The sequence below is a fragment of the Homo sapiens genome, chromosome 12 (assembly GCF_000001405.40).
Source record: "Homo sapiens chromosome 12, GRCh38.p14 Primary Assembly".
Classification (NCBI taxonomy): domain Eukaryota; kingdom Metazoa; phylum Chordata; class Mammalia; order Primates; family Hominidae; genus Homo; species Homo sapiens.
Window position 1 is genome coordinate 57,682,094 of NC_000012.12, and position 270,551 is coordinate 57,952,644.

Here is a 270,551-nt window from a genome sequence, read left to right on the forward strand (position 1 = left end):
TTTTTTATAGATAGTTTGATTCAGGATCCAAATAAGATCTACGCATTACATTTGGTTGCTGTGTCTCCTAGATCTCTTTTATTCTGTAACAGTTCTCATTCCCTACCTTTTTCCTCTTGCAGTGTACTTTGTTGAAGAAACTGGAGCTTTGATTCCGTTTGTTCCTGATTACATTCCTGTGGTGTCATTTAACATATTCTCTGAGTTCTCCTATTTCCTGTAAACTGTTGGTTATATTTAGAATCTTCTTTGGGCTGGGCATGGTGGCTCATGCCTGTAATCCCAGCACTTTGGGAGGCCAAGGCGGGCAGACCACCTAAGGTCAGGAGTTCAAGACCAGCCAGACCAACATGGTGAAACCCCGTCTCTGCTAAAAAGACAAAAATTAGCCAGGCATGGTGGCGCGTGCCTGTAATCCCAGCTACTCGGGAGGCTGAGGCAGGAGAATCACTTGAACCCAGGAGGCAGAGGTTGCAGTGAGCTGAGATCACGCCACGGTACTCCAGCCTGGGTGACAGAGCCACACTCTGTCTTAAAAAAAAAAAAAAAGTCTTCTTTGGAGAGCAAGAATCCTTCATAGATAAATGTTCTGTGTTTCCTATTGTATCACATCAAGAAGCCCTGGTTGTTCCTCCTTTCGCGATGTTAGATTTTGTCAGTGTATTCACTTGGTGACACTTGGTGTCCGTTTGATTCACCCACAAGCCACGTAACTAATGTTTTGGAGGTCATTGGTGACTGTTGACTGGATTATTTATTTCATTAGGACTGTAAAAAGATGGCAGCATATCATTCCTTCTGCACTTATTAGCTGAAATTATTCTATAAAGAAGAATTCTTAAGTTATTTAATTACTTTATCCATTCATTTTAAAATTTATTTTTTATTTTAAATTTATATTTATATTTATATTTAAAAAAATTTTTTTGAGACGGAGTCTCACTCTCGTTGCTCAGGCTGGAGTGCAATGGCGTGATCTTGGCTAACTGCAACCTCCACCCCCTGGGTTCAAGCGATTCTCCTGCCTCAGCCTCCAGAGTAGCCGGGACTATAGGCACATGCCACCATGCCCAGCTAATTTTTGTATTTTTAGTAGAGAAGGGGTTTCACCATGTTGGCCAGGCTGGTCTCAAACTCCTGATCTCAAACTCCTGATCTCAAGTGATCCTCCTGCCTCAGCCTCCCAAAGTGCTGGGATTACAGGTGTGAGCCACCATGCCCGCCTATTTTTATTTTTTATTTCAATAGTTTTTGGAGTACAGGTGGTTTTCGGTTACATGGATAAGTTCTTTGGTGGTGATTTCAGAAATTTTGGTGCACCCGTCACCCAAGCAGTGTACGCTGTACCCAACATGTAGTCTTTTATCACTCATCCCCCTCTCCCATTCCACCTCCAAGTCCCCAAATTCCATTATATCATTTTTATGTCTTTGCATCCTCACAGCTTAGTTCCCACTTATAAGTGAGAACATATGGTATTTGGTTTTCCATTCCTGAGTTATTTCACTTAGAATAATGGCCTCTAGCTCCATTCAAGTTGCTGTAAAAGACATTATTTTATTCTTTTTATGGCTGAATAGTATTCCGTGTGTATATATACCACATTTTCTTCATCCACTAATTTGTTGATGGGCACTTAGGTTTGTTTCATATTTTTGCAACTGCAAATTGTACTGCTATAAGCTTATAATGACTTCTTTTTCCTTTGGGTAGGTACCCAGCAGTGGGATTGTTGGATTGAATGGTAGTTCTACTTTTAGTTTTTAAAGGATCTCCATACTGTTTTCCATAGTGGTTGTACTAGTTTACATTCCCACCAGCAGTGTAAAAGTGTTCCCTTTTTACCACATCCACACCAACATCTATTATTTTTTGACTTTTTTATTATGGCCATTCTTGCAGAAGTAAGGTGGTATATCATTGTGGTTGCAATTTGCATTTCCCTGATAATTAGTGATGTTGAGCATTTTTTCAAATGTTTGTTGGGTGTTTGTATATTCTTGTCCTTTGTCAACTTTTTGATGGGATTGCTTTTTGATTGTGTTGTTTGTTTGATGGTATTGTTTGTTTGTTTTCTTGCTGGTTTGTCTGAGTTCCTTTTAGATTCTGGATATTAGTCCTTTGGCAGATGCATAGTTTGTGAATATTTTCTTCCACTCTGTGTATTGTCTGTTTACTCTGCTGATTATTTATATTGCTGTGCAGAAGCTTTTTAGTTTAATTAGGTCTCTGTTGTTGTTGCATTTACTTTTGGGGTCTTAGTCATGAATTCTTTGCCTAAGCCAACGTCTAGAAGAGTTTTTCTGATGCCATCTTCTAGAATTTTTATAGTTTCAGGTCTTAGATTTAAGTCTTTGATCCATCTTGGGTTGATTTTTGTATAAGGTGAGATATGAGGATTCAGTTTCATTCTTCTACATGTGGCCTGCCAGTTTTCCCAGCACCATTTATTGTATAGGGTGTCCTTTCCCCGATTTATGTTTTTGTTTGCTTTGTCAAAGATCAGTTGGTTGCAAGTATTTGGCTTTGTTTCTGGATTCTCTATTCTGTTCCATTGGTCTATGTGCCTATTTTTATACCAGTACCACGCTGTTTTGGCAATTATAGCCTTGTAGTACAGTTTGAAGTAAGGTAATGTGATGCTTCTAGATTTGTTCTTTTTGCTTAGTCTTGCTTTGGCTGTGTGGGCTCTTTTTTGGTTCCACATGAATTTTAGGATTGTTTTTTCTAGTTCTGTGAGGAATGACAATGGTATTTTGATGGGAATTGCATTGAATCTGTACATTGCTTTGGACAGTGTAGTCATTTTCACAATTGAGTCTACCTATATGTAAGCATGGGATATAGTTCCATTTGTTTGTGTCTATGATTTTGATTTCTTTCAGCAGTATTTCATAGTTTTCCTCGTACAGATCTCTCACCTCCTTGGTTAAATATATTCCTAAGTATTTTATATTTTTGCAGCTGTTGTAAAGGGATTGAGTTCTTGATTTGATTCTCAGCTTGGTTGTTGGTGTGGTGTATGGATAGGATAATACACCTAGAAAACCCTAAAGACTCATCCAGAAAACTCCTAGATCTGATAAATGAATTCAGTAAAGTCTCATTTTTTAATTTAAAACTTTATACCTTTTACTTCTGGAGCCTCTATTTTTAAATATACTACATTATTATTTATTTATTCCTTATTTCTTTCATTTTCTGTTTTTCAATATATTCTTGTTTCTCTTTTATTTCTTTAAACAGAATAAGCGTAATTATTTTAGAATCTGTATCATAATTACAATATCTAAAGTCTTTTGGGCTCAGTTTTTGCTGTTGTTATTTCTTTTGGTTCTTATTTATGAGGTCTCCTTGTGTGTGTGTGTGTGTGTGCTACTAATTTTCCTTGGAAAATGACTTGTAGGCATTCTTTGGTGCTAGGATGAAAAGACATTTTTCTAGTGTGGATTTGGATTTGTTTCTGCCACATGCCTGGGCACATTATACTCACCTCTTCAGGACTACAACAAACTAAATGTACAAATTAAGCAGATTTTTTTGTTTGTCTGTTTTTAAACTACCTGAATCTGAAATTACACTGAAAATTTCTGTAAGGGCCCACTTGTGGTCACAAATTCCTCTGCTGACACCAAGGCAGCTTTTGTTGCAGTTCCCTGAAAATGGGGAGGTAAGGGAAGGTTCAGTACAGCAGGGAATCTCCTCTCAGACTCTCCACCCTGGTGAGTCTTCCATCCCTTCCTCTAGAAAAGAAAGCTCAAGTCTGCATATGCGGTGGATGCCCTCCAAGCAGATATGACTGCTGTTTTGAATACTTCTTTAGGTTTCTGACCCCCTTTATATTTTGGCCTGTTGATTCTTTACTGTCTTCTTGGCTCTACCATGCTTTTAAGAAGATATTTCCATTTTCCCCAGCATTTTTTAGTTTTTTTTTTGCAGGGGGGAGTATCAATTGAATACCTAACCTACTATATTGAAGAAAACAGAAATCTGTTTAGCTTTTCTAGCACAACCTTTTATTTTTATAGAATTAATCATTGTCTTTTATCCTCCTTAGCTTTCTACCAACTTGCTACTAATATATCTGCAAACTCTTCTCATGCAAATCTCTTCTCCCTAAGTTCAAATGCATTAGGTAGTCTATGTATTTCTTAAAGAAATCACTCTCAAACCCTTTGGAACTGCTCTAATTTTGATGAATTGATCTCTAGTCCTGCTATACAACTTGGCATCTCTCTTCACCATTGTCCTGGAGATTACTTTCGTCTCTTTTGTGCTGGATCGCTGGATCCCATTTCTTGGACTTTATGCATTTCTCTCTCTCTCTCTCTTTTTTTTTTTTGACTGACTAATTTGTCTTGGCATAATAAATCTTCTATCTTTCTGAAAAGCAGTGCATGGAATAGCAATAATTTGAGAACTTGCATGTCTGAAATAGTTTTTATTCTGGATTCACAATTCAATTATAGTTTGATTCAACATAGTACTAGAAGTCCTAGCCAGAGCAATCAGGCAAGAGAGAAAGAAATAAAAGGTATCCAGACTAGAAAAGAGGAAGTCAAGTTATCCCTGTTCACTGATGATATGATCTTTTTTTTTTTTTTTTTGAAACGGAATTTCGCTCTTGTTGCCCAGAATGCAGTGCAATGGCACCACCTTGGCTCACCGCAACCTCTGCCTCTTGGGTTCAAGCGATTCTCCTGCCTCAGCCTCCCAAGTAGCTGGGATTACAGGCATGCACCACCATGCCCGGCTTGTTTTGTATTTTTAGTAGAGACAGGGTTTCTCCATGTTGGTCAGGCTGGTCTTGAACTCCCGACCTCAGGTGATCTGCCTGCCTTGGCCTCCCAAAGTGCTGGGATTACAGGTGTTGAGTCACCACCCCTGGCAATATGATCTTATATCTACAAAATCCTGAAGACTCCACCAAAAAAACTGCACCAAAAAAACTCTTAGATTTGATCAATTAATTCAGTAAAGTTTCAGGATACAAAATAAATGTACAAAAATCAAGAGTGTTTGTATTCACTAATAATGTTCTAGCTGCAAATGAAATCAAGAAGGCAATCTCATTTACAATAGCTACCAAAAAATAAAATATCTAGGAATATATTAACCAAGGAAGTAAAAGGATTCTATAAGAAAAACTACAAAACATTGATGAAAGAAATTGTAGGTGACACAAACATCCCATGCTCACTGATTGGAAGAGTTAATATTGTTAAAATGACCATACTATCTAAAGCAATCTACAGATTCAGTGCAATCCCTATCAAAATATCAAGGTTACTTTTCACAGAATTAGAAAAAAAAATCCTAAAAAATTCATATGGAAAAAAAAACAGCCCAAATAGCCAGAACTTTCCTAAGCAAAATAAACAAAGCTGGAGGCATCACATTATCTGACTTGAAATTATACTACAAGGCTATAGTAAACAAAACAGCATGATATTCATTTAAAAATAGACACATAGATCAATGGAACAGAGTAGAGAACCCAGAAGTAGATGCACATATTTAGAGTCAAAATTTTTTTTTTATTGAGTCAGGGTCTCACTCTGTTGCTCAGGCTGCAGTGCAGTGGTGTGATCATGACTCACCGCAGCCTGGACCTCTTGGGCTTAAGCAATCCTCCTGCTTCACCTTTAGAGTAGCTCAGGACTACAGGCACACACCACCATACACAGCTAATTTTTTTAATTTTATTTTTTGTAGAGTCAGGGTCTCACTATGTTGCCCAGGCGGGTCTCAAACTCCTGGCCTCAAGTGATCCTTCTGCCTTAGCCTCCCAAAGTGTTGGAATTATAGGGATGAGCCACCATACCTGGCCTGATCTTTGACACAGTCGACAAGAACACACACTGGGCCAACCTGGGCAATATAGTGAGGCTCCATCTCTACAAAAAATTAATTTAAAAAATTATCTGGGAGTGGTGGCATGTGCCTGTAGTCCCAGCTACTCGGGAGACTGAGGTGGGGGAATAGCTTGAGCCCAGGAAGTCAAAGCTGCAGTGAGCCATGATTGTGCCACTGCACTCTAGCCTGGGCGACAATGCGAGACCCTGTCTCAAAAAATCAATAAATACACACAGGCACACACACAAGGGAAAGAATATCCTTTTCAACAAATGGTATAAACAGTGCTGGGGAAATTGGATTGCCATGTGCAGAAGAACGAAACTGGACCCCTATCTTTTACTACATGCGAAAATCAACTCAAGGTGGACTAAAGACTTAAATGTAAGATGTGAAACTATAAAAATACCAGCCAAAAACCTAGGGAAAACTCTTCTGGACATTGGCTTAGCAAAATAATTCATAACTAAGACCTCAAAAGCACAGGCAACAAAAAACAAAAATAGGCAAGTGGGACTTAATTAAACTACAAAGCTTCTGACTAGTAAAAGAAATAGTCAACAGAATGAACAGACAACGTGCAGAATGGGAGAAACTATTTGCAAAATACACATCCAACAAGGGTCTAATATCAGAATATAAAAGGAACTAAAATTCGACAAAAATCTCAGATAACCCCATTAAAAGTGAGCAAAGGATATGAATAGACATTTTTTTCCAAAAATACATACAAATGGCCAAGAAACATATGAAAAAATGCTCAACATCACTAATCATCAGAGAAATGCAAATTAAAACCACAATGAGACACCGTCTTACAACAGTCAGAATGGCTATTACTGAAAAGTCAAAAAATAACAGATGTTGGTGAGGACATGAAGAAAAGAGAACACTTAAACACTGTTGGTGGGAATGTAAATTAGTACAACTTCTATGGAAAACAGTATGGAGATTTCTCAAAGAACTAAAAAATAAAACTACCACTTGATTCCACAATCCCATTACTGGGTATCTACCCAAGGAAAAGAAATTACTACATCAAAAAGATACTGGCATTTGTACGTTTACTGCAATACTATTCACAATAGCAAAGATATGGAATCAACCTAAGTGTATATCAATGGACGACTGGTTAAAGAAAATGTGGTCTATATATACAATGAAATACTATTCAGCCATAAAAAAGAATGAAATCTGTCTTTTGCATAAACATGGATGGAATGGGAGACCATTATCTTAAGTGAAACAAGTCAGAAACAGAAAGACAAATGTTGCATGTTCTCACTTATAAGTGGGAGCTAAACAATGTGTACACATGGACATAGAGTGTGGAATAATAGACAATGGAGACTCAGAAGGATGATGGAGTTTGAGGGGGCTGGATGATGAGAAATTACTTAATGGGTACAATGCATATTGTTTGGGTAATGGATACCCTAAAAGCCCTGACTTCACCACTGCACAATCTATGCATCTAACAAAATTGCACTTGCATTCCACAAATTTATACAAAAATAATGTTGAATCAAAAAACATTATAGTTTGGTGGAACATAGAATTATAGGTTGGAAATAATTTCCCTAAAAAATTTGAAGATATTTTATATTATTTTCTAGCTCCCAATGTATTTTTTCTTTTTTAAGAGACAGGGTCTCACTCTGTCACCCAGGCTGGTGTGCAGTGGCGTGATCATGGCTGACTGCAGCCTTGACCTCCTGGGCTCAAGCAATACTCCCACCTCAGCCTCCCAAGAAGCTGGGATCACAGGCACTCGCTACCATGCCCTACTATTTTTTTTAAATTTTTTTTTGTAAAGATGCAGTCTCCCTATGTTGCCCTGGCTGGTCTCAAACTCTTGGGCTCAAGTGATCCTCCCATCTTGGCCTCCCAAAGTGCTGGGATTAGAGGAGTGAGCCACCACACTCATTCCTCCCAATGTTGATGAGTTTGTAAGCCCAATGCTGTTCTGATAAGGAATCAATTAAATACAATTAAAAATTTTATTTTTGTGTGGGCACACAGTGGTGTATATATGTATATATTTATGGGGTACATGAGATACTCTGATACAGACATGCAATAAGTAATAATCACATCATGAAAAATGGAGTATCCATCCCCTCAAGAATTTATCCTTTGTGTTACAAACAATCCGATTATACCCTTTTAGTTATTTTAAAATGTACAATTAAATTATTATTGACTATAGTCACCCTGTTATGCTATCACATACTAGGTCTTTTTCATTATTTCTATGTTTTATACCCATTAGCCATCCCCACTTCTCCTCAACCCCACACTACTCTTCCCAGCCTTTGGTAACCATCCTTCTACTCTCTATCTCCGTGAGTTCAACTGCTTTGGTTTTTAGCTCTCACAAATAAGTGAGAACATGCTAAGTTTGTCTTTCTGTGCCTGGCTTATTTCATATGACATAATGACCTCCAGTTTCATCCACGTTGTTGCGAGTTACAGGATCTCATTCTTTTTCATGGCTGAATAGTAAGTACTCCTATGTGTATACGTACTACATTTTTTTAAATCCATCTGTTGATGGACACTTAGTTTGCTTCCAAATTTTAGCTATTGTGAATGGTGCTGCAACAAAAATGGGAGTACAGATATCATTTCGATATACTGATTTCCTTTCTTTTGGGTATATACCCATCAGTGGGATTGCTGGATTGTATGGTAGCTCTATTTTTAGTTTTTTGAAGAAATTCCAAACTGTTCTCCATAGTGGTTGTACTAATTTACATTCACACCAACAGTGTACGAGGGTTCCATTTTCTCCACATCCTCTCCAACATTTGTTATTGCCTGTCTTTTGGATAAAAGCCATTTAAACTGGGGTAAGATGATATCTCATTGTAGTTTTGATTTGCATTTCTCTGATGATCAATTATGTTGAGTACCTTTTCATACACTTGTTTGCCATTTGTATGTCTTCTTTTGAGAAATGTCTATTCAGATCTTTTGCCCATTTTTAAATCAGATTATTAGATTTTTTTTTCTTTTGTTTGTGCTCCTTATATATTCTGGTTATTACTCCCTTGTCAGACAAGTAGTTTGCAAATATTTTCTCCCATTCTGTGGCTTGTCTCTTCACTTTGTTGTTTTCTTTGCTGTGCAGAAGCTTTTTAACTTGATGTGATCCTGTTTGTCCATTTTTGCTTTGGTTACCTGTGCTTGTGGGGTATCTCAAGAAATTTTGCCCAGGCCAATGTCCTGGAGAGGCTCCTCAATGTTTTCTTGTAGTAGTTTAATAGTTTCAGGTCATAGATTTAAGTCTTTTTTTTTTTTTTTTTTTTTTTTTTTTTTTTGAGACAGAGTCTCGCTCTGTCACCCAGGCTGGAGTGCAGTGGCGCGATCTCGGCTCACTGCAAGCTCGGCCTCCCAGGTTCATGCCATTCTCCTGCCTCAGCCTCCCGGATAGCTGGGACTACAGGTGCCTGCCACCACACCTGGCTAATGTTTTGTATTTTTAGTAGCGACAGGGTTTCACCGTGTTAGCCAGGATGGTCTCAATCTCCTGACCTCGTGATCCACCCACCTCGGCCTCCCAAAGTGCTGGGATTACAGGCATGAGCCATTGCGCCCAGCCAGATTTAAGTCTTTAAGCCATTTTGATTTGATTTTTATATATGGTAAGAGATAGGGGTCAAGTTTTATTCTTCTGCATAGGGATATCCAGTTTTCCCTGTATCATTTATTGAAGAAACTGTCTTTCCCCCAGTGTCTGTTCTTGGCACCTTTGTCAAAAATGAGTTCAATACAGATATATGGATTTGTTTCTGGATTCTGGATTCCATTCCATTGGTCTGTGTCTGTTTTTATGCCAGTACCATGCTGTTTTGATTATTATAGCTCTGCAGTATAATTTGAAGTCAGGTAATGTGATTCCTCCAGTTTTGTTCTTTTTGCTCAGGATAGCTTTGGCTATTCTAGGTCTTTTGTGGTTCCATTCTAGGTCTCTTAGGGTTGTTTTTTCTATTTCTGTTAAGAATGTCATTGGTATTTTGATAGGGATTGCATTGAATCTATAGATTGCTTTGGGTAGCAATGGTGTTCTGATTCTTAATCCTAATGTTATACTGATTTTTAAAAAATGTATTAACAAAGCAACAACATGAAGTCACATGTTCTGATTTTTTTTGTCTGTATATGCAACTTGTTCTTTCTCTCTGGAAGCTTTTAGAATTTTTTTCTCTGTGTCCAGTACTCTGAGATTCTATAATGATGTGTCTTGGTGTGGGTTTGATTTGTTGTTCTGGATACTTAGGGTGCCTGTTCAATTTGGAGACTGTTCTTCAGTTTGGGATAGTCCTTTTAAATAGTTTTTTTGATGATCTCTTCTGATTCTCTGTTCTCTTTCTGGAACTCTAATTTAGAACTCTTATTTAGTCCAGACCTTCTGGACTGATCCTTTATTTTTATGTTTTCTCCTAAAGCAGAACAAATTTGATCTTCTTCAACTTTATCCCCCAGCCTTTTTATAGAATTTTTATTTCTGTAACATGGTTTTAGTTTCCAAGAGCTCTTTTTGCTTATCCGAATAGTAGTTACTCTCAAGTAGTTTCCTGTTGTTATTTTATGAATGCTCTATAATATCTCTTTGAGAAGTCTGATGATGGATTATTTTTAAATGCTTTGTTGTTTCAGACGGAGTCTAGCTCTGTGGCCCAGGCTGGAATGCAGTGCCGCAATCTCAGCTCACTGCAACTTCCGCCTCCCAGGTTCAATCAATTCTTCTGCCTCAGCCTCCTGAGTAGCTGGAACTATAGGCGCGTGCCACCATGCCCAGCTAATTTTCGTATTTTTAGTAGATACGGGGTTTCACCACGTTAGCCAGGCTGGTCTTGAGCTCCTGACCTCAAGTGATCCGCCCGTCTCGGACTCCCACAGTTTTGGGATTACAGGCGTAAGCCACCGTGCCCGGCCTATTTTTAAATTTTTTATTTTTAGTGTTTTTTCCCCTCCCTTGCAATTTATGTTTCCTCTCATTTGCTTTTCCCTTCTTGTTTGTTTCTTACTTGTATATTAAAGTCCTTCCTTAAATGTCTAATGATCTCTGGCTATTTATTTTGAAGAGTAAGAACACTAAAAAGCTGATTGGAAAGTGGAATGAGGGCTGGGGCACGTAGGCCAAAGTGTTACATGTGGAATTCATTCTAGTTATCTATATCATTAAGAGAACTCTGATAAGGGTATCTTTGGGATTTTTCGTTTTGGCTGGTGAGATTCCCCAGAGAGGGTTTTCCAAAGGTATAATCAGCCTCTTGTTTACCTTTGTTTCGTAATAAATATTCTCAAGTTTGCTAAACCAGTTAACATTCTTCTGTTTGATTTCCAGCTTCCAAAATGTTGCTGTTGTTGTCTCCTTTCCCTTTCTTACGGCCTGGAGAGTAATACATAATTTCACCTTAACTGGAAGCCCATGTATGCATGTATGTATGTATGTATGTATGTATGTATGTATGTATGTATGTACGTACTTATTTGAGACGGGGTTTCGCTGTGTTGCGCAGGCTGCACTTGAACTCCTGGGCTCAGGAGATCCTCCTGCCTCAGCCTCCGGAGTAGCTGATACCACAGGTGCGTGCCACCACGTCTGGCTGCCCGCATTATTTCTCTAGGATTTTTACTGGAGGTCATTTTACTGGAGGTCAACTGCAGGATCGTATAGGAAGGTTTTGACACAAATTTTCTGATTGCCTCAAAGCAATATGTATATATGAAAAGAGGTAAGCGTCCGTATAATAATTGTTTGTTTTGCAACAAGCATTTAATAACTTTCACCGGCACTGCGCACGCTACCTATCTGCCTCAATACTCCGCCCGGCGGTGGGCAGGATATAATGCAAGAGACGTCTGAAAAAGCAATGAGATGCGCATGACAGCTGGGCGAAGACAGAGGGCAAACTTAAAAGGACCAAGCGCATAGACCACGCCTCTGAAATTGGGGAACGAGGAGGGGTTTGATCTTGTCGATGATTGGCTGGTCTCTGACCAATCACGGACAGCGATTGATATTTCTAATCGTCGTGATCCACCTCCCCAGGACCTTGGAGCCACGTTTACAAATAGGAATAGGGTACGTGGGAGGGATAGAACGTACAGCCAATAAAATCATGTGGCGCCGATGGGCGTGTTGAGGCCGCTGCCTGGCTTAGGGCGGAAACAGATTCTCTGCATAAGAAGGGGAACGAAAGATGGCGGCGGAAACGCTGCTGTCCAGTTTGTTAGGACTGCTGCTTCTGGGACTCCTGTTACCCGCAAGTCTGACCGGCGGTGTCGGGAGCCTGAACCTGGAGGAGCTGAGTGAGATGCGTTATGGGATCGAGATCCTGCCGTTGCCTGTCATGGGAGGGCAGGTGAGAGGCGTATAAGGGGCGAGGGTCTGGGCAGAAGAGGAAGCGGGTAAGAGATAGAGGAAGAAGGGCAGCTCCGGAGTCTGGGGCTGGAGCCTACGGGGAATCGGGAAGAGTAGGTATTGCTTTTACGGTGACCCCTGGGGGTCGCAGACTGAGACCAATTCTCTGGGGGCCAGGAATTGGGAGAGGTGGGGCTTCCCGCTGTCAACCTTCAGGTCTCAGTTTATGATCGAAACACCCGGACTCCGCCCCCGTGGAGAAATGGGAGCGCCCTCTCCTCTCACCCACTAAATACAGCTGGAGGGCTTATGGCTTATTCTGTCTTCGACTGATCTCTTCCCCAGGGTTTGAAGAGGGATTTCGTTGTTCTCCCTGATCCCAGCCTTTCTTTGCTTCCTTGCCCCCCGACCCTCCCTTCTTTCCCAGAGCCAATCTTCGGACGTGGTGATTGTCTCCTCTAAGTACAAACAGCGCTATGAGTGTCGCCTGCCAGCTGGAGCTATTCACTTCCAGCGTGAAAGGGAGGAGGAAACACCTGCTTACCAAGGGCCTGGGATCCCTGAGTTGTTGAGCCCAATGAGAGATGCTCCCTGCTTGCTGAAGGTGAAAGGGACTGGGTTAGATAGAATGAGGGCTTGGAAACTAGCAGTTCATCCAAGAACTGGAGTCCACTGAATGAGGCAGGATCTAGGGGACCTGTAGTGGTTAAGAAGACCACTGGAGGAGTAGACAGATTACACGGACAGGAAAGAAGCAAAGAATCCTGCAACCACTGATGACACTTTGCTGAACGTAGGAGCAGGTTAGGATAGAAGATCTCAGAAAAGGGCTAAAGCAAGATTGAGGGTCTGCGTGGGGTAGGAGGAGTACTTCCTTAAGCCTACTTGCTAAAGTCACCCCCTGCCCTATCACTCTGCTCCAGTATCCTGTTTTATTTTCATCGTAGCACTTTTCATGATCTGAAATCATATTTACTGAATCAGTTTGTTTATTTTCGGTCTGATTCCCCGCATTAGAGTGTAAACTCCATGAGGTCAAAGAATTAATCTTGTTCACAGTTGTATTCCCAGTGGCCAGAACAGTGCCAGGAATGTTCAAGAAGTTCAATTAATATTTAATTTTGGGTTCTTCTATGTTTCCCTAATATAATTGCTTCAGGGATACCATAATTTCTTATCTTTATGGAGGGCAAATAAGGATTTAAAAAATCTTTTAAAAGGGAGGAATGGAAAGACCACAAGTGGAAAACAGACTTTAGAGATATCTCTCCAAGTCACAGAAGGAAAGCAGCCCTCCCTCCTTACTGAAAGTCTGGAGAATTGAGAGTGGAAGTGAAGGGAAGAGAATTGAGTGTGTAAGTAGATGAGAGGTTATGTGTCTTGGAGCCAGGAGACTCTGGTTCCAAGAAAAGATGTCTGCACTCCATCCCCCTGATTGTTTATTTTTTAATTGTCAGACAAAGGACTGGTGGACATATGAATTCTGTTATGGACGCCACATCCAGCAATACCACATGGAAGGTAACTCACTCCTATATTTTCCTTAAGCCCTTAGTGTCATATCATGGAAGTTCCCCAGTTCCCTCCTCCTCCTCCTCCTCTTAAGAGTAACAGTGCTTCACTGTGGCTTCCCTTGCAGATTCAGAGATCAAAGGTGAAGTCCTCTATCTCGGCTACTACCAATCAGCCTTCGACTGGGATGATGAAACAGCCAAGGTGGCAAGAGTGTGGGATTCAGGAAGAAAGGGTTCTGGCCACCGGCTGAGAGCCCTGACAAGAAGGGGAGGGTCAAGATTAGCTGATCTGTTTCTTGGGGCTTGGTGGCCATTAGGACAAAGTTTCCTGGGGCCTGGGGGCACAGGCCATTCTTTTGTCTCTTTGGGGACGCAGTGCCATCCTTCCTCTTTGCTATCTTTCTCATGTCCCCCATTCCTGCCTCATGTCTTCTCCAGGCCTCCAAGCAGCATCGTCTTAAACGCTACCACAGCCAGACCTATGGCAATGGGTCCAAGTGCGACCTTAATGGGAGGCCCCGGGAGGCCGAGGTTCGGGTGAGTCTTGAGAGAGGGAAGTTGACACTCCCACAGGGACAGTTCAGATTCTAAGGGAAGAGGGTTGCATCTTATAGTCGGGGCGGGGGCGGGGGGGGTCCCCTCCCAGACCCTAAATCCAAAGTTTAAAACATATTTCCAGCCGGGCGCAGTGGCTTATGCCTGTAATCCCAGCACTTTGGGAGGCCGAGGCGGGCAGATCACCTGAGGTCAGGAGTTCAAGACCAGCCTGACCAATATGGTGAAACCCCATCTCTACTAAAAATACAAAAATTAGCCGGGCGTGGTAGCGGGTGCCTATAGGCCCAGCTACTCGGGAGGCTGAGACAGGAGAATTGCTTGAACCTGGGAGGCGGACGTTGCAGTGAGCCGAGGTCGTGCCACTGTGCTCCAACCTGGGTGACAGAGTGAGACTCTGTCTCAAAAAAGAAAAGAAAAAAAAAAACCCACATTATTTCCAGGCCGGGCACGGTGGCTCACGCCTGTAATCCCAGCACTAGATATCTCTCAAAACTCTCCTATGCTTTCTTGTGGTCGGTACCTTCACTCTCGCCTGCATCCCTGCAAACAGCTTCTTTACAAGTGCTTCTCATCTAGTGGTCCTTAGCTGAGTGGAGGCAGGCAAATATAGAATGCAAAAAGTTCCTTGGGTGATTCTCATGTATTCACAAATATACACACCTGTAAAGAATTACATGACACCTGCCAGAGTTATCTTTCCATAATGCAGATTTGTACCTGCAGTTGTGTGCTGGTAAGTGTTGGACCCCCAGATCTCTATGGGTGTGGGAGGGAAGCCCTGATCTGTAATGTTTGCCAATGCCTGTGGTATAAATACTCCCATGATGCGCAAGTCAAATGATGTCAACTGTCTTGCAACATTCTCCAAAACTTACCAGTTGGCTCCAACACACCTGTAAGTCTGCATCACTTCTCTGTTCAGTCCTGAAAAACCTTCAATGTTTCTGCCTTGCACAAAGGCTAAGAGCCAAATGTTTCAGCACAGACCAGGGTGGTGGCAGTGGAGGTGATGGGAAGTAGTTGGATTCTGGATATATTTTGAAGGTAGAGCCAATGAGATTTGTTGATGGTTTGGATGTGGGATAGAATCATGGATTACTTCAAGATTTTTGGCTTGAGCAACTGGAATGATGGAATTGTAATTTACTGAAGTGTGAAGGAACAGGTTTAGGGGAGGAAATTAGGTTGGTTTTGGATATTGAAGGTTGAGGTGCCTTTAGACATCCTAGTGGTGATGTCCAGTTGACAGTTGGCTCTGTGGTTCTGGAATTCAGGGACAAGGTCTGGGATAGAGATATAAGTACTCATTGTATTTCTGCCACACTGGCCTTTTTCTGTCCTTCGAACCAGTGGGTCTCATTGTTCCCTCTGCCTGGTGCAGTCTCCTGCAGATCTTTAAATGATTGGCCCCATCCCCTCATTCAGGTTATATTCAAGTGACAACTCCCAGGGAACCTAACATAAGCAAACACACACACACACACACACACACACACGGAACCTAACATAAGCAAACACACACACACACATACACACACACACACACACACACACACACACACACACACACACCCTATTGCTCCTGTCCTGGTAAGCATCCACAGTGTTTTGCATTCTTCAAAGCATGTATCATTACTTGAAATTATTGTATTTGTTTAATTCTGTCTTCCCTCACTAAGATAAGCTCTGGGAAGGCAGGGATGATGTCTATCTTGTTTTCTTATGTATCCACAGCTCCTGGAACAGTGCTTCACTCAAATAGGTACCTAGAAATTATTCATTGAATGAATGAAATGACTGACAAGCCAGTTCTAATATCACCTTTCTTGATTAACCCAGAAAATTAGTTAGTTGTGTTCCTTCACCACTTAATAATACAAGCATCCACACACGTATATAATCCGTTATAGCACTTCATTGTATTCTAGTTATTCGTTTGGGTGTTTGTATCTTCAGTAGGCCAAGAACTGAGGTCAAGACTGCATAGCTTCCTCATATCTGGTGAACATATGCCCTGTGCCAAGCACTAATAGAAACTAGGAACAAAAAGGTGGATGAGACCTAGTCCTGCTCTCAGGAGATATGTTAAATGAACAGCCACAACAAGCAGGATAAATGCCATGAGCAGTGAAGTGCAGCCCGCAGGGGAGCACACAGTCGGGACAGAGTCCAGGGTGAAAAGGAGGCCTCTTGGGAAAAGTGACCTTTGAACTGACATTGGAGGATGAGGAGTTAGACTAGCAGATGGAGAGGATGGTGGGGGGAATGAGAGGGCATTCCAAATGGAAGGTGCGCTAAGTGCAAAAGGCCTGGAGACAAGAGGCAATGGCCTATCCCAGGAACTGACAGATACTCACAGGGACTGAGGGGATAATCATGGGAAGAGGAGTGTAGGAGATGAGTCTGGGTGGTTGGTAGGGGACAGGTCATGAAGGGCTCTGTAGCTATGATGAGGAATTTAGACAATCCAAGAGACAATGGTTAGGGGAGGCAATGAGGTATTTGAAGCAGAATGATGACATATTCAGGTTTGGAATTGAAGGCCCACTCTAGCTGGAGTATAGCAAAGATTGAGAGCTCACTTAGGCAGCTGTGGTAATCCAGGTGTGAAATAAAAGTGGCCTGGGGATGAAGAAATGTGAATATTTAGAGACAGATTTAGGGGGTAAAATCAACAGAGTAAGAAGGAGTCAAGAATGATTTCCAGGCTTTTGGCTTGTGCAGTTAGATAGAGGGTGATTCGTGTTCCTGAGATAGGTATAATGAGAAGAGGAGTAGGTATGGTGAAGGAAAATGGTGAGTTTGGCTTTGAATATGATTTTAGTGGCTGCTAGGCATTCAAGTAGAGATTTCCAAGGGGGCTGTGGATCTCTGGGTCTGGAGTTCAGCAGAGAGATCTGAATTGAACCCAGAGGTGGGGAGTTGTCCTTGTATCAGCCATAACTGAAGCCAAGGTATGGATGAAATCCCCCAAAGAAAACAGTATCTAATGAGAAAAGTGGGATGGAACTTCAAGGAAGCCATCACTAAGAGCATGGGAAGAAGAGGGTTTTGCCAGAAGAAAGGGCCAGAGAGGAGGCTATGGTGACATGGAAACGAGGAAGGACACATTTGAAGGGGAAATTGGTCCATGGTGTTGGCTGTGCCTGAACCTTCAAGGAAGAGGAGGATTAAAAACTGCTTATAGGCAATCATAGTCATTATTATTTTAATAAAGGCAAAACATGTACATGGAAATAAAAAATTCAGACAGTAGAGAAGAGAGCCAGATGGAAAGTATAAATTCTCTACTTCCAGGCACCCCTGACCAGTCCTTTGGTTGGACTTAATGATAGAGATCATTGGTGATCTTTGCTGGGGCAATTTGAGCAGAGTTGTGAAGATGAGGTGTTGAGAAAAGTGGTGAAAAAGTGGAACTCTGCTGGGCGCGGTGGCTCATGCCTATAATCCCAGCACTTTGGGAGGCCAAGGCAGGCAAATCACTTGAGGTCAGGAGTTCAAGAACAGCCTGGCCAATATGGTGAAACCCCATGTCTACTAAAAATACAAAATTAGCCGGGTGTGGTGGTGGGCGCCTGTAATCCCAGCTACTCGGGAGGCTGAGGCAGGAGAATTGCTTGAACCCGGGAGGCGGAGGTCGCAGTGAGCTGATATCGCACCATTGCACTCCAGCCTGGGTGACAGAGTGAGACTGTCTCAAAAAAGAAAAAAAAGAAAAGAAAAAAAGAAAAAGAAACTGGAAATCTTTGAAGAAGTTTGGATATGAAAGGGAGATAAAAGGTAAGCATTAGTGAGAGGTGCTGGGGGGTTGAGAGAGGGGGCATTCTGTGGTTGGTGTGTGTTTTAAGATGGAACAGACTAGAACATGTTGAAGACTTGGGTGAATGTTAGTGGAGAGGAGGAGAGGGAAGTCAAGGTACAGTAGAGAGAATGTGAAAAGAATGTGGACAGGGATGGGATGCAGAACCCTGGGAGAGCAATTTGCCTCAAAAGGAAGGTCTAGGGTCGTAACTGGAATGGTGTATTTGCTAGTGAGTCTGGAGGTTTTGGTGGCAGAAAGTTGAGGCCATTCCTGTCTGGTTGCTTCTAGTTTTCAGTTCTTATGCCACTTGCCTAGGTGATCAGGTAAAGCCCCTACTCCAGGGCAGGCACTGTGATGTGTTGCTGGCCTGATGCCTCCTCAATAGGAACAGCGTGCATGTTGTTTAAAGTGCAGTCTCTGTGGGGCTAGGGAACAACTGGTTAGCTATATGGAATTAAATAAATTCCTATTTATTGGTGTGTGTTTTAAGATGCAACAGACTAGAACATGTTGAAGGCTGTTGGGTGGATGTTAGCGGAAAGGAGGAGAGGGAGATCAAGGTACAGTAGAAAAAGTGAGAAAAAAATGCGGACAGGGCTGGGATGCAGAACCCTGGGAGAGCAATTTGCCTCTAAAGGAAGGTCTAGGGTAGTAGACCAACTCAATTCTTATAAAGTAAGATTCTAGAGATATCAAAGATTTTTTTAAGTTATAAAACATACAATTATACAAAAAAAAATGTCATAGAGACCCATAAATTCACTGCCAAGTTAAACAGATGTTAATGTTTTGCCTGATTTGTTTCAGATCTCTGGTTTAAAAAAAGGAATAAAATGCTTGTGCTAATAGCTAAAGCCCACCTTCATATTTAGTCACTCTCCCTCCCGCCAGAAACAACCACAACCCTCACTATGTTTGTTTTGTATTTTTATTACTGATATATATATTACAGACAATAGATAGTGTTTTGTGTTTTAAAATTATACATCAGGAGTATCAACTTGTTTTTTTCACTGATCAGTGTGTTTGCCATTCAATGGCATGACATGGAACTCTGGTTGAGTGATTTTTTTTTTTTTTTTTTTTTTTTTTTTTTTGAGACAGAGTCTCGCTCTGTCACCCAGGCTGGAATACAGTAGTGCAATCTAGGCTCACTGCAACCTCGGCCTCCTGGGTTCAAGCGATTCTGCTGCCTCAGCCTCCTGAGTAGCTGGGACTATAGGTGCCCACCACCACGCCCAGTTAATTTTTATATTTTTAGTAGGGAAGGGGTTTCACCATGTTGGCCAGGCTGGTCTTGAACTCCTGACCTCAAGTGATCCACCCACCTTGGCCTCCCAAAGTGCTGGGATTACAGGTGTGAGCCACCGTGCCTGGCCTGGTTGAGTGATTTTAATGTCTGTATTGTGTTTCATTGCTTACTTACCCATTCCTCTGTTGATAAACAGTTGGGTTTCAACTCTAATGCCCTTATACACAGTGCTGCAATGTAGGTCTTATTGTGAGTGTACAAGAATTTCTCCAGGGAAATACCTAGAAAGTAGAATCACTGGGTTACAGGAGTGTATGTTATTGGTGAATTCAATTTTTTGTTTGTTTTGTTTTGTTTTGTTTTTTGAGATAGAGTTTCACTCTTGTTGCCCAGGCTGGAGTGCAATGGCGTGATCTTGGCTCACTGCAACCTCCGCCTCCCAGGATCAAGCGATTGTCCTGCCTCAGCCTCCTGAGTAGCTGGGACTACAGGCGCCTGCCACCATGCCCAGCTAATTTTTGTATTTTTAGTGGAGACGGGGTTTCACCATGTTGGCCAGGCTGGTCTTGAACTCCTTACATTGTGATCCGTCCACCTTGGCCTCCCAAAGTGCTGGGATTACAGGTGTGAGCCACCATGCCTGGCCCTCAATTTTTTTAATGATTGAAAAAATATATAACCTAAAAGTTATCATTCTAACAGTCTTTAAGTGTACAATTCAGTGGAAACATTCAGTGTTCTATCACCATCACTACTATTTCCAAAACTTTTTTCATCATCCCAAACAAAAATAACTCCTATTTCTCCCTCTCCCAGACTCTGTTCTACTTTCTGTCTGTATGAGTTTCCTGTTCTAGGTACTTCACATGAGTGAAATCATACAAGATTTGTCCTTTTGTGTCTGGCTTATTTCACTTAGCATGGTGTTTTCAAGGTTCATCCATGTTGTAGCATATATCAGAATTTTATTTCTTTTTATGGCTTAATCATGTTCCATTGTCTGTATATACATTTTGTTTACCTATTTATCAATGGATGGACAAATAGGTTTTCATCTTTTGGTTACTGTGAATAATGCTGCGATGAACATTGGTGTACAAGTATCTGTTTGAGTCCTGTTTTCAATTCTTTTGGGTCTGTACCTAGGAGTAGAATGTGCCTTATGGTAATTCTAGGTTTAGTTTTTTGAGGAACTGCCAAACTGTTTTCCATAGCAGTTGCATCATTTTACATTCCTAGTAGCAGTGCACAGGGTTCCAGTTTCTCCACACTACCTCCATCACTTATTTTCCTTTGTTTTCTTTTTCTTTTTTTTCAGTAATAGCCATCTTAATGGGTGTGAAGTAGTATCTCATAGTGGTTTTTGATTTGCATTTACCTAGTGATTAATGATGTTGAACATCTTTTCATATGCTTGGTGACCATTTGTATATCTTTTTTGGAGAAATGTCTATTCAAATCCTCTGCCCATTTTTGAATTGAGTTGGTTTTTGTTGGTGAGTTGTGAGAGTTCTTTATGTAATAAATTCTGAATATTAATCCCTTATCAGATCTATGATTTGTAAGTATTTTCTCCCATCCTGTGGTTGCCTTTTTACTATCTTTTGTTTTGCTTTGTTTTTTGGAGACAGAGTTTCACTCTTGTTGCCCAGGCTGGAGTGTAATGGCGCGATCTCAGCTCACTGCAACCTCCGCCTCCCAGGTTCAAGCGATTCTCCTGCATCAGCAGTGTCCTTTGGTGCACAAAAGCTTTTAATTTTGATTTCCAAGAGTTTTATAGTTTTAGCTCTTAAATTTAGGTCTTTGATTCATTTGAGGTTAATTTTTTTTTCTTAGAGATGGGGGTCTCGTTATGTTGCCCAGGCTAGCCTCAAACTCCTGGGCTCAGGTAAGCTTCCTACTTCAGCTTCTGAGTAGGTGGGATTATAGGGGTGTGCCATTGTGCCCAGCTGCTGATTTTGAGTTAATTTTTGTATGTGGTGTAATTTTTGCATATGGTCCAACTTCATTGTTTTGAATATGGATATCCAGTTTTCCTGGCATCGTTTGTTGAAAAGACTGTCCTTTCCCCATGGAATATTCTTGGTATCCTTACCAAAAATCAGTTGACCATATATGTGAGGGTTTATTTCTGGCCTTTCTATACTATTCCATTGGTAAATATGTCTGTCTTTTTGCCAGTATCACACTGTTTTGATTATAGTAGCTTTGTATTAAGATTTAAGTCAGGAAATGTGAGTCCTCTAACTTTGTTCTTTTTTTAATATTGTTATGGATATTTGGGATCCCTGGACATTCCATGTGAATTTTAAGATTTTTTTTTTTCTATAAAAAACACCATTGGATGCCTTTCATTTCTTTTTCATTCCTAATCACTCTAAAACTTCCAGTATTATGTTGAATAGAAATGAAAAGAATGGCTGTCCTTGTCTTGTTCCTAATCTTAAGGGAGAAGCTTTCAATGTTTCACCATTGAGTATGACGTTAACTGTGGGTTTTTCTTATATGGACTTTATCAATAACTGAAGACATTCCCTCCTATTCCTAGTTGATTGTTTTTTTACATGAAAAGGTTATTGAATTTATCAAGTCCATTTTCTGCATCAGTTGAGATGATCATTTGGGTTTTTTCCCCTTCATTCTATTAATGTATATGACATTGATTTACCTATGTTGAACCATCCTTGCATTCTTGGAGTGAATCCAACATAAATCATGATGTATAATGCTTTTAATATGCTGCTGAATTTGGTTTGCTACCATTTAGTTGAGGAATTTTGCATCTATATGTATAAAAGATATTAGTCGCCGGGAGTGGTGGCTCACACCTGTAATCCCAGCACTTTGGGAGGCCAAGGCAGGTGGATCATCTGAGGTCAGGAGTTCGAGACCAGCCTGGCCAACATGGTGAAGCCTCATCTCTACTGAAAATACAAAAATTAGCTGGGCGTGGTGGCGCACACCTGTAATCCCAGCTACTCGGGAAACCGAGACAGGAGAATCGCTTGAACCTGGGAGACGGAGGTTGCAGCAAACCAAGATTGCACCACTGCTCTCCAACCTGGGTGACAGAGCAAGACTCCATCTCCAAAAAAAAAAAGATATTAGTCTATTGTTTTCTTGTAGTATTTTGTAGTAGTATTGTCTAGCTTTGATATTATGGTAATGCCAGCCTCACAGAATAAGTTAGGAAAGCATTCTTTATAAATTTCAGATTTAATTATTTGTCACCTACATTCTTTCTATCTATACTTTGTCTTCTTGTTTTGTTTATAGTGTCTTAAATGAATTTTAATTTAAAAAATTTAAATTCCAATATAGTCAAACTTATCAGTCTTTTTCTTTATACCTTATACATCTTATGTCTTTTATTTAATCCTTTCCTATTTACTATTCATCTGTTTTTTTCAGGTTTCTAAAAAAGTAGAAAAGTGTGAATAGAGTTTCTCATACTTTGGACTACAATTCAGTAAAAATTTATCTTAATGTATGTTATAAGGTTAGGACCTAGATACACCTATTTTCCACAGTTGCCCCAGCACTGTTTATTGAATAGTCCATACATTCCTCTCTGATTTGTAATGCCTCCTCAGTTATTTACCAAGTTCTCAAATATATGTGCATTTTCTTCTTGGCTTCTCTTTTGTTCCAATAGTCTATCTATTCCTATGTCATTACCACGTTGTTTTAATTACTATAGCTTTTTCATAAATCTTGGTATCTGGTAGGATATACTCCCCTTTTTTCTTCAAAACTGTTGGGGCTATCATTGGCCAAGTTCTGTTAAAACTCCTTTTGGGGATTTTGGCTGGAATTTAATTTTAGACTGATTTGAAGAGAATTGATACTTTATAATATGAAGTCTTCATACACTATGAACGTGTTTGTTTCCATTTACTTGTTGTCCTATATTTTAGTAAAGCTTTAATTTTCTCTAAAAGTTCTTCTACATCTTATGTGAGATTAGTCTAGATACCTTATAGTTTTTATTTTTGTCTTGTTTGTGTATGCATATATTTCAAACATACAGGACCTTATAGTTTTAGATGCTATTTTAAGTAGCATCTTTTACAAATTTCATTTTCTTTATTATTATTATTTTTTGAGATGGGGTCTTGCTCTGTCATCAAGGCTGGGGTGCGATCTTGGCTCACTGCAGCCTCTGCCTCCCAGGTTCAAGTGATTCTCTGCCTCAACCTCCCGAGTAGCTGGGATTACAGGTGCGTACCACCACGCCCAGCTAATTATTGTAATTTTTTTAGAGCGGGGGTTTTGTCATATTGGCCAGGCTAGTCTCAAACTCCTGGCCTCATGTGATCCACCGTCGGCCTACTAAAGTGCTGGGATTACAGGCAATGAGCCACTGTGCCTGGCCAAAAATTCCGTTTTCTGATTGTTGCTGGTACATGGTCACATTATTGGTTTTACATATTGATCTTACACTCAGCAACTCTTTTTTGAACTCTTTCATTTTTAGTAGTTCACAAATTCTTGTGGATTTTCTGTATAGATAATTATGTCATCTGCAAGAGAAACAGTTTTGGTTTCTTCCTTTCTAAGTTGTATACATTTCATTTTTCTTATACCTCGAGTGCAACAGAAGTGGCAATGATGGGCATCCTTGACTTGTTTCTGACTTTAAAGGGGATGCTCCTGAAGTTTCACTGTTAGCGTGATGTTTTCCTGCAGGCTTTTTGCAGATACCTTTTATCAGGTATGTGAAGTTCCATTCTGTACCTAGACTGCTGGATATTTTCACCATGTATAGGTGTGGAAGTTTAACACATGCTTATTCTGTGTCTATTGAGATAGTCATATGGTTTTTTTAATATTAAAAATGTTAATTTATTTTCTAGTTTTTTTTTATTCTTTCACTTCTGGGATAATCCATGGTCATGAAGTTTTTTTTTTGTACATTGCTATATTCAGTATCCTGATAGTATAATTAACTTTTATAACTATTTTCGTAAGTGAATTGGTCTATAATTTTCTCTTCTTGTACTTACCTTGTTTTTGTATAAAGTTGCATTCACTTCATAAAATATCTTGAGGAGCTTCCCTCTTTTTCTGCTCTGTGGAGCAGTTTGCTAAGATAGAGATTATTCTTCAAAGGTTAGGTAGGGTCGGGTGTGGTGGCTCATGCCTGTAATCCCAACACTTTGGGAGGCCAAGGCAGGAAGATTTCTTGAGCCTAGGAGCCCAGCCTGAGCAACATAGTGAGACTCCTGTCTCTCAAAAAAAAAGTTTTAAATTAGCCTGATGTGGTGGTGTACACCTGTAGTCCCAGTTACTTGGGAGGCTGAAGCAGGAGGATTGCTTTAGTTGGAGAGGTTGAGGCTGTTAGGAGCTGTTATCACGCCACTGGACTCCAGCCTGGGTGACAGAGCATGACTCTCTGAAAAAAAAAAAAAAAAAAAAAAAGTTTAGATAAAATAAATCCTCCCCATCCCCACAATATGCTACAAAACCGGTATATTGGGGGGATCGTTGTTGCTACTGATTTAATTTATTTAAAGATTATAAGACTTTTTTGGTTTGCTGCATCATGAAGCTTTAATAAAGTATAATTTCATAGGCCATTATTCATTTGTCTAAATTTTCAAATGTATTAGTATAAAATTACAGATTTTTTTGTTTTTTAATAATCTCTTTTTGTAAATATATCCTCTTTTGCATTCCTAATATTGACTTTGCCTTTTCTCTTTTTTCTTGATCTATGTTGCCAGAGGCTTGTCTAGTTTATTAGTCCAATAACCACCTTTTGGTTTTGTTTATCCTCTCTGTTGTTCATTTAGTATTTCACTAACATTGTATTAGTCCATTCTCACATTGTTATAAAGAAATACCTGTGACTGGGCAATTTATAAAGAAAAGAGGTTTAATTGTCTCACAGTTGTGCTGGCCATACAGGAAGCATAGCAGCCTCTACTTCTGAGGAGGATTTAGGAAGCTTCCAATCATGGTGAAAGGCAAGTGGGGAGCCAGAGTCTCACATGGTGGAAGCAGGAGCAAAAGAGAGAGGGGGGACATGCCACAACCAGATCTCTTGAGAACTCACTCACTGTCACGAGAAAGCACCAAGGGGATGGTGCTTTATGCTCCACTATGCCCAGCTAATTTTTTTATTTTTAGTAGAGACGGGGTTTCTTCATGTTGGTCAGGCTGGTCTCGAACTCCTGACCTCAGGTGATCCACCTGCCTTGGCTTCCTAAAGTGCTGGGATTACAGGCGTGAGCCACCGTGTCCCGCCACATGTTCGTTATTTTATCTTTGTTATTTCCTTCCTTCTCCTTTCTTTGTGTTATTCTGATTTCTTTTTTTTCTAACAACTTGAATTTTTTTTAACATTAAAAAATTCTGGCCAGGCATGGTAGCTCATGCCCTATAATCCTAGCATTTTGGGAGGCCAAGGTGGGAGGATCACTTGAGGCTAGGAGTTTGAGACCAGCCTAGGCAACACAGTGAGACCCTGTCTCTATGGAAAAAAAAAAAAAATTAGCCAGGTGTGGTGGCACGTGCCTGTGGTCCCAGCTACTTGGGAGGCTGAGTTGGGAGGATCTCTTCAACCCAGGAGGTCAAGGCTACAGTGAGCTATGAACACACCACTGCACTCCAGCTTGGTGACAGAGCAAGACATCATCTCAAATTTTTTAAATAAAAAATTCTATATTAAATTTTCTGAATAGGCATAATCACATTCACATAACTCAACTATAGAAATGCTTAAAAGGTATACAGAGAAAAGTATTAACACATCTTGTCCCTCATTAGCCTCTTTCCATCCTTAAAGAAAGGTAACCATTGTTAATTTCTTTATATACTCTGAGATTTTTTTAAATGCACATATAAGCATATATCTTTGCACTCTTTCCAAATCAATATATATATAAAACCTTACTTGGGCCAGGTGTGGTGGCTCATGCCTGTAATCCTAGCACTTTGGGAAGTGGAGGCAGGAGGATCGCTTGAGGCCAGTAGTTTGAGACCAGCCTAGCCAACGTAGTGAGATCCCATCTCTACAAAAAAATATTTAGCCAGGTGTGGTAGTGTGTGCCTGTGGTCCCAGCTGCTCAGGAGGCTGATAAGGGAGGATCTTTTCAGCCCAGGAGGTCAAGGTTGCAGTGAGCTATTGTCATACCATTGCACTCCAGCCTGAGCAAAAGAGTGACACTGTCTCAAAAAAAAAAAAAAAGTCATCCTTATTCCTGCATATAGTTTCTGTTATTCTGTTATATAGTTGTATCATTTTTTATCTAAATGGTTCCCTGTTGATGGACATTTAGCTTGCTTTAAATCTTTTATTAACACACAAGTGCTGCACTGAATAATCTTGTACTTACAGAGGATATGTAAATTGAGTTCCTGGAAGTAAGTTTGTGTAGTTTTGCTATGTGCTGCAGTAAGTTTGTGTAATTTTGCTACGTGCTGCGAAATCACTCTGCTTAGGTAAATTACTTTCCCTCCAACAACGTATGGGAATGCTGATTTCCCTATAGCCGTGCCAACCTGGTATATTTTTAAACTTTTGGATTTTGGCCAATCATCAGGTAGGCATCAGAGAAAGAATGATTTCTTAGTGTGGTTTTAATTTGCATTTCTCTTAAGAAAAAAATGTCTAATTTTCCTCATTTAAGGGTTTTCTCTACTCCCTTCTTTACTCTTTTCTTTCAGCTGTCCAAATTCTTTGCTCGTTTTCCTAATGGCTTGCTGGTCTTTTTCTTGTCAATTTATAAGAACTCTATATAGTAGAGATATTGTCCTTTTGTCTGTGATGTGAGTTGCAAATATTTTTATAACTTCTTCAGCGAAATGCTTTTCAATCTGTCTTCTCTCTTAATTATACACTTAAAGCTCTACATTTCACTCTGAGTACTATTTTGGTTGCATCCCTCAAATTTTAGTATGTGGTGTTTCCATTTTCATTATGGTTTCTACGTGCTTCTGAACTTATTTAGAATTATGCTTAATATATTTCTAAACAAATGTGTTTTGCTTTGTTGTTTTTATATGATTGCTATTGGTTTCTAATTTTATGCCATTGTGTCAGTGATTCTTTTGGTGATTGCTGAGACTTTCTTTTTGATGAATTTTTAAAAAATTGTATGTTTGCGCTTGAAAGCATGTCTTTTCTCCAATTAAGCAGTTCAAGATGCTCACCGTATTGTTCAGATTTTCTACAATTTTATGTTGAGTTGACTAGTGATCATTTAAAGAACTCTGTTAATATTCCCACTGTGATGGTGGATTTGGCAATTTTGTTAATTTTTTATTTATATGTTTTAAGGCTATGTTTAATTTTGAAATTAAATAATTTATAGGTTTTCTAATGTTGCACCAACTTTGCATTCCTGAAATGAACCAAATGTGGTCATATATATTATCCCTGACGATCCCTTTTTTTTTTTGTTATTACTTTTTTTTTGAGACAGAGTCTCACTATGTCACCCAGGCTGGAGTGCAGTGGCATGATCTCGGCTCACTGCAACCTCTGCCTCCCAGGTTCAAGAGATTCTCGTGCGTCAGCCTCCCAGGTAGCTGGAATTATAGGCGTGTGCCACCATGCCCAGCTAATTTTTGTATTTCTAGTAGAGATGGGGTTTCGCCATGTTGGCCAGGCTGGTCTCAAACTCCTGACCTCAAGTGATCCGCTCACCTTGGCCTCCTGAAGTGCTGGGATTACAGGCGTGAGCCACCCGCACCTGGCTGTGGGTAGATTTTTAACTACTGATTCATTTTCTGAAGTAGTTTTAGGAATATTCAAAGTTTTCTGTTTCTACTTGGGACAGTTTAAGTTTTCTTTTCAGGAGTTCATTTCATCTAACTTTTAAGATTTATTGGCATAAAGTTCATTGTATTCTTCTATCTTTTTAATCTCTGTGGCATCTGTAATTAGGTTCCTCTTTTCATTCCTCATGGGTTATTTTTGCATCACTAATTTGTTACTGGTCAGTCACATCAGAGGTTAGTCAGTTTTACTAGTTTTTTCAAAGAAACAATTTTTGGCTCTGTTGAGCTTCTCTGTTGTATTTGTTTTCTATTAATTTCTACTCTAATCTTTATTTTCCTTCCTTCTACTTTTCTGGGTTTATTTTACTGTTTGTTCAACTTCTTGAAATGAATGCCTAGCTCATTCATTTTCAGCTTTTCCTCTTTTATATCTCATAAATTTGTCTCCAACCATCTATATATCTCTGACAAGTTTTTAATGGCTATTTTAAATTCCTTATCTAATTATTAAATAGATAATACTTTCCCATGATACAAAACCCAGAAAGTATTATTTAAAAGGTATGTAATGAAATATTTCCCACCTGGTCATGGTGGCTCATGCCTGTAATCCCAGCACTTTGGGAGGCCGAGGCAGGCGGACCACCTGAGGTCAGGAGTTCAAGACCAGCTTGGCCCATATGGTGAAACCCTGTCTCTACTAAAAATACAAAAATTACAGGGTGTGGTGAGGCATGTCTGTAGTCCCAGCTACTCAGGAGGCTGAGGCAGGAGAATCGCTTGAACCCAGGAGGCAGAGGTTGCAGTGAGCCGAGATCACACCACTATGCTCCAGCCTGGGTGACTGAGCAAGACTCCGTCTCAAAAAAAAAAAAAAAAAAAAAAAGAGAAAAATATTTCCTCCCATACTTGTCTCTCATCTGCTCATTTCCCATTCTCTCCCCGCCATCCCTGCTCCAGCCCCACAGGTTAACCCTGGTCTTAGTTTTGCATGTATCCTTCCAGCCTTTTTGTGTGATTACAAACAATTATGAATGGAGATTCTTATTTCCTTTCCCCTTTATTTATAAACAATATATAGTAAATTAAACACACTGTTCTATACCTTGCTTTTATTTCCCTGGACAATAAACCTTAGAGAGATCTTTCAATGGCAGTATATCTTTTTTTTTTTTTTTTTTTTTTTTTTGAGACGGAGTCTTGCTCTGTTACCCAGGCTGGAGTGCAGTGGCGCGATCTCTGCTCACTGCAACCTCCACCTCCCGGGTTCAAGGGATTCACCTGCCTCAGCCTCCCGAGTAGCTGGGACTACAGGTGTGCGCCACCACACCCAGCTAATTTTTGTATTGTTAGTAGAGATGGAGTTTCACCATGTTGACCAGGATGGCCTTGATCTCTTGACCTCGTGATCTGCCCTCCTTGGCCTCCCAAAGTGCTGGGATTATAGGCATGAGCCACCATGCCTGGCCCTTTTTTGTTTTTATAGCTGCATAAAATTCCATTGTGTGTTCCATCATTTTGTCACCATTATTCTACTGGTTGAAATAGTTCCACCCCCAATTCTTTTGTTGTCACAAATGATTATTACATTGTACATATATGCATGTGTAAATATATCTTACATATAATTGGGCTGGGCACAGTGGCTAATGCCAATATTCCCAACACTTTGGGAGGCTGAGGAGAGAGGATCACTTGAGCCCAGGAGTTTGAGACCAGCCTGGGCAACAGAGCAAGACCCTGCATCTATTAAAAAAGAAGAAAAAGAAAGTAAGCAAAAAAAGCATAATTGCCAGGTGCAAGTTATGGATATTTAAAGATTGTCTTTTTTAAACTTTTTATTACAGAAACTTAAAAACATATATAAACTCCCTACAAAGGTGTATCTGTGGTTCCCTGTCTTTGGACACATAGGATGGTATTCCTGTTCTCTATTTCATTTATTTTTGTCCTAGTCTGTAGTCTTTCCCTCTGCTGGCTCTTGGTTTAGTGTGTTCTTCTTTTTCTAGTTTCTTAAGATAGAAGGGTAGATTATGGAGTCAAGATTTTGTTTTTAAAAAATTGATGTTTATAGCTATGAATTTCCCTCTAAGCACTACTTCAGCTGCATCCTGTAAGTTTGGATATGTTATGTCTTCATTTTCGTTCATTTTTGAGGTATTTTATAGTTTTCTTTTGATTTTTTTCCTTTAACTCACTGGTTACTTAATGAGTATATTGTTTAATTTCTACATATTTCTGAATTTCCAAATTTTTTTCCTCATTCATTTCTAATTTTATTCCATTATGGTCAGAGAACACACTTTGTGTGACTTAAATTCTTAATTCTTTGAATATATTTATTAATATAATGGCTACTTTTAACTCTTTGTGAGATCCAACATCTGGGCCCTCTCACAGGTGGTTTCTGTTGCCTGCATATTTTCCTATATATGTTTCATACTTTACTGTTTCTGCATGTTTCATAATTGTTGAAAATCAGACATTTTAGATAGTATGTTGTAGTAACTCCAGATAGAAATTCCTGCCCTCCACCCCATGGCTTTTGTTTGTTCATTTGTTCAGTGACTTGGCTGCACTACTTGCATTCAGTCTCCCCCTCACAACATGAAGCCTCTAGTGTCTCTTCTCAGAGTGCACGGTCTTGGCCCTGCACACAGCCACACTAGATGACAGTGGTTTCAGCAGGCTTTTTGACTGTTTCTTTCATGAATTTGTTAAGCCATCTGCCTCTGCTGGTATCACCCCCAGCTGTTAGGCTCCATTCATTGCCAACTAATTGCTTTATTGTTTTTGACATGTGGGGCATAAGTTGTTCCATAGTTTAGTCCAGTTAATTGTGGGCCCCTTTGTCGGGCTAGTTTTTGAGGGCAATATATAGGTTTGTTCTGAGTCCAGGACGGCTCTCAGTTGCCCTTTCCCTGGTTCTCTCTGTTAAACTAGCTGTCCCAAGGTTTAGCCTGTTGCTATCATGGAGCAATCAGCCTCCTTTTAATTGCCTCCTGCCAAAATCTCTACATTTTTGAAGTGCCTATAGGCTTGAATTTCCCCATACTCTGTTTCATATTAAGTCAGGTCCTTTGGAGAATGTTTTGGAGCCCTGTATTCTTACGGACTGCCTCTCCCCCTGGGCAAAATCCCCGAGGCCCTGCTCTGGAGTTGGGGTCAGGAATAATGGCTTGCTTCACTTGGAAGGACATTCCTGCTTTATGAGCAGGGAGCTAGGCAGGGATGACAACCTCTGCTCTCTCGGTTTGCATCTCCTTTTGTGAAACCTCCACTCTCTGAGCAAGCTTCCGTGAGGGCAATCAGGGCCCCGATACTTTTGTCCCACTGCACTTGAGGTAAAGCCTCTGCCCTGTGGGTGGGGCTGAGTGGAGGAAGGGAGCCCTTGATCTTTTTCAGGAATTTAGTTGCTGTATCTTGGAGCTGGTGGCCCTCCTGGTAAAATACCATATATCATATCTCATGACTGGATGTTGAGAGAATAGGAAGTCCCTCCCCCTCCACCGCCCCACCCCACTTTTTTTTTTTTTTTTTTTAACTACGCTTACCTGCTGGAGTGGAGCTTTAGTCTAACTGAGCTGTGGGGTAGGGGTTTGGGGCATAGATTGAGGGAGCATGTCATGGTTCAAGTGCTGCAAATTCTCACTATTCAAGATTTAGTAGCTGGGCATGGTGGCTCACACCTGTAATACCAGCACTTTGGGTGGGAGGATTGCTTGAGCCCTGGAAAGCCTGGACAACATAGCGGGACCCTGTCTCTACAAAAAAATTTGTAAAAATTAGTTGGATATGGTGGCACACACCTGTAGTCCTACCTTGGGAGGTTGAAGTGGGAAGATTGCTTGGACCTAGGAGGTTGAGGCTTCAGTGAGCTGTGATCATGCCACTGCACTCCAGCCTGGGTGACACAGTGAGACCCTGTCTGAAAAAAAAAAAAAGATTTAGTAGATTTTCTTGAGTAAACATTTCTTCATTTGTTATATGTCCTTAGGAAAATTTCCAAAGAGTTTAAATGCTTTATGTTTGTTTGTTTGTTTGTATTGAGACAGAGTTTCACTCTTGTTGCCCAGGCTGGAGTGCAATGGTGCGATCTCGGCTCACCGCAACCTTGGCCTCCCAGGTTCAAGCAATTCTCCTGCCTCAGCCTCCCGAGTAGCTGGGATTACAGGCATGTGCCACAAGGCTGGCTAATTTTGTATTTTTAGTAGAGATGGGGTTTCTCCATGTTGGTCAGGCTTGTCTCGAATTCCTGACCTCAGGTGATCCACCTGCCTCGGCCTCCCAAAGTGCTGGGATTACAGGTGTGAGCCACCGCGCCCAGCCATGCTTTGTGTTTTTAAATTTTCATCAGTAATGGAGTTTCCCTGTGGAGTGTGCGAAATCCCTCATGCTGCCATTTCAGAAGTAGGACCGCTCCCACTTTTTGTTTTTGAGACAAGGTCTTGCTTTCCACACGGGTTGGAATGCAGTGTGGCATGATCATAGCTCACTGTAACTTTGAACTCCTGGGCTTAAGGGATCTTCCTGCCTCAGTCTCCCAAGTTGCTAAGACTACAGGTGCACACCACCACACCTCGCTAATTTTTAAAAATTTTTTGTGGAGATGAGTCTCACTATGTTGCCAAGGCTGGTCTTGAATTTTTGGCATCAAGCCATCCTCCTGCCTTGGCCTCCCAAAGTGTTGGGATTACAGGTGTGAACCACCAGCCTCTCTTACTTTTAATAGTTATTTTAGAAATTAGAATATTGCATGCTTAATTTATCAAAGGCCAATCAATCTCTTTACCCTCTTTCTGAATGATATAAGAATCTTAGAATTGTTTGAAGTTTTTTACCATATGCACATATATAAAAATTACATATTTATATACAAATATATATACACTTTAAAAAAAATACAGGCCAGGCCTTGTGGCTCATGCCTGTAACCCCAGCACTTTGGGAGGCCAAGGTGGGTGGATCACCTGAGGTCAGGAGTTCAAGACCAGCTGGGCTAACATGGTGAAACCCTGTCTCTACAAAAATACAAAAATTAGCCAGGCATGATGGCAGGTGCCTGTAATCCCAGCTCCTCGGGAGGCTGAGGCCGGAGAATCGCTTGAACCCAGGAGGCGGAGGTTGCAGTGAGCTGAGATCATGCCATTGCACTCCAGCCTGGATGACAGAGTGAGACTCCATCTCAAAAATAATAATAATAATAATAATACATATATGAAGCAAATAAAAGTATATATATACACACACACAATATTTATACAAAACAAGAATATGAAACATAAATTGGTTACCTACAGTTAAGCTGCCTGAATTCAGTTCCTGTTTTTACCACTTAAAGGCTGGTCAACCTGAACAAGTGCCTTAACTGCACCACACCTGTTTCTTGAGGCACGAAGTTGAGAAACCAATATCGCCTCACTGGGTCTTTGTGATAAGTGAGCCAATTTATGTAAAGTGCCATATGCACAGTGTATGCACAATGCTTGACAGATAATCAGTGCTTAGTAAAAGACACCTGCTCTAATAACTAAAGCAAATTATTGTTGGTGATTAAGTGTATTCATCCTTTCTGTCCTGGCAGTTCCTCTGTGACGAGGGTGCAGGTATCTCTGGGGACTACATCGATCGCGTGGACGAGCCCTTGTCCTGCTCTTATGTGCTGACCATTCGCACTCCTCGGCTCTGCCCCCACCCTCTCCTCCGGCCCCCACCCAGTGCTGCACCGCAGGCCATCCTCTGTCACCCTTCCCTACAGCCTGAGGAGTACATGGCCTACGTTCAGAGGCAAGCCGGTGAGTAATTAGAGAAGGAGGAGAAGACGGGGAGATACGGGGGCAGGGGGTGGCAAAAGATCAAGTATTGAATAGCTGGAGGAATGTGTTCCTGGCCTGCTTGCATGCTGTTTCTCAGTAGACTCAAAGCAGTATGGAGATAAAATCATAGAGGAGCTGCAAGATCTAGGCCCCCAAGTGTGGAGTGAGACCAAGTCTGGGGTGGCACCCCAAAAGATGGCAGGTAGGACCTTGTTTCACCTGTTCCGTGAAACTCACTTCCATTTCTTCCCTTCCCCTGATCTTACTGTCCTGACTGACTGGTGGGGTGGGGGGGGGTGGAAAAGTACCATGGGCCCTCCTCCCTTGGTGATAGAGGAGGGGAAGGGACCCCATCCTATTTGCTCCCTTCTGTCTCACCCCTCCTGTCAGATCAGTCTCTCCCTGTTCTCTGTACCCTAGGTGCGAGCCCGACCAAGGATGACAGTAAGGACTCAGATTTCTGGAAGATGCTTAATGAGCCAGAGGACCAGGCCCCAGGAGGGGAGGAGGTGCCGGCTGAGGTGAGACCAGCTGCCTCAGAGGAGCAGGATGGGGATGGGGAGGGTCACTGCAGCTGGGGCCATTGTGAGGTGACCTACATCTACCTAGGGATGCAAGGATATCCCCAGAACCTTTGCCTTCATAGTATGGAGGGCATGAACAGGCTTTCATACTTGACTCTCTCCTTTTCTCCTCGTCAGGAGCAGGACCCAAGCCCTGAGGCAGCAGATTCAGCTTCTGGTGCTCCCAATGGTGAGTGAACCTTCCATGTCTCCTTTACTGAATATATTTTAGGATTGGCAGGGGTAGGGATGGAGGGGAGAGCTAAGCCTGGGAGGGAGGTTGGGTAGCCAGGCCGGCAGAAAATTCATTTTTATAGGAGTTAATACTCTTTGTAGACAGCACTGCTATTTTAGCAAGGTGGCAGAACACAGTGGCTCCACCACTTGGTGACTTTGTAATTCACTTAACCTCAATTTTCTTACCCATAAAATGAGGGTAATAACCCCTACCTTAGAGGGTTGCATGGGATTAAATGAGAATGCATCCATAATTCACAGTAGAAGGCCTGGAACTGAATAAACTAAATGGTTAATATTTGTGGAAAGAGGAGAAGGGTTCCAGGGAAGACAAGCCCTTAGCCCCAGGATCTCCTCTGTAGTCCTAAAAGCTAGAGTGACTGCCAGAAGGGCCTCAGAAGTGCATGGAAGAGTGGGGACTTAGCAGCTTGTTAGCATCCATCTCTCCTACCAGAGTGTCCACCTTAGGATGGTGCTCTCTGCAGGCGAATATTTGCCCTTGTCTCACTGTCAAACAGGTAAATCCTAGAGGCAGGGACCATGTCCTTCCTTGGTCTCTCATTACCTGTCCTTAGGAATCCAGAGAGAATTTAGGAGCGCAGTAGCGCACACCTGTAATCCTAGTTACTTGGAAGGCTGATGCAGGAAGATTGCTTGAGCCCAGGAGTTCAAGATCATCTTGGGCAACATAGTAACACACCATGTTGAAAAAGAAAAAGAGCCGGGCGTGGTGGCTCATGCCTGTAATCCCAGCACTTTGGGAGGCTGAGGCAGGTGGATCACCTGAGGTCAAGAGTTCAAGACAAACCTGGCCAACATGGTGAAACCCCATCTCTACTAAAAATACAAAAATTAGCTGGGTGTGGTGGCAGGCGCCTGTAATCCCAGCTACTTGGGAGGCTGAGGCAGGAGAATCTCTTGAACCCGGGAGGCAGAGGTTGCAGTGAGCAGAGATTGCACCACTGTGCTCCAGCTTGGGTGACAGTGCAAGACTCTGTCTCAAAAAAAAAAAAAAAAAAAAAAAAAAAGAATTTAAACACAACAGAACAGGTTCATGATTATTATTCTTTCATCTCAGATTTTCAGAACAACGTGCAGGTCAAAGTCATTCGAAGCCCTGCGGATTTGATTCGATTCATAGAGGAGCTGAAAGGTGGAACAAAAAAGGTATAGGCCGTGCTTAGGGAATGGGTAGAACCCACCTCCCAACTGCGAGCATTTGAAAAACTACCCTGACCTGGGACTCAACTCCTGGGTCCCCCAGTACCACACACCTGCTACTGTTTGTCTGCCCCCGACCATGTGTCTCTGTTGAAACCCCAACTGTCTTTCTCCCCACTCCCTACCCACCCAGGGGAAGCCAAATATAGGCCAAGAGCAGCCTGTGGATGATGCTGCAGAAGTCCCTCAGAGGGAACCAGAGAAGGAAAGGGGTGATCCAGAACGGCAGAGAGAGATGGAAGAAGAGGAGGATGAGGATGAGGATGAGGATGAAGATGAGGATGAACGGCAGTTACTGGGAGAATTTGAGAAGGAACTGGAAGGGATCCTGCTTCCGTCAGACCGAGACCGGCTCCGTTCGGAGGTGAAGGCTGGCATGGAGCGGGAACTGGAAAACATCATCCAGGAGGCAAGCCCAGCTCTTCCTCCTGTTGCTTCCACAGCCGCCTGGTCCCGTGGAGCAGGACAGGCTGACGGGCTAAAAGAAACAGAGGGCACAGCACAGGGCAAGGACGGGGCACTTGGAAGTGGTAGCTGTTTCCCTAATTAATCGGGGCTGTTGGGGAAGGGGGACCAGAGAGAGGGACAAGACTTAAATATCAGACTCTCTGGCCAGGCGCGGTGGCTCACGCCTGTAATCCCAGCACTTTGGGAGGCCGAGGTGAGCGGATCACCTGAGGTCAGGAGTTCAAGACCAGCCTGGCCAACATGGCGAAACCCTCTCTACTAAAAATGCAAACAAATTGGCCAGGCATGGCAGTGGGTACCTGTAATCCCAGCTCTTTGGAAGGCTGAGGCAAGAGAATCGCTCGAACCCGGGAGGCGGAGGTTGCAGTGAGCCGAGACGGCACCACTGTACTCCAGCCTGGGTGATAAGCAAAACTCCATTTCAAAATATCAGACTCTCCTACAGAGCCCAGCCCGCTGGCTGCCTCCACACCCCAGACCCTTGACTCACTCTCTTCTCTTGGGTATTCCAGACAGAGAAAGAGCTGGACCCAGATGGGCTGAAGAAGGAGTCAGAGCGGGATCGGGCAATGCTGGCTCTCACATCCACTCTCAACAAACTCATCAAAAGACTGGAGGAAAAACAGAGTCCAGAGCTGGTGAAGAAGCACAAGAAAAAGAGGGTTGTCCCCAAAAAGCCTCCCCCATCACCCCAACCTACAGGTGAGAGCAGTCAGACAAGAAAGAGTAGCCCAGTCTGTTGTTTTCATCCCTCAGCTGGTTCTGTTCCCAGAGGGGACCCTGTTCCTTCCCTTCTGAGGGTGCTCATTCTCTCCCCACTTTCTGGAACACTGTCCTCACTTGCGCCTGCTTCCCAACACCATCATCCCTTTGCGTGTTTACCTCCTATTCATCCCTCTGGGAAGCAGCTTTTAGAGCATATCTGCTGGTTTTCTGGTTTGCTCCTGTACACCCAGTGCCTAGCACTCTGCCTGGCACACAATGGATGATCAGTAGCTAGTAATTGAATGCTTGTGAGTCTATATGCTGAAAACCACTTTAGGACTTTGCACCAAGAGAGGCCCCAGCTGTCAGGGCATGAATAGGAGAGCCCAGCTGCACATGAGCCAATAGCTTGGATAGACTTTAAATTATTTCTTCTTCTTGTATCCCCTTGTGTCCATTTCATAGTGTCCTATGGGTGTGGACATCAGATATTCTAAATGGAATGTTCCAGTTTCAAACCTTCCATTCCCACTCTCTCTATAAACATTGAAATGTCTTTAAAGTCCCAACATATGGAGGAGGAGACCACACTTTTCCAACCTGCTTCTTCAAACAGAACTTTGTTGGTGCAGGTGGCCTGATTTTGGCTTTAGAAAACATTTGTTTTCCTATAGGTGACGGGCAGAATTATTGGGTAGGGCGGGAAGATGGAAGGCTGCAATTGGTGGAGGGAGCTCTACAGGCTGAACTGGGAGGGGCGGGGCACACATTTTTTTGAGCCCTGGCTCATATACATGTTGAGATGGAAGAGCTGCCAAAGCCAACTGATGTTTTAGGGGGAGATGACCCCCACACCCCTAACCCTGGAGTCACGCCTCTGCTTTGTGTTTCCCTGTGTGTCTCCCCCTCTAAGAGGAGGATCCTGAGCACAGAGTCCGGGTCCGGGTCACCAAGCTCCGTCTCGGAGGCCCTAATCAGGATCTGACTGTCCTCGAGATGAAACGGGAAAACCCACAGCTGAAACAAATCGAGGGGCTGGTGAAGGAGCTGCTGGAGAGGGAGGGACTCACAGCTGCAGGTGGGCCCTGGAGGGCGGCTGGACCCAGTGCTGTCGGAAGGGCAAGCTGCCGGAAGTGGAGGGGCTGGGACCAGTGGGGCAGGGGGCCTGCCCTGAGGCTCCCAACCATCCTCTCCTCTCACTGCATACTGCTCCTTTCCAGGGAAAATTGAGATCAAAATTGTCCGCCCATGGGCTGAAGGGACTGAAGAGGGTGCACGTTGGCTGACTGATGAGGACACGAGAAACCTCAAGGAGATCTTCTTCAATATCTTGGTAAGAGGCTTCTACCCCCGAGTCCTGGCCCCCAGCCCTCCTGGAGTGGAGGTGCGGGCTTGCCCCAGCCACGCCATTGCTGAGCTTCCATTTCCTGATCTGTAAGACAAGGCTGGGGTTCCAGTGGCTCAGAGTGCTGCCATGCAGGAAGAGCCCCTCAGGACATGGGTGTCCTCATTCCCTGCCTTCCCCCAGCTGCCTGGCCCAGGACTTCCCTGGGCTCAACGGCCAGTAGCTCCAGCCCACCTCTACCCTCTCCCACCAGGTGCCGGGAGCTGAAGAGGCCCAGAAGGAACGCCAGCGGCAGAAAGAGCTGGAGAGCAATTACCGCCGGGTGTGGGGCTCTCCAGGTGGGGAGGGCACAGGGGACCTGGACGAATTTGACTTCTGAGACCAACACTACACTTGACCCTTCACGGAATCCAGACTCTTCCTGGACTGGCTTGCCTCCTCCCCACCTCCCCACCCTGGAACCCCTGAGGGCCAAACAGCAGAGTGGAGCTGAGCTGTGGACCTCTCGGGCAACTCTGTGGGTGTGGGGGCCCTGGGTGAATGCTGCTGCCCCTGCTGGCAGCCACCTTGAGACCTCACCGGGCCTGTGATATTTGCTCTCCTGAACTCTCACTCAATCCTCTTCCTCTCCTCTGTGGCTTTTCCTGTTATTGTCCCCTAATGATAGGATATTCCCTGCTGCCTACCTGGAGATTCAGTAGGATCTTTTGAGTGGAGGTGGGTAGAGAGAGCAAGGAGGGCAGGACACTTAGCAGGCACTGAGCAAGCAGGCCCCCACCTGCCCTTAGTGATGTTTGGAGTCGTTTTACCCTCTTCTATTGAATTGCCTTGGGATTTCCTTCTCCCTTTCCCTGCCCACCCTGTCCCCTACAATTTGTGCTTCTGAGTTGAGGAGCCTTCACCTCTGTTGCTGAGGAAATGGTAGAATGCTGCCTATCACCTCCAGCACAATCCCAGTGAAAAAGGTGTGAAGCACCCACCATGTTCTTGAACAATCAGGTTTCTAAATAAACAACTGGACCATCAATCCATCAACCTTTTTTGTGGGGTGGGGGTTCCAGCAGGGAGAAGGCTCAGTGTTCTTTTCAGATCATGCTCTGATCCTGTTCTTTGCTCCCCATTCCCCAGGTACTATAAACGGGGGCTGGGGTATGCAGGAAGAGACCAGGGTAGCTAAACAAAGCCTGGCCTGGCAAGGATTGAAAGAAACACTTGCAATGCTGTCATCTTCCTTTTCTCATCTGTCTGTTTCTGTTCCTTCCCTTTTGCACCAAGTCTTTCCCTATTGTTTCCCCCTTTATACCCTGAAAGCCAAAATGCACACCATGGAGCTCCCCCCGGCGGGGATCTTCCTTCTGCTGTGGTCTCTCCCATATCATGCTCCAGATTCCATTTGTCATCCACACCCCTACCCACCTGTCCTTTCAACATTTTCCAAAAAGACCTCCACCTTTGGGCATGCGCAGAGAGAGGGCTGCTGCCCACACATGCCAGTTTCTTAGTATGCCCAAGGGTACATGGGCCTGGTGTCTCCCTTTCTTCTTCACTACCAAGTGCAGGCATGGGTCCCCCCACATGCCTCCTCCCAGTGCAGAGGACTCTGATTTTGTTTGTTTTGTTTCGAGACAAGAGTCTCACTCTGTTGCCCAGGCTGGAGTGCAGTGGCCTGATCTCAGCTCACTGCAACTTCTGCCTCCCAGGTTCAAGCAATTCTGCCTCAGCCTCCCAGTGACTGGAATTACAGGCACACACCACCATGCTCTGCTAATTTTGAGTGCAGAGGACTCAGGTAGAGTCCTCTGCTCTGGTCTCTGAGGTGAACGGCCTTTCTGCTGAAGGCTGCCCCCGGGCTCACAGGATAAGAAAAGGGATAGAGGGGCCGGGAGCAGTGGCTCACCCCTGTAATCCCAGTACTTTGGGAGGCTGAGGCGGGCGGATCACTTGAGGCCAGGAGTTCGAGACCAGCCTGGCCAACATCGTGAAACCCCATCTCTACTAAAAATACAAAAAATTAGCCGAGTGTGGTGGCGCACGCCCATAATCCCAGCTACACGGGAGGCTGAGCAGGAGAATCGCTTGAACCTGGGAGGCGGAGGTTGTGGTGAGCTGAGATCACACCACTGCACTCCAACCTGGGCGACAGAGTGAGACTGTCTCAAATAAAAAAAAAAAAAAAAAAAAAAGGATAGAGGGCCCAGAACTCCCATGTGTCTATAAATGGAGAGTGAAGGATTCAACTGTTGAAGGAAGCTCTTGCTGAACGTGGACTAGTGCTTACTGTGCATGCTATGCTTACGTTGTTTTGTTTTGAAGTGTAAATAGGTAGACTCAGAAAACCCTGCTTCCTCTGGTCCATCTGCGCCCCCTGAGGGAGGGATGCTCCAGCTGGACAAGAGCTTAGACACTGCCTTGAGGGCAGCAGTAGTCAGAATGCAGCTCCCAGACCGCACCCCTCATCTCCCACCAGCGGACCCTTGAACAAGTCACTTAACTTTCTAAATGCTGTTTCCTCATTGGTAAATTGTGGACAACAGTACTGGCTTTTTAAGATGGTTGCGAGGATTGAATGAGATAGAGTGTATGTCGTGCTTTTAGCACAGAACCTGGCCCCAAGTAAGTGCTCACTAGCTTTCTATTATAAGCCAACTCCTGAGTTCTGAAAAGACTGGGTTACTTGGAGGCAAGAGTCTCAGAAGGAGTCCCCAAAGCTGATCAGAAGCTCAGAATGGGAAGGGGCTGGGGCAGGAGGGCTGTGCTTTGATTTGCTGGGGATGGAGTCTCAGCATCACCAGAAAGCAGAGTTCTGGAAATCTCACTCTGTTAATCATTTTGTACTTTCAATCGAAATTCCTTTTTCCTTTCCTTTGGCTTTTGGCGGCAGCACTCCCATGGTGAAGGTCGGTCTGCCCCAGCTGTGCTAAGACAAACAAAAGGAGGGGAGCAGGGTGTGGCAGATGGCAGCCAGCAGGGCTGCAGGGAGGGCTGGCGGATGGCAATAGGGCATCCTGCATGGCAGGGCATCCAAGCAAGGCAGCCCAGGGTGAGCTGTGAAGGGGGCATGGGCACAAAGGGGCAGCAGCTCTCCTTCACCCACCCAGGGAGTCCCCTTCTGGGCTCCTATTTTGTCATAACCTGGAGGGCTTGATATTTTGTCATTCCATCCACTACCACCCTTTACATCTCCCCCGCAAGACCAAAGACACTCCCCATTAAGACAAGAGGCAAGTGGATTACTTGGTGTTGGGATTTGTTGTGAGGTTTGCTGACACCTTGACCATTTTTCACTGGCTGGAAATGAAAGGAACTTCCCACTTGCTCTTTGAAGGCAATTTCATTCTCTCCAGGGTCCTTATTTCCTTCCCATATTCTCTCACACTCCCAAACTTCTGAAGAAGGGAGCAAACTTTGGCCACGAGGAAGGAGTGGAGCTGAAATAAGAGAGTCCAGGGTCTTGGAGGTGAAGGGGGAACGGCCAGGTCCTCTAGTCCAATCTTCTTTGCTACCTCCCCCCTCTTGTCGCTTTGCCCAGACCACACACCTGCCTCTGTACTTGTCACTGCACCTGCACTGTTGAATCCACCTTTCCTGGGTCACGCCGCTGTGCTGGGTGGTCACAGCCTAGGACCCTGTAGAGCCGCAGCCTCCATGTGAACTGGATTCAGGTCTGGTGCTGTGTCCTCAGTTCAGTGGCACACTTGCAGCTGAACCTCTTGGGGCTGGTGGGCACCAAGGGTCAGAAGCAATTCTACCCAAAGATGCTGGTGCTACCAACTAACTCCTCAAGGTAGATAACAACATATGGCTGTGCCCAACCTGCACTGGCTGCTGACCCAACCCTACCCTGTCCAGCCCCTCTACCTGAGTAAACACTTTCAGCTGCCCTCGAGAAATGGTAGGATTGGCTATGTGCTGAGCCTAGTGGCACTGCAGCTCATGGAGGCAGCACCGGCTTCAGGCCGCTGTGGCCTTGGTGGTCCCTTTGATGGCACGGAGGTGGATAAATGCCTGCATCAGCTGACACTGAGTTTGTGGACACCAGGGACCTCTGCAGCTAGCTGGGAAATCTTTCCCAGGAGGTCTCCCACCCCTTCCCTCTGGAACACCCCCTGACGAGGCCAGGGGAGGAACCCCTACTCTATGTTCTACTCTGGTACCTAGTGCTCACGGTGAGCAGGCTGGCTCGGGGCAGCCCTCCTCAGAGCTGGAGCGCCTTTCAGGTGCCCTCTGAACAGATACTGTTCAGAATACAGATAAACAGATGCCACCAAGGTCCCCTAGCTGTGCAGTGGAGGGGCAGGTTTCAAAATCAGATCTGTCTCCAAAGTTCCTGCTCTTAAACAAAGCTGTCCCATCTTCCCACCCCTCTCCATGGGCCTGTCCTCTCCTCTAAGTACCATATCCCAACTCTCCCAGGACTGGCATCATCTTAAGAGTCAGTGCCTTCTCTGTTCCCAGGGTCCCCACTGACTCCAACCTGCCCACGTCCTCCACTACATGAACCCAGAACTGTTGTACATGATGGAACCACCTCCATGCCCATGGGTACTGTCCTGCCACCAGCCCCAGTGGGAGGCACCTCTGCCTGTCCCTGTCCAACCCCAGTACCCCATCTTGACCAAGGCCATGCCCTGACCTGCCTCCAAGAACAGACCAGCAGCTCACCCCCTAGACAAAATCACTTCCTCTTTAATTGCTGTTGAAGAAGATTCACACCACTGCCTCCAAGGAGATGGGGGGGCATTTCCCCCTTGCCCCCACCTCTCTCCCCTCCCCAATTACCTGGTCCTTTGCAAACTATTTTAGCCAGAAAAAAAAAAAAAAAAAAAGACCGGAAACCACTGACACAGACAGCCCAAGGGCTGGGTTGGCTGAGGGAGGCAGGGCTGGGCCAGGTAAGTCCGCCCTATCACCCAGTTTGTGGGGAAGGGGCAGGGGGCCTGGAAACCCTCCCAGCCACCTCGAATCCTCTCAGCCCTGGCTGGGAGAGGTCACGGGGGTGAGGAATGGCTCTGGAGCTGCTCCAGTGGGAGGGAGGGGCTGGACAGAAAGAATAATGGGGGAGGGGTCCCACTGTAGGGGTGCCCCCTACCCCAGATCACCACGGGCGCTGCACAGTCACAGGTACGCAGTCACGGTCACAGACACAACCCGAGAGCACCCCCACCCCAACCCACCCCCTGCCCACCCTGGGCTTCCCCTACCCCAAAACGCCCTCCCCACGCCCCTGCCCGCCCCCATCCCCATGTTGGGGAACAAAGCAATAAATTACAAGGCCCCCGCAGCCCTCTTAGCCCGCTCCTGCTCCATCCCTTCTCCCTCCCAAGATAGTAGTGGGAGGGACCCAGGCTCTTGGTTCCCCCCGGACTCTTTAGCTTCCACCCATGGGTAGGTGTAGGGGACGTCCTGGTTTCCACTACTCACGGTCCCTTTCACGGAAAGGGTTGGGAACCCCCACCCCCATGAGCAGCAGGGGTCCTGCCCCTCGCTGCCCTTGCCCCCTTCACTGGGCAGTGAGATGAGCATGGAAGGGGTAGGGTTTCCGTATTGGCCCCAAGTCCCGGGGCTAGCCCTCCCATGTACTAAACCCTCCCTCTGGCGTGGCGTCGCCCCAGGAGCCAGCCTGGGTATGGGCTCCCGCCCTGGGATTGTTGAGCTCGGGCAGGACCGGGTCTTCTTTCCGCCCCTAGGGGGCACAAGCGGGCATGTCCAAGCGCCTAGGAGCCCGTACCGCTGGGGACCTCCCCTTCCGCGAACCCCGAGCGGGTAGACCCAGAGCAATCCGAGTGTGGAAACAATGGAGAGGGGGCGTGTTGAGCTGGGGTCTCCATGCCTCGTTGGGGAGAGGGAGGTGAGTTTGTGTCTTCTGGAAGGCGTGGGGGCTGTGCCCTCGTGGGGGTAGGAAGTGCTCCCGTGGGGCGGGGTGCGGATCGGAGAGGTGAGTGGGTGCGTCTGTCCAGCGGTCCGCCCGGTGTGGTCGTGCCCGGCCCGCGTGGGGATGGGGGTGTCTCTCCCGCTGGGCAACTATACCAGCGCAACCGGGGCGTCGGCGCGGCCCACGCTAGCGGCGCTGCTCCGGCGGCGGGGGCTGGGCGTGGCGGTGATGCTGGGCGTGGTGGCCGCGCTGGGCGTGGTGGCCGCGCTGCCGCCCTCACCCGGGCAGCCGTGCTGGAGAAGGATGTCGGCGCACAGCTGGCTTCCAGCCTGGCGGGCGTAGAACAGCGCCGTGCGGCCCTGGGCGTCACGGGCCGCCACGTCCGCGCCGTACTAGAGGGCGGAAACGGCCGCGTGACCGCGCGTCCCCAGGGCGCCCACACCCGGCGCCGCCTCCCCCACATGGCCAAGCCTACTTCCGGGGTCCCTCTGGGAATTTCGGGCTTTCCCGCGCCAGGCGTTTTCCGAGATGAAGCCTCAAAGACCCCCTTTCCTCCCCCCAGCTCACGTACCCACAGCAGCAGTTGCGTGATGACGACGTGGGCGAGCTCGGCCGCCAGGTGGAGTGGGGAGCGCAGCTGTGGGTCCTCTACGCTGGTGTCGAGCGGCCCGTGTCGCGCATGGGCCAAAAGCAGGAGAACGGTAGCCACGTCCTGGGCCTGCACGGCGGCCCACAGCTGGCGGCCCAGCGGCTCCTCCGAGGTGCTCAGCGGCGCCAGGAACAGTAGCTGCTCGTACTTGGCGCGAATCCACGACTCGCGCTCCTCCCTGCAAGACCAGGGATCAACGGAAAAGGCTCTAGGGACCCCCAGCCAGGACTTCTGCCCCTACCCACGGGACCGTCTCAGGTTCGCACACCCTCAGCAACCCTCCCCCCGCTCTGTTCCCTCACGCTTACCGCGAAGAGTCCCGCGAGGGCTTGGCACGGCCTCGCGTGTCGCTTTCCCACACGCGGTTGGCCGTGTCGTTGCCAATAGCCGTCAGCACCAGGGTCAGCTCCCGTGGCCAGTCGTCCAAGTCCAGCGAGCGAACGCGGGACAGGTGTGTGCCCAGGTTGCGGTGGATGCCAGAACACTCGATGCAGATGAGGGCGCCCAGGTTCAAGCTGGCCCACGTGGGGTCTGCGGAAGGAGCGTAGAGGTCGGCTCCCAGCCGGGCAGCACAGGCACCCCGGCATTCACTACACTCCCTAGCCCCTCCGCTGCCTCCTGGCACTCACTGGGGGCCCCGCAGTCCACGCAGATTGAATTCCCCTTGGCGTTCCGGATCGCCTGGATGGCCACGGCCTCGCTTTGGCTGTCTGTGCGCAGCTGCAGAGAGGGTTTGGGTTGGCACTGACTCTGCCTCCAAGCCCCACCTCCTTCTCAGACACCTCTGCTCTCCTCTCACACGACTTCGGCCGTGTCGTTGCCAATGGCCGTCAGCACCAGGGTCAGTTCCTGCGGCCAGTCCTCCACTCCACCTCAAACTCTTACCTTGACCTTGCTGCTCTCACAGCATTGCAGACTGGCTAGGATCTGACTCTCGATGGCCTGGACCCAGGCATCCCGCTCCTCAAAACTGGCTGCCTCAAAGTGCCACGTCTGACCCGTGCTGGACACGATCAGGAACTCAAAGTTTTCCTCTGAGTGGGGGATGGGATGGGGTCATTAAGGGACAGAGTTCAAGCAGGGGCTGCCTTTCCCAAGACCGTCCTCCCTGATGTCCATCCCGAGCCCCTGGGAGTGGGGCAGTGGGGGTAGGGAAAGCAGAGGGTGGGGGGCAGCAGGAAGCCCGAGCACATGCAGGGGAAGGCGGGGGCACCCCCACCCTTCTGCACCCCAGCTGAGCGCCCCTCCCGGCTCCCCACTTGTTACCTGCTTTATAAATATTTCTTAAACTACCAAAGGATTTTAGTTTCCACATTTTGCGCTTGGCTGGTTTCCCGAAGCGAAGGAGATAGAGATAGAATGGAGAGCAGAACAGAGAAAGAGAGACCAAGAAAGAAGGAGAAAAAGACAGGTAGATGGAGAGATGGAGAGAGATAGTGACAGAGTGCCAGAGACAAAGCAGGACAGACAGATGGGGAGAGAAAGCAGAACTAAAGTCAGTGGCCCCGGAGCAGAGTGGAACAGAAGCCAAGAGCCATGAGAGTAGGCAGATCTGGAACCTGGGTCTGAGCACCCGGCAGAGAGCAGGGGCAGCAGGGATGGGTTATCAAGACCAGCGAGGAGCTGGACCTCTGGGAGAAGAAGGGAGGGTCAGGATCTGAGTGAACACGGGGGAAGGGGACAGAAGCTGGGGCGCAGGGCTGAGATGAGAGGGCCCTGGGGCTGGTGGCGGTGGGGGTGCGGGGAATCACTGAGGGACAAGAATGGGGATCACTATGGTCAAGGGCTGTTGGGGAGCACTTGGCAATAGAAAGTTATCGGGAGAAGGCCGGGCACGGTGACTCATGCCTGTAATCCCCACCGCCTGTAATCCCAGCACTTTGGGAGGCCGAGGCGGGCAGATCACGAGGTCAGGAGATCAAGACCATCCTGGCTAACACAGTGAAACCCAGTCTCTACTAAAAAATACAAAAAATTAGCCGGGCATGGTGGCAAGTGCCTGTAGTCCCAGCTACTTGGAAGGCTGAGGCAGGAGAATGGTGTGAACCCGGGAGGCAGAGCTTGCAGTGAGCCGAGATCGCACCACTGTACTCCAGCCTGGGTGACAGAGTGAGACTCCATCTCAAAAAAAAAAAAAAAAAAGAAAAGAAAAAAAAAAGAAAGAAAGTTATTGGGAGAAGGGGCTGGGTGGTCACAGAATCCAGGATCTGGGGAATCAGTGGGAGATGCTGAGATAAGGGGCTGAATCACTGGGGATCAGCGGGGCTGCCGGGTGCAGGGGCTGGGGTGGTAAGTGGAGTTGAGGGAAGGAAGAGGAACTAGAACGTCATTAGGAGAGGGAGCAGGAGCTATAGACATGGACATCGTTGAGAACAGGGGCTGGGGAAAGGAATTAGCTGGGGAACAAGGAAAGAAGGACAGGGGCTGGGGGATGTCCATCCACTCTTTCACTAAGTTGTGTGCAGTGGTAATGGTAGTCAAGCACTCAGCTCAGGCACTTTTCCTCCTGCTGCAGGAGTTAGGCCAGGGAGCTGATGTTGGGGATGAGGGTTCTGGGTGGGAGTGGAAGTGCCTGCCAGAGCCTCACCTTCAGCCTGCCCAGCCGAGCCTTCAGTCTTGGATGGTGTTGTCAATTTTTTCCTCCTCTGCTTCTTCACCATGGGAGAAGGAGGGGGTTCCCGACTCAGGGGGCTCAGGTCTCCAGATGGGGTACAGTCTTAGGGAGGAAGACACAGCTGCCTCAGTAGCCCCCTCCACAGATTTCCTGATTTCTTGATAGCCTGTCTCATTCCCTGAACTAGCTTTGGCATTTTAGGGCTCCCCTCCTCAACTGTCCCTCTCCAGGAGTTCCCCCTTGATCATTCCTGGGGATGCAGGGAGATGAGAGGTTTAGAGTCAGTCCTGCACTCAGATCCTGGTTCTGCCACTTACTGGCCTTAAGACCTTGAGCAAGGCACTTAATCTTCTGAGCCTCAGTTTCTTTATCTCTGAAATAGGGGTAATAATCTTGACCTGACAAAACTGTTGTAAGGATCATTTGTTTACAATGTTATTTGCATACTATATATATATATTTTTTTTCAAACATGTCAAACATGGCTGACTATGTACTAGACAATATTCTCAGTTTGTTTAAACCTCAAAGCAACCCTCTGAGGTAGAAACTATTATCTCCATGTTACAGATGAGGAAACTGAGGCACGGAGAGGTCAAGTAACTTGCCCATGTGGCAAGCCAGGATTCAAGCTCAGGCAGTTGACGTTAGAGTCCACTTGTCTTAACCATTATGATAGACATGGTATGATTGAACTTATTCATGTGTGGGGCTCCATGTGTTCACTCATGCATTTATTCCAGCCTCCAAGCCTTCACCCCATATTCATTTCCCACACTCATCCTATTTGGGTGTGGAAGACAGCAGATGGAAGGTCATCCCCACTGACCCGTGCTGAGGGCTCGGGCCAAATTCCGGTCTGGCTTCAGCAGGTGTTTGGATGTCTGATCTGGTGGTGGCTGCAGGGAACTGGGGCTGGGGCTAGGGCTTGGCATGGGAGTAGTGGCTTCTGTCGGAAGAAGATGAAACCTCAGTGAGCCTCTTTCTTCTGGCCCCATTCCTTATGTGGTCCCTCTTTATCACCCAGCTTCCTACTCGCCCAGTGCCAGCCCCCTCTTCCCTCTTACCCCTCTTTTTCCCCAGCCCTGGCCCCTCTTCTGCTCCTATGTCATAAACCTTACTCACCCAGGCCTTCACCCATCTGGACAGTGCTCATGTCCTTGACGAGCCCGTTAATGCTGGCTGAGGGGCCAAAGGCAGAGATGGCCCTCGGGGGCCGCTTGCCCGGGACTTTGACTGTTGTTCGCAGCAAGTCCATCTCCTTGCCGTGGGTACTGTGGATGTAATCCTGGAGGGGTACAGGGCCGAGAGTGTAGGGAAGGTTGGGGTCCTTGGTATGCTGGGAAGCAGTCAACATGGTACAGAATAGAGAGGGACTGGGGAGGGGTCTTGGGGGCCAAATGGGTTGTGATGAACATCTAGGGGATGGGCCCATCAGACTTGGCCCAGCAATTGTCTCCTCCAGAAAGCGTTCCCTTCCTGGGTGCTCTCCCACTAGACTGCAAGTTCCTGGGGCAATGTATTTACCTTTACATTCCTGGCATGGGCACATGGTGGGCTCTTAACACATGCCTGCTAAACTTAAGAGAAGAGGACTAGCACTTCCTAGAAATGAGGTTAGTGCTTTGTCAGAGGCATAGACAGGTAGAACTTGAGGGAAATCCAAAGCTGGCCAATGTGGCCCAGTCTCTGCCACTCACGTTAATACTGGGGTGGTAGAGTAGAAAGCCATTACTGGACAGGGTTACATATTTCTTCTTCCATTCTTTGTTCAAGGAATTGCCACTTCGTTTTAGTAGGAAGCTCTGGAGAAAGGGGAAAGACACATGTGGGAAAAAAGCCAACTAAGACCAGCTGCCCCTAGCCTGTCCCAGCCCCTGGATCACTCACCTGTTTGATGGGGATGGCTCGCCCACTCCCTGTTGTCTCTCCCCGACTATCCAAGCTTCGTTTCTCGGAGTCACTACCCCGACGATTCTGGAATGGTTATTGGAATCAGTTTGAGGATGGATAGAGGGATACACTGATGTGACGATAGGGAAGATAGATGAAGAAGGGCCCAACAGAGGAGTCTAGGGACTAGGGAAGATGGGCAGGTCATGGGGGACAGGAGGATGGGGGTCAGCATGTCCATGTCCAATACCGCAAAAAGGCTGGTCCTGCGCTTGGCTGCCCGGTGCAGGGACCCTGGGGTGCTCAATCCAGCCACTGCAGCTGCCTCGGCTCGGAGCTCCCGGTGACCAACATTCGGTGAGGACGGGAGGGAAGAAGAGTAGTCGCTAGTGTGGCCCCCGTTACTAGCCTGGGCACATATGGAAGAGTCAGCAGAGCTGAGATGCCCCCTACTCCACCAAGCTACACTCATATCTCGTTATGGGGAATTTGAGACATTCCTTGATCACCTCACCATTTATTTATGTTGTCATTAATAATTTTTAAAATCCTCACTAACATTGTGACAATGCTTTAAATGTTGTAAAGGTTGATTCACAAGTATTGTGTCATACAATCTTCCTGATAGCCTTGGGAGGTTAGGTGAGTTGCTTAAGGACACTGCAAATGATGTCTCAAATCTGGTTGATTTCCAGTCCAATGCACTTTCTGCCAATAGTTTCACTGCCATTTCCATCTGTTTCCCCACTCCCTGAACCTCCTTGGGTACTCTGTACCTGTCCTAGGATCCCCAGCCCCTCTGCATCTTACCGGCCCCTCTGCAGACTCTGAAACCCCAACTCACCTGGCCAGCTACCGGAGTGGATGCAGCTGAGTGGCTTGGGGAGCTGGGCAGGGACTTGCAGGCAGCCAGAAGCTGTTGCTGCTTGCGCAAGGTCACCACCTTCTGGGCCACTGAGGGGAGTTGACGGAAGGAGGTGTGAGCAGGCCAGATACCCAAGACCACCCTTCCATGCCCAGCTTTGAGAAATCCCCAGTAGACAACACAGGACCCAACTTCCTTGTCACTGTGGCCTCCATGCCACCTGTGGCCTTGCCAGCTCCTCCAGCCCAGAAAGACCTTGCGACTATTAAGCAAACCTTCTCTGGCCTCCCTGATCTCTCCTCCCTCCCACAAAGGCTAATTTCCTGTCACTCACAGAGAGAGGCCTGGATGCCTGACCACTGAGAATATCCCAGGCCCCTTGCTCTGGCTTCCCACATATGCTGGAGATCACTACACTCACCCTCCTGGAAGACCCGATCCACATTGAGCCCATAGGTTGCACAAGTCTCATAGTAGCTGCAGCGTTTCATGTCCGCGCACAGAGCTCTGGCACGAGCATCTCCCACCACCCGAGGGGAGGAAGCACTGATCCTGTCTGAGGGGACAGGAAAGGGGCAGGATTGAACAAGGAGCCCCACCTTGTTCGATTTTTCACAATTCCCTTATCCTTGCACTGGGCCCTCAGGCTGGGTCCACTGGGGATGGGGTGTGAGAGATCATCTTTTCTGTGACCAGGTGGAATGGGAGTACATAAGCCCTTTCTGAGTACTGGGCCCAGTTCACACACCTAGCTGGGTGAGCTGTGTGTGTGTGTGTGTGTGTGTGTGTGTCCTCAAGGAATACTCCAGAGCTGCTGAGTGGTGCTTCCTGACAAGGTCTACATAGCTGAGACCCAGGCGCGAGCGACAATCACCCTGCCCTGCAAATCCATAGAACCCTGAACTGGTGGGAGGACACCAGCTTGTGAACTAGGAAAAGGTTGGGTGCCCATGGGTCATGGCTGGACTGCCCACTCTGCAGCAAGAAACCAGGATGCAAGCAACAGGTGGAGATAGGCACCAGCAGAACAGGCATCCAGACCAAGTCCCACCAGCTCGACACAGGGGAGTGCTGGAAAAGCATTTCCTGGCCCTGGCAGAGTCTGGGAGCCTCTGAGTCACTTCTCTGAGAACTAAAAGGTTTTCTGCTCTCTTCTTTTCATCATCATTTCCTTTGTGTTTTCACTTTGTTTTTGGATAAGTTCCTTTAAAAGGTGTCAGCCTTACCCAGCTGTCGCAAAAAGGAAGATGGAAAAGGTTTCCTATCCACCCTAGGACTTGAGATTTTCTGTGTCCTAGGATGGTGGCACTAGGAAATGGCAGTGTCAGAACACAAGGTAGGTGACATTTCAGGAGAGGCAAGGAGATGGCTACTATAGCTGTCCTTTCCTCCCTGGAGATCCCCTTTTCTCTGCTCAGACCTTGGGAAGTTATTGTTTGGTTTCATGACTCCCTTATTTGGAGACCAGGCTCCCTCCAGAAGGGTACTATAATCCAAGTGGCCATTTCCACACCTTACCAAGTTCTCACCCATGTTGGGCAATATCCCAGTAGCCTCCTTAGGGCCTCCCTTGAAAGCAGTGCTTTCCTAACCCCTCCTTACCTTGTGTCCCCACCAGTGCCAAGGCCAGGCCTCCTCGTCCCTCCCCGCGAAGGGAACTCAGCTGCCCATGGAGACGGCTCACAGCCTGGAAACTGTTCTCATCCTCCAGGCTGAAGACGAAGATCACAGCATCTGCCCAGCCTGAGAACTTGCGGGGAGTGAGGGAGCAAATGGAAAGTCAGACAGGTCTACTCCTCTGGACCCAATCCAGATGAAGACCTGGGAAACCAGAGCCCTCTCCTTTGGCCAGTGCTGACCCCAGCCAGCCTGTCCCCCACCACCTCCACCCTCACCTTGGCATCAGGTGCCCCAGCTTCCTCTCGGATTAGCACCAGATGTGTCTGTCCATCCACCAACATTTCTTTCTTGTACTGCTCACCTGTCCAGAAGAGTTGGAAGGGGTAACAGGTCAGAGGTGACAGGTCACCAAACCTCCCCATGCTCCCAGTGCTTTTGCTATTATGGCCTCATCCTTCCCCCCTGGTCTCCACACCTGCCTAATCATTGATCTCACTCCTGGATCCCTGACCCCAATGGTTAGCTTACTATGGCTCTTCAGAACTCACTCTCTGTCTTCTCCAGCACCTGGTATGAGCCAGTCAGGAATCGGTGGATGAGCGATGACTTCCCACTCCTGGCATCGCCCAGCACACCCTGAGGGCAAGGTTGTGGAGCAGAAATTGTGGGATATAAGAGAAGGCAGGATGCATGGGTCTGGACACTCCAGAAAACCCAGAGAGATAAGTCATCCAAGCAGGACCCTACAGGGCCTGGATGACAGTCATTCCAGAGAGAGCAGTTGGGAGGATCAGAGCAGCTGGGGGGATCAGAGCAGTTGGGAGGATCAGGGCATGAGTGTGGTAAGAAATGATCCCAAGCTCAAAGTGGAGCACGAGCTGAAGAATGTCAGCAATTCAGTACCAGCTTTTTTGTGTGTTGGGTTGTTTAGAAAACATACTAGATATGTTGTGTGTGTGTGTCTCTGTGTGTGTGTGTTTGTAGCATGTCACAGCTCTAGGCACTAGTTGGAAAACTTTACCCAATTCTAGGCAGTACAACATGAAGGCCAAAGGGCAGATACCAGAAATGAGAAGCCTGGAGGAGGACCATGAACAAACAGGAAAAAGGGGATGGCTGCATAAAGACTAGATAGGAAAAACTTGTGAGGAGGCTGTAGCAAACCCCATGTTGGTGCTATGAAGGCAGACTCTCAGGAGAACTGGAAAACGATTCCCTATTCCCAAAGAGAGAGAGAGAGAGAAGGAGAGGTGAAGGGAGAGAGCTGAGAGTGCAGTGGGTGGGAGGTCAGCCTTCCCTATAGGCAAGGGGACTGGGTTACCTACCAGGCGCAGTTCAGGAATGGAGCGGCTCAAAGTCCATTCCTGGCTATTGATCACAGCCTCTGTAACGGGAGAAGGGCAGTAAGAGGGGAGGCTCCTGGCTCAGAAGGACCCCCAACACTGAGCCACCCCTCCTCCCTCTGCAGCTTTCCAACCCCCCCCCAACCCTGCCTGCACTGGAGAGGTGTGTGCAACAGACAGGTTTGAGGGTGGTCCCCAGGCCTCCCATCCCAGCCACTCTCCCCCAGCTGTTGCTGCCGCTCAGTGGTTGCTTAGCAACGGAGCTAGCAAGACAAAAATACTTCAGTTGGCATCTCCCTTAAAGCACATCCCCAAACGCGGGTCCTGGCCCCAGACAGGGAGACCAGGGCTCTGACAGTGGCAGGTTCTTCCCTCTGGAAAAAGAATAGAAGAGGAGCTCCTCCCTAACCCACTGGTTCCCAGGGCAGACCCTGGGAGGAGGTGCTGAAACACAGAAGAGAGTGTGTCTTCCCCAACCTCCATTCCACAGGAGAGAAACTGAGGTGAGGGGTTTCCCTCCCCTTCTTCAAGGTCAACGGCACTGTAGCCCTGGACCCCTCCCCACAGCCCAAGGGAAAGAGCTAGGATTTTCCTATGCCTCCATCTCCCACACCCTCCCCACAAACGCCCTCCAAAAGAACTGTGGGGAAGGGCTCCATCGCCTGGCCGAGAGAAGCCACAGGCCCGGGGGAAAGGATGCTCCTTCCGCCAGCCAGGTCCAGCCCCCGCGCCTGACACCGGCCGGACGTTCCCGGGGCGCCGCAGCTGCGGCGGGAACTCTGGGATCCGGAGCCATCTGCTCCCACCCGCTCCGGAGCCAAACCCCGGGGGCCGCCTCCGCTCCCGGACCCGCCTCCTCTCCCGGGAGTGTGAGCCGAACCAAGAGTCTCCTGCCTATCTCCTCCAGTAGGAAAATAGTAATAATAATAGACACCCTGCCCCCGTAAAAAACACTACCTTCCCCGTACCGCCTCCCAAGTCTCCCGGGGTACGGATTGCCTTTGCAGCAGTTCCGCCCCACCTGACTCACTCCAGGGTCAGCCCCGGGTGGGTTTCAATGCGGCTCTGGGGAGGGGGTGGGCAGTGGGGGAAGTGAGGCTTCCTATCCGCCCCCTCTCACTTCACATTTAAATATTCTGCACGTTCCAGCCCCCGCGGACTCGCGTACCGCCCAATCCGCCTTCACCGCACGAAAAACATCACTAGCCTGCTCTCAGCCCAGGGGACGACTAGTCCCTGGCGAGAAGCTGCCTGCAAGGTCACTGTCATGCCACCTGCCCCAAGTGCTCAGGGGAAACTGAGGCTTCCTCATCCCCTTCACCTTCAACGTCGCTCTAAACACGGCAAAGCCCCGTTTCCATGCTCCCAGAGTTCAGCTGAGGCTGGAAGTGGGGTCCTGGGCTTCTCTGGGAGCAATTTTCTAGTCACTCTGATCAAGGACGTTACTTTCCCAGAAAGCTCTGAGGCTGAGTCCCTCTGAAATCAAGTCCTTTCTCCTGTCGCACAATGTAGCTACTCGCCCCGCTTCAGGACTCCTATTCTTTGCCCCAATCCTTGACAGAGGGGTGAGCTTGGTTCATCCGCCCACCCCAGAGAAAAGCTTCCCTAGTTTCCTGGACCTCGCTCCTCCACCCCAAGCTGAGCATTCCAGGTACCCTTCCCTCCCTGTTCTCAAGCCCTGACTCAACTCACTAGGGGAAGCGCGGAGCTCGGCGCCCAGCAGCTCCCTGGACCCGCTGCCAGAAGACAGGCTGGGGGGTCCGGGAAGGGGCCCGGAGCCAGGAGGCCCTCCTGTGCTCTTGGTGAAGATGCCGCTGATAAACTTGAGCATCTTGCGGTCACGAGTGGATGCTCGGCCCCCCTCCCGGCCCCGTTTCAGCCCCGGAGCTGGAGGCTCCAGAGTGATTGGAGGTGCAGGCCCGGGGGGCTGCGCGGAAGCAGCGGTGACAGCAGTGGCTGGACTCGGAGTTGGTGGGAGGGTTAGCGGAGGAGGAGAGCCGGCAGGCGGTCCCGGATGCAAGTCACTGTTGTCCAAGGTCTTACTCTTGCCTTTCCGAGGGGACAACTTCCCTCGGGCTCCAGCCCCAGCCCCGACCCCACCAGAGGTCGAAGCTGTAGAGCCCCCTCCCCCGGCGGCGGCGGCGGTGGCGGCGGCAGAGACCGAAGCTCCAGTCCCGGCGCTGCTCTTTGACCCCTTGACCCTGGGCTTGCCCTCGCTTTCGGGCCATGACAGGCGGCTACCCGCGCCCTTGCCCCCGCCGGCTTTGGCTCCACTCGTGGTCACGGTCTTGCAAGGCTTGGGAGCCGGCGGAGGAGGCGCCACCTTGAGCCTCCGGCTGCCGGTGCCAGGGTGCGGAGAGGATGAGCCAGGGATGCCGCCGCCCGCCCGGCCTTCGGGCTCCGGGCCGCCCCAGCTCGGGCTGCTGAGCAGGGGGCGCCGGGAGGAGGTGGGGGCGCCCCCAGGCTTGGGGTCGGGGCTCAGTCCCCCGGAGAGCGGGGGTCCCGGAGGGACGGCCCAGAGGGAGAGGCGGCGGCCGGGAGCGGGGGAGACTGGGCGGGCCGGACTGGCCGGAGCCGGGGACAGGGCTGGGGGCTCCGCGCCCCCGGTGCCCGCGCTGCTCGTGCTGATCCACAGCGCATCCTGCCGGTGGAAGAGACGTTCGTGCCGCTTCTTGCCCGGCTCCTCCGCGCCTCGGGGGCTGCCAGGATCCCCAGTCTCGGAGCCTCTGGCACCGGCGGCGCCGGCCGCGGCCGCAGACGGAGAAGGCGGCGGCGGAGGCACCGACTCGAGCTTAACCAGGGTCAGCGAGATGAGGTAGGTCGTTGTCCGGCGCTGAAGCGCGCCCGCGCCCCGGCTCATGGGGCCCGGAGACCCCCGAGCTGGGGAGGGGAGGGGACTCCCCCGGACTGCCTCAGGGGGGCCCGGCCATGGGGCCGCCCTGCTCGCTGCCCCCAGCCCCCGGACCCCGCTGAGCCCCCGGCCCGGCTCCGCTGTCGCCGCCGCCTCCGCCGCCTCCGCTTGCGCCCCCCTCCCATCACATGGGGCGCCCCCTCCCCATGCTCCCCGCCCTGCGCCCCCACCCTCTTGGAGCCCCGGGACCTTGGTGCTGCTCCAGGGAGGCGCGCCGGACCGTCCACCCCGGCCTGGGTGGGGGCGCTGAGATGGGTGGGGGAGGGCGGGGAGGACAGTAGTGGGGGCAAATGGGGGAGAGAGAGGAAAAGGGAGCAGAAAAGGGGACCGGAGGCTAGGGGAAACGAACCTGTGCGGGGGAGGCAGGGGCGGGGAATTGGGACTCAAGGGACAGGGGCCGCGGATGCGGTCGGAAAGAGGGTCTAGAGGAGGGTGGGAAGCTAGTGGGGCTGGCCGTGCGGGGGATTCGCAGGGGCGCGGGGAGGATGCTGGGGATGGAGATACAGGAGGCGGCGGGGGAGGAAAGAGGGAACGGGAGGTGGGTGGGAACCCACGGGTCTGGGGTCTGGGAGGGGAGGGGCGTGAGATCCGGGCGAAGAGTCCGGGGGCCTCGCCTGGGCTCGGCTTGGTCCGGATGCGCGCTGTGTCCGGGCGCTCCCCTCACATTGAGGAGGAGGCGGCCCCCAGGCCCCCCCACCCTATCTCCCCCCCACCTTTTCTCCACCAGCACCGATGTCTGCGAGGGCGGTGCAAAATCCAGGGCTGGATTTCTCTCCCAAATCCTGGGCTGGATTTCCTGGGACTTGGACTCACCTCCTCCAACAACCTAGCCCCCTCCTCTCGCGCACCAAGGTTAGGAAGCGCGATTGTGAGGTATGGCATTTAGGGATAAGGGTGAAAATCGATCTATTGGGTGGACAGGGGCCGCGGTAAACAGAGCAAACCCAGGGTCACTGCCAATTCTGGGGAAGATGAAGTGGGAAAGTGGGGGCCCTGAAATCCCTTCCCCCAGGATCTCTTGTCTCCCCCAGGTACCTGGACGGTTCCCGTTCTCATGACCCAGCTCCCTTTCCCACTCACACCACCACATTTAATACTTTGACGGGGCCAAGACTTGAGCTCGACTGTCCCAAAGTGAACTTGGAAAATGTTCCCCAGGGATGGGGACAAACATGGAACTTAGCAGGGTAGGAGAGAAGGGAGAGATCTGAGTGCTGGAGGAGCCCAGGCCACAGGGTAAGTCAAAGGCTCCAGCTCTAGGAGGAGGGAGAAGGATGTGTCTTAGACTGATACCCCCCCATGCCAAAATGCATCCAGTCTCCATAGCAACCGTAGCTCCAAGAGTGCCTCAGAAACAGCGGGCAGAAGCAGAGAGGAATCCGTGTGTATGGTGGGTAGGGGACCAACCGCGGGATGCTGAATTAGTGGAGGCACTGCCCTGACACCTGGCTACCCACAGGTGGAGGATTTCACTCCCCAAGTATAAGGACCCTTCAGTTGAGGCAGTGAGAGCCGGCCTCTTCAGGGTTCCCTTTCAGTCTCCTGAGGTTTGCTGAGTGGGATTCTTTCAGAAGATTAAAGAGGAGGCAGGCAGAGTGAATGGAAACCGTCTGCTCCGTGTCCCCCACCCCTCTAGGGGTCTTGGAGTTCAAGGCTCTCTATCCTCCAGCCAGGTGAGAATCCTGAAGTGGTTAGGCCAAAGTGGAAAAGAGGTTGAGACCCCTTGGGGGTGGGGTAAGATGGGCGAAGGAAGGTCTCTCTGCAGCCTTGGAGACCCCTTCCCGGGACTTGGGGAGTCACAGCAGTCCCCTGATTTGGCGTCCCACCCTCCTGACGCAGCTGAGACTATAATAAGTGCTGCCGTGGGCGGCTCTTGGAGGCAGGAGCCCGCAGCGTGCTTGGCCTGGTGGGGGGCTGAGGGTGGGGGGGCTGAGCCAGGATGCCAGGAGCCCTTTGTTCTCCCAGAGGCCTGTATCCAATCCCTCCAATGTTCTGTCCTGGGGCTCAGCAGTTTCTCCCTCCCTCCCTACAGAACCAAGATGACACCATCCCCAGGACAGGAGACCCTTCAGTAGTGTTTTTTGATGGAGAGGGTGAAGGAGAATTGTTGGCTCTGGCTTAAACTTCCCTCCTTTGATGGCCTCGGTTTTCCTTTATGTTCAATGGGAACAGAATACTAATTCTTAGAGAAGGAGTAAAACAAATCACTTATGAGGAGTGAAGCCTTCTCAGGGATTTCCACCTCCACCCCTCCTCACCCTCCTCCCTCTCCAGAGCTAAGCACAGCTTTTCTGCCTGGCCTAAACCGCTCTTCTCCTTTATTATTATTATCATTATTATTTTTGAGAGGGGTGGGGCTTAGAGTTTCTCCCTAGGAGGCCCCATGGCCCACTCCCCCTTGGTCTGCCTTTCCAAACACTAAGGCTGTCAGGGGAAGCTTCAGGTGTAGTTCCTGGCAAAGGGTATGGGACAGGAGGTGAGAGGGGCACTAGCCTCCGAAGAACAATGGGAAGGGGATCATCAGACTGTCCCACTAGGCATCCAAAGCAAGCTGTTCCTTCCCCAAGTTATACTCTGGTGTACTAGCAGAGAGGTCTGGCAGGAGGTGTCCTTGAGGGAAAGAATGATCTCTTGACAACCACCCAGGTAGGCAGGTAACAATGGAGAAGACTGAAATGGCTGGAAGAGATCAGGATATGATGGAAGAAGTGTTTCCACCAGACACCTTTCATGAGCAAAGAAGGCTGCTTTTGTTAGCTCTTTGCTGCATCAGAGGTGAATGGAATGACAGCGAGCTGGAACAACCTCCAGTTCCACCAGTTCCTCAGTGGTAGGGCCTTGTGGATGGAGAGAAGCTGTTCCTGCCAGGGCTCCACCACAGGACTGAAGCCTGGGGTGGGCAGGAGGATGTGGCGGATGGTGTTGCCATGGCAGCATTTCCTCCCTGTGTTGTCATCACTTGCTCTAATGGCACTAAGGAGGTAGAGCGGAAGGTGTGTGGGGGGAAGACAGGAACAGGAGCAAGGGGAGGAGAGGGGACCAAGAAGAGTTCTGGGGACCTATCTGCACTTTGGCTCTGCAGAGCATAGTGTGTGAGAGTTAGTATGCGCTTGGGAGCCTGAGATTCTCTGCATGGTGTACTTCAATGTGCATGCGTGTGTGTGTGTGTGTATGTGTGTGCATGTGTTTCTCTCTACAGCTGGAGAACAAGAGGTCACTGATCCTTTGTGGGTCCTGGGAATGAACTCATTATCCAGTCCCAGAACCTGCTGCCCCAGACTGCTTCCTGCTCTGGACTCCCCAGGCAGGGAACAAGTCTACCATGAGTCTGTCACAGCCTATCTTCCCCATGCTCACACATTTCTTCATTGCCAAGAAGGTCAGCTCAACAGGGACCTGTATTTTGATCTCCTGGGAGAAGGATCAGAGCAGGGAAAGAGAAAGAATGATACCTCCCATGTCTTTTTCCATCCTCCCTAAATGTATTCTTTCCCAGAGTCCCATCTTGGGGACTAGGAAGTAGCTGACTGGGAATTGATATATGATACAGCTAAACCTTCTATGCACCTGCTAGTCCCTGATACACCCAAGTTGAGGGCTGACCTTTCTCTTACCTCGAATGCTGTCCAATGAGGCCTGGATGCTGTCCTGGAGTTCGGGGTCGTCCACCCTCTCTGCCAGCTTCCTGAGGCGGTTTAGAGCCTGCTTGGCCACCTCATGTCGTCTGACTTCTGCTCTCACTGCAGCTACAACGAACTGCCTCTGGGCATGCATGTTGCCCAGACCTGTCTTGCCAGGCTAACAACCACCTCTGGCCCTGAGGCCCATGGCCCTACAGCCCCCAAACCTCAGAAGGCCCCTTCTGCTGTGCCCAGAACTCCCCGCCCCTGCCCGCCCTTCCGTCTGTCGACCTCACTTCCTGACTGGTGAGTTTCAAACCCACAGCCTGGGACAGCACTACCTCCTGCACCTCCCACCCCCTCTAGTGTTGGCCCATCAACCCTGCCAGCCAGTCCCTGCTATGATTTCCCAGCCAGGTGGATGGAGAAATCTTAACAGTGTCCCAGGGCCTCCTGTGGGAGGTGGCTAATTAAGATGGGTGTTGGTTCTGGGAGAATATGGCAAGCTAGGTCCGAGGTGCAATCCTAAACTCTTGATGACCTGCGGATTTCAAACTCTCACAGGAATTCATGCACATTTGGTCTGTTACCCTCACAGCCCTGCATTCTAGTATACACTTGTACCCATTGCCCTCTCTACACATCCCAATGAGCCCTGTATCCTTATGTCTTACGATGTAACCCTTTTTCAGGCAGCTACCCACTGAGGCCACCTCCTGTTTAAAAGGGCCAAGTGAGGCCAGGCGTGGTGGCTCATGCCTGTAATCCCAGCACCTTGGGAGGCTGAGGCAGGAGAATCACTTGAACCCAGGAGGTGGAGGTTGCAGTGAGCCAAGATCACGCCACTGCACTCCAGCCTGGGTGACTAAGCGAAACTCCACGTCAAAAATAAATAAAATAAATAAATAGGCCAAGTGATTATGGGGAAAATCAGTTATGAAGGAGGAAAGTAACCTATAAAAAGACAAAAACTACCATGTTCCATGTCCAATCGCTTTCATAATAATTAACATGACTATAACACTTAATAGTTTACAACATACTTTCATATATATATTATCCTCATGACAGCCCTGAGGAGTAGGATTATTTATCCCTATTTGCATAAAAGGAAACTAAGGCTCAGAGAAGCCATTAAGAGGTGAAACAAAGACATGGATTTAGGTCTTCTGATTTTATTTTTACATTTTTATTTTTATTTTTTACCAAGCACATAAAGCCCAGATTGGTTATAATTTTGATACCCTTTTCACTACACCACACAACCAAAATGCTTGTCAACCAGTTCCCCTTCTAATATCATTGTCTTGCCCTTGATTTAGGACCTCAAAGAAAAGAAGGTAGATGAGGAACTGAAGGAGACAATGAAGATGGGACTTGGGGTAGGAAGGGGATGGAGGTGGGGAGTGAGGGGGTGGGAGGTAGGAGGTAGCGGGTAGTTTGACCTAATTACTTTGTTTCCACCGGACGCCTGTAATCGTAGCACTTTGGGAGGCCGAGGCGGGCAGATCACCTAAGGTCAGGAGTTCGCCACCAGCCTGGCCAACATGGCAAAACCCCATCTCTACTAAAAATACAAAAAAATTAGCTGGGTGTGGTGGCGGGCACCTGTAATCCAGCTACTCGGGAGGCTGAGCCAGGCAGGAGAATTGTTTGAACCCGGGAGGTGAAGGTTGCAGTGAACTGAGATCGCGCCACTACACTCCAGCCTGGGCGACAGAGGGAGACTCTGTCTCAAAATAATAATAATGATAATAACTTAATTACCTTGTTTCAAGACCCAAACACCTCTCTCGCCCTGTCAAACATCTATTCTCCTGCATACCTTTTTGGTATTAATTTCTGTAAGAGTTTATATAAATACTGTGTAGTTAAAGATAAGGGAATTGAGGTTGGAATTGCCCACAGGAACCTGTAAAATGACCTGAAAAGTAATAACTAACATTGAGTGTTTACTATATGCCAGGTACTGTTCTAAGTATTCTACATATATTAACTCATTTAATTCTTACAACCCAAGAGGTAGGGTGTGTTGTTATTTATCCCCATTTTACAGATGAGGAAACACGCACAGACAGTTTCTAAGTGCCTGGCCAAAGGTTACGCAGCTAGGAAGTGGCAATCTGACTGTGGCAGTAAGTCTATAGAATCTAAGTACACACAAACTTAAATCATTCTGTTGAGTTGATTGGAGGGTTTTCTTTTTTGTTCCTACTGTTTCTTTCTCCTGGGGAAGAGAAGGATTATGCCTTTCCCTACCCCCGTGAGAAGGACGGTTTGTCAAAGCACTTACTAGATAATAAAGTTGTTGATCAGCCTACCCCCAAGTGAAAAGGTGGAGGCTCCTTCCACTTATATTTATGTAAATGAGACTCTTCCTCTTGCCTGCCGTTTTTTTGCAAGCCCTAGATCAGGCGTGTACTCTGAAAATGCTGAGCACACCCCTCTGTGCACTTGTGGCAATGCCACATACAGGAATGCGCTGGCCTGAGGCCGCTATTTCCACACTGAATTTCTGGTATATTCACACCCCTTTAGGAGGAGATATGGAACAGGACATGGGTACTAGAGGACACACAAACGTGTGATGATTTGCTGGGTGTTGCTGTGTCCAACCCGCGGACTCTGCGGCCGGGCTAAATAAGCTCAATATGTGGCTCCTTTGGGTGTTCCCGAGCGTGACGCAATAACAAAACAATGGCGTCATCGTGAGGTCACTGCAGAACAGGGGGAAGGGGGTGGGGAAGGGCCCTCCTTCTACGGGCGGAGCCCTTTTTGCCCAGCTCTCAGAGCGGCCCCCTACCCGCCCCTCCCGCCGTCTCCCCTTCACCTAAGTTCCTCCAGAGCCGTCTCCCTGGGAATTAGCCCTCTCCTAACTCCGACCACAGAAAGCTCAGCTTTCAACCTAAGCTTTTGGAGTTTAGGCTGTAGTCCCTAAGAGAGTCTCTAGAAACCCTGCCCCTAGTTTTAAGTTTCGCCCAATGAAAAAACAAAAGGAGAGGGACAGAAGGCGGGTCGGTGACGTAATGCGGGTTGATTGGCATGCAGGCCTTGGACGTCCAGGATTAGCCACGCATTTCGCCAATCCAGAGGCAGGGGAGGGACGGTGCAGGCGCAGAGTATTGGGTTTGGCTGGCCTCGATTTAAAGAGACAGAAGCTGTCGGGGTCCTGGAAGACGGTCCCCAATACCCTCCCCCCAAGTCCTTGGGACCACTTGGGTCCCCAGAGCTGGGGAGATGGTTTGTGGCGGCTTTGCCTGCTCCAAGAATGCGCTTTGCGCTCTCAACGTGGTCTACATGGTGAGGTTTTGGAGGTGGGGGAAGCTTCAAGGCGGAAAGGCCCCGTGGGGAGAATCTCTAGGGTACTTCCGGTGGGGAGAGGGGTGTATGGGGGTTCCGGGAAGATTCCCAGGAACTTCCGGCGACGAGGGAATTCCTGGGGACTTCCGTGGGAGAGAGGAGACTTCCGGTTGATTAAGGGGGTTTGTCTGAGGGTGGGGGAATGAACTGAAGGCCGTGGGCGTAAGTTCCATACCTCCTTCCTGTGAACCTCAGTTTCTTCCAAACTGGAAGTGATAGGATGATCCTGAGGGTTCATCTTTTGCATTCATACTACCATCCCTGCCACCCCCTCCCCGCCATCCTAGCCATTCTAACCTTTGGGAGTGCCTAGGGATGCTCCCGGTGCGGATAGCACCATCCCCAGCTCCCATTCACACACTATTCCATTATTCCTTCCCCCTGCCCCGCTCCCAAGTCCTCTTGTATGGCCTTGGGCTGTGCCGCATGCTAGAATTGTTGAGATGTATCCTGCTCTTTCTTCGTAGCTGGTGAGCTTGTTGCTCATTGGAGTGGCTGCTTGGGGCAAGGGCCTGGGTCTGGTGTCCAGCATCCACATCATCGGCGGAGTCATTGCTGTGGGAGTCTTCCTTCTCCTTATTGCAGTGGCTGGACTGGTGGGTGCTGTCAACCACCACCAAGTCCTGCTGTTCTTTGTATCCTGACCTGAAGTGATGGGGGCAACCGGGGGCTTGGGAGGGCTGTCATCTAAGGAAGATGTTAGAAGGGTAGGGGACCTCAGGGATCTTGGACACGTCTCCTTGCCCTGCCCTGTCCCATAATCTACGAAACAAGAGCTGATTTTATTGCTTTCAATTTGACATGGTGGTGTAAGTTCTATGAACAGATGAGACCAGACAGTTATTATAGATGAAACATAAAGGAATCTAGGACTTTTTTCCATAACCTTTCCTCTCAGTACATGATCATCCTTGGTTTGGTCTTCATCTTCCAATTTGTAATCTCTTGCTCATGTCTGGCTATTAACCGAAGCAAACAGGTAAGACAGTACCCTTTCAAGTACTTACTTGCTTTTTAAAATTTTCCTCTTAACCTCGAACTCCTTCCTTAGTCTGGCCCCAACTACCCAAAGATCATCCTTAGGTGCACTGCTTCTGGCCTCTTGGGCTATTTGCTTCCTCTGGGATGTCTGGTTAATTTTCCATGAGGATGATCTAGAGAACCTCAAAAGGTAGATATTTATCGTGTCTATAATTGTTGCACACCGTTATGCTTCTGTTTGACTTCCTTTGCTGGGCTAGGGAAATTGAGGCACTTGAACTGATAACAGGATGTAGGGAGACTTAATTTCCCTCTACCCATATCTTTCAGACAGATGTCATCAATGCTTCTTGGTGGGTCATGAGCAACAAGACTCGGGATGAACTGGAAAGAAGTTTTGATTGTTGTGGCTTATTCAACCTCACAACCCTGTATCAACAAGATTATGATTTCTGCACTGCAGTGAGTGTGTTGGGGGTGGTGCAGCAGCCAGGGGAGGTAGGAAACTGGGTAAGGACAATGCCCAAGTTGGCAAATTTAGTTTGAATGTCATTGTTTCTCTCTCTACAAGCCCTCTTGTATTGGGGCTGTGTTGGTGGGAGGTGGGGGTGGATAGAGGCTGGGGAATTAGCCAAGTAGGATTTTAGTTTGTAGGACACTGGTCAGATAACAGTAAAGTTTCTAGGGACATTCGGCATAGGTATTAGTCACTAGCAACTTTACATTCACAACTTTGCATTCTTCACGTTTTATCCTCAGATCTGCAAGAGCCAGAGCCCCACATGCCAGATGTGTGGAGAAAAGTTTCTTAAGCATTCAGACGAAGCCCTGAAAATCCTAGGGGGTGTTGGACTCTTCTTTAGCTTTACAGAGGTAACATTCTCCAGTTCCCTCACACACATCCTTTTTGAGACTGAGAATTAATTGATACTTATCTCTCTCCCTTTGTTCCTACAGATCCTTGGTGTTTGGCTAGCAATGAGATTTCGGAATCAGAAGGATCCTAGAGCCAACCCCAGTGCCTTTCTATGAGACTTTGGATCCTTCTGACTTTTCTTCTGCTCTCTCTAAGCTTTCTCTTCCTCCCTTAGGGAATATCTAGGGTCTGTAACCGTTTTGGTTTGAGAAAAAGGAAAGGCCCCTTGTCACATCCTCTAAAATTGATGGAATAGCAAGACTTTATGCCTTGACATATTTTAGTGGGAGCCAGACTATAAGGAATAAAAGGAAAAACTTTCTTCCTCTCTCTCCAAGAGGATATGGGAAGCTTCTGTGAGTGCATAGGATGGGGGCTGGAGTCATTCTTAGCTGTTTCCCTTCCTCTGTCCATATACTGGATCACCTCAACATACCCTGGTGTGGCTCTAAGGGTAAATCAGGGATAGGGCCAAGGAGAAAACAACCAAGAACTCTTTCCTGTAATAAGCAGGATCCAGTTTGAGAAAGTTTAGCGAATATAAAAGTAAAAGCCATTTAAAAATCTATATTCTTTTTTTTTTTTTGACACAGAGTCTTGCTCTGTTGCCCAGGCTGGAGTGCAATGGCATGATCTCGGCTCACCGCAACCTCTGCCTCCCGGGTTCAAGCGATCCTCCTGCCTCAGTCTCCCAAGTAGCTGGGATTACAGGTGTGCACCACCACGCCTGACTAATTTTGTATTTTTAGTAGAGACAGGGTTTCACCATGTTAGTCAGGCTGGTCTCGAACTCCTGACCTCAGGTGATCCACCCGCGTTGGCCTCCCAACGTGCTGGGATTATAGGCGTGAGCCACCACGCCCCGCCTAAAATCCATATTCAAAGAAGCAATTTCAGTTCCTTTCTAAGCTTTGTCAGTCAAGGGGCTCCACTGACTTCCTAGGCCCTGTAATTTAACCAGTCTTTAAGGTTTTGCAGGAAAGTCCCTTCTTCCAAGTGGTTTTTCCAAATCGCACAATGGCAAAGCCAAACAGAGGAAGAAACATTAAAAAAAAAAAAAAGACCATTATTTCTTTGTTTTGTTTTTCCTGTATAAAAAAGGACCCCAAATATAAAGGTAGGGAAAGGGACAAGAGGGAACATACCCCTTAGTGTAGAGAAATGGGAAGGAGAAGGAGAAGCCTCAAAAGGAGAGGTGGGAGGGGAATGTCATTAAGGCAGCAAAGTAATCTCTGTAGAAAGATGGAGGAGGACCCTCCATAGCCTCAGAGATAAAGGCAAAGATTGCCCTCTCAGTGTCCAGAAGGGAAATGGCAGCTTTTCTTCCTTCCATGGCAGCCACTCCATTGCTCACTCCGGATTACCTTCATCCTTATGTAGATAAGAGTGCTGCAGAGCTCGAAAGGCAGAGATTCGCTTGTGTGGGTTAAAAGTCAGCATTTCCTGAGGGGAGAGGCAAAGGTCAGAAAACCATGAAGAAAACAGACTTCTGCCCACCCACAACAATACCTGGGATGAGCTTTCTTCTTTTTTCTTTTTTTTTTTTTTTGAGACGGAGTCTCGCTCTATCACCCAGGCTGGAGTGCAATGGTATGATCTCAGCTCACTGCAACCTCCGCCTCCTGAGTTGAAGTGATTCTCCTATCTCAGCCTCCCAAGTAGCTGAGATTACAGGCGTGTGCCACCACCCCCGGCTTATTTTTGTACTTTTAGTAGAGACGAGGTTTCACCATGTTGGCCAGGCTGGTCTCGAACTCCTGACCTCAGGTGATACGCCCACCTTGGCCTCCCAAAGTGCTGGGATTACAGGCGTGAGCCACCGTGCCCAGCCAGGATGGGTTCTCTTCTATATCCTTCTCTGTGGGTGGCTATTTGCAGCTGTAATAAAAACTACAGCCCATCTACCAACCAAGTTTCATTAACCACAGTGGCCAGGGCCCTGCATACTGCTCTATTTCTTTCCCCAGTCTCTATTTCTTTCCCTGTGCCCACAGCCATCTCCAGTACCAGCAGCAGCTGTGCTCCCGACTCCTCCATCTCAGGTACCACCGACTGCACTGGGCGGGGCCCTCTGGGGGGAAAGGCTCCACGGGGCAGGGATACATCTCGAGGCCAGTCATCCTCTGGAGGCAGCCCAATCAGGCTGTGGGGGACAGGAGAACTCTGGTCAGGAGGGTCCTCCAGTTCCCATCCCCATGGGCAGAGCCAGTTGCCATCCTGGGTTCAGCAGAAAGAGGACTCAGAATAGAAAATCTTTTTCTCCCATGTTGGTCACTTACTCAAAGATTTTGCCCAACTGGTCGGCTTCAGAGTTTCCACAGAAGAGAGGCCTAAGGTGAGAAGGGATATAAGGTAGCAGTCATTTTCAAAGATATCTTAGTTGAATGGTTACTGCTTAGTGGCTCAAAATAGGAAGTATAGGGAATAAAGGCCAACAATTCCAGCACTTTGGGATGCTGAGGTGAGAGGACTGCTTGAGCCCAGGAGTTCTAGATCAGCCTGGGCAAGCAAGACCTTGTCTCTTTTTTTAAAAAAAAAGAAATGCCAGGTGCAGCGGCTCACGCCTGTAATCCTAGCACTTTGGGAGTCTGATGTGGGTGGATCATGAGGTCAAGAGATCGAGACCATCCTGGCCAACATGGTGAAACCCTGTCATTACTAAAAGTACAAAAATTAGCTGAGCATGGTGGCGTGCACCTGTGGTCCCAGCTACTTGGGAGGCTGAGTCAAGAGAATTGCTTGAATCTGGGAGGTGGAGGTTGCAGTGAGCAGAGATCGCACTACTGCACTCCAGCCTGGCGACAGAGCAAGACTCCATCTAAAAAAAAAAAAAGCCAGTCATGGTGGCGTGCACCTGTAGTCTCAGCTACTCAAGAGGCTGAGATGGGAGGATTGCTTTAGCCCAGGAGGTAGAGGCTACAGTGAGCTGTAATTGGGCCACTGCACTCCAGCCTGGGTGACAGAGTGAAACCTTATCTCAATAAATAAATAAATAAATAAATAAATAAATAAATAAATAAATAAAAAATAAAGAGAATAAAGGGATATGAAGTTCCTAATTCCAGAACATTTCAGAGCTTTCTGCTATGGGCAAGTTAGTAGTACGCAAGTAAAAGAATGGGGCCAGATGCAGTAGCTTATGCTACTTTGGGAGGTAGGGGTGGGAGGATTGCTTGAGTGCAAGAGTTCAAGACCAGCCTGGGCAATATACTGAGACCCCATCTCTATAAAAATATTAACAAACTAGCCAAGCATGGAGGTGCGTGCCTGTAGTGTCAGCTAGTTGGGAAGCTGAGATGGGAGGATCACTTGAGCCCAGGAGGTTGAAGCTGCAGTGAGCTGTGATCATGCCATTGCAATCCAGCCTGGGCAACACAGCAAGCCCTGGTCTCAAAAAAAAAGAATGGGCAAGGTATGGATGTGGTTTATGAACAAGCGATTTGGGGAATTCAAGGTAGTCCAGGGTATGTGGGTCCCATACTTTCGACGAAACATCTCTGCAAAGATACAGCCAACACTCCACATGTCCACAGGTGTTGCATATGTGGACTGCAGAAGAACTTCGGGAGCTCGGTACCAGAGTGTAACAACCTAAAGGGAATAGGAAGAATGGATGGGGACCCCATGGGTTACCATGAAACACAACTTGCTTGACTGAACACATGAAGCACATGACTTCTCAATTGCTACGGGCAATCACTCTCCTACTCCCAACCAGAACCCATTTTGGTACCATCTTTCTACTGACCACGGGTGTAAGTGCCATCTGGTAGCTGTAGATTCTGGCCAGGCCAAAGTCAGCCAGCTTGACTGTTCCACCACTTGTCACCAGAATGTTCTCTGGCTTCAGATCTCGGTGAACGATGCAATTGGCATGAAGGAAATCTAGGCCTCTTAGAAACTGGCGCATCAGATCCTAGTTTCAAAGGGGAGGTACAGATGCACTGGAAACTAGGCACCATACCTGAAATCCCAGAAGGTTCTACTACAAAGGTCCCAATCCACCTCTCAATGCCTACCAACCCCACTCACCTTGATCGTTTCGGCTGGCAAGCCTGGTGGGGGTGCCTTGTCCAGATATGTCCTTAGGTCCTGGTCTACATGCTCAAACACCAGGGTTACCTTGATCTCCCGGTCAGTTCGGGATGTGGCACAGACGTCCATCAGCCTGACCAGAGTAAATGCTCACTTTTCAATCCCCTTTAACCCAACATGGCCTCTCATTATTTCCTCAGGGTCCCCACTTCTCTACAGATCATCACACCCCACCTATAGGCTGTCTTTTCCCTTTACTCCCCACGCCCAACCCTCCACCACCTTCTCACCGGACAACATTGGGATGCTCAAAAGCCTCCAGTCGCCTCAGTAAAGCCACCTCACGAACTGTGCTGATGGGAAGGCCTCCTCCACCTCCTCCTCCATTGGGGACTCTCACACTCTTGAGGGCCACAAAGTGGCCACTGTGGGGATCACGGGCCTTGTACACTGTCCCATAGGCACCGACACCAATTTCAGCCACTGGCTCATATCGAGAGGTAGCCATTCTCAGATCAAGGGAGACCCTACAATCACAGACTCCTATCACCAAAAGTCGCTTACAGAGTTAGGATGGTATGAGCCTGCAGCAACAAAGGGACTCCCAAAAAAAAAGCGCAAAGAACACCACCAGCATCCCATCCCCCGCTCCCAGTCTTCCTTGGGGCCGGCCCCAGAGATAACACAATGACTCAATACCAACCCCTCCAGCCACGTGAGGCCCTGCAATAGAAAACGCTTTTTCCTTTGGGACAATCGCGCCCCGCACAAAGATCACACATGACACATGCCTTGCATCGAAGATCCTACACCTCAGTCCCTAAAATTATACTTTCCCATGACCACAAAGGCCCCACTTCCCGCCCTTGAGCGACCCTTCCATAACCAGCTCGCGAAACGAACGCGTGGAAAGCTGTGAGGGGGGCGGGCACTGGTTCTCATTCCTGGGAAGGGACTGCACTTACCTCACGCCAGCCCGGGGTGCTGTGGGGGCGGCCCGTTATCGGGGCCCCGGAGCCGGTTCCTACGGCCCCATACACCCGAGCTCGGTCCGGAGCAGCTGGACGCAGAGGGCCCGACCATAGACACAGGCCGCAAGCTAGAGAGGCCCCCTCACCCCCACCCTCACCATGTGACCAGCTGCCAAAGAGGCGCGCGGAAACTGGGAGGGCGGGGCGAACGCCGGACGTTCTGGGCACGTGACCGCCACCCATGCGCTGAGGGGCGGACAGGAGGTGCTTCGACTGGGAGGAGGGCGAAGAGTGTAAGGGGGCGGAGGGGCGATGGCAGCCACGTGATCTGTTGCTATCACACGTGACCGCTTGACATTGCTCTGAGGAGCAGAGGTGTGGCTACGCGGCGGGCACGTGACTGGCTGCCACAACCCCCGCTGCAGGGGGGGAGCGGTGAGGGGGACAAGAGAGGGTGGAGCCCGAGGCGGTGCCATGGCAACCTAGGCCACCCAGAGCCCAACTCCCGGCTGAAGGATTGTCTCACTACCGGTCTGAAGGCTGAACTCCAGTCTCACTACCGGTCTTTCAGCCTGTCTGCATTGGGGAGGGGGTGGGAGTTGGGGTACCAGAGGTGATGCTGTCACCTTTTCGCTCCACCATGAGAAAACATACTCTCATTTGTGTCATTGTTTCATTCATTAATTCTACAACATTTTACTGAGTGCTTGCTTCCAGTGTGTATGTGGGTTTTTATTTTGTTTTTGGTGTCTGTCACTGGCCCTTTAAAGTAGTGGTACGACTATCTATAAAGATGTAGCCAACAATGGGGTCTTCTACAATAGGGAGTAAACAATGCCCATTTGAGGGCAAAACTACGATTAAAGGATGACGGAAGGCAGATTAATACAGTAATCCAACAGGCTCAGTGACAAGGTAATCCTCTCACTTTTCCAACTTCCAAACCTCCCTGGGAGTGTTAATGCAAAGACCTGAGGCCATCTGGCAGAGAAGTTATTGATGAGCAGGAGACAGGAATACTTGACCTTTTAAGTTTTTTTTTTTTTTCCAGTAGGAAGGTTCTATGATTATGTGATATTTGTATGTGTGCATATATGCTTCTATGTATATATGTATGTATATGATATTATTTATCACATCATATATAAGACGGATACAGGATTGCACATGTGCAAGAAAGTTACCACCACACCCCCTGCACCCTCCAGACCACCACAATGAATGAAAATGACATGCCCCCTTCTGCAAACCTTGTGACTACTCATTTGGAGTTATTGTGCTTCCCTCTTTTTCCCTAGTGCCGCTTTCTTAGCACTTAGCACTGTCCAGAACACACTTGTTCCCAAATGGCCTCTGCCCAGACACCTAGGTAGACACAAGTAGATTTCTCCTACTTTGTTTTATTGGCTCCAAGGTCTTTATCTCCCAGCCCTTTGGGGGTATGGGAGTAAAGGAGGAAAGCGGTTAGTGTCTCATTTGTGAGAATTTGTCTAAAATCTAAAGCCATTTTATTACCCTATTTGCCACTCCTTCCACTCTAACTTCTGTTTTCCTTAACCATCTGGCTGAGAATATAAGAGTTCAAACTAGAAGATGAATATAAACCATGACTTAGAGCAAAATAGAATACATATTAATACAGATGCCTCCTCTTTCCATCCTGATACTTGTAGCCCTGGGCCCCTCCTGGCAAGGGCAGCTGGAACACTAGTAAGAAAAACCTCAAGGACTGAACTGACTAAGGGGCTCAAGAGGTGAATGTTTTATTGGCTACCTTGCTAGGGGTGGGTGCTTTGTAAGCCTTCTGGAAGGCTAAGATAATTGTCTGTGAGTTTTTCAAACTCCCTTCCCACACCAGCATTCCCCACTTCAGCCTCACCTTCCACATAAGACCTTCACAGCTTACTGTCTTTGCAACAGAAGACGTCCTCTCTGTCTGCTTGGGTCCCAGCCCCTTTTTCTGATTCATTCATTAGTCCATCCAAAACATTTGAATACTTCATGGGAACATTACTGTCTCTCCATCACTTTCTATTGAGGAACCTTAATTTGGCAGTCTGTCCCAGGCTCTGTCCCCTCCCTTCTTCTGTTAATTACTCTTTCACTAATTAAATTTTTTCCCAGTATGTTTGACCCAATGAGCTCCCCTGGAATCCCTTTTCCCTCAGCTTTGCAAAGGGGAGGAGAGGGAGAATGTAAGTGTAAGAAAGAAAAAAATGTGATGGGGGTAGAACTTGGCCTCAGAGGGAAGTCTCCATAAAAGGAAAGGGGTAAGTGTGTGTATTGTTCACTTCAGTGTAGTGGAGGTGAGGGCAGGAGAGTACCAGGAAAGACACTCCCATCCCTTTAGCACGCCTACCTCCCCTGCTCCCTCCCTCACCTCCTTCACACATTACAATCACAGGCTTCTGTTTCTCAGACAATCCGATTCCATTCCTTACACACCTCTCTTTCCCAGTCCCCATCGATCACACTTTTCAGCCCTTTGGGTAAAGTGTATATTGCTTGAGTCCCACCCCTGCCCATGTACCTCCCTCACACCTCCGACACTTGCACAGCTCTTTCTTTGCACATTCCCATTTTGCACAAGCCTCACCCTCCCTGGTACACCTGCGTCATTTAACCACTCACCTTCCATGCTCACCCGCTCATCCCCCACTCCCAGACACACACCTAGTCAACTTGTGTGCACACTCCCCTTCCTTGGCCACTCCCCTTCCTCCACCCTCCTCGGGATCCCACACTTGCCCCCGCCCCTGGGACACCTGCTCGTGCGGGGCAGGGCGGGGATGCGCAGCCGCGGCCCCTTCTCCTCTCCCCCTCCCCGCCCCGCCCCTCCCTCCATCCTTCACCCGCTCCCCGGCGCCCGCCCCGCCCGCCCGCCACTCCGGGGGGGTCTCCGCCGCCGCCGCCGCCGGAAGGAGCCGCCATTTGCCACCGCCGAGCGCACGGGCCGAGCCAAGCCTGATCCCGGAGCCGGAGGGGGACTGGGACCGAGAGAACGGCGATGGGGGGCGGCCCCGCCGCAGGAGGACCCGGGCGCGTAACCCCGGGGGCCCGGCCCGCTCCAGACCCAGACCCGCGGGGTGCGGCACCCTGAGCCCCCCTCCCCGCCCCCTGCCCTGGCCATGGCCGCCCACCCCGCCGCCCCCGGGCCGCCAGCCCGCTCGGCCCCGCAAGCACCGGAGCCCCGGCGGTGGCAGCAGTGAACGGCTGTCGCAGGCCCCGAAGACCCCGGCCCGGCTCGGCTCTCTAGCGCGCGCCCCCTTCCCGGCCTTGTCCTCTCCCCTCCCCCCGCCGCTAGCGAGCCCCCCTTGCACGCTGCCCCCCGCCCCCGGTGTCCGGACGATGCTCAAGTCTCGGCTCCGCATGTTTCTGAACGAGCTGAAGCTGCTGGTGCTGACAGGCGGGGGGCGGCCCCGGGCCGAGCCGCAACCCCGGGGGGGCCGGGGAGGCGGCTGCGGCTGGGCGCCCTTCGCTGGCTGCTCCACCCGGGACGGCGACGGCGACGAGGAGGAGTACTACGGGTCGGAGCCGCGGGCCCGGGGCCTGGCCGGCGACAAGGAGCCGCGGGCCGGACCCCTGCCGCCGCCCGCGCCGCCGCTGCCGCCCCCGGGCGCGCTGGACGCCCTGTCGCTCAGCAGTAGCCTGGACAGCGGACTCCGAACCCCTCAGTGCCGGATCTGCTTCCAGGGCCCGGAGCAGGTCAGGCCTGGGCACCTGGCCGGGCGCGGAGGGTGGAGGCGCGCACCTGGGGTGTCAGCGGAGACCGCGAGCAGGCGCGGCGCCTAAGGAGGCTGGGCGGGCCCCAGGACACGGAGTGGGAATGGGGTGAGGCCGAGGGGCTGGCAGGGGACTCCTGGAGCGCTTGTTTGTGTCGGAGGGTCAAGGGTCCCCAGGAAGGGGTGGGGCTTTCTCCCCGGAGAGCGCAAAATCCCTCTCACCCATTAACAGGGACTGCTGTTCTCTCCTATTTCCCTCGCCCCAGGGTCTCCGTAAGCTAAGGGGACCTGTTCTCTTGCAGGTGGGCAGAAAGGAGAGTGCTTCTGTGCCCCCCTTGAAGGGAGGGGCCCAGCCAGCGCCCTTGCTTAGCTCAGTATTTCTCCCCGTGGGGCACTTTTTTTCACTTCCCATTCTGCAACTTTCTATCTCATTCTAAAGAGTATTCTTTGTTAAAATTTTATGGGCAAAGTTGTCCCAGAATAGTGCCAGGGGGTGTCTCTGTGTAGTGAGAATTGATTCCATGATTAAAGGGAAACACCCTTCACTCCCACCTCCGCGATTTCTCCCCTTTTTAGTACGTGGAAACCGAGGACCATAACCCATCCCAGTTTGCGCCAGATCTGTGAAGTAACTTTACAATGATGGGGTGGGGGAAGGAAAGCATGGCTCAGAAGCTCTAACACTCCCCTCCCTCCAGATCCTAAGAGGAAGCCTTTCTTTTGAGAAGTCTTAAAGACTACCCATCCCAAATTCTAGGAAAAGAGAAGACCCAGCCCTTCTCCCCTCTAATCCCCCCATCCCTTTCCATCTTTCATCTCTTTGGTATGGGAAGTTTCCCTTGATCTCCAAGGGAAGCTTCTTTTCTGTTGCAGCCTTACTTAGCCTCTTGCCCTGTCTTGGGTGAAAGGCCTGAGTTATTTAAGGTGGGAAAGTGACCTGAAGAGGAGGTTTCCCTGTCGGGGAGCGCGGCTGAGTGGGGTCGGGGTGGTGATGGCTGACAGGGCCCCTCCTCACTCTTCCTCCAGGGGGAGCTCTTAAGCCCCTGCCGCTGCGACGGCTCAGTGCGCTGCACGCATCAGCCCTGCCTCATCCGCTGGATCAGCGAGAGGGGCTCCTGGAGCTGTGAGCTCTGCTACTTCAAGTACCAGGTCCTGGCGATCAGCACCAAGAACCCACTGCAGGTGAGGTGCAAGGAGAGGACTCGGAGATTGGGCGAGGACCTTTTAGCTATTGGACTCAGGGACCCTCCAGGAAGCCTATTTCATTTACTCTTTTCCCAAAGCCACCCTTCCCCGCCAGTTACCACAGTCTCCCGTGTGTCTGTATATCCTTCCTAAGCCCTTAATTTATTCACAGAGATATTTATTGGGTGCCACTTATATTCCAGGCACTGTTCTAGGCACTGGGACAATCACCACTCCCCACCCGCCACAAAAAAAAAGAAAAAAGAAAGAAAAGAAAAAAAAAATGCTGGGCGCGGTGGCTCACGCCTGTAATCCCAGCACTTTGGGAGGCCGAGGCGGGCGGATCACGAGGTCAAGAGTTTGAGACCAGCCTGGCCAACATGGTGAAACCCCGTCTCTACTAAGAATACAAAAATTAGCCAGGCGTGGTGGCTCGTGCCTGTAAGCTACTCGCGAAGCTGAGGCGGGAGAATCCTTGAACCCGGGAGGCAGAGGTTGCAGTGAGCCGAGATCACAGCCACTGCACTCCAGCCTGGGCAACAGAGCAAGACTCCGTCTCGAAGGAAAAAAAAAAAAAAGAAAAGAAAAAATGATGTTGATGATGATAGCAAATATGTAGTGTTTTCTGTGTCAAGTTTTGGTGTGTATTAACTCTTAATCTTCACAATAATCTTATTAGATACTATTATTATCCCCTTTTACAAACGAGGACACTGATGCACAAAGATTTGAAAACTTACCCAAGGTTACTTAGCCAGTAAGTGATGGAGTCAAGATTTAGGATTCAAATCTAGATGTTTTGGTTTCAGAGCACTTGCCCAATCCTGCCTTTCTAAAGTAAGACAAATGGTGTCAGACAAGTGCCACATTCTAGATTTAATCAAGGCACAGAGAAGACAGATGTTGATCCTGCCTGAAGGTTTTAGGGAAGGTTCCTGGAGCACCCTGCTCTTCAGGGCCACCCATCACCTGGCCCTCCATCCCTTTCTGGGACTCTTTGGAGCCCTTTCTCCCACACAGTGGCAGGCCATCTCCCTGACGGTCATCGAGAAGGTCCAGATTGCTGCCATAGTTCTGGGCTCGCTCTTCCTGGTTGCCAGCATCTCCTGGCTCATCTGGTCCTCACTCAGCCCTTCAGCCAAGTGGCAACGACAGGATCTGCTCTTTCAGATCTGCTACGGCATGTATGGCTTCATGGATGTCGTCTGCATAGGTGAGGGCACCTCTCTCTCCTTTACCTGCTCTGTATCTTCCTCTTACACACCTAACTCCCCTGCCCATCCCCTCAGTTTCCTGGCTTTATTTTCTGCCACTGTAGCCTTTAGTGCTATCCTGGTGCCCCCTCAACCCACTTCCCTGCTTCTCCAGGGCCCTTTGCAACTGTATCTTCTCACTCTGAAGAAATGCTTGCTTAAGTACCTCTGGCCTAGATCTAGGCCACAGTTAACCCTGGATTTCTTATTCCTATTGCTCAGGCCTCATCATCCATGAAGGCTCCTCTGTCTACCGCATCTTCAAGCGCTGGCAGGCAGTGAACCAGCAGTGGAAGGTCCTAAATTATGACAAGACCAAGGACATAGGAGGAGATGCAGGGGGAGGGACGGCAGGGAAGTCAGGCCCCAGGAACTCACGGACGGGCCCCACCTCTGGGGCCACGAGCCGCCCCCCAGCTGCCCAGCGCATGCGGACGCTCTTGCCTCAGCGCTGCGGTTATACAATCTTGCACCTCCTTGGGCAGCTGCGGCCACCAGATGCCCGTTCCAGCTCCCATTCTGGCCGAGAGGTTGTCATGAGGGTCACTACAGTCTGAACTGGACTCCAGGAGCAGGGATCTTGAGTCAATGCATCAGTCAGAGAAGAACTCTCATGGCTGCTGGAGGTACCAGCTGGACAAGGTGTTTGGGGCATGCTGCCCCCGTCACCGAGGATCTGTGTGGGTAGCCTCAAGCTGGAGACATTGTCTGGCCTCACTGCCCACTGGGTAGAGACACCTGGATGACATTTCAGTACCCGCTGGCAGCTCCTCCCACTCATCCAGAGACGGCCGGTGGGCAGGCGGGGAGAGCAGCTTTCCTTCCCTGGAGAGAACCGTCTTTACCTCAGCTCCTAGGGCCTCCAGCCCCCCAGCTCCACCACGGTGACTTGGTGAAGGGGGACCAATGCCAGAAGAAAGGGGCTGTAGACCCCTATTCCCCACCCCATGGCCACAGGGCATCTGGCAATAAGACTAGTATACATTGACCTCCCGTTCCCTGCATGAGGGCGGGGAGTTCCCCCTGCTCCATCCCCCATTGCATGGGGGAAGGGCATAAAGAATCATTTATATGCACGTGGAGACTCCTTTCTCATCTGGGGCTTTTCTGGAGGGTTGGGAGATGTGGGGAGGTTTCTCTGCACAGGTTGCAAATCCCAAATGCAGCAGTGGGTTCTGAGTTGTAGGTGTGACTCCCACTTGCTGGTGAATAATTCATGTTGGCTGCTAGGTGGCAGCACTCCGAGGTATCTAAAGGGTAGACCTGGACCTGCCACCTATGAGTTGTGTGATATAGAAAAAAATCTCTTAGCTCTGGTTTTCCTGTCTACTTCATAGGGTTGGAATAAGGATAAATGAGGGACAGGTTGGATGCCGTTGCAGAGAAAATCAGCAATGACATAAAGAGATTTCTAGAATAGTTGATGGTCCATTTATTTCAAATAGTAGCTGGTGTAACAAATTCTAAAATGTGTTTTTCATCTGGAGTTGCACAGAATCATGGAATTTTGTGTTGAGTGACATAATAGGTATGGAAATATGAGGGGAAATAGACATTGCAAATGTGAAGCATGGTGGTTATTTGTTAAGAATGAGAACTCCTCTGACTCTAAATATTTGGGCCTGTGGGCTGGGGAAGGCTGGAGCCATCTGCCTTGTTCTGGAGATCATCTGGGTTCTATCAGTCCTTCTCAAGTACTGTGCTCACCCAGAAAAGCAGTGTGAAGTGAATTTGGACTCATTTGGAGTGAGATGGAGGGAATCCCCCCACTCAGTGTTATGAGTCTCCAACCCCAGTTTAAGCTATTTCCATGGCAGTTTAGGGTCACAGGTTTGATCCCGGTGTGCCCAGCCAGTGGTATTAATGGATGGCATTATGTTTGGAGGCAGCAGCATAGAGGACTGTTGTTTATAGAGAAAAGATTTGGGAAGGACTGTTTACAATGTGGGTCAGCCTGAAGCCTGGGCACTTTCTTCTGTGACCTTGGGGTTGTGTATTATATGAATGATGCTGTTTTTAAGTAAACCATTCAACAGCAATTAAATAATTCCTTCATTCACGGCTAAAGTCAGATCTGGAGGCCTTTCTTATTATTGATCCTTCTATCAGGGAAGGTTCTGCTTTGCCTCCTTCCTCCCTGGGGATGTTTTGGAGAAAATGCTTCCCTTGCAAAGGCCCACACACATCCTTGCCCAGGAAACCTTGTCCCCTCCCCTCTCCCAAAGGGGGTCTTGGTTGCTGTCCATGGTGCTGGCATCCAGACCAGCCTTGGGATGTAGGAACAAAAGCTGGACTGCGGTTCAAGTAATTTCAAAGTGTGGAAGTATATAACTTCCAATTTTTGAGGGAGTAGAGTGGATAGGGAACTGAGACTGAACCCTCCGTCTGCTCAGTAGGAAACTGTTTCCCCAGAGAGAGAACCCTCTATATCCCCCATCTTGGGAGACAGAAAGGCCAGACTTTACTGATTTGCCATTCTCAGAAGAGCTGGTGGGGACCAAATGGGGGATTGCAAATCAGAGTGACTACTAATATCTATACCAGCAGATAGGGCTCAGGTAGATAGGACACATGTGGAGCTTCCTGTGCCAAGCCTGAGCTGTCCTCTGTGATGGCTCTGCAGGGAAGGTTAGACATACCAAAGAAAATAGACATACTCACACACAAACACACTGTATCCATTTACACTCTGGGTCCTAAAATGAGGCCAAGTGGGACACTTTCCCCTCTCCTTCAGCACTAATGGAAGTCTTGGTATGGGAGTTGGGGCCAGCAATCAGTATGGTCTCCTCTTCTTCCTTTTTCCAACTTAAAAAGATCATTGTCCAGGAAAGGGTCATGGGAACTGCTGCCCTCTTCAAGTGGGCATTCCTACTTGCCCAGTGGAAAATAGGGAGTACGGATGGGCAGAATTCTCATCACTGATTCCAGGGTAAAGGGTCTGACAAGCTGGGCTTTATTCTCCCTCAAAGATCAAATCTGCTGAAAATTTGGTCATTTAGGTTCAAATTGAGTTCAGTGATAGAGGAATAGGGGTGGAGACTGAGTATACAGTAGGGAAGGAGTTGAGAAGGGCAGAAAATGCACAGAAACCTTGATCTTTGTACGAGGCTTTGGGTCTGCCCTGCCCCTCTGTAGATCTTGCATAATTAGATGCCCCTGCAAAAGGCCTGGTGGCTACTGGAGTTTCTGCGGTCAGGGAGCCATGTCTAGGCCAGGAGGCCAAGGTGTGGAGGAGGAAGAAGTGTGAAGTGAAATCTCCATCTACACCCAGCTAATTGGAATAGGGTGAGCGGTAGGGGAAGGGGGGCAAGTCCTGACATGGGAAGGGTAATCTGGGATGCAGAAGGAACTGTGCAGTGTGCTGAGAGATTTATTTGGATGGAAGATGAGTTAATCTGTATACATCACAAGAGGAGAGCTGTGCCCAGCCTCTGGGGGGCCAGAGAATGCTGACTTAGGGAAACAGTCTCCCTCTGCCCACCGCCCTTATCCTGCCTCAGTGCCCCAGGGCTTCTGGCCACCCCCACACTCAGCTTTCATTCTGTCTGTCTGATTCCACTTCTCTGCTTGTATCCCTTCCTCTGAAGGAAATTATCTTGGAACAACTTTTCCAGAGAGGGCAAAGTGACCAATCTAGGACTTCCTTCAATCCTGGCAGTCCAAAAGCACTTTCCTTACCAGAGTCAGCAACCTCTGCCCATGTCTGCAAATCCCTAGCTCCGGGCCCATTTTACAGCTTAGCCCCTGCCGTTACTTTTCACCCCCCACCCCCTTAATCTCTTACAGGAAGCCAGACTAGACTTGGATGTTCCCACTACAGACAGAAACATGTCTGGGTTTGTGTTACAAACTACTCTTCCAGGCGTCCAGACCTCCCATTGTTATGGGGGTCACCCCCAGGACCTGAGAAACCAAGGTGGGAGATGGGAGGGTTAGAGTCTTGCCTCCAGGTCTTGTAGGAAGTGGGAATATGAGAGAAATAAGTCAAAATCAAGAATGGAATATTTGATTTATTCTAAAATTTGTGAATATTTAAAAATTTTCAATATAAAAAGCCAGAGGCCTGGGCAGGGACAGGCCCAAAGATGTCTCTGCCTGAGAACTAAGTGATGGGGCAAACCCACTTAATAGTGGCCAGAGAGCAAAGGAGAGTTATAAGAAACCGTAAACCAGGCTAGGGCAGATTCACCTTCCTAGGGGCAAGACAAAGAAGGAAGGGGGTAGACAGAGCCTACTAAGTAAGCTGCTTATCCCTTCTGCCACATGGTTCAGATTCAATCTAAGAATGTGTATGGTGACACCTAGTCAGAGACAGGCCCTGGCAGGGGACATAAAAAACAAATAAGGCTTCACCCTTCCTCTCAAAGAGCTTACATGCAAAGACGAAGGACCAACCAGGTACAGACCAGATGCACAGTTACTGAGCTTATGCTTTGATAAATGCTTAGCCAGCAGCATCAATGAACACTATGAAAGCCCAAAAAGAGAGGCAGTTGAATCTTTCCTCAGGCCATCCAGCATTATTAGTTAAAATCTGATTTCATCCTTGGGGGATGCATACATGATCAGAAGGGCCAAGCAAGCAGAGAGACCATGGTTTTCTCACCTGGCTTCCTGAGTCAGGCCAAGTGCATACTTCACACATTGGTCAGGGCCGCCTCACACTTCACTATGGTGGTTCTATCCAGTTTGGTCAGATAGGCATTAGGGGAAGATGTATACCTTGGTCTTGTGCCTACAAAAAATCTTATCCCTATGATGAATGAAAGGGTGATGATGACAGTCTCTTTCCATGGGACTATCTGTCCAAAAACTGTAGGTTGATGCTCCTTTCAGGTACCAGGACAGTCCGGGTCTTGGGTCTAACTGGGGCCGCACCTGGCTCAGGCTGCACCTCAAAATGTGTTAGGATCTGGAAAGGGAAGAAGGTGAGCATTACTATGAAAGATATCTATAATGGGGGGATTCATTGGTAATCCAATTGGTAAAGGGCATGCATTATTAGTGTTAGAATGGTCAATGATTGGGTGGCACCTGTGGCCAGTAGGGGACTTCTTGGTTAATAAGGGTGAGGGATTATGGTAGGGAAAAAATAGTTTGAATACCCTCACTTACACTCCAGGCCTATAATGGGCTTATCATATTTCAGAAGATTCATTCTACCAGGTCTTATATGATTTCCTATGCTTGTCAGGGGAAAGAGCTCACAACTTTAGAGGGTTAGGGTCTCTCCAGTCTGGGGAAGGTATAAAATCTAGAGCACTCACCTGGGCCAAAGCCATTTGCAATTCAAGCTCTGCCAGGCGTCTCCCCATACAGCTGCGCTTGCCAAAGCCAAAGGGAAGAGATGCAAATGGGTGGGGGGTGGGACCCTCCCCCAGCCAGCGAGCTGGACGAAAAGAATTTGGCTCTGGGAACTGGGCAGGGTCCCTTGAAGTGGCATAGTGACACAGAGTGACCAGCGTCTGGTGCAAAGGAAAACAAACTTGTCAGTTTGGGCTCAGAATAGGGCAGGCATGAAGAAGAGGATATTCAGACAGGGACAAAGGCAGGTCCTGGTGGGTGATGGGGAAGTTTTCTGGGGCTACTTTTGGAAGGATCTCCCCACTGTTCCATTACATCCTAGAAAGGCATATCCTAGAGAGGGGTCAAGGGGAGTGTTTGAAGGGCTTTTAGGAGAGTGTTTGAGAACAGGGTTGGGGCCCAAGATAGTGAGGAATGGCTCAGTAGAAAGGGTGCATAGGCTTTACTCACATTTTTGGGGATAATATAGTCACCCACATGAATGTCTTTGTCTGGGACACGAGAATTTCCAGGTACCACAGGGTACAGTCTAGGTTGCAAAGCACAAAATGGAGACAACAAGATGAGGCTAGGGGCTGCAGCCCCCTTCTCATTGTTTCCAACTTCCAAACCCTTTTTGGCCAGGAGTAGAGGGCCATTTTTCTCTGCTATCTCCCTGCTTCCATCCACTAGTTGCTTCCCCAGCCCTTCCTTGGCATTTCCTCTTGTTCCTCCTCTCCTTCCCCCTCACCTTAGCACTTCCTTGACCACCGCCTTCAGCAGGGGCAGCTGGGACAGAACAGTGGCTGAGGGGTAGGCACTGGAGCCAGGGCTCAGGGCAGCTGTGATCTCTGAGTGGAGTGCTGTCTGGACTTCGGGGTGCCGGGAGAGCTCATACAGAGCCCAAGAGAGCGTGTTGGACACCTGAAAAACATGTGAAAGCAAGAGAGGTGTTGGGTGTGAGAACCCAGCAGAGGGTGCAGATTATGGAAGAGTCTGGGGCTACAGGGTGCTAAGCCAAGCTGGTCTACGTGGCCATAATGGATCCCCTGCAACAGAAAAATGGAGCCGGAGTCTGCGGAGGCTAAGCCCTGGAACCGGCTCACAGCACGGAGGGAGAACCTCACCGTGTCCACTCCCGCCAATAGCAACTCTGTCACATTTCCCAGGATGGACTGGGCAGGCAACTCTTCCCGGAACAGGAAGTGGGTCAGGTGCGCCCCAGACTCCAGGTCCTTCTCGGGCTGTCCTCCGTTCCTCATGGCTGCCTCTGCCTCTCGCCGCTCCACGTGCCTCTGAGCTGCGTGGGTAGAAGGCACGTGAATACCTCGCTACCCCTGGACAGCTTTACATTCCCCCATTTCCACCTCGACCTGTGCCTTACCAAATGCAAACATCTGGTCCCAGTCTCGGCAGAGGCGGCCCCAGGGCCCAGGCACAAGGTGGCGCAGCCAGTGGGGCATCGCCATGGTCAACAGCGTGGACACAAACACCGAGCCCACAGCGCGGATGAAGGTCTCCGTGTCGGGTGGCACTTGAGCCTCCAGGCAGCCCAAGCGCGAGCCGAGCAGAACCGCGGCGATGCCTTGTCGGGAGGGGGCGCCGTCAGGGTTCCGGGAGGCTCTGGTAGGGCGCCCCCGACGCCTGCCCAGCTCTGTCCTGGGACTCACCTTCCAGTCCGAACTTGTAAAATTCCCCCGCCACGTCCCGAACCAGGGCGGGCGGCCCCGTGCCACGTCCCCGCTGGCGCCTCAGACGCCGCACAAGGTCGCAGACTACGTTGTTCAGGGTTCCGGCGTAGCGGGCGGCCGCTTGAGGCCGGAGGAGGAGCGGGGCCAGGAGACTGCGGAGCCTTTGCCATTCTTCGCCTTCCCTGCAGGGTTGAGGAGAGAGTGCGCATCGGGAAGGTGGGGACGGCTCGACGGGACTGGCTGCAGTGAAGGAGCGCGTTCGGCTGCGGTGGCCAGGAGAGGGATTGCGTCTGCCCCCTTGGGGTACGGAAACCTGCACCGGCCTGCGCCTGTCTTCCAGCCCCCTTCCTCTTTACTCATTTCCTGCCCTCAGGGGCCGGGGTTCCCGGGTAACTTGAGTCACAGAACCTTACATTCATTCCATCCAGATCCTTGTACCCTAGCCCAATTCCTCCGGTTCCCCCAGTTCCCAGGATTCGGGCCTCAAAGGATAAGGAGGTAGGCGGGGAGTGAGGTTGGGGCTCAACCTGAGTGTGGGTGAAGCAGACTGGGATGGGAACCCCAAGATGCCCAATGGTAGAGTGGGACAGCCGACCTCCCACCATGCCCCCAGATTGATAGTTTCGGGACCCGCAGCAGGAGAGGGCCGCTGCAGGGCGTCTGGGCTTCTGGGGGCAGAGAAGACTCACGCAGTGAGCAGTCCGCAAGCCCGCTGGCGGCAGCGGCGGTGCTCCGTCCAGGGCGAGAAGCTGCAGCGCTCGGGCCGGGGTCCCTCCTGTCGCAGCAGCTCCTCGACGAGTGCAGGGGCAGCCACGTACACGGTGCGCACTGTCCCAAAGCTGGCTAGCCACACCGGCCCGAAGTGCGCGGCGCCCTGCACCTGGGGGAGCGGACACAGCGGACACTTGGATACCTGGGCGGGGACTTTCAGCTTGACCTGTGCCCACGCCAAGGGCGTTGACTGGGCTTGGGAATAGGGAGCTTCTGCTCTTTCTCGGGTGCCCAACTAGTGTATGCCTTTGATACTGCAAACTCCTCCTCTCTCATTTCCCATCCCTAGAAAGTTTGAGTGTGATGGGCAAAACCGGAACTTTGTGCAAGGCAGACATTCAGGACCTCTCTGATCATCTCGGTCGAGGAGAAATCTCTAAAAGTTCCATGTCTGGACTGTCCATCTCAGGACGAGTCCTCAGTGAATGAAAAGGAACCCATGTAGCTTTAAGCCGCAAGCAGGCGGAGGGTACTGCCCACTCCGGCCTCCCCCTCCCGCGCACTTGTACTTTATCTGCAGGATCTCCACACCTCAGGACAGCGAGAAGGCGCTTTCGCAGCGCCCTCTGCTAAGAGTCGGGACGGGCTCTGCCCGAGTGTAGCCACACCGCCCCCAGCCTCAACTCGCCTTTTCCTTATTTCATGGGCATCCGTTCTCTCTGGCTGTCCCACATTTGCTCTGCACTAGTCAGTCCTTTCTGACGCTGTCAAAACCAGTTTCCCCAGCACTCTGTCTCGGGAAAGGCGTCCCTTCCTACCTGCAGCTCGTGTAGCCTCGACAGCCCCCCCTTGCAGAAAAGTTCGGCCAGAAAGCTGGGCGTAGAGGGGCCTGGGATGTCTGCCAAGCTCCGGCGTGCTGAGTGGTACTCTCGGTAGCCTAGGGAGGCGCCCAACTCGGGCGCCCAGCGGACGCGATGGAACACTCTGGAGGCGTACTTGAGGGTCTGGGTCATGGTCTGGTTCAGGGTGCTCGCGAAAGAAAGCGCTTCTCCTGAGCATCATATCTCAACCCCTATTTAACCTTTGGGTGAGGTGATGACGCCCCCTCTCCAAGCTCCTCAGCCAATCCCTCCTCCTGAGTGGTCTGTGCTGGGGATTAGCACCCAGGAACAGTAGGCGGGGCTGGGGCTGACTTCACAACTCCCTTGGGTCTCATGTTGCAATGACCCTCATGGGAGGGAGGGCCTAAGATTTTCCTCCTGGGAGAGTGCCTTTGTCTAGGAGCCTCAAAGTCTCATCCTAGGAAAGGCTATAAGGCTTTTTAGTAGGGACTAGGTGACCAAGCTACACTAGTCAGTCTCTGATATTCCCACTTCTACCAGTGAGCCCAGCCCCTTTAGGCCCATCCTCAGGAATTCCCCATCTTTCAGCTCCTCCAGGAAGGGAAGCAGGGGAGGCACAGCTGTAACTGTCCCCACATTCTTGGCTTAGTGGGTTGTATCTTCTCTGCATTATTTTCCTGCACTAGCCACACCTCCCCCTCCTCCTGTACCTAACATATACTGGGCAGATGGCAGGTGGGTTAATGGGCTAAAATGGCTCCTAGAACCTCCATCTTTCTTTCTTGAGGATAAGGGGGTCTCTTGGGTATACAAGCCCCCTCCTTCCAGACATGGGAATTTGGGGCTTGAGAAGCAGAAATGAAACTTTTTGTACATTAGTTAAGTTCAGAGATTGTCTGTGGGGTGTTAGAGGAGCTAAATGGATGTGGATGTTCTAATTCCCCAGCTGACTCGGTCTCCTCTGGGGGGCTTTCTGGTTAGCAGCTCCTTTCTACTTTTAGCCTCAGAATCCTGTGGTGGCTCATGCCTATAATCCCAGCACTTTGGGAGGCTGAGGCAGGAGGATGGCATGAGGCCAGGAGGTTGAGACAAGCTTGAGCAACATAGCAAGACTGTCTCTACAGAAGAAGTTTAAAAATTAGGCTGGGCACGGCAGCTCATGACTGTAATCCCAACACTTTGGGAGGCTAAGGTGGGCAGACTGCTTGAGCTCAGGAGTCTGAGACCAGCCTGGGCAACATAGTGGAACTGTCTCTACAAAAAATACAAAAATTAGCCAGGCATGGTGGCGTATGCCTGTAGTGCCTTGAGAGGCTGAGGTGGATTACATGAGCCCGGGAGGTCAAGGCTGCAGTGAGTTATGATTGTACCACTGCACTCCAGCCTAGGCAACAGAGAGAGGGCCTGTCTCTAAAAAAAATTAAAATAAAAGAATCTCCCACAGTTTACCTCTCTGCTCCTTACTCCCTCATTCCCCACTGCAACTCTATCAGGCTCTGTGCCAGTCAGCTAGCTCTGAAGTTCTGGAATTGAAGGTCAATGTGAAAAAGGAGAGGGTCTCCACCCCCACACCTTCCCAAGGACTCTCCAGAGACAACACTTAGGGAACACAGATTCCCCAGGTCAAGTCTTACGCAGGGAGAGGACAGGAGGATGGTAGAAGGCATATGATACATACTCCACCCTTTCCTGAGAAATGGCAGAATAGGCATGTGTACACATATACATGTTATCCCAGGATCCACAAAGCAAACAGAAGTGGTAATTGAGCCTAGCAAGCAGTTTAGATGGACTACATTCCTCATTCCAGCTGAGGAGAGATCTCACAAGGAGAAAGGAGTGCTAAGGAAGAGCAAGACCCCACAGCCTTCCAAAGATCCCCTATGGTCCAAAGTCCTTTGACCATCTCAGTCAGCTGCTTTGTTTTCTGTTGGCAGTGGAGGGACAAGGTGAGAGGAGCCAGGGGTAGTCATGAACACCAGTGGGTTCTGCCCTGGGCAGCTCCCCACCTTCTTTAAGAGAGTACTGTGTCTCAGCTCCAGCAGTCTCAACTGGGAAGACCCAGGACTCCTGCTCTTTTCTCTAATCCCTGGGAGACGAGGTCCAGCTAAGGTAGAGTAAGCAGTCAGTGACCAGGCAGGCTGGTTTGGGAGGTCACTGCCTGGAGGACGGGATCTTGTATTCTTCGGAAGATGGCTGGGAAATTCTTCCCTCCATTACGTAGAACTTTCTTCCCCTCCTCAGTTGAGGTGCCTAGATGTCCCACAACGGGGTCTTCACTCTGGGAGAAGGAAGGGTCCAATAAGTCCTTGCCCACTGTTCAGACTGCCCCTGGCCCTTAGACACCTATCCCATCCTCCTGGCACTGAGTTAAGTCCAAATACAGAACCACTCTGGAAAGGGCCTCCACCTCCTCTAGGTCCCCTACTCACCAGGTCCTCCAGAGGCACACGCTCAAACAGTGGGTGCTCTTCGAAATGAGTGCACATCCAGTCGTGTAGCTCCAGCACATCGGTTATGGTATACACCAGCCCCTGCATAGGCAAAATCACCCTAGACAGGAGGCTGCATGCAACGTCAGCAGCCAGATGAAGGAAGTGGTGGTGTGAGTCCCTAAATGCACCCCCACTGAATTCTTAGTGAAGGGCCCCTGAGTAGGCCACTCACCCCATCATCCCTCCGATCCCAACTCACCCCAACTCTTAGCACGTAGGCATATTCTGCTAGCAGGGTGGGACTGATGATTCGCCACTTGTGCTTTGTCCGCTTGAAATGTGGGTCGGGGAAGAGGAAGAACATCTTTGTCAGCTGTGAGACAGACACACACCAACAGGGTTGTGAGAGCCTGGCCTCCATGCCCCCACCTGCCTACCAGCCTAACCCACCAGGGCCCCTCCCCACCTGGCCCTTGTAGAAGAAGTTAGGAAGGTGCTTCATGGCATTGCTACGGAGACAGGCGATGTTCTGGAAGCCACCTGCAGGAGCTGCGCGTAGGGCCCGAATCCGGTCTTGTACATAGTCTGAGACCTTCACCCGGATCTCCAGACCCAGAATAAGTGTGTCTGGGAACAGCGGTGACAGTTCCACTGCACACAGAAATAGCAATGGAATCATCAACCATATACTTGTAGGAAGTGCAAAGGGGTCAACACAGGAAAGGAAGCCTCAACCTGCAACTACCAAAGTCCAGAACGGCAAGAGAGGACAGAGATACATATATGGATAGTTTTATGCTCAAGAGGCGGGGGGAGAAATGAAAATTGTCACCAGGACCAGAATGGGAGGGCTGAGGATACATGTATATTTGCCATTGCTTTAGAGTTTTCCACAGTGTTTTCACACATTGTGTTATTTCATCCTTATAACACTCTGTGGTAAATTGTGAAGATAAGGAAACTGAGGGTCAGATATGCCGAAGATCATAGAGTTAAGAAGGGGCAGAACTGGAACTTATTTATTTGAGATGGAGTCTTGCTCTGTCACCCAGGCTGGAGTGCAGTGGCACAATCTTGGCTCACTGCAATCTCTGCCTCCCAGGTTCAAGTAATTCTCCTGCCTCAGCCTCCTGAGTAGCTGGTCTTGAACTCCTGGCCTCAAGTGGTCCACCTGCCTCAGCCTCCCAAAGTGTTGGGATTACAGGTGTGAGCCACTGTGCCCAGGCAGAACTGGACCTTAAACCAAGGTTTTCTGCCTCTATGTACCATGCTCTTCTTCTCTATCAGGCTGTTATCTGTTTGGGAAGATCTAAAAATAGGGAGTGGCTTGGCATGCATGGGTGGGACAATACAGACAATACAAGAGGAACCCAAAAAACAGGAGAGTGGGGCAGAAGGAATGAGATCTGGCGAGGGAGGGGCAAAGGGGAGGGGAGATGGTAGAATCTCTGAGAAAAGACAGTTCAGGATCACTGGCCACAACGGCTAATCTCTGATGCTTGTGCTGACCAGCTCACTGACCCGGAACCTGGCAGATGAAATGGCTCATGTAGGGATTGACGCCAGAAAGGACAACCCAGGTTTTAAGAAGCATTTGAGGCAGCCCCCTCCACTCTCCAGGGCAAAGGTCACAGACCCAGAGTAGAGGGTAGGTGGAGCCTCTCCATGCTGATGTCACCAGTGTCTGGACGAAAGGGGAAAGGCCAATTATGACCCCCCACAAAAGTTGCTGAGGCAGCAGAAGCTACTAGGCCTCTTCTCACCCCAAAAAGAGGGCCTGAGTGTTACCTAACAGGCCACCATAGCCACAGCCTATGTCTGCAAACTCCACTTGGGCCTGAGCTCTCTTTTCTTTCTTATCCTTTGGGTCATCGTGGCTCTGATTTTGAGTGAGTGGAGCGAAGAACTCTGGGTATAGCTCAGACCAGTCCATCTCCTCTGGCTTCACAGGGCTATTGGAAAGAAGACATAAGAAGCATGAGAAGGTTGGTCACACCATTGCAGAAGTGGTACTGTGAGAGTGTGTGGGTGGGTGAGGGTGGGAGGTAAAAGGGAGGAGGGTTTCTCAAAAATTCTGTAACACTGGGCCCTGTGGCCTCTAAGAGGGACAATGGAAACCACCCTTAACTCCCAGTGTGAATCATAGGACCATCATGAGGCCCATAAACGCTGACCTGCCCAACTCCACTTCTGGCGGTTGATGTGACCCTGGCCGGGTAACTGCCCTTTCTGGGGCACAAGTTCCCCTTCTCCCGAGACTGGCTGCCTAATGCACTGGGATCCTACTTTGTGTTTGTGCTCTGCGGGGAGGGAAGGTAAGGTAAGGTGCGGGCAGGATTGTGTATATGTTTGCCTTTTTATTAAATCCAACAAACAAAAGCAAAAGATGGAAACGACATTCTGCCTCTATCACTTCAGTCTCAGTAACAATTTATTTCTCTTCCCAAACTTAGCACCGCTACCCAGACTTAGGCCCGAACGCCACGCCCACTCTCAACCCGCCAACTCCTCTCTCGGTCGAATCTCCCGGTCCCACCCCCAAAAACTGACGTCACCCATCTGATCCTCCCGGGTCTACCCCAAATCCTCCCAGCAGTTGCAGCACAACTGCTCTCCCGGCTGCTTTGAGAATCCCGCCCTCCTCTCTCTCCCTCTGCCCACTCCTCACTAGCGCAGCGTGTGGTCCGCCATGGGGTTGGAGTGAGCACGTTGCCGGTAGTAGCGCTTCTGGGGCGGTGGGGCCTCTGCTCCGGCCACGTTCCGAGTCTCGGCTGCCATGATCCCAGTCCGGGGTTTCTCTACCAAATCCACGTGGAGGCGCAGGCCAGAGGCGCAAGTTAATGACGCAGCCATGCGCGTTGGTGGCAGTTCCCGCCCCTTAAAGACCCAAGAGCAAATTCAGCTGGGCTGGGCTGGGCTGGGCTGGGCTAGGTGGGGAGGGCTGTAAGGAGCGAGTGCTGGAGGGAACCTCCGCACCGTTAGCCTCCAACTGGGAGGGCGAGGCCAGGCCCAGGGACCCAACGTTTTCTCTTAGCTTGCTTCTGCCTGGTCTGGGTTACCATCCTGGTTGCAGGCACCTGTGCACCCCACAGGTGAGAGGGGTCTAGAGACCTCGCCTTCTACAGTGGCATCAGTCCTCGCTCCTGTCCCCTTACTCCTGGTCTCGGACCAGTCCGCCCGGTCTGACTCTTGTGGTCCCGTGTGGGTTTCGTCGAGTGTGCGCTCGGGGCCGGGGCGGGAGGGGCAGCTCCTCATTCCACCTCCAGGAAATCGAACTGGAGGAAGGAGGGCAAACTCAGGGAGGCGGGGCTCGTTCCACAGGGACACCACGACGGCTCGCGGCCCCCAGCCTCTACCCCGCTCCGGATCCGGGATCTGAGCGCCGGCCGCGGTGCCCAGGCACTCCCTTGGCGGGCCGGATGGCGGACCCCGGCCCAGATCCCGAATCTGAGTCGGAATCGGTGTTCCCGCGGGAGGTCGGGCTCTTTGCAGACTCTTACTCGGAGAAGAGCCAGTTCTGTTTCTGTGGGCATGTGCTGACCATCACGCAGAACTTTGGGTCCCGCCTCGGGGTGGCGGCGCGCGTGTGGGACGCGGTGAGGAATGGGCTGCGCCGGGTGAGGGTCCGTGGGAGGTCCAGATCCCGGACTCCGCCTCTCCCATATGGAGCCATCCTCACGACTGTCTTTTTCTCTGTCTTTTCTCCCGTAGGCCCTGAGCCTGTGCAATTATTTCGAGAGTCAAAATGTGGATTTCCGAGGCAAGAAGGTGATCGAACTGGGTGCGGGGACAGGCATCGTGGGGATCTTGGCAGCGCTGCAGGGTGCGTGAGCTGGCTTTTTACGGGAGAGAGTGGGGACCCAGGGGCGCGGAGAAATGGTCACTTCGTGGATCTTTGGGGGAGAGGGGAGAACTTTGGGCCCAGTCTAACCCCTTCTTTTTAACAAATTTTTTTTTAAAATTTGTTTTTGTTTTTATTTTGGCGTCTGCTTCTGCGTGCCAGACAGCGCGAATTGCCTGTCAAAGCACCTAGGGTGGGTGATTGGGGAGGGCAGGAAATAAAACTCAGGCAGGCCTATAAGAAGGAGTTGTTTCTATCGTGTTGCTTTTTTTTTGTTTTTAATTTTTTTTGTTTTTTTGAGACGGAGTCTCACTGTGTCGCCCAGGCTGGAGTGCAGTGGCTGCTATCCCCACTAACTGCAACCGCTGCCTCCCGGGTTCAAGCAATTCTCATGCCTCAGCCTCCGAAGTAGCTGGAATTACAGGCTTGCGCTACCATACCCGGCTACTTTTTGTATTTTTAGTAGAAGACGTTTCACCATGTTGGCCAGGCTGGTCTCGAACTCCTGACCTCAGGTGATCCATCTGCCTCGCGAGGCGCCTGGGATTACAGGCGTGAGCCACGACACCCAGCCTTGTGTTACTCTTTGTGATTTTATGGAGAATACTGTCACTTAAAAGCGCCTTGGCTTTGGACATGGTCTTCTGTCAAGATGCACATATGGGGGTACTCTGTAGGGAGACTTGCAGACATTAAACTTCGTGAGTGCTTTATAACTTTATTATGAATATATTTCAGATTCCTTAGGTTTTTATTGCTAAGAGAAACAAGCTTATGAGTTTCCAAGGGTTAGGATGTGTTTTGTAGGAAGCGGGGTAGGAATTAGACACTGCAGACTTGGAAAAGGAAAAGGTAAGGAAAAATTTGCTTCTCTTTTGTCAAGAAGCAAAAACTACAGAGGAAACAGTTTCACAAATTATAATCTAATGGGCAGAAAAAACCTCAAACTGAAAGCACTCGTTTAAAAATTCTTACAATGTCATCTCCCTAGGAATGTAAATTAACATGTCTTTGTTCATAGGGACAGAACTAGGTCATATTAAGGGAAGCCTAGCCGGGCGCAGTGGCTCACACCTGTAATCCCAGCCCTTTGGGAGGCCAAGGTGGGTGGATCACCTGAGGTCAGGAGTTTGAGACCAGCCTGACCAACATGGTGAAACCCCATCTCTACTAAAAATACAAAATTAGCCGAGCATGATGGCTTATGCCTGTAATCTCAGCTACTTGGGAGGCTGAGACAGGAGAATCGCTTGAACCCGGGAGGTGAAGGTTGCAGTGAACTGAGATCGCACCATTGCACTCCAGCCTGGGCAACAAGAGTGAAACTCTGTCTCAAAAATAAAAAAAGGGAAATCTTCCCAGAGGCAGGCATTCATTCTTCTATTCATTCAACCAAAATGTATTTCAAGTCCCCTATGTACCAAGAATCATGCTAGGTATTGGGGATTCAACAATAAATAAGACAGATTTTCTCTCCCCAAGGAGCTTATGGTCTAGTGAGGGAGACAGAGGACGATGTCATAGAACAAGAACTCTGGCGAGGTATGCGTGGAGCCTGTGGACATGCTCTATCCATGTCTACCATGACTCCCTGGGAATCCATCAAGGGAAGCTCTGTCAGGTGAGGAGGAGGTGAACAGTGTGAACACAGCAGGCTCAGAAACACTGGAGGGTGCCGGCCGGGCTCGGTGGCTCATGCCTATAATCCCGGCACTTTGGGAGGCCGAGGCAGGCGGATTACCTGAGGTCAGGAGTTTGAGACCAGCCTGACCAACATGGAGAAACCCCATCTCTACTAAAAATACAACATTAGCCGGGTGTGGTGGTGCATGCCTGTAATCCCAGCTACTTGGGGGGCTGAGAAAGGAGAATTGCTTGAACCCGGGAGGCGGAGGTTGCAGTGAGCCAAGATTGCACCGTTGCACTCCAGCCTGAGCAACAAGAGTGAAACGCCATCTCAAAAAAAAAAAAAAAAAAAAAAAAAAAGAAACAGTGGAGGGTGCCAACAGCAGTTTTTGCATGAAGCATGGGTGGATGCAGGCAGTTATGCTAAAAAGGGGAGAAAAGGCATGCGGTATGGATGGGAACACCTAGCTTCACTTGCTCCCAGACTGGCTTCTCCTTCTTTGCCTCCTATTTAGCTGTCAAGTCAGAAAGCTGGATGTCATCTTGTCCCTCACTTTCTCCCCTCACATTCCAGCAATCACCCAGTCCTATGAGTTAAATGTTCTTTTTTTTTTTTTTTTCCTTTTTGAGACAGAGTCTCACTCTGTCACCCAAGCTGCAATGCAGTGGCATGATCTCGGCTCACCGCAACATCCGCCTCCTGGGTTCAACCGATTCTCCTGCCTCAGCCTCCCGAGTAGCTGGGATTACAGATGTCTGCCACTATGCCTCACTAATTTTTGTGTTTTTAGTAGAGACAGAGTTTTGCCATGTTGGCCAGGCTGGTCGTGAACTCCTGGCCTCAAGTGATCTGGCCACAACTTCCAGTTGTCTGGGGAAGTATTATCTTTTCAGCATCTCTAGTTCAGGCCACTGGCATCTCTTGCCTGGATTTTCGCAAGGGCCTTCAAGCTTCTTCTGGGGAAGTGTGACATACCCAACTAGATCTTGTGACCTTCCTCCACCAAACACATTTCTCCCTCAGACTTCCCTATCTCAGTGAATCAAATCACTGTGCACCCAGTGGGAAACCTAGACATCACCTTTGACACGACCCTCTTTCTCACCTACATGTCCATTATTCAGTTTATCTCCTAAAAATTTCTTAAATCTTCTCATGTTTTTCCATCTCCATTGACAGCTCCCCAGTCCAAACCACCACGATCACTTGCCTGGACTACTACAACAGCCACACTTGTCTTCCTGCTTTGACTCCTTGTCCTCACCTAGACCTCTGCCCTTCCACCTAGTGGTCAGAGTGATCTTTTCAAAATAAAACTGTAATCATGTATTCCCACCCCAAATCTTTCAGTGGCCTCTTGTTGCTTTCAGGATAGAACCAACACCTATGGCATGGCCCCCAAGGTCCTGCCTCCCTCTTTCTGTGCCTCTTTCTCTCTTGTTTTTCTTGGGCTGCCTATTGCCTGTCCATCAGTTCCTCAAACCTACTCTGATGTTCCCTTCCTTGGGGACTTCACTCAGGCTTACTTTCTGTCTGAAACTTTTTACCATCTGCTTAATGCATATGCATCCCTCCTTCCTCAGCTCAAACATCACTTCGAAGGGAAGGCCTCCTTGGCACTCCCACTCCTAGGCTAACTTAGACCCTCCCAGTACATACACAACTGTGCTAACTGGGCTAATTTTAACTTTGTTACCATTGGCCTTAGGTGGGTCCTAAGTGCTTCCCAGCTAGCCTGGTACATTCTCTCGTCCACTTTTTCTGCCACTCTCCTGAACAACTGTTTCTTACCTTCTTATTCCTCAAACCTCCACATGCCTCTTCTGCCATCTTCACCCTCACCTGATGACTTTGTTTCCTATCTCTTTATTTTATTTTATTTTATTTTATTTTTTGAGATGGAGTCTCACTCTGTTGCCCAGGCTGGACTGCAGTAGTGCGACCTTGGTTCACTGCAACCTCTGCTTCCCAGGTTCAAGTGATTCTCCTGTCTCAGCCTTCCAAGTAGCTGGGATTACAGGCACGCACCACCATGCCTGGCTAATTTTTGTATTTTTAGTAGAGATGGGGTTTCACCATGTTGGCCAGGCTGGTCACAAACTCCTGACCTCAGGTGATCCACCTGCCTTGGCCTCCCAAGGTGCTGGGATTACAAATGTGAGCCACCGCACCTGGGCTGTTTCTTATCTCTAATGATTGCTTCTGTTTTCTCAGAAAATGTCCATATATTTTTATCACAACATCTACTTATGTGACTGCATCTGCATCTGTGTGCAGTGCCTTCTCTCCTGTTACCATGGATGAACACATTGTGCTAGCTAAGGTCAAGCCCCCCACTTGTCACAAGACCCCAAATCTTTCTGCCTACTCAAAGACATTGTTCCAGCAACACCCACCCCCATCTCTCCTGCATTCTCAGTTTTTCCTTTTCTTTGGATCATTCCATATATAGTAATATATGGAATATAAAATGCATATAAATATGCTATGATTTCTCTTATTTCAGAAAAAAACTCTTGATCCTACATCTCCCTCCAGCTATCACTCCATTTCTATGCTCCACTTTAAAACAAAACTCAAAAGAGTTAATATTCAGTGTCTAGTTCCTCTCCTCCTATTCTTTCCTTCAATCCAATTGTTCTAGTTAAGGTCGTGAGCTTCATTTCCAACTCCAGGTTGTTAAACGCAGGAGTCAGTTATCAGCCTACCTTTGATAACTTTGCATTTGATGCTGACACTCCCTCCTCCTTGGAACAATTCCTTTGGTTTCCAGGGGACCACACTTCTGGTTTCTGCTTACCGGCAGGAACTCCTTTTCCATGCTCTCTTGTTGGTTCTTTTTCATCTTCACAACTGAAAATGTGAGTGCCCCAGGGCTCAGGGGCAGTCCTTTGATCCCCTCCTTTTCTTGTCTACCTCACTCCTGAGCAGCCCATCACCTCATGCCTTTAAATGTCCTGTTGAAGCCGGACGCGGTGGCTTACGCCTGTAATCCGAGCACTTTGGGAGGCTAAGGTGGGTGGATCACCTGAGGTCAGGAGTTTGAGACTAGCCTGACCAACATGGTGAAACCCCATCTCTACTAAAAATACAAAATTAGCCGGGCGTGGTGGCAGGCGCCTGTAATCCCAGCTACTTGCGAGGCTGAGGCAGGAGAATTGCTTAAACCTGGGAGGCGGAGGTTGCAATGAGCCGAGATCATGCCATTGCCCTCCAGCCTGGGCAACAAGTGCGAGACTCCATCTCAAAAAAAAAAAAAAAAAAATGCCCCGTTGGTGATCATGACTCTAAGACTATCCCATTTCTATCTCCAGACTTGCTTGCATAACCTAGTGCCTACTCAGTATCTTCATGTGGTTGTCTGATGTGATATAGAAGTCCATGTCAAACTTAACGTGCTCAGAAAATGAACTCATGATCTTCCTGTCCAAATTGCGCCTCCTGCAACCTTTCTCATCTAAATGAGTGGCAATTTGGTCTTCTAGTTGGTCAGGCCAAACACCCAGAAACCATCCTGAGCTTTTTTTTTTTTTTTGAGACAGGTTCTCACTCTGTTGCCCAGGCTGGAGTGAAAGTAGCACAATCATGGCTCACTAAAGCCCTGAACTTTCAACCTCCCGAGGCTCAAGCAATCCTCTGACCTCAGCCTCCCGAGTAGCTGGGACTACAGGATGTGCCACCACACCCAGCTAATTTTTGTATTTTTTATAGAGACGAGGTTTTGCTATGTTGCCCAGACTGGTCTCAAACTCCTGGACTCAAGCAGTCATCCCGCATTGGCCTCCCAAAGTGTAATCCAAAGGGATTACAGGCGTGAGCCACTGTGCCTGGCCCATCCCAAGCTTTTCTCTCTCTCTCATATTTTATATCCAATCTATTGGCAAATCCTGTTGACTCTACCTTCAAAATATATTCAGGATCTGACCATTTCTTAGCCATTGCTACTGCCCTGGTTTAAACCATCATCATCTCTCACCTGAGTCATTGCCATCACCTCCTAACTGGTCTCCTAGCTTCTGACCTTGCCCTCCTGTACTCTTCTCATCATAGCAGCCAGCATGCTCCTCCTAAAGCATGCCAGCGTGTGCCATTCTTTTTTTTTTGAGACAGAGTCTTGCACTTGTTGCCCAGGTCGGAGTGCAATGGCACAATCTCGGCTCATTGCAACCTTCGCCTCCCAGGTTCAAGCGATTCTCCTGCCTCAGCCTCCCTAGTAGCTGGCATTACAGGCGCCCGCCACCACACCCAGCTAATTTTTTTGTATTTTTAGTAGATATGGGGTTTCACCATTTTGGTCAGGCTGGTCTGACCACTCAATTTAAAATTTCATTCTCCAGCCACTCAATTTAAAATTACATTCAGGCTGCCAAGACTTTGTCCTCTATGCCCTGGGGTCTCTGGACCTTCCAGGTAGGAGCCGAGAACCCTTGGTTGGTCCCTCTAACTTGCATTTCTCCCCATCCCTCAAGCAATTCTTATCCCCCTTCCCTGCTTGGGGCTTCACCATGGCATATATTACCATCTGATGTACAGTGTATTTTATTTTATTTATTTTGTTTGTTGTTATCATCTGTTTCTTGCCACTGGACCATAAGCTCTGTGAGGGGGGATTCTTATCTTCTTAGTTCATCATTATGTTCTCAGCACTTGGCATATAGGCACATAATAAATATGAATGAATGAATGGATTCCTAGTACTTCTTGCTTCTCTTTCTATCATAGTCATCATGATTATGATGCAGTACCTAGTGTGTCTCTACCTCTAGAATGAAACAAAGAAAGCTGTGTTTTTGTCTTGCTCACCTTATATACCCAGCACTTAGAAGGTTCTCCAAATTATATCTACTGCATGAATGAAGGTTTCTGAGATGCTAATCTGACCATCTTCACCCGTTTCTGCCCTTAAAGCTTACTGCCCTCAGTATCGAACCTGAATCTTCTTAGCATGTCATAATCACTTTCCCTTTGTCTCATGTCTTGACACTTTTCTCCCCCTTCCACATCCTCTAAGATGCAGCCTTTCCTGAATATGCCATGCTCTTTCACTCCCAGGCCTTTGTACTCACTGTTCTCTTCTTGGAAAGCTCCACCTGACTAACTCCTACTTGTCCTTTAGGGCTCAGCTGAGGTCACATTTTCTGGGAAGCTTTCCAGACCCTTAAGGCGAGCTTGTGTCAGTGGGGGTGGGTACAGAACCCATCTCCAGCTTAGTCCTGCCCAGGCTTCTGCTGACATCTGATTGTTGTGTGTTGGCCAGAGAGGTTGAAGATTAGCTCAGAGAGAATGTTGATGTTGTAGAATGTAGAGTAATGAGAATAGCAGTGGGTGAAATGGAGGTTGAGGCAACTAAAAGCCAGTGTGGGCTCTGGGCTGTCAAGACATTGTCCTCTATGCTCTGAGGTCTCTGGACCTTCCAGGCAGGAGCCAAGAACCCTTGGTTGGTTCCTCTGACTTGCATTTTTCCTCCTTCCTCTCTCTCAGGGGGGGATGTTACCATCACTGACCTGCCCCTGGCCCTAGAACAGATCCAGGGCAACGTCCAGGCCAATGTGCCAGCTGGAGGCCAGGCCCAGGTGCGTGCCTTGTCCTGGGGGATTGACCATCATGTCTTCCCTGCAAACTATGACCTGGTGCTGGGGGCTGATATCGTGTACCTGGAACCCACCTTCCCTCTGCTGCTGGGGACCCTCCAACACCTGTGCAGGCCCCATGGCACCATCTATCTGGCCTCCAAGATGAGAAAGGAGCATGGGACAGAGAGCTTCTTTCAGCACCTCCTGCCCCAGCATTTCCAACTGGAGCTGGCTCAGCGGGATGAGGATGAAAATGTCAACATCTATAGGGCCAGGCACAGGGAACCAAGACCTGCTTGACATCACCCTTGCTGTTCTTCTCAATCTCTTGCTCTAATGAAGGAACTGTGTATCTCAAAAACCATATTTCCAGAGCCACAAACATGAGGACCAAAAAGGATGGATTTCCCTGGCCTCTCTCACTTTCCTCCTTCCCTCTTTGTTACCCCAGATACTCTTGGGCAGGTGCAGTGAGGTGCCTGCTTACAAGGAATCCCAGAGTTCTGGCAGCACTAGTGTTAGAACACCAAGGAGGTTCCTGGCTCCTGTTCTCAGAGAAGGAGGATGGTAAGGTATCCAGGATTTTTAGGGGGTAAGGGAGATATATGGGATGTGAGAGCAGTGATTGTAGACAGACTGTCACTGATCACTTCCATTCCTGTTGCTGTTTACACAGAATGGACTTTAAAAAAATTCTGTGGGATTTTTTTTTCTTTTTTTCTTTTTTTTTGAGACAGGGTCTCACTCTGTCATCCAGGCTGGAGTGCAGTGGTGTGATCACAGCTCACTGCAGCCTCAACCTCTGAAGGCCCAGATGATCTTCCTGCCTCAGCTCCCCAAGTAGCTGGGACTAGAGGCATGCGCCACCACACCCGGCTAATTTTTGTATTTTCAGTAGAGACAGGGTTTCGCCATGTTGCCCAGGGTGGTCTCAAACTCCTGGGCTCAAGTGATCCACCCGCCTTGCCTCCCAAAGTGCTGGGATTGCAGGCATGGCCCACTGTGCTAGCCTAGGATTTTTTTTTTTTTTTAAGAAAGAATTAAGCCTTAAAAATCTATTGTGCAAGAACCCAACTTTTACTCAGGAGCTGAGAAGGAAGAAGCCTCAAACCACCCATTTCCTGCTTTTTAGAGATAGAGTCTAGTGGAACCATGGCTCTAACTGGGTCAAGTCCTCCTAGCTCTGAAGCTAAGGCTGCAGAGCTGTCCTTTGGACTGTATTTCTTCATGCTTTCCAGAGTTAGAGCCTTGATCACGGAACATCATTGTGTGCAGAAGAATACTGTACCTAGTACTAAGTTCTTTTCATCTTTGATTTTTCTTTAGCTTCATCAGTCCTTCCTTCCTAATCTCTAATCCCCTGAAGCCTAACACAGTTCCTAATGTGTTTTGCCTTAACCTCTTTTCTCTTCCCACATTGGTACTTCTGGTTGGGGCTCTCTTTACTTACTGCTTAGGCACATAGTCACCTTCTCTGGACTCCCTGCTTCCATGCTTTCTCCTTCAGTCCATTCCGCAAACTCTTGTGATCTTCCAAAATTAGCTCTGATTAGCTTTCACTTCCTGTAGAAGCAAGAACAAGCTCCTCTGCTTGGTACTTAGTCTGTGTCCATGTGATCCAAAATTACCTTCCTATTGCATTTCCTACTCCTTTGCTACGTGTATTGGACCTCTGGCCAAATTACAAAAGATGTACTCTTTGTTCTCTAAAACCACACTAAAGTTTTCTGACTTCTTTCACACTCTTTATGATAATCCTCTGCCTGAAAGGCTATTGCCACCTGTCAAAATCTTCATTATTCTTTGCCTCTTTCCTGAGCCTCTTGCTTGAATGTGATTTCTTTCTCCCTGAGACCCATAAGGTTCATCTTATGGGACCTTAATTTGTCTTGCATGGACATTTGTGATTCTCATTTTCTCACCATTAAATTACCTTGGAGGGTAGGGCTGTGGTTTACTCCTGTCTAAACCCCTGAAGCCTAACACAGTTCCTGGCACACAACAGGTGTTCAACAGATATTGTGCTCATTCAATAAATATTTACTCGCTTTGTTTAATGGATTCCACCCCTGCCTTCCTAGGTGACCTTGGACAAATTCTCGAACCCATTCACCAACCACACAAGTTTGTTGTGAGTCATAAATGGATAATGAATATAAATGCGCATTGAAAATAAACATAAAATGTTACCCACATTTCTTGTGTTGTTGTTTTGTGACGACTTTATTTCTTGGTTTCTGTTATTTTACCTGGGGTGGGAGGTGGGGGGTAATTCCCGTATGAAATGTGTCGTCTCAAGAAATCAAGTAGAGGCGAGGACTGTGTTCCTCCGGCCAGCAGGTGGCACCATACTCGTTTGGTGCGTTCCGCTGGAGAATTCTGGCCCTTCCGCCGCGCCGTAGGTTTGTTGCCTCACCAGTGCGCCCGCCGGAGGGTGTTTATCGCGGCTAGAGAGATGTCGCTGCTGCGGTCGCTGCGCGTGTTTCTGGTCGCGCGGACCGGGAGCTACCCGGTGAGAAGTCCTGGTGCTGGTACCGACCTGCTGTCCCTGCAGCTCTCCTGTGCGCCTGTACCTTTCCCTTCCTCCCAACCTCGTTTGACTCCATCTCACCTTCCCCGACAGCATTGCCTCTGCCCAGTCCAGCCCCGGTGCACCCCCCTTTGCACACTGTCCGCTCCCTAAGGTCGCTTCCCTGCCCGTGTACCCTTCACCCTCTGGAGTTTGCTGCTTCCTGCTCCTCATCCCTTTCTTATCTCATCTAGGCTGGGTCTCTTCTGCGTCAGTCGCCCCAGCCAAGGCACACATTTTATGCTGGGCCCCGTCTGTCTGCCTCGGCCTCCAGCAAGGAGCTCCTCATGAAGCTGCGGCGGAAAACAGGCTACTCCTTTGTAAATTGCAAGAAAGCTCTGGAGACTTGTGGCGGGGACCTCAAACAGGTGTGTGTGTGGAGGGGTGCAGGGCGGAGTACTAGAGCTCGACCTCAGACTCTTGGGGCGGTCACGCTGGGGAGCATAAAGTTAGACTGCTCTTCAGTGACCATAATGGCACAGTCCTAAGTGGAAATCTGGCTTAAATGACAACCTTGGCCTTGACTTTGTCTTATTTGAAAGCAGTTGAGTATCCCAGGATTAACAAACCAGACTGTTACGGTGTTTCTTGTTGCCTGGAGCTGAAAGGGTTTGTGTGAGCTTTGGAGTCAGATTGTTCAGGAGTCAAATTGTGGGGCCCCCACACTGTCTGACTTTAGACTTTTTTTTTTTTTTTCAGACGGAGTCTTGCTCTGTGGCCCAGGCCGGCGTGCAATGGCACGATGTTGGCTCACTGCAACCTCCGCCTCCCGGGTTCAAGCGATTCTCCTGCCTCAGCCTCCTGAGTAGTTGGGATTACAGGCGTGCGCCACGACACCCGGCTATTTTATTTTTTATTTTTTATTTTTTTTTGTATTTTTAGTAGAGATGGGGTTTCGCCGTGTCGGCCAGGCTGGTCTCGAACTCCTGGCCTCAGGTGATCCGCCCGCCTCGGCTTCCCAGAGTGGTGGGATTACAGGAGTGAGCCACCGCGCCCGGCTGACTTTAGACATCTTAATCTTTCAGAGTTGTGTAGTTTTTGCCTGTACGGTCATGCGTCTCTTAATAGGAAGATACATTCTGAGAAATGGCGTCGTTAGGAGATTTTGGCTTATGCACATCATAGAGTACCTACACAAACCTAGATGGTATATTGTACTACAACCTGGGCTATATGGAATTGCCAGCTGCTCCTAGGCTACAAACCGTTACAAAATGTTACTGGACTGAATACTGTAGGCAGTTGTAACACAGTGGTAAGTATTGTGTATCTAAACATAGAAAAAGTACAGTAAATAGGCATAAAAGATAAAAAACGATACATCTCCATAGGGAACTTATCATGTATGGAGCTTGCAGGACTGGAAGTTGCTCTGGGTGAGTCAGTGAGTGGTGAGTGAATATGAAGGCCTGCCTTAGGACACTATGGTGCACTATAGTAGACGTTAAAGCACAGTACACATAAGCTACATTACATTTATAAGAAATTTTTTTCTGTGATAATAAGTTAACCTTAGTTTAATGTAACATTTTTATTTTATAAACTTTTAACATGTTTTAAATTTTTGGACTCTTTTGTAATAACAGCATAAAACACATATTGTACAGCTGTACCAAAATATTTTTCTTTATGCACTTTTTCTGTGAGCTTTTTTCTGTTTTTAAAATTTTAAACTTTTTTTGGCTGGGCGTGGTGGCTCATGCCTGTAATCTCAGAACTTTGGGAGGCTGAGGCAAGCGGATCACCTGAGGTTGCGAGTTCGAGACTAGCCTGACCCACACGGAGAAACCTCGTCTCTACTAAAAAAAAATAAAATTAGCCTGGTGTGGTGGCAAGGGCCTGTAATCCCAGCTACTCGGGAGGCTGAGGTAGGATAATCTCTTGAACCCAAAAGGCGGAGGTTGTGGTGAGCCGAGATCGTGCCATTGCACTCCAGCCTGGGCAATAAGAGTGAAACTCTGTCTCAAAAAAAAAAACAACAACTTTTTTTATTGAAATATCTTTTTTTTTTTTTTTTTTTTTTTTTTTTGAGACAGAGTCTTACTCTGTCCCCCAGGCTGGACTGCAGTGGCACAATCTTGGCTCACTGCAAGCTCCACCTCCCAGGTTCACACCATTCTCCTGCCTCAGCCTCCTGAGTAGCTGGGACTACAGGCGCCCGCCACCACGCCCGGCTAATTTTTTGTATTTTTAGTAGAGACAGGGTTTCACCGTGTTAGCCAGGATGGTCTCGATCTCCTGACCTTGTGATCCGCCCACCTCAGCCTCCCAAAGTGTCGGGATTACAGGCGTGAGCCACAGCGCCTGGCCAAAACTTTTTTTAAGTTAAAAAATTGTTTTGTTAAAAACGGAGACACAAACACATACATTAGCCTAGGCCTACACAGGAGTGGCATCATCATTAACACTGTGTTCCACTTTCACATCTTGTCCTGCTGGAAGGTCTTCAGGGGCAGTAACGGGCATGGACCTGTCATCTCCTATGATAACAATGTTTTTTTCTGGAATACCTCTTGAAGGACCTGCCTGAAGCTGTTTTACTGTTAAATTTTTTTATTTTTTATTTTTTTGAGACGGAGTCTCACTTTGTCACCCAGGCTGGAGTGCAGTGGCGCGATAGATCTTGGTTCACTGCAACCTCCGCCTCCCGGGTTCAAGAAATTCAGCCACCCGAGTAGTTTATAAGTTGGAGTACACTCTAAAATAACAATAAAGCATATGTATTATAGTAAATACATAAGCCAGTAACATAGTTGTTCATTATTGTTTCAAGTATCATGTACTATATGTAATTGTATGTGCTATACTTTAATAGGACTGGCAGCACAGACGTTTTCTTTACACTAGCATTGCCACAAACATGTAGGTAATATGTTGCCCTACAATGTTAGGAGGACTACCGTGTCACTAGACAATAGGAATTTTTCAGCTCCATTATAATCTTAGGGACCGTCATCATATATGCAGTCCGTCATTGTCCAAAATATCGTTATGTGGTGCGTAACTGTATAAAGAAAATACAACTGTGTGCCCCATAGGGTTGTTGTGAAGATTAGATTCATCCAAGGCACCAGTTATAATAATACCTGGTATTTGGCATTTAGTGGTAGACTGCCAGTAAATGATAGATTACTTTAGTTTCTGTTAGAGAATTTAGAGAATCAGGAAACCTGAGTATATCTTAGAACTACATTTAGTGCTAAATTCTGTGACTTTGTTGTCTGCTCTTTTTCCTCTCAATTTACAGGCAGAGATCTGGCTCCACAAGGAGGCCCAGAAGGAGGGCTGGAGCAAAGCTGCCAAGCTCCAAGGGAGGAAGACCAAAGAAGGCCTGATTGGGCTGTTGCAGGAAGGAAACACAACTGTATTAGTAGAGGTGAGTTGTTGGAAATTCCAGATACCAAGAACAGCTGTCCCTTGGGTGTAAAGCTTGTAGTAGGCCCTAAAGGGGCCTGTTCTTGAAGAAGAGATCTGTTTAAGAACCATAAAGCGTAGTTGAAGTTAAACTCATGAAACCCTGGGTATTAGTTACGAATTCGTTTAAGTATAGAAATGTACTGGTGTGTTGATGAGAAATGGCCTGACAGTCTAGAATATTACTCCTGAATGTGAGTCTGGCACAGGCTTACACCTTGTCACTGATTGTTTCCTGGAACAGTTAGATTACAAGTTAATTATATTAATTGTTGCTGAATAGAGAGTAGGTATTTTAGAGGAGGTTTGGGGGCCATAATTGGTGAAGAGTCAGATGTGGATTAGTTTAGAGTGAGAGATGGGGATAAACAAGATAATAGCATAAGTGGTTTGGAGTTGGGATGGCTGGAGAATGAGGTGATGATGGTGTGCAGACATAGGTAAGTGGTGAACTTGTGGTGAGTCCTTCAGGACATTATTGAACCATCTTCTGAATATACAGGCTATTGCTAACTCACTGGCCCAACATAAATCACTTCATTCTGTTCCAGGCTAGGAGAGGAAGCGTAGCTTTAAAATTTTGGAGTCATTTTTTTTCCGTTGAGTCTGTAGCTTGTTCTATCAGTATCTTGATTTATTCTCCAGCCTTAAGGCACTTTTGGAAATTATCATTAAACAGCTTATACAGCTATATCAATTTGTTCCCACAGGTAAACTGTGAGACAGATTTTGTTTCTAGAAATTTAAAATTTCAACTGTTGGTCCAGCAAGTAGCCCTTGGAACCATGATGCATTGTCAGACCCTAAAGGATCAACCCTCTGCATACAGTAAAGTAAGTTTGGGATTTGTCTCCAGTGTGCTGAATTTGCTGTCCTCATTGGGTCTTTTGCTGTTCCTATTGTAGACATTCTCATGTCTCATTCTGTTACTTCACATCTCTGCTTAAATGCTATCTCTTTGCATAGAATTACCCTTCCCCCGTTGCTATATCCCCGTGTCATGCTGCATTTAAAATTTTTTATTATGGTGCTTATATATTACATTTTAATTTATCTGTGTGTTGTCTATCTTCCCCAGCAGAATGTAAGCTTTATGAGGCAGGGAATTTGTCTTTTCACTGTTGTATCTCTGGTGAAAGAGAATTGGGCCCACTACTTAGTTGGAGCTCAGTAAATCTTTGTCAGATGAATGAATGAATGATTGAATGCATGCATGCCAGTGAAATGGAGTTAGCCAGATCAAGTGAAGCCATTTGAGGCTTTGTGTTCAGAAATTTGGAATGGTCTTAGGAAAGAATTTCTAAATAAAGAGATTGGAGCCAGGTGTGGTGGCTCACCCCTGTAATCCCAGCACTTTGGGAGGCCGAGGCAGGCAGATCACCTGAAGTCGAGAGTTCAAGACCAGCCTGACCAACATGGAGAAACCCGTCTCTACTAAAAATACAAAATTAGCTGGGCGTGGTGGCGCTTGCCTGTAATCCCAGCTACTTGGGAAGTTGAAGCAGGAGAATCGCTTGAACCCGGGAGGTAGAGGCTGCAGTGAGCCGTTGTACTCCCCCCGGGCAATAAGAGCAAAACTCCGTCTCAGAAAAAAAAAAAGAGAGAGAGATTGGAAAAGACATGGTTTAGGAAAATAAGCATATTCTTATCCATAGAGGGATCAAGGAAAGGAATTATGTCATTCTGCCTTTGACTCAGCCTTATTGCCAAGGCAAAGATGAACCAACCACTCACAGTAATTTTTTTGAGTTTATTACCAACTTTTTTTATCTTCTTTATCCTTCTCTTGAGATGTCTTGGTAAATGTTAATTATTATTGGCATTACATAGTCATATGGAAAACAATGTTGAGATTATTTTTTTTAATTGTATTGAGTAGGTAAGTCACTTGAACTAGAAATTTTAGCTTTGATTTTGCCAGTAAACACCAGTGTACCCTTTTTTTTTTTATTTTTGTTTTTGTTTTTTGAGATGAAGTCTTGCTCTGTCACTCAGGCTGGAGTGCAGTGGTGCAATCTTGGCTCACTGCAACCTCCACCTCCTGGGTTCAAGCAATTCTGCATCAGACTCCCGAGTAGCTGGGACTACAGGCGCCCGCCACCACACACGCCTAGTATTTGTATTTTTTGTAAAGACAGAGTTTCACCATGTTGGCCAGGCTGGTCTTGAACTCCTGACCTCAAGTGATTCGCCCGCCTCCGCCTCCCAAAGTGCTGGGATTACAGGCGTGAGCCACCATGCCTGGCCCCAGTGTACTCTTTTTCCAGATTTGCCATTTATTAACATTTTGCTGTATTTGCTTTATCACTTCTTTTTTTCTTTAAGAGACAGATCTGGCTTTCTTGCCCAGCCTGGAGTGCAGTGGCACAATCATTGTTCACTGCTGCCTCAAATTCCTGGGCTCAAGTGATCTTCCCACCTCAGACTCCTGAGTAGCTGGGACTACATGTGCACACCACTATGCTAGGCTCATTTTTAAGTTTTTTGTAGAGACAGTCTTGCCATCTTGCCCAGGCTGGTCTCAAACCTCTGGGCTCAAGAAATCCACCTGCTTTGGCCTCCCAAAGTGTTGGGATTATAGGCTTGGGTCACTACAGCTGGCCCTATCACTTTTTATATACATGTTATCATCGCCCTTTTTTTTTTTTTTTTTTGAGATGGAGTCTCTCTGTCACCCAGGCTGGAGTGCAATGGTGCCATCTCGCTCACTGCAACCTCTCCCTCCCAGTTCAAGCGATTCTTCCACCTCAGCCTCCCAAGTAGCTGGGATTACAGGCACCTGCCATCATGCCCGGCTAATTTTTTTTGTATTTTTGTAGAGACGGGAGTTTCACCATGTTGGCCAGGCTGGTCTTGACTCCTGACCTCAGGTGATCTGCCCACCTGGGCCTCCCAAAGTGCTGGGATTACAGGCGTGAGCCACTGCACCCGGTCATCATCACTGTTTAAAAAAAATCTTTTTGTAAGTATGTTGCAGACATCAGGATCCTTTATTCCTTCAGCATGTATCTCGTAAAAACAAGGACATTGTTATATAACCACAGGACAGTGATCACATTTAGGATTTTTTTTTCTTTGAGACGGAGTGCAGTGTTGTGATCTCAGCTCACTGCAACCTTCACCTCCTGGGTTCGAGCAATTCTTATGCTTCAGCCTCCTGAGTAGCTAGGATTATAGGCATGCATTACTACTTCCAGCTAATTTTTTTGTGTTTTTAGTAGAAATGGGGTTTTGCCATGTTGGTCAGGCTGGTCTCGCACTCCTGACCTCAGGTGATCTGCCCGCCTTGGCCTCCCAGAGTGCTGGGATTACAGGCGTGAGCCACCGCACCCAGCCAAAATGTGTTAGTTTTAGTAGTTGTCATTCTACTGTTAGAAATAAATTTCCCTTCTCATTTTTATTTAGTGATTTATTCAGCACTAACATTGACTCGTGGGTTCTTATTTTATACAATAAGTTATAACTCATTATTCGTTTTGATGCTCAAATTATCTGCGGATTTGATCAATGCAAGCTGACTGTAATGTCCTTTGATATGCCCTTATTATTTTCTGAGTATTTTCTTACTTTTTGGCTTTTTTGTTTATTCTTATCTTTTGGGTTTATGTCATACTTTCCTTTCCCCAACTGTGGAATGGGCCACTTCTTCAAGGAGTCCTGGTCCTTTTTAGTTGGGGAATGGTTTTTAGAAATCAAGATTTGAATGTTAGGTGTGCTGATTTCTTTCTTTCTTTTTTTTTTTTTTTTTTTTTGAGACAGAGTGTTGCTGTGTAGCCCAGGCTGGAGTGCAGTGGCGCGATCTTGGCTCGCTGCTACCTCTGCCTCCTGGGTCCCGGTTCAAGCAGTTCTCCTGCCTCAGCCTCCCGAGTAGCTGGGATTACAGGCACGTGCCACCATACCCAGCTAATTTTTGTATTTTCAGTAGAGACAGGGTTTCACCATGTTGGGCAGGCTGGTCTTGAACTCCTGACCTCGTGATCCACCCATCTTGGCCTCCCAAAGTGCTGGGATTACAGGCGTGAACCACTGCGCCTGGCCAGGTGTGCTGATTTCTACTGAGATGTCATTTGTTCTTCGAGCAGACAGTGCAGGTGTATGTGCTGTGTGCGTGTGGTTCAATCCTTCCTTTTTCATAGCAACTTCAATATGTTTACTGTTTTTAGTTATGTACTCATATGTACTAAGTGTTACAATATATATACAAAATTGTTTCAGAATTGCTACCCCTGACCACTGCAAATAACAAAACTACTAAGGAGTTCAAGATTTATTTGTAGTTCTTTTTGTCTTTACATTGAAGTTAGGTGGTCAAATGACTCCGTTTAGTTATTTGGATTTTTTTTTTCCTTCTGTGAGCTTATGTTACTCATTTGAAATATAGTTTTATATTTCTTTGTAGTCAGTATTTATTTTCACCCCAAGTATGTGTTGATTTAATTTTATTTTAATTTTATTTTTTAAATGTGTGTTTTTTTTTTTGGCTGGGCACAGTGGCTCATGCCTGTAATTCCAGCACTTCGGGGTTTTTTGTTTGTTTTTTAAATCTTTTTTATATTAATAGAGATGAGGTTTCACCATATTGGCCAGGCTGGTCTCAAACTCCTGGCTTCAAGTGATCTGCCTGACTTGGCCTCCTCAAAGTGCTGGATTATGGGCATGAGCCACGGCACTGGGCCAGATTTTTTTTTTTTTTTTTTAAGATGGAGTTTCACTCTCATTAGCCAGGCTGGAGTGCAATGGCATGATCTCAGCTCACTACAGCCACCGCCTCCTGGGTTCAAGTGATTCTCCTGCCTCAGCCTCCTGAGTAGCTGAGATTATAGGTGCCCGCCACCACACCTGGCTAATTTTTGTATTTTTAGTAGAAATGGGGTTTCACCATGTTGGCCAGGCTGGTCTCGAACTCCTGACCTTAGGTGATCCACCCGCCTCAGCCTCCCAAAGTGCTGAGATTACAGGCGTGGGCCACCGCGCCCGGCCGGCCAGGTTCAATTTTATTTTTGAATACATAAGATACATTAAGAAAGTCCTCAAAGTTAAAACTGTCAAAAAAAAAGTATGCTCAGAGGAGTCTTACTGCTTCTCTCCCTTCTACCCCGTTCCTATCCATCCCTTTATTTAGATAACCAGTGTCATTGGATTGTGGTTATCCTTTCAGTATTTCTTTTTGCAAAAATAAGCATATTTATACAAATAGTTCTTTGTTGCACAGATAGTAGTATAATATGCATATACACTTATAATCTGCTTTTTTCACTTAATAATATGTCCTGGAAATACTCCATAGCAATTCATGAAGGTCATCCTTTTTATTTTTTCCAACTACATAGTATTCTGTTGTGTGGATGTGCTATAGTTTAATCTCCTGCTATGTTTGGGCATTTAGGCTGTTTTTAAAATTTTCTGATTAGAAATAATTGTTCAATGAATAATCTTGTGCAGTATTATTGGAAGTATATCATCAAGGTGAATTCATAGAAATAGGATTTCAGGGTCAAAGGATAAATGCATATGTAGTTTTATTAGATACTACAACTTCACACCATTGGATTTGTACCATTTTGCATTCCCATCAAAAATGTGCAAATCTAGCTCTAACATTTTATGATTTTATGAAAATATTGTTCTTGGCCAGGTGCAGTGGCTCACGCCTGTAAACCTAGCACTTTGGGAGGCTGAAGCAGGTGGATCACTTGAGGTCAGGAGTTCAAGACCAGCGTGGCCAACATGGTGAAACCCTGTCTCCACTAAAAAAGATATAAAAATTTGCCAGGCATGGTGGCGCATGCCTGTAGTCCCATCTACTCGGGAGGCTGAGGCAGGAGGATCGCTTGAACCCGGGAGGTGGAGGTTGCAGTAAGCTGAAATCATGCCACCGCACTCCAGCCTGGGCGGCAGAGCGAGACTCCATCTCAAAAAAAAGAAAAAACTGTTCTTGGCCAGGTGCAGTGGCTTACGCCTGTAATCCCAACACTTTGGGAGACTGAAGCAGGAGGATCTCTTAAGCTAAGAGTTCAAGACCAGCCTGAGCAACATAGGGAAACCCCATCTCTATATTTAAAAGAAAAAGAAAATAATTGTTCTTGATTTCTAGGAAATTACATTCTAGGAAGTTAGGCTGGAGGATGAGAGTGGAATGTAATTGGGGGTGGTGCAGTGATAGAATAAAATGTTTATAAAGATGGAACTGTTACCAATTTTTAACATTCTTGCCTTTATGAAAATATTGTCTACACTTAGTTGTCTTAAAGAATGTTTTCTTTCTTTCTTTTTTTTTTTTGAGATGGAGTCTCAATTCTGTTTCCCCGGCTGGAGTGCATTGGCATAATCTGAGCTCAGTGCAACCTCCGCCTCCCAGGTTTAAGCGATTCTCACGTCTCAGGCTCCCCAGTAGCTGGGATTACAGGCGTGTGCCACCATGCCCAACTAATTTTTGTATTTCGTTGGAGACGGGGTTTCACCATGTTTGCCAGGCTGGTCTCAAACTCCTGACCTCAGGTGATCCACCCACCTTGGCTTCCCAAAGTGTTGGGATTACAGGCGTGAGCCACCACGCCTGGCCAATACTTTTCTTAGAGATAGACTATTTTTGCCTATTCTTTTGATAATTTGAATAGTACAGAATCAGTTCATGTTTGTTTTCTTCGTGCACTTAGGGTTTCTTGAATTCCTCTGAGCTTTCTGGACTTCCAGCTGGGCCTGACAGAGAAGGCTCACTCAAGGATCAGTTGGCTTTAGCAATTGGTGAGTATTTGTAAAGGTTCTGGAAACTGGAAATTAGGGACTGGATCTCTTGTTATCTTGTTCCTCCAAATCTAGGTCAAGAATCATGTGCCTACAAGGGTCAGATGATACGAACGTGAGAAGTGGTGTGTGTGTTAGATGTTAGGGAACATTAGGCATCTTTTTTTTTTCCGAGACAGAGTCTTGCTCTGTTGCCCAGGCTGGAGTGCAGTGGCGCAATCTCGGCTCACTGCAAGCTCCGCCTCCCAGGTTCCTGCCTCAGCCTCAGCCTCCCGAGTAGCTGGGACTACAGGCGCCTGCCATCACGCCTGGCTAATTTTTTGTATTTTTAGTAGAGACAGGGTTTCACCGTGTTAGCCAGGATGGTCTTGATCTCCTGACCTCGTGATCCGCCCGCCTCGGCCTCCCAAAGTGCTGGGATTACAGGCGTGAGCCACCGCGCCCGGCCACATTAGGCATCTTAAAGAGCTCATACGCTGCTGGAGGAAGTCCCATTGCCAAGCTGTAACCAATTGTTATATCTAGGGAAACGGAGTCCTGGGGTCATCAGAATTTCTAAATTCCTTAAAAGAATTTAGATTTGTATCCAAAATCTCACGGATTTTGGCTGTTTGCAACTAATTAAAATTATTTTCATCACTGTGCCAACAAAACAAAGCATGTCTTTAGGCAGAGATGGCCTTTTGACTTCCAGCTGAGTACTTGAGTATATGCTGTAGGGAAAATAGTACATTAAAGATTATTTCCTCTTCTTTATAAAAGGTGGCAGGACAATTGAGGAGCATTGTTTTTAGGAATTTGATCTTTCTTTTCAAAAAATCTGGTTGTGAATTTGTAAAGATACATTCTTTTAGAGCCTGTTGGCTATAGGAACCACATCTGGATCATTGTGGTGGGACTAGCATCTTGCTTTCTTCCTAAGTATCCTTGATGGAGGGTGGGTGGTAGGGAAGGGTTGGAGCTTGCTGGGAATTTACTAATCTGAAGTTTCCAGTCAAGGCATCAGTTCCGTTTTTATCAGGTCATCTTGTATTATCTATGATGTTTCAATGAGTCATGGGTGAGAAACCAGGCAGACAGCTATGTATGAGGCTTATTAAGAAATTCTGGAAGAGCTGGGTGTTTCAGCCTTGTCAGTTTCTGGGAATTAACTATTGGGTATATGCTTTGAGCTATTTTAAAATTTGTTTTGGTTTCTGGATTCTCCTTTTTCATGACTTTTAGATATGACTATGGCTAATCCAGGCATACTTATACAGACCCTTTTGTTTATTCTCCTACCCCTTTTTACCTTTTGGCTTATTTGGACTTCTGTTAGAAGAGAATAACATCCTGAGAGAAAGGGGAAAAATAAGTTAAAATCTGTTTCTGGTTCTCATAAATAACTCTTGACAATGTTATCTTTTCTGTTTTTGATGAGAGGAAATTGAAACTATCCGATGACATGGTGCTTTGAGCTGTGGACTTTTTCCGGATAGAAGGGATGATCAGGAGTTGTCTGTGTCAGTTATGGAGTATTCAGGATGGTGGGAAAAAGCACCTAATTGCTTTGGAGTCAGATCTGAGTTTTAATTCTAACTCTGCCTTGTGTTACTAGGTGGGTTACCTAAGTTCTCTAAGCCTAAGCTTATTGTAATAGTAGCTAGCATTTGAGTGCTATGTGCCAGATACTATAGTTAATGCTTTATTTATTTATTTATTTTTGAGACGGAGTCTTGCTCTGTTGCCCAGGCTGGAGTGCAGTGGCACAATCTCGGCTCACTGCAAGCTCTGCCTCCCGGGCTCACGCCATTCTCCTGCCTTAGCCTCCTGAGTAGCTGGGACTGTAGGTGCCCGCCAGCACGCCCGGCTAATTTTTTGTATTTTTAGTAGAGACGGGGTTTCACCGTGTTAGCCAGGATGGTATCGATCTCCTGACCTTGTGATCCGCCCACCTCGGCCTCCCAAAGTGCTGGGATTACAGGCGTGAGCCACCGCACCCAGCCCTAGTTAATGCTCCATATATATATATATATGTATATATATATATAAATTTTTTTTTTTGAGATGGAGTTTTGCTCTTGTTGCCCAGGCTGGAGTGCAATGGCATGATCTCGCTCGCTGTAACCTCTGCTGCCCAGGTTCAAGCAATTCCTCTGCCTCAGCCTCCCGAGTAGCTGGGATTACAGGCATGTGCCACCATGCCTGGCTAATTTTTTGTATTTTTAGTAGAGACGGGGTTTCTCCATGTTGGTCAGGCTGGTCTCAAACTCACAACCTCAGGTGATCTGCCTGCCTCGGCCTTCCAAAGTGCTGGGATTACAGGCGTGAGCCACCACGGCTGGCTGCTTTTACATATATTATTTATTTCTCCCCAAAACCCTGAAAGGTAGGTGGTGTCATCTCTATTTTAAAGGTGAGGAAACAAAGGCTTGATAAATTTAGTAAATGAGATTATGTCATTGAGTCACTTGCCCGAGGTCATATAGTCAGTAAATAGGCAGAACTGAGACCTGAGTCACACATACTTGTGTCACCACAACCTATACAACCTATGTTTGTTGTTTTTTTTGTTTTTTTTGTTTTTGGAGAGAGTCTTGTTCCCAGGATGGACTGCAATGGTACGATCTCGGCTCACTGCAACCTCCGCTTCCTGGGTTCAAGTGATTCTCCTGCCTCAGCCTCCTGATTAGTTGGGATTACAGGTGCACACCACCACGCCCAGCTGATTTTTGTATTTTTAGTAGAAACAGGGTTTCATCCATGTTGGCCAGGCTGGTCTTGAATTCCTGACCTCAGGTGATCTACCCGCTTCAGCCTCCCAAAGTGCTGGGATTACAGACGTGAGCCACTACACCCGGCCTGTTTTTAAGTACCAGAGTGCCTGGCACATAGTTGGTGCTTCATAAAGGTATTCTTCACTTCCCCCACTCCCGCTCTCCTGCCCCATACCCCTTTTCCTCTTTCTACAAAAACTGAAAATGGTATCTCTTCATCTTACTGCATATCCTATGTAAATGCAAAGGGACTGTCTTCCAAACTGGGCCTCTTCTGTGCATATTTTGGTACCATCACAGACATCACAATTTGTTGGTGTGTTGGTTTTTTGTTTTTGCTTTAATAGGAAAACTGGGAGAAAACATGATTCTTAAACGAGCTGCATGGGTGAAGGTGCCATCTGGGTTCTACGTTGGCTCTTATGTCCACGGAGCAATGCAGAGTCCCTCACTTCACAAGCTGGTGCTGGGGAAGTATGGGGCCCTGGTCATCTGTGAGACGTCTGAACAGAAAACAAACCTTGAAGACGTTGGCCGCCGCCTTGGGCAGCATGTGGTGGGCATGGCCCCCCTCTCTGTTGGCTCCCTGGACGATGAGCCTGGGGGAGAGGCAGAGACTAAGATGCTGTCCCAGCCGTATTTGCTGGATCCCTCCATTACCTTGGGGCAGTATGTGCAGCCTCAGGGGGTGTCGGTAGTAGACTTTGTGCGGTTTGAATGTGGAGAAGGTGAAGAGGCAGCAGAAACTGAATAGGTTCCAGAGACTTTTGGCCCAGGAGGAATATTTACTTTTAGCTCTGGACATCATTACAAAAAGGAATATTTCCCAAACCTCTTCAGACCGAGAATGCATGGGTAAAATTATTAAATAGTTGTATAATAAAAATAATTTTTTCCTTGTTTGCGTAATACTGGATTTAGCTTTTCTGTGCCTTTCAAAAACAACAGGTGGGCCTTATTGACGTGATAGTGTCGTGGAGAACAGGCATCAACAATACTGCTGCTCCCTTCAACATAGATTTATTATGGTATTTCTGAAATTTCTAACTTATATGTTCTGTCTTACACCTTTTATGACATAGAACTCTTTTGTTCTGTTTTTGCTTTGCGACACTGTGAACCGTGCTTCTGCCTCGGAACCTCCCTAGTTATATTACTTGTGCCACATGGATTTCTTTAGGATTATTGATTCAAACCTAGAGTTGTCTGGAAAATGTGGGTTCTCTTCTTTGTGATTGTCTGTAGTATGCTTTGAAGGTGCTCTGCAGTGGTAGACACACTGGTTCTGGCCTCATTTAATGAAATTAATAACACATGCCCCTATTTCTCTTTTGGATGATGTGTGGGTGGGTGGGTACTGAGGTTTCCTGGCCAGCTGTAAGGCAGATTTTGACATTCTTGTGCCAGAAACAGAAATTAGAGTAGTCCAGTTACCCAGAGAGCTCACTTAACATTGCCTCTTTACTTCCCCAGTACTGAAACATTTCTTCAAGTATAACATAAAATTACCGTAACAAGCAGACCCAGAATACTGAAAATAACTCCATTTGTTCATTATAGGTATCTTTATTTGAAAAGTGAAAAATGCTTTGACACATTACAGATCTGGGTATTTGGATTTTGCCTATGGAGTGCATATATGATTTCAATGATTTACAGGCTAAATAGATTTTAGAAATAATCATCTTAAAATTGAAAACAAAGGTAGGTCCTGGTATAATATTAAACATAAAGTTATTAAACATTTTAAGCATTGTTTTTTGGTTCTCTTTCTTTTGATTTCTCCAGATTTATGCAGTTTTAGTGCTTTCTGCTGAGGCTTTAGCTAGAGGGCCACAAAACCCAAAAACTATATGGTTAACATTTTAGGTATATAACAAGCAAGGAATGCAAGGATGAGAAAAAATGGAGAACATGCCGTGATTTGCAGACTCTATTATATCTAAATTAAGTAGCTGAATGTCAGGCAGAAATTGGTGGATAAATTATTTCCTGATATTGGCACTATCTGCTCTTTTCTGTGGCCTTGCAATAGGTATAGGCCTTCTTGCTTTAGAAAAGCCCCTTTTCTTTCTTCATTTGGAGCTGTTTCCAGCCAGGCAGAGCTGCAAATTGCCCTCTTGTGATGCCAAACACAGACACAAAGTCCTGTTCAGAGAGGTAATTCTAAGAGAGAAAACAAAGTTTCTAGTTAGAAGGAAGACATGACATCATTGCCAACAGAAGTTGAGGAAGTTGGAGCAAGAGGGAGTTCTAGGTGGATCCTTGAAGAGGGAAGTAGAATGAATTTCTCAGAAAGGCTGTTAAAGATTTAAATTATTCATTGGAGAGGTGTTCTTCAGGTCAGGGAGTCCCATTTTGGCCTGTGGCAGAAGCTTACTGGATTCACTGCTCTCACAGTGCCAGCAAGCGCCAGTTTCTTGCCAGAAGGCAATAAATGGGTTATGTATTAAGGATGAATTACAGACATCAAATTTTGGCAGAATGAAGAACTAAATTGAGCTATGGTTTTCCTTGTTTTCTGCCCGTAACTACCATTTTTACCCATAAATTTTCAAATGCATGATCGGGTGGATCTTATTGAGCATAAAATTCTTCTACACATTTACTTAATGATTTATTGAATATTTATATACAAGTAAAGATTATTAATATATGGGCTTTGCTTTCAAGAAAATTGTAGTCCAGATACTTGAGTTGACTAGATAAGACATTGTGGGAAATCCAGAGTCCAGAGTCTGTGCCTAAATCAACTTCTTCAAGGGGAAAAGAAATTTATTCTTTTCTTTTCTTTTTTTTTTTTTTGAGACAGATTCTTGCTTTGTGGCCCAGGCTGGAGTACAGTGGCACAATCTCGGCTCACTGCAACCTCTGCCTCCCGGGTTCAAGCAGTTCTCCTCCCTCAGCCTCCCAAGTAGCTGGGACTACAGGCACCCACCACCACGCCTGGCTAATTTTTGTATTTTTAGTACAGACGGGGTTTCACCATATTGGCCAGGCCAGTCTCGAACTCCTGACCTCGTGATCCACCCACCTCACCCTCCCAAAGTGCTGGGATTACAGGTATGAGCCACCGTGCCCGGCCAAGAAATTTATTCTTTTAACTCAAATATGTTAATTCATTCACGCAAAACTTAAGAATACTTGCTATCTGCTAGGCACTGTTGTAGGTGCAGAGAAGCTGAGAATATGATGGTGAGCAAGACAAACAAAGGTCCTTCCTTTTAAGGATATTACTAGAGGGGGAAATAGGCAATGAACAAGTATAAAGGGACTGGAGCAGGTATGGGAAGCAGTATTAGGGTGGTCAGGAAATGCCTCCCTGGGGAGGTGATATTAGAGCTGAGACCTACATGATGAGAAGGTGCTGGTGCTGTGATGATTTGGGAGAAGGATGTTTTTTCAGGCACGAACACTAGCAAGTGTAAAGGCTCAAAGGCTGGAATAAGCATGTTTTAAGGAACAGCAAAGCAGCCGCTGTACTGGCTGAAGGGTGGTGAGTGATGAGGGTATTGGTATATGAAATGAAATCAGAGAGCTAGGCAGGGGCCAGATTGTATAGGCCTTCACATTCTTTTTTTAAATGTAGTGGGAAGCTATTCCAGGTGTTTTAAACAGGGCCGTGCCATATATTTTAAAGATCTCTTTGGCTGTTGTGTGGGGAACGGATTGTAGGAACAGGTGGAAACCAGTTGGATTGTAGTAAGTAGTCCATGATAGCTGGACTAGACTAGTAGCAGAGAAATGGAAGAGGAGTGAACAGAAGCTAGCTGATAGACTGATGTAGGTGGAGAGAAAAGAATCAAGAAAGAACCCTGGTTTTTTTTGGTTTGAGTTCCTAGGTAGCTCAGATGTCCATTGAGCGGCTACAATGTGCCGGAGCTGTCCTAGGCCATTTGCTGAGCTGAGTTTTTTACTCACGGAGAGCTCCACTTCCAACAGACACAGTTCCTTCAGCCACTCACCTCCTTTTTGGCAGGGTTTACATCCTCAGGCAGCTCCTGATTCTGGTTTTTCAACAGAACTGCTATAGGGTAATATTTTGGCTCACTGTCATTAGAATTCAGGGAGAGGGTTGCATTCTTCATGTCCTAGGTAAGATAAGAATGTAGGCACAGGGAAAAGACTCCTCAGTGTCTGTGTGGTTACAGTTCTGAATGTGTATAATATTTAACATTTTGACTTATGCCACTTCACCCTCTGTAATCATCTTTGATAACAATGCTCCCCAAACCTGGCTGCATGTCAGAATCATCTGGGAATAGAAAATATTCAGATTTTGGGGTTGTTCTTGGGAAAGCTGATTCAGTAAGTCCAAGGCAAGTCCTGTATAGCTAGTTTGGCATACATCTTGTGTCTGGATCTCATTTGAATATTGGGATCACATACCTTCTCTTGGTACTTTTATTTAGCCCTGCATTTCCAGCCTTTAAATGACTTTAGGTTGTAGTCCTACTTAAATACAATTTAAAGATACTACATCAACATTAGCTTTGGAATCTGAGTTTGTAGAGCACAAAGGACAGAATTGCCAGATGGTTTGAACACCTGGTGCCATGCACTCCTCCTGAGGTTAAAGAACTGCTGGATTCCTGGCTAGAGGCTCCACTTCTTTTAACCATTAAAATAGGTGTAAATGGCCTAAGTTTCTGTGGACTTCACTGTCAGAAATGAATAAAAATGTCATTTGGGTTAGAAGCTTATTTCTGAAAAATACTGCCAATGACTTTAATCTCTCCTTAAACGGCAGAGTTGAATAATAAAACAAATATTCATTTTTTTGTTGTTGTGTTTTTGAGACGGACTCTCGCTCTGTTGCCCAGGCTGGAGTGCAGTGGTGCCATCTCAGCTCACAGCAACTTCCGCTTCCTGGGTTCAAGCAGTTCTCCTGTCTCAGCCTCCCGAGTAGCTGGGACTACAGGCGCATGCCACCACGGCCGGCTAATTTTCATATTTTTAGTAGAGACGGGGTTTCACCATATTAGTCAGGCTGGTCTCAAACTCCTGACCTTAGGTGATCCACCCGCCTTGGCCTCCCAAAGTGCTGGGATTACAGGCATGAGCCACCGCGCCCGGCCCCATTTTTGTTGTTTTTACACAGCAAGTCTGTTTGAAAATCTGGAAGTCAGGAAAATAAGGAACTTGGCTCTGAGACCTGCTTTTCTATTGATTACAAAAAGTCTTTACATCAAAACAGACAACTATGGTAATACTAAGGACATGAGTTTTGCCTGTGAGCATCTGTAGCATTTGTGTGTTCTCTGGCTCTGGTTGCCCATGTGGCTGGCTTCTCCCAAGAGCGAACCCGACTCACAGCAGTGATTCGCATGATAGCAGCAGCATCTCCCAGCTCTTCTTTTAATTGTTCATATGTTTTTCCTGCCTGAGAAGAAGAGAGAGAAAACACAGGATGAGGTCTTTCTTATAGGGGAGGGACATCTTAGGTCTGGTCTGTGTCTTCAGGAAAAGCAAAAGAGCCAGGGAGTCAGAAGACATTTCAAGGATAAGTAAAAATGAAAATCCCCCCTTTTGGGTCCATGCAGGCTTGAAAGGTGCTTAAACATAACGCACATTCTTTGATGGTAACCCCTCAGTCCTCCCAATAAGATTTAAGAAAGAGCAGTTGAAGGCCAGGCACAGTGGCTCATGCCTGTAATCCCAGCACTTTGGGAGGCTGAGGCGGGTGGATCACCTGAGGTCAGGGGTTCAAGACTAGCCTGACTAACATGGTGAAACCCCATCTCTACTAAAAATAGAAAAATTAGCTGGGCATGGTGGTGCATGCCTATAATCCCAGCTACTTGGGAGGCTGAGGCAGGAGAATTGCTTGAACCCAGGAGGTAGAGGTTGCAGTGAGCCGAGATTGTGCCATTACACTCCAGCCTGGACAACAAGAGCGAAATTCTGTCTCAAAAAAAGAAAAAAAAAAGTTGATTAGGAGTCAGGAAACCTGGCTTTCTGTTGATTAACTGTGACTTTAGACAAATGACTTATCCTCTTAGCTTCCTTATCAATAAAATAGGGAGCAATACTTCTACTGGCTATCAGGATTGTTGTAAAGATCAAAAAGATGATGTGTATGGATATACTTTATAAACTGTTTATACTTCACACTGCTTATTGCTGACACCTGCTGTGAATTGTCCACCTGGACTTACTGCTGTGGCAGGTGAAAAAGAGGAGAAAAGTAAAAGGCAGGGAGTGGGATGGGAGTAGGGAAATGAGGTCCTGGTTTCACTGAGCCGTGAATCAGTACTCCACCTTCCTGCCCACTGAGCTGTTCTGAGCTACCTGGCAGGAAGTTAGAGCTTCCCTACTCTCTTTTCTTACACTCCAAATGTTAGGGTCCCAGGCTAGGAACCAGCCTGTGAAGATGGGAGGCTCAAACCCCTGCTTAATGATCAGGATTGGTGTGTCGGGATCTCGGCCGCTGGGGTGAGTGTGCAGGTACTGCTGTGCTGTGGCAAGGGCACTCTCCTTCTCCGTGGCATTGGCCTCAGCCCCAATCCACAAGAACACCTGTTAAGGTGGAGATTTAATATATGTTACTGTGTTCATACCAAGGACTAAGTACTAGATCATACACATTACCCTATCTTTCCCCTTTCTTTCGTGAGCAATTCACAGCCTCAGAAAACTTTCTCAGCCTAATTTGTTCAGCAGAGAAAGGTTTTCCCAGAATCAGCTTGATGTTTATCATTTTAATTGCTATGTGTATCTTCCAGGTCTGCCTTTCCAAATTGGAGCTGTCTCTGAACTTCAGCTTCCTGAATCCAACTTCTTGCAGAACACCTCCTCTTGACTGCTCTAAGCACCTTAAAAATAACACCTTCAGGATGTAGCTCTTCTTTACTAAACTTGTATCTGAGTCTCCACTTTTGATAGGTGGTATCTATCTAGTCACCTAAGGCAGAAGCCTGAGAGTTTCCTAGAAACCCCCCATATCCAATGAGTCACCAGGGCTGACCAACTTTACCTCCTAAGCATTTGTCAAATCTGTCACCATCCCTCCATCCCTACTCCACTGCCCTTATGTGGGCCCACAGTAGCTCTTACTTGACCATGACAATAGTCTACTGACTGCCTTTGTTCCCCCAAAGGCCCATATCCTCTGCATGTGGAGTCCGTTGCTATTGATCCTAAGACTAAAATGATGATAGGATGATGATAGGATGGCTGGATTTTTCCAAAGCAAGGTGGGAAAATGCCCAGGATGGTGAGTTTCAAACATCATTCTCAAACATCACCCCTGGAAAAAAAACCCGGGCTTTCTTTTGGTCACTGCTGACAAAGGTTTGATTGAGCTGGGGATGGTCCAGGGCTACCCTGGGTTTATTCTAGGGTGGGGATACTACACAAAAACAACCCTTACTGTGGGAGTCTTTCTCATGTTCTGACTTCTGCAGCTGTGTCTTACCTGGTCCCAGGTATCTAGGAGCATCACGTCAGTAGGGTTCAGGTCATCCTGGGTGAAGTCTGTGATCTCAGTGACAACGAATTGGCCGGTCTTATTGGAACATTCAAAGAGACGAGACTGGACATCTAGGATTTCCTGCTGAAGTCTGCAATATAGTCCATTTAAGGGCATCAAGCTGCTTAGAAATGTTTTTAAAACTGAGGTTTTAGCCTTTGTGCAATTCACAAGCCTGGCAGGCAGGGGGAGCCCAGAAGAGGGGGAGGCTGTGTTCCCATACCTTTTATCATTGGCATAGGGAGTTTTCCCTCCCAGTAGGTCCCAGAACTCGGCTGGCTCCTGGCCCTCGGCCACAGTGTTCTCGCTGCCATCACAGAGAAGGCTGGCCAGCTCCTTAGCCATTGCCCGCTCATCCCCACTAGACCCCTGAGAGTGGGGCGAGGAGAGCACAGATGTTAGTTGCACAGGGGCACTTCGATGTGGAAAGAAAAGCATCTGAGACTAATAACTCAGTGTGCCAGGATCAGCTACCAAACCACAGTCCCTCAGCCTGGGAAGACAGACAAGTTTGTTCTAGTGCTGGGGAGTGGGGAGGAAAACAGTGTGGGGCAAAGAACAGGACTAGGCTTTGAAACCCACAGTGGGTGTTGGCAAAAGTCACCTTTGTTTCAGCTTCAGTTTGAATTTAGGCACCTACTTTTGATTTTTATTTTAGAGAAAAAATTTAAATTTATTTTTAAAAGTACATACAATAAAATATACTCTTTTGACATACAATTCTAAGAATTTTCACAAGCAGAATCATGTTACTACCACCACAATAAAGGCACAGAACAGTTTCTTCCTCAGTCCGTCCCAAAATTATCTGGGGTGCGACCCCTTTGGAGTCAAAGCCTCCCTGAATCCTTAACCTCTGGTAACCATGAATCTATTCTCCATCACTATAGTTTTGCCTTTTCCAGAATGCTGTAAGTGGAGTCATACAATATTTAGCCTTTCAGTCTGGCTTCTTTCTCTTAGCAGAATGCATATGAGATCTCTGTTGGGTTTACCAGCGCGCTGCTCATCCCTTTTTATTGCTGAGAAGTATTCCATCATGTGGATGTACTACTGTTTGTTTATCCATTTTCCAGTGGGGTTGTTTCTGATTATGAATAAAGGTGCTATAAACATTTGTGCACAGGTTTTTCTGTGAAGATAGTTTTTTGTTTTACTTGAGTAAATACCCAGGAGTAGGATTGCTGGATCATACGGTAAGTGTATGTTTAACTTTGTAAGAAACTGTCAGCTGGGCGTGGTGGCTCCCTACTGTAATCCCAGCACTTTGGGAGGCTGAGGCAGGTGGATCACCTGAGGTCAGGAGTTCGAGAGCAGCCTGGGCAACATGGCGAAACCTCGTCTCTACTGAAAATACAATTAGCTGGGTGTGGTGGCACACGCCTGTAATCCCAGCTACTTGGGAGGCTGAGGCAGGAGAATCACTTGAACCCAGGAGGCAGAGGTTGCAGTGAGCCAAGATCGCGCCACTGCACTCCAGCCTGGGCGACAGAATGAGACTCTGTCTCAAAAAAAAAAACAAAAAAAAAACTGAAACTGTCGAAATGTTTTCCAGAAGCTGTACCATTTGCAATCCTGCCAACAATGCATGAAAATTCCTGTTGCTCTGCATCCTTGCTCATATTTTATGTTGTCAATTTTTTTAACCATTCTAATAGATGTGTAGTGGTTATCTCATTGATTTTGATTTGCATCTCCCTAGTGACTAATGATGTTAAGCATCTTTTCCTGTTCTTTTTTGTAAAATAATTTTAGTGCATTTTATTTTATTTTGAGAGGGAATCTTGCTCTGTTAGCCAGGCTGGAGTACAGTGGCGCAATCTCGGCTCACTGCAACCTCCACCTGCCAGGTTCAAGCAATTCTCCTGCCTCAGCCTCCGGAGTAGCTGGGACTACAGGCGTGCACCACCATGCCCAGCTAATTTTTTGTATTTTTAGTAGAGGCGGGGTTTCACCATGCTGGCCGGGCTGGTCTCAAACTCCTGACCTCAGGTGATCTGCCTGCCTCAGCCTCCCAAAGTGCTGGGATTACAGGCGTGAGCCACCGCGCCCGGCCTTAGTGCATTTTAATCCACTATTGCAATATGAATTGACATCATATTTTGTGTTTTTGTTCTGTATTAGTGCCTGTCTGTTAGAGTCCACCAAATTCACATGGGAAGATTGACTTATCCAGCCTCCATCTGCATAGAAGTTTATGAGATTTCTGCTAGGTGTAAGCAGGGCTTTCAGTGAGTTTTTTTTTTTTTTGAGATGGAGTTTCACTCTTGTTGCCCAGGCTGGAGTGCCATGGCGCGATCTCGGCTCACCGCAACCTCCGTCTACTGGGTTCAAGCGATTCTCCTGCCTCAGCCTCCCGAGTAGCTGGGACTACAGGCGCATGCTGCCACACCCGGCTAATTTTTTTTGTATTTTTAGTAGAGACGGGGTTTCACTGTGTTAGCCAGGATGGTCTCGTTCTCCTGACCTTGTGATCCTCCTGCCTCGGCCTCCCAAAGTGCTGGGATTACAAGTGTGAGCCACTGTGCCTGGCTTTTTTTTTTTTTTTTTTTTTTGAGACGGAGTCTCACTCTGTCGCCCAGGCTGGAGTACAGTGGTACAATCTCGGCTCACTGCAACCTCCGCCCCCTGGTTCAAGAGATTCTTCTGCCTCAGCCTCCTGAGTAGCTGGGACTATGGGCGTGTGCCACCATGCCCAGCTAATTTTTGTATTTTTAGTAGAGATGGGGTTTCACCATGTTGGCCAGGCTGGTCTCGAACTCCTGACCTCGTGATTTGCCTGCCTCAGCCTCCCAAAGTGCTAGGATTACAGGGATGAGCCACCGTGCCCAGCTTTTTTTTTTTTTTTTTTTTTTTAATATCAAACGCTTCATGAATTTGCATGCCATCCTTGCACAGGGACCATGCTAATCTTCTCTGTATCATTCCAGTTTTAGTATATGTGCTGCCAAAGCAAGCACTCCAGCCTACTCTAGGTCCTTTGACCTTGCTGACAGGAGGAGGGGAGTGCAGGTCTGGGCTCCGAGGGGCTGGTCTGACCCGGGGCCCAGCCATCCTACCTTGCCATACCACAGGTAGTGCTCTGCCTGAGTTCGCAGCAGAAAGACATCATTGGAGTTTAGGGAGGAGGCAAAGGCTGGAACTTCCACTGCTTTGGTGTTAGATTTGTCATTTCCATGAATTTGGAAGAGTCTTACTGGAGGGTCAGGCTCGGCATTTCCCTTCCTGGAAGTCCCACCCTAGAGAGAAGAAAAGCAGAGTCCAGATCTAAGGAGCACCATGTGAGCAGAGTGCTAGAGGAGCTGTTGTGGGAAACGTGAATGTTATAGTATTATGTTTGCCCTTGAGGAGCTTCTAGACTCACTGGAAAGGGTCAGGGTAAGCTGGAGTTATGTCACCGATAACAACAACTTTCATCCTGAGAACTTTATCATATTCCAGGCTCTGTGACTGGTGCTTACCTACATCATTTCATTGATCCTCATTATAACTCTTATGAAGTAGATGTTATTATTCCATAGTACAGATGAGGAAACTGAGACTTGGAAACTTGACTAGTAAATGACAAGGCTAGGACTTGACCCCAGACTTGTGTGATATCAAGCATGTGCCATTACGCATTGCTTGGTAGTGCTTCAGCCAGGGCTTCATGGAAGAAGTGGGACTTGAATTTGAAAGAGCACATCTGAAGCAGGAGGGGTATGGTATGGTACACGTGAGGTCTAATGAAGAGACCCACCTGACTGGAGTGGAGGGTGCAGGTTAGGGAGCTGAGGGTGGTGCACCTGCATAGGTAATATGGGTCAGGTTATGAAAGACCTTGAACATAATTTAGATAGTGGTTCAGACTTGAAGCCCTAGGCAGTTGGGATTCACTTGACTGTCTTAGAGGGATTAACCCCCTTCTTCCTCTGTCTAATCCAAGCCTGACTCCCTACCCCACCCCTCCTCTGCTCTCCAATAGTCCTGTGCTGGTTTGTTAGTTTGGAACGTTCCAGCTCATGGTGTAATTTTATCAGAGCATCCTCACCTCAAAGATAACTAGCTTCCCTTTGAAGATGGCCATGAAGTGGCGTGGCTCCGTTCCCATCCTGACTCGAACCTGCACAGCAGCCCCATCAAACTGCCGATCCACCTCCACTGCCTGGTATGCTGAGGCTGCCAGCTCATCCTGTGAGGCGTGGCGGCCCTGCAATGGTGAGAGGCCATGAAGGACCCATGCTCCCCGCCCCAGCCCAGTGGCCAGAGGACACATCAGGATCCAAAGCTGAAGCCTGTGCCAGGCCTACCTGCCAGATGTACAAGATGTGATGTGGCTTCCCATTTACCTCGTATGTGTAGAGGACCAGATAACAGTCTCCCCCATAAAAGAAGCCATACCATTGATACTCCACAGGGACCAGCTCCAGGTTCTCAATTCTCCAGACCTGGGCATAGAAGGAGACACCGTTTTCCAGAGATGGGGGTGCTGAGAGGGGCTAGGCCACACTAAAGAGAGAATCCAGGTGGGAAAGGTGCTGACGTTTACTCCATGTTCCCTTTCTCCCTCTGGTTCTCTCCCAGTGCTGAGGACTCATCACATTTGCATGATTTGAATCGTGAGATGAACTGGGCCATCCTGTTCAGGAGCATCCCATCATGGCTCGGTCTTTGCAAGGCTGAGCAATGATTTGAATATATCTTCCAGGTGAGATATTGATAGCACATTTGAGGATGTGCCTTTCACTACCCTGAAAACTCTACAGACTCACAAGACTCTTAAAGAAGACTCCTGAGGTGCCGGAGGGGAAAGGGAAAGCAAAGCAGACACAGAATCACCTGCACCCCTGCCCCCAGCAGGACAGCCATGAAGGCCAGTGCTGTCTGCCCTGACATTTGAATCATTGGGCTTACCTCAACTTTTCCGTTGCCATCATCGACCATTCTTTCCTGGGCAGCTACCTCTGGCTTGGTGTGTAGCAGAGTCACATCAAATTTATCCTGGAAAACTTTAGCTGTGGAGAAAGGGTTGGGAAAAGCCGAGTGAGTAAGAAGCATCTGTGCCTGCTTTTCTAGAGTCTTAGCAATGAGAGGATGATCTGGGGGCAGTCTCACCAATTTTACCAATGCTGAACGTTTTCCCCAGGCCCATGGTCTGGTCCTTTACTGACCACTTCTGGAACAGCTGCTTGAACATGGCCGACTCAGCACCATCGTTGACGGTCTCCACATTGGTGCTGCTGGGGTAGCTCTTCATCTTGATGAAGCCCTGCAGAGCCACCCATTCCCAAAGGCAGGTCAGTGGTGGAATACACTGAGTTCTTTGCTTGTCTGGTAATTCACCTCTATGAAGCCACATGATATAAGCGTCTCCCCTCTGGGAGTCAGAGTCAAATTCTAACTCACTTTTGTCTAAGGACCAAGGTACCTGCCTAAAAAAAAAATGACTGAGTGGAACATTTTTGGATCTGTTTATTGGCTTGCGGTGATTATGGTTGTTAATTTTTAGGATGATTATGCTGTGTTCTTTCAGTACTTTTGTCCTTACTGACTTTGCATCACATTTGTTTGCTCATTTATTGCTTCTGGCTTGGTTCATCTGCATGGATCTGCACAAATATAAGCTCCTTGAGGACAGGGCCATTAACCTTGATATGTGATATCCCCTTCAATAATAACAGCCACCTTTTATTCAGCAGGTACTGTGTGCCAAGAACTGTTCTGAGTGCTTTTTTTTTTTTTAGACAGAGTCTCGCTCTCACCTAGGCTGGAGTGCCGTGGCGTGATCTCGGCTCACTGCAGCCTCCCGGGTTCAAGTGATTTTCCTATCTCAGTGCCCTGCCAGGTAGCCTGGACTACCGGCATGCGCCACCATGCCTGGATAATTTTTTTTGTATCTTTAGTAGAGACAGGGTTTCACTATGTTGGCAGGCTGGTCTTGAACTCCTTACCTCAGGTGATCCACCTGCCTCGGCCTCCCAAAGTGCTGGGATTACAGGCGTGAGCCACTGCGCCCGGCCCTGAGTGCTTTACAAATGATATTTAATCCTCACAATAACCCTAGGAGATGGGTATGACCCCCATGTTAGATATGGGGAAACTGAGGCCCACAGGTGTTAAGTATGTCTTCCCCAGAGCACACAGCTGGAAAAGACAAAACCTGGATTTGAATCCCAGTTTGTCTGCCTGACTTTGCAGTCCATGTACGTAAGCACAATGTTATATGCTCAAATACCTAGCATGGCTCTGTGGAGTGACACACCTGAAGTGCTCTTAGCAGAATTATTTGAACAGTATTGCACATCTGTAGCTCCTACCAGCGCTTTAGACATGGCTGCCTGTTTTTCAGCCTTTGTGGCTCCTTTTCCTTTCCACACGTAGATTTTGGTTCCACTTTGGTCCAGGATGTAGCAGTCCTAAAGCAGCCAGAGATAGGTATGGTTGCTCAAGACCAGAAGGAAGATTTTGCACAGGGTCTGCTTCTGAAGCATGTCTGGCTACCCCAAGCTAAGTCCACCCAAACTCTACTTACATCATGGTTCAGTAAGTCCTGGACCAGAGGCCTTGTTGCTACCTCTGTGACTGCCAGCTGCCCAGCTGAATCTGAGATACTGGAGAAGGGGAGAGGTTAGCCTGTGCCTTTTCCTCTATAAAGCATCTTGTAGTCAACTAGATGTTGTTCTGGTTTGGTTTTAGTTTGGAGTTTCTAGGTAGAGTGTGACTGCCTAAGACAGCCATGACTTGAGTGAGGACAGGAATGTGCAGACTCTTTTCTTTGGTGGAGACTTTTGTTCATCTCTCTCCCAAACATTATCCCTTCCACATCCCTGGGCATGTGTAGGCTAGAGTAAAGGAAAGGTCTCCTCAAGAGATCAGGAGAGTTGCTAACAAGAACTGCCTCCTTGAGTGGGGGATCTCCAAGCTTTCTAGGAGCTGCATTTGAAAAGGACTAAGAAGAAAACCAGATGGCTACACCCAAAACAAGGAGCCAAGCAGAGGTGGCTGGTGTTCTAGGGGACACCTTCCCCCCAACCCCAGCTTCCAGCTAAAACCAGGTTGAGCTACTCACTGATACAACATGATAGTTGATTTCTGCTTCTGATCTATGATCTCATCAGGGACTGTAGGCTTGATAATGGAGCGTCGGCCAAGGGTGTCCTGAAGGACCTTCATCAGCTCTGGGCTGGCTGCCTCCTTGTCTCCCTCGATCACTCCTATTTTAGCACGGCCCCCTCGCTCCCTGTCTCGAATATCCTTTGCCAGAAGCATAGCCTGTCAAAGAAGCCCAAGGAAGCCCTCAGCTCCTCTGGGACCCCTTTCTGCCTGATGTCTTTGGGGAGAACAGCCTAGATCCCAGACACAGGAGTTACTTGGATGCTGAGGAGTCCAGGGTGAGTCACAAACTCACACACTTGGCCTGTCTCCAAGACAGATTCTACTCAAAGGCAGGGCTCCACCTTGATTCTTGGGGAAGAGCCAGCATGGAGGGAAGAAGAAAGAGGAACTTGAGAAAGTGCTAAGGCTAGGAAGCCATACCTTCAGGCGCTCCCCACTGTTGCTCTCTGGGCCATTCCATTGGATGATGACTTTCCCAAGGTCCAGCAAGAAGACATCACCTCGGTTGAAACTGTCCCAGCTCATTTCCACCTGTCGATGAGAGGTAAACATTGTTCAGGAGGAATTCTTAGGTGCCAGGTGGAGAAGCCCCGGGCCTGGGGCAGAGAGTGTGCAGGACTAACCTCGGTAGCCCTGATGTTTCTTTTCCCTTTCACATGTAGCAGCCGCTTCACGTCGTAGGTATTGGTCTCCACGTGCTTCATCCCAGAGGCGACACCCCCCTGCTTGTAGCTAAGGGAACATCCATTCAGTTATTTGAGTGCCTGCTATGTGCTAGGTTCTGGGGAGACAGTGGTGAATTACACAGATGCAGCCTCACTCATGTGATGACAGTACATCAGCAAGGTAAATACAGATGGTGGCAGCTGCTGCCCCACAAGTAGACTGGGTGAGTGACTTTCTGGTAGCGAGTTGGGGCAGTCTTCTCTGAAGAAATGACATTTGAACTGAGATACTACAAGGAAAATGAACCAATACCCAGAAGAATAGTGCTCCAGGCACTATAACAGTGTCCAGGAGACATCAGTGACAAAGACCCCTGCACCACAGAGGGCTTGTTTTGTTCCAGGAACTGTCTGAATGCCAGTGTGTTACTGGGAGAGGGATACAAGTTGTGCTGCAGCAGAAGCATTAATGACTCCACGGCCTTAAGACCACCTACCCTAGGAATCAGCTCACCCGCCCTGCACTCAGCCCAGCCCAGCCTCCGAGCCAGGGGTCCTGCACTTTAAGGGAATGCGGAAGGTAGCCCTGGAGCAGAGGGGCTCTGTCCTTGGGTTCCCCAGTGGCTCAGTGTGCTCCTCTGTGCCCAGAAGGGCCTCAGTCAGTGGAGACTGCTGACCTGCAAGAAGCTGATCTTGGCCCAGCCTCACAATTCTCAAGCTCATTGGAATTCCTCTTTTTGTTTTAATATCAGGGGCAAAGTTTTGAGTTAAACTTCTCAGTTGATGGAACATTATCATCAGCCTTCGCTCCCTCTCTAGTGTTATGTGTCTGTGCATTCCCTTTATCTGCCTGTCCTACTCCCATTCCTCTCCCCAATACGCTTCCATTCTAACTGTTGACCTTTTTATTTTCATTCTAGTAAACTGTGTCCCCCACCTTTTTTTTTAAAGACAGGGTCTCACTCTGTCACTCAGGCTAGAGTTCAATAGTGCAATCATGGCTCATTGCAGCCTTGACCTCCCGGGCTCAAGTGATCCTCATCAGGGACTGCAGGCTCGATAATTGAGGGCTCAATACCCTCAGCCCATGGAGTAGCTAGGACTATAGGAGTGCACCGCCATGCCTGGCTAGCTTTTTTACAAAATATTTTTTGTGGAGATGAGGGTCTTACTGTGTTGCCTAGGCTGATCTTGAACTCTTGGGCTCAAGCTATCCTCTTGCCTCAGCCTCCCAAAGTGCTGGGATTACAGGTGTGAGCCACCACGCCCAACCCATCCTGTTGTTTTGTGTGCATGTTTTTGTTTTGTTTTGTTTTGTTTGAGATGGTGTCTTGCTGTGTTGCGGGGCTGGAGGGCAGTGGCATGATCTCAGCTCAGTGCAACCTTCGCCTCCTGGGTTCAAATGATTCTCCTGCCTCAGCCTCCCGAGTAGCTGGGATTACAGGTGTGCACCAGCATGCCCGGCTAATTTTTGTATTATTAGTAGAGACGGGGTTTCACCATGTTGATCAGGCTGGTCTTGAACTCCTGACCTCGTGATCCGCCTGCCTCGGCCTCCCAAAGTGCTGGGATTACAGGCGTAAGCCACCATGCCTGGCCATGCGTGTGCTTTTTAAAACAGAAATTGGCATTCTGTTATATGTCTTAGTCTGTTTCTTACTTTGTGTGCTAAGCACCATGTTTGTGAGCTCTGTCCTTGTGTTAGGTGTGTATCTAATCTGTTGCTTCTGGCTACTGCATAATACTCCGTGGTGTGCATGTCCAGTCTCCGAGTGATGGACACCTACGTTGCCTGCAGCTTCCTAACATCATTAATGAGGCTGCTATGAACAGTCTGGTCCATGTGCCCTTATGGACCTGGATACGTGAGGATTTCTGTGAGTTACACATGCAGAAGTGGGATTTGCAAGTGGCACTGACTACTCTCCAGGATGCTGCGCTAGTCCACACTTCCATCAGCAGGGCACAAGGGCTCCTATTTCCCCATAGCCTTGCCAACACTTGGCACCTCCCAGCTGTTTAATCTGCTGCTCTAGTGGGTGGAAGTGACAGCTTTGTTTTGATTTGCATTTCTCTGATTACTTTCTTGATAATGCATGTTGGCCTTTTGGGTTTCCTCCTCTGTAAACTGCTGTTTCTGTCCTTGCTCTGTGCACCCCTACTCACATGATGCCCTGCTTGAAGTAGCCACGGAAAGTGTCTGACTCATGGTACTGGACCTCTCGGTGCTGCACAGGGCTGCCTCCCAGGTAGTCGTCCAGCTGTGTGGTATATATGGCTGCGCAGCTTTGCTCATCCTGGGAGGAGTCCTTCCCGATCCAGAAGTGGATGTCCTGGGATAGGAGACTGGCCACTCTCCGGGTCTGGGAGGTAGTCAGAGAGATCAGGTCAGAGGCCAGCTCACCTCCCCTTTGCTGCTGGCCCCTGTTATGGGGAGAATGCAGCACATGTGCATGCCCTTGGCAGACTGAGGGCCCTCTCTCCTGCAGTGGATGTGGGAGCTGCCCTGGCCCCCGAGCAGACCTGCGATCATGGCATAAACTTTGGCAGCCCAAATTCCTCCCCGCATTTGGGGAAAGTTGACAGCTTGTTGTTCCCCAAATAAATAGATACCAACGGGGATCTTTTCCCAGCCGGGTTGCAGGCTTACCTCACAGGTCCCCTTGGTCCCTTGCACTCACACAGCTGGCACAGTGCTCATCTGTACACCTGCACGACCCTGTCAGCACCGTTCATGTGAGTCTCCTCCATGAGAATAGCACTTTGAGGCTAGAGACAGGCCTTGCATTTATCAGGCCTTCTTCCACACCACTTTAATGTGGGGCCTAGGCCCGGGAGAAGTGCTGCTTGTGGGTGGCTCACTGAGGTTCAGACTGAGGGTCCTACCCCCATCCTCTTATGCAGCATTAAAAACCCAGGCTTAATGATGGCCTTTGATAGTCAGACTGGAGGTCTGCTCTGCATAGCACTGAGGAACCATTGAGACCGATACCAGGGACTGACTACCTTCCCTCACCAGCACATCTCCCAGTACAGCCCAAGAACTGGCCCCAGGGGAGAGGCTCACAGGAGTGGGGAGGAGGGTGCTCACCGAGAGGATGACGTAGCAGTCCCCCTCATAGAAGTTGCCGTGGGCGCTCACAGGCACCAGCGCCAGCTCCATTTTCTGGAAGGACAAGGGGTGGGTATAGGCTACATCCCCTCCCACCTCCCTTCCCCATGAGCCTCCCTCTCCTCTCTGTCATTCGGTGCAGGTGGTGGGGAGAAGGAGGGGAGATGTTCTCAATGACCTTACAGGATGTGAGGCTGCCAGCCACAGGGTTAACGTGGCCATCCCTCTGGCTTCTGTGAGCTCTGCTTGCATCACCCCGGATCTGAACCTTGGTCCCTATCCTGCTTTCCCTTGCCCTATTCTCCACTCTACTTCCCACCCGATCTCATCTCGCACTATTGTGGGAAACCTGTGAACCACCTCCAGCCCTTTGCTGGATATAAACGACCAAGTACAAACCCTTCTCTGAGCCGTTGTGCCAGCACCTCCAACGCTCTTCCCAACGCTGACCACTGGGTGCTGGCCCAGGCCCATGTAAGAAAGAACACTTGGATTCTGTGGGGCCGTGGGAGGTGGAGGATAACATTTGGAGAGTGCCAGCGGTCAGCAGGGCTCTGTGCCAAGTGTCTTATATTTGGAGTCTGGGTCAGGGCCCTGATTTATCACTGCATGTATGGCTTGGCCCTGGAGGACTGTTCACACAGCCTTGATGTAGATTTTCATCACACTCCCCAAGTGAGGGAAACTTGCGGCCATACTTGTGTGTGTTCTATGTAAAATGTGATAAATGTTAAATATACTGCAAATCTGGTAACCGTGTTTTAGTACTTGTTTTTTGTTTTTGTTTTTGTTTTTTTTGAGAGGGAGTCTCCCTGTGTCTCCCAGGCTGGAGTGCAGTGGCGCGATCTCGGCTCACTGCAAGCTCCGCCTCCCGGGTTCACGCCATTCTCCTGCCTCAGCCTCCTGAGTAGCTGGGACTATAGGCGCCTGCCACCATGCCCAGCTAATTTTTTGTATTTTTAGTAGAGGTGGGGTTTCACTGTGTTAGCCAGGATGGTCTCAATCTCCTGACTTCGTGATCCACCCGCCTCAGCCTCCCAGAGTGCTGGGATTACAGGCGTGAGCCACCGCACCCCGCCAGTACCTGTTAGTTTTTAAGGAAACTGGAAGCCTTCAAACAGTGGAAGTGACCTGGGACTCACAATCTCTGCGAGGCTTGCTGGAGAGCTGACTCCCCCTCCTGGTTGAGGATAGTGAAGTGAGGCATCATCGCTGGGTTTTAGGCAGCAGCAACTGACTGGGCTCAGGGCAGGGGTTGGGGGGAATCCTCGTATCTGGCAGGTGGAGCTACCCAGGCCAGGGTGGTTCCCAGCTATGGATTGCTGGAGCTCACAGCCGCACAGAGGGTCCCAAGCCCAAGAGGAGACGGGCTGAACAGCTCCTCATCTCTGCAGTGCCCCCTCACCTCTCCCCATATTTTGTAGGAGCCAGGGTGCCCCGTGGAAGACATGTTCCATTTCTCTGATGGAAGCTGCCAGGAGTCTGCTGAGTAGGTCCCACCTGTCTTTCCAGGGTGTTTCCTGCAAGTGCAGACTCACTGAGCAGGTGGCTGGCTAAAGGACAAGCCTGTTTTTGTCTGGAGCCCTGTTCTTCGGGGCTGAACATTTCCTCCACCTGCCAACCACCTGCTTTGAGCACCCAGGAGAGGTGAAGGATGGGAAATAGGTACTTTGATGCTGCCTCTCATTCTCCTCAAACCATAGGCTAAGGGGTGCTGGCGGGCTGTTGCCTAGCAGCCCCAGGCAGCCAGACTGCTTCCAGATGCCAGTGGTCACAAGTAAGGTGCCTCCAGCCCAGCTCACCTCTATTCTCCAGACAATGATCCCAGGGTCGTTGTCCACAGCCCTGAAGGCACTGGTCAGAGGCATGATGCTTGTCTTTCCAGGACTGAAACATCACAGAACAAGAGGGGAGATGATATCTCTTGCCATAGTGGGCATCAATCCAGTTTTTCTGCCGAGCTGCTTCCCAGTCTGTTGTCAGCCATCCTGCCACACCCTCATGGTGCATCCCTGCACCATTTCACAATGATGGGGGCAAGGACTTGTCCAAGTGCACATGGTGAGCCTGGCTGGCCTGGGGATTACCACCCATGAGTTCTGCTTCCCACCTGCCATTGCCCTTAAGAGCTCTGGTAATCGTCATGGTTATTTACCAAAGGGGTGATAAATATGTTAAGCCCTGTATTGATTCACTTTGCATATGTTATCTCTAATTTTCAGAAGGTGAGTTTCTTCATCTTACATTGTGTGAATCTGAGGTTTGCAAAGGCTGAATAACTTGTACAAGATCACACTCTAGAATGAAATCCTTATCTGATCCCCAAACCTGTGCTTCTAGCCACTTTGATGTACTACAACCCTTCCTAAACCAATCTAAGTTCAGTGGCATTTGGAAAGAAAAGCTAGTCAGAAAAAATATTTCCAAACTCAGTTGCCTTCTCTCACTCTCATTCCAATTCTTCCCAAGTTCCCTGCTTGCAAGGCCTTCTCCACAGTCAACTTTGACCTTCTCTTTGGCTTTTGTCCTTTTTTTTTTTTTTTTTTTTTTTTTAGAGTAAACTATTCTTAAACTCAAACAACCCTTCCTTCTTTTGTCACTACTATATTCCCTGTGCTTTCCAGATGCAAGGAAAGTAAAATGGCAGGGCTGGGCCTGGGACAAAGGGTTCTGGGTGCTAGCAGGGTGTGGCCTGGTCTGGCCTGCGGACAGATGGCTTCCTTTTTCCCTCCCACACAGACCCAAGCTTCTGTGTGGAAGCGTGAACCTCAGACACTTAGACGTCTCCAGTTCCTTCAGGATTGAGCAAGTCAGGGTGGGGAGAGGGGGGAAGTGGTAAAGATCTAAGTCTGTGTAGGTCGTGTACCATCTGTATTCAAGGAGCATCTTGGGTAATTAAGCACCTACCCATGTCCAAGGCCACGTAGAGGCTTTATAGAATTAAAATACCTGCTCTCAAGGAGCTTGAAATCTGATAACATGCATAATTAATGTAAAGCTAGATTAATTTCTCCCAAGAGGCAAAGGAAAAAGGATGGGGTTGATGGATTTATGTAAGATTTAAAAATTCACCCAGAAAGGACTGTATGCATTTTTGCTGTTTGGGGACATACTGTTTGTTAAGAGGAACATGTCTGACCATTGTTTTCTTGAACCTTGATGGACAAAGCCAAGTTTGGAGAGCATGCGCCATCTAGTATGGACTTTGGCAAAAAACCATAAAGCTCAAAGCAGACTCGCTTTGTCTACTGCTGTAGCAGGACTAAAGCAAGGCAATGGTGCGGAGCAGCCAGTGTTTGAGAATTTAATTTGATAACTTGTGCTGCCCCACCCTGTGCTGCTCAGAATTGCCAGGAAATATGGTGTTTGGGTTTTCTTCAGACCCTACGTAGCAGTCATTAAAGGCAAAAGCCATGAGCCAACTAGGGGAAGGGGACAAGGGCCACTGAATTCATTCCTTGGAGACAGAGAACTGTCACCCTGGTAAAAGCCAAACCAGCCGGCAGCAATTAGGACTGTGAGCCTCAGAGGCTGAAACCTGTCCCGTTTCCCAGCAGGAATTTAGGAATCAAGGAGCTCCCTGGGCCAGGCACCCCGAATGCGAGAGGATAAGCTCCAGGAAGGGACTTCCTGTCACACTGGAACACACAGAAAACACAGTTCTGACATCAAATCTCCCAAAGCTGGGTCTCTCCTTCTCCCTAAATCCTAATTCAGTATCCTTTGAGAGGACTGCAGAAACCCCTTGGGTGTGGGGCACAGTTTTGAAATGTCAGGTTAAAAGCCAGTGGCCTGTAATTCTCAGAGATGCCCTTTTGGACGGACCCTGAGCAGAGGAAGCTGTTTTTTGTTGTTGTTGTTTTTGAGACAGGGTCTTGCTCTGTCACCCAGGCTGGAGTGCAGTGGTACAATCACGGCTCACTGCAACCGCCACCTCCTGGGCTCAAGTGATCCTTCTGCCTCAGCCTCCTGAGAAGCTGAGACCACAGGTGTGCACCACCATGCTTGGCTTTTTTTTTTTTTTTTTTTTTTTTTTTTTTTGTAGAGACAGGGTCTCACTATGTTGCCCAGGATGGTCACAAGTTACAAACTCCTGGGCTCAAACAATCCTCATGCCCTGGCTTCCCAAAGTGTTGGGATTACAGGTGTAAGCCACCTCTCTGGGCCAGGAAGCTGGTTTTAACTCCTCCTGCCTTGCTCCATACCATCTTTCTCTAGGGATAGGTGAAAGGGGTCTGTCTTTCCCAGCTTTTGAAAATGTGCCCTATATGTTCAGCTGCCTCTAAGGGGTTCTTCTGAACAAGAAGTTTGCAAAACTGGCCAGCCAGACTCCTGGTTCATTTTAAAAGCCTCATCTCAGAAGACAAAGCCAAGGGACTCTCAAGCTCCTCTTCCTTTCATTTCTTCCTCATTCAGGAGGATTAACTGGCATGCCCCCGTAAATCAGAGACCTTACCTTGCCTTCTCGCTCACCAGCCTTCCCAGTTTCCCGGCGCGTAAGCAGCAGCAGTATTGAAGAACCACTCCAAAGCAGGAGGCTCCAGGTCCTGCTGCCTTAGCTTAGTAATGGCCGCAGAGATACTGGGTTATATTTGCTTGTGTTTGCATCTTAACCGCATTTTCCTAGTCCTGGCCAATCAGAGCCAACCTAGCACTGAGCTTGGCTTATTCAAACCAGAGGGAAAGCTTTATCTGTGCCTATTCAAAACAGCAAAACAGAAGAGCAGACTTTTAAAGGCTTCTTTGAACTCCAGCTCCACGCCCTGATCTAATTGATTTTTTAAAAAGTGCACACAGCCCATCAATAATGCAGGAAAGAGGTTGGAAGGATATGAAATTTGCCATATTGTAGATATGGATGCATTATGGTGATGACAGGAGGAAGAGGCTGGAGCTGCCCCATGAGTGCCTGTGATGTCTAGGTTGGCAAGAGCCTCCCTAAGAAGCTTCTGGCATTTCTCAAAGGGAGGGGAAGTCTGGGAGAGGAGCCAGAATTTTATTAGGCCACAGTTTTGCTCGTTGGGGTCTCTACTAGTCATACAGTAAACCAATCAATATTTGAGTGCCTGCTGTTTGCCAGGAACCATGCTGGGCTCTCAGCTTCAGGGTTTCCAGTTTGGAAGAATCAGTGAGGGGCAGAGAAGAATCAAGACTCCATTCCCAGGGCTGGGTGTGGTGGTGGCTCACGCCTGTAATCCCAGCACTTTGGGAGGCTGAGGTGGGTGGATCACAATGTGAGGAGTTTGAAAACAGCCTGGCCAAGATGGTGAAACCCCATCTCTACTAAAAATACAAAAATGAGCCGGGCGTGCTGGCAGGCGCCTGTAATCCCAGCTACTCAGGAGACTGAGGCAGGAGAATCGCTTGAACCTGGGAGGTGGAGGTTGCAGTGAGCTGAGATCATGCCACTGCCTCTAGCCTGGGCAACAGAGCAAGACTCCATTTCAAAAAAAAAAAAAAAAATAATAATCCATTCCCTTAGGGCTTCTGGTTCATGCCCAGAAGTCAATAGGACATCAAGCATATACACGTGCTAAGCACCTGACTGCAATGGGGTTGATCACAGCAGAACTTGTGTAACCTTGAGCGGAAGCCCTGTGTGGCATCTGCAGCTGGCCTCCCGGTGGGTGCAACACCCCACTCAGCCCGGGGGTGCAGCTGCTTCATGATGGAAGGGGTTGCGAGAAGAAAGGCGGTGCTTGCCATGGGCCCAGTGAACACTTAAGGGCCAATGAAGGTTGGTGGCAGCTCACATTCCTGGAAAGGTTTTTTAAACCCACTTTTATTAATTAATTGTAAGTAATACAAATATTCCAAAAATATAAACAGACACTTAATGGCGTCCTGCATTTCAAGTTTTTGAATACAACAAATTTATCAAACCATGAATCTGTAAGCAAGGTAGTCAGAATCCCATAGCCCAGTCACAGTGGGAAGCAGATCCCCTACCCTCCAAATGGCATCTTGAAGGGGGAAAGCGGCACGAAATGGAACATGATAAGCAAAAAAGCTCACGAGGCCCAAAGAGGAGGGTCCGCTCCATGGGCAGGCCCTACAACGTTAAAAGAATGGGGCAGCTGGCCCGACCTCTGGCCTCCTCTTCCCTGGCTGAATGTAAATATTTACCAGCATTTAGAAAAAAGGAGAAAAAAGACAGAACTAAACCCGTTTAGGAAAAAGGGACCGAGGGACAGCAGTGGTTAAGTAATCCACTGAGGACCTGAAGGGGAAAATGGACTTACCTTTCTCATATACTTGGCCTGGCTAGGACACTGGGTGCCAGACAGCCTTCTGAGGGGATTTTCTTTCTAAATGAGGCCTCAGGAACAGGTAGGGGCAGCAGAATAGAATAGCATCCATTTCCCAGAGAAAGACTGCCTTTACATTTCCCATGCTTTTAGCACAAAGCAGCGTCTGGGCCACTGTTACCAGAGGTGAGTTTATACATTTACAAAATGCTTAAAATCTTTGGGAAGCAAGAGGAAGCTAAACAGAAGGTCCCATGTTAACTGAAGGCAAATTCACTCAACCTCTCTAGTAAGGGACCCATGGGCCTACAGAGTGTTCCCTCTACAATGTGCAGAGTGGAAACCCTTACCTGACCCTTTTCCAAACTGGTCCTGTGTCCAAAGCTCCCCCTATGAGAGGGACACGAACATCAGGCTTTTGATTTAGAAGCCCAATCAGAGAGACACACTGTGTCCCTGAAGAGGCACCTTAAAAGAACTGAACCTGGCAGGTAGGCAGATTCCTGGCATGGCTTGAATTGGTGCTGACCAGGCATGGTGGCCTATTGCCTCCCAAAGACCAGTCTCAAGTGGGAGGGGCTGATGGTGGGAAGCCCTAGAAGAGAGTCTGGGATGAAGCGGCCTCCTCCCTGTCTTGCCCTCCAAAATTGAGTCTGGCCTGATTCCTTTGAGGAGCAAATTTTACAATCATCCCTCACCCTAACACACGGTGAAACTGGAAACCCGACAGCAAATAATGACTAGGCTGGCTCTGGTCCACAAGAACAGACCCTGGCTAGGTTTGGCCGAGTAGCTTCTCTGGGGCAAGTGGGAATGGCATTGTTGGGGGGGAGTTGCAGGTGGGCAGGCAGGGTTCTGATGGGAGTGAGGCCTAAAAAGCAGGGGCTTCATGCAGATGCAGCAGGGACACTCCCACCAAGCCATCCTGGGCTTTGGTCATGGGTCCCACGCCAAGCACTTGGACAAGTCTGTTAGGAAAGGGGGTGGCACATGCTCTTCCGCCATCTGGAAAAACATGGAGATCCAAGGGAGGGCGGAAAGGGTCCTTGCAACTCAGTCAGCTTAGAGCCTCTTATTGCTTATTTAGTCAGAAAAGCCTGGCTGGGCCTAGACGGCAAAAGATTTGGCCAAGGGCTAACCCTTAGGGTGGGGCTTGGAAGAGAGGCCCCTCCTGCAATATTAGGATAGCAGCCTAGGTCAGGCCTTGGGTCCGAAGCCACAGCTGGCTCTAAGAGTCTGAGCTCCTGCTTTCCTTCAAGAGACAGTATATTTCTGGCTAGCACATGGGGTCCTTCTCCCTTTAGGTACACCGGGACCCCATAGGCACCGGGGAGTGATGCTGGCGGAAATGGCCACATGAGTTCTGGGGACTCTGTTCCACTTTATGATTCCAAAGAGAAAGACAAGGCCTTATAACCTTGGGACAAGAAGGGAAGGTGGCACCACAACGCTAGAGAAAAATGCCAGCCAGCCACCGCTGAGAGCACGAAGCTGCTGCTCTACTACCTGCTTTTCTCAAAACTTGTTAGTTCCTGAGGCTGGATCTAGGGTGTGGCAATGGAAGGGATGATGGGGAAGAGTCCTGAGTGGGTGGTGTCCCTGCACCTAAAGCAATTCACAAATGCTTTGTGATACCTGCCTCCAGGGAACACAGAGATGGGAACAGGAGCGCCCTCCCACCCCAGGAGGAGGGAGGGAGGGAGGAGAGAACCCCACCCACCCCAGGGAGGCCACGATTAAGGCAGTGATGCTGAGGTGGGGCTCCTTTTTGGGAGGCCCCTTGTGCTCCCAATTACAGCAGCACTTCCTCTTATTTTCCACCCTGGGAAAACTTCCATTTCGTGATGACTTTAATTTTAAAGCATTCACTATTAAGAACCTTTGAAAGCAGGAGACACCCAGAGTGCAGGTCTGAGGGGCTCACTCACTCCTGTTACCAGAGGCAGAAAGCATGCGCATTAGGCTGGCAAATGGCAAGAACACTCATTCCCCCTCAGCCCAGGAAGAGCAAGAGTTCTGAGGCCCTTAAGAGGAAAAGCAACAGCCAGGAAGGATGAAGGCTGGAACAGACAGAGCTCGGTACAGGACAGGCCCTGGGGGAAGACACAACAGGAAAAGAGCCCTGCCCAAGAAATGGGAGGGGCTGGGACAGCTTAGTTTTTCCCAGCCTTTGGAACAGAAGTCCTTGCACCAGCACCAGCAGAGAATCCCTGAAAAGCAGACTTATGGAAATGATCCCGAGCTTAGCTGATCCACAAGCCATGGGGACACACGTCCACGCTTTGAGGATTTGTCTTTTCCCTGCAACCCCAGCGCCGCCGACATTCATTACAGGCCCAGGACTGTAACTTTGTCAGAAACAAACCAGGCCCAACACTCTGTGTTTAGAAAGAGAATTTTAAAACACAGTCAAAAGAACGGAAATCAGTTATCTGTCCTCTTCCCGGGCAGGGAGAAAACCTCCTTCCCCACAGGTTTGAGACTATGGCTAGGTGGTGAGGAAGGCAGGCTCAGCACCCCAGCCTTGGGGAGACATAGAAAAGGCCTATCCCAGGCACTCAGCCGGAGGCAAGCATAGCCTTTGGGCCACAAGACCTGATGGCCACTGGATGCTGGTCTGGAAACAAGTTCTCATCTTCCCAGAAATGTGATCTTTTGTCTGCAGCAGCTGGCTGGAGAAGGATTTCAGAAAGGTGTGTGCCTGGAGTACCCAAAGGCATACCCTTCCTTTATCCTTGGCATAGGCCTTACAACACTGAGGAAAGGCCATGGTTTGGCAATGGAGTCTTCAATAGTCTTCATCCCTACACAACTCAGTGGCTCTTAGGGTGACAGGAGAGGAGACAAGCTAACTTGGGAAGAGTCTTGGTCTTTCAGCTTCTCCCCCACTGAAACACTATACACTGGGGCCACAGTTCATGGCAAAACACACACACAAACACACACTCTCTCACAGTCAAACACACATCTCAACAAGTTGGCGGCAGGTAGCTCTGGGTATCATTGGTCTGGCATTCGCCCACTCGGCATCTAAGCTGTCCTAAAGCTCTTTCCAGTTACTTCCCGCTGTTTCCGGGCCGTGTGGTGAGGCACTCCAGCTTCTACTCTGTCACGCTGATCGTAAAGGCACAGTGTGGGAAAGTCCCCTACTGGGATGGCCGTCGCTTGGAAGCAGGGCAGGCTAAGGGGCCCGCAGCTGCCCAAGGCTGGTGTAGACGTCCTCTGCTCCGCTCAGCTCCTCAAAGATTGGGATCAGGTTCAGCAACTCAGTGTCTGCCATGTCATCAAACCAGGACTGCACAGGCACCTGGTGGGGGGAAGATGTGGTGTCAATCTCCCGACTGCTGCTTCCCCCTCCCTCGCCCCAGAGCCCTAGAGGGTGGCTGGGTCTTCCTGGAGGGGTGTACTTCTCTGGTGGAGCCCACAGTTCCAGTCTGCTTCCTCTCCCAATCCCTACCGTGGAGACGCATCAGGAGCACTCACTGCATTCTCGGGGTGGAATATGTAAGAAGCAGGCGAGTTGTCCAGGATGAGGGTCTTTCTCAGGTCCCTCCCCAGGCGGCTGAGGTCCTTGACGTAGCAGCCCTGGTGGAACACGCAAGACTCACGGAATAGGCGGGCCCGGAACACCCCACACCGGTCCAGCAGGTCTGTCACAGGGTCGGCATACTAGGAGGAGAGAAGATGCCTTAGTTTGGATACACTCCTGGTCCTCCTGTATAACCCTAGGGACCAAAAGGGAGCTGCTGGACCACCCCCGTGGCCACCACACCCACTCCTGGTTCTTCCCTCTCACCCCTAGGTACCTTGGCCAGGCTGGCAGTGAAGAGAACACATTCAAAGAGTTCCCCCATGCGTCTCAGGAACTCATCCACATAAGGCCTCTTGAGCACATACACCTGAGGAAGAGCAGAGCAGCCTGTTGGAGGCATCCCTGTGATGAAGGTTTGCAGTACTGGGTACCTTCACCAGTTACACAGCAGCAAGGAGCTCTCAACCCCTGCAGCCCAGCCTCCTGGGCTACCTGGCTGGAAGCCTGCGGCCCCCTGAGACCCCACAGACCCGGAGAACTGGCTGTACCCCTCACCAGGCTTCCAATGGATCAGTGGTCCCAACCTCAACCTGGCTCAGGAAGAAGCGCACACACCATGTCCCAGGAGCCATCTCTGTTTCCGGCGGCGGACCATCAGCTGCCTCCAGAAACAAGTAATCAAGAATAGGCCTCACAGATGGAAACAGCCTATCCTGGATTACTTGAATCCAGCCACAGCCTCTATGGGAGCTTTCTGTCCTTGGCTCCGACAGGACAGTCTGTCCAGGTCATGATTAGGTAATGAATTGCACCAGGGAGAAGTGACTTTTTCCCCTCAATGACCATAGACTAGACAGACACCCTGCCGAGTCTTGCTCTGCACCCGATCTTGTGCTTGCTTCTGCCAGCCACCACTAACACCTTTGTCCACCCTTACGATCTTGCACATTTTGGGAAGTCCTTTGGCCACCTGACCCCCCATCGGTCTGCATTCTATTGCTTCCATGACTCTAGCCTACACAGCTGCTACTAGAACCATTTCCAAAAAGGTCCTTTTTCTTTTCTTTATTTACTTATTTTTTTTAGAGATGGGGTCTTGCTATGTGAGGCCAGGCTGGTTGTGAACTTGTGGGCTCAGGCATTCCTCCTGCCTTGGCCTCCCAGAGTGTTGGGATGACAGGTGTAAGCCACGGCACCTGACTCCCAAAGCTCCTTTACCTGCATTACTCCCGAGCTCAAAGAGAGTCGGCCTGCTGTGACTCTCCCTCCTAGAGTAGGCCTGAACTGGCCACCAACTCACCAGACCACTCAGAGCTCTGCAGGAACCCTCTGTTCTAGGCAGCCACAACTTAACTTCTGTTAGCCTGCCATTCCTTCGACCTCCAACAAGCCCCTTCCTCATCCCAGCTTTCATCAAGTCTGGCATCCTTTCACCCACCTTGGGCAGGTAGTGCTCCCTCATTTTAATCTCATCCTTTTAAAAATTATTCATACCCTTCCTTGTTAGCCAGGAGTTCACAGTGTATATCTGTTTGAAAATATGCCTTCATCTTTTCTACAAGGGTTTAGCACATCCCTATACCCTCAGCTAGACTGTCAAAGGGCTGCTGGACCAAGCCTAGTCCTGACCGGGGCCTGGCGCTGGGCATGGCAGGCCTTCTGGGCAAGCAAGCTGAGTAAATGGTCTTTCACTAGCAGTGTCACATGATCCTTAACCTGGGACTGCCTGGGCTGCAGGCTGGAGCCTGGTCTGTTTAGATTTGAGTGCTCTTTACATTGACAGACACACACTGAGCACTTCCTCAGGCAGAATCCAATGGAGGGCCCCAGGGAAGGCAGTCAGAGAAGGCTTCACAGAGGAGGAGATGTCTGGGCTGGGGAGGAAGAAAGTCACTAGCTATTCACAGTGGGGGTGGCAGGGGGAGCATGGGCAAGAGGGCATTCCGGGCAGAGAAAATGGTTACTACTGATTTCCCTGCCTGTTACAGGCAAAGAGATACCTGGTTAAGGTATCTTAACAGGTATAGATACCTTTCTTAAGGAACAGAGAAATGTAATAAATCATTTAACAGTGCTGGCCACGTGAGGGGATGGTGGTTAACAAACGATAGCTATTATTATTATTAAATAAAATGTAAACTATTCTTTTAAACAGCTTGGTTGCAAAGAGAAAACAAGGGAGACAGCTGGGTGGGATATGGGGCTGAAACTCTTTTTTTAAGGTGAGAAAGCCTTGAGTGAAAGATACCAATAAAAAGGGGAGGCTGGAGTTATAGAAAAGGGATCAACTGACAGAACCCAAGCCCTGAGATGGGTGGAGGACCCCAGTACAGGTGAGGCAGAAGGCAGACCCCCCACCCTCTGGGCTGGGTGTGGTCTGGCTGGCAGCTCACCTGGTGAGTGGTCCCCTCAATCTCTATAGGCACTATGAAGTCAGCATTGTTGATTGGCTGGAAGGCAGAAAAGTTAATGCTGTCAGCATGGTGGCAAAGAAACATGAGGCCCCCACCATACCCCTAGGTGGGTGGGGAGAAACAGGTCTTAAAGACTCCTGGAAGTGCCTCTGGCCACCTCATTAAGGGGTTCTCACCCTAGTTCAAGATGTGATACCCCATTCTGGTTTTCCCTACTCCTTAGCACCTCCACTCTGACAAATTCTACCTGGGCTGAGAGTTTTGGGGCCTGAGTTTCCTGAGGAGACAAGCAGGGGCAAGGGCCAAAGGTGATCCAACCACTCTTTTAGGCCTGCCCTGTACAGAGCCCTCGTGGCTGGCTTTCTGTGCTATGTGGCTCGGGGGCAGATGCAGCCTGTTGGGAGTGACTGGAGATAGCAGCCCTGGTGGAACACACAGGGTTCCTACTCAACATTCTTCAGTGGGGCCTCTAGATACCTGTGACACAGGGTGGCCAAAATGCCAGAGGCCTGGCCTTTTCCCTTCTAATCACTCTTCTTTCCTCACCTTTAGGCTGCCTTACACATCTGTTGCCAGATTCACAAGAAGGCCCAAGATAAAGGTAGGAAGGGTTCCAGACATTGAGTTACCTTAAAGGAGCTATGCACAAGGGTTTCATCGAGGTCAATGACCACACAGATCCTTCCTTGATCTTCCTCTGTCACCTCTGGGAGCAGGCAGGTCCCTGGGATCTAAAACCAAGCCAGGTTGCTGAGATCTGCCTACCAAGAAAGCCCAATTGTACCCCTTGGCATAATTATGGGAAGAGCTGGGTTGTTTGTGGAGACACAATCACCAACCCAGGATAGGCACCACTTAAAGGCCAGGAAGAAAGGAGGTGGAGTTGTTTCCTTGGTTTCAGCCTCCCAGTGGGACTATTAAGTGATCTGGACATTGGAGGTGGTGGCCAGGGCAGGTGTGGGATGGACAGCAGCTGTGGGAAGAGGGCATGGAGCACCAGCTGTCCCCTAAAATCTAATGCCTTGCACATAGCAGGCCCTCAACAAGTATGGGGAACAAATGGCTTCCCAGGTCAGGGAGGTGGCTGGCTAGGCACCAAGGACTATGCACATCACCCTGCCCGTGGAGCTGGCAGGGATCACAGGATCCTGGCTTCTGAGTACTTACCAGGCCAGAGTCACGTACCTGGTAGAACTGGTACTGGAGACACTGGAGCAGATCCGACTGAGGAAGAGAAGGAGGTGGTCAGTGCCATCTCACTGCCTTTCCCACCCCATCCAAACCCACTGCTTCTGTCTTAAGCCTGGAGGGCAACTTTCTCCCCCAGACCCAGCCACCTGGAAGCTCCTACCATGTCAAAAGTGACTTTTCCTAGGAGTGGGGCAGGAAAAGGGAAAGGCTAGAGCTTCCTTTCCACATTAGGCCTGATGAAGGATGGAGAAGACAAGTGTCCCTGTTCTCGGCTGCCACTGCCTCTCAACTGGACAAAGTGAGGAACAGGGAACTCAAGTAACTGATTCAGGGACACAGAGTCAGAGGCAGAACCAAAGTCTGAATTCCTCACAGTGGCAAACTCTCGCTAAGTCCTTAAACTCAGGCTTCTCCTTGAGAACATGTTGTTTTCCATGCCCTCCTTAGGGGTTATGTGGGGGAACAAGCCCTATAAAACATCAAGTAAGCCACATTGTAGGTACCCAAAATGTGAGGGGAGGGAGTGCAGAGAGATCAGCAAGCCCCCCACCCCAATTTTTGCTAATACAAATGTTATGACCGCCGGGCGCAGTGGCTCATGCCTGTAATCCCAGCACTTTGGGAGGCCGAGGCGCGCGGATCACCTGAGGTCAGGAGTTCGAGACCAGCCTGATCAACATGGAGAAACTCCGTCTCTACTAAAAATACAAAATTAGCCGGTCGTGGTGGCACATGCCTGTAATCCCAGCTACTCGGGAGACTGAGGCAGGAGAATCGCTTGAACCCGGGAGGCGGAGGTTGCGGTGAGCCAAGATCGCACGCCATTGCACTCCAGCCTGAGCAACAAGAGCGAAACTCCATCTCAAAAAAAAAAAAAAAAAAGTTATGGTTTTAAGTGTTCTTAATGAAAACTTTGAAGAAAAATTAAAATCCTAGCACTTAGATAAACAATGTGGCATTCAGTGTACTGCCTTCAAATCTGTGTCCGCAGACTTTTTCCAGAATGCTATACAATTACACACTCTGCCTTTTTACTTAATGTTGCAACTCAATACTTCTCCATGTTATTGAGAACTCTGTAAAAGCTAATCACTCAGTAATACTGTCATGTTGTATTTTATTTAACCATTTCCCCTACTGCAAAATGCAGTGATTTTTCACTGATGTATGTCTTCAGCCTGGTCTTGAGAAAAAGGAAGGACAACCAGACCTCAGTGTTTCAGAGAAGTACCACTGGCTTTTGGGGCAGAATAATTTTTGTTGGTCGGGGCTGGCCCCACCTGTGAAATACTAGACATATAAAAAATACCCACAAAATCCCAAATGCCTTGCATGAGTATGGGAGAGAACTGCTGACAGGAGTTATTAACAGCATGGTAGAGTTTCAATTCCTTGGTTCCCTGTAACTCAGGTAACTTGGAAGTTAGCTTTGCATAATTGAGAACAACAACACAGGCTTTAGAGCCAGAGAAATCTAAGTTCAAATCCTGACACTACTATTTATTAACCATGAACTCTTCAGGTGCTACATAAACCCTCTACATAAATCCATATCTGCAAAGTGTGAATCCTGTGATCTCCTTACAGGGCTGCTGGCTGGATCACATGAGACAATATATGCAAAGCACCTTGCCTAGTTCCTGGAACCTGGAAGGATCAGGATCACAGGGGCCCTCAGAAACCACAGTGACATGTGAATGGCCCACACCGCAAAAGGGAAGGAACAGAAAGGAAATACACTACTTATGGAAGGATGGAGGAAGGGCCCCCTCTCAGCCAGAAATCTTTGCAACTTCAGGCAAAGCTTCCTTGTCCGGTTGCCATCGTCTGCAGGGATCTCCCATTAACAGTCCCTTCATTGCTGGCATCTTACCACCCCAACCCACCTACCTTAGCAATGGTGTTTGCTTCCTCCTTATACGCAGCGAGCTCAGTGGAGGAACTTGACTGGCCAACATGCTGGGCGCGAAAACAGCAGAAAAGGGCCTTGAAGATGTTACGTCCACGAGGCTTCTTAGGAGAGGACTTGGAGACCAGGCCTAGGGTGGAGAGAATGACAGAGGCTTTAGCTCTAGGGACATCAGTTTCTGTCCACAGATACTACCATGCCCATAGCTCTTCTAGTTTGTAAACTCTACTAGGGCACACAGTATACGGCTGGTGAACAACCACATACAGTTAACAGTCAAACATACATGTTTATTCCAGCCTTTTCTCTTTAAAGCAGGAATGTCAGGAATCCCCACTCTCTGGCTTGGGAGACCTGAGCCACAGAGCATTTGTTTTTCATTCCATCGGGGAAGATGGGGCCAGGCATAGAATCAAGGTGTTCTGCTGCTCCAGCTGCAGCACACTCAAAATTAATTCACGAAGACAAAAATCCTCCCTAACGTCAATTCCCAGGAAGACCATCGGTTCCAGACAACGGAGAAACCTGGTCCCCTTTGAGTTAGTGGAGCTGTAGTTCTGTTTAGCATCAGCTTCCCTAGATACTGGCTTAGTGGAGGCAGAACGGAGCCCAATTTGCCTAAAAACTTCAGGATAGAGGCCAGGTGCAGTGGCTCACGCCTGTAATTCCAGCACTTTGGGAGGCCAAAGCGGGTGGAGCACGAGGTCAGAAGATTGAGACCAATCTGGCTAACACGGTGAAACCCTGTCTCTACTAAAAATACAAAAAATTAGCCAGGTGAGGTGGCGGGTGCTTGTAGTCCCAGCTACTTGGGAGGCTGAGGCAGGAGAATGGCGTGAACCCAGGAGATGGAGCTTGCAGTGAGCCAAGATCGCGCCACTGCACTCCAGCCTGGATGACAGAGTGAGACTCCGTCTCAAAAAAACAACAACAAAAACAAACAAACAAACAAAACCAACAACAACAACAACAACAACAAAAAACCACTTCAGGCTAGAAACAAGAGACTAGGAACTCCAGAGCAGCCCCAGCCCCAAGGAAGAAACTACACTTTTTGTTCACAGCCTTGCCTCCCCTCCTCCACTCCAGCAGCTCTCTTTAAGGCCCCCTCCCCTCAAGGATGGGGAGCCTAATTGGTAAAACACAGATACCATGGATTAGCCCCTTAGAACACACATTCGCAGCCTCAGGTTCTAGGCTGATAGCCTTGCTTCTGGACTGCAGCTGCTTAGTCCTACCTTGATCATTTGGGCGGTGGAAACAAAGTCATTTTATTTTTATTGATTTATTTATTTTTTTGAGATGGAGTTTTGCTCTTGTTGCCCAGGCTGGAGTGCAATGGAGCGATCTCGGCTCACCACAACCTCCACCTCCTGGGTTCAAGCGATTCTCCTGCCTCAGCCTCCTGAGTAGCTGGGGTTACAGCCATGCGCCACCACGCCCAGCTAATTTTGTACTTTCAGTAGAGATGGGGTTTCTCCACGTTGGTCAGGCTGGTCTTGAACTCCTGACCTCAGGTGATCCGCCCATCTCGGCCTTCCAAAGTGCTGGGATTACAGGCGTGAGCCACTGCGCCTGGCCACAAAGTCATTTTAATAGAAGACTTGGCAAGACATCCCCAGAAAGGCCAAGCAGATAAAAAAAAAAAAAAAAAAAAATTATGAGCATTACAGGATCAACTAGAAATGGACTTAAGAATATCTTTTGTGCTGGGTGTGGTGGCTCACGCCTGTAATCCCAGCACTTTGGGAGGCCGAGGCAGGTGGATCACTTGAGGTCAGGAGTTTGAAACCAGCCTGGCCCACATGGTGAAACCCTGTCTCTACTAAAAATACAAAACAGCCGTGCGTGTGGCACGCGCTTGTAATCCCAGCCACTTGGGAGGCTGAGGCAGGAGAACTGCTTGAACCCAGGAGGTGGAAGTCGCAGTGAGCCGAGATCATGCGACTGCACTCCAGCCTGGCCGACACAGCAAGACTCGTCTCAAAAAAAAAAAGATTATCTTTTGCAAGTTCCTTTTGCTATAGATGAAATTTTCTGATGACTGTTGAGCAAGAGTAGAAAGATACAATGGTCACTGTGGCCAGGAGGTGGCACTGCACAACCACTCACAGAATGGTCCTTGGTCCCAGTTCTCTTCTCCAGAGGGTCTTGAGTTTCCTAGAGCCTGAGCAGGAGATGGGCCCAATGATTAAACCCAAGCCATTCCAGTTTAAAGCACAGGGCAAACTACTGTGCAGGAAAATGGATGCCGGAAATGCCTCTGTCTTTGTGGGGAAAAGAAACGAAAGCAGAATGTACCACGAAGAACAAACTGCCCTGTGTTGTTCCTTGGGACAGAGATAAAGGGAGGAGGAAGACAATGTGGTAGGGGCTACCTAGGAGCAACACACCCAGAAAATGTACCAAGGTGGCCCTTGCAGAAGTGGGTAATGGAAGAGCCATTTAACATCCAGTTACTGGGCTGCCAGTACCCCCTGGAGAGGAGCAGGGAAAGATCAAACTATTCCACAGGACCAAGGGTGAGAAAATGGCCTTTACACAGCAGTTGGACAAGTATAGTCAGCATCACTCCTAGGATAAGGGACTCAGCTCTGCCTCAACAGAAAGGCAGAGGACTTCCTGCAGGTGCAGGCTCAGCCTCCCCAGTTGGCTGGTCCAGAGCTTGCGCGCATGCTCTCTCTCTCTCTCCTCCCTGGGTTAGGCCAGATTCCTTAACATTGGTATGGCCATTGGAAACTTTTTAGAAAATGACTGGGGCTTTCCAGCAATTAGCCTGAAAGCCTGGACATCACTTTCAAGCTCCTGGCTCTGGAAGAGGAACCAAAATTTCCAGGGACAGGGATTTTGTCATGAAGTTGTGCTGGGGACATCCCCCAGAGCCCTTTATCAAGGAGAAAAAATTCAGCAGAGCCCAGCACTCAAAGAGTCCAGGATAAGCTGAGCACGGTGGCTCATATAGGAGGACTGCTCAAGCTCAGAAGTTCAAGACCAGCCTGGGCAACATAGCAAGACCTCATCTCAAATTTAAAAAGAAAAGACAGGGCGGTCGTGGTGGCTCACACCTGATATCCCAGCACCTTGGAAGGCCGAGGTGGGCGGATCGCCTGAGGTCAGGAGTTCGAGACCAGCCTGGCCAACATGGTGAAACACCGTCTCTATTAAAAATACAAAAAGTAGCCGGGCGTAGTGGCACACACCTGTAGTCCCAGCTACCTGGGATGCTGAGGCAGGAGAATCACTTGAATCCGGGAGGCATAGGTTGCACTGAGCTGAGATCGGGCCACTGCACTCTAGCCTGGGCAACAGAGCGAGACTCTGGCTAAAAAAAAAAAAAAAAAAAAAAAAAAAAGGAAAAGAAAAAGAAAAAAACAAAAGACAGCAAGACAGAGGTTCCTTGGACTTTCCCTATTTCTATGCTGAAATTGGAGGGAAAGGACAGCTTCCCCACCTTGCCTGCATGGCTCACATTAAATTCTAAGCTCAGGGACTCAGGACAGACGCTGACACAAAGCTCCAAGACCAAAGCTGAACCATCGCTTTCCCTTTGGTTTATGGTTTCTTCATGCAGAACCACAATCAGAGGCTTAACCCGGGCACAGAGTCTTTTTTAAAAGGCCACACAGCCTGGGCTTTTCCTGAAGAGAGGCCGTCAGGAATGCACTCAGCATCTTAGTGACAGACGCTGTGAAGGCTGAGTAATCCTGAGAGGTTGCGGGGGTGAAAGGGGCAGCTGGCTGGGGGCATGGAAAGGCCTGGCTTGCGCCCGCTGCAGGGAGCCCAACAGGCAGAAGCGCCTCAGTCCTAGATGGGGAGGGAGCTTGGACTCTGCAGGGGATGAGGGTCTTCTCAAAAACCCAATGTGGCCGGCAGCCCCTGGGCCTCTGAGACCACAAATGCCTTGACCTTGGGGGCAGGAGCTTGAAGCAGAGTACCTCAGACCCACAACAGCAAGGTCAATACCTCAGGCATCCCTCATTCCCCACTCCCTTGATGGGGCCCTGCTTCCCTCCATCCTTTTCCAGGCTGGCTGTCCTCCTTTCCTTTCTAAATACTACTCCAGAGAATTCATCAGAATGCATCAGCCTCTCCCAGCATGACTGCCTCCCTGCAAGGCCTACAATGGCCCCAACCCAGTGCATTCATCAGCCTCCGTGACCCTCTGCGTACCAGGTGCTCAGTAACTTTGCCTGGTTGAGTGAATGACTCCAGGGGCCTCCAGGGCCTGTCATGTCTACAGAGCTAGGACCTGGGGAAGCCTCCACTAGTTTGCAACAGCCCAGAAGAGTTAGATAGAGAAGCCTCCTTTATGTGAGGAGAGGAAGGTGAGCACTGAGGGAGCTGGGCCCCTAAGGCAAACCACTGAGTCTTTCTAGGCCACCGCCATGTTTACTGAGCATCAAGGATGTGCCAGGTCTGCGTTAGACACTTGACATCATTACCTCATTTAATCCTTACTATTAACACTTTGGTAGGCACTAGTTCCCCACTTTACAGAAGGGAAACTAAAGCACAGAGAGGTTAAGTAACCTGGCTCACGGTCATGCAGGTAGTATGACAGCAGAGCCAGGATTTGAACTCAGATCTGCCTGAACCCAGAGCCCAGGCTCTTAACCATTACCCTGTATAGGGTCTCATACACATTTACTTATGCAACAAATGGGAGGTGTAGGGGCACTCTCAAGGTCTCTTCTGGAAAACTTTTTTTTTTTCTAAGACAAGAGTCTCATTCTGTTGCCCAAGCTGAAGTGCAGTGGTACAATCATGGGTCACTGCAGCCTTGATGTCCCAGGCTCAAGCAATCCTCCTACCTCAGCCTCCCAAGTAGCTAGGACTACAGTCTTCTTGGGAACTTTTGCTCTCTGCCTCTCTAGGATGAGCTGGTAAAGGACCAGTCTGGGGTCTAGCCCCTACCCCTTGCCCCAGGTTTTCTTGGGCAGGATGTCAAAGTTGGAAGGGGTAAAACAGCACAAGGCTCTGGGATTCCACTCCAGGGAATCCACCCCCACCCCTGCCTGCACCTGCTCTGACCAGCAGATACCTCTGGGGGATCAAGATGACAATGGGGCAGAGGAGGAAGGAGGGGTTGGAGCCAGGAGCTTTGGTCCAAGACCTGCATTGTTCCTTGGTTAAGGGTGAGGGAACCACAGAGTTCAGAGAGGGATCTGAAACTTGTGTCAAAGAGCCTTTCAATGGCTCCTTTCAGCCAGCACTCAGCATTGTGTCCTTGACAGCCAGGTGCAGGCCATCCCCTACCCATCTGTGTGTGATGGGGAGGGGCACAGCCTGCCTTTCCAGGAGAGGAACACTGGGCACAAGAGGATTTACAGGCCCACAGCGATTTCCTTCTTTAAAAACAGAACAAAAAAACAGAGGCTGGGCATGGTGGCTCATGCCTGTAATCCCAGCACTTTGGGAGGCCGAGGCGGGCGGATCACCTGAGGTTGGCAGTTTGAAACCAGCCTGACCAACATGGAGAAACCCCGTCTCTACTAAAAATACAAAATTAGCCAGGTATGGTGGCACATGCCTATAATCCCAGCTACTCGGGAGGCTGAGGCAGGAGAATCGCTTGAACCCAGGAGGCAGAGGTTATGGTAAGCTAGAGATCATGCCATTGCACTCCAGCCTGGGCAACAAAAGCAAAATTCCATCTCAAAAAAAAAAAAAAAGGAAAAAGAAAGAAACCCTGTCTCTACTAAAAATACAAAATTAGCCAGGCGTGGTGGTGCATGCCTATAATCCCTGCTACTTGGGAAGCTGAGGCAGGAGAATTGCTTGAACCCAGAAGGCGGAGGCTGCGGTGAGCCAAGATCACACCATTGCACTCCAGCCTGGGCAACAAGAGCGAAAATCCGTCTCAAAAAAAAAAAAGGGATGAGGTCTCACTATGTTGCCCAGGCTGGCCTTGAACTCCTGGGCTCAAGCAATCCTCCTGCCTCATCCTCTCAAAGTGCTAGGATTACAGGCATGAGCCACCATGCCTGGCCCCCGTAGGAAATTCATTGCACATGGTTTCCCCAACCAGGGAGGGCAGGACTCCAGCGGATGCCATGTAGCCCAACTACGAGCTGCTCTCCCTCCTTCATTCCCTGCTACCCTCTGCGGACACCCAGCCCTCCTCTTCTGCCCAGATGCAGATGTGCTTCTGCTTTCTCTGCCCCAAACATTTGGTTTGGGGCTAGATGTCTGAGAGGACTAGCACAGACCCAATGAGGGAAGCAGCTCTGGCTTAAGAAGAAAGTGAGCTGGTGGCTGAAGACAGGGAAACCAGGCCAGCCATCCAGCTCACTGCTGCGAGTCTTCCTACTGAGGCGGGGTGTGAGGAGAAGAGGGGATGTGAGGAGTATGCCCCCACTGAGGATCATCAGGGCTGGGGTCCAGGCTCTGCCAGTTACTGACTCAGCCACACAGCCTTTTGGAGCCTTAGTTTCCTCATCCATAAACTGGGATAACAGCAAGCCCTCACTCAGGACTGAAAGGATAAACGAAGTTAGAGAGTAAGGCACTGTGCTAACTCTAAAGCTAAATGCTGCGCTTGTTTTAATTAATTATCCAAGGGGAGATGACCACTAAATGGCAACATCATGGGCCTCATTCCAGGAGGCCAGCAACAGACCAGGAGCCCTCCCACCATCATCACGTGGATGAAGCCCAAGAAGATGAGGGAAAGGTGCCTGAGAGCTCTGATCATGAGCAGGTTTCAGAAAGTCAAAATAGCCCCTATACCTTCTCCCAAGTCCACAACAAAATTTGTTTTCCAGCTCACAAACTCCCTGACTGGGTATTCTGTGAAAAACAAAAGCAAGTAAGACTGTTTCACTTGAGACAAAAATCGCTGTCTCCCCTGGTATTCATCCCCACTACTCTCAAGAAGTACCAGGTAAGGACACTATTTGCCCCTATGCATGGGCCGGGGTAGGTGGCTCAAGCCTGTAATCCCAGCACTTTGGGAAGCTGGGCCGGTTGGATCACTGCAGCTCAGGAGTTCAAGACCAGCCTGAGCAACATGGCAAAATCCTGTTCTACCAAAAAAAAATTAGCCAGGTGCACCTGCAGTCCCAGCTTGGCAGGCTGAAGTGGGAGAATCACCGGAGCCCAGGAGTTTGAGGCTGCGGTAAGCCGTGATTGCACCACTGCACTCCAGCCTGGGTGACAGAGTGAGATTTTGTCTTTAAAAAAAAAAAGTGTACATGTACAAACACGTGAACACGTGCACACATACACACAAACGAAGACCAGAGTGACCAGGGCAACACTGTTTTTAATCTTCTCCTGAAAGTCAGGTCCAGATACCACTTTTGTCAACAACACAGCTTTGTGTCCCAGCAAAGGAACTCCTCACACATCTGCCTGCGATTCAGCAGAAGGTAACCTCTGAGACAATCAGATTTTAACAAGCCCATTCAGGTAGAAAGTTGCTTTCTTTTTTGGTTCATCCCCAGAAGTACTTCCTTCCCCACCACCTCCCATCCCCCACAGCAAAGGACTTAGCCTTAGCCTGGCTATCACTATAAAATGGCCCCTCTGAGGGGCCTCCTTCCTCTCAGCTATTGGAGGAAGGAGAGTATTTGGAGCATTTCCGGCCCTTCTTGGACGGCTGCCTGAACCCTGCAGCCAAGACACATTTGACTGGGACTCCCCCATGGAGAGAAGTCCTCCCAGGTCCTCTGCAAGGGGCATCTGTTCCTTGGCTATGGACATGCCCTAAAGTGCCAGGTGGACGGAAGAGCTCCTGGGACCAGCAGGTGAGTCGGCAGGGAACAAAAGAGGGTGAGATGCCTAGACAGCCCCCACACACAAAAGACTGCAAACAATGGGGAGGGTGTACTGCTTTCATGCCTGGCCACTGACACTGTTCTCTACAGCTAACAAGCAAGGCAGGGCCGGACCCAGCTTAGCACCGGCTCCCGAAGTTCCAAAAAGTAGCTGTGTATCTAACTGCATGGGCATTTTTTGAAAAAAGCAGTTTTAACACTTTGGGGGGCAAAGGCAGTGGGGATCACTTAAGGTCAGAAGTTCGAGACCAGCATGACCAATATGGTGAAACCCCATCTTTACTAAAAATGCAAAAATTAGCAGGGTATGGTAGTGAGCTCCTGTAATCCCAGCTACTCCGGAGGCTGAGGCACGAGAATCACTTGAATCCAAGAGGTGGAGGTTGCAGTGAGCCGAGATCACACCATTGCACTCCAGCCTGGGGGACAGAGCAAAACTCTGTCTCAAAATAAATAAATAAATAAATAAAATTTAAAAAATTAAAAAGCAGTTTTAGCCATGCTGTTTGGCCCATACCAGCATGTTGTATGCTGGTGCCCTCTCTGCACCAGCAACTGGGGCAGCTCTACCTAAGCCAGTGTCTCCATTAGTTCCCTTTCCCTGGGCAGGAGAGCTCCCTATATGGCTGTCTCTTCTTTCAGACCTGAGTCCTTAATGCCACCTGTGGGGCGAGGGTCACAGGTCACACACTTTCTTGTCTCTGCCCCTTCAGCAATCTGTTCTCTGACCTCAGCTAGAGAGGTAAGAGGACTCAGTTTTGGGAGCAGGGGATTTCTGGCAGTTCTAAAGCACGCTGATTTCAGAATCAGCCTCTAAAGGAGGTATTGCCAAAACACCCTCCTGGGCAGCTCCAACGTACTTTAAAAACGTGCTGGGTTGGGGTGGGCCTCCATAAGTAGCAGATCCTGGACCAGAGACAGAGGAGGCGTTTCCTCATAGACAAGTCAGCTGCAGGCTCAGCCCTGCAAGCCCCACTCCAGAGGACTCTTGAGGGATGTCAGGAAGTGATCTAATAGCCCACAGGGCAGCAGGGACAAGCCTGAGATGCCATCCAAGAAAACTCAAAGGACTGGATCCTGCCCCTGCCTCAGCAGGAGACCCTGCCCTATGTAGCACCAGCCAGAGCAAAGGTATCATTGTGAGGGATTGGAAACCACACTTGCCTACCTGGAGTTACCCCTCCTTCCCCCTAAGGAGGTGTATAACAAGCCCCTGTGGGAGGGGCTACACACAGACAACCTCTCAGTGAGTGTTTCAAGTTCCTGCCTTAGTGCTGTGCCCTTGACTCCTGGAATGCTTAGATATAGTTGAAGCCTAGGAAGAATCCACTGCTTCTTTCCCTTCCAGGTATGTAGGCCTGCTTTAGGTTGATACAAACGTGAGCTGGAGAAAGCAGTGAGGACACAGGACAAAGCAAGGGTATCTGTTCTGACCAGGGAAAAATACAGTGGTGACACAAGGCACCCAGACTTGAGTTCGAATCTAGGCTCTGCCATGTGTAAGGTATGCAGCCATGGGCCTCAGTTTCTTCATCTGCAAAATGGGAAGACTACCTATTTCTCAGTGTCAGAATTGCAGGGAGCTCAGGGAGTGTCCTGGTCCTAACAAAAGCTTTGTAAGTGTCAACTGCTACTCATTAAGTGCAAAGTACTTTCATACTCTTACCTCAGTCTCCATCTCAAAATGTTCACATTAAAGGGACCATAGAGATTTCTTCTAACTCATTTCAGAGGTAGTAACAGGGCCAAACCGGAAATGATGTTTTCCGGGACTCCACAAAAACGAATCAGTCGCACACACACATACACACTCATTGAGGCTGGCCAACCAGTTCCTCCTTCATATGGCTGGCCTCTGCAGAAGGAATGGAAGGAGTCTGCCAGGGAGGCACCCATCTCCAGGGACATTCTGCTGCTCCCCCCACACCCCTCAGCTTCACCTATGACCAGCCAAGCCGTATAGGTGAGTCCACTTGAGAAAGTACTGATCTAGAAGTCAGGAAACCCAGCTCTTGCTCCAGTTCAGCTTTTCAACAGTTCCGTGGCCTTGCTAGGGCACAATTCTCTGGGGTTCAGTTTCCTCATAAGCCAATCTGGAAAGGTTTCCCCTGCATGGTCCCTTAAAAGGTGGCTTCACCTGAAGCATGCACCTGAATCATGAACTCAAAAGCACTCTAAAAGGTGAAATGTTAGGCCGGGCACGGTGGCTCAAGCCTGTAATCCCAGCACTTTGGGAGGCCAAGGCGGGCGGATCATGAGGTCAGGAGATCAAGACCATCCTGGCTAACACAGTGAAACCGCGTCTCTACTAAAAATACAAAAAATTAGCCGGGCGTGGTGGCGGGCGCCTGTAGTCCCAGCTACTCAGGAGGCTGAGCCAGGAGAATGGCATAGACCCAGGAGGTGGAGCTTGCAGTGAGCTGAGATCGAGATCGCGCCACTGCACTCCAGCCTGGGCGACAGAGCAAGACTCCATCTCAAAAAAAAAAGTGAAATGCCAGACAATGCAAATGTCTGGCTGACACTAGCCATGTACCCTTGGGCAAAGTCCTTCCCTCTCCCTGTGAAAGTTTTCCTTATCTGTAAAGTGAGGTTAATTCCTCTTATTGGAAAGGAAAAGTTGTCAGGAGAACTAAGTGAGATACGAGATATAAAATGCTAGGAATAGTACCTTGCCTATGGCAAGTACTCTATAAATATTGGCTGTAACCATTACTGGGTAAACAAGGATGGATCATTACTCTGTCCATTTACTCTGAAAACTTTAGGACTCCCCTTGAAGAGCCACAGATCTTTAACATACAGTAAAACGGGACCACCAAGAGGAATTTTCCTGCTCGGGGCAAAACAGGCAGTTGGGGCCACTGCTGTGCCTACCTGGCTCTTCTCCAGGGGCACCTGTCAGAGCCACAAGGAGCATTTGGAACACATGCATGCCTGACCCACCTGCCCATGCGCTGATTCAGCAGATCCCAGGTGGGGGGTCTGTATTTTTAGCAAGTGTCACAGGAGACTCTGATGTGTGTCCCTGGCTGAGAGCCAGTATCTACCGGTTGCCAGGGTCTCTGACTAACCCAGGGCTAGAAGGCAATTCAGCCAAAGTCCCCTTGGCCCCTCTCCCCACCGTACCTGACTGGCTCAGTGTTTCTGCAAGCCTTAGAGGACTCATGCCTAGGATCCAGTTTTCTTCTCTAGGGGTAGTTCTATGTGACGTGAGTCAGAAAACCTGGGTCTGCTGTCTCTACCTGCAGGCCCCTGTTCCTGTGAAAGAGGGGTCCTAGCTCTATTCTGCTGCGGGAACAGAAAAGCTGGGATCTACTATCCAGGAAGCCTTCCGCAGGCAATTTGAGCCTTTCCATGAGTCTGCTTGGCTCTCACTGGGATTGGGGCCATATTTGTTCCCTGGGAACAATGCAGATGGGAAAGTGCAAATTCAAGAGGATGGAAAAAGCTGTGGCAAGAAATAAAAGAAGGTATAGAATAAAAAGAGAGTAAGAGCAAAGTCTGATTTGGGGGGATGGGGGTGGGGGAAGGACTAGAGCACCTAGGAGGGAAATGGAAATGTCAGATCCACTCAGAGATCAGGTTCAAGGCTAACTCCTAGAATAGCTAACATAAAACAGGGCATACACACTTTTGCCTAGAGGGAGGCTGTGGCGCTCACTGGAGTACCCTGTGATAACAGATCCTGGTGCAGGCATACTCAGACCTGAAGGGCTGGGCATTTTGCCAGACAAAGAAACTCCATTCTATTTGGTCTCTGGTCCAGAGATGCTTCCAGTTTTAAGTCGTCAACTTATCCACTTTAATTTCTAGTACTTTCTTTGTAAGATTTGCGTGTTAATGTGCTCATCTGCATCCCAGTTCAGAACTACTACTCCATTTCAGAAAAGTGAGGGAAATATGTCAGGGCCACACCCAATCCCACGTCCCAAAGACAAGCGAGTTAATTCCATGCTTCCCAGAGCTGGCCAGACTAAGACAAGATGAAAAGCAGATCAATGCTGCTTTTGTACTTTCTCAATGTTGTACCCCAAAACCACAGGAGCAAACAAATAGCTTAAGAACATCTATTTCTCTTCAAACCCCATTTTCTTTTTCCCCCTCTTATTAAAATTACCTAAAAGAAACCTCAATCTCTCTGAATTCATTAACTCTCAAAGCAGACAGTGAGAGAATGTAGCATACAGTTGTCCTGAATATTCGTTATATCCATATTTGAGAACCTCTAAGGAAGTTTAGACTTTAGAGACTCACAGGGGGCACATGCCTGGCCTTCTCCCACCCCCAGATGCCCAGGCACCAGACAGAATGGCCAAAGTCCCACAGCCCAGGCAGATAACAAATCACATCCCAAGTCACATGACACAAAGAAGGGGTCTGTGCAGCAAGGCTGTTTGTAAGCCTAAGAGGTTGATCCTTCCAGAAGGCCCAAGCCCCCACAATCAGTGTCCCCTCTGACCCCCGGCCACCTGTCTTGAAAAATAAAACCCACAAGACTACGTGCTGTTTACACTGTGTCCTTGGGGGAATGGAGGAGGGCGAACAGAGTAGTCTAACTATGTAAAGAGGGAGGACATTAATATTTATCAAGCACCTACTAAGTACCAAGTATAATAGAAGGGTAGATATCATTATTACTACTTTATAGATAAGTTACTCAGAATACTAAAGTGATTTATCAAGTCTCATTGCAAATAGGAAAAGAAGGTATTTGAACCCAGGCCTGAAGCAATTTTGCTTCAGAAACAATGCTTTGAAGTAACAATGTAAACTTTAACCACCATCCCTGACCCTGGTCCCCACTCTGTCCAATCTAAGAACCAAACTTACCATGATGGGAATAAAAGACAATACCCCAAATTACCCAAAAGCTAGCAGAAAAAAAAAATTGTAGGAGGAATTGGAAGGGAAGCTATGTATTGATATGTACACACATACACACAATCCCATATATATTTACATATTGTCTTTCTTTTCCATGCTTATTTACAAACACTTTAATTCTTCACAGGTTGGGAGCATCAATTCACGTTGGCTAGAAATGTGACTTCTTTAGTATTTACCATTTTAACAAAATCCATGATAAGGGATTTGGAAGGTCCCATGGAAAGGATGAAATGACACCTCTCTGCTACCCAGTTTCTTTAAGACCTCTACGGTTGAGAAGAGAGGACAAAGGAACACCCCCACCTCTGCCATCCTCCGAGGGATTTTTCACAGCAATTCCAGTGCTGCTCAGTGGAAAGCTCTGCAAGTCAACTGCAAACCCCCAGCCCCAGATGTTAGGCATTTACAAACTTTGTTGCTGATTTATCAGCGCTCCTCTGCAATTTTGGGGACAGGAGCAAACACAAGCTTAAGTCACCACGCAGGCTGCAACCCTTACCCAAAGATGGGGGAAAAACTCCAAAGGAGATGCAGGAGGGAGCCTCAGCAGTCACTGTGAGAGCACAAAGAGGCCAAGACCCAGGGTAGGCAAAGGAAGGTGAGAGGCACCAGCAGGGCAGGAGGAGGAGCCAGCTATAAACATGCAGGCTTCCCGCCCCCTGCATAGCAAGCTATGGAAGGAAGCTCCAGCAAGATTCATGTCTAAGCTTTTCAAGTTAAAGGCTTGCCTACATCTACAGTGAACGGTGTCTGAACAACTTTTTGAGGGAATAAGGCAGAATTTCTCCCTTATGCGGATAACAAAAGAGCTAGCCATCCTGAAAACTTGCCACATCGTAATTTTCAGAGATGGTCAGTCTCTCAGAAGAATCCTTGCAATTAGCTATCAGAACCTGTCCAGTTCGGCATGTGAGAAGGTAATCCAGGGCATCATCGAGAGGAAGGGGCATCAGGATTCATGGACAACAAAAAAATCTCTGATTCCTCCAAAAGGCGTGTGGGTCACTGAGCTCCGGAAGAGGCTGCCTCCACCAGGTCTCATTTCACGTTGGGAGGTTACAGCGTGGGTCTTGTTTCCTTGGCTTTCCCCCATCTAATCCCAAAGCCAAGGTCACAACCTCTTAGCAATGGGGTGACAATCTCATATAGAGCTGCAATCAACAGCCATTCTTGCCAAGCTGATATTAACATTTCTTTTTTCTTTTTGATGTTACACACAATCCTGTCCTTGCTGTACCAGAAAGCCATTTCACCCATCTGTCTGGGAAGATGATCCAATTTTGGTGCTTTTATCATCAATGCTTTCAGCAACTTTGTTCTACTTCCCCTACTGTAATTACTTTTGAATCATCAACGCACCCAGACAGCCTTAAACCTCAGAGAACAGAATGCTAAAAAAAGAAAAAAAAAACCCGCAATGGCAAGTAACTTCACTAAATAGCCACCCAAGCTAGGAGCAATTTGTTTCTTTCCAGAAATTTACTTATTAATAATAAGTACCTCACACTCCTTCTTCCCCTTTTTCCAAAGGCAGGCAAGGCATGGAGATGGGATGTTGTGGAGAGGACGGAGTGGGGAGAAGAAGGAACTCCAAAAGGAGCCAATTAAAACATCTGCTTCCCCAGTCCCCCAGCTTTTGTTTTTTGTTTTGTTTTGAAGACGTAGGTTTTGTTTGTAAATGATGTGGGACTCAGAAAGTTGGTTTAGTGGTTGCTGGGTGCCTAAGCAGCCCAGGAAGAAAGTCTGTCTTCTCTGGAATGCAATCAAATTACATGGGGAGGGGCCGGGCGCGGTGGCTCACGCCTGTAATCCCAGCACTTTGGGAGGCCGAAGGGGGCTGATCACCTCAGGAGTCGAGACCAGCCTGGGCAACTGGCGAAACCCCTGTCTCTACTAAAAAATACAAAAAAATTAGCCAAGCGTGATGGCGCGCGCCTGTAATCCCAGCTACTTGGGAGGCTGAGGCAGGAGAATTGCTTGAATTTAGGAGGCGGAGGTTGCAGTGAGCTGAGATTGCGCCACTGCACTCTAGCCTGGGCAACAGAGTAAGACTCCATCTCAATTAAAATAAAAAATTACATGGGGAGGGAGAGACCCAGTGGCTGCTGGCTTAAACCACACACACAAAAAAGGAGAAACATTAACTCCAAGAAAATCCAACACCAGCAACTTAACACTGTCAAGCCAGTTGCTTTGCTTTCTGCTGTTATCTATTCTGTAGCCTGCCATTCACCCTGGTGGATGAAACTTCCAGCTCTGATTTCTAAGATGCCCCGGCGCAGTCCAGCTTTCCCTTACTCCTCGCGTGGCCCCACGATGCCCAAGGCACACTCCCTGCAAGAGAGTCCCTGCAAGAGAGGAAGACCTAGTGGGGAAGCACAGGGCTCCTCCCCCTACTCATCACCACTGCCCCCTCTTGAATCCCCCCACATCTAGGTTTCTTCCCCTCTGGCTAGCTCTTAGGGTCTTTTCCTGGGATAAAAAGGGAGTGGGAAGAGTCAGGAGTGAGCTATAAACACACGCAGGCTCCCTTCCTTTTTCAGCCATCAGCACAGTTGAGCAGCCAGCAGAGGCGGTGAAGTTGCTGCCTGGGTCACAGCCTGGTTAGTGATGCAGCCAGGAGAGCAGAAATCATGGCAACACCGAGGTCAGGGAGGCCGGAGCCTTCTCGGGGGTTGGGATCTGAGTAGGCAAGGCCATCCCTTCTCAGGGCAGGCTTATTTAAAGTCCGGCCAGTGATGCAAGAGGAACACACTGCCTCCCTCCCCCCACCCTTCCCCCCTCCCAGCTCCTCTCGTTCCACTGAGGGAATTTGGGAGAGGCTGACACCACCAACTCAGCGGATTTGCCCCTAGGGAAGTTGGGGGAGCTCCTTGGAACGTGAACCCCAGGAATTAGTGACCTGCTGACTAATGTTGCCAAACGGGGAGACGTGGGGCGCACGAGGCCCCGAAGCTGGCCGCCCACCAGGCTCTAGGCCTCAGTGTGTTCAACTGCAGCACCGGCCCTTCGCGCTCGGTGGAGAAGGGGAGGGAGCGCTCCGGCTTCGGCCCCAGGAGCCAGCTCCCGCCCCAGCCTCCGGGGCCAGGTGGCCCCGGTCGGGGGGCTCTCTAGAGAAACGCCACACTCGTCCTTACACCCCGCGGAAAATCTGCCGCTATTTTGGACACATTCCTCAAGGCCAAAAGAAGAACGTGGCGGAGGGGGAAAGAGTTTCGAGTCTCCCACTGTGACCAAACTAAGAGGTTCCACCCTCGGGCCCCAGCTTTCTCCCGCCCCGGGAGAGGCCTCGGCCTCCGCCTCACCCCCGCGAGGGCCTGCGGGCCCCCTCGCGCCTCCACCTGACGCTCTGGAAGGCGGGGGCCGCCAGCCGCTGCCCACAGAGAACTCGCACTTTTTCGCTGCGCGATTCAGAACCACGCCGGGTCTGATGCCATCCGGCGAATTATGTAACCAGGGACACCGCTCCCGGGCTAAACAAACGCGGCTCTGTGTGTGCAGCGCCGGCCCCGGGGGAGCGCACCGGGCAGGGAGGGGCTCTGGCCGGGCCTCAGGGTCGGGCTTGTTTGCTCAGCGAAACTGGTCAGAGGCAGCCGGGAGGGAGCCCGACGCCGCCAAGGTCCCGGGGCCTGCGCTGAGCCGGGAACCCGCCACGTCTGGTGCGCCAGGGCCCGGGCCCCTCCCCCACCGCGACCGCCCCCGCCTCCAAGAGGTGAACTTGGTCCCAAGTCCCGCCGGACGCCGTCACCGCCAGCTAGCTGCCCGAACGACCTCGGGCTTGGGGGGGCCTGCAAGTGCTGGACTCCAGTCTCGGTTCCGTTCCACCTGGGGCTCCCTCTGTCACCTTCCTAACCCCTCCCCGCGATCCCGGGGCAGCCGCGCGCGGCGGTGAAGGAAAGTGACGACCCCACCCCCAACTCCGGAGGCGGTGGACGCGGAGTGGCCCAGTGCTTCGAGAGCTACCCCTCCGTCTCTCAGCCCCGAGGGGGAGGGGTTGCGGGACAGGGTGACAGCTGCGCCGAAGACGCCCTTTCCGCTCGGGCGCCGGGATCCCCGTGCAACCCCCACGGAGGTCTGAGTGCCAGCCGGGATGCGGGGGCGGATGGACCGGAGGGGTCCAGTCGGGATCGCTGGCTCTAAGCCCTGGAGGTCAAGGGCCGAGACCTGGGTTCGGGGCTGTGCTAGCCCCCTCCGCGCCCGGGGGCGACGCAAAGTTTTGGGAAGTTGCTGCCCCTACCTTGCTTGGTGAGCACCAGGGCGTCTTCCCTCCGCGCCTGGGTGATGATGGAGCCGTGTTCCATCTAACAATCCCGCGGGCCCGGGCTGGCTGGGCGGGAGGACGGGCGGGCGCGCGGGCTGGGCTGGGCTGGGGGGCCTGGGCGGGGGCCCGCTCCGGCTCCCGAGACTCCGACTTCCACAGCTGTTCACATCCCCCCTCTCGTTTCCTCCCCGGACCGGGAAGGGAGGCGGCCTGTACAAAGGGCGGGCGGCCCGGGCAGCGGCTCCCCCGGGTGCCCCCGGCCCCGATCCCCCAGCGGCAGCTCCGGGCTCCTCAGTTTGGGTCCAACATGGAGAATCCGGAGCGAAAACAAGAGGAGGAAATGGGACACGGGGCGGTTTCCAGGCTCCCCCCTCCCCTCCGTACTCCAGATAAACAACCCGCGGCTGCAGCGCCCACCCCCGCGCGCCTCCCGGCTCTCGACTCGGCCTCTTCACGGCCAGCTGGAGCTTCCCGCTGGGGGCTGCGTCCTAGGCCCTGGGACCCTCCATCTGTGAGCGGCCGGGGCTGCGGACAGTCGGGAGCTTTGCTATTTTGTTACGGAAAAAGCGAATCCTCAAGGGGGGTGGGGTGGCGGGCGGGCAGGCTGGCGGGGGAGACTTGAAACCGTTCCGGTGCTCCGATTGGCTCTCTTGGAGAAAAGGGGCGTGGCCCCTCCTTACTATGCGGTGAGAGGACCTAACAACATTCCAGGCGCCACGGCCACGCCCCCGGGCCACTCCCCCCGCGCCAGACTGCGGCCTCCCAGTCTCCTCGGCCACACCCCCTTCCCAACTATTTAAAAGGCCGCTCCGAAGCTCACGTTCTGGTGCTCTGTGCTGGGGTGTTCTTTTCTCGGAGGGCGCACTCGGGGAAGGTGGAAAGGTTTCCCCCTTCAGGGGTGACCAAGACAAGCCGCTAAGCCTAACCTGACTCCAGCAGGGGATGGGGCGGATCGGAAGTTACCTTACCCCCCTGCTTAGCCCTAGAATCAAGGACGTACCAAGTCACATAAAAGTACAACCGTCGAGGCCAGGCGCGGTGGCTCACGCCTGTAATCCCAGCACTTTGGAAGGCCGAGGTGGGTGGATCACGAGGTCAGGAGTTCAAGACCAGCCTGGCCAAGATGGTGAAACCCCGTCTCTACTAAAAATACAAAAAAATTAGCCGGGCGTGGTGGCGGGCGCCTGTAATCCCAGCTACTCGGGAGGCTGAGGCAAAGACTTGCTTGAACCCGGGAGGCGGAGATTGCAGGTAGCCGAGATCGCGCCACTGCACTCCAGCCTGGGCGACAGAGCGAGACTCTGTCTCAAAAAAAAAAAAAAAAAAGTACAACCTTCGAATCCCGAAAGGGGTGTGTGCGTGTGGGCGGACCTAGGACTCCAGAGTATAAGAGCTGGAACTGACCTCGGGACTGTGTCCCCCAAAACACTGAAAATGAGACCTGAGGTGCTGGGCTTTCCTCACACCCACCGACTTACTCCCATTTAGGCGGCCCCGACTCCGCCCCTCCTCCCTACCTCCCTCATCCTACCCCTCTCTTTTTGCCCCCACAGTCCCAGCTTCCTTTAGATGGATGGAGGTCTCTCGGAGGAGCTTCAGCTTTGTGGACTCAGGCTGCCTTCCCCACTTGCTCTTTAGGCCTCGGGGCACGCTCCGCTGGCTACAGCTCCTGGAGTCTCTGCTCAAGGTTGTGGGTGCTTTTGTTCCCCAGCGGTGGTAGCTCCAGAAAGGCTGGTTTCAGCTCAATATCAGGTCTTTTCCAGTGATCTACATCTGTCCACAGGTGACATGGGCTGCCTTGGGACAATGGTAGCTGTTCAAGTCAAGGCCGGCAAGAGTGGTGTAGAGTGAGATTGCACTGGGTGACTTCTGAGCTAAATCCAACCCCAATATTCTGTGATTCAGTGGCACTCACCCTGCCAAGGAAGGGGCTTCCTTCCTGCTGCAGTTCCCATTGCCCAACATGCATCAGGTCTTACTGATGATTAGAGGACAACTAGGTCACAGCTAAGCTTGCCAGGTACTATCAGACACCTGCTTCCTATGGTCCCTTCCTCATGAGGACAGGTGAGGTCATGATCTGCATATGCCTGTGTGCCATACAGTGATCATGTGTGCCTGTTTCTGCTGTTCCTACGCACGTATACAAAACCTTTTTATATAACATCATTTTAATGGAAATGCTGTTTTTCCAAAATGAAAGTGGCTGTTACAGATCTGAATGATGCTTATGTAACTTTAAACACTGAATTTGGGTAGATCTTAATTCATTAACAGAAAGGGAAACGGAGGAGTTCTGACATACCCACCTCCCATCATTAAAACAATAGGATCTTTAAGGTAAATCTTCAATAGTCAGGTTGCTATGGGGGCCTTTTTAGACCCTTCCCCTGCCCTCTTCTAAGGTAGATTAGTTGCAGTGGGAGGAATGCAGGCAGGAGCTGAGGACTGAGGATTTAGAGGGGCCTGCTACCCATAGCACTGTAGGGCAGGACACTTCACTTCGTTATGCTTCCATTTCCTCATCCATAGAGACAATACCTCCCCTTTTGTAATTTACAAAGTACTTTCACATATATTATCTATTTCATTTGATCTCTCACTTCTTTGAGGTTGATAGAGCAGATATTATGCCCATTTTTATAGATGCCTGTTTTGTAAATGAGGAATTGGTCTGGGAAGGTTAATTGACTCACCTGAGACCTCACAGCTTGTTAAGAAGAGGAGACAGGATGTCTTTGGACTTTAAGACTAGAACCCTTGACACTTTAACATAGTTCCCTTCTTATCTATAGGATGGAGGAGACACTAGAACCTATCGCTCTCTTTTCCTGCTGTGAACTCCAATTGCATCACCTCTCCTGGAAGCCCTCCCAGATGCCCGCCCTCATGTCAGGGTTTTATAGCCTCATACATACTCTCTCAGACCACTTGGCACCCTATCTTGCAACTGTGTGCTTATTGGCTTCCCAACCAGAAGGTGGATTGAGACTAGGGGATGTCTTATTCTTTACTGGATTTCTTGTGCCTAGCAGAGTGCCTAACACAGAACAGGTGACTTGTACATGTTGAGATGAAGTCTCACTCTGTTGCCCCAGCTGGAGTGAAGTGGCGTGATCTTGGCTCACTGCAACCTCCGCCTCCCCGGTTCAAGCAATTCTCCTGCCTCAGCCTCTTGAGTAGCTGGGATTACAGGCACCTGCCACCATGCCCAGCTAATTTTTCTATTTTTAGTAGAGATGGGGTTTCACCATGTTGGCCAGGCTGGTCTCAAACTCCTGACCTCAGGTGATCCACCTGCCTCTTGGCCTCCCAAAGTGCTAGGATTACCAGTGTGAGCCACCATGCCTGGCCTTGACTTTATGTCTGAACCAGTGTTCTTTTGTCCAGGGATTTGTTCAGTGACCTACAGCAAGAAACACATTTTATGTTGTGAGATAAATGATACAAAAGTTTCATGGACAATACTTACCCTGGCTATGTGTGCACACTCATATTTTCTATTGCACGTATTGTGTTCTATTTGATGGTTTTAAGGTGCCAGCCATGACCTTTTAAATTGAATTCACAAACCACCACCGGATTGTGACCCAGTGTTAAAACAATGCTACTTTCACTCCTGGATGCAGTAGATGCCTTCATGTGTGTCTCAGGGCTCTGGCTGTCCCTGAAAGATGCAGAGGAGATGGTCCTCAAGCATTTCTTGCTCTGAGGTCAAAGAAAAATTTATGTATAACAGATAGAACCCCTTCCAAGGCCAGAGGCACAAGGGTACAAATAGAACCCAGCAAGGAGGGGTAAATGAGGGAGGAGGGGCAGTTCCCAAGAGGCCTGGTGAGGACCCCTGTGCTTCCAGAGACTACAAAAGCAGTGGAGGCGCTACTGGAGCCTGGAACCCCAAACATAGGTGGGGCTTGCTCTCTTGATGCCACAGGCTTCTCACTGCTCTGTCCACAGATGACTAGGAAAAGGTCTGCACTCTGGAAAGCTCTGTAGGGTCATGGTGGGCCTCTTTCCTATAGTTGAAGTGGTGAGGGTGGTGGGAGGCAAGTGGACCTTCTAACTTCTGCCTAAAATAGCCTCAAAAATAACATCCTGCCTACGGGGCCTGGGCCAGTTGCTGGTTGTGTAACTTTAGGTGGTTCATTTTAGGTGGTTCAAGGGAGATAGCTGAAGCCAGGTCTAACAACTCTCCCAGGAGAAAGCCCACTGACTCTCACTTGGTTCCCTACCTGCTGTATCCCCTTTCCTCTGGCCTCTCTGACTGCATGGTTGGTAAGAGGCAATTTGGAAACAACAGCAGTGTCCCCATTACCCCCAAATGCTAGAATGGGGGGCTATGTGGGGCAAACATGGAGTGGCTGTCCCTGTCTGTCTCCTGCTGTGGCTACTGAAGTCGGACTGGGTGTCCCGAGCCAAGGCTGGCGAAAGGGAAACAGCTGGAGGAGCTTCCTCCATGGGAGATGCCTAATTGCCCTTTTCCCCACAGAAAATAAGTACAAGGTTGGGCTACCGACCTTTCATGATTATCTCTGATGTCACTGAAATATTACTTTTTTTCTTAAAAACTTTTTTTTTAAAAAAAGGAACACATTGATTTTCTTGGTTTTTCTGATTGTCCCTGCAGTCTCAGTTCTGCTTTGTATTGTTCATGAGTAGGTGGATGTCAATGCCAAGATTCCAGAGCTTGGTGCCCTCCTGTCACAAGGCTTGTATGGTATGGTCCTGTCCTGGCTTCCCAGGGCAGAGTATCGGGGCTGAGATGGGGTGGGGTGAGGGAGAGAGACCCAGTGGCTAATGACTGAACTGCTGTGAGGGTGCCAGATGCTGAGGGCTGCAGAGGGAGGGAGGAGCTAGTGGTAGCGGGGATAGCTCCTCTGTGCAACAGCGTGGGAAACCTCACTGCCTGCAAGGTGCAGGCATGCTCATCACTCCAACACCACCGCTTAATTACTTAACCTCTTGACTCAGTTTTCCCTTAAGATGGAGCGAACAATAGTACCTACTTTGTAAGTTATTGTGAGGATTAAATGAGATGATGTATGAAGTGTTTATGCCTGAAACACTGAGTGCTTAATAGACACTATGCTCATCATCATCATTCTCCTTTCCTCCAAAGCTGTTCCTTCTGCATCCATCATCTGCCCAGTTCCCCAAGCCAGAAACCTGAGGTCACCCAATTCTCTCCCACCTAACTCATGCCTACCCCCTATCAGTCCTGAAAACCAATGGCTCCTCCACTCCCAAAGGTTTGTCAGGCCTTTTCCTTCTTTCCATTCGCATGCATGACTGGCTGCTGTGTCAGGGGAGGTTGGCAACAGGCTTCTCATCAACCTTTTTCATTCTCTACATCCCAAATTCAAATCCATTCCCAGCTCTCCTAGAAAATGCAAATCTGACTCTGTCTTGTCCTGATCCTGTCTGTATGGAATGATTCAGCAGTTCCCTGAGACTTCCAGAAGGAAGCTTAGATGCCTAGCTGGGCACCCATGGTCCCCAAGATCTATCTCCTAGTCAGCCTGCCCACCCCATCTCCAGCACTTTCCCCCACAGCCCCCTGTGCTCCTGTCAGGAGGAACTAAATGCCTGGGATCCTGTTACTGACGTCCTATGCCTCCCTACCTTTGCACAGGCAGTTCTCTCTGCCTGGATGCCCTTTCCCCCTCCTCTGTGAGCTAACTCCTTATCCTTGAAGATACAATTCAAGTGCCACCTCTTCCTCAAATCCTCCCAGGTCCCAGTCTGACTTAGAAGCTTCTTGGAGCGCCTGTATTTTCATTCTGGTTTACTTGTCTGTTCCCCCACTGCAGTGTAAGCTCCTTCAGGGCAGGCGCTGTCTCTTTTTCTGCGCACCCCTAATGCCTCTCACAGAGCCTGGCACACAGTGCTCTGTTGGAAACCAGTTCCAGCGGGCACCTTCCTTTCTGGGCACTGCTGATCTCCCTGGGGCACTGAGCCTGGGAGGCGGGATGCCAGCCTCCTAGGCACTTTCTCCACAAGCCAGTCAGTGATGGAGTTTCAATTCAGGGCACAGCCTGCCAGCACCCTGCCCATCACCCCAGGCAGCAGCAAGCCGCCCAGGAGTCAGATGAAACAAGACCGAGGCCAACTGAGGCTTGGAGAAACCCACAGGCACACCTTGCCTTAGCATTCAGGAAGCGCCTGGGGCGGATGAATCCGGAGCAGCGCAGCCCCCCGACCTTCCCACCCCCACAGTCAGTGTTGGGGAAGTGTGCCATAAGGACAAAAATAACTACTGGGGGCCAGAGCCGGCGAGGTTGGCCGGGATTCCTGCCTCCCCTCTACCCACATCGGGAGCAGCCCCCTAGCCTCGCCCCACCCTCCGGTCCTGGGCGGCCACGTGACCTGCGCCCCAAGCAGCCACTGAAAGCCTAGCTCCAGCCCTTCTCCTAAATTGGGAAGCGACGAGACCCGATCGAGTTTCCCGGCCGGTATTTACATGTTCCCTATTTACAGACCAAACCTCCCTCTTCCCACGCTCCTCCCTGCTCCGGCAGTGGGCAAAGGAAAGAAGGGGCCTCTCCTGTGCCCCACCCCCACCTCTCCAATCCCCTAGCCCGGGTGCTCTCCGCCCTTCCCTCCCTCCCTTCCCCGCCGCCTGCTGGCCCCTTTGGGGGCACAGCTTAGGTCGCTGTATTCCAAAGCCCGGGTGGCTCTTTGAGGTCAAGTGGCGTGGTGGGGGTGGGGAGGGGACCGCCCTGACCGGGGCGGGCGGCCTTGAGGTCTTTCAGTGATCAACAGATTGGGGGCCCTTCTCCCGAGACCTCCCGGGGGCCAGCTTCGTTCTGGCCTCAAGAACTCAGTGGGGAGGCAAGGCAGGTTTTCACCCTCCAGCGCCTGCGGTGCTAAGCGGTCCTCCAGTCCTCCCTGTACCCCCAGCCCAGACTGCATACCCATCCTACTCGAAGACACTGGCTGGGAGTCACCGGGGCACGTGAACTTGAAGGACTAGAATCTCAACTCTTGGCCTGCAAAATGGATGGGAAAGTGAGAAGACTGGGAAGGGCCAGCCACTTAGTTTAGGCCAAGATCTATCCTTGTCAAGCAGGCCAAAGTCCAGAGCTAACTGGGTACCCTCTGTCGAGCCTGGGTCCTAGACCTCTGAGAGCTGTACTTTGGGCCTAGGGAAAGGGAAACTGAGAGAGGATTGATTTCCTTCAGAACTGGGTAGACAGATATTCCCCAAGCAGCTCATTCCAGTATAGTACAAACTCAGATAGCTAGCAAAGCCCTGGAAAAGCCAGCCACCATAGCTAAGGCAGGAGGATTGCTGGAGCCCAGGAATTTGAGGCTGCAGTGTGCCATGATGGGGCAACTGCACTCCAGCCCATGGGACAGAGCAAGACCCATCTCTTAAAAAAAAATTAAGCCCTGTACTGGAGCTGACCCTGGTCACATGAAGGGGCCCTGGCTTCTTTATGGGGTTGAGGCAGGAGTAAATGAATTGGAAGTGGAGCACTGGCCACAGCCAACTTATTTGAGAGGGTGTGACCTTGTAGGAAAGAGGGAGAGTAGATGGTAGAATGGAGATGGCAGAGAGAGGCAGACTTTAAATATTGAGGGGGAGCCTGCATTTTTTGTGACTAATTAATTCACTCAAATCCTTTTTGAGCCCTTACTAAAAGTGAGTCATGCATTCATCTATTTGCATAATTACTGACTCCTTAACCATGCACCAGGCCCTGTCCTGAGCCTACAGTGAATAAGACAGAGTTTCTGGCCTCATGGAACTTACAGTCTAACAGTGAGGGGCAGTTATGATACAAAGTGCTAAAGGCTCCAGCAGGGAAAACAGAGGAGGAGGGGGCGGGGAGGAGCAGAGGGAAGGGGAAGAAGGGGAGGAAGGAGGAAGAAGGGGAGGAGTGCGAGGAGGGAGAGGGGGAGGGCAAAGTGGGGATAGCTCAGATGAGTGGGGAGAGCAACAGCTATGGAGGAAATGTTATCTGAAGTATAAACTAGAGTTCAGCATTTGGAAGGGAGAAGAGGAGGGAAAGCTAGCCTTCCAGGTAAGGGGCACTGTGAGTACCTGTAAAGCCTTAAAGGCATGTTGTAGACACTTACTTTTAATTAATTAATTAATTAATTTTTGAGATAGGCTATCCCTCCATTGCCCAGGCTGGAGTACAGTGATGTGATCACAGCTCATTGCTGCCTCAACCTCCTGGGCTCAATCAATTCTCCTACCTCACTCTCATAAGTAGCTGGGACCACAGGTGAGCACCAACACACCTGGCTAATTTTTAAATTTTTTTGTAGAGACAGGGTCTCTCTGTGTTGCCCAGGCTGGTCTCGAACTCCTGAGCTCAAGCAATCCTCCCACCTTGGCCTCCCAAAGTGTTGGGATTACAGGTGTGAACCACTGTGCCTGACCTCTAGAAACTTATAGTTCAGTACAGCCACCCAGTTGATGGCTGCTACAGGAACAGGAGGAGATGGAGAAATTGCGTTTGTGAGTGGAAGAGGGTTAAGCTGGTGATGAATAATACCTGTCCAGACAGGGTGAGGGTGGAGGAATTCCTGCTCCTTTGGGTCCACACAGTCCTGCAGGTGTGCTGTAGTGGAGATTGTGGCACCAGAGTTATAGTTGCTTTAGAAAATCAGTATTTATTTTATCAGGATAATACATACACATAGCTGAAAAATCAAATAGTGCTAAAAGACTTGTAACGCAAACAGAAGTCCCCCCGGCTTTTCTCCCAGCCCTTATCCTAGTCCCTAGGGTCAACTGCTTTCAATTCTCAGCTGTTTTTTTTCTGGTATTTCCTTCCTTATTTCTACTTTTTTTTTTTTTTGAGACGGAGCCTTGCTCTGTTACCCAGGCTGGAGTGCAGTGGTGCTATCTCGGCTCACTGCAACCTCCGCCTCCCAGGTTCAAGTAATTCCCCCTGCCTCAGCCTCCCAAGTAGCTGGGATTCTAGGCGCACACCACCATACCTGGCTAATTTTTGTAATTTTAGTAGAAACGGGGTTTCGCCATGTTGGCCAGGCTGGTCTCAAACCCAAGACCTCTGGTGACCCACCCGCCTCAGCCTCCAAATGTGCTAAGATTACAGGCATAAGCCACCATTCTTGGCCTCTTATTTCTAAATAGTATATGTACTGCCATTCTGGATTCATCTAATTTGTTGACTTCTTGTCTTGGTAGTGGAGGATTTTGATTCTCTACTCGCTTCTTCACCTCCCCCACTTGTCAGGCCTCTGAGCCCAAGCTAAGCCATCATATCCCCTGTGACCTGCACGTATACATCCAGATGGCCTGAAGCAACTGAAGATCCACAAAAGAAGTGAAAATAGCCTTAACTGACGACATTCCACCACTGTGATTGATTTCTGTCCCAACCTAACTGATCAATGTACTTTGTAATCTCCCGTACCCTTAAGAAGGTTCTTTGTAGTTCTCCCCACCCTTGAGAATGTATTTGAGAGATCCACCCCCTGCCCGCAAAACAGTGCTCCTAACTCCACCACCTATCCCAGAACCTATAAGAACTCATGATAATCCACCACCCTTTGCTGACTCTCTTTTTGGACTCAGCCCGCCTGCACCCAGGTGAAATAAATAGCCTTGTTGCTCACACAAAGCCTGTTTGGTGGTCTCTTCATACGGACACGTGAGACACCACTCACATTATGTTTATATCATAATATATAGTTAAATCCATATTCAGTGATTTCATTATTGAATTTGTAAATATTGTTTATTCTTGAGGCAAGTATTCTGGTTACATTTCCTTTTCTAAATAACTTTGTCATATACTCTGTTTATATTTCCTTCCTTGTACAACCTTTTTGTTTTTTCTGGAGTTAATTGCCTCATTTTTAATTTGCTTGGTTTTTTCTTTGAATCTCTGGCTCTGTCTTCCCACACCCTTCAACAGTTCTGTAAAACGCCCTCTCAGTACAATTTTGCATATGGCCAAACCTGTCATATAATCTTACTGGTTCTCTTCTTCCCTTGGAGACTTTTGTCCTGGGGTGCCCCATCCTTGCACTTTCCTCTGGACGTGTTGCCCTCTGGGCTGTGGTACACCTGTCATCCTGGGTTTCGCATCACCTTTGCCCTTGTCCTCTTTCCTGGACTCAGTGTTTTCTTCTTTCTTGGTTTACTCCCTTGTTTTGGTGAAGCACATCCTCCAGTAGCTTCCTGAGAAAGAGTGCCTGGGAGGTAACATTTTAGACTTTCGTGTTACTTAAAATGGCTTTATTCCATCCTCACACTTGATTGATAGTTTTGGCTGGGTATGGAATTTTAAGTTGAAAATAATTTTCCTTCAGAATTTTGAAGACATTGTTCCTTTATTTTTCAGCTTCTAATTTTGCAGTTCAGAAGTTCTTGCCATTTTGATTTCTGAGACTTTGAATTCACCTCCGCCCTTCCCCCCAACCCCCACTTTTAGGATTGTTTTCTTTTATCTTGGCTATCTTGAAATGTCACAGTATATTGCTGTGGGTTGCTTTTCATTCATTTTTCTGGGTACTTGTCAGGTTCTTGAAATCTAATACAGTGGTTCTTAAAGTGTAGTCCCCAGTCCAGCAGCATCAGTATCACCTGTGGGAACATGTCAGCAATGCAAACTTGGGGCCCCACCTCACACCTACTGAATCAGAAACTCCGGTGATAGGGCCCAGCCATCCGTGCTTTAACTAGCCTACCAGGTATTCTGATGCATGCTAAAGCTTAAGAACCTCTGTCCCAAAACAATTTATGTACTTTAGTTCTGGGAATTGCTTTATAATTTCTTTGACATTTCTTCCTCCATTTTTCCTGTTCATTCCTTCGGCATCGCTGATTACTTGGATGCTAGGCTCCTTGGATTGATCCTCTAATTTTCGTATTATTTCTCTCTTATTAACCATCCCTTTGTTCTGTTTTCTGGTAGGTATCCTCTATGTTATATCCTAATCTATTTGCTAAGTATATTGTTATTACTCTTTTTATTTTTTCTTTATATAATTTTCAAGAGTGCTTTCATGTTCTCTACCTTTTCTTTCTTTTAAGTTAATTTTTTTTAAAGAGAAAGGGTCTCACTACGTTGCCCAGGCTAGAGTGCAGTGGCTATTCACAGGTATGATCACACTATTGGTCAGCATGGGAGTTTTTTTTTTTTTTCCCGGGACAGTCTTGCTCTGTCGCCCAGGCTGGAGTGCAGTGGCGCGATCTCGGCTCACTGCAATCCTGGGTTCAAGCAATTCTCCTGCCTCAGCCTCCCAAGTAGCTGGGACTACAGGTGTGCACCACCATGGCTGGCTAATTTTTTTATTTTTAGTAGAGATGAGGTTTCATTCTGTTGCCCAGGCTGGTCTCGAACTCCTGACCTCAAGTGATTTGCCCGCCTTGGCCTCCCAAAGTGCTGGGATTATAGGCATGAGCCACCGAACCCAGCCAGCATGGGAGTTTTGACCTGCTCTATTTTCGACCTGAACTGGTTCCTTCTACCCTCTTAGGCAAGCTGGTGATTCCCTGATCCTAGCATAGCACACTACAGCCCAGAGCTGGGCTCAAGTGATGTTTTCACGTCAGCCTCTGAAGTCGCTGGGACTACAGGCATGTACCACCATGCCCAGCATTTCTTTTTCTTTCCTTTTCTTTTTTTTTTTTTTTTGAGATGCAGTCTCACTCTGTCGTCCAGGCTGTAGTGCAATGGCGTGATCTCGGCTCATGGCAATTTTCGCTTCCCGGGTTCAAGCGATTCTCCTGCTTCAGCTTCCTGAGTAGCTGGGATTACAAGTGCCTGCCACCACACCCGGCTAATTTTTGTATTTTTATTAGAGCCACAGTTTCACCATGTTGGCCAGGCTGGTCTTGAGCTCCTGACTTCAGGTGATCTGCCCACCTCGGCCTCCCAAAGTGCTGGAATTACAGGTGTGAGTCACGGTGCCTGCCCTCTTTTCCTTTCTTTCTTTTTTTTTTTTTTTTTTGAGACTGAGTCTTGCTGCGTCACCCAGGTTGGAGTGCAGTGGTGTGATTCGGCTCACTGCAACCTCCACCTCCCGGGTTCAAGTGATTCTCCTGCTTCAGCCTCCTGAGTAGCTGGGGTTACAGGTGCCCACCACCACGCCTGGCTAACTTTTTTTTTTTTTTTTTGGATTTTTAGTAGAGACAGGGTTTCACCATGATGGCCAGGCAGGTCTCCAACTCCTGACCTCAAGTGATCCGCCAGCCTTGGCCTCCCAAAGTGCTGGGATTACAGATGTGAGCCACCACACCTGGCCTCTTACTTTTTTTTTTTTTTTAAGAAATAGTTTTCACGTCCTTTGGACACATGAATTATCTCTCTGAGGATATTAACTTGAATTTTTCTTCCCCCTGTGTTTTGATTTGCATCATGCTGGAGGCTTTCTTCAGAGGTCTGGTGTTCCTTGGCTGTCCACTCCTGTTGAGAGGGAGGCTTTAGAGATCCGGTTGGAAGCTCTCCCTGTGGGCTCACAGTAGGGCAATCAAGTGGCTGGCTGGACTCCTTCATTGGAGGGTATCAATTGTCAGTGTTAATAGGCTTTTTCTCTGTCACATTTTGTTTTTTTCCAGAAAAGAATGATCTAGTTTCGTCTCCTGCTTGAAGGTTACAAGCCCCTCACCCAGAGTTCTAGAGCCAGCTATAGTGTGGGAATTAGAGAGGTGTGTGGCAGGGAGACCGGGTGTTATTGTTCAGATGCCGACTGTATTAGTCTGTTCTCACACTGCTAATAAAGACATACCCAAGATTGGGTAATTTATAAAGGAAAGAGGTTTAATGGACTCATAGTTCCACATGGCTGGGGAGACCTCACAATCATGGCAGAAGATGAAGGAATAGCAAAGGGACTTCTTACATGGTGGCCGGCAAGAGAGAGGAGAATCAAGCGAAAGCGGAAACCCCTTATCAAACCATCCCATCTCGTGAGACTTATTCACTACCATGAGAACAGTATGGGGGAAGCTGCACCCATGATTCATTTATCTACCACTGGGTCCTTCCCACAACACATGGGAATTGTGGGAACTACAATTGAAGATGAGATTTGGGTGGGGATACAGCCAAACCATGTCACCGACTTTCCCTCAGTCTTTGATCCCACTCTTTTTCCTGCACCTCCCCAACCCCTAAGTCCAGAATCTTTCTGTTTCAATATCTCCAGAATACATCTTCCTGTCTCCTACAGGAATCGGGAGGGGACACATTAAATTACCTGATTGTGCTGGGGATGGCTGGGGTTCCTGACAGTCTAATTGCTCTTTAAACAGATCTTCAAGCAATCTCTGGAGTTTTAGACCTTGCCTCAGTTTTAGACCCCTGCTTATCCTTCTGTCTTACTTGCTACTTCCAAGTCCCGAGCTTTCCTGGGTTTCCAAGGGAAGAATCAGGTTGCTTCTCGTGGGTCTGTGCCTCCAAATGTTTTTGGTCTGCCCTTCTTGGACTCTGTGGGGTCGTTTACCATTCTTCTATCCATTTTCTGTTTTCATATGATGGGGGCCAGGATTCTAAATCCTTGTTTCATTGAAGATGGACTTTGGGTTCCTGTTTCTTATTTTCCTTATCATCTTGGGGGTGATTTTTGAGAGGAGAAGGGGGCTTTACTCCACTCTCTTGTGACCAGAAGGCAGAGATGTCTTCTTGAGGTGGAAGTGGTGGTGCTTGTGCCAGACACTCTTGCTGACAAAGTGGCTGAAAGTGGGCCATATGTTAGGAGGAAGGTGAGGAGGGGAGGAGAGAAGCTTCCGGAACTTAGAAAAGCTGCTGTGGGAACTTGATTTGGAACCCCTGCCCCCCGTCCTCCCAAGAGGGCCCAAGAGGAAAAGGATTACTGGGCCCCAGTGAGGCCTGGTTGAGGTGAGACTGTGAGAATCAGTGGTAGGTTCAGCAGGGAACAGGGATGGAGACAGTGAGCAGTGGGCAGCAGCTTCTAGCTCAGAGGAGGACATGAGGGGATGGGGGCATTCTAGAGCCAGAAGGAGGGCAGTGAAGTGGCTTTGAGGCAGGCCATTGGCCAGGGAGCAGAAGAGGACAAGACAGTATTGACAGCCACTGATTAGATGTTGGTGATGTGCCAGGGACTGGGCCAGGTTCTTCAAAGCAGGCTTAGTGGGAGTGGGCAGCCAGGAGGAGAAAGGAAAGGTGGTCTAGGTCAGTGAAGGAAGGGCTGAGTCTCAGAGGTGGGAGTGGGGCAGGTCTGAGTGATGATGGAGTCTCCTGCTCCAGAGGTGAGAGACTGCTCATGTGCAGACCCATGAAGCAGGGTGTCCCTGAGGAGGGCAAGAGGTGGGGTGGGAAGAAGCAGTGGTATAATGGTTCAAGTCTTCAGAAAGAATGGCAGCAGGTGGGAGAGGCCAGTTGTTTAGATGAGTGGCCTCTTGGGAACCAAGGAAAGATACTATTTTATTTTATTTAGTTTTTAGAGATGAGGTCTCACTATGTTGCCTAGGCTGGAGTGCAGTGGCTATTCACGGGCATGATCATAGAGCACTGCAGCCTTGAACTCCAGGGTTCAAGTGATCCTTCTTTTTTTTTTTTTTTTTTTTTGAGACAGGGTCTGGCTCTATTGCCCAGGCTGGAGTGCAGTGGTACAATCTCACTGTAGCCTCTGCCTCCTGGATTCAAGCCGTTCTCCCACCTCAGCCTCCTGAATAGCTGGGACTACAGGCACATGCCACCATACCCAGCTAATTTTTTTGTATTTTTAGTACAGATGGGGTCTTGCTATGTCGCCCAGACTGGTCTCAAACTCCTGGACTCAAAACAATTCACCCACCATGGCCTCCCAAAGTGTTCAGATTACAGGTGTGAGCCACTGCACTCGGCCTTCAAATGATCCTTCTGCCTCAGCCTCCCGAGTAGCGGGAACAAGAGGTTCTGACTACCATGCCTGGCTTAAGATTTTAAACAGGAAGGGTGATCACTTCGGTTCACTTTATTTTATTTATTTATATTTTGAGACTGGGTCTCGCTCTGTCACCCAGACTGGAGAGCAGTGGCACAATCACGGCTCACTGCAGCCTTGACTTCCTGGGCTCCAGGGATCCTCCCACCTCAGCCTCCTGAGTAGCTGGGACCACAGGTGCACACCACCAAGCCTGGCTAATTTTTGTATTTTTGGTAGAGACAGGGTTTTTCCCCTTGCTGCCCAGGCTGGTCTCAAACTCCTGAGCTCAAGCAATCTGCCCACCTTGGCCTCCCAAAGTGCTGGGATTACAGGCGTGAGCCACCAAAAGGGGCCTTCAGTTCACTTTAATACTTACTGAACATTTATGTAATGCACCTGCCCCAGGTTACATAGCCTGGGGGTATAGTCGCAATGAGTCACCTAAAATACATAGCCTCTGACTCTAAGCTGTAATAACTCAGCTCTCATGCATGACTCCACAGTCTTTTCCTGACGTCCTGGGACTATTTTCTGTGTGCTTCTATATGGTCATTCTATGCCGCCTCACAGATGTTGCTGATAGCACTCCTCCTGGCTGAGAAGGCTGCTCCTGTCATCTCATCAGGCAGCCCCTGAGTGTAGCTCGGCCAGGCTTCTGTGATTACAAGCCACAGAAACCAACTCTGGCTAACTTAAGCAGAAAAACAATTTATTGGAAGGTTATTGGGCAGCTCATAGATTCAACAGCTACACTCTACCCTTCTTCTGTGCTGGTAAAGGCTTGATTTTGTCCTGAAATTTACGTGCCCTGTACCCAAGGAAGGAGACCCCCTCCTCAGCCACAGGGGATAATGTTGATGAGTCTCAGCCAACCAGGGCACTTCCTGCCTCTGTGCCAGTGATTGGTTTAGGTTTAGGCATGTGAGGCAGCGCTGGCCAAGGACACACAAGGGGAAGCCCGCTAGGCCAGGGTTTTCGGAAAGAATCACAGAGAAGCTGACTTTATTAAAGGTGGAATTAATGCTCTCTGCCTCTAAAAAATAATATACTTGCCCATTGTGTAAGGTGCTTTTAGTTGGTCTTCTGTGCTTTCAGTTGAAAGGTTCTGACACATGAAGGCTAGCTATTTTTCCTGGGTAGCAGGTGGGGCGAAAGATGGGAAAATAAGCTGATGGCTAAAGGGTGAAATGAAAAGAGTTTGCAAAATAAAGGAGCTGATGCATTTTTGAAGGCAGAAGAATTACCTAATAGAAAAGAACTGATTGAAAATGTTAGAGAGAAGGGGACTAACTCAGGGAGAAGGAGGCCACCACTCATCAAGCAGACACTTGCCATATGCCAGGCACTGTGAAAGGGGGTGGGATACAGTGATGGACAGAAATACGAGGTCCCTGCTCTTAGGGAAACTTTCAGTCTGGGTGGGGTAGAGAGACAATGAACATGTAAGTAACAAAATAAACAGGATAAGATAATGGGAAGTAATTTGGCGGGGCGGGGGGCAGTTAATTTTGATAGAAGATGGTCAAGAAAGTCTCCTCTGAAGAAGAGGAGATCCGCCCAACTCGGCCTCCCAAAGTGCTGGGATTACAGGCGTGAGCCATCGAGGGGGGCCTTCAGTTCGCTTTAATATTTACTGAACATTCATGTAATGCACCTGCCGCAGGTTACATAGCCTGTGGGTACAGGGATGGGCCAGCCACATGAAGAAACTTAGGAGGACTCCAGAAGACATCTCAGGGCAACTGTGGGCTCTGTCCTGACTACAGCAATGGAAGTCCAATGTCCATTCAGAAAAGGGAAAGAAATGGCAGCAAAGTTTGCCTTGGAGGCTCCTGCAGGCCAGGAATGACAGAGCAGCTGGAGAGATATATTTTCCCAGGGCTGGCATGGATATCACCTCCCCTGTGGCAGGACAGGTTGGGAACCCTGGTGTTGCTGACTTTCTGGAAGCTGGAGAGGTTTGAGTGGAATATTTGGAGTGCATTATATACCATAGGTGGCTTGTGCTGGCCACCTATGGTCTATAATTTGGTTGGATGTCCTTGATTTTCTACTGATAAATAGATCTGCTACTTGATTTTCTACTGTGGGTTTGAGGGAGGATACTTGGGGCCAGCAGATGAGTCACACCTCTGATCCTTACATGCCCAGCTGCCTCTGTCTCCCCTTGCCCATGCAGTCTGGAATTCCAATCTGCTCCCCTGTTTAACATCTCATCCAGTCAATAAGCGCCTCTGAAGTCTTTACTTTGTGAGTAGCATCTTTGACATGTTTGTGTCGGGTGGATACCATGACAGAAAGACAAGACTTGGCCTCAAGGAGTTTGCTGGTCAAATTCGAGAACACTGCATCTGAAACAATTTATCAGTAGAAAATCAAGGACATTCAACAGAGGTATAGACCATGGGTGGCCATCACAAGCCACCTATGGTACACAGTGCACTGGTTTATATACCATCTACTGCATTAGTCCCAGCCTCCCAAACTGGCACCAACAGTCCTCTTCTCCTTGCCCACTACTCCCTTCTTCCCTCCAAGATCCCTTTGGAGGTGATCCATCAAGTTGGAGCCTGACACATAATTTCTGCTCATCGTGTGTGGCCTTCCTCCAGTTTCCTGGGGATGTGAAGGAGGAGGGAGGGACCTGTCAGCTGGATGGAGACTTCTTTGCCCAAAGTTGATAGTACCACAGTGGGGCTCTTCACAGGCAGCCATTTTGAGACCTGTCCAGCACAAGGTTCTAGTTTTGGGGGTCCTGTCACTTAAATAAGAAAATATTGAGTGCTTGCCTTGTGCCAGTGTCTGTTTGAAGAGGCAGACCACTGTCACTTTTCTTGTATTATCTAATTCAGTCCACACAACAATTGCCTTTGGTGGGAATTTTAATTATTCCATTTTACAGTTGGAGAAACTAAGGTACAGAAAGATAAAGTCACTTATCCTTATCAAACAACTAGTAAGTAGTGGAGCCACGATTTGAACCCAAGCAGACTGCCTGCAGCATCCCTGGTCGGCACCCCTGTGCACACTGCCAAATTGTCTTATTCTAGGAATTTCCCTTCCCTGCGCCATGACATATTAAAAACTCAGCTAGAGGTCATTTTGAGCAAGGAACCCTTCTCCACCCTGCCTTTCCATGAGAGGGAGTTGGGATCCCAGAGAAGAGGAATTCCAGAAGAGGCACTGCCACTTTGGCTATTTTTCCTGCATGTTCCCCAGGCAGGGAGCGCCAGCTTTTGATTTGCCAGGTGTCTCTCTGTTCTTCTAATTAACACCAGATCCAGCCTTTAGCCAGAGCCCTGCCTATAGCTGGAATCCACCACCATGCGGCTCAGGGGCCAGTTCGCTGTGACTGCCACAGAGGACAAAGCAAGTGCTAACTCGGGGTGGAGTCTTCTGTAATGATGCTCCCTTTGCCTCATCCATAAAAAGCTCCACTCAGATCTACCTCGTTTGTGGTGGAGGCCAGGGTGGCAGAGTGTGCAGGAGAAGGCAGAATCAGGCTGAAACAGCTCCTCTTTGCCTCCCTGGATTCTTTTCCAAAATGCTGTCAGCACTGCCAGTTGGAAAATATTTTTCTCCCTCCCTTTGTCTTCTTTCTTATTAAGAAAAAAAAAAAAGCCATCTGGTGTCAAATTCACTCCTGGCACATCATAAAGGGTAGCACTAAAAATGTCCCCGAAAAACTAAAAGCAAAACCACAGTAGTACACATGGGATTTAATCTCAGCATCCTAGAATTTCAGAGTTGATAGGGCCCTCTGAGATCAAACCCTTCCTGTAGACGGGAGGAAACTGAGGCCGGGAGGGATTATGTTATTCTTTCAAAAATGTTTACTGAGCGCCTACTATGTTCAAGACACTCTTCAGGCGCCGCAGATGAATCACGAACACAACAGTGAGGCAGAAATCCCCGCCTCCTTGGAGCTTTCCGTGGGAGGTTCTTGCCTCGGCCCTCGGGCCTGCGTCTGCCGCCGTTTTTAAACGGCCCCGAAGTTGGGAGCTCTGGCTGGGCCACCTCCGGGCTGGGGGCCCGGCCTGGGGCCGCCCCTCTTTTCCCGCCCGGAGCCGCAGTGTCCAGAGGGGCGAAGTTTGCGGCCACCGCCGGCCGTGCAGTCTCCCGCGCTTCCCCCGCCGGAGCGCCGGCCCCGCATTCCTCCGGGTTGAGCAACAGCTTTTCCTCCGAGGGCGGCTGGCCGGGCAAGGCGGGGCCGCCAGCGCTGGGGCCCTCGCGGGGCGCGGCCCGAGTGTCCGGGGCCTCTGGCAGCGCCCCGGGTTTAAGTGGAGCGCGGCCGCCAGACCCTCCCCGGGGAGCCGAGCTCGGAGAGGGGGGCCGCAGAGCCCAGGCCCCAGCCTGCCCTTCCTGCAGCGCCGGCGGGATTGCCGAAAGACCAAGCGGGTGCCAGGCCTCACCCGACCTTGATGTTGGCGTTAGTCCGGGTTGACCGCCCACTCTGACGCTCTATACAGAGAGCTCCTTTGCTTCCATTTTTACTCCAATCCTGGAAATTCTTTGTCGATGAAAAGGGGACAGTTTATAGTGAACTCCAAAAGAGGGGTCCTAACCTAACCCAGCTCTTTGAATTTAAACACTTACAATAATCATATGTGTGTGTGTGTATGTGTGTGTATATATATATGTACACATACATCTGTGTACACAGACGTATGTGTATACATACATATATATGTATGCATACATGTATGTATGCATACATGTATGTATGCATAGATGTATGTGTATATATGTATGTATACATATATACACTCACACACACATATATACATACATATTTGAGACAGAGTCTTGTTCTGTCCCCCAGCCTGGAGTGCAGTGGCATGATCTCGGCTCACTGCAACCTCCGACTCCCGGGTTCAAGCAATTCTCCCACCTTAGTCTTTGAGTAGATGGGACTACAGGTGCGTGCCATGCCAGGCTAATTTTTTTATTTTTAGTAGAAACAGGGTTTCACCATGCTGGCCAGGCTGGTATTGAACTCCTGGACTCAAGTGATCTGCCTGCCTCGGCCTCCCAAAGTGCTGGGATTACAGGCATGCACCACCATGCCCCACCCTTCATATTTTTCTTTTCCTGCCTCTTAAATCTTGAGCTTAGGTCTTGAATTTTTTTAGCTTTATTTTATTTTAGTATACTTTTTATTTTGGAAAATTGTTAGATGTACATAAAAGTTGCAACAATAGTGTAGAGAATTCCCATGTACTCTTCACCCCGCTTCCCCCAAAATTAGTATCTTACCTAACCATGGTACGTTTGTCAAAATGAAGAATTAACATTGGAACAATGCTATTAACCAAACTACAGACTTTATTTGGATTTCACATGTTTCCACTCCTGTCCTTTTTGTGTTTCAGGATTCAGTCTGGGCCATCATCTTGCATTTAGGGGTTTGAAGCCTTTTAGTATGTAATCCAGATTTCATTGTGTAGAGTCTCTCCCCTTGGCAATGAGGCAGGAGGCAGAGTCCCTGGCACTGGATTGACCTCCCTGTCCTTGTCCTGATGGCCCAGGAAACACCTCGAGCCCTGGATATCCTGAGAATGCTCTTAAGGGATTCCTGCTGGGTCTGCCTGCTGGCTCTGGTAGCACCTGGTATAAATCTGGATCCCAAGGCCTGCACCTGGTCCTACTGGATGGAGACAAGGAAGTCCATGGGGTTCTTTAGAGAACACTCAGAGCTAAGGAGGTAAGCAGGTGCATGACCTCCCTGTCTTTTTTTTTACTTTTTATTTTTAAATTGAGATAGGGTCTTACCCTGTCACCCAGGCTGGAGTACAGTGGTGTAATCATGGCTCACTGCGGCCTCAACCTCCTGAGCTCAAGTGATCCTCCCACCTCAGCTTCCTGAGAAGCTAGGACTATAGGCATGTGCCACCATGCCTAGCTAATTTTCTTTCTTTTTTTTTGTTTGTTTGGAAGAGACAGGGTCTCCCTATTTTGCCCAGGCTAGTCTTGAACTCCTGGGCTCAAGTGATCCTCCTATCTTGGCCTCTCAAAGTGCTGGAATTATAGGTGTGAGCCACTGTGCGTGGCCGACTCCTACTGTCTTTAGGCATTTTGAGACCTGCTATAATTTTGGAAGTGACTAGAGTTTTACCTGAAGGCACTCCCTTCTGTTTGGTTGTGGGAGGGATCCAGATACCTGGAAACACCTGTATGGCCAACTCAAGTAGCTGGGAAGAAGCCTATGGTAGATTTCTAGTAACTACTCCTGCAGAAACCCCGATTCTTAGCTGAACACTGTCAGGAACTGTAAAGGGTCTGAGATTTTATCCTACTTACAAGCTAACAAATTAGCCCACCAGTGTCATAGCTTGTGATAGAAGCCCAGACTCCTAGGTCAGAGATGAAGGACAGTTTATTATTCACAGCAACAGCAGTAGCAAGAGTATCAGCTCTAATTCCCACAGGATTTTGCAGAAAGGGCCTGGTGATGCCTGCACACACAGTGGATTGCATTTCAAGACAGGAACCCTGAACTTAGGGAACCCAGATTTTTTAGAATGGTCCATGTATATATATACTTTTTTTTTTTTTTGAGACGGAGTCTCGTTTTGTCGCCCAGGCTGGAGTGCAGTGGCGCGATCTCGGCTCACTGCAAACTCCGCCTCCCGGGTTCACGCCATTCTCCTGCCTCAGCCTCCCGAGTAGCTGGGACTACAGGCGCCTGCCACCACGCCCGGCTATTTTTTTGTCTTTTTAGTAGAGACAGGGTTTCACCGTGTTATCCAGGATGGTCTCGATCTCCTGACCTCGTGATCCGCCGGCCTCGGCCTCCCAAAGTGCTGGGATTACAGGCGTGAGCCTCCGTGCCCGGCCCGTCCACGTATATTTTATAAGGGGCAGCATGCCTGCCCCTTTGGGAGGGAGACATTGTAGATCTTCCAAGGCTGTACACTATATCCTGAAAATGATAATCTGGAACAAAGGACAGTCAATGCCTCACTTGCAAGATGTGTAGAAATGGAATAGAATCATGGAGCATTGTCTCCCAACAAACAAACGGCCATATAAGACAAGCATACATTTCCCAACCTCTCCTGCAGCTAAGTGTAGCCATGTAACTAAATTGTTATCTATTGCGTGTGTGGCAGCTTCTGGGAAATTTCAATGACTAGCATGCACCCTGGGAGGCTTCTTCCCATCTTCTTTTCCTAATGGCTGGAATGTGGACATGATGTTGGAGCTTGAGCAGTCACGTGGGACCAGGACTAGCATGCTGAGGACTGAGGATGGCAGGGCAGTGAGGGGAAAGGGGCCTAGGTCTCTGATGGTGGTGGAGCTCACAAACTAGGTCTGTACTAGTTATCTTTGGATTTGTTTACATGAGAGAAAAAGACACTCCCATCTAGTTTTAACTTTTTGTTTTTGTTTTTTGGTATATGCGCCTGAACGTAATTCTCACTGATGCAGGGTTAGAGCAGAGAAGGACCAATGGAGGGTTAAGCCCGTCAGCAGAGAGAAGGGGTCAGGGGCCCTGCTCCCCTTTCCCTCCATCTCAGCTTCAGCAATGACAGGCGAGGGGAGCGGGGAGTCATCTCTGGCTCGTTCACCACCCACTGGCGATGCCCCATTCACAAGGGGGCCCGGCTGGCCACGCGACCCAGCAGCATCCATTTGAAGGCAGCAAGCAACAAGCTGGCTCCATTCACAAACCCTGTCCTCCTTTGAAAACCAATCACCGTGCGAAGCGTGACTGGGTGGTGGCTGGTGTCGGCCCATCTGTCACGCCCTTTCAGGGAGCCTGGTGGCAGCAGCCAGCCTGGGCCGAGCCAGCCCCTCTCCCTTTGTACCCCAGGGACATGCACTGTAACGAGATCACAGTGCCTACTGAATTATTCAGAGCTGCCCTGAGTGTCAGTTTTATTATAAACATGCAGATTGCTCCAGGCTCCAAACTTCCAAACCTCCAGCAGCCGTCTCCCTCCAGGATTTTGCAGTGGCTGCTTTGTGCCTGTGATTTCCCCAGGCCTTGATGGCCTAATTTCCCTTTGACCAGTTCCTACCTGCTGCTGGGCTCGAAAGCCCCGGCCCTTTACCCATTGCTTCCACAAGCCCTATTCTGTGCTTAAAAATTGTCCTCTCCACCGCCCCAGCAGTCCTGCCGCTGCCTCTCCCATCTCCTACTGGCTTCACCGCCCAAGTGGGTGACATCAGACTTGGAGAGTGCAGCTCGCCTTCCTCTGCTGGGAACATGGATCCTCCGCTCCTGTGGGCTTCGGTGTGATCTTTAAGCCCACTAGGTCTTCCTGCCCATCCGGGTGTTCTAGACCCAACTCTGTCCTCTGCCCTTCCCCATATGTCCCAGATCCCTGGTGCTCTCCGAAGTTGATCCGGAGAATACCCCCCAGCTGGTAATGAAGCAGAGATGGTAATGCACATTTAAGAGTAATGAAATGCAGTGATATTTCAGGCCTGACAGACCTATTTCTGGCAGCCTTAGAATTAAAGTGTGAGGCTTTGTACTGCAGCTGCTACTAGGAGCCTTCAGAGTTTTTCTAAAGATGTGAATAAAGCTTCCAGGGTTTCAGCTCAGATCACTGTGGCTATTTATCCTGCTGCTGCTTTCATTGTACCTTTTTATTTGAAATTTTAGAGCTTTTAGATGAAGGGAACGCAGCAGTAAGTGCAAAGCATACAAAATATCCTGGTTGGGGAGAATGTCCCGGTTTTTCTCTCCAATTGTCCATGACAGCTCTGAGGAGGAAGAGCTGCTCACAGGGAGCACTGCCTCTGTCTCCCCTTTGAGTGGGCTCCTCCTGAATTCTTGCCCCGCTGCAGTAGGAAATGGGGCCTCCTGAGAAAGCTTTAGGAGGGAGTCCATGCCACCAAGATTGACGGGGCTAGGTGTGGGCTGGCCCTCCCCCAGCGCCTCAGTGCTGTGAGCTTGGTATAGACTGTCCTTGGTTGGGGAATGTGGTGGAAAGGAGTCAATCCACACTAGGCCGACAGTGAGAGCTCTCGCTTCAGTCCTCCAGTTAGGAAAGTTGGGCTGCTCTTTCCATCTCTGCACCCGGCTTCATCCATCGCACCCAGGAGGTTGGAGCCATTCGTGAGGAGAGGCCATGTAGGACAGTGGTGGAAACATGGACTCCACTGGCAGACAAACCTGGGAGCAAAACCTGGTGAGACCACCTGCACTGCCCAGAGCAAGCCACTTGCCCTTTCTGGACCTCACTGTCTCAGTTTCCCCACCAGTAAAATGGGGATAATAAAGCATCCATTGTCCAGATCCTCGTGATGCATGTAAGATACTTGGCACATATGAAGTCACAATGTGTATTATTAACACTGAACAGTATGAATAATAGTCCCAGAACTCAGGCTAGCTAGACCTCCTTCCTGCACCATCACTAATGTGCCAAAACCCGTTTCAATCCAGGGCTGTGTAGTGCAATGAGAAGGGGCTCTGGAGCCAAACACAGCCAGGTTCCAACCCTGGTTCCTTCATTTTCCAGTTTTGTCAGATCAATTTGTGAGACTCAGATTTTCTGAGTCCCAGTTTCCTCATCCGTAAGAATAGTGATAATAAATATTCACCTCAAAGGGTATCAGTGAGGATTAAATGAGATCATGTTTATACAAGAACCCACACAGTGCCTGGCACACAGTAGGTGTTGATAAATAATTCCCTTCCCCCTTTCCTTCTCCCTCTGCTTCTGTTAAAAAGGAAAAGAATTTTATAATCAGCCACCAGTTTACAGGAAATGCAGGAGGAAGATAGGGATGGTAAATGGTGGTGGTGGGGGGGGATTTCATCAGCAAAATCCAGAATTTGGGAAATTCTGTAGGACAAATGACGCAGAATCCTCAATGAACAAATTACAAGAGAGAAAAAGTGGGAGGGCCAAGTGAAATGCGAAGGCCGGTCGGGCACGGAGGCTAACACCTGTAATCCCAGCATTTTGGGAGGCCGAGGTGGGAGGATTGCTTGAGACCAGGAGTTCAGGACCAGCCTGGGCAACATGGCGAGACCCAAGTCTCTACAAAAAAGTTAAAAATTAGCTGAGTGTGATGGCTTGCACCTGTGGTCCCAGGTTGTTGAGAGGCTGAGGCAGCAGGATTGCTTGTGCCCAGGAGGTTCAGACTGCAGTGAGCCGAGATCGCACTACTACACTCTGGCCTGGGTGACCGAGTGAGACTCTGTCTCTAAAAACAAAAAAAAAAAAAAGAAAGAAAAGAAAAAAGAAATATGAGGACCTTGTTCAGATCCCAATCCAAACAAACCAACTGGGAAAAAATAAAAGAGGCCATCAGGGACATTTTGATATTGACTAGATATTTGATAACATTAAGTAATCATCGTTGATATTGACTAGATATTTGATAACATTAAGTAATCATCGTTAATTTTTAGGGTGATAATGGTATGGTAGTCATGTTCCAGAGAAGTTTTTATCTTTTGGAACACATAATGAAGAAATTAAAGATTAAATGATATGACATGGGGATTTGCTTGAAAATAATTTAGTGGGGTGAAGTGAGGGGTGGAAGTGAAGCAAAATCGGCCATGTATGGATAACCAAGCTGCGTGATGGTATGTGGGGGTTCATTAAACTATTCTCTCTACTCTTGTACATGTTTGAATATTTCCATAAAAGTAAAAAAAAAAAAAAAAAGAGAGAAGCAGCGGTCCTTTTAGATTAGAATTGTCTCTCCCACCTACCTCCTCCTTCATATTCTCCCAGCCCCTTCCTCACTTCAGTTTCTTCTTACCACCTACCTCGACTATACTGCAACAGCCTCTTAGAATCTCCCAGCCTTTGATCTCTCTCCCATCCAATCTTCTTCCCATTCTGCTGCCAAAGTTATCTTCCTAAAACACAAATCAGATCATGGTGCTTTCCTGTTTGAAAACTCTTTGGTAGCTCTCTATTGCCAGTAATCTAGTAGAGTACAAAATCCTTATTATGTGATTCAAAGCCCTTCACAGTTAGGCTCAGCCTTCCTGCCTCCTTCCTTTCCCATCCCCTGGGATGGGGATCCCAGGCCAATCCCTATCCCCTCATTCAGCCTGGCTTTTGGTCATACCAGCCAGGCCATTTCATGCCTCTGTGACTTCTCTTATATAATTACCTGGCAGATCCTCCTCCCTGGCCCTTAACTTCATCTATTGAAGACTAAAATATTTTTCAAATCTTGGTTCAAATGTCATTCTTCCTTGGTGGTTTCTAGATGTCTTTCCAATGCTCACTAAATATCTGTGCCTCTCTGCCTTCTGGCATATGGTAGGATCTCTCTTCCTGGCTCTCTGTAGTTCGATGGGGCCATGTGACCAGCTTTAGCCAATGGGTTGTGAGTGGAAGTCATACATTTCACTTCTGGGCCAAGAATTCCAGAATTCAATTGCTAATTCAAAACCCTTTGAGCTGTCTTTCCCTCTGGCTCAGCGATGGGTGACATCCAGATTAAAACTGTTCTCAGACCTGGCATGGTGGCTCACACTTGTAATCCTAGCACTTTGGGAGGCTTTGGTAGGTGAATCAATTGAGGTCAGGAGTTCGAGACCAGCCTGGGCAACATGGCAAAACCCCATCTCTACTAAAAATACAAAAATTAGGCAGGTGTGGTGGTGCATGCCTGTAATCCCAGCTACTCGGGAGGCTGAGGCAGGAGAATTGCTTGAATTTTGGTGGGGCAGAGGTTGCAGTGAGCCAAGATCATGCCACTTCATTCCAGCCTGGGCGTAAGAGCAAAACTCCATCTGAAAAAAAAAACACACAAAAAAGCTGTTCTCTCAGGCTGGAGGTTCTGGAGTGCGCGTGGTGCCATGGAGTAGAATCTCCTGTCCACCTGTGGGCGCTATGTAGTGTGAGACACATAAATCTGAGAGGCCTTTTGTTTCTTCAGCACAACCGAGTCTACCCTAAGTCTTCCCTCTCTGAGTTGCAATCCACTGTGCTGTCCTCTGTGTTTTCACATTATATCGTGTATGTAATGTGTCCAGATGACACCCCCGTCAGGTTAGAAATCCTATGTTACGATCTTAGCATTCTGGCCCGCAGCACTCAGCATAGTGCTCTGCAGAGGGGAGGGGTGAATGTACAGCAGTCCTTGGCTGTGGTGGATGCAGTTGGGCGTATGTGTAGAGGTTGAGAGGTGTCATCCTTGCCAGGGGCCTCCGTACTCATTAGTCTTGGGGATCTTTTTTTTTTTTTTTTTTTTTTTTAGACAGAGTCTTGCCCTGTCGCCCAGGCTGGAGTGCAGTGGCGCCATCTGGGCTCAGTGCAAGCTCTGCATCCCGGGTTCATGACATTCTCCTGCCTCAGCCTCCCAAGTAGCTGGAACTACAGGCACCCACCACCACACCCGGCTAATTTTTTGTATTTTTAGTAGAGACGGGGTTTCACCGTAGCCAGGATGGTCTCTATCTCCTGATCTCATGATTCGCCCGCCTCGGCCTCCCAAAGTGCTGGGATTATAGACGTGAGCCACCGCGCCCGGCCAGTCTTGGGAATCTTGATGGTTTGGAGATGGAACCAGGACCTGGCTTGATATCAATGCCCAGCATGCCCAGCTTCAGGGAATGAAGCATGGTTGGTCTAGGCGAATCCTAATAATCCCTTTCCCTGGTGGCTATAATTAGTTTAGACATCGGAACACAAACCAGTTTTGGACGATGAAATGTAAAGGGAAAGTCTCGTTCCCTCCTAGGAAAACAGAAACAGGTGAGAAATGCAGCTAGTCTATTCTAGTTTGGATTTCCTGGATTGCAAAGCCTGAGACAGATTAAAATGCTAATTGTTTATGTGGTAAGGGATTCTAGGGAGCAGGGTAAAGGGAGGAGGGAGAAGGGAGTGGGGAGAATGAAACAGGAAAGGAAGACAAGCCAACCAAGGGCGTACTTTTGAGCTTATTATTATAATTGTCCCTCCAAATGGCAGGAGGCTGGGGCATTTGTCCAGAGACTTTCATTGGTTGCCAGTTGCCCCTCATTTTACTAAAACTGAATGTTTCCTGTGACTTCCTAGTGACAAGAATCCATTGGGTACGTTTCATCTTGGCCTGCTCTGTCCACCACTTCCTCTTTTTGAACTCTCTCTATCCTGGTTTCTACGGCAGTTCTCCCTCCAGCGCTTGTCCGGCCTCTCTGGCTGCTTCTTGGTTTCCTTCCCAGGCTCCTTTTCCTTTTTCCGCTCTGTGGCTGATCTCCTGGATTCTATTCTGGTTTTCCTCACTTCTACCCACTCTTACTGGGCAAACCGTTTTGCGAAATGGTTTCCACTGTTACTGTTGTGATGATGCCAGCTCCTATGTCTATGCCCCCAGCTCTCCCTCCCAAGTCCTGTAGGCATATAGCTCTTCATCCACACAACACATATTCATTAAGCTATTTGAATATGCCCAGAGTTGTGATAGGGCAGTAAATAGGAACTCACCTTCTAGGAGTGCTAGCCAATATGGAGCTAGTGGCCAAAATCCAAGTAAACAAGTAAGTAAGCCAGATATTTTTAGATAGTGACAGGTTTTATGCAGACAATAAAACAGGTCAGTGTGATAGAGGGTGTATGTGTGTGTGTGCATGCACACTATTTTAGAATGACTGCTTTGAGGAGGTAACATTTGAGCAGAGATCATTTAGTGGTATCTGTCATTTGTGGTTATGCAAGTGCAAAGGTCGTAGAGGCATGGAGGACTTATCAATGTGTTTGGGGAAGAGGAGGAAGACCAGTGTGGCTGGAGCAATGTAGGCACAAGGGAGTGATGGGAGATAAAGTCAGAAAAATAGTAGGGGCTCATTCAAGTAGGGCAAGGTGAGCATGCATTGAACAAGATCCCCAGGTGACACTTATGTAAGCTTCTGCACACATTTGAAAACCATTAGGTAGATGAAGAAGAAATGAGAAGAGAAACCCCATTTAAAAGTTCTTCTTCTTCTTTTTTTTTTTGGAGACAGAGCCTCACTCTGTTGCCCAGGCTGGAGTGCAGTGGCACAATCTCGGCTCACTGCAACCTCCGCCTCCCGAGTTCAAGTGATTCTCCTGCCTCAGCCTCCCAAGTAGCTGGGATTACAGGCATGCGCCACCACGCCTGGGTAATTTTTGTATTTTTAGTAGAGACAGGGTTTCACCATGTTGGCCAGGCTGATCTCGAACTCCTGACCTCAGGTGATCGAACTCCTGCCTCGGCTTCCCAAAGTGCTGGGATTACAGTCATGAGCCACCACGCCTGGCCTAAAAGTTATTCTTTAAAAGCATTTTGGAGGCCTGGTGTGGTGGCTCATGCCTGTAATCCTAGCACTTTGGGAAGCCAAGGTGGGTGGATCACCTGAGGTCAGGAGTTTGAGACCAGCCTGGCCAACATGTTGAAACCCTGTCTCTACTAAAAATACAAAAAAATTAGCCAGGCGTGGTGGTGAGTGCCTGTAATCCCAGCTACTCGGGAGGCTGAGGCAGGAGAATCGCTTGAACCCAGGAGGCAGAGGTTGCGTGAGGGAGATTGCACCACTGCACTCCAGCCTGGGCAGCAAGAGCGAGACTCTGTCTCAAAAAAAACAAAGAACAAAAAACAAAAAACAAAAACAAAAAGTATCTTGGAAAGAGTAAGACACACAAAAGTATAACATTCTATCACAACCTCCTATGTACCCATCACCCAGCCTCAACACTAGCAACTTTATTTTACAAAGGAAACTGAAAGTAGTAGCCAGGAATGTAGGAGGAAGACCAGGGTAGGATTGTGTCAGTGAAGCATGTCAAAGAGAGAGATCAACAGTGACAAATAAAGGGAAAATGTTCTGTAGGTTGAGCAGAGGTCAAATCCCTGCCAACATCATGGCCCTGTGTTGTCCCATGGGCTTCTCACAGTACAGGTGGCTGTTAAGGTGCCAGCTGCCCCTCAACCTGCTTCTCCTCTTATTTTCTCTGTCGAAGAGTCTTCAATGGTTTCTGTTTGGGATGAAAGCAGGGACTGAGACTTGGACTTGTGCTCAGGGAGTTTATTTTGGAGACGATCCTGGGAAGCAGGGTGCGAGAGCAAAAAGAGTGAGGCAGGGAAGAAGGAAAAGTCACAAAGAGTATGTTATTGAGCTGGTTACCACTGTGAGCAAATGAAGCTCGATCTGGCTGGGCCCATAAGGAACTGAGTAGAGTGCATCTCAGATTGGCCCCCAGCAGCATAGGAGGCCAGGGCACTTATTCAATGGTCTCTCACACCCCATTTCTTGAGCGCTGTGCTGGGGATATTAACCTCCCTGCATTTTTCTGGGCTGCCCAAGGCAGAAAGCCAGCCAAGGCAGAAAGACAGCCATGTGGACTGTCTGCCACAGCTGCACCCGAATCTGAGCAGGGAGAGAGGGTATAGAGTACAGGACACCTAAAGTTGTCTGCTGCAGCTCCATCACGGCTTGATAGGATCTAACCTCCTTCTCATGACACCAGTGTCATTAACCTATTAACCAGGCCAGCAACATGGGAGTTATTCTAAATGTTTCCCTTATCACCCTGTCTCCCTCGTTTGTCTCTGCAGCCACGCTTTTAGTTCAGGTGGTCATTTCTTGAGGACCATGGTAATGATCTCCTTATCTTTTATTAAATGCCAATGACACTAAAAAATGATATATATATAAGAAATTGGAGGCTGGGTGCAGTAGCTCACGCCTGTAATCCCAACACTTTGGGAGGCCGAGGCAGGTGGATCACCTGAGGTCAGGAGTTCGAGACCAGGCTGGCCAACATGGCAAACCCTGTCTGTACTAAAAATACAAAAAAAAAAAAAAATTAGCTGGGCATGGTGACACGTGCCTGTAATCCCAGCTACTTGGGAGGCTGAGGCAGGAGAATTGCTTGAACCTGGGAGGCAGAGGTTGCAGTGAGCTGAGATCATGTCATTGCACTCCAGCCTGGGCGACAGAGTGAAACTCTGTCAAAAAAAAAAAAAAAAAATTAGAGGTGATGTGGAGTCTGTGGAGGGGTACATGACTCAGTACTAGGGACTCAGAGAAAGCTTCCAGGAAGAAGTGACTTTTAAACTAAAATCTGAGGACTGAGTAGGAATTAGCCAAAGAAGTATGATGAAAATTCAGTTACAGGGAAGACCATGTGTGAAAGCTCAAAAAGGGCATGGCAAATTTAAGACACTAAAAAGGGTTAGTTTATCTGAAGTGTGATGGAGGAAGAAAAGAGAGATTGGCCAGATCATACAGGACCCTGCCAACCGTATGAACAAATATTGACTTTATTCAAAAGGCAATGGGAAGCCTGAAGATTTAAGACAGGAGGGTGATGGGATTGAATCTGAGTTTTAGTAAGATCACTTTGACTAAAGTATGGGAAAAAATTAGTAGATCACACTCATTTTTGGCTATTTGGCTACAAACCCCTTGTTGGGTGCCTCGCCAGTGTCTGTTCCCTGCCTGCTGCCATAGTCATGGTTTTCCTTTAGAGGATTTCACATCTTCAACCATGTGATTTGGGTGTGATGAGCTCTTCTTCCCAACCATTGCTAAGTTAATTAGTGCACTGACCACAGTGGCTGGTTCAGGGATGGGCACTTGATCCATTTTAAGTGAGTGAGAGAATGTGAGTCTCAGGACTTTTATAGCAGCTACTAGTATGAAGATGTAAGGTGTGAATTGCTATAGCCATGCCATGACTGTTATGGGAAAATCTGGAGCTGTTGGAAGACCACTATATGAAACATGATGATGCCATGAAAGGCAGAGAGAGAAGGGGGGGAACTGACTTCATGGTAACGTTGTATGAACTTTTGGATCAAGCCTTATTTACTTTTTACTTTTTTTTTTTGAGATAGGGTCTTACTCTGTTGCCCAGTCTGGACTGCAGTGGTGTGATTACAGTCACTGCAGCCTTGACCTCAAAGGCTCAAGTGATCCTCCCTCCTCAGCCTCCTGAGTAGCTGGGGCCACAGATGCATGTCACTGTGCCCAGCTAATTAAAATTTTTTTTGTAGAGACGGGGTCTCGCTATGTTGCTCAGGCTGGTCTCAAACTCCTGGGCTCAAGCAATCTGTCTACCTTGGCCTCCCAAATTGCTGGGATTATTGGCATGACCACCACGCCTGGCCTCAAGCCTTATTTAAAGCCACCTCTTCCTCTGGACTTCACAGTAAATTGAGCCAATAAATTCTCCATATTGTTTAAACCAGTTGAATTGGAGATTGGTTTACTGCAACCTAAAGATTCCTAACTGATACAGAAATGAGTTCCATAAGGTGTTTCAAGAGACAGGCCCTAAAAATGGGATTGTCCAACCAAAGAAGTAAGATGAAGGATAAAGAACCCCTACATTTTCGGCTGAGAAATTGGCCATCTAATTAGCTATACAGTTTCCTGTTGTGACTTGGGGTGCAGATTACACAATCTGCGGCTGTAGCGGTACACTACTTAGTAGAAAAATGTAGAGTGTTGGATTGGGTTGGCTCCTTCTTGTTAATATTAATAAAGTACTGTAAAAAGGTAAGTTGCTGGCCTGGTGCAGTGGCTCACGCCTGTAATCCCAGCACTTTGGGAGACCAAGGTGGGCGGATCACGAGGTCAGGAGTTCGAGGCCAGCCTGATCAGCATGGTGAAACCCCGTCTCTACGAAAAATACAAAAATTAGCCCAGCATGGTGGTGCACACCTGTAATCCCAGCTACTCGGGAGGCTGAGGCAGGAGAATCTCTTGAACCCAGGAGGTGGAGGTTGCAGTGAGCTGAGATCATGCCACTGCCCTCCAGCCTGGGTGACAGAGCGAGACTCCGTCTCAAAAAAAAAAAAAAAAAAAAAGGGTAAGCTTATGTTCAAACTAGCTTACCCCAAAACAGAGAAGGAAGAAAATACAGCTTTGATAAGAGAAGCCCTTTCTGCCTACGGTAAAAAAAAAAAAAAAAAAAAAAAAAAATGGCTGAGAGGACTAGAAAGCCCTGAAAACTTTGTCCCAAGGTATGTTAGTATTAGGTTAGTGCAAAAGTAATTGCGTTTTTTGCCATCGAAAAGAATTGCAAAACTGCAATTACTTTTGCACTAACCTAATGTGAACAGAAACAGGGATGGGGGATTGCATTGTATGGGATATGGGATATGAGATATGGGATATGGGATACAAGATATGGGATATGGGATATGGAACATGGGACATGGGACATGGGATATGGATATGGTCTATGGGATATGAATATGGGCTATGGGACATGGATATGAGGTATGGGATATGGATATAGGCTATGGGATATGGATGTGGGATATGGATATGGGATGTGGGATATGGATATGGGATATGGGATGTGGATGTGGGATATGGATATGGGATATGGGCTATGCCATATGGGATATGGATGTGGGATATGGGATATGGATGTGGAATATGGATATGGGCTATGGGCTATGGATGTGGGATATGGATATGGGCTATGGGCTACGGATGTGGGATATGGGATATGGAATATGGGATATGGATGTGGGATATGGGATATGGGATATTGATGTGGGATATGGATGTGGGATATGGATATGGGCTATGGGCTATGGATGTGGGATATGGATATGGGATATGGATATGGGCTATGGATGTGGGATATGGGATATGGAATATGGGACATGGGATATGGGCTGTGGGATATGAGATATGGGGTATGGATGTGGGATATGGGATATGAGATATGGGCTATGGATGTGGGATATGGGCTATGGACTATGGGATATGGATGTGGGCTATAGGATATGGAATATGGGATATAGGATATGGGATATGGTTGATGGCTTATCCCTAGCCCTTTCCCAAGCACCTCCTGCTTTTTATTCCTCCTAAAACAAAGGTGACCATAACTTCCATGACAGATGTAAGTGGGACACAGCCTATTGGCAACGACCAGATTTAGAGTGCCTCCCAGGCAGTTTCTTCAAGTTGTTCAAAGGTACAGTTTGAGACTAAACGTAAGGCTGGGTATTTGGGAAGAGAACTAAGACCTATTTGCTTAGTGAAAGAAATACCCAGGCCAGACTCCAGACTCAAAGACTAGTCTCACAAAGAGCTCTGGTTTTGGCCGGGCGCGGTGGCTCACGCCTGTAATCTCAGCACTTTAGGAGGCGGAGGCGGGCGGATCGCCTGAGGTCGGGAGTTCTAGACCAGACTGACCACCATGGAGAAACCCCATCTCTACTAAAAATACAAAAATTAGCTGGGCTTGGTGGCGCCTACCTGTAATCCCAGCTACTCGAGAGGCTGAGGCAGGAAAATTCCTTGAACCTGGGAGGTGGAGGTTGCAGGGAGCCGAGATCATGCCATTGCACTCCAGCCTGGGCAACAAGAATGAAACTCTGTCTCAAGGGGAGCTCTGGTTTCATATACTAGCTCATAGAATCAACCAGAAGCAAATAAACTTGAAGCCCACAAAGAAACTTCAAGCTCAGATGACAATGGCTAGAGACTTCAACTCCTAACATAATTCTCAGGTCCCAAAGCACAACGAATTTGTCTTCACAGAACCACTGCTTTAATGTCTTCTGTGAACATTAAAACAGTGGTTCTCACACTTTTGTGTACAGAAGACGTTTATTAAAAATACAGATTATTGGGCTTCATCCCCAAAGAATCTGATTCCTTCCATCTGGGATTGGGCTTGGGGATCTGCATTATTAACAAATATCCTTGATGATCCACATGTGGGTGGCCAGGGAGCCCCGCTTTGGGAAACACTGCATTGAAGGAAATTATTACTTTTTTTTTTTGAGACGGAATCTCGCTCTGTTGCCCAGGCTGGAGTGCAGTGGTATGATCTCGGCTCACTGCAACCTCTGCCTCCTGGGTTCAAGCAATTCTCCTGCCTCAGCCTCCCCAGTAGCTGGGATTACAGGCCCATGCCACCACACCCGGCTAATATATATATATGTTTTTAGTTTTTGTATTTTTAGTAGAGACGGGGTTTCACCACATTGGTCAGGCTGGTCTCGAACTCCTGACCTCGTGATCCGCCGGCCTCGGCTTCCCAAAGTGCTGGGATTACAGGCATGAGTCACGGCGCCTGGCCTAGTATTAAATTCTTTAGGGATGATCAGCAGGACTCATTTTGTCCTGATAGTATCTGTGCACTGTGTAGGGCCCAGACTGAGAGCTCAGCACAGCCTTGTCTATTAGACCTGAAAAGCATGGGTTTCTGGAACCAAGGTGGTTTTGGGAAGTAAGCAGACTATGATTCCAGGAACTGATTTGCCCTGAGTCCCTGCTCCCTTACTTCTTGATCATGTTTAATTCTGCCTTGGCTCTATTAGGATTGCTTTGTCCAGACACTGACCTGGCAGTGAGTGTGCCTGGGATCCTCTGTCAGTGTCCCTTGTATAGTCAGAGAGTTCTGGACACATCTGTGGGAGGTAGAGAATGTGACAAACCCTGGGGAGAGTGTTTACTAAGCTTTTCCATGTTTATTTTCTTTCCTCCATCTCACCTTAGGACAGGGAGTATTCTGAAAGCCTTAGTGAAGCAGTGACACTTTTCTGGCACCTTGAATGACTCATATGTCTCAGTGCCACACACCCTCCATTGAAGGCCTTGGGATTGTCAAGGTCAGGATATTTAAAGTCACATTCTTGGGAGTGATCTGGACATTGCCAGGTCAGCTCAGGATGAGGGAGGTGCCCAGAGACAGCTGTCAGTGTCAGTGCCCATAGTTTATGGTGAGTCTAATAGTAAATGCCAGTTATAGGTATGGTCTTATCATTGTTTAGTTATAGCTGGTGATGGCCAAGTGACTATGGGTTTCTTTCCATTCATTCTCCTAAACTTTTTTTGTTTTTTTAAAGTAAGTGTCTTGCTTCGTTGCTGAGGATGGAGTACACTGGCATGGTGACAGCTCACTGCAGCCTTGAACTCCTGGCTCAAGTGATCCTCCTGCTTCAGCCTCCTGAGTAGCTGGGACTGCCGGCACATGCCACCATGCTCAGTTAATGTTTTCACTTTTTTTTTGTAGAGACAAGGTCTTTCTCTGTTGCCCAGGCTGACCTCAAACTCCTGGTCTCAAGTGATCCTCCTGCCTTGGCCTTCCAAAGTGTTGGGATCACAGGCATGAGCCACTGCACCTGGTGTCATTCTCCTAAACATTTATTTTTTTTTCTATTTTTCTTTCTTGTTTGCTTTTTCTTTTCTTTTTATTTCTTTTTTTTAAACTGAATCTTATGTTTACTGAGATCTCCTAAACATTTAATTCAGCACCTACTATATGCAAAACGCCAGGGAGAATACAAAGATGTGTAGACATAACTGTACCCCAGATGAACTCACAGACTAGAAAGCAACTTGGTGGCCCTGCAGAGAGACTCAGGAGCGATAATCATACTCACAGGTAGGGTATTATAAGCTCACTAAAGAAGAGCTTCCAACCTGCACTGGTGGAGATAATGGTGAGGCATAGGGATATCTTCTGAAAGCAAGGTCCTGAGCTGAATATACAAATTTAAGCAGAAGTTATCCAGAACAACTGCTGTTTCTGGTCAAGATGCAATAACAGGGATGGACTTTACCCTCCTTCCTGGAGCAATTAAAATGTTGTATAAAATATATGAAGCAATGGTTTTGGATATCAGACAGCACAGGACAGTGATCCCTGAGAGAGGGAAAACAAGTGAACTGAGCTGTACATTTGCTCCATCCTACTGCCTTGAGAGAGTTTCCAGGCTGCTGTGCAAAGAGGAGCAACCCAGGCAGAGTCCAGTAGTCTCTCTGAGCTGAGGAGATGCAACAGGGAATTCAGAGAGGCCAAGGCAGCTATAGTTTTAAGGGCAGTGTACCAGACAGGAGAGAGCTACAGAGAGATGAAGGAAGAGAATAAGGGTGGGGGGCAGGAGGTGGGAGGAGAGAGAGAGCGAGAGAGAGATGCAGAAATCTGCAGAGGGTCCCATTGAGTCTTCAGCTGAGTATTGATCAGAGCATGTATGTGAGGAAAGTATCTGAGTCTAGGGAAACAACCACACAAAAGGAGCAGAGGAAATAATCCCTGGAGTGTATGTTCTCACCAGCCAGTTGAAAAACCTCATAAATCACAAGACATCAGACAGAGTACTCAGAAGGGTATTATCTCAGTAGTGGGGCAAAGTTAGTACTAAACTAGTGGATATTATGGTCCTAACTAACAAAGTTTAAACACAATCAAACTTGAAAAGATCTGTTTCCAAATAACTGTGTCTCAGAACAAAGTTCAAGAGTATTTACAGAAATATAAAAATATGCAACACCCAACAAGGTAAAATTCACAATGTATACTATCCAGTCAAAAATTATTGGATACAGGCATACAAATAATGAGGAAAATATGACCAATAACAAGGAAAATAAACTAATCAATAGAAACAGACCCAGAAATGACATAGATGTTAGAAAAAGAACATTAGTAGACAAGGACATTAAAACAGTTATTACATGTTTAAGAAAATAAAAGAAAGATTAAGTATGCTAAATAAAGGCATGGAAGATATTAAAAAGATCCAAATTAAACTTCTAGCAATGAAAAATATAATGTGAAATAAAAAATATACTGGATGAAATCAGTAGCAGAGTAAACACTGCAGAGGCAAAAACAAATGAACCTGAAGCTATAGTCATAGAGACTATCCAAACAGAAACACAGAGAAGAAATATTGAGGAAAACAAAAAAGAGCAGAGCACTTCAAGTGGCCTAGTATTTGTGTAATTGGAGTCCCAGGAAAAAGAGGAGAGTAGAAAAATACTTGAAGACATAATGGCCAAATATATTCCAAATTTGATGAAAACTGTAAGTCCACAAATCCAAGAAGCTCAATGAACCCCTAGCACAAAAAACTGGAGAACTACACAAAGACACATCATAACCAAACTGTTTAAAACCAGTGTGAAACAGAATTTCTTACAAGCAGCTAGAGGAAAACAGGATACACTATGTACAAGGGTAGAACATTAAAAATGACAGCAGGCCGGGCGCAGTGGCTCACACCTGTAATCCCAGCACTTTGGGAGGCTGAGGCAGGGGGATCACGAGGTCAGGAGTTTGAGACCAGCCTGGCCAATATGGTGAAACCCTGTTTCCACTAAAGATACAAAAAAAAAAAAAAAAAAATAGCCAGGTGCAGTGGCTCACGCCTGTAATCCCAGCACTTTGGGAGGCCAAGGTGGGTGGATCATGAGGTTAGGAGTTCAAGACCAGCCTGGCCAAGATGGTGAAACCCCATCTCTACTAAAAATAAAAAAAATTAGCCAGGTGTGGTGGCAGGTGCCTGTAATCCCAGCTCTTTGGGAGGCTGAGGAAGAGAACTGCTTGAACTCGAGAGGTGGAGGTTGCAGAGCCGATATCATGCCACTGCACTCCAGCCTGGGTGACAGAGCAAGACTCCATCTCCAAAAAAAAAAAAAAATTAGCCGGGCTTGGTGGCACATGGCTATAATCCCAGCTACTTGGGAGGCTGAGGCAGGAGAATCACCTGAACCCAGGAGGCAGAGGGTGCAGTGAGCCAAGATTGTGCCACTGCACTCCAGCCTGGGCCACAGAGTGAGACTCTATCTCAAAAAAAAAAAAAAAAAAAAAAAAAAAGGCTGGGCGTGGTGGCTCATGCCTGTAATCCCATCACTTTGGGAGGCCAAGGCAGGCAGATCACGAGGTCAGGAGATCGAGACCATCCTGGCTAACATGGTGAAACCCTGTCTCTACTAAAAATACAAGAAGTTAGCCAGGCGTGGTGGCGGGCGCCTGTAGTCCCAGCTACTTGGGAGGCTGAAGCAGGAGAATGGTGTGAACCCGGGAAGCAGAGCTTGCAGTGAGCCAAAATCACGCCACTGCACTCCAGCCTGGGTGACAGAGCAAGACTCTGTCTCAAAAAAAAAAAAAAGAAAAGAAATAAAAGAAAAAGAAAAACAAAAAGAAGTCTGCTGTCATTCTGTGGCCTAGGCTGGAGTGCAGTGGCACAATTTTGGCTCACTGCATCCTCTGCCTCCTGGGTTCGGGCGATTTTCCTGCCTCAGCCTCCTGAGTAGCCGGGATTACAGGTGTGGGCCACCATGCCCAGCTAATTTTTGTATTTGTAGTAGAGACAGGGTTTCGGCATGTTGGCCAGGCTGGTTTTGAACTTCTGACCTCAGGTTGTCTGCCCTTATTGGCCTTCTAAAGTGCTGGGATTACAGGCGTGAGCCACTGCACCTGGCCGCAGACTTCTTTTTGAAAACAACGAAAGCCAGAAGGCAATGGAGTAACATCTTTTGAATACTGAAGGAAAAAAAATTGTCATCCTAGAATTCTATACCCAACAAGAGTAGCTTTCAAAAATGAAAGGGAAATAAAAACTTTTTCAGACATTTAAAATATCAAGGATCACCAGAAGACTTGCATTATAAAAAACAGTGACATGGCTGGGCGCAGTGGCTCACGCCTATAATCCCAGCACTTTGGGAGGCCGAGGCGGGCGGATCACGAGGTCAGGAGATCGAGACCATCCTGGCTAACACAGTGAAACCCTGTCTCTACTAAAAATACAAAAAATTAGCTGGGCGTGGTGGTGGATGCCTGTAGCCCCAGCTTCTCAGGAGGCTGAGGCAGGAGAATCACTTGAACTGGGGAGTCGGAGGTTGCAGTGAGCCAAGATCATGCCACTGCACTCCAGTCTGCGCAACAGAGTGAGACTCCATCTCAAAAAAAAAAAACAGTGACAGAAGTCCTTCAAACAGAAGGAAAATTATACTAGATAGAAATCTGAATCTATACACAGCAATTTAAGAGCACTGGAAATGGGGAATTCTATCTAATAAATGAATAAGTAATGACAGAACAGAGTAACAAAATTTTGTATGCTCTCATGAATTAATGAATATAGGCAACGATCAACAATGACTGACAATGTGACAAAAAGAGCGGCAGCCAGGTGTTATATACCACCCATGTGAAGTAATATTGTCAAAAAATAAGAACAAAAAGAGATAATAATAACCAAACCTGACCCTGGCCACTGGATCTAACTATCAATTTACTGGCTTTACAACAGACAGAGAAACATGTTAAATGATATCACTGTGTTTTAATTTTTTTTAAAAATCCAGATTTGGGAAATTCTGTAAGATAAACAATCAGATTTTTTTTTCATTAAAAAAAGTGCAAGGGGAGAGAGAGAGATTTACAAAGAGAGAGAACTATAAACAAGAGACTTCGGAGACATATCAATTAATCACAATATATAGATCTTGTTTAGATTCCTACTTCAAACAAACATACTAAAAAAGGAAAAAGAATTAAAAATCATTCAGGGAAATGTGAACACTGGCAGGTATTTTATAACATTAAAGAATTATTGAAGAAAAGAGAGTTACCTATCCCAATAGAGGAGGAAGCTCGCTTCAAGGGGTGGGGACAGCATAGGCAAAGCCATCCTCTTTAGTGAGGGGCGACAGTTTAGTAGTTACAGGAGAAAGGACAGCTGCTGCAGAAACATCCTCTTACTTTCCCTCTGGGCTAGAGCTGGCTGTGGTGCTCTGATTTCTGAGAAAGGAAAATGCAGCATATTGACATGGAGACTATTTCTGTCCACCTCTTCTGGCCTCCCTGGGTGTAGCAGGCACCTAAGGGCAGGGGAGAAGTGTTACTGAGGGTTTTCAAGGCCACTCTCAGCAACAAGGGAAAAGGACCTGGTGGTTTGGGTGGAACAGAGGCTTTGAGTACACTGATCTCATCCCACTCTCCCAGCTCTGCCCTGGCATTAGAAGACAAGGAAGGAGGAGAGGTGTAGCACAAAGAACAGGAAAGTATGGAGGGAAGTGAAGAGAAGAAGGGAGGAGGAGAACAGGGAAGAGAAGGAGGGGCTGAAGTTAGAGCTCAGGATGTGTTCAGTTGTTTTAAAGTAGCAACTGACTTAGGGCCCCTAAACAGTAGGTAGAAGACGGGCATAGTGGCTTGTTGCACTTGTAATCCCCATGACTCAGGAGGCCGAGGCAGGAGGATGGCTTGAGGCCAAGAGTTTGAGACCAGCCTGGGCAACATAGTGAGACCCTATCTCTAAAAAAAGTTTAAAAATTAGCTGGGTGTGGTGGTGCGGCCTGTAGTCTCAGCTACTTGGGAGGCTGAAGTGGGAGGATCGCTTGAGCCCAAGAGTTAGAGGCTGCAGTGAGCTATGATCACAACACTGCACTCCAGCCTGGGTGACAGAGTGAGACCCTGTCTCTAAAAGACAAAACCAAAACCAAACTCCAGTAGGTAGAATGCTACCCTGTCTCCTCTCCCTACTTGCAGTTCAGTTCAGAGGCAAAGTAGGGGTGTCAGGAGGGATAAGGGGGATCCTCTGGCTGCAGAAATTGAAGAGTTTGCTCAGGGTCAACAGGACAAGCCAGGGGACCTGACCCCGTGTATCCACGGTCACCCGTGGTGAACGATGTATGCCATGGTACCTTTGTTCTGTGGTTTCCTGTTGTACCAAGATGCCCAGTGAGAAATAATAATAATCTTATTAGTTAACATTATTGAGTACTTACTATGCCAAGCCCTATTCCAAGTGTTTCCATATTAACTCTTTTCATCTTGTCAAGAACCCTTTGAGGAAGGTACAATTATTATTAAACCCATCTAATAAATGAGGTAACTGAGCCCAGAGAGGTTAAGTAACTTTCTTAAGGTCACACAGGTATTAAGTGGCCCAGATGTAACTGAACCTAAGAAAAGTCTAGTTCCAGAGCACATGCTCTTCACAACTACCCAGAATGGTAGTGGTGACCTGGGCCAAGCCTAGTGTGACCTCAGCCCCCTCCCTCAGACAGAGCTTTAGAAAGGCTCCACGTTCTTCCCCCAGAGAAGTTGGGGCCCAGGGCTAGAATTAAGTCTTCCCGGTGTTCTAGAAGAGACTTTGGAACAGCACTAGAAAAGCCACCCTGAGCATGAAAGGCTGGTAGGGCCTCCAGGCTGGGGGAGAGTTTGCCAAAAACAACAGCGTGCCTGCCCTAAACTGTTCTGAGGTTGCACAGCCTGGATGTCAGGCTGGCTGGTCCATGATTCTTATCAGCTCTCCACAGAGCAAGCGCTAGAGTCTGCAGCATTCCCATCTCGGCATATTCCATACTCCGAGGGCCCGGGGAAGGCACTGTCCCAGGCAGCACTCTTGGTGGGAGGCGGGGAGCTCGGGAAGGTCCGTATGTGAATCCCAGCCTGGCTCTTGGTGGGCAGCTGGGTCCCCTCCCCAGGTTCTGGCAGAACACCCTTGAACAATTTAGCCTGAAATAGCATAAGAACTTCTTTCCTATTTTTTTCCAGGCTTTTGGATGAAATTATATTTTACAAATGACTCATTATTATATTTATAGCTTCTCTCCAAATGATTCAAATTGTGGTTTGTCGCCTCCCTGTCTCTCAGCTCCCCCCAGCTCGACAGGAAAAAGTGCTGTTTACTGTATGGCCAGGTGTGGCTGCAAGAGCGGCTTTGCCTCTCCCTGTAATTACGTTTGCCTAAGCCCTGACAAGCACCCCGGCACATTTAGTCATGAGCAGCCTTTGTTCCAGCATGTTGTCGGGAGGCAGCATCCGACATTAACTGGGCTTGGAATCTGCTCCTGTAGGAAGTGCATGTGTGTGGTGCGGGGTGCGGGGAGTAGGGATCGTGGGGGAGGCTGTGACAGAGGGTGCCTTTGTGAGGGCAGAGGCTGGAGAGGCTGGGCTGCAGCTTCTCCCTCAAAGCACCCTGTGAGAAGGCTGGGATGGGCTACGCCCCGGAGGGCCTCAGAAGAAACATTATTCCTCTCCACCCCCAGCCTCCATGGAGGAACTGAGAGGGCCACTGGTGGAGAAGCTGGTGGCTCATACATTCCAGGCTGTGCTAGCGGTTCGGCCAGTGACACTCCAAGGTTTCTTGTGAGGAACCACTCTGGCTCTTTCAAGAATGGGGAGTTCTTGAATTCTCTCCCGCTTTCCAGGGAGCTCTCAGCCACAGTGATTGCTCAGCACCCCTACCCCTGCCCTCCACCCAGCTCCCAGGAAGGTGTGGTAAGGTTACAGTAGCTTGCTTTTAAACAGGCCACCTTTGAGAGGAGGGGTGGAGAGGAGGTTGGGATGAGGCCCCATTTGTAGAAACAGTTTATTCCATTGGTCGTCCACGGAATCAAGGTCCTCTGGGTCTGCCCTGGCTGGGTAAAGTTAAAATCCCATAAATTTTGCAACTCATGGTGACATTCTCAGAGCCCGCAAAAACCCTCTGCCCCTCTGGGTCCTTGGACCTGGGGTGTGGTGATACGCAGACACCCCTGGCTGGCTTGGATTGAAGGCTGTGGGGCCGAAGCAAGGACAGGCCACCCTGAGTGTCCTGAGGCCCAGAGGGAAGCAGGGAAACAGGCTACCCTATGAGAGAACGGCTTTGCGGGAAATCTCTCCGTTCCCCTCCCTTGGCTTTAAGTGAAAAGCGAGCTCCTGTAGGTTGCAGATTCTGCAGCTGTGGTGTGGCAGCGGCTTGGGAGGCTGGGCTGGATAAGGCGGAGCCTGAAGTTGTCCATGGTCCAAGCCCTGGGCCCTGGTCGTGTCCCCAGACACAACCCCAGCCTGGGTTCTTTGAGTCTGCTTCCATTTTCACTTCTTGGCACTGCCTGTGTGAGTGGGAAGGGGACTCGGAAGGAGGTGATGTGGGAATGGGTGTGGACAAGCATAACGTCACTGTTGGTGAAATCAGTCTGAAGCCCTAACCAGATGACTTCCATCTGGGCTGAGCTGGGTCACTGTGAGGTGTGTGAGACGGGCCTGAGTGTGGCTGGGGCCAGAGATGTGGAGTACAGGGACCTGTGCCTCTGGGCATTCCCTGGAGGTGGGAAGGGACAGCTGAGAGAAGGACAGGAGAGGGTCCTGGTGAGGCAGGGGAGGCCAGAGGGAGGAAGAGTGTGGACTCACCTGGGCTGTGGGGACCTGAACTTCTTCCTAAGGCCTGAGGGAAAGAGAGACTTCCTGACAAGAAGTGCTGCCTCTTACTTCCCAAGGGACCAGAGCCAGGGCAGCGGGACCAGCTGGCAGCCAGACTGAGGGGCAGCCAATGCCACCATCTGAAGCCACTATCAGGCCACCGTCTTTTATGAGACTGTAGTCTTGTATCTACCCTACTCATGCTGTCACCTTTTCATTTGTCTTTTGACAGTCAACATGCCCGAGTGCTGTGAACGTTATGAGAGGGCCTTGTTGGGAACACGTGCTCCTGGGAATCAGCCCTTCCCTCTGTCCTGTTCCCACTCCTCCCCGACGATGCTCCTGCTCAGAACCCACTCCTCACCTCAGTGAAGCAACGCAGCGGGCACCCTGTGGACAAAGCTGGATATTGGCTCTGAATAAAAGCGAATCATGGGGAAAATCAGTGTCTCAGTAAAATGGGGTTTTCTTAGTAGAGACCAGACTGTGAAGGACCTTGCTTCATTCCATCTTTGAGGAGGATGATGATTCAGGGACATTGGCCCAAGATCAAAGTGGTATTTTTAGGTTGTATTTACTTAGCTATTTGCCGTCTACCTCCTTATTTCCAGGTAGCAACTTCCTTCTTATATCTGAGATGTTTAAGAGATGATGAAACCAGCTTGCACACACTTCTCAAAGTGTGTTTGTTCGCATCCATTATTTCACTGGGGACCGGCTATTATCCTCTCCATTTTCTTTATAAGGATATTGAAAGAGAGATTAAATAACTTGTTCAAGGCCGCATAGCTAGTTAACAGCTGAACTAGGCTTAAAACCAACGTCTGAAGGCTCCTATTCCAGTGGCAGCTGCTGTGTGCTTCTTCTGTTTTCCATCAGTTTGGAAGGGAGCATAAAGTCTACAGCCACATGGGTGGGGTCAGCAGAAAGATTGACCACCAAGCCTGAGGCAGGTGAGGCTGATCTCCTGGGCACAGCCTCTCTGCACAGGAGTTCACAGAAGTGATATGATCCAAAGTTGCTGAGGGAAAAGCCCTTATTTGTGGAATTAACGGCAGGTCTCTCTTGAGGTCAGAATGAATGTTATTGACATTATTGTTTGTATTGTGGTAAGGTATACATAATGGAAAATGTACCATTTTGGCTGGACATGGTGGCTCACGCCTGTAATCCCAGCACTTTGGGAGGCCAAGGTGGGCGCATCACCTGAGGTCAGGAGTTCGAGACCAGCCTGCCAACATGGTGAAACCTCATCTCTACTAAAAATACAAAAATTAGCCGGGCGTGGTGGTGGGTGCCTGTAGTCCCAGCTACTTGGGAGACTGAGGCAGGAGAATCACCTGAACCCAGGAAGCAGAAGTTGCAGGGAGCCGAGATGGCCCCACTACACCCCAGCCTGGGTGACAGAGCGAGACTCCGTCTCAGTAAATAAATAAATAAATAAAAATAATAAAATAAAATGTACCATTTTAACCATTTTTAAGTGTACAGTTTAGTGACATGAAGTACATTCACACTATTGTGCAACCATGATCATTTTCCATCTTTTTTATCTTCCCAAACTGAAACTCCACACCCACTAAACAATAACTCCCCTTTCTCCCCTCTCCCCAGCTCCTGGTAACCACTATTCTACTTTCTGTCTCTGGGAATTTGGCTACTCTAGGTACCTTATGTAAGGGGAAGCATACAATATTTTGTGCTTTTGTATCTGATTCATGCTGACTTATTTTTAATTAGATCACCATTTCGACTGCAGCAGGAATGCTGATCAGTGATGTGCCATGCCTATAGAGGAGTAAAGAAAAGAAAAAGGAAAGAAAGAGCAAAAAGGAAAAAGAAAACAGGAACATTTTGGGGTGGATTTCTTGACTGTCAGGGGTACCAGATGTAAGGGGGCGGTGGTGGCGGGTGGATAGGAAGAAAGTGTTACATAGAAAACAAAATGCTGTGCTTTATCATTCCAGGGGCGGGCTGGCATCTATCCTGGAGGTAGATGCCTCTGTTTTGAGGATTATGCTATGATGAACCCTGATAGGGAAGCGCTCTGGTGAGAACAATGAGACTTTCTGGGCATGCGGAAGGCAAGACAAATTGTTTTGCAAGATGAATCCCCAGGAACTTGGAATTTGGGTAGAAGGGTCTAGAAGAGAAGGGGAAGGCTGGAGAGAAGATGGTTTAAGTTGGGACTTAGGGAACAGTGAGAAGTTTTCTGAGGTGGGAGATGGTTGGTGAACTTTCAGGGTAATGTCTATTCGTAGATTCTCATTTGCTTACTGTCATTTCCTCTCTATGACCCCTAACCTTGAGTAAAAGTCTGCTGCCGTGTGAGTTGGGCGTGGCTGGGGCAATGCAGGGACGGGGCTAAGCAAAGGGTGATAAAGAGCGGGTGGGAGAGGAGAGCAGCTGTGGGAGTTGAGGTGCAGATAGAGGGTGAGAGGTGGGAAGCAGGGAATCCCAGCCAGAGGTCATCAGAGGAATCACAAACCGTCTGAGCATCTTGGCACCCAGAAGGTGGGGGGTTGTGACAAGATTTGAGAGAACTGCAAGCTTGCGGGGACACAATGATGGAGTCCCTACTCTTAGGGGAATGGGGCTGGGGTCACTGCTTGGATATGACAGGGCAGGCACGCCAGTTAGACAGCCTGAAGGAAGGAGTGGATGGATTTCTCTTCTTGGAGACCTTTGGCAACACTTGGACAAGGCACAGCCTGGGTAATGAGGAAGTCCCTGCAACACAGCTCAGTGCCTCCAAGATTTCCAGATACACAGAGAAGAGGACTGTGTTTCTCAAAACAGAGATGGAGGTAGAGCCAAAGCCAAGCCCAGAACATGTCTCGAGCTTTCAAAACACCTTCTCTTTAAAATCATCTGAAAGCAGAGATATATGGCAGTTGACTATCTCTGATGGAGACATATACCTTTATTTATTTATTCATTTATTTTTAAGACAGGTTTTCGCTCTGTCGCCCAGGCTGGAGTGCAGGGGCGCAATCTTGGCTCACTGCAACCTCTGCCTCCCAGGTTCAAGTGATTCTCCTGCTTCAGCCTCCTGAGTAGCTGGGACTATAGGATGTGCCACCATGCCTGGCTAATTTTTGTATTTTCAGTAGAGACAGGATTTCACCATGTTGGCCATGCTGGTCTTGAACTCCTGTCCTCAATTGATCTGCCTGCCTTGGCTTCCCAAAGTGCTGGCATTACAGGCATGAGCCACTGCGCCTGGCCAACATAAGCTTTTTGTACCCCCCAGACATAGCAGGAACCCAGTGAGAAGGCCGGGCTGCTCCCACCCAGAGACCCTGGAAGAGCCTGGCATGGAAAATGGGCCGTGCATCGTGTTGCCGGGAATGCTTGGTGATTCTCTGGCCAGGTCCTGGGCTGAGTGTGGGCCGGGGATGGAGCCCTGCCTGGAATCAGTGATGCATCCTGAAATCTCTGGACCAGCCTGCATGGTGACGGAGACCAGAGTGAGGCTGGCCGAGGACATTTCCCTCTGGTCCTGTCCAGCCTTGGCCCCGAGAACCAAGGCTCTAGGCTCATCTGGCTAGATAGATCCTGTTTTTGGCCCAGCCCAGCATCCCTTTGTTACTTGGGACTTGGGGAAAAAGGCCTGGCTTGGCTCACACTTGAGGAGGTTTGCCAAATGTGTTACTTACCATTAAAAAGCTTGTAAACCTGGGGTGCAGGATGCTGTGGGGGCCTGGGCTGGCTCGAGGATGTGCTGTTTAGAAGTTCCAGAAGTTCCCTGCTGGCTGGGAGGGAATAATGTCCCTGCAGAGTCAGAGGCGAGCCTGCCCTGGGCCTGGGCCAGCTTTCCCTCTCGCGGGCCTCTCTGCTCTGGGGGAGCTGTGTGTTTCCTTCTACTCAGGCAGCTTGGGAAAGACCAGAGGCCCTTTCAGGGAAGGGAGAAAAAGGGAAACAGGCCTGAAATGACTGTCGTGAAAGCCCACTTCTGAGCTTCAGCCCAGAGCACAAATGCATTTTCTTCTGTTATGAGAATGTGGAGAGTTCCAAGAGGTTGTTCAGGGGAAATACAGAGCCTCAGAGCTCTGGTACTAGGAGGACCTTAAAGACCAGTTAGGACAGCCCCCTCATTTTACTGGAAGGCTAATTTGAAACAGAATGGAATTTGGCAGGGGCTAGGATCCCTTTTTTCTTCGGAGGCTTCATTTCCTGAAAGACACAGTGTCCGTGATGAACTGATTTCACTAATTCGCTCATTGCATTTTTTAAAAACCTCAGCGGTCCAGATCTGGCTTCTTTTGAAGGTAACAGAGTTTGTGGCTTCCAGGGTGTTTTCAGTTTGGGGCCATAATTTCTGTTTGTTCATTAAAAATATTTGTTCACCATAGGCTTACTGCCAGGTCTTCCTATGCACAGCATCAGGCTGTGCTTGTGAATGGCTGAGGGAAGCTGGAAATAGGCGAAATCAGGAAAATACTGGAATAAGGCAGGGGCTGATGTGGTCTAGGAGGGTTAGAAGGTGGAGGCTGGCAAACTTGTGATTAAGGGTGGTGTTTGGGCACCCTCAATGAGGAGGCCTCATAGCTATGGAAGAGACCAAGAGAACCTGGGTAGACATCTGTGCAGGGCCTAGGGACTCAGGACCCCCTGTGGATGCAGCTGAGCTGCACCTGAGAGGTCTCTGAGGTGGACAGGCCCCTGGTGGCACAGGAAGCTTCAGAAAGAGGAGACTTGCATTGGGGCAACCAGGCATATCAGAAAAAGATCTTAAAAAAAAAAAGAGAGAGAGAGAGACAGAAAGCAGGTGGGACAGAGTGAAGTGGGGCCTGAATTAATTATAAATGGTGGTGGCTATATCCTTTTTTGGGAGGGGCCCAGGAGGCTGCCAACTTTGATCTCATTTTCTGGACAGGCCTTTAGGTTACCTCTTCTATCCACCACCCAATCACCAGAGAGTTAGTGCCTTCTGACAGAAGCAGCTCTTGGCAGAACACACGAGACATAAGCAGCTGGGGCTGGGGACAACACCTGCTAGGGGTGGGCTGGGAAGGAGACAGACATATGCTGGTGCAGGAGAGGAAAGTGTATCATAGCCTCCTGTCCTGGGAGGCAGAGTGGAAGGGCATGCGGCAGGGTTCAGGGAGGGGCCATCTCTGTCTTATTCATGTGGTAGCCCCGGCGCCTAGCTCAGTGCCAGGCACACCCTAAATAACAAAATCACTAAATAACGGAATGAGTGAATTTAGCTTATGCCTGAACACACAGAGTGTCATCCTCTTGAATCCTTATGTTAACCTATATTTTTCTTCTCCAGGATTTATGGAATAATCAGGAATCTGCCTACTGTGAGCTTTCCCCTTTAGAAAGGTTTTCTCATTGCTGGTGTGACAGAGTGCACTGAAGCTCTGTTTCTCCAGTGATCTCAGCATAAAGACCCTCCATCTGACAGGCAAAGGACGGGTGGGAGGAGGGCCAGGAGGACCTCTCAGGGCCCAGCTGGCTGTGCAGGATGCAGAGGGTGGGCTGGTACAGAGGCTAAGAGCAGAGGTCAGGGTGAGAGGAGGCATTAGCAGCTTTGTTAATTGCATCATGTCTTTCCTCCAGGTGACAACACTAGGCCTATGCCTCATCCCCAGCAGGTGACCAATGGAGGAAAATAAAATAGAACTTCAACATGCTCTCTGACGAACTTGAACCCCTGGTACTGGTTGCTCTGAGAAGCCATGGGTTTCCTTCCTTGGACAATTTCAGAGCCCATCATTATGGTTTATGGAAAGGAAGTGGCACTGAGAGAGACCCTTGCTTCTCCTGGCAGCTCTTCTCCCTTGAGAAAGCTCCTCAACTTCTCCTGAGCTTAGTTTCAGAAGTGATTGTTCATCCTCTCCCACTGGGAGTCCTGGGATGGGCTCCGTATATTTTACTCCAGCCACAGGCGGATGAGTGAGATGACCTTTTCAGGTCACTCAGGAGATCCTCCAGTTTCTCAGGATAATCTAAGCATCTCCCTTTCCTTTAGAAGCTGTCAGAGCTAACTCAGCGTGGGTGTGGGCTCTTTGCAGCTACACCACCTCCCCTCCAATATTTAGAAGTTCTTTGCTGGTTCTTAGGGTCTCCTAATCACAGGTCTTTTTTTCTGGGCTCTGCCTGAAAGGCCACATCCGTTTTTTCCCTGAAAGCTAGCTAGGTCCTCTGGGCTAAACACCACCGCCCCTCAGCTCTAGAAATGGCTGATTTTCATGACGCCCTTTGCCAACCAGATTATTTCTTAAATTGCTCTCCCCCCTGCTGGGTGTTCTGGGACACAGACGCCAGTGTGTGGGGTCCCCGGCTTTCCTTTCTCCCAGAGCAGCTGGAGGAGAGCCTCAGTTTCTCCACCGCACACCCTGGCCTGAGGGTAGCAGCCGACCCAGTCGGGGGAGTGGGCCTCCTGCGCCCTCGGAGGCACAGGACCGCGGGGCCCCACCGAGGACCCCCTGAACGGCAGCCCGCCGCGAGGCAGCGTGGGGACCAAACTGCCGCGCCCCAGAGCCCGCCGCCGCCTGTCCCCGCGTCTGAGGTCCGCAAGGAAGAGCTGCGGGAATGCACGCCCGGGGAAGAGGCTTTGTGAACCGAGGCTCGGCGCGCCCCCCACCCGCGCCCCTCATGGGCAGCCGGGCCCAGCCCGCCGCCCGGGCCCCTCTGGGAAGGGCTTGGAGGCGACGCGGGGGGTCGGGGGAGGAGGGAGCGTTCCTGCAAATCACATGATTTTCCCGCTTATATAAATCACAGCTTGTTTTTCTCAACCAGCTGCAGACTTAAAGGTGCAGTGTCTTCTTTCTCTCCCAAGGGCAGAGGTTCCCCAGGGTGCTTTTGACGACCCCTGAGCTGGGGTGGGGTGGTTTCACCAAGCAGGGGTCAGGGTTCAGGGTTCAGGAACCCCCCACCCCATCCCCCATCCCCGGGATGTTTCCTTTTAGCTCGGGACCAGGGAGGGGCATGGAAATCCGGTCGCCAAATCAGCAGGCAGAGCCGAGCTGGGGCGGCCTCCAGCGCCTCGCCTCGGTCAGCGATCACTCTGGAGACCAGCGATCCCCGTGGGGGACCCTGAGCTGAGGGGTTACAATGAAACTGGCCGGTGGCAGATTTGCGGTGGCCAAGAGCAGACTTCTAAGGGTGATGCTTACTGTTCTGACCAGCCCTGGTTATTTGTTTGAGGCTAAGTTATGTGAGAAGAAAAACGAGCTCAACACATATATCCAGCACCTATCATCTACCTATTAGGCACTGTAGGGAGAAACCAAGACCTTTTAGACAGTCGTCACCTTCAAGTGGTTTATAGGATTTAGGTGATGAGATATGTAGATATAGACATAGAGGCAGACACGAGATATAGAGATTAAATAGCACTAGTCAGTTTCAATGCCTGTTCCAGGCTAAACAGAAGAGCGTTACAAGGCTGTGCATAATTACTTGCTTGATCAACAGCACAGATAATGAGTCCTTCAGGCCTTGGGAAGAGGGCTCTGGAGGCCCTGACTGAGAGGTGGGCCAGAGGCAAGGCAGGAGGGGGACAGGCAGCTGGGGGAGGATGGACGGCATGTGTCAGGAGGGGAGAAAGGAGCATGATGTTGGAGTAATCCCTTTGCTAAACTGAGGAACTGGAGAGAGGAGGAGTGGGGGATGAGGGTGGGAAGCCGTAGGGGGGCCAGGTGCAGGTGGCCTTGAGTGCAGGGCTGAGTGTGGACTTGATCTGGTGAAGGCAGTGGGCGAGCCTGCAGAGGTGGGAGGGCAGGTGAATGGTATGATGAAGGGGGTGTTTTTAAGGACCAGAAGTCTGGCAGCAGTGCGCAGAATAAACTCGAAGCATTGATGGAGACCCGTTGGAGGCTTCTGCAAGGAACCAGGCTGACGTAAGGTCACAGTGCTGGGGTGTTAAGAGAAAAGGTGAAAATGAACAGCGAGAAATAAGAGATTTTGAAGAAAGAATGGAGATAATTGATTGTGTATACAGCAAAGGGGAGAAATCACCAGAGGTGATGTTGATTTTGAGCATGGATGGCAGGGAGAAGATGGCAGCCCTGCAGCCCTTAGGTGGAGGGGGGGGTGCGCCAGTGGCCAGGGGAGGAGCTCCTTTTGGAGATGGCGTTTGTGAAGACAATGGGCTCTTAACTGGGAAATGTCCAGTGGGCTGGAAGTCAGAGGAAATAACTCAAGGGATGAAAGAGATCTTGCAGATCTTACAGGGAGATCACAGAAAGGGAGAAAGAGAAGTAGGGCCAGGGGACACCCACGTTTAGGAGTAGGAGCCGCTGGCAAGGCTGTGGAAGGAATATTCACACCCCAAGGACAGACCAACCTGGGCACGAAGTGTCTCTGCCTGACCTTGGCCAAGTTGTTTATTCTGTCTGCACCTCAGTTTTCTCATCTATAAAATGGCACTAACAGCACTTGCATTACTTTCTGTGAGGACGATGTGAAATGTCTGAAGCATCTCACACACTGCACAGTGTCTGGTGCAGGGCAAGCACCAGCTGTTCTTCCTTTCCACACTTCCCTTCCTGCCACACCCTCTATGTCCTTTCATGGCAGCCACCTGAACACAGTTTCTCTCCTTTTAAATTGTTGTTGTTTTTCTTCTTACCCCTCCTCCTCTTCATCTCCTTCTTCTTTTTCTAGAAGAAACACACGGTCTTGTTTGCATGACCAATTATTTGAACTGGAAATACCCTCCATTATGAAGGAAGGAAATAATAAATTTTTTTCCTAAGGGCCTCTTAGCTGAAGCTGGCTATTACCTCACTGGATCCTTCCAGCAGCCCTGCAGGGTTTGGGAAGGCAGGTATTATCAGGCCTTTTTCCCCCCTACAGCTGAAGAAATGGAAGAATGGTTGTAAAAAGTTTTATTATTCTGTTGAGAACCACATGTCTAATCAGTACTCTCTAGCTCAGAGCTTTCTAAACTTCTATTTGTAGCCCTTTATTTTTGGAAATAATTTTACTCGGTAGTCAAATAAAATAGATATAGGCAACCCAGTTCTGGTTTCAGTGCAGTGGGGAGGTTCTGAGTCACGACTGCTTGGCTGTGCTCCCACTCCCAGCCCCAGGCCAGGCTGAGAAGTGGGGCTTTCCTTGTGGGGTAACCCAGCACCCAGAGCCTCTCCCTCTACACTAAGCTTCATTCTTTTCCTTTTCAGCCACAAACTTCCTGACTGTGAAAGCCAGGCCCCAGCCCAAGAAGGCTTCACAGACCCCTAGGTGTGCCCTCTGTGTGAGCCAAGTGTTGACCCTGGCGATGATGCCAACAGCCCGACTCTGCCCAGCTTTCAGCCGCATGAGTGTGAACCAGCTGAGCGGCACCAGCTCAGGGCAAGGCAGAAGGCCAGGTGCACTGTCTCTAGGCAGGCAGGATGAACAGCAGCACCTGATGTCACAGCGGCCGGGGAACCACCCTGGTTGGGGCATGCTAACCCACCCTGCTAATATGCTTTGGGTCCTAATTTCCTTTTTGAATGAGTTTCTTAAAAAAAACAACTTGTTAGGTGAAAAGACAGTTTGTGGTTTTTAGAATGATGATTTGAGTAAGGCAAGTATTGGTAAAATGCTCTGCAGATAGTTATCGCATACGCTAATGCTTACATAAGATAAACTCCTGGCAATGGAATTAGATGAAAGTATATATACATTAAGTTTTAAAATATACACTATTTAAGGCAGATGAATAGACATAAAAAATAAAAGCAGCTTAAAAAAATAACACTGTTAACACAAGCAGAATGCTGCTTTATACAACCTTGATCTTGCCATCCCTTCCCTTCTACCTAGAGGACACCAGGATCCAGAATTTGGTGTTTATCATTCCTATACAGTGCTTTTAATGTTTTAACATTTTACGTAAATTATATTTTACTGCATGTATTCTTCTGAAACTTGCATCTTTTATTATTGTGATTCAGGGTGTTGTTCTGTTGCCCATGCTGGGTAGTGGTGTGATCATGGCTCACCATAACCTCTAACTCCTGGGCTCGAACTGCTACCTCAGCCTCCCGAGTAGGTAGGACTACAGGCTTGTGCCACCATGCCTGGCTAATGAAAACAATTTTTTTTTTTTTTTGGATACAGAGTCTCACTGTGTTGCCCAGGCTGGAGTGTAGTGGCGTGATCTCGGCTCACTACAACCTTTGCTGCCCAGGTTCAAGTGATTCTCCTGCCTCAGCCTCCTGAGTAGCTGGGATTACAGGTGCCTGCCACCGTGCCTGGCTAATTTTAATTTTTTGGTGGTTTTTAGTAGAGACAGGGTTTCATCATCTTGGCCAAGCTGGTCTTGAACTCCTGACCTCGTGATCCACCCACCTTGGCCTCCCAAAGTGCTGGGATTACAGGCGTGAGCCACTGTGCCTGGCGAAAACACATTTTTTGTGGCAACTGAGTCTCATTATGTTGCGCAGGCTGGTCTTGAACTTCGGGCCTCAAGCAATCCTCCTGCCTCAGCCTCCCGGGTAGCTGGGATTACAGGCATGCGCCACTGTGCCTGGCTGAAACTTGCATCGTCTTTTCCTCAGTATTATATTTCTGAGATTCTTCCATGTTGATACCTTTTTAAAGGAAATTTATTTTCACTGTATAACTTCAAATTGTATGAATATACTATAATTATGTATCCATTTTCTGGTTAATGGACATTAAAGTTGTACAGTGTTTTTTTCCTGTTACAAACAGTGCTTCTATGAACATTCTTGTACACATCATCTCTTGATTGTGTATGTGTGGGGGTTTCTCTAGGACATTTGCTTAGGAGTGGAATTACTGACTGGTTCATAGATTATGAGAATCTTCAATGAGATTGGAAGTATTCTCCAGGCCGGGTGCGGTGGCTCACACCTGTAATCCCAGCACTTTGGGAGGCTGAGGTGGGCAGATCACATGAGGATCAGGAGTTCGAGACAAGCCTGCCCAACATGGTGAAACCCTGTCTCTACTAAAAAAATACAAAAATTGGCTGGGCGCAGTGGTTCACGCCTGTAATCCCAGCACTTTGGGAGGCCGAGGCGGGCAGATCACGAGGTCAGGAGATTGACACCATCCTGGCTAACACGGTGAAACCCCTTCTCTACTAAAAATACAAAAAAATTAGCCGGGCGTGGTGGCGGGTGCCTGTACTCCCAGCTACTCGGGAGGCTGAGGCAGGAGAATGGCAAGAACCCGGGAGGCAGAGCTCGCAGTGAGCCGAGATCATGCCACTGCACTCTGGCCTGGGCGACAGAGCGAGACTCCATCTCAAAAAAAAAAAAAAAAAAAAAAAATGAGCTGGATGTGGCAGTGTGAGCCCGTAATCCCAGCTACCAGCTACTCCAGAGGCTGAAGCAGGAGAATTGCTTGAACCCAGGAGATGGAGGTGCAGTGAGCCGAGACTGCACCACTGCCCTCCAGCCTGGGTGACAGAGTGAGACTCTCTCAAAAAAAGAAAAAAAAAAAAGGAAAAAAAAAAAAAGTCTTTCCAAAGTGGTTATTGTAATTTACACTCTTATCCACAGTCAGTTACTCCACCTCCTCACCATCACTTGCTGTTGTCAAACTTTTAATTTTTGTGGAATTGATTGGTGTGAAATGCTTTCTTGTTGTGGTTTACATTTCTCTGATTACTAGTGAGGTTAGGCATCTTTTCACATATTTTATTTTTTTGCTATACGTATCTCTTCTTATGATAATTACCTTTGCCCATTTTCTTCTTTTGGAGTGCTTGTCCTTTCCATATTGATTATAGAATTCCATTAAATATTATGCTTACTAGTCTGTTATCAGTTAAATGTTTTGCAAATATCTTTCCCATCTGTTGATTCTTTTCACTTTTTTTTTTCTTGAGACGGGGTCTCAGTCTGCTGCCCAGGCTGTAGCACAATGGTGCGATCACAGCTCAGTGCAGCCTCGAACTCTTGGGCTCAGGTGATCCTCCTGCCTTGAGCTGGGAATACAGGCATACACCACCATGCTTGGCTATCTTTTCACTTTTAAAACGAGTGGACTTTTGATGAACAGAAGTTGATGTAATATAGTTGAGTTTTGTATTTAAATTTTTTATATTGTTAATTGCTCAGCTTGTACTTCTGTCAATAGTGTATAAGAGTGCCTGGTTTTCCACACTGCTGCCAACACTGGGCCTGAATGATTTTAATTTTTGTTAATCTGATAGGTGAAAATGGTGTCTCACTGTTTTGATCTGTCTTAATTATGGGTAAGCTTGAGCATATTTTCACAGGCTACTGGCCTTTTACATTTCTTTTTCTGTTTTCTTCATTTTTCTATTGAGTAGTTTGCTTTTTCCTAATTGATTTGTGAAGGCTTTCTGAATAGTAAAGAAATATACCCTGTTTCTGCTGTGTGTGTGGCTACATGCTGCATGTGTATCTCCTCACTGCAAGCCATTGATGATGGAACTAGAAAAACCTGAGCCTCTGTACCACATTTGCCCTCTTTAGCCCTTGAACACTAGCTGTGTTGCACAAGAATGTAAAAAGCTGCAATTGGAGGCTTTGTGGAAGTGGCAGGAGGAGCAATGTAGTTCTGTGTAAGTAGGAGCAATAGGGTAGGGAGTGTGTACACTGTGGAAGCCCATCTTCTATTAAAGGGTAAAACAAACAGAGACGGGAGAGAAAGTTTGAGTTGGAGCAATAGGAATGTGGCCTGCATTCTCATTTCTTAAGTGAAACGTTACTAATGCCCTGGTGAGGAATTCTGAAGTGCCTTGTGTAGCTTGGCTGCCCTTGGCTGGTGGTGAGAGTGGTGGAATGGAATAGTTCTGAGGGTCTGGCCTGTACCAGGCATGCAGCCCTGATGGAGGCTCAAGAAAGCTGACTTGCTCCAGGTCACAGGGCTGTCAGTGGCCAAGCTTGGATTCAACTCTGGGACTAGCTCGCTCTTCAGCCCTGTTGTCTGCAGCATACTAATGGTTCTACCATGATTAGTCTCAATTAGGGGAAGGCTTGGCTTTTATAAGGAGATTTGTCAGGAAAGCCTCATAACAAAAGAGTCAAATTAGAACATATTTTAAATAGATTGCCATCTCAACAGTGAAATTTCATATTTCTATGTTTTAATGTCAATAATTGGCTTAAATAGTCCCTCTTGGAGAACACAGGTAAATTAACAGTAATTATAATTGGGCTCTATTGAAAAAGAGCAATAGACTTAATAGTCCTGTTCATGCCTGAAAGAATGTTCAATGGAGAAACCAGCCAAGATTCCATTTTTCCCTGTCTTGCATTCAGTACAATTTGGATGACATTAAGCTTTCTCTTCACTCATTTACTCATCCAACAACTGCTTACCACATTCACATTCTGTGCCATTTTGTTAAGAGCTGAAAGAGTGGTGAACAGACCTAGGGCCTGCCCTCACAGAGCCTACAGTCTAGTGAGAGGGATAATCAATAAACAAGTAAACAAACAAAAAACAGCTGTTGTAAGTGCTGTGAGGGACATACACACGTGCTGCGACAGAGAATAATATGGGATTGACTTTAGTGGGCAGGTCAGGGAAGGTCACACACATTCTGTGGGTGATTGGGTACTAACATTTATTTTGGAGTTAAAAATACCTCCTACAGGTCTTTTGCTGCAGTGATGCCAGCGGGAGCATCAGGAGCTTGGGCTCAGAGCAGGACGCCTCGGATTGTTTTAAGAAAATGGCAGACGAACTGGGCATGGAGGAAATCGCTAGCTTTCATAAGGCCAAGCTAAGGAAAATGGGGATGCAGAACACCCTGCCAACCAACCCAAGAGACTGCTGAGCAGGAGAAGCGGTGTGAGACTTCCTAAGAGCCTGGAGGATTCCCGACCCCATCATCTTCCAGACTCCAGCTGCCATGTGGAAGAAGCTGATTATAGCAGGGTTTTTTTTTTTTTGCCATGCCATGAGGTGTGTTTTATTTTCAATAATCATACAATAATTTTCTATAATGGAAAATCATACAAATAATTTTCTATAATGAAAATAATACAAATAATTTTCTGTAATGAAAATTAATACAAATAATTTTGTATTAATCATACAAATAATTTTCATTAAAGAACATTATTTGCACGATTACTGAAAATAAAAAACACCTCATGACATGGCCAAAAAAACCCCCAAAAATCTTCCTATAATCAGCTTTGATATAAACAGTTTTCTTTTAACTGAGGAGAAAGCACCAGTATACAAAGAAGAAAAGCAGGGTGTGCACTTTTTTTCTTCTGGGGTCTACAAAATAAAAATAGCCATGAGGCTCCCTGGATAGTTTTTCTTGCTGATTGCAAACACCAGATACCCCGAGTGCAGTCTTTTCATGCAATCTGGATGTGCATCCTGGTTTTTCACGGAAATTTCTTCCTTGGGGTAAAAGATGACCACCCATATTTAATGGGAGGGCCCAAAAGCATTTAAGGGGAATATAAATTCCAGAGGTCTATCCAGAACTAACATGAAAAGCTCCTCTCTTGAATTTGCTGCCCATCAAGGCAAAGCATCTTCCTTGAAGCAGGTTTGAAGGATTTGCTTCCTCATCTCGCCTCCTCTTTTCGCACCTGCCAGTCCACAAGGGCTTGGGTGACAGCACCTGGCCTACACACTTTTCTAGGCACAGCAAAACTGTCCCCTACACGGATTTTCTTTAGTTCACAAACACATCTCCTCTCATTTTGGTTGTTTGAGCCACGGTGAGAATGCTGGGCTTTCAGGAATATAATTTGATGATGAAGGGATTCACCCTCTCTGCCCAGGACTTTTTTTTTTTTTTTTTTTTTTAAGATGAAGTCTTGCTTTGTCGCCCAGGCTGGAGTGCAGTGGCACCATCTTGGCTCACTGCAAACTCCGCCTCCCCGGTTCAAGCGATTCTCCTGCCTCAGCCTCCTGAGTAGCTGGGATTACAGGCGCCCACCACCACGCCCAGCTAATTTGTTTTGTATTTTTAGTAGAGATGGGGTTTCACCATGTTGACCAGGCTGGTTTGGAACTCCTGACCTCAAGTGATCCACCCGCCTTGGCCTTCCAAAGTGTTGAGATTACAGGCGTGAGCCACCGCGCCCGGCCTGTCCAGGACTTTTTGAAGGGGTTTTGTTTGTTTTGCTTTTAGGTATGTCTATTTGTTATTTTCTTAATAAAAACACCACTAGCGGCCAGGTGCGGTGGCTAACGCCTGCACTCCAGCCTGGGTGACAGAGACCCTGTCACGAAAAAAAAAAAAAATCTAAAGAAAGCCTCTCTTTCTAGCCAATGTTTAAAAGCTCTCAGTGTTGCTCCTCTCTCTTCCTACATTTCCTCTTCCTAAGCAAAGTAACATAAAAACTCTAGACAATTGGCAGGTATTTGTGTGTTCACCTGTGGGAGAGAGTTCACTTTTCAGGGAGCGGGAATAAAGGAAAACGATTGTCGAGTGCACGTGATTTAAATTAAGTCCTGGCCTCCATCAAAGTGGTGTTGGGAACCATCTGGTGGCCAGAAAGGTTTTAACACAGGCCAGGGCTCCCTGCTGTCCTCTCGTGGCAAGAGGTGGTATGACGCCCTAGGTAGGAATCCTTGCCCTGCGTTGTTCAGGATTACAGAAAAGATACAGATCAGGAAGGAAGGCAGTTAAAGTCAACGTTTACTTAATGCCCTAAAGCAGATGGGGCTCCGGGAGGAGCCAGGACAGCACCGACGCTGGCATGGTATCTGCAGTTACTGCCTGCTGCCCACAGGAGATTGACAAAAACCCCAAATATGACAATCCCAATTCATAATTTTGGGTGGAGCGGGGTGGAGTTTTATGACATATTCTCAATTAAAAATATCTTTATCCTGTTTTTGAATCATAGAATTTTAGAGCTGGAAAGGATCTTAGAAATGAGTCAATAAAATTTTATTGAGTTTTTACTATGTGCCTCTGTACTACGTGCTGTTAGGGACTTAAGGATGAATTAGATATGAATAAGCCCTGTCCTCAAAGAGTTAAAGGTGTAGCAGAAAAGTCATACAATAAAGCGAGTAAATGCCATGTAATGTGGTAGGTGCAATAACATTGGGAGAGCATGCGATACTGTGAGGACAGATGTCAGAATGGCCCCCTCTACCTGAGGTAAGTGAAGGCTTAAAAGAGAGGAGCTAGCACCTGACTTGTGTCTCAGAGAATGAGGAGTTTTCCAGGTAGGTGGGTAAGGGTGGGGATCAGAGAGGGAGGCCCAGGCAGTTGAGAAGCACACGCAGGCAGGTGGGACATTGCATTCGGCTGTAGCATATGGTATGAGGTAGGTAGCAGATGCTGCATAAATCCTTGCCGAATGAATGCATCTATGAATGATGATGGTGGGAATGGTGAGAGAGGAGGATGAAGAGGTTATGGGGGGTGGGGTGCAGGTCATAACACTAAGGAATTTGAACGTCATGCTAGAAGAGGTGAGGGAGGGTGTGGGTGGAGGGCCTTTGAAGGATTTAAGCAGAGGAGTGACATGATCATATTTATATTTTAAAAACAATTTTGGCAGCAGCGAGAAGGAGGCCGATAACTAATTAGTAGGCTACTGAAATAACCCAGTGAGTGATGATGAAATCCTAAGGCGGAGAAATGGGAACATTGAGGAAAGCATGGATTTGAGTACTGTTGGGAATACAGAATCGGTAGAGGCAATGAAAGAGAGAGAAGGGTCTAGGATGGCTGCCACCCAGAGTTTTGGCATGGGGTCTGCGTGGAGCAGATTTTGACAGGAAGGTAAAGAACATAGTGGTGGTGTTTGTGGCACCTCCAGGTCGATGTCTAGAGGGTATCTGAATACATGGGTCTGGGTTTAGGATCACAAAACTGAATGAAGGAAACCTGGAGAGTGTGTGGAGTGTGTGACCAGTGGGGAAAGTGGAGGATGAACTCTGGTGACCAAAGGATGGGTGGGGAGGGGCAGAAGAGGAGCTAGGAGAGGAGGAGAACCGAAGGGGAAACTGGCCTGGGGAGGTGTCCTTAAAGGGTCAGCCAACACTGGGCGAGAGTCCACCTAACAGGATCAGAAGCCTTGGCCAGATGGAATTGCTCTTGTGTTTTCTGCACCATGTGTTTGCTTATTTATTTGTTCAATGCTTGTCTTCATATTTAGTAAAAGGTTTTTCTTGTAACAGCACCCCTCTCTGCCCCAGGTTTCTGTTCCGTAGATGGAGGCTGGTCACAGTTAGAGTTGGAGTGGGCTCCCTGCCTCCGGGCCTCTCCCTTGCAACCCCTCTCCCACTGTGATCTCACTGGCTTGGCTCACATGTAGTTCTGATCACTTTTCCCCGTCACAATTGTTCATTCTCACTTTCTTAGTCTCCTTCTCTCAGGGCTCCCCACTGCCTGCAGAGTAGCTCTCAAGCCTTGCATTCAGAGCCCCTAAAATCTGATCCCAACTTTTTCTTCCTGCTTGAGCTCGGAATTCCTCCACTCACTTCCCCCAAGCCAGAGCCTCAGGCACACTGGAGCTCACTTCCCCTACCTCTGTGTCATCACCCGAATTCCTTCCATCCTTTAAGGTCAAGATCAAATAGTCCTTCTTTCAACCTTCCCTGATTCTTTTAGCCCAAACCATTTTAAAAAATCACTTTTCTGAACTTCTACAGCACTTAACATATTCTCTATACTTTTGTAGTAATTTAGAATCCATTTTATTTTCTCTAACCCTGTTCAGGTAAAAGGGTCTTGTATTACATTCCTTGTTTTCTCTCAAGAGCCTAATAAAATGTCCAGCACATATACAGGTACTCAATGAATATTAAAAAACAATTGAGTCAGGTGCAGTGGCTCATGCCTGTAATCTCAGCAGTTTGGGAGGCCAAGGTGGGAAGATCCTTGACGCCAGGAGTTTGAGACCAGCCTGGACAATATAGGGAGACCTGGTCTCCACAAAAAATTTAAAAAATTAGCCAGGTATGGTGGCATGTGCCTGTAGTCCCAGCTACTCTGGAGGCTGAGGTGGGAGGATTGCTTGAGCCCAGGAGGTTGACATTGTTGTGAACTATAATTGCTCCACTAGACTCCAGCCTGAGTAACAGAGCAAGAGCCTGTCTCAAAAAGTAAAAAAATCGATTACCGAGAAATCCTTAGGAAATAATTTAAATGGGAGAAGCAGCAATTAATATGTTTTTCTAAACTAGAAATAAAGGGTTGAAGCAGAAACATAATATGAAGAGGCACTGGGAGGAATCGGGAGGTAGGAGGCAGAGTCTGAGGCAGAGCTTGGGTACCTGCAGAACTGCAGAAAAGGACTAAGAGGTAGATTCTGGGGCTACCAAAGGGCAAGACACCCAGGATTGGGTCTGAAGATGGTTAATATGTGGGTCAAACCTAAAGCAACCCTCTGTTAAGGCACGATGATATATAAGTCGTGGCAAGCAAATGTTGAGTACTTAACTATTTATGGAATTTACCTGGTTTGAGTGTAGTCTGTGTTCCCCATCTGCATCCACCATAGTAATTGAAAGCCTTAGGTTATATAAATTTAGCACCTACATGTCAAGCGCGGCGATGGGTACTTCTCATCCATTCTTTCTGAACCTTAATCTTTCAAGATGGGTACTGTTATTATCCAGTTTCTATAGGTGGGAATATGAAGTTCAGTGAGCTTCAATATCTCACCCAGGGCCACAGAGCTAATAAGCGATATAGTGTGTCAACTGACTTCTCACCCTTGTGGCTCCCGCGGCTGAGGTAGGCTGGATGGGGATGGGGCTAGGAATGACGTATGAGTGGGCTGAGGCCTGTGGATGCTGTGGGGAACTGTGATGAGGTGAGGCAGGGCTGATCCAGGCTTCGTGGGGCTGAAGCTTTTACAATTTGGCAGGAGGGTGCTTTAATAAAAAACATGCTAAATTAGGTACAAAAGTACCTATTTAGGTACTTATTTAGGATGAGACAATAAATCACAAACAAATTATTGATGCTTTGGGGAACCAGAATCCTTTTTCCTAATACCCTTTTAGGCAATTTACCAAAATTGCTCATGCAGAAATGCTTTGTGATTGCAGCCTGGCTTCCCCTCTCCACCTAGACCCCTTCACAGCTCCCAGCAACTTTCAACACTCCTAGGGGCCTTGAAAGTGAGGGGCCGTGAAGCTGAAGTTTCATTAGCTTCACTGTGAGTCCACACTTGGAGGTGACTGAGGAATGTGGCAGAGATCAGAAATGGGAGAGAAGGGTTGAGGGGAGGATGTGCATTGCACACACCACCTGATGATGAACAATGAAAGGGCTGGGGAGAGAGGGAGAAAAGAACTGATGTCGGTTTTCAGACCTTATTGAAAAATGGTCCCACATCAAAACAGCCGCATGACAATGTGATGTCCCTCTTTCCACTGTGGCAAGCGCCAGTAGGTGAGCAAATATTGTGCTGAAGAGGCCTGCCTTCCTTGTCTGTGGTGCCAAGGAGGTGTTGGCTTAATGATGGGCACACCTGAAACTTTGAGTTTTAAAAATGAAACGGTCTATCAGCAACAAATTTTTTTCTTTTTATTGCAACCACGCATAGCAGAAATAGTTGCATGTGTGTGCATGTATGTGTGTGTGTGTGTGTGAGAGAGACAGAGAGAGAGAGAAAGATCGTCTATACTGGTGAATATAAGTATTCTCAATATCTTTTTACATTTGACCATTTCTCTAAAAAATTAGGATACTTTGAGGAATTAGCTAGGAAGTCTATAACAATTTCCTTTATAAAGAAGACAGTTAAAGAATGTCTAGGCCAAGAAGCCTGGGCCGTCTCCCTGTAATGCAACCTCCTTCCTTGTTTGTCTGTGAGCTTCATCACAGGCAGCTCCGCAGTGCTCTCCTGGAGACCCGTGTGTGGAGCCAGGGGCTGTGGGTCTGGCACAGAAGGTGAGTATCCTAGGAGGGAAAGGGATGAACGATAGTCCCCAAGATAAAATGAAGTAAGTGGGGTCAATTGCTGCTGCTAAGAAGAAAAAAAGAGGAGGATGGAGGTTAAGTAGAAGTATTTAATTAGTATTGGACACACTTTAATTGCAATTCACGGAAATTTAGTAACAAATTCCTTTTGCAGTTTAATACATTTTGCAAATTTTTTTTTTTTTTGCACTAAGATTATTATGGAAGGGTTACTGCTGAACAGTCACTAGCAATTTAGAGTAAATTGTTCTTTGGATCCCTCCCAGGCCATCACTGAGGAACTTTATTTTTAACTGGGAGGAAAGGTGGAGAGATGGTGGTCACAGCCTGGCCTGAGGGGCAGGAGGAGTGGGTGCGACTGGGGCCCAAGTTCATTGAATCTTTAGGTGAGGGGCTTGGGTGATAGTTCAATAATTAGTAATTAAAAGAAGACTTAGGAAGCTTTTGAGGACAAACATTGCCTCATGATGTTTGCTGAGGGATTCCCATTATGGGGGCTAGTGATCGGCCTCACCCACTCTGTGCTTGGAACAGAGCAAATGGCACAAACATGGGTAGAAAGGTGTGATAGGCAGAATAGTGGCCCCCCAAAGATGTCCAAGCCCTAATCCCTGGAATCTGTGAAAATGTTAAATCACATGGTAAAAGAAATTTTGTGGGCTAGGCATAGTGGCTCACTCCTGTAATCCCAGCACTTTGGGAGGCTGAGGCAGGTGGATCACTTGAGGCCAAGAGTTTGAGATAAGCCTGGCCAACATGGTGAAACCCCGTCTCTATAAAAAATACAAAAATTAGCCCGGCTTGATGGTGCACATCTCTATTCTCAGCTACTCAGGAAGTTGAAGCAGGAGAATCGCTTGAACCTGGGAGGCAGAGGTTGCAGTGAACTGAGATCATACCACTGCACACCAGCCTGGGTGACAGAGGGAGACTCAGTCTCAAAAAAAAAAAAAAAAAAAAAGAGACTTTGCAGAGGGAATTAAGATCATGAACTGAAAATAGGAAGATTATCCTAGATTATCCAGATGGGCGTAATGTGAATCATAAGAGCCTTTAAAAGTGGAGAGAAAGGCAGAAGAATGAGTTAGCGAGGTGAGACAGAAGAAGAGGCAGGAGAGACTCGAAGTGTGGGAAATACTTAAAGTCTGGCTTTGAAGATGGAGGAAGGGGCCAGGGGCCACGAACGTGGCAGCCTCGAGAAGCTAGGGGCAGCCAACGACAGTGAGCAAGGACATGGGACCTCAGTCTTACAACCATGAGGAGGTGAATTCTGCCTGAAACCCGAAGGAGCAGGGAAATGGACTCTCCCTTAGAACCTCAGGAAGGAAAAGCCACCCTGCTGACACCTTAAATTTAGCCTGATGAGACCATGAGACCACGTCAGACTTCTGACCTATAGAACTGTAAGATAACACATTTGTTTCAAGTTGCTAAATTTGTGGTACTTTCTGCAGCAATAGAAAACGAATACAAAAGGTGGAACACGACTTAATTCCTTATATTCATGGTCCTTCACTTTTTGAGGGTCATAGGCCCCTTTGAGAACCTGGCGAAAGCCAGCGATCTTCTATCTAGAAAAATTCACATCCGCACAAAACTTTGAATACAGCTTTGAGAGATTCATGAATTCACCAGAGCACACCTCATGGACCCAGGGTGAAAACATTTGCAGATGATAAAAAGGCAAAAGGTATGTTCAGAAGAGACAAGCGGGTAAAATGAGGCTTCCTAGGGATAGCATTGTTATCTCCCACCAAAGACTCTCATAGTACTCAGGAGAACACTTAGCTGGGTTGCACTGAACAGATTCAATTTTAATAAAATGAATTTCTAGACACTGAAGCTGAAAGGCAACCATCTCAGCCTGATCTTTTCCTGATGGACTCCTTGGAATGAGGCCACATTGTTGAGTAGAACAGTCAGTCTTTATGAGATAGCTACTGATATCTACTGATTTGAGAAAATCACTCTGAAAAATTAAAATGTAAAAATTACTAAGAAGGGGTATTGATTTTATTCCCCTGAAGAGTATGCAGAGAAAAAGAAATCATAGATAGCATTTTTTAGTAAATTAAATTTACTATAAGTTTGTGACAAGAACTGTTTTGGGGATTATTGATGTTATATAGATCTCCTATTTGTTTAGAGCAGTGCTGTCCAATAGAAATATAATGTGAACCCCTTAGGTAATTCTAGTAGTCACGTTAAGAAAAGTAAAAATAAGAGAAATTAATTTTTTTTTTTGAGATGGAATCTCACTCTTGTCGCCCAGGCTGGAGTGCAGTGGCGAGATCTTGGCTCACTGCAACCTCCGCCTCCTGGGTTCAAGCGATTCTCGTGCCTCAGGCTCCCCAGTAGCCTGGGGAGCTACAGGCGTGTGCCACCACGCCCAGCAAATTTTTGTATTTTAATAGAGACGGGGTTTCACCATGTTGGCCAGGCTGGTCTTGAACTCCTGACCTCATGTGATCCACCCGCCTTGGCCTCCCAAAGTGTTGGGATTACAGGAGTGAGCCACCGCGCCTGGCCAAAATTAATTTTAATAGTGTACTTTATTTAATCTGTCTAAAATAGTGTCATTTAAAACATGTAATCAACATGTCAGTGAAGTAGATTCCATTTTTTCAAAGTAAATATTTGGTATCTAGTGTGTAGTTTGCACTTACAGCACATCTCAGTTATGATTATCCATATTTTATGAGCTTAGTAGTCACGCGTGGCTAAGGGTGACCATATTAGCGCAGGTTTAGAGAGCAATGAAGTATTGAAATGAAAATCTTGAGGCTTAAACCTTATTTAATAACAACTTACAGAGTATGTGTATTATATATGTGTGTGTATTATGTAAAATCTCACTAAAATCTCAGAAATCATCACTAAGTTACCACTCTGAAGCTATTTTCACATATATGTATAGATTATATACACATACATATATGTATATAATACACACTCACATATATACATATATATATATAAAAGTAGCCTCAGGAGCCAAAGTACTTATGTAGAAAAATGCTTGTCATTTGCTACTCCCTTTGATCATATACACAGTGACAGTAGTGGCAATAGTGTGTGAAGAAAGAAAAAATTAAAAATCTAAAGATTATTTTTTTAGCAGATTTTAACTTAAGCAGGTTGACCTAAAGCAATTTATTTGAACTTCTCTGTACATAATAGGCCTTTAATATGGATGTTTATTTTTTGACATTAAAAACATAATTCTAGTATTGGAAAAGGCCTTACAAATCATTTATTTTTTTAAGTGAGGAAGTACAGATTAGAAGATGGAAAGAAAAGAAAGTATAAAGTTACCTTTTCAGCCTTCCTTATATGGTGTTTTTTTACATAGGAACCTGAAGTTTCTTCTCTCCTTCAATCACCATTACCACTACCAGTTACTGCTTACTGAGCTAATGCTATGGACAGGAGACAGGGAAATACTGGGTAGAAGAGGGCAGTTCCCTGGCAAAGGCCCCACTCTCAAGCCCAGATACCCATTGCCCTAAATGAGAACAGGCATTCCTGTTTTTGCACCCAAAACGTTGCCTTTTGGTCTGCCACGCCTCCCGTCCTGTACCCATATAAACCCCAAACGCCAGGCTCCAGAAGCAGACAAGGAGATGAGCAGATGAATGACAGAGAAGGAGAGAAGAGAAGGAGCATTTGAACGCCAAGAGAAGTTCGGCTGGGGTTGAATGGAGAGCAGATTGGCTGCTGGATGGCCAAACTCCAGGGGAAGATCATCTTCCCACCCCATCCCCCTTTCAGTTCCCCATCCATGCCTCTGAGCGCCATCTCCACCATTCAATAAAACCCCTGCATTCATCCTTCAAGTCCATGTGTGACCTGATTCTTCCGGGACACTGGACAAGAGCTCAGGATGCAGAAAGCTGCCACACTGGCCCTCTGCCCTTGCAAAAAGGCAGAGGGTCCACTGAGCTGGTTAACACTAGCAAGGCTAAAAGCGCACACTGTAACACATGCCTGTTGGGTTCCAAGAGTCACAGGCTCCCAACCCTGGATGCTGCCATGGGGCCGGAGCCCAGCACCCTGGCTCCTTCACATGTCCATCTGTGTGCTCCCCATCCTGTAAGGGGTTTGATCAGTGGCAGCGACCTAACAGATGAGCCACACCCCTGTCACATGTCCTGCAAGGGGGGTCAGGGAACTCTCCTATTTCACTACTAATATGTCAGACACTAAAACCATCTTTATTAATCCTGCAACAACTCTGCAAGGTAGATCTTTTAAAAAATTTTTATTTTCATTTCAATTTTTTTTGGGGTACAGATGGCTTTTGGTTATATGGGTAAGTTCTTTAGTGGTGATATCTGAGATTTTAGTGTACCCATCACTTGAGCAGTGTACACCATACCCAATGTATAGTCTTTTATCTCTCACCCCTCCCAACCTTCTCCCCACAAGTCCCCAAAGTCTTCCCACGAATTTTCTTATGCCTTTGCGTCCTCACAGCCTAGCTCCCACTTATGAGAACCTATGATATTTGGTTTTCCATTCCTGAGTTACTTCACTTAGAATAATGACCTCCAGCTCCATCCAAGTTGCTGCAAAATACATCATTTCATTCCTGCAAGGTAAATCTTATTATCTCTATTTAACAGATGAAGACACAGACTTAGAGGGGCTATATAACATGCCCAAGCTCATAAAGATCATCAAAGCAGAGCCAAAAGTCAAACGTATTGTTTTTATCCAAAGCCTGTGCTGTTTCCAGGATAACTATGCAGCCTCCATCAGGCTGGGGAAGGAGAGGACCCAGATGGGCTTGTTGAAGTACCAGTGGGTAATTGGTGAAGTGGCCAAGGGTAGGAGGAGTGCAGGGTAAGAAAGAAAGAGCAAGGGAAGGAAGTTGAGGTGTGGCATAAGCAGGGAAAGCTGTTGGATGCAGGGTTGGAGTTAGTGGGGGTGGTTTCCTCCACCCTCCACAGGTCGATGGCTTGAAGGCTAGCCAGGCAGGTGGACTTTGAGGAAGAAGACATGAGTGAGGTGCTTGAGTCCCTTAAAGAGGAGTTGTGGCTCCTGGCTGGTTCTACAATATTGCTCATTGACAGATGGGCCTTTTCCTGCGTGGGATTCTGAGGATGGTAAGAACAAAGTGAGGGTTAAAGGCGTGTGCCCACTCTAGTCAGTCAACAGCTTTGAGCTTCTTGAGATTTGCAATGTGCATTCAGTCAGTTCCAAGCAACCTTTGATGTTAGCTGTCTTCTCCTGGCACATAGTTCTTGATAATGTTTAGTTTCACATCCATAGGTTTAGCTTTTTCCCTGTTCCTTGGTGTCAGAGTTTCAAAACAGTGAAAATTTTTTCTTACATGATGAAAATATGTGAATAAAACAGACACATTTTGCAAGAAAGACAAACACAACACAATACCAGTCTCAAGACACTGACAAGCATAAGGGGTATGTGGGTATCTATTTGAGTGGTTATCCCCAGGGCATAATATTTTCACTATATCCTACTGCTGGGGTGGCAGCCAGACTGACTACATGATAGGGGCTGGGTGCTTGCCTTCTTCTAGGTCCCATACTGTTTCAAAGTATAGTTGAAAAAAAAAAAAAAGAAGGAAAAATTCCAAATAGAGAATCGACATGGTTCTAAATCCACATAATATAAACTCATGGATGCAAGCTGCTCATGATTCCACAGACCTTTACCTAAAATTCTTTTGGAAAATGCATCAATTTTAGGATATATAGATAGACATGATGATTACAGTTGTATTTTTTTAAAAGTGAGTATTACCAGTAGTTTAAAAAACACTGTGGCCGGGCACAGTGGCTTACACCTGTAATCCCAGCAATTTGGGAGGCTGAGGTGGGCTGATCACAAGAGGTTGGGAGTTCGAGACCAGCCTGGCTAACATGGTGAAACCCCGTCTCTACTAAAAATACAAAAATTAGCTGGGTGTGGTGGTGGGTGCCTGTAACCCCAGCTACTCAGGAGGCTGAAGCAGGAGAATGGCTTGAACCTGGCAGGCAGAGGTTGCAGTGAGCCGAGATCGTGCCACTGCACTCCAGCCTGGGCGACAGAGCGAGACTCTGTCTCAAGAAAGAAAGAAAGAAAGAAACAAACAAACAAACAAAAAAACCCACTGTGGGCTGGGTGCAGTGTCTCACGTCTATAAACCAGCATTTTGGGAGGCTGAGGCATACGGATTGCTTGAGCTCAGGAGTTTGATACCAGCCAGGGCAACATAGTAAGACACTGTCTCTACAATTTTTTTTTTTATATCATTCTGGTGTGTGGTAGCTTATACCTGTAGTCCCACCTACTTCGGGGGCTGAGATGGGAGGATCGCTTGAGACATGGAGGTTGACATTGCAGCGAGCTATAATTGCACCACTGCACTCCAGCCTGGGCAACAGAGCAAGAACCTGTCTCAAAAGAAAAAGAACCACTCCCTCCACAAAAAAACAAACCAAAAACACAACACTGTGACCTTTGTCAGGTAGGCTATGGAAAAACAGGCATTCTCATAGATTGCTGGTACTAAATGCAAAATGACATAATCCCCATAGTTTGGCAACATCTATGAAAACTACATATAAGTTTACCCTTTGACCCAGTGATCTTACTTCTTTTTGTTGTTGTTGCTTTTTGAGATGGAGTCTTACTCTGTTGCCCAGGCTGGAGTGCAGTGGTGCGATCTCAGCTCACTGCAACCTCCGCCTCCTGAGTTCAAGCCATTCTCCTGCCTCAGCCTCCTGAGTAGCTGGGATTACAGTCGTGTGCCACCATGCCTGGTTAATTTTTGTATTTTTAGTAGGACCGAGTTTCATCATGTTGTCCAGGCTGGTCTCGAACTCCTTACCTCAAGTGATCTGCTTGCCTCAGCCTCCCAAAGTGCTGGAAATTCAGGCATGAGCCACTATGCTCAGCCTCAATGATCTCACTTCTAAGAATTTAACCTGAAGAAACATCTTCAACAATATAAAATGGCACGTGTAAGATTTTATTTGCAGTATTATTTGTAATTGCAAAATGGAAATAACCTAAATGTGTATACACGAGAATACAGAGTGAATAAATTATATTATATTACATACACATAATAGCATATTAGGCAGCTTTTAAGGAGTGATTTTCAGGCTTTGCTGCAAGTGAAAAAAGCAAAGAGCAAAAGAGAATAATAGTATGCCACTACCATAGATAAGAAATAGGGGGACACAATACACATATATCTACTTCCTTTTAAGAAAAAGACATATTAGAAGGACAAAACAGAAAGGACTGAAATTTGTTACTTGCAGGGGGAGAGTGGGAACAGAATGGAAGTAATACGGAGAGAGAATGACACATTTCCAATCCAGTGTATTATTTTGACTTTTGGAATCATGTTAATGCTTTACATGTTTATAAAATAATCAACAATTTTGGGGAAGAAGTCCTAAAATTGGATACAAATAGAAACAAAGAAACTGAACTGTACATAAAATGGAGAATCACACAGAAGGAAAAAGAAACCCAACTTACTCAAGTAACATTTGGACAAAGTATCTTGACTATATATCCTGAGTTTAAAAACAAAAGAGCTGTGAGAAATTTTGAGCTCTACTTGACAGCTTTATTGTTGGTGGTGGCACAGGTGTAGCAGTTCTGAAATTATTTTTTGTATCTTATAGTACTGAGAAAATAATTACATTAATAATTGTTGGAAGCCAGAGTTCTTGCTTAGAGGAGGGAGATTCCAATACAGAATGGGGAAAGGTAAGGAAGAACCTTGTGGTGGTGCTGGATTGGCATGGACTCATGCTTTTTTTTCTCTCTCTCTTTTTAAAACAAACAAAACAAAACAAAACAACATCCTAGCTATGTTTGCTGAAAGAGCAAGTTTCAATGAAGAGATTTGGTTTCCAAATCTTGTTTTCAAAAAATCATTCTCTGCTATAAGGAACCAGAGCTTCTTGAAGATGGGACTGTTTTCATGGCTAGAGGAGGGAAAATGCAACATGGGCCTGAAAAACTTGCTAGGCCAGAAAGTAAAGAAGTGCTAAAAAAGCATGAAATTATGTCAAAATGACACAGAAGCCAGTTGATGGGCTTTCCCTGGCTAAACCTGGGATAATTTGAGCATCAAAATAAGTGGTGACATTAATGGATTACATCCCACTGAATAAAATAGAATCCGTGAATTCATACTGACACTAAAAAACAAGCAAGCAAGCAAGCAAATGCAGATAGGGAAGGGAGAAGGAGGGCTTTTTAGAGCAGGGTGTCAACTAATGTAGAAGTAATGATGAGTTAGAAAGTCACCATTTATGCAATTACTGTGGAGTACTGTTAAGTATGCAACAGCAACGAAAGGGGCCCCAGGTGGGGAAGAACAGTGAAAAATTGTTCTGAGAGATGGCTAATCAAACAACCCAAGGGCACAACGACCTTGTGGCACAAACACCTGTTCCGCAAGTAGCTCCCTCCAGCATGGCCCTATAAAACTTCCTTCCAGCCCTTGCCTCTTTGCAGGAGCTTTGCACACAGAACTCCTTCTCTGCTGTGCTGCCTGTTGCATCCTTGCAAGGCAATTGTCATATCTTAATCTTCCTTTCTTTACCTACAATTGTCTTGGTAAATTCCTTTACAGCCTGCGCCACTAGCCCTAGATAGTCACACCTGCAACAATTACAGTAGTAATAATTTATTCAGGCAAGAATTGTCAGTGGATGCTGGAAGTTGGTAGAAAATTTATTGGAGAAGCGGATATTTACACAGTCCCAAAGTATATTCCTACATATTATTTATTAAATACAAGGAGAAAAAATGAGGACAAATCTAGTGGAAACCACTTTAATCAAGTGATCAAGGTCAAAAACATCCTCCCAAATAATACAAACTGACTGTAGGTGTGTCCTGATGTGATGAACATAAATTGCTTATGTAGTGTCTCTGCCAAAAATGTATAACTTTAATTGAATCACAGGGAAACAATGGGGACAAAACAATGGGCCTGTATTCTTCAAAAATGTCACTGTCATGAAAGACAAAGCAAGGCCAAAAACTGTTCCAGATTAAAAGAGACTGAAGAGACATGACAACTACATGAAATATGTGATTTTAGATTGTAAAAAAAGATTTGTATAAAGGATAATATTGGGAAAACTGGGGAAATTTGAAGATAGAATGTATATTAAATGACTTCCAAAGTTGTTTAAGCATTTATTATCATATATAACAATAATCTAGAGATAAGACATGTCCTCAGTGACCTCATTACCTGTGGGCCCAGGTGTCTCCCATCTTTCTGCTCTGCCATCCTCAGCAGGTTGGCTTTTCCACTGAGGCTGGTTTCTCATATTCTCCTAAGTACATACATGCTGATGTACTTAGGAGAGAAGGGTCATAATCTCTGCAATAAGCCTCAAAAGGTTCAGCAAAAACAAAATAAATACATATAATTCACATATGTACTAAAATATCTTCCTGAAAAGTATATAAAACATGGTATATAAAATATACTATAACATTTTCTGTGAAGTTTTTAGGCCAGATTCCATATTTGCCCGTCAAATGGACTGTCTTTAGTTCCTTTAGTTTGTTATAGGGGTAGCTAAAAAAGTAAAATGCAGCGTAATGCATCTATAATGCCTTTCAGGCTAAAGGTGACAAGCTTCATCTCTTTTTTAAAGAAAGCAGGATATTTCCCAAGGTACTAACTTTTCCAGATTGCTCTAATCAAACTCATTTGGTTATAAGCCACTCAAGCTAGTTCAAACAAAGGGTGATAATTGTACTAAGGGGGACCAATTTTCCTGGCATTCGACAAATAGGAGACATACTGGGATTAGGCATCAGACAGACTAGAGCTGGAGAGTGGCTCTGGATTTAAGCAGAAATATGTGGGCCTCAGCTCCCTGCTTTGGCATTAGTGTGAATAATGATACCTTGCATATTTCTGTGTCCAATGGCAGGCCTAGGGATTGGTTACCCTTGAGCTAGGTATCTGATTTGATCAGTTGTGATGCTCTTGCTAAAAGTAACAAAAAGCCCAATCCAAAGTTATTTAAGCATTTATTATCATATATAACAACAATCTAGAGATAGAGCATGTCTTCAGTGACCTCATTACCTGGGGGCCCAGGTGTCTCCCATCTTTCTGCTCTGCCATCCTCAGCAGGTTGGCTTTTCCACTGAGGCTGGTTTCTTTCATGATTCCAAGTTGGCTGTTATAGCTTCAGGTATTACAGGGGTTGACAACACTGGGAGACTGAAAATGAACTGTCCTTCTCTTGTGTCCCATTAAAAAAAAAATTTCTCAAAACAAACAAAAATGGGATACATGTGCAGAACGTTCAAGTGTATTACATAGGTATGCATACATGTGCCATGGTGGTTTGCTGCACCTATTGACCCATTTTCTAAGTTCCCTCCCCTCACCCCTTACCCCATAACAGGTCCTGGTGTGTGTTGTTCCCCTCTCTGTGTCCATGTGTTCTCAATGTTCAACTCCCACTTATGAGTGAGAACATACGGTGTTTGGTTTTCTGTTCCTATGTGTTCCATTTTTAGGGCAGGGAAAAATGTCTCCAGAAGGCGTCCAACAAACTTCCCCTTACATCTCATTGGCAGATTAAGCAAGGCAAATGACAGTCATCGTGGTTGACTTAGACTAATCAAGGTTCATCCTCTTAGGCTGAGAAGGTGCTCAGCCTGTCATAATACATTCGGCTAAGATAACAAAGGAATTTTTCTATTAGGATGGAAAAGGAAAATGGGAGAATGGTATTGAATGCAGTGTTGCACTCCCTGGCCTGATCAGTCATGGTGATGATAAGTGGTTATTTGGTCTAGTAAATTATCTTTTTTTTTTTTTTTTGAGACAGGGTCCGCTCTGTTGCCCAGGCTGGGGTGCAGTGGCATGATCTCAGCTCACTGTAACCTCTGCTTCCTGGGCTCAAGCGATTCTTCAGCCTCAGCCTCCTGAGTATTTGAGACTACAGTCATGAACCACCATGCCCGGCTGTTTTTATAGTATTTGTAGAGATGGGGTTTTGCCATGTTGCCCAGGCTAGTCTTGAACTCCTGAGCAGCTCAAAGCGATTCGTTTGTCAAAGTGCTGGGATTACAGGTCTGAGCTGCTACATCTGGCTAAATTATCCTTTAGGGAAAGAAAATCTGTGCACAAAACAAATTCTCTTAGAAGATGTGGGCAGGCAGGCAATTATTGGCATCTCAAATATACTAATATTTGCCACATCATAAAACATAATGAAGGTAATTATCTGATGGGCATATTATTTTATCTATTTCAAAATACAAAATAGCTTCTTGTTAAATTATACAAATATACAATCCTTTTGAAAAACTTCAGCTATAAACAAAGAAAATAATCGCAGTTGTAAAGAGAAGTGAGAAGTATATTTACTACTATGGTATGATCTTTAGGTCTAGATTTAAGTTAAAAAAACCCAAGGAGGTCAAGATAATGAGAAGACAAGCCACATACTGGAAGAAAATATTTGCAAAAGACATACCTGAAAATGGACTGTTATCCAAAGTAAACAAAGAACTCTTAAAATTCAATAATAAGAAAACAATTTGATTAAAAATTTTTTTTGAACAGACACTTGAACCTGAACAGACACCTCACCAAAGAAGACATACAGATGGCAGATAAGCAGGTATAAAGATGCTCAACATCATATGTCATCAGGGAATTGCTAATTAAAACAATGAGATATCACTACACACTACACCAGCAGGATAGAGAGAGCAAGGAAGTGCCACACTTACTAGAATGGCCAAAATCTAAAACATTGAAAATACCAAATATGGGTGAGGATGTGGAGCAAGAAAAACTCTCATTTATTGCTGGTGGGAATGCAAAATGGTGTAGCCACTTTGGAAGACAGTTGGGCAGTTTCTTACAAAACTAAACATAGTCTTACTAACAATCCAGCGATCGTGCTCCTTGGTATTTACCCAAATGAGCTGAAAACTTTCATCCACACACAAATCTGCACGTGGATATTTATAGCAGCATTATTTATAATTGCCAAAACTTGGAAGCAACCAAGATGCCCTTCAGTAGGTGAATGAATAATTAAACTGTGGTAGATCCAGACAGTGGAATGTATTCAGTGCTAAAAAGAAATGAGCTATCAAGGCGTGAAAAGACACAGAGTAGGCTGGGTTCGGTGGCTCATGCCTATAATCCCAAGACTTTGGGAGGCTGAGGTGGTAGAATTGCTTGAGCCTAGGAGTTTGAGACCAGCCTGGGCAACATAGTGAGACCCATGTCCACAAAAAAGAAAAGACATGGAGTAAACTTAAATGTGGCTAAGCATGGTGGCTCATGCCAGTAATCCCAGCACTTCGGGAGGCCAAGGTGAAAGGATGGCTTCAGTCCAGGACGTTGAGACCAGCTGGGCAACATAATGAGACCTTGTCTCTACAAAAAAATGAAAAGTTAGCCATGGTGGTGGGTGCCTATAGTCCCAGCTTCTCGGGAGGCCAAGGTGGGAGGATCCCTTGAGCCTAGCAGTTTGAGGCAGCAGTGAGCTACGATAGCGCTACTGCACTTCGGCCTGGGTGACAGAGTGAGGCCCTGTCCCAAACAAAAAAACAAATCAACCAACTAACAACAACAACATAAACTTAAATGCACATTACTAAGTAGAGGAAGTTAGCTGAAAAGGGTATATGCTGTGTAATTCCAACTATATGACATTCTGGTAAAGGAAAAACCATGAAGACGGTGAAATGAGCAGTGTTTGCCAGTAGTTATTGGGGAGGGAGGGATGAATAGGCAGCATAGAGGATTTTTAGGACAGTGAAACTATACTTTGTTTTTTTTTTTTTTTGAGACAGAGTCTCGCTCTATAGTCCAGGCCGAAGTGCAGTGGTGTGATCTCAGCTCACTGCAACTTCTGCCTCCTGGGTTTAAGTGATTCTCATGCCTCAGCCTCCCTAGTAGCTGGGACTACAGGTGCGTGCCACCATGCCTGGCTAATTTTTTTGTATTTTTAGTAGAGACTGGGTTTTTCCATGTTGGCCAGGCTGGTGTTGGACTCTTGGCCTCAAGTGATCCATCTACCTTGGCCTTCCAAAGTGCTAGGATTACAGGTATGAGCCACCAAGCCTGGCCTAGAACAGTGAAACTATTCTGTAATGGTGGACATGTTATTATACATTTGTCAAAACTCAAAGGACGTGCAACCCCAAGAGTGAACCCTAATGCAAATGATGGATAATGATATGTAGGCTCATCAATTGTAAAAAAATGTACCTACCACTCTGGTGTGGGATGTTGATGGTGGAGGAGGCTATGCATGTGTGGGGACAGGAGGCAGATGGGAATTCTCTTTACTTTTCTGCTCAGTTTTGCTGTGAACCTAAAACTGCTCTAAAAAATAAAACCTATTAAAGAACAAAACAAAAACAAAACAAGACAAAAAATGAAGGAGAAACCTGAAAATGACATGAAGAAAACAATTCCATTTACATTAGCAGCAAAAAAAGAAACACTTAGGAATAAATTTAACAAAAAGTAGTACAAAACTTGTACTCTGAAAACTAAAAAAGAAATTAAAAGATTATGCTTAAAATAAATTAATGAAGACATAAATAAATGGAAAGACATCTAATGTTCATGGATTGGAATATTTAATGTTGCAAACATGACAATAGTCCCCAAATTGACTTACAGATTAAACACAATCTCTATAAAAACTATTGTATTTGTTTTTATATTATATTAAACTATTATATTTGTGGCTAATTGTTTTTTTAAATAATGGTGCCAACACAATTACATCACAGAAAAAAGGGAAAAGTCTTTTTAACAAATGGTGCTAGGACAACTGAATATCACATACAAAAGAATAAAGTTAGATCCCTACCTCATGCCATAGACAAAAATTAACTCATAATGATGGATCATAGACTTAAATGTAGAAATAGTACTATGAAAATCTTAGAATAAAATGTGGGAGTAGATCTTTGTGATGCTGGGTTAGGCAAAGCCTTCTTAGACATGATGCCAGCACCAGAAGTGACAAATGAACAAGCAGATAAATTGGACTTGATCAAAATTAAAATAAACTACCTTAAAACCCCAATCTTTTGTGCTTCAAAGGACACCATCAAGAAAAGACAATAGGGGCCGGGCGCAGTGGCTCACGCCTGTAAACCTAGCACTTTGGGAGGCCGAGGCGGGTGGATCACAAGGTCAGGAGATCAAGACCATCCTGGCTAACACGGTGAAACCCTGTCTCTACTAAAAATACAAAAAAAAAATTAGCTGGGAGTGGTGGTGGGCACCTGTAGTCCCAGCTACCTGGGAGGCTGAGGCAGGAGAATGGCGTGAACCTGGGAGGCAGAGCTTGCAGTGAGCCGAGATCACGCCACTGCACTCCAGCCTGGGCGACAGAGTGAGACTCTGTCTCAAAAAAAAAAAAAAGAAAAAGGAAAAAAGAAAAGACAATAGAATGGGAGAAAATATTTGCAAATTAAATATTGATGAGACTTATATCCAGAAAAATATAAATAACTCTTAAAACAACAATAAAAAGACAACTCAATTGATAAATGGGTGAAGGATCTGAACAGACATTTCTTCAAAGAGAAGATATACAAATGGCCAAAACGCACATGAAAGATGCTCCATATTTGTACTAGTCCGTTTTCACAGTGCTATAAGGAAACTACCTGAGACTGGGTAGTTTATAAAGAAAAAGGTTTAATTGACTCACAGTTTTGCATGGCTGGGGAGGCCTCAGGAAACTTACAATCATGGTAGAAGGTGAATGGAGAAGCAAGTACCTTCTTCATATGGCAGCAGGAGAGAGAGAGCGAGGAAGTGCCACACTTTAAAACCATCAGCTCTTGTGAGAACTCACTCACTATCAAGAGAACAGCATTGGGGAAACCACCCCCATGATCCAAACACCTCCCACCAAGTCCCTCACTTGACATGTGGGGATTACAATTTGAGATGAGATTTGGGTGGGGACACAGAGCCAAACCATATCAATATTATAGACCATTAGGGAAATGCAAACCAAACCACAATGAGATCCCACTTCATTTCCACTAAGATGGCTATAATAAAGAAAATGGACAGTAATAAATGGTGTCAAGGATTCAGATAAATTGGAAACCACACTGCTGGTGGGAATATCTTTTTGGGTAATGAAAATGTTTGAAAATTAATTGTTGCGATGGTTGCATAGCTTTGTGAATATACTAAAAACCACTGACTTGCATAATTTAAATGAGTGAATTGAGTGCATAGTCTGCTGCCATTTTTTAAATTAATTAATTAATTTATTTTTGAGACAGAGTCTAGCACTGTCACCCGGGCTGGAGTGCAATGGCATGATCTCGGCTCACTGCAACCTCCGCCTCCTGGGTTCAAGTGATTCTCCTGCCTCAGCCTCCTGAGTAGCTGGAATTACAGGCGCGCACTACCACGCCCAACTAATTTTTTGTATTTTTAGTAGAGACAGGGTTTCACTATTTTGGCCAGGCTGGTCTTGAACTCCTGACCTCCTGATCGGCCTGCCTTGGCCTCCCAAAGTGTTGGGATTACAGGTGTGAGCCGCCGCACCCAGTGCCATTTATATTTAAAGAGAGGATGGATATATATACATATATCTGAAATATTGCTTATACTTTAAAAAATGGAAGGACAAGCAATAAAAATAAATGGCCATTTATATAATAAGAAATGGGGGTGCATTTATGGAATGAAGTAGAAGCTAGATTTTTCTCAAATAGACCTTGTTTTATAGACTTTAGAACCACACAAATAATTTATATAATTATAAAACAAAATTAAAACTAAAAATGCAACCCCTAAAAATTGAAATCACAATTAAGCACATCAGCCTGTGTACTGAGCTAGTGGCATAATCACACGTGAGAAACTTTTCCAAGTAACATTATTATTATTATTTTAATTATTATTATTATTTTTTGAGATGGAGTCTTGCTCTGTCACCCAGGCTGGAGTACAGTGGCACAATCTTGGCTCACTGAAATCTCCGCCTCCTGGATTCAAGCAATTCTCTTGCTTCAGCCTCCCAAGTAGCTGGGATTATAGGCATGTGCCACTCTGCCCGGCTAAGTTTTGTATTTTTTGCAGAGATGGGGTTTCAGCATGTTGAACAGGTTGGTCTTGAACTCCTGACGTCAAGTGATCTGCCCAGCTTGGCCTCCCAAAGTGCTGGGATTATAGGTGTGAGCCACTGCACCTGGCCTCCAAGTGACTTTAAAACATACTAATTGACTATACATCCCTATTGGAATATACCCTAATCAGAAAAAGAATTGCAAAAAAGTCCCCCCAAAACAACAACAAAAAACCCAAACTATGTTCAGTGATCATATTGTGGTGGTGCTGTGAAGATTGTTATTCTGAGACTATTCATGATGGGAAAAATAAATAGGTAATTACGGTGGGATTTTAGGCACAGGGGAAAAGGAGATACAGATGTGAGGTTGATGAAGATAGTCCTGGTTTTGAATTGGATACAGCAATAAAACTCATGTTGTTTTATATCTTTAAAACAACAACATTTCCTAGCTCCACCCACTGCAAAGGTCTAGAAACAATGAACTGGTCATGAATGACCCAGTAGGAATAAGCATCCATTCTAGATTGTGGCCTCTAAAATACCATTTCCCACTGAGAAGAATTAGGGTTCCTTGGAGACATGCTGATTCCACATCTGAGGCAGGAAATGTTGAAGATGAGTCTAGAACATCTTGCTATTTAGAAGGCAAGGAAGCTGTCAAAAACTTTTATAGTCATGTCAAAGAACTCAGAGGTTACTTTGAGAAGATTCCCATTGGCTAAAGATGGGACAATTTCAACATCAATGAGAATGATAATTGAAATGGATTAAACACATCAAATATACAGGCTCAGTATGCCTTATCCAAAATGCTTGGGACTAGAAGTGTTTTGGATTTTGGATTTTTTTTGGATTTTGGAATATTTGCATATACATAATGAGATATCTTAGGGATCGGACCCAAATCTAAACACAAAATTCATTTGTGTTTCAAATACAGCTATATACACAGCCTGAAGGTAATTTTACACAATATTTTAAGTAATTTTGTGCATGAAACAAAATTTGTGTAGACTGAACTATCAGAAAGCAAAAGTGTCACTATCTCAGTCACCGATGTGGACAATCTGTGGTTGTTTGACATCACCATTATTCCTGACTCTGAATTTATATGCTACTGATAAGCAAATATTTTCTTACACTTGTTCACACATAAGTGCCTAACAGTAAGAAGTATGACCCACCATTATTAATCCAGTGAAAAACTAATGTGTTCAGGGTAACTAAACAGCACGGTAGCATCACCAGAACACCTGTGTCAGCTGGTAAACAACAGTGACAGCCAACATGGCTGCTTTCAGTCTCCACTGTGTCCTGTCACGTGTGGTCAGGTGTTGAATTTTCCACTTGTGGAATCATGTTGGTGCTCAAAACGTTTCAGATTTTGGAATCTGGATTTTTGGATTAGGAATGCTCAACTTCTATTTCAAATTTTTTTTTTTTGAGACAGGGTTTTGCTCCACTGAGAGCAGTGGTGCAGCCTTGACCTCCTAGGCTCAAACAATCCCCCCATCTCAGACTCCAGAGTATCTGGGACTACAGGCATGAATCACCATGCCTGGCTAATTTTTATATTTTTTGTGGAAATGGGTTTTTGCTATGTTGTTCAGGCTGGCCTTGAACTACAGAGCTCAAGCAATCCGCCCGCCTTGGTTTTTCAAAGTGCTGGGACTATAGGCATGAGCCACCATGCCCGGCCTATATTTAAAGTCTTAAATTCTTTAAAACTGACACAACTCTCACTAGTAATCTTTGACGGATATGAGGGAACCAACTCATTATTTTGATAATTGTTAAATAAAGGGAAAGAATTAAGCATGAATCCTGCCTTTCCCATATAAACTGTATTTTAGGGAAACCAAATATATGTCGGAGGGAAGCTTCTTTTTATAAAAGCATTTCAGCAACTATATGGATGACAGAATTAGAATATCACCATTTTGTAAACCATAATATACGTAAGTAATGATAATCAATAACTGCTAATAGCACATACACCACACACACACACACACACACACACACACACACACCAACCCCAAATAAAAAAGACCACCAACACTAAATTTCGACGGAATGTGGAGCACCTAGGACTTTCTTACATTGCTGGTGGAAATTAAAAATGATACAACCACTTTGAACTGTTTGACAGTCTCTTTTAAAGTTAACTAATCATTTTCACTTCCAAGTACTTACTGAGAAGAAATTAAAATGCCCACAAAAAGATGTGCATAAGAATGTTCAGGGCTGGGCATAGTGGCTCACACCTATAATACCAGTGCTTTGGGAAGGCAAGGTGTGAGGATCACTTGAAGCTAGAAGTTTGAGACCAGCCTGGACAATATAGAGAGACCCCTTCTCTACAAAAATACTAAAAAATTCCAGCCTGGGCAACATAGTGAGACCCTGTCTGTATAAAAAAATTAAAAAATTTAGCCAGGTGGGGTGTTTTGCACCTGTAGTCCCAGTTACTCTGGAGGCTGAGGTGGGAGAATCACTTGAGCCCAGGACGTCGAGGCTCAGCGAGCCAGGATGGAGCTACTACACTCTAGTCTGGGCGACAGAGCGAGACCCTGTCTCTAAAAAAAGAAAAACAAAAAGTTCATAGCAGCTTGATTCCCAAACTATTATTCCCAAACAGTTCAAACTGGAAACACCCCAAATGTCTATGAAAAGGAGAATGGATAAACAAATTATGGTATATTCACATAATGGAATATAACTCAGCAATAAAAAGGATGAACTAGTACATTCATATATGCAACAACATGGATACATTTAAAAAACATTTTGTTGAGTTAAAGAAACTAGACATAAAAGACTACATACTGTATTATTTCATTCATAGGAAGTCTAAGAATAGGCAAAACTATCTGCTATGGTTTTTTTTTTTTTTTTTTGAGTCAGAGTCTCACTCTGTTGCCCAGGCTGGAGTGCAGGGGTACAATCTTGGCTCACTGCAACCTCTGCCTCCTGGGTTCAAGCGATACTTGTGCCTCAGCCTCCTGAGTAGCTGGGACTACAGGTGTGTGCCACCACGCCTGGCTAATTTTCGTATTTTTATCAAGGCAGGGATTCCTCATGCTGGCCAGGCTGGTCTTGAACTCCTGACCTCAAGTGATCCACTCTCTTTGGCCTCCCAGAGTGCTGGAATTACAGGCATGAGCCACTGTGTCTGGCCTGCTATGGTTTAAATGCCTATGTCTCTCCAAAATTCATGTTGAAATTTAATCTCCATTGTGGTGTTATTAAGAGGTGGGGCCATTTGTTAAGTGGGTAAGTCATGAGTGCTCTGCCCTTGTGAATGGGATTGGTGCCCTAATAAAAGAGGCTTCAGGGAGCTGCCTGGTCTTTCCGTCTCTTCTGCCATGTGGGAAAACAGTGCCTCTTCCACCAGGTGAGGATGCAGCAACAAAGCACTACTCTTAGAAGCAGAGACAAGCCCTTACCAGACACTGAATCTGCTGGTGCTTTGATCTTGGACTTCCCAGCCTCTGGAACTGTAATAAATAAATTTCTATTATTTATAAATTACCCAGTGTAGGGTATTTTGTGATAGTGGCATAAATGAACTAAAACACTATCTATGGTGACGGAAATGAGAAAATAGTTGGCTCTGGGCCTGGACAGGAACTGACTATAAAGACCCATGAGAGAACTTTCTGGAGTGAAGGAAATATTCTGTATCTTGTTTTTGGAGGAAGCTACATGGCTGCACGCAATTGTGAAAACTAATTGAGCAGTTACGATCTGTGTATTTTAATTATAACTCAATTAAAAAGTGATAGATTTTATGTGCCTCCTGATGGGTGCACACAAAGTCACTTATGAAATACTACCAACAATTTTGAACCTGAATCTGATCAGGCTCCTAGATCTAAACATCAATTTATAGGAAATAGAGGGAATAAAAAACTCTTATTTAATGACACCTTGGGGATTTGATCTGCAAAACTCAGACTGTGGGAATTATATTGTAGTACTTACACCAAGTAAGGGGCCCCTGTTCCGACCCTCCTCTGGCTGGACCCCTCTACTTAATATAGAATTAAACATTAATTTTAACCCCAGAGAAAAACACCATCAATACTTTTTCATTTGTATCAACATATATTAATCATTAAAAAAGGAACCATATTATGCATATTATTTTACAACTTGTTTTTTAAAAGCAATGCATCTTGGGACATCCTCTTTTGTCAACATACAAGTCTACCTCATTCTTTTTAACATGGTATTGAATTGTATACCACAGTTTTTCTCAGCCTTTTAGACTTTTTTCTTTTTTCTTTTTTGAGATGGAGTCTTACTTTGTCACCCAGGCTGGAGTGCAGTTGCGTGATTTTGGATCACTGCAACCTCTACCTCCCAGGTTCAAGCGATTCTCCTGCCTCAGCCTCCTGAGTAGCTGGGATTACAAGCGCCTGCCACCATGCCCGGCTAATTTTTGTATTTTTAGTACAGTTGCGGGTTCACCATCTTGGCCAGGCTGGTCTTGAACTCCTGACCTCATGATCCACCCACCTTGGCCTTTCGAAGTGTTGGGATAACAGGCATGAGCCACTGCACCCAGTGTAGACATTTTTTTCTTAATTATTACTCTCCCATGAAGTTTCAATACCACATATATACTGTATATTTGTTTATGTGCTTTACACACATATCTATGCTTTAGAAAAAAAAATTTCCCTCAAGAATCAATTTTCACCTCCTTGTTGCGATGTTGCCACCCCGTGAATTCATGATATAGGTATTCCATATCCTATTTCATATGTGTACTACTTTTGATATTCCAATACTGCATTATCTATATTTATACATATATTTTGTTTCTGTAGGATATATTTCTAGAATTGAAAGGCTGTGTTGTTATTAATATTTAACATTTAATTGATATTGCTAAAGACTGTGCCAATTATATGCCAATCAATGTATATTGAGAATCTGGCTTCAATTTTTACACTTAAGTCACAAATCCATTTGAAATTTATTCTGGGAATAAGGTAACGATCTAATTATCTTTCTCCTCTAAATCTAGCTCAATGTACTTATATACTTTACTGGATTAATCTTTTCTTGATGTACCACATATTAAATTTGGTAAGTGCTCTTAGATATATTCAGGCTTTGAATTCTGTTCCATGACTGTTTATTTATTCCATTACCACTCTATGTTTATTATTCTTGTTTTATGCTTTGTTATATAATACAATTTCCTTTTATGAATTCTATTTTCTTGTTTTTTTTTTCATGTTTTTTTTTCTCTCAATGAATTTTGGAGTAATTCTGTTTAGTCCCAAACAAGCAAACAACAAAAACAAGCTCTTAAAATACTTTTGGGATTAATATTGGAATTTTACCAAATTTGCAGATTAACTTAGTGAGACTGTAGAATACTTTTAGAGTACCTTATAGAGTTACATTTAAAATAAGACAGAGAAAAAAAGAAATGTTGATTTAATGATGTATACTTCTATATTAGAATATTTTGAGCTGTCAATGACAAAAATCCAGGTAAAACCCAAGGTTAAGTATAAAAGAGAGTTTATTGGCTCATTCAACGGATAAGTCCAGTGGTAAAACTAGTTTTCAGGCATGTCTGGATCTCTGGGTTCAAACAATGTCATCAGGACTTGGTCTCTCTGTCTTCCAGCTTAGCTTCTTTAGCTTCAATATCAGACAAACCTCCATGTGGTTGCAAAGGTGGCCTGTCTGCTCTGTGTCTGTATGTTCTTTAGCACCTGCAATATAACATCAGAGGGAGAGTTTTTTTTTTTTTTTTTTTTTTTTTTTTTTTAATAGTGCCAGCAGGCCAGGTGCGGTGGCTCACGCCTGTAATCCCAGCACTTTGGGAGGCTGAGGTGGGTGGTTCACCTGAGGTTGGGAGTTCGAGACCAGCCTGACCAACATGGATTAACCCTGTCTTTACTAAAAAAAAAAATTAGCTGGATGTGGTGGTGCATGCCTGTAATCTCAGCTACTTGGGAGGCTGAGGCAGGAGAATCATTTGAACCTGGGAGGTGGAGGTTGTGGTGAGCCGAGATTGTGGTGAGCCAAGATTGCGCCATTGCACTCCAGCCTGGGCAACAAGAGCGAAACTCCATCTCAAAAAAAATATATATATATAAATAAATAGTACCAGCAAAAGTACCAATGATGGTTCTCATTGGTCAGGTCTGAATCAAGTGTAGGAATGGGGGCAGTGTGGGCAGTTGGGAATCAGCCTCACTTGAACCAGCTAAGGCTGGTGAGTGGTGGTTTCCTGAAAGGGATGTGGAGCAACCGAAAAATCAGGAATTATACACCATAATACCTATTTATGTATTTATTTATTAGATGGAGTCTCGCTCTGTTGTCCAGGTGGGAGTGCAGAGGTGCGATCTCGGCTCACTGCAACCTCTGCTTCCTGGGTTCAAGTGATTCTCCTGCCTCAGCCTCCTGAGTAGCTGGGATTACAAGCGCCCATCACCACACTCAGCTAATTTTTATATTTTTAGTAGAGACAGGGTTTCACCATGTTGGCTAGGCTGGTCTTGAACTCCTGACCTTAGGTGATCTGGCTGCCTTGGCCTCCCAAAGTGCTGGGATTATAGGTGTGAGCCACCACGCCCTGCTGATAATACCTGTTTATAAAAAGAGGATTTAAAAGCAACATTAGGAAATATTACTAAGTTGAAGTTCTAATACTATTTTTTAGATTATGAAGTTATTTTAGGGCTAAAGGTGAAAAGAAACCAGGCCATTGGGCAAGAAAACATGATGATAGACATTAAAAAGTTACTTGTAATTGAACAATATTTGTTAGAATTATAATGCTTATTCTTGATGTTACTCTTCCTCCATTTCTTGATCTCATCACTGCTTAGATTCTCCAAAATCTTGCTTCATAAATTTGTCCTGTTTTGCAGCTTAATCTTGTCTTTTATTTTTTTCCCCTGCTCCTAAGGAACCCCATTCCCCACCTCCCTAAACAAATCAACAAGCCTTTCAATTCTACTGCTTTTTATACCTCCTCTTCTTATATTCATTGGCCAATTGTTTAAAGTCATCAGTGATTTCCTTAATCATCAAATCCAATGAACTTGGACCCTCCTTGATGGCTTGCTGTCTCTGTAGTATTTGACAATATTGACAGAACTTTCCTTCTTGAAACCCGGAATCTTAGTTCCTATGAAACCCACTCTCCTGATGTTTCTCTTAGCTTTCTGATGACTTTTTCTCTGTTTACTTTGTTGGTTTTTCTTCTTCACCTTCTTTATATGTGGGTGATTCTCAAGGTTCTGGCTTCAAACTGTTTCACTATTCACTCTTTTTTTTTTTTTTTTGGCAGTTTCAAATACTTTCAAAAGAAGGGTATACACTTTTTTTTTTTTTTTTTTTTTTGAGACAAGAGTCTCACTCTGCTGCCCGGGCTGGAGGGCAGTGGCTGCCTCCCCTGCTCAAGTGATTCTCTTGCTTCAGCCTCCCATGTAGCTGGGATTACAGGTGTGCGCCACCACACCCGGCTAATTTTTGTATTTTTGGTAGAGACGGGGTTTTGTCATGTTGGCCAGGCTGGTCTCAAACTCCTGACCTCAAGTGATCCACGTACCTCAGCCTCCCAAAGTGCTGGGATTACAGGTGTGAGCCACCACACCCAGCCTACATCTTCTATTTAACTGCTTCTGATCAGTTCCTCTCCCAACACCTGTGTGATCTAATCCTAACTGTCCACTATCTAGAAAGACAGAGCTTAACTTCTTAACTTCTTCTAAAAAGATCTTTCCCTTCTGAATCCCATGGTACTTTTTTTTTTTTAATGGCACTACTTTAAAACTTGCATTAGCTCCTTATGTGTTAAGACTTGTCTTACTTTCTGGCCTATAAAGTCGCTTTTCCTTTTTCTTTTTTTTTTTTTTTAAGGAGATGGGGCCCCTGCTCTATAAACTTCTTTAAGAAGATTTTCTTCTTTTTAAACTTTTATTTTAGGTTTGGGGGTACACATGAAGGTTTGTTGTAAAGATTATTTCATCACCCACGTATTAAGCCTAGTACCCAATAGTTATTTTTTCTGCTCCTCTGCATGCTCCCACCCTCCACCCTCAAGCAGACCCCAGTGTTTCTTGTTCCCTTAAGATTTTCTAATTCAACTCTGCATCTCCTATACTGTAAAGCACAGTGTTTTGTATTTTTTCATTTGTTTTTTCAACATACATAAGCACTGACTATGTATTGTGCTAGGAGCTGGGTAAGTGGTTAAAAAAAACCCCGTGCTTTCTGCCCTCAGACAGTTTAGAGTCTCGTGAAAATACATATTGTGATATATAATCAATAAAACTTTATTGAAAGAATGAATCTTACATCTTAAACTCCTTTTTCATCTTCTTTCCCCAAACTCCTGACCTACATTCCTGCGCCCTTTCCCCTGATAAATCCCACAGATTTCTCAAATCCAGCAGCTGAATTGGATTCATGTGCTATGGATACACATAAATAAGTTTGCCCCATGTTCAAGAAACTCACAATAAAGCACCTTCTCTCCCCAAACCTTCTGCTGATTTTAGTATCAATGTTACTAACTCCTTCTTATTACCAAGGGGAAATCTTGGTATTCTTTTTGACTTCTTCCTCTTTTTCATATTTAATTCTTTAATTCAAGCAATTATCCCTCTTGTTGAGGTCCTTTCACCTATAGCAGAGGTTGAAAATTAGTGACCCACAAATTGTATCTAGCTAGTAGAGGTGTTTTGTTTTGTATAATATTATCAAAAATATGATTTTCCTGTTTCTCCTGAAAAATCAGGCAACACTGAGTCCTTATTTTTGCAAGAATTGGCTGGAGTTTTAGATGGGACAGCTCAATCAACTCTAACATTCCAATCTCTATCACTCCTTGCTTTTGTCACATTCAGTCCATTTCCTCACTTATGAAACTTTCTTAGTCCCTAATTTAGGCATCTGAGTTTGCCGTCTCTGGCCTATATGATCATAGACTGTCAGTAGTGGAAGAGATATTAAAAGATCAACTCGTCTAACAGTCTCCTGCTTCCTCTCCCCACTCTTTAAGAGACGGAGAAATGAGGTCTAAAGAGCTTACATTACCCAATCAATTTCATACAGCTAATGTGTAACAGGATTCTATAATATGCCATTAGGCCTCCTCCCTCATACGGATCATGTTAAACTTATATTTTCCCTTTGGTTTAATTGCTAGGAACCTCAGAGCCCAATTTGTGGCACCCCTCTAGTAAATACACGGACCTTTTGGTATGAAGTTTTGGGGTATTAATATACCCCTGGCTTTATTTTGTTTTCCAATTACCTTTACCTCAGTTTCTCTTCATCATTTTCTCCTATTATAGTGTGTATTTTTTTTCCCCAAGCATACTCAATCTTTTGTGAAAGAGGTACATCCGTACAGGCGTAAACTGTCGGGCTGTATTGTCTGGCTCCCAATTTCTTTCTTTCACTGTCATTCTGCTTTGGCTACTCACATTCTCTGTTTTCCTTGACAGCCAAACTTCTTGAAAGAATTGTCTTCACATGCTGTGTCCACTTCATCCTGTCTTTTCAATTCACTGTAAACAGATTTAAAGCCTTCAATGCCTTCTTTGTTGCTATGATATTAATACCAAAATTATATTGTATTCATCCATATATGAAGGACACAAAATGGTTTTCCCTAAATTATCTCAACTATGAAAAAATATGCAGAGAAAAAAATTAATAGGTAATGCATGAAAATGTTACTTCTGGGTAGCTGGATGACTGGTGAGATTTATTTTCTTTTAAAAATTTTCCACAGTTTTAAAAACAAGCGCATTAGAACACATCCCGATGTAAATTAGAAATTCTCAACTTACATTTTCTAAAAGGAGGCAGAAAACTAGAGAAGCGACAGTGAGGAGCCACTGGGCCACACTTCATTTCACCTTAAGACTGACTCAGAGAAAAACAAGAGGGTACGACTCAGATCCCCGGGGCCAGCAGCAGGGCCGCGGGGCACGACTGGATAACCGCTTGTGAAGAAAATTTTAAGAGAGCCCTCACGACCCTTTAGCGCATCCTAAAAGACCTCTGAATATCTCTGCCTCTCCCGCTAACGGCTCCAAACCGCAGATAACGGTCAATCGCCTCCGGTTGTCCTGGTAACAGCCAGCAACCACAACCCTGCCTGCGTAACTCCTCCCAGAACACCGTGCGTCTTATCGCTTCACTTCCGGGTTCGGAGGGCCGACTTCTTCCGGAAGTATCTGCCTGCCAGTCACCTGGCGTTTTCTGGCTGTGTGGCTTTACTAGACAGAATGTGGCGTATTGTTGGGCAGGGCCCTGAGGACCCTTTTGTTGTTTCCCCCCCGTTTAACAGGACTGGAAAGCTAAGCAAAGGCTTTACTCTCACGGAATTGGATGAATTGGACGTTAGTTTTTAAAAAGCCGAAGGGTACATGTTAGCTTTATTTAACCATTCCACAATGTATATATATTTCAAAACATGTTTTATACTATAAATATAATTTTTATTTGTCAACTAAAAAACAGCATTAAGTGTTAAAAGCTGTTAAGTCAGAATATAGAGATGAATCTTTGAAATTAGAATGCTTTATTTGGGAAGAAAATAGTAATTTGGGGCATATATGTAGACTGGGGTGGTCTTCGGGATGTCTGAAGAGTGAAGAGGTTAGAGACTTTATAAGAAGGAGAAATGTTACGTATTGGTCTCCAAGAGAGTTTATTGGCACTATTAATGTTTTGGTGGGGTTGGCAAACTGATTGCTGAGTGACGGTGGTGGGTAAAATTAGTCTTAGAATTGTAGCAGACTGTCTTAGTAGCCTTTAGATTAAATTGGTTTTAAGTGTTAGCAGGCAGTTTCAGCAGCCAGGCCTGTAGAGAATTATATTTTTCAAGTGATATTTGTGACCTGAATGTTTTTTCCCTCTGGCCTCTCCACTCTTTAACTGGTATGACAAAAGTGACCCGATTTATATGATCAACTTTCACAGCTGACAGGTGGTAAACTCTTTACAATTATATGTAATTTATTTGTTACTGTGATAGATTTATACAATTTTAAATAATTTAGTTCCCATTAAAAAAGCAATTATTTTTGCTTTAGAAAATGAAGGCCAAAAAAACCCCCAAAACACAAAACCTCCAAATCCTACCCATTTAAGGACAACCAATGTGAATACTTTGTAGGAGTCTTCCAGACCCTTTCTATGAATTATAGTAAGTACAAATTCAAAATGGAATCATACTGTATATGCTAGTTTGGAACTTAAAAAACTTTTTTTTTTTTGAGACAAAGTTACTGTGTTGCCCAGGCTGCAGTGTAGTGGCCCGATCTCGGCTTACTGCAACCTCTCCACCACCTGGGCTCAAGCAATTCTCCTGCCTCAGTCTCCTGAGTAGCTTGGGATTATAGGCGGCGCCACCACACCCAGCTAATTTTTGTATTTTTAGTAGAGATGAGGTTTCACCATGTTGGTCAGGCTGGTCTCGAACTCCTCATCCCAAGTGATCTGCCTTCCTCGGTCTCCCAAAGTGCTGGGATTACAGGCATGAGCCACCCGCGCCCAGCCTGAATTTTTTTTTTTTTTGAGCTGTTGTCTTGCTCTGTCGCCCAGGCTGGAGTGCAGTGGCGCGATCCCAGCTCACTGAGGCAGGAGAATTGCTTGAACCCAGGAGGCAGAGGTTGCAGTGAGCCGGGATGGCGCCACTGCACTCCAGCCTGGGCGACAGAGCAAGACTCTGGCTCAAAAAACAAAAAAACAAAAAAACAAAACAAAACACCCAAAAACTTTTAATGAACATATTTTGTTTAAAAAAGACACTTAACATGGTTGTATATATTCCATTATACCTCTTGTTGGATATTTAAACAATTGATGTCTTCCCCTGCCGCCCCTTTTTTTTGAGGAGGAGGTGTCTTGCTGTATCACACAGGCTGGTCTTGAACTTCTGGGCTCAGGCAGTCCTCCTGCCTTAGCCTCCCAAATAGCTATGATTACATGCCACTGGCCTGGCCATTTTTGCTCTCAATTAGTGCTGCAATGGAGAAATGAAAATCCTTATAGCTAAATCTTTGCCCTTGCTCTAATTTCTTTGTGGTAATTCTTTTTCTTTTTAAAACTCATTTGTATTTGCTGTTCATTATCTCTTCCTTAATGTGTTTTTATTCCATACCTATGTCTTTATACTGTATACAGATGAAGTTACACATGGCATCCAAAGCCCACTTGATTTTTTAAAGTTTATTTTTCTGATTATAAAGGTAATACATGCTTATTGAGGAACATTAGAAAATTTCAGGAGAATGTAACAAAAAAATTCCAATACCTAGACAACCATTGATACTGTGGTATGAATTTTTTTCCATCTGTTTCTTCAACAATGAGTATTGAAACAGTTTTAGCTAATTTAGTAAGGAAATGTTGCAGCTTTTGGTTTGTACGTTTTTACTTATTCCTGTAGCTGAAGGGTATTGCAAATAGTATCCAGAAATAAAGCCACATACCTACAACCAACTGATCTTAGACAATGACAACAAAAACATATAATGGGAAAAGACACTCTATTTAATAAATGGTGCTACACAAAGTGGATAGACATGCAGAGGAATGAAACTGCACCCCTTTCTTTCACCATATACCAAAATTAACTCAAGATGAATTAGAGTTAAATTTAAGACCTGAAACAATAAAAACCCTAGAAGAAAACCTAGGAAAAACTCTTGTGGAGATTGACCTAGGCAAATAATTTATGAGCAAGTCCTCAAAAGCAAATGCAACAAAAACAAAAACAGACAAATGAGTTTCATTAAGCTAAAAAGCTTCTGCATAGTAAGATAAAGAATCAAATAACCTACAGAATGGAAGAACATATTTACAAACTGTGCATCCAACAAAGGACTAATATCCAGAATCTACAAGGAACTCAACCAGAAAAAACTAAATAACCCTATTCAAAAGTGGGCAAAAGACAGGAATAGACATTTCTCAAAAGAAGACATACAAGTGGCTAATAAACATGATAAACTTCTCAACATCACTAATCATCAGAGAAATGCAGATTAAAACCACGGTGAGATACCATCTTGCACCAGTCAGAATGACTATTATTAAAAAGTCAAAAAACAACCCGATATTGATGAGAATTCAGAAAAAAGAGATTGCCTATACACTGTTGGTGGGAATGTAAATTAGTACAACCTCTGTGGAAACTAGTATGGAGATTTCTCAAAGAACTAAAAATAGAACTACCATTTGACCCAGCAATCTCACTACTGGCTACCCAAAGGAAAACAAATTGTGACTGGGTGTGGTGGCTCATGCTTGTAATCCTAGAGCTTTGGGAGGCTGAGGCAGGAGGATCACTTGATGCCAGGAGTTTGAGACCAGCCTGAGCAATATAGCAAAAAACCTCCATCTCTACAAAAAATTAAAAAGTTAACCAGACATGATGGTGCATGCCAGTAGTTCTAGCTACTCGAGAGACTGAGGTGGTAGGATTGCTTAAGCCCAAGAATTCAAGGCTGTGGTGAGCTATGATTACGCCACTGCACTCCAGCCTGGGTGACAGAGCAAGAACCTGTCTCTGAAAAAGAAAAAAAAAAGAAGAAATTGTTATGACAAAAAGACAAAGACATAGAATCAACCATTAACCTAAGTGTCCACCAACAGATGGTTAAAGAAAATGTGGTTATGCATACACCACGGAATACTATGCAGCCATAAAAATAATGAAATCATGTCTTTTGCAGCAACATGGATGGAGCTGGGGGCCATTATCCTAAGTGAAATAACTCAGAAGCAGAAAATCAAACACCCCATGTTCTCACTTATAAGTGGAAGCTAAAGACTGAGTGCACGTGGACATACAGAGGGGAATAATAGACACTGGGGACTCCAAAAGTGGGGAGAGTGGGAGGGGAAGGGTGAGGGTTGAAAAATTAACTATTGGGTACAATGTTCACTGTTTGGGTGATGGGTACACTAGAAGCCCAGACCTCACCACTACACAATATATCTGTATAATAAACCTACACATAAACCACCTGAATCTATGTATTAAAAAAGAAAGCATGAAAAAAATCCAAATAGTATTTCAAATGTATATAGGCTATGGTCCATTTCTAGGCATATCTAGCCTGCCTTCAGTATTCCAAACTAATCACACTGAATTGTAATGGCTTAGTTTTCCATATGTGTGTTTTAGTTCAATAACTGGATTGAAAGCTAGTTGTGTGGTCCTAGATAAATTATTGAATTTTGCTGAGCCCACTTTATCTGCAAATTAGAGATAATACTTACTTTGCAGGGTTGTAGTGAGGATTGGAAATAATGTATCCAAGGTGAATTTAATTAAAAAGTAGTTACTTTTTTTTTGACTTCTGGCTTTAATAGTCTATGTACATAGGAGTTGTTTGTATTTTTATAATATTCCAGATGAATGACTATCCTAGCATCCCACTCAATTTAGATATTGAGCATCTATGACACATAAAGCACTGTTCATAACCCTAAAGGCCTGCTGAGCCTATATTTTTCAGATATGTTTCTTACATAAACCACATGCTGCTCTTCATCTTTAGCAATTTTCTTAGTCATGTGTTTCCTCAGTCTCTTACACCTTGCCTGGCCCATCATAGTAGGTGCTGAATAAATGTGTGAGCTGAGTGGAATAATTTAGTAGGAAAAGAGAAACACACAAATTGGATAAAACCTGGCAGGCTACGATGAAAATGATTAACAGGTACAAAGTGCTTTGTACATTGGGAGATCAGGAGACATTAATTTTGATTAAGGTATCTGGGAATGCCCTGTGGAGTAGGCAGATTTGACCTGGGCCCCAATCATAGGGGCTGAGGCAAGGAGCTTAAAGATGGAAATGACAGTATGAGTTAAGGCTGAGAGGTAGAAGTAAACAGGGTGCGCTTTGTTATCAGGGAGTTATTGGTGGGGGGTGGGGCAGAAGAGTAGGGTAAACGAATGGGTACAGGTGGGAAGAAAAAATGTAGTTGGTTCCTACATTTTGAGGATTTTGATGTGACTAGTCATTCTTTATAGTTTTAAAACGTTTCTGAAAAACACTGCTTTCAATATGGCCAGAGGCATCTTTGGGCAGAGTGGATCTGAGGGATGGCAGGGGTCGGGAAAGTGGCGGGCCAGAAATGACAACTGGCTTGCCCCGGAAGAAGGCAGGGAGTGGGAGGATGGCCGAGACCTTCGGCGGCACAAGAGCAGTTAGTGGCCAATATTCGCCCCGAGGTGAGGAAGGAGTGTCTGCGAGGAGGCGGGACACCCTTAGAGCTCAGCAGGCAGCAGGAAGCTGCAGAACAACGCTTATAAAGACATGTCACCCACACTGGGAGGGCAGCAGCGAAATCCGCGGCAGCCGGGTTGTTACAGCCTTTGAGGGAAGTCGCAAGACCCAGCTCCGCCCAACAGCATCGGGCCCCGCGCCCCGCCCCATGCCCTCGCCCCGCCCCTCATCCCTCGCCCCGCCCCTCGCCTCTCGCCCCGCCCCTCGCCTCTCGCCCCGCCTCCCGCGCTCCCCGTCAGGTTCAAAGCCCCCTCCCGCCTAACGTCTTCAGCCCAGCCAGGCTGCCCTTCTTCCCTGCGGAGGGAGGGCCTGGGCGGTCGCGTTGGCGGGAGGGAGGTTACCTTTCCCAGTCTCGCTCTGGCCGCCTGAGCCAGGAGGAAGCAGCGGCGAGGTCTGCGGGAGGCATGGCGGGAGCTCCGGACGAGCGCCGGCGGGGCCCCGCGGCAGGGGAGCAGCTGCAGCAGCAACACGTCTCTTGCCAGGTCTTCCCCGAGCGTCTGGCCCAGGGGAATCCCCAGCAAGGGTTCTTCTCCAGCTTCTTCACCAGCAACCAGAAGTGCCAGCTTAGGCTCCTGAAGACGCTGGAGACAAGTAGGAGCCATGACCTGGAGGCTGTGGTTCCACAGAATGGGTCTGAGACCGGGTGGGCGAGGAAGGGCCTGGGCAACACCTGGCCAGGGGCTTCAGGTTCAGCACAGAGTCTAGACAGACTGGGCATCATGGGGGCTGGGTTGGGAGCCTGAGGCTCAGTTTCCCCACTAGAGGTGGCGCTGAGACCCTTTTCGTCGCTGTTTTTGGCTTGTGGAATGAATTTGTCTGCCCTTTTTTGTCACTCACTGTTGTGACAGATCCTCCGATTTCTTACATAAGTTATGCAGCCACACTGTGACTTCAGGGTAAGGGTGAGGCCAAGTTTTAAAGTGCCAGCCAGGTTAATTAAGGCACACAAAGGCTGTAAAAATGTAAAAATGTAATTAAGGCATACCAAGGCTGTAAAAATATAAAAGCAGTTTTGCAAACCTACCGTTCCTTGGAAGTGGTTCATGCATGAATGGGCTTCAGAGCGTAGAAATCCCTGAAATGGTCTGTGAAATCGTGTGTATGTGTGTGTGTGTGCCCCTAAGTGCATTTTTTTTTTTTTTTTGAGACGGAGTCTCGCTCTGTCGCCCAGGCTGGGGTGCAGTGGCGCGATCTTTGCTCACTGCAAGCTCCGCCTACTGGGTTCACGCCGTTCTCCTGCCTCAGCCTCCCGAGTAGCTGGGACTACAGGCGCTCGCCACCACACCCTGCTAATTTTTTGTATTTTTAGTAGAGACGGGTTTTCACCGTGTTAGCCAGGATGGTCTTGATCTCCTGACCTCGTGATCTGCCTGCCTCGGCCTCCCAAAGTGCTGGGATTACAGGCGTGAGTCACTGCGCCCGGCCCAAAGTGTATTTTTTTTTGGTCGGGGGAGAGAGTTAATAGCTTCATCATATTCTCAAAGAGGCCAACGACCCCACAAAGGTTAAGAACTGCTGTGGGTTAAACAGGGACACAACTGCCCATTGACAAATTTCTCTCCCGTCCCAGAGACATTGCACTAGAGAAGATTTCTTAATTCCTTTACATTGACATAGACTTCTTAAGTTTACTTTCAGATACATTCAGAAAATTAGTCTTAAACATACTTGTCCCAAAGCAAGGTTACTATTTCATAGCTAGTCAGTCACAGTTCAAAAGTCAACCACCGAAAGATTTTCCAACCTTCTTGGGATTACCTGCTTGTAGAGACTCAGGGAGGTAGGAGGAGGAAGGGGAGTTGAGGGTAAAAGGGGAGAGAATGATGATATTGTATTTACTGTACAAATATGTATTGAGTGCCTCCCAGGTTCTGGTGGGGGAAGTAGAAAGATGAGTTAGCACCCTGCCTTGAAGGTGCTTCAAAGTGGAATAGAGTGGAAAGAGTATGGGTTGCAGAGTTAGATGTGGGTTCAAATGCGGATCCCTTTCCTCAGGTGTGGAAGGTGACTTAACTTCTCTGATCCTCACTATCCTTATTGTAAAAAAAGAGAAGGGGAAAATACCTTTTTTAGGGTTGTTGTGAAGAATAGATTTTATGGGGCTGGGTACGGTGGCTCATGCCTGTAATCTCAGCACTTTGGGGAGCCAAGGCAGGGGGATTGCTTGAGCTCAGATGTTTAAGACCAGCCTGGGTAATATAGGGAGACCCTGTCTCTACAAAAAATAAAAAAAATTAGCTGGATGTGGTGGCTCATGCCTGCAGTCCCAACTATTTAGGAGGCTGAGGCAGGAGATTTGCTTGAACCCAGGAGGCTGAGGCTGCAGTGAGCTGTTATTGCATCACTGCACTCCAGCCTGGGCAACAGAGCGAGACCCTGTCTAAAAAAAAAAAAAGTACTGATTTTATGAATGTAAAGTACCAGCATATCAGGAGCTGAGCTGAATAAATGGTAGCTGTTTTTACAGTGGAAGGGCCACACAGTGGAGGAAGAGTGGAAATAGATAGGATGTGAGGAAGGTGGGGTGCTGAACATGAGCCCCAGTAGGAATCAATGGACCTTGATCTTCCAAGGGCAGGGTGGCTGGGAGGGTCTTTTGGTGGTATTAAAGTGTCAACCTGCAGCTTTAAAATGCTATCCCTGGGTGGGGCGTGGTGGTGGAAACCAGACCTCATGGGAGTCTCTTTTTTTTTTTTTTTTTTCACCAAAGCAATTTTATTCTAAATATTGCTGCAGGTCCTTTTTGAAGTACTAAACCATGGTTTTTTTTTTTTTTAAGTACAAGGACTACAGACTTTTGAAACTGTTTTAATTTTGTAAAATTCTCCTAGTTGCATGAATAATAATGTGCTTAATATGGTGCCTGCTACCTGGTATTCACTCAATAATACGTATTGTTAACAATAATTATTCTACTGTGAACACTCTTGCAAGGGGCAGGTTGGTAAAGCAGTAACCTATACCTGACTTTCTCATCTCACATTTCTTTTTCTCACCTATTTTTGCCTTCAACATTTTTTTTAAACCTTAGTTTCTTTTTCACTTTTTTTGGGTTACATCATATAATTGGCTGTGCATTTATATTCTCAGACAAGATGCCTATGTGAAAAGTTAATATCAGAGGCATTTGGGCTCCTTGTACTTTCCTGTAGTAGTCACGGGCCCATAGAGTCTTAGATGTGGAAGGGCCCTCAGGAATCGTCTAGGCCTCCCCGTCCCCTTACAGGGAAACCTCTGTGCTATTGCTGGCCAGATACTCTACAGACCTCTCCTGGAATACAGTTACCTGTTCCTTGAGGCTCTTTCAATCTACTGTCTATTGTTTCACCAGCTTTAATTGTTGGAGAAAAATCCTTTCTCATACTGAGCTGAAATCTGCCACATGTAACTTCCATACTTTGGTCCTTGTTCTGCCCTTTGAAGAAATATTAACTGAATCTAGTCCCACATGGCACCCCTTCAATACTTGAAAGTAGTGTGGTCCTAGTTAAGTCTTCTGTCTCCTTTCCAACCCCCCAAATCCTTTCTTGCTTCTTACTGGAAATAGTCTGTAGTACCCTAGTCACCATCCCCTGTGGAAGAGCTTCAGTGGCAGGTCCAATTTAGAAGGTGGTAGTACTCAGCATGGGACATGGTATTGCCGGTATGATCTGATCAGGACAGAACAGTGTGGCTACTGGCTTCCTCAAATCTAGGTACTGTGCTGTTGTTCACTTCTAAGAATGTGGCCCTAGATTCCCTCAGTCTTTTGGTATATACCGTAATACAACGTGTTTGATCATTTAACTAAAAATGAACTTTAAAAGCATAGTTGATATTGTCTAAGATGCTTAGTAGTACCATCTTGGTATTTGTATTAGTGTTTTATTTCAGTACAAACTTGCTTTGATGTTGATTTAAGCTTGGCCTCTCATGTCAATTTTTACCAATTTTAAGATAACATTACTTTTTTTTTGAGACAGAGTCACTCTATCGTCCAGGCTGGAGTGCAGTGGTGTGATCTCAGCTCACTGTAATGTCTGTCTCCTGGGTTCAAGTGATTCTCATGCCTCAGCTTCCCAAGTAGCTGGGACTACAGGCGTGTGCCACCATGCCCAGCTAATTTTTGTATTTTTAGTAGAGACGGGGTTTGCCATGTTGGTCAGGCTGGGCTTGAACTCCTGGCCTCAAATGATCCACCCGCCTCAACCTCCTAAAGTGCTGGGATTACAGGCATGAGCCACTGCATCTGGCCTGTGAGTTACTTTTTGATAATATCTTACACTGCTATTTGGGTAGTTTAATTGGTGCTACTTTTCCAATTACTTAATTAAATCAATATCTTTTTTAGATCCATATGTCAAACTTCTGCTTGATGCTATGAAACACTCAGGTTGGTAAGTAACTCTTTTTGAAGTGCTGCTCTGAGGTCTGGCTGCTGAAAACAAAAACCAAGTTCTCTTCTTAAGAGAACTGCTTAAGATTTCTCTGAGGTCACAAAGTCTTTTCCATAGGGTAAATAGAGGTAATTGGCTGCATTGTCTCCGGGCTGGCCTTGTTCTCTTTGGACATTTTCTGCCCTAACTCATGTTTTTTTTTTTTTTTGGGGATAGAGTCTCGCTCTTGTTGTCCAGGTGGGAGTGCGTTGGTGCTGTCTCGGCTCAGTGCAACCTCCGTCTCCCAGGTTCAAGCAATTCTTCTCCCTCAGTCTCCCAAGTAGCTGGGTTTACAGGCGCACGCCACCATGCCCGGCTAATTTTTGTATTTTTAGTAGAAATGGGGTCTTAGCATGTTGACCAGACTGGTCTCGAACTCCTGTCCTCAAGTGATCCACCCACCTCGGCCTCCCAAAGTGCTGGGATTACAGGTGTGAGCCACTGCGCCAGCCCAGCTCATTTTCTAGTTCTTACCATTCACCTTGGGTGATTAATAAAGACAGTACTCAAAATTTTCTTGTAAGTAATTACCAAGCCTGGCCTTTCTGCTACACCAGCCTGAGCACTGTTTTTAATGGAAAAGAAATCTCAGCTTGTTATGTAGGAACCTTGCAGATGTTGTATAACTTTGAGGGGTTTAAAGGAAGTGACTTCTGACATCCACTTCTTAACATTCTGGCCCAAGGGCAGGAACTCCAGCATACTTGCAATATGGCCATAATCAGTTGAACAAATTTTTTTTTTTTTTTTTTTTTTTTGAGACGTAGTTTTGCTCTTTTTTTTTGCCCAGGCTGGAATGCAGTGGCACGATCTCGGCTCACCGCAACCTCCGCCTCCCGGGTTCAAGAGATTCTCCTGCCTCAGCCTCCTGAGTAGCTGGGATTATAGGCGCCCACCACCACCCGGCTAATTTTGTATTTTTAGTAGAGATGGGGGGTTCTCCATGTTGGTCAGGCTGGTCTTGAACTCCCGACCTCAGGTGATCCACCTGCCTCGGCCTCCCAAAGTGCTGGGATTACAGGCGTGAGCCACCGCGCCTGGGGGACAAATGTTTTATGGAATCATATCTATAGAATTTGAACTAGAATGGATTTTGTGTACAACCTCCTTATTTTACAGGTGAGATAACAGTCCTGAAGATGTTGTTTCTTTCCCAAGATTTCCTATGTGTTAGTAGTAGAGGGGATTTACTATATGGTGGAGGGTCTCCTGAGCCCTGGCCCAGGGCTGTTTGCCACATACACACTGTTTCTGGACATTGTCTCCTTTTCTTGCCTTTTAGTGCTGTTAACAAAGATAGACACTTTTCTTGCGAAGACTGTAATGGAAATGTCAGTGGAGGTTTTGATGCTTCAACATCTCAGGTAGGCATTATTGCCAAATTGTTTCCTTCCCTTTAATCCTCTCTCTTTATATTTTTTGAGCATCTTCCACATGCTCGGCATTCTGTTTGGTAGACTTTATGTAGGACTAAAAAAGTGAATTAGTTATCCTTACTCTAAGGAGTTTACTCTTAAAATCTCTTAAGGAGTTTACAGCCTTACAGGAAAGATAAGACATGAACACAGATAATTATAAAATGAGGCAAGCTAAACCATTTTAGGTGGGCTTGGTTACCACAATGGAACAGTGATGTGATCGATTGAAAGATGCCAACAGATTCGACTAGAGGATATAAAGCCTCCTTAGGGGCAGAGCAGGGACAGAGCAGGGGCAGCATGAGCAAAAGTGCATGCTACGAAACTGCATGGCATGTGTAGGGAATGGCATATTGTCTAGTTTATCTGGAGGGCAGGAACATGTGGGGAATGAGGGAAAATAGGATTGGAAGGAAATGTAAGCCCTATGGTGGGAGGTTTTGAATGCTAAATTAAAGGGTTTTTACCTTTACGTGGTGAGAATTGATACTGCCTGTGAAAATTTTTTATTAGGGGAGTTTTCTAATCTGTACAATTTGGGCAACGATTGTATCTATTTTATGGAATGATTATGAGAATTAAATGAGATATCTCTTATAGAGTTGCTTATCTTAGTGCCTGGCCCATAGTAAGCATTCAATAAATTTTATTATTAGTTTTAAGTCATCAGAGAGTTTCGACAGAGTCTTGGAGGTGGTAGATAATGTCATGTGATCAGGGTAAATGATGGTGTTATAAGTAACTGTTTCCCACTTGAATGTATAATTCATACTTAACTACACTTAACTGTTTCCTGCTGGATAATTTTGTATGTATTTAGGTTATTTATAGCATTTTTACAGTAATCATGTGAAGTGGCAATATAGAACAAGGATGAGAAGTCTAGATTTTGGAGTCAGACTTGAGTTCAAATCCTAGTTTCCTTGCTTATTATCTGTGGGGCTTGGGCAAGTTATTTTTCTTCTTCTCAGTTTCCTCATTTGTAAACTGGTAATCACAATACCTATAGCTCTCAAAATGGCTCTGGATAAGTTCACTCCCTTCTCGGTCCCCCCAGGGTTAAACAGAGTGCACATCTTGAACTTTCATCCTAATTCTCAGCAGTGTTGAACACAGTTGGGCACCCTCTCCTTTTATTTTATTATTATTTTTTAAATTATTATTATTTTTGAGACAGAGTCTTACTCTGTCACCCAGGCTGGAATGCAGTGGTGCAATATGGGCTCACTGCAACCTCTGCCTCCTGGGTTCAAGTGATTCTCCTGCCTCAGCCTCCTGAGTAGCTGGGATTGCAGGCATGTGCCACCATGCCCAGCTAATTTTTGTATTTTTAGTAGAGTCAGGGTTTCACCATATTGGCCAGGCTGGTCTTGAACCCCTGACCTCAGGTGATCCACCCATCTTGGCCTCCCAAACTGCTAGGATTACAGGCGTGAGCCACTGTGCCTGGCCTATTTTTTTAAATGAAAATTTTTATTATGAAGTATCTCATTCATACAGAAGAGTAAAACATCTATATGTACACTTTCAGTAATAATAAAGTGCACACCTATGTAACCACCACCCAGACTAGAGAAAAAGAACATTACTAGGACTTCAGAAGCCTTCGTGGTCCTCTTGAATCAGGTCCTTTTCCCTTCCTTATCCTGACTTTTGTGGTAACCATTCCCTGCTTTTCTGAATGGCTTTACCATCTACATATACAATCCAACAGTGTGTTATTTAGTTGCCTGCTTTTGAGCTTTATACATGTTATACTTTGAATTTTATGTAGCATTTTGTAGTATTATGAAATTGTACAGTATATAGTCTCCAATTACTTTCCACCTTCAGCATTTGTGAGATTCTTTCTTGTTGTTGTGTGTACCTCTCTGGTTTATTTCGTTTCCCTGTTATATGGTATTTATTCCGTTGTGTGTTTATACTATAGTTTACTCTAATATTGATTGTTTCCAACTTTGTTATTATGAACAATGCTGCTATGAATATTTTTGACCTTCGCTACTGGTGCACATGTGCAAGAGTTTCTCTAAGGTATATGCTCAAGAGCAGAATTACTGGGTCATATAGTTTGTATACACTTGACTTCAGCTGTTAATGCCAAACACTTTCTTTGGTTTCTAGTATACAGCACTCTTCTGGTTGCTCCTTTGCTAGCTTACCTTCCTCTACTAGCATTTAAATGTCAAAGTCCCTCAATCCTTGGTCATAGAGCCCCTTCTTTTCTTACTCTGCCAAGGAGGTCTCATCAATTTTCTGGGGTCAAAGCTCACTTTTAAGAACTCCACATTCCATATATCCAAGTGCCCATTTAACACCTCTACTTGAGCATCTTTTTATTTATTTATTTATTTTTATTTTTAAGGAAAAAAAGTTTTTTTGGGACAGGGTCTTGCTCTGTCGCCTAGGCTGGAGTGCAGTGGCGCAATCATGGCTCACTACAGCCTTGAACTCCTGGGCTCAAGCAATCCTCCCATCTCAGCCTCCTGAGTAGTTGGGACTACAGGAGTGCATCACTGGACCCAGCTAACTTTTAAAATTTTTTGTAGAGATGAGGTCTCACTATGTTGCCCAGGCTGGTCTTAAACTCCTGGCCTCAAATGATCCTTCCATTTCAGCCTCCCAAAGTGCTGGGATTACAAGTGAGAGCCACTGCTCCCCACCTACTTAAGGGTCTTAAGGACACTTCAGACTTGAAATGTGTAAGTCCAAATTCATGATTTTTACCATCCCCCATCTCCCCACTCAACCCAGTCTTTTAGTTTTGCATATCTCAGTGGATGGTGCTACCATCGACCCTATTAGCCAAGCCAGAAATTTATGGATCATCTTTGATACCCCTGATTCCTTCCCCGTATTCTATCAACATATTTTGTCTAATTTACCTCCTAAATAACTCTTTTGGCTTCCACCACCATTCTAGCTGAAGTGCTGTTCTCTCTTGCCTAGAATATTAGCCTTCAGCTAATTTCTCTGCATCCAGTTTTGGCCATCTCCTGCCTATTCTTCCAACTATAGTTAAAAGGATAAAAGCAAAATAAAACAAAAGCAGTCTTCTGTTTCAACATTCCCTTTATCCTGAGAGCTTCCCATTGCTCTTAGGGTAAAGACAAGGTCTTCAGGGATTTGGCCCCCCGACCTCACCAGCCGTATCTGTTGCCTACCACCCCCACCGCTGTGCTTCAACTCTAGGGCTCTCCTTTTAGCTTCTCAAGCATTTTCTTCCGTCAACCCTCCCTCTACGCTTTGCATAGGTTTTTCTCTCTGCCTAGAATACTCCCTTCCCCTCCACACCTCAAATTTCACTTCTATTCCTCCATTAGATACCAGTTTAACCATTCCTTCCACAGAGAAACCTTCCCCCACCTCCAGAGTAGGTCAGGCATTCTTTCTTTTTCTTTTTTTTTTTTTTGACACAGGGTCTCCCTTTCTTGCCCAGGCTGGAGTTCAGTGGCGTGTTCCTGGCTCACTGCAGCACCAACCTCCTGGGCTCAAGTGATCCTCCTACCTCAGCCTTCCAAGTAGCTGGGACTATAGGCATGTGCCACCATGCCTGGCTAATTTTTATTTTATTTTTTTATAGAGATGGGGTTTTGCTCTGTTGCCCAGGCTGGTCCCGAACTCCTGGGCTCAAGGAATCTGCCTGCCTCAGCCTCTCAAAGTACTGGGATTATAGGCATGAGCCACTGCACCCAACCTCATTGTATATGCTCATGACAACCTGGGTTTTTCTTCATGACAACTGTCATTGCATGTATGTAAACATTTTGGTAAATATTTGGTTAGTTTCTATCTCCATCAGTAGATTATAATCTATTATTAGGTCTCAATAAGTATTAGTTGAATCAATGGATGTTGAATGAATGTATATAAATATCTGGCACATATCCCAGTGTCTGGCAGTAGTACACAATCAATGGCAGCTATTACTATTAGGATCCCTTGTGTCTTTCTTATTCTTATAGGGTCCTGCTCAGTGTGCTGTTGTGTTTTGCACTTCTTTCTGAAGGTCTTTCTGATGAGTTTTCCCTGGCATTTGCCCTCATTCTAGTAAAATGAGGACAGTGGTGGTCATTCCTTTTTCATTCAATGCTCATTCAGAAACTTGATAAGAAGTATTTTACATATATTCTCATTTAATTCTCACAGTTCTATGAGGTAGCTACCCTAATTATCTCCTTTTTATAGTTGAGGAAATTGAGGTACAGAGAGATTAAGAAACTTGCCTAAGGTCACTGAGTTAGTAAGGGGTGGAGCTGGAATTTGAATCTGTGTGCTTCATTCCAAAGCCCACTCTCTTAACCATAATGCTGTGGAGTCCGAGACAGACTAGTACGATCAGCCCAGTAAGGATGGTGTGTGAATACGTGTCCTTAATCTAAGTACTGCTGTAGTCCAGAGAGAGGAGAAGGGAGAAGTTAGTCACTGGGCGAGGCAATTGGAGCATGTACACTTAGGACTAGGACTTGTCCCATGGGTAGATGTGTGGCCAATGAAGAAGAGTGGGTAGAGATATTCCAGGCAGGTGAGCTTGTGGGGGAGAGGTGAGGTCATGTGGGAGAGAAGATCGAGTCTATGGAAGGAGATTTTAGAATCACTGAACTTCTTTTATTTTGGTGTCTCCTAGATAGTTTTGTGCCAGAATAATATCCATAATCAGGCCCATATGAACAGAGTGGTCACACACGAGCTTATTCATGCATTTGATCATTGTCGTGCCCATGTCGACTGGTTCACCAACATCAGACATTTGGCGTGCTCAGAGGTGAGTTTTATTGTATTTTTCTCCAGAATACTCTATGCTTGAATATTTTATTCAAGTGTAATTTATTTAAATGTATTCCTTTTCTTACTGTCATAGTTCTACCTTAGTCTTGAATTTCGGTTTATAACTAACATTGAATACCATTTTTGATATACAGTTAGAGAAATTTAAAGTGTATTTTTAGAATTCTCTTAACTATATCCTGTAAGTCCTAGTAATAGTGATGACTGACTTTAATAAGCTATTAATTTTTTCCTATGGAATATATTTTATAATGTATTCCATAGGAGACATTAATAATAAAAATAAAAATAAAAAAATAATTAAAATTTACTGAGGGCTGTGTTCCAAACACTGTTCTGTTTGCACAGATTCTTATTTAATCTTCACAATAACCTACTGAGATAGATATTATACTATTATTGTCCCTGTTTTACATATGTGGAAAGTGAGACAGTTGTTTAGATTCCAAAGTTAGTAAGTGGTAGAGGCAGGATTACAACTAGTGTTTTTAACTAGCTTGCCCAGCTGCCTTCCATAGAGCTCCTTGCTTGCCCTAGAGTAAAACATGCTCTTTTCAAAAATACAACATAAAAAGATATTTATTACTAAGCACGTTGGATTGCTCTTGGAATATGCTCCTAGAGAGAGCGTATTCTGCATATGCATATACTTGGATGTCATTAATTGAAGAGTTAATTAAAATAATCTAAATCTCAAGCCTATACTATATAACTTCGATTATTTCC

The 270,551-nt window shown here is 47.1% G+C and overlaps 12 protein-coding genes, 6 long non-coding RNA genes, 2 other non-coding genes and 1 pseudogene across 59 annotated transcripts in view, besides 50 other annotated features; 10 read left to right on the plus strand and 11 right to left on the minus strand.

The window, feature by feature from the left end:
* Positions 11,668–12,242: an enhancer, noted in NCBI's record as "OCT4-NANOG-H3K27ac hESC enhancer chr12:58087544-58088118 (GRCh37/hg19 assembly coordinates)". NCBI's record gives its function as "activates a minimal SCP1, AML or CMV promoter by ChIP-STARR-seq in naive H9 embryonic stem cells {active_cell/tissue: H9 hESC(naive)}" and the evidence as "EXISTENCE:reporter gene assay evidence [ECO:0000049][PMID:30033119]".
* Positions 12,039–39,464, plus strand: OS9 (OS9 endoplasmic reticulum lectin). 11 transcript variants are annotated; one of them, NM_001410980.1, is made up of 15 exons: positions 12,039–12,230; positions 12,657–12,833; positions 13,687–13,750; positions 13,869–13,945; positions 14,182–14,280; positions 33,667–33,877; positions 33,996–34,100; positions 34,319–34,419; positions 34,600–34,651; positions 35,777–35,865; positions 36,053–36,328; positions 36,900–37,089; positions 38,006–38,170; positions 38,313–38,425; positions 38,691–39,464. In NM_001410980.1, the coding sequence occupies exons 1-15, from the start codon at positions 12,069–12,071 to the stop codon at positions 38,814–38,816; spliced, it is 2,007 nt and encodes a 668-aa protein (NP_001397909.1). In that variant the 5' UTR covers positions 12,039–12,068; the 3' UTR covers positions 38,817–39,464. The 11 variants fall into 11 exon arrangements, with proteins under 11 accessions (NP_001397909.1, NP_001397907.1, NP_006803.1 ...); NM_001410978.1 differs by having other exon boundaries at positions 36,053–36,283; NM_006812.4 differs by having other exon boundaries at positions 33,999–34,100.
* Positions 12,230–12,279: an enhancer, noted in NCBI's record as "active region_6550". NCBI's record gives its function as "activates an Ori minimal core promoter by ATAC-STARR-seq in GM12878 lymphoblastoid cells {active_cell/tissue: GM12878}" and the evidence as "EXISTENCE:reporter gene assay evidence [ECO:0000049][PMID:35858748]".
* Positions 41,668–60,068, minus strand: AGAP2 (ArfGAP with GTPase domain, ankyrin repeat and PH domain 2). 4 transcript variants are annotated; one of them, XM_005268626.3, is made up of 19 exons: positions 59,819–60,068; positions 53,276–53,334; positions 52,499–52,586; positions 52,226–52,311; positions 51,933–52,080; positions 50,752–50,886; positions 50,310–50,419; positions 49,716–49,874; positions 49,463–49,549; positions 49,273–49,377; positions 48,698–48,860; positions 48,402–48,521; positions 47,546–47,674; positions 46,225–46,284; positions 45,844–45,992; positions 45,588–45,678; positions 45,267–45,489; positions 44,881–45,136; positions 41,668–44,701 (listed from the first exon to the last, which is right to left on the minus strand). In XM_005268626.3, the coding sequence occupies exons 1-19, from the start codon at positions 59,976–59,978 to the stop codon at positions 44,459–44,461; spliced, it is 2,571 nt and encodes an 856-aa protein (XP_005268683.1). In that variant the 5' UTR covers positions 59,979–60,068; the 3' UTR covers positions 41,668–44,458. The 4 variants fall into 4 exon arrangements, with proteins under 4 accessions (XP_005268683.1, NP_055585.1, XP_005268682.1 ...); NM_001122772.3 differs by lacking the exon at positions 59,819–60,068 and adding an exon at positions 54,986–56,649 and having other exon boundaries at positions 43,104–44,701; NM_014770.4 differs by lacking the exon at positions 46,225–46,284.
* AGAP2-AS1 (AGAP2 antisense RNA 1) lies at positions 44,147–46,263 on the plus strand. Its single transcript, NR_027032.1, has 2 exons — positions 44,147–44,285; positions 44,872–46,263. It is a non-coding gene; the product is annotated as an AGAP2 antisense RNA 1 (long non-coding RNA).
* Positions 44,729–45,364: an enhancer, noted in NCBI's record as "H3K27ac-H3K4me1 hESC enhancer chr12:58120605-58121240 (GRCh37/hg19 assembly coordinates)". NCBI's record gives its function as "activates a minimal SCP1, AML or CMV promoter by ChIP-STARR-seq in naive H9 embryonic stem cells {active_cell/tissue: H9 hESC(naive)}" and the evidence as "EXISTENCE:reporter gene assay evidence [ECO:0000049][PMID:30033119]".
* Positions 45,365–45,998: an enhancer, noted in NCBI's record as "H3K27ac-H3K4me1 hESC enhancer chr12:58121241-58121874 (GRCh37/hg19 assembly coordinates)". NCBI's record gives its function as "activates a minimal SCP1, AML or CMV promoter by ChIP-STARR-seq in naive H9 embryonic stem cells {active_cell/tissue: H9 hESC(naive)}" and the evidence as "EXISTENCE:reporter gene assay evidence [ECO:0000049][PMID:30033119]".
* Positions 51,537–52,736: an enhancer, noted in NCBI's record as "CDK7 strongly-dependent group 2 enhancer chr12:58127413-58128612 (GRCh37/hg19 assembly coordinates)". NCBI's record gives its function as "activates an origin of replication core promoter dependent on BRD2, BRD4, P300/CBP, MED14 and CDK7 cofactors, with strong dependence on CDK7, by STARR-seq in HCT116 cells {active_cell/tissue: HCT116}" and the evidence as "EXISTENCE:reporter gene assay evidence [ECO:0000049][PMID:35650434]".
* Positions 55,802–56,021: a silencer, noted in NCBI's record as "fragment chr12:58131678-58131897 (GRCh37/hg19 assembly coordinates)". NCBI's record gives its function as "represses an EF-1alpha promoter that drives an FKBP-Casp9 reporter gene in an ReSE screen in K562 erythroleukemia cells {active_cell/tissue: K562}" and the evidence as "EXISTENCE:reporter gene assay evidence [ECO:0000049][PMID:32094911]".
* Positions 59,195–59,274: an enhancer, noted in NCBI's record as "active region_6551". NCBI's record gives its function as "activates an Ori minimal core promoter by ATAC-STARR-seq in GM12878 lymphoblastoid cells {active_cell/tissue: GM12878}" and the evidence as "EXISTENCE:reporter gene assay evidence [ECO:0000049][PMID:35858748]".
* Positions 59,808–59,867: an enhancer, noted in NCBI's record as "active region_6552". NCBI's record gives its function as "activates an Ori minimal core promoter by ATAC-STARR-seq in GM12878 lymphoblastoid cells {active_cell/tissue: GM12878}" and the evidence as "EXISTENCE:reporter gene assay evidence [ECO:0000049][PMID:35858748]".
* On the plus strand, positions 62,946–68,126 carry TSPAN31 (tetraspanin 31). Of its 4 annotated transcripts, none has more exons than NM_001330169.2 (6): positions 62,946–63,138; positions 63,652–63,819; positions 64,083–64,163; positions 64,496–64,627; positions 64,925–65,038; positions 65,123–68,126. In NM_001330169.2, the coding sequence occupies exons 3-6, from the start codon at positions 64,086–64,088 to the stop codon at positions 65,195–65,197; spliced, it is 399 nt and encodes a 132-aa protein (NP_001317098.1). In that variant the 5' UTR covers positions 62,946–63,138; positions 63,652–63,819; positions 64,083–64,085; the 3' UTR covers positions 65,198–68,126. The 4 variants fall into 4 exon arrangements, with proteins under 4 accessions (NP_001317098.1, NP_005972.1, NP_001317097.1 ...); NM_005981.5 differs by having other exon boundaries at positions 62,946–63,124; XM_024449123.2 differs by lacking the exon at positions 62,946–63,138 and adding an exon at positions 63,330–63,346 and having other exon boundaries at positions 65,123–66,524.
* Positions 63,677–63,756: an enhancer, noted in NCBI's record as "active region_6553". NCBI's record gives its function as "activates an Ori minimal core promoter by ATAC-STARR-seq in GM12878 lymphoblastoid cells {active_cell/tissue: GM12878}" and the evidence as "EXISTENCE:reporter gene assay evidence [ECO:0000049][PMID:35858748]".
* On the minus strand, positions 65,634–70,217 carry CDK4 (cyclin dependent kinase 4). Its single transcript, NM_000075.4, has 8 exons — positions 70,082–70,217; positions 69,407–69,643; positions 69,114–69,249; positions 68,830–68,997; positions 68,563–68,672; positions 67,361–67,411; positions 67,089–67,224; positions 65,634–66,524 (listed from the first exon to the last, which is right to left on the minus strand). The coding sequence occupies exons 2-8, from the start codon at positions 69,622–69,624 to the stop codon at positions 66,432–66,434; spliced, it is 912 nt and encodes a 303-aa protein (NP_000066.1). The 5' UTR covers positions 69,625–69,643; positions 70,082–70,217; the 3' UTR covers positions 65,634–66,431.
* Positions 66,525–66,589, minus strand: MIR6759 (microRNA 6759). Its single transcript, NR_106817.1, has one exon. It is a non-coding gene; the product is annotated as a microRNA 6759 (primary transcript).
* Positions 69,367–69,506: a silencer, noted in NCBI's record as "silent region_4588". NCBI's record gives its function as "represses an Ori minimal core promoter by ATAC-STARR-seq in GM12878 lymphoblastoid cells {active_cell/tissue: GM12878}" and the evidence as "EXISTENCE:reporter gene assay evidence [ECO:0000049][PMID:35858748]".
* Positions 69,843–70,576: an enhancer, noted in NCBI's record as "NANOG-H3K27ac-H3K4me1 hESC enhancer chr12:58145719-58146452 (GRCh37/hg19 assembly coordinates)". NCBI's record gives its function as "activates a minimal SCP1, AML or CMV promoter by ChIP-STARR-seq in primed H9 embryonic stem cells {active_cell/tissue: H9 hESC(primed)}" and the evidence as "EXISTENCE:reporter gene assay evidence [ECO:0000049][PMID:30033119]".
* Positions 69,843–70,666: a biological region, named in NCBI's record as "NANOG-H3K27ac-H3K4me1 hESC enhancer GRCh37_chr12:58145719-58146452".
* Positions 70,237–70,316: a silencer, noted in NCBI's record as "silent region_4589". NCBI's record gives its function as "represses an Ori minimal core promoter by ATAC-STARR-seq in GM12878 lymphoblastoid cells {active_cell/tissue: GM12878}" and the evidence as "EXISTENCE:reporter gene assay evidence [ECO:0000049][PMID:35858748]".
* Positions 70,547–70,666: a silencer, noted in NCBI's record as "silent region_4590". NCBI's record gives its function as "represses an Ori minimal core promoter by ATAC-STARR-seq in GM12878 lymphoblastoid cells {active_cell/tissue: GM12878}" and the evidence as "EXISTENCE:reporter gene assay evidence [ECO:0000049][PMID:35858748]".
* Positions 72,773–73,012: a silencer, noted in NCBI's record as "silent region_4591". NCBI's record gives its function as "represses an Ori minimal core promoter by ATAC-STARR-seq in GM12878 lymphoblastoid cells {active_cell/tissue: GM12878}" and the evidence as "EXISTENCE:reporter gene assay evidence [ECO:0000049][PMID:35858748]".
* On the plus strand, positions 73,010–78,318 carry MARCHF9 (membrane associated ring-CH-type finger 9). 2 transcript variants are annotated; one of them, NM_138396.6, is made up of 4 exons: positions 73,010–73,792; positions 74,836–74,991; positions 76,015–76,207; positions 76,470–78,318. In NM_138396.6, the coding sequence occupies exons 1-4, from the start codon at positions 73,436–73,438 to the stop codon at positions 76,802–76,804; spliced, it is 1,041 nt and encodes a 346-aa protein (NP_612405.2). In that variant the 5' UTR covers positions 73,010–73,435; the 3' UTR covers positions 76,805–78,318. The 2 variants fall into 2 exon arrangements, with proteins under 2 accessions (NP_612405.2, XP_047285850.1); XM_047429894.1 differs by lacking the exons at positions 76,015–76,207; positions 76,470–78,318 and adding an exon at positions 75,198–75,606.
* Positions 73,453–73,552: a silencer, noted in NCBI's record as "silent region_4592". NCBI's record gives its function as "represses an Ori minimal core promoter by ATAC-STARR-seq in GM12878 lymphoblastoid cells {active_cell/tissue: GM12878}" and the evidence as "EXISTENCE:reporter gene assay evidence [ECO:0000049][PMID:35858748]".
* Positions 73,613–73,662: a silencer, noted in NCBI's record as "silent region_4593". NCBI's record gives its function as "represses an Ori minimal core promoter by ATAC-STARR-seq in GM12878 lymphoblastoid cells {active_cell/tissue: GM12878}" and the evidence as "EXISTENCE:reporter gene assay evidence [ECO:0000049][PMID:35858748]".
* Positions 75,013–75,102: an enhancer, noted in NCBI's record as "active region_6554". NCBI's record gives its function as "activates an Ori minimal core promoter by ATAC-STARR-seq in GM12878 lymphoblastoid cells {active_cell/tissue: GM12878}" and the evidence as "EXISTENCE:reporter gene assay evidence [ECO:0000049][PMID:35858748]".
* Positions 77,187–77,246: an enhancer, noted in NCBI's record as "active region_6555". NCBI's record gives its function as "activates an Ori minimal core promoter by ATAC-STARR-seq in GM12878 lymphoblastoid cells {active_cell/tissue: GM12878}" and the evidence as "EXISTENCE:reporter gene assay evidence [ECO:0000049][PMID:35858748]".
* Positions 77,367–77,416: an enhancer, noted in NCBI's record as "active region_6556". NCBI's record gives its function as "activates an Ori minimal core promoter by ATAC-STARR-seq in GM12878 lymphoblastoid cells {active_cell/tissue: GM12878}" and the evidence as "EXISTENCE:reporter gene assay evidence [ECO:0000049][PMID:35858748]".
* CYP27B1 (cytochrome P450 family 27 subfamily B member 1) lies at positions 80,241–84,985 on the minus strand. The gene is made up of 9 exons (NM_000785.4): positions 84,754–84,985; positions 83,914–84,104; positions 83,204–83,406; positions 82,918–83,118; positions 82,661–82,833; positions 82,285–82,457; positions 82,005–82,083; positions 81,518–81,715; positions 80,241–81,162 (listed from the first exon to the last, which is right to left on the minus strand). Exons 1-9 carry the CDS (start codon positions 84,946–84,948, stop codon positions 81,049–81,051), a joined length of 1,527 nt encoding a protein of 508 aa, NP_000776.1. The 5' UTR covers positions 84,949–84,985; the 3' UTR covers positions 80,241–81,048.
* Positions 82,228–83,006: an enhancer, noted in NCBI's record as "H3K4me1 hESC enhancer chr12:58158104-58158882 (GRCh37/hg19 assembly coordinates)". NCBI's record gives its function as "activates a minimal SCP1, AML or CMV promoter by ChIP-STARR-seq in naive and primed H9 embryonic stem cells {active_cell/tissue: H9 hESC(naive and primed)}" and the evidence as "EXISTENCE:reporter gene assay evidence [ECO:0000049][PMID:30033119]".
* Positions 82,228–83,057: a biological region, named in NCBI's record as "H3K4me1 hESC enhancer GRCh37_chr12:58158104-58158882".
* Positions 82,978–83,057: an enhancer, noted in NCBI's record as "active region_6557". NCBI's record gives its function as "activates an Ori minimal core promoter by ATAC-STARR-seq in GM12878 lymphoblastoid cells {active_cell/tissue: GM12878}" and the evidence as "EXISTENCE:reporter gene assay evidence [ECO:0000049][PMID:35858748]".
* METTL1 (methyltransferase 1, tRNA methylguanosine) lies at positions 86,378–90,012 on the minus strand. 5 transcript variants are annotated; one of them, XM_005268873.3, is made up of 7 exons: positions 89,881–90,012; positions 89,387–89,512; positions 89,001–89,164; positions 87,679–87,863; positions 87,472–87,585; positions 87,210–87,311; positions 86,378–87,058 (listed from the first exon to the last, which is right to left on the minus strand). In XM_005268873.3, the coding sequence occupies exons 3-7, from the start codon at positions 89,143–89,145 to the stop codon at positions 86,903–86,905; spliced, it is 702 nt and encodes a 233-aa protein (XP_005268930.1). In that variant the 5' UTR covers positions 89,146–89,164; positions 89,387–89,512; positions 89,881–90,012; the 3' UTR covers positions 86,378–86,902. The 5 variants fall into 5 exon arrangements, with proteins under 5 accessions (XP_005268930.1, NP_005362.3, XP_047284810.1 ...); NM_005371.6 differs by lacking the exon at positions 89,387–89,512; XM_047428854.1 differs by lacking the exons at positions 89,001–89,164; positions 89,387–89,512.
* Positions 88,871–90,070: an enhancer, noted in NCBI's record as "CDK7 strongly-dependent group 2 enhancer chr12:58164747-58165946 (GRCh37/hg19 assembly coordinates)". NCBI's record gives its function as "activates an origin of replication core promoter dependent on BRD2, BRD4, P300/CBP, MED14 and CDK7 cofactors, with strong dependence on CDK7, by STARR-seq in HCT116 cells {active_cell/tissue: HCT116}" and the evidence as "EXISTENCE:reporter gene assay evidence [ECO:0000049][PMID:35650434]".
* Positions 89,756–90,045: an enhancer, noted in NCBI's record as "active region_6558". NCBI's record gives its function as "activates an Ori minimal core promoter by ATAC-STARR-seq in GM12878 lymphoblastoid cells {active_cell/tissue: GM12878}" and the evidence as "EXISTENCE:reporter gene assay evidence [ECO:0000049][PMID:35858748]".
* Positions 90,176–90,685: an enhancer, noted in NCBI's record as "NANOG-H3K27ac-H3K4me1 hESC enhancer chr12:58166052-58166561 (GRCh37/hg19 assembly coordinates)". NCBI's record gives its function as "activates a minimal SCP1, AML or CMV promoter by ChIP-STARR-seq in naive H9 embryonic stem cells {active_cell/tissue: H9 hESC(naive)}" and the evidence as "EXISTENCE:reporter gene assay evidence [ECO:0000049][PMID:30033119]".
* On the plus strand, positions 90,521–100,448 carry EEF1AKMT3 (EEF1A lysine methyltransferase 3). Of its 2 annotated transcripts, NM_206914.2 has the most exons (4): positions 90,521–90,808; positions 90,924–91,035; positions 92,536–92,674; positions 98,162–100,448. In NM_206914.2, exons 1-4 carry the CDS (start codon positions 90,632–90,634, stop codon positions 98,181–98,183), a joined length of 450 nt encoding a protein of 149 aa, NP_996797.1. In that variant the 5' UTR covers positions 90,521–90,631; the 3' UTR covers positions 98,184–100,448. The 2 variants fall into 2 exon arrangements, with proteins under 2 accessions (NP_996797.1, NP_056248.2); NM_015433.3 differs by lacking the exon at positions 92,536–92,674.
* Positions 100,455–101,324: an enhancer, noted in NCBI's record as "H3K27ac-H3K4me1 hESC enhancer chr12:58176331-58177200 (GRCh37/hg19 assembly coordinates)". NCBI's record gives its function as "activates a minimal SCP1, AML or CMV promoter by ChIP-STARR-seq in primed H9 embryonic stem cells {active_cell/tissue: H9 hESC(primed)}" and the evidence as "EXISTENCE:reporter gene assay evidence [ECO:0000049][PMID:30033119]".
* Positions 100,678–100,747: an enhancer, noted in NCBI's record as "active region_6559". NCBI's record gives its function as "activates an Ori minimal core promoter by ATAC-STARR-seq in GM12878 lymphoblastoid cells {active_cell/tissue: GM12878}" and the evidence as "EXISTENCE:reporter gene assay evidence [ECO:0000049][PMID:35858748]".
* TSFM (Ts translation elongation factor, mitochondrial) lies at positions 100,694–120,763 on the plus strand. Of its 4 annotated transcripts, NM_001172696.2 has the most exons (7): positions 100,694–100,765; positions 101,017–101,190; positions 104,070–104,198; positions 104,947–105,069; positions 109,872–109,934; positions 110,893–110,980; positions 114,084–115,494. In NM_001172696.2, the coding sequence occupies exons 1-7, from the start codon at positions 100,709–100,711 to the stop codon at positions 114,488–114,490; spliced, it is 1,041 nt and encodes a 346-aa protein (NP_001166167.1). In that variant the 5' UTR covers positions 100,694–100,708; the 3' UTR covers positions 114,491–115,494. The 4 variants fall into 4 exon arrangements, with proteins under 4 accessions (NP_001166167.1, NP_001166168.1, NP_005717.3 ...); NM_001172697.2 differs by lacking the exons at positions 109,872–109,934; positions 114,084–115,494 and adding an exon at positions 120,462–120,763; NM_005726.6 differs by lacking the exon at positions 109,872–109,934.
* AVIL (advillin) lies at positions 115,287–136,641 on the minus strand. Of its 9 annotated transcripts, NM_006576.4 has the most exons (20): positions 136,536–136,641; positions 133,882–133,966; positions 132,059–132,133; positions 131,134–131,330; positions 128,926–129,034; positions 128,723–128,833; positions 128,256–128,458; positions 127,719–127,797; positions 127,504–127,602; positions 126,302–126,455; positions 126,101–126,201; positions 125,497–125,634; positions 125,238–125,396; positions 124,267–124,446; positions 121,431–121,576; positions 121,154–121,298; positions 120,067–120,255; positions 119,051–119,119; positions 117,702–117,827; positions 115,287–115,902 (listed from the first exon to the last, which is right to left on the minus strand). In NM_006576.4, exons 2-20 carry the CDS (start codon positions 133,945–133,947, stop codon positions 115,789–115,791), a joined length of 2,460 nt encoding a protein of 819 aa, NP_006567.3. In that variant the 5' UTR covers positions 133,948–133,966; positions 136,536–136,641; the 3' UTR covers positions 115,287–115,788. The 9 variants fall into 9 exon arrangements, with proteins under 9 accessions (NP_006567.3, XP_047284066.1, XP_047284070.1 ...); XM_047428110.1 differs by having other exon boundaries at positions 121,154–121,576; XM_047428114.1 differs by having other exon boundaries at positions 133,882–136,641.
* Positions 124,061–124,167, minus strand: RNU6-1083P (RNA, U6 small nuclear 1083, pseudogene; annotated as a pseudogene).
* Positions 136,642–137,833: 1,192 nt separating the features above from the next.
* CTDSP2 (CTD small phosphatase 2) lies at positions 137,834–164,636 on the minus strand. 2 transcript variants are annotated; one of them, NM_005730.4, is made up of 8 exons: positions 164,279–164,636; positions 147,355–147,503; positions 145,459–145,497; positions 144,903–145,004; positions 144,253–144,309; positions 142,134–142,226; positions 141,811–141,996; positions 137,834–141,634 (listed from the first exon to the last, which is right to left on the minus strand). In NM_005730.4, exons 1-8 carry the CDS (start codon positions 164,340–164,342, stop codon positions 141,509–141,511), a joined length of 816 nt encoding a protein of 271 aa, NP_005721.3. In that variant the 5' UTR covers positions 164,343–164,636; the 3' UTR covers positions 137,834–141,508. The 2 variants fall into 2 exon arrangements, with proteins under 2 accessions (NP_005721.3, XP_005268613.1); XM_005268556.3 differs by having other exon boundaries at positions 145,441–145,497.
* MIR26A2 (microRNA 26a-2) lies at positions 142,516–142,599 on the minus strand. The gene has a single exon (NR_029847.1). It is a non-coding gene; the product is annotated as a microRNA 26a-2 (primary transcript).
* Positions 152,608–152,667: an enhancer, noted in NCBI's record as "active region_6560". NCBI's record gives its function as "activates an Ori minimal core promoter by ATAC-STARR-seq in GM12878 lymphoblastoid cells {active_cell/tissue: GM12878}" and the evidence as "EXISTENCE:reporter gene assay evidence [ECO:0000049][PMID:35858748]".
* Positions 154,998–161,668, plus strand: CTDSP2-AS1 (CTDSP2 antisense RNA 1). Its single transcript, NR_188077.1, has 2 exons — positions 154,998–155,121; positions 160,166–161,668. It is a non-coding gene; the product is annotated as a CTDSP2 antisense RNA 1 (long non-coding RNA).
* Positions 155,228–155,297: an enhancer, noted in NCBI's record as "active region_6561". NCBI's record gives its function as "activates an Ori minimal core promoter by ATAC-STARR-seq in GM12878 lymphoblastoid cells {active_cell/tissue: GM12878}" and the evidence as "EXISTENCE:reporter gene assay evidence [ECO:0000049][PMID:35858748]".
* Positions 155,887–156,507: an enhancer, noted in NCBI's record as "H3K27ac-H3K4me1 hESC enhancer chr12:58231763-58232383 (GRCh37/hg19 assembly coordinates)". NCBI's record gives its function as "activates a minimal SCP1, AML or CMV promoter by ChIP-STARR-seq in primed H9 embryonic stem cells {active_cell/tissue: H9 hESC(primed)}" and the evidence as "EXISTENCE:reporter gene assay evidence [ECO:0000049][PMID:30033119]".
* Positions 156,088–156,197: an enhancer, noted in NCBI's record as "active region_6562". NCBI's record gives its function as "activates an Ori minimal core promoter by ATAC-STARR-seq in GM12878 lymphoblastoid cells {active_cell/tissue: GM12878}" and the evidence as "EXISTENCE:reporter gene assay evidence [ECO:0000049][PMID:35858748]".
* Positions 156,258–156,337: an enhancer, noted in NCBI's record as "active region_6563". NCBI's record gives its function as "activates an Ori minimal core promoter by ATAC-STARR-seq in GM12878 lymphoblastoid cells {active_cell/tissue: GM12878}" and the evidence as "EXISTENCE:reporter gene assay evidence [ECO:0000049][PMID:35858748]".
* Positions 163,078–163,127: a silencer, noted in NCBI's record as "silent region_4594". NCBI's record gives its function as "represses an Ori minimal core promoter by ATAC-STARR-seq in GM12878 lymphoblastoid cells {active_cell/tissue: GM12878}" and the evidence as "EXISTENCE:reporter gene assay evidence [ECO:0000049][PMID:35858748]".
* Positions 163,458–163,757: a silencer, noted in NCBI's record as "silent region_4595". NCBI's record gives its function as "represses an Ori minimal core promoter by ATAC-STARR-seq in GM12878 lymphoblastoid cells {active_cell/tissue: GM12878}" and the evidence as "EXISTENCE:reporter gene assay evidence [ECO:0000049][PMID:35858748]".
* Positions 164,348–164,777: a silencer, noted in NCBI's record as "silent region_4596". NCBI's record gives its function as "represses an Ori minimal core promoter by ATAC-STARR-seq in GM12878 lymphoblastoid cells {active_cell/tissue: GM12878}" and the evidence as "EXISTENCE:reporter gene assay evidence [ECO:0000049][PMID:35858748]".
* Positions 164,788–164,867: a silencer, noted in NCBI's record as "silent region_4597". NCBI's record gives its function as "represses an Ori minimal core promoter by ATAC-STARR-seq in GM12878 lymphoblastoid cells {active_cell/tissue: GM12878}" and the evidence as "EXISTENCE:reporter gene assay evidence [ECO:0000049][PMID:35858748]".
* Positions 164,938–165,117: a silencer, noted in NCBI's record as "silent region_4598". NCBI's record gives its function as "represses an Ori minimal core promoter by ATAC-STARR-seq in GM12878 lymphoblastoid cells {active_cell/tissue: GM12878}" and the evidence as "EXISTENCE:reporter gene assay evidence [ECO:0000049][PMID:35858748]".
* Positions 183,123–183,482: a silencer, noted in NCBI's record as "silent region_4599". NCBI's record gives its function as "represses an Ori minimal core promoter by ATAC-STARR-seq in GM12878 lymphoblastoid cells {active_cell/tissue: GM12878}" and the evidence as "EXISTENCE:reporter gene assay evidence [ECO:0000049][PMID:35858748]".
* On the minus strand, positions 187,742–214,389 carry LOC283387 (uncharacterized). Its single transcript, NR_148947.1, has 4 exons — positions 211,647–214,389; positions 190,760–190,883; positions 189,903–189,995; positions 187,742–188,288 (listed from the first exon to the last, which is right to left on the minus strand). It is a non-coding gene; the product is annotated as an uncharacterized LOC283387 (long non-coding RNA).
* On the plus strand, positions 191,748–208,429 carry LOC124902948 (uncharacterized). Its single transcript, XR_007063336.1, has 2 exons — positions 191,748–191,847; positions 208,220–208,429. It is a non-coding gene; the product is annotated as an uncharacterized LOC124902948 (long non-coding RNA).
* Positions 192,633–192,927: a silencer, noted in NCBI's record as "tiled region #12928; HepG2 Repressive non-DNase unmatched - State 7:EnhWF". NCBI's record gives its function as "represses a minimal TATA promoter and a strong SV40 promoter by Sharpr-MPRA in HepG2 cells {active_cell/tissue: HepG2}" and the evidence as "EXISTENCE:reporter gene assay evidence [ECO:0000049][PMID:27701403]".
* Positions 207,533–207,827: an enhancer, noted in NCBI's record as "tiled region #14680; K562 Activating non-DNase unmatched - State 7:EnhWF". NCBI's record gives its function as "activates a minimal TATA promoter and a strong SV40 promoter by Sharpr-MPRA in K562 cells {active_cell/tissue: K562}" and the evidence as "EXISTENCE:reporter gene assay evidence [ECO:0000049][PMID:27701403]".
* Positions 211,030–211,530: an enhancer, noted in NCBI's record as "H3K4me1 hESC enhancer chr12:58286906-58287406 (GRCh37/hg19 assembly coordinates)". NCBI's record gives its function as "activates a minimal SCP1, AML or CMV promoter by ChIP-STARR-seq in naive H9 embryonic stem cells {active_cell/tissue: H9 hESC(naive)}" and the evidence as "EXISTENCE:reporter gene assay evidence [ECO:0000049][PMID:30033119]".
* LOC101927608 (uncharacterized) lies at positions 212,146–214,739 on the plus strand. Its single transcript, NR_187681.1, has 2 exons — positions 212,146–212,258; positions 213,559–214,739. It is a non-coding gene; the product is annotated as an uncharacterized LOC101927608 (long non-coding RNA).
* Positions 216,339–216,388: an enhancer, noted in NCBI's record as "active region_6564". NCBI's record gives its function as "activates an Ori minimal core promoter by ATAC-STARR-seq in GM12878 lymphoblastoid cells {active_cell/tissue: GM12878}" and the evidence as "EXISTENCE:reporter gene assay evidence [ECO:0000049][PMID:35858748]".
* Positions 216,989–217,208: an enhancer, noted in NCBI's record as "active region_6565". NCBI's record gives its function as "activates an Ori minimal core promoter by ATAC-STARR-seq in GM12878 lymphoblastoid cells {active_cell/tissue: GM12878}" and the evidence as "EXISTENCE:reporter gene assay evidence [ECO:0000049][PMID:35858748]".
* Positions 217,369–217,448: an enhancer, noted in NCBI's record as "active region_6566". NCBI's record gives its function as "activates an Ori minimal core promoter by ATAC-STARR-seq in GM12878 lymphoblastoid cells {active_cell/tissue: GM12878}" and the evidence as "EXISTENCE:reporter gene assay evidence [ECO:0000049][PMID:35858748]".
* Positions 223,273–223,567: an enhancer, noted in NCBI's record as "tiled region #14765; HepG2 Activating DNase unmatched - State 4:PromP, and K562 Activating DNase unmatched - State 8:EnhW". NCBI's record gives its function as "activates a minimal TATA promoter and a strong SV40 promoter by Sharpr-MPRA in HepG2 and K562 cells {active_cell/tissue: HepG2 | K562}" and the evidence as "EXISTENCE:reporter gene assay evidence [ECO:0000049][PMID:27701403]".
* On the minus strand, positions 249,356–254,071 carry GIHCG (GIHCG inhibitor of miR-200b/200a/429 expression). The gene is made up of 3 exons (NR_038269.1): positions 253,746–254,071; positions 253,377–253,460; positions 249,356–249,644 (listed from the first exon to the last, which is right to left on the minus strand). It is a non-coding gene; the product is annotated as a GIHCG inhibitor of miR-200b/200a/429 expression (long non-coding RNA).
* Positions 253,496–253,996: an enhancer, noted in NCBI's record as "H3K27ac hESC enhancer chr12:58329372-58329872 (GRCh37/hg19 assembly coordinates)". NCBI's record gives its function as "activates a minimal SCP1, AML or CMV promoter by ChIP-STARR-seq in naive H9 embryonic stem cells {active_cell/tissue: H9 hESC(naive)}" and the evidence as "EXISTENCE:reporter gene assay evidence [ECO:0000049][PMID:30033119]".
* Positions 253,997–254,497: an enhancer, noted in NCBI's record as "H3K27ac hESC enhancer chr12:58329873-58330373 (GRCh37/hg19 assembly coordinates)". NCBI's record gives its function as "activates a minimal SCP1, AML or CMV promoter by ChIP-STARR-seq in naive H9 embryonic stem cells {active_cell/tissue: H9 hESC(naive)}" and the evidence as "EXISTENCE:reporter gene assay evidence [ECO:0000049][PMID:30033119]".
* Positions 259,343–260,152: an enhancer, noted in NCBI's record as "H3K27ac-H3K4me1 hESC enhancer chr12:58335219-58336028 (GRCh37/hg19 assembly coordinates)". NCBI's record gives its function as "activates a minimal SCP1, AML or CMV promoter by ChIP-STARR-seq in primed H9 embryonic stem cells {active_cell/tissue: H9 hESC(primed)}" and the evidence as "EXISTENCE:reporter gene assay evidence [ECO:0000049][PMID:30033119]".
* Positions 259,474–270,551, plus strand: part of ATP23 (ATP23 metallopeptidase and ATP synthase assembly factor homolog) — a 17,582-nt gene continuing 6,504 nt past the window's right edge. Inside the window, exons 1-5 of one of the 6 annotated variants that reach the window (NM_001320410.2) lie at positions 259,474–259,795; positions 263,535–263,580; positions 264,902–264,983; positions 268,621–268,791; positions 269,665–269,802. In NM_001320410.2, the coding sequence (NP_001307339.1) occupies positions 269,704–269,802 (99 nt within the window). In that variant the 5' untranslated portion in view covers positions 259,474–259,795; positions 263,535–263,580; positions 264,902–264,983; positions 268,621–268,791; positions 269,665–269,703. Of the gene's footprint in view, positions 259,836–263,534; positions 263,581–264,632; positions 264,739–264,901; positions 264,984–268,620; positions 268,792–269,664; positions 269,803–270,551 lie in introns of those variants that run through there. The other 5 variants (NM_001320408.2, NM_033276.4, XM_017020206.2 and 2 more) reach the window with 5 other exon arrangements.
* Positions 260,609–260,778: an enhancer, noted in NCBI's record as "experimental_29909 CRE fragment used in MPRA reporter constructs". NCBI's record gives its function as "activates a minimal promoter by MPRAs in K562 erythroleukemia cells, with activity observed for both the introgressed and non-introgressed 12:58336570 variant alleles {active_cell/tissue: K562}" and the evidence as "EXISTENCE:reporter gene assay evidence [ECO:0000049][PMID:34662402]".

Bases quoted from the DNA above. Each gene is read 5' to 3' on its own strand.
- OS9 (NM_001410980.1), top strand. From the start codon at position 12,069: ATGGCGGCGGAAACGCTGCTGTCCAGTTTGTTAGGACTGCTGCTTCTG. The intron at 13,751-13,868 runs GTAACTCACTCC...CTTCCCTTGCAG, and splicing joins CCAGCAATACCACATGGAAG to ATTCAGAGATCAAAGGTGAA. The intron at 37,090-38,005 runs GTGAGAGCAGTC...TCCCCCTCTAAG, and splicing joins CCCATCACCCCAACCTACAG to AGGAGGATCCTGAGCACAGA.
- AGAP2 (NM_001122772.3), bottom strand. From the start codon at position 56,153: ATGAGCCGGGGCGCGGGCGCGCTTCAGCGCCGGACAACGACCTACCTC. The intron at 52,587-53,275 runs GTAGGTAACCCA...CCTTGCCCTCAG, and splicing joins CCATTCCTGAACTGCGCCTG to GGTGTGCTGGGCGATGCCAG. The intron at 49,550-49,715 runs GTATTGGACATG...TAACCATTCCAG, and splicing joins GCAGGACCAGCCTTTTTGCG to AATCGTCGGGGTAGTGACTC.
- TSPAN31 (NM_005981.5), top strand. From the start codon at position 63,062: ATGGTTTGTGGCGGCTTTGCCTGCTCCAAGAATGCGCTTTGCGCTCTC. The intron at 63,820-64,082 runs GTATCCTGACCT...CTTTCCTCTCAG, and splicing joins ACCAAGTCCTGCTGTTCTTT to TACATGATCATCCTTGGTTT. The intron at 65,039-65,122 runs GTAACATTCTCC...TTGTTCCTACAG, and splicing joins TCTTCTTTAGCTTTACAGAG to ATCCTTGGTGTTTGGCTAGC.
- CDK4 (NM_000075.4), bottom strand. From the start codon at position 69,624: ATGGCTACCTCTCGATATGAGCCAGTGGCTGAAATTGGTGTCGGTGCC. The intron at 67,412-68,562 runs GTATGGGACCCA...TTCTCACCTTAG, and splicing joins GCAGAGATGTTTCGTCGAAA to GCCTCTCTTCTGTGGAAACT. The intron at 67,225-67,360 runs GTAAGTGACCAA...TGTCCCCCACAG, and splicing joins CAGTTGGGCAAAATCTTTGA to CCTGATTGGGCTGCCTCCAG.
- MARCHF9 (NM_138396.6), top strand. From the start codon at position 73,436: ATGCTCAAGTCTCGGCTCCGCATGTTTCTGAACGAGCTGAAGCTGCTG. The intron at 73,793-74,835 runs GTCAGGCCTGGG...CTCTTCCTCCAG, and splicing joins GCTTCCAGGGCCCGGAGCAG to GGGGAGCTCTTAAGCCCCTG. The intron at 74,992-76,014 runs GTGAGGTGCAAG...TCTCCCACACAG, and splicing joins GCACCAAGAACCCACTGCAG to TGGCAGGCCATCTCCCTGAC.
- CYP27B1 (NM_000785.4), bottom strand. From the start codon at position 84,948: ATGACCCAGACCCTCAAGTACGCCTCCAGAGTGTTCCATCGCGTCCGC. The intron at 83,407-83,913 runs GTGAGTCTTCTC...TCAACCCTGCAG, and splicing joins GCTTGCGGACTGCTCACTGC to GGAAGGCGAAGAATGGCAAA. The intron at 81,163-81,517 runs GTGAGTGCTCTA...TTCCCTTTCCAG, and splicing joins TGCAAATGGCTTTGGCCCAG to ATCCTAACACATTTTGAGGT.
- METTL1 (NM_005371.6), bottom strand. From the start codon at position 89,990: ATGGCAGCCGAGACTCGGAACGTGGCCGGAGCAGAGGCCCCACCGCCC. The intron at 87,586-87,678 runs GTGGGGAGGGGC...TCTGTCTCACAG, and splicing joins ACTTCTTCTACAAGGGCCAG to CTGACAAAGATGTTCTTCCT. The intron at 87,312-87,471 runs GTGAGTTGGGAT...TTGCCTATGCAG, and splicing joins CCTACGTGCTAAGAGTTGGG to GGGCTGGTGTATACCATAAC.
- EEF1AKMT3 (NM_015433.3), top strand. From the start codon at position 90,632: ATGGCGGACCCCGGCCCAGATCCCGAATCTGAGTCGGAATCGGTGTTC. The intron at 90,809-90,923 runs GTGAGGAATGGG...TTTCTCCCGTAG, and splicing joins CGGCGCGCGTGTGGGACGCG to GCCCTGAGCCTGTGCAATTA. The intron at 91,036-98,161 runs GTGCGTGAGCTG...CCTCTCTCTCAG, and splicing joins GATCTTGGCAGCGCTGCAGG to GGGGGGATGTTACCATCACT.
- TSFM (NM_001172696.2), top strand. From the start codon at position 100,709: ATGTCGCTGCTGCGGTCGCTGCGCGTGTTTCTGGTCGCGCGGACCGGG. The intron at 100,766-101,016 runs GTGAGAAGTCCT...TATCTCATCTAG, and splicing joins CGCGGACCGGGAGCTACCCG to GCTGGGTCTCTTCTGCGTCA. The intron at 101,191-104,069 runs GTGTGTGTGTGG...CTCAATTTACAG, and splicing joins GTGGCGGGGACCTCAAACAG to GCAGAGATCTGGCTCCACAA.
- AVIL (XM_047428110.1), bottom strand. From the start codon at position 133,947: ATGCCTCTGACCAGTGCCTTCAGGGCTGTGGACAACGACCCTGGGATC. The intron at 128,834-128,925 runs GTTAGTCCTGCA...TCTCATCGACAG, and splicing joins GAAACATCAGGGCTACCGAG to GTGGAAATGAGCTGGGACAG. The intron at 127,798-128,255 runs GTGAGTAGCTCA...CCCCTTCTCCAG, and splicing joins TCAACTATCATGTTGTATCA to TATCTCAGATTCAGCTGGGC.
- CTDSP2 (XM_005268556.3), bottom strand. From the start codon at position 164,342: ATGGAACACGGCTCCATCATCACCCAGGCGCGGAGGGAAGACGCCCTG. The intron at 145,005-145,440 runs GTAAGTACTCAG...GCTTGGTTTTAG, and splicing joins AGGTACGTGACTCTGGCCTG to ATCCCAGGGACCTGCCTGCT. The intron at 142,227-144,252 runs GTGAGCTGCCAG...GCTCTTCCTCAG, and splicing joins TTGAGGGGACCACTCACCAG to GTGTATGTGCTCAAGAGGCC.